The sequence below is a fragment of the Monodon monoceros genome, unplaced genomic scaffold (assembly GCF_005190385.1).
Source record: "Monodon monoceros isolate NGI ecotype Baffin Bay Population unplaced genomic scaffold, NGI_Narwhal_1 Super_Scaffold_16, whole genome shotgun sequence".
Classification (NCBI taxonomy): Eukaryota; Metazoa; Chordata; class Mammalia; order Artiodactyla; family Monodontidae; genus Monodon; species Monodon monoceros.
In genome coordinates, this window is record NW_021703772.1 from 21388839 (window position 1) to 21677196 (window position 288358).

Sequence of the window (288358 nt, forward strand, 5' to 3'; positions counted from 1 at the left end):
CGAGGAAAGATCTTTTGGACTCATCAATCTATGCAGCCCAGCAGAAATGTATCAAATCTCAAATCTGGTAAAGTTTCCTTCTTCCCTTCATTCCTCAGTGAGGAGAGGGAGATGAGGTGGAGGTGGGCTTGAGTTTTTTCTAAAAATCATTTATTATCTTGGTTCTCTGGATAACTACGATTGTATTTCCCCCCTCCCCCTCTCATTCCCATCCCTTCCGGAGGATGAAGCCGGATTTCTCCGCCCTCAGCTAAGGTTGCCCCTTTCCTTCCCAGCCAGCTGCACACAGCAGCTGGAGCCAGAGCATCGCTGGACTTCCAATGCGGGCGGGCGCAGCAAGGAAGGAGGCAATACGGGAGGCTCCCGAGCTGCAGCCTCTCTTTACCCAGATGCACTGGAGATTTAATTTTAATTAACCGTGAGAGCTATAGCACTGAGGATTGAATTTTTCAAAATAGAGCACAATCCCGCTTTTTGTCTTCCTCCCTTTCCCAAAAGCATCGAAATAACACACACACACACACACACACACACACACACAAGGAACAAAGAATCTCACCTACACGTGCCGGGGAGATAGGCAGGCGGACAGTTTGAACGGTAAGGACGCCGCCTTGGGGGAGCTGTTCTGCGCTGGGAGAATAGAGAGCCCCTGAGGCGGCCGCGCGGGGTGGGGCGGGGCTATGGAGAGGGGCGGGGCGACGCGAGGCAGCGCGAGTGGACTGGACGGGGCGGGGCGGGGCGGGGCGGGGCGGGGCCCGGGCGGTCACGTCGGCGTGAGCCCTATGTCCGGCATATTTGTAAGGCGGCGTGGGCCCATTGACTTAACCTGGCCTACGCTTCATCACTCAAATGTCCCGTGGCCGTGAGTTTGCCTGGCAGCAGGCTTGATGCAGCACCAAGTGGCCATCGTCACCGGCGGGGGTACGGGCATCGGAAAGGCCATCGCGACCGAGCTCCTGCATCTAGGTGCGTGAGCAGGCCCCTGGGCTAGGTTACTCAGAGCGAGAGAGCCTTAGAAGCTGGCGGAACCTGGGGTCGGGAGCCAGGGGGCCAGAGGCGGGCTTAGGAGAGCGTGAAGTTGCAAAGCAAAGGAAGTGTAGCTGTGGGTGAAATTTAAACCGCGAGGGAGAGTGGAGAGAGGAGAGTTCTAAGAAAAGTTGTGGAGAAGCGGTGGATGATGAACCACTATTTGTAAACTAAAGGGAAAATTTAGAGCCAAAGATACTGTGTCCGAGGTGGGGATTACGGAGACGTGTGGAATCATGCTATGGAGCTAATTATGGATGTGAATTTTTTTTTTTTTTTTGGATGTGAATTTAAAATTAATTCTTTCTAGGGAATTCCCTGGCGATCTAGTGGTTAGGACTCAGGGCTTTCCTGCCGGTGGGCCTGGGCTGGATCCCTGGGCGGGGAGCTAAGATCCCACAAGCCGTGCTGCTGGGCCAAATAAATAAATAAATTCTATTTATTGCCTAATGAATGATTAGGAAACATGGGAAGACTTCATTTAACTGGAAAAGGTAAAAGTCTCCCATCATATAATCTTCTCGAATCTCTTGTAATATTTACCTTAACTTGGGTGAAGGGAGGACTTTATAAGCAATAAACAAGGAAAGAAACCACAAAAGGGAAAATAGATAAATATGAAGGTGTATATCCTCATTGAATTAAAAAATATATGTGAATAAAGTTTGAAGGAACATGAAGAAAAACATTTACATGTACAACAAATTTATTATATAAAGAGATCTCATAAATAAATAAGGAAAAGATCTAACAACTGATAGAAAGATAGGCTGCTGATACGGGCCAAGCATTTTAAATCAAGAACTAAAAAAAAAGCAGTAAGTATATGAAAAAATAGTCAACTTTTTTGGCAATGAAATGCAAAATATAGCAATAAAAAGGTGCCATTGGTTTTTTAACACAATTTTAAAACATTGGGGAAAATGAAAGTGTTGATGAGGAAGTGAGAAGGCAGGCAAGAATGTAAATTATTAAAAGCTTTCTAGAGGTCAGTTTGGGAAAAAAAATCCGAAAGTATTAACAGTATTTGTGCTGTATGACCTAGTAATTCCTCTCTCAGGAATTTACTCTTCGGAAATAATCAGGGACAAGCACGGATTTGTGTACAAGAATGTAGTGTTGAATAGTGAAACATGATAAGGGAAAAGACTAAATCAGTAACAATGAAATATGCTGCTATTTAAACATCTTGCTATTGAAGATTTTGTTGTCAAATGCATACCATATAATTGAAAAAAATCAGGATTCTAAACAAAGTATAGCATTCCAATTTAATTGTTAATGAAAAATATATATGCAGAAGAAGACTGAAAAGAAGTTTGTAATATTGTTATCAGCAACTACTTTTTCTGGAAATGATTTGAATGATGAGTGGTTAGACTGTACTCATTTTTCAAATTTTTTTAATGAACATGTAAGTTGTCTTTGCTTACCATTGTGTTTCTCATGCCCGGCACAGCATATGAACTTAAAGTATGTAAGGAAAAAATACATCTTAATAAGAAAAAAAAAGAAAATTAGCATTTCTTAATCTGACCCTGGTGTAGCTTCATCACCATTACTACCCACTTTACTTCCAACACCAAAACTCTAACCCTGTTCAGGAAAATCCATTAGAAAAGTAGAGTCGGTTATCATTTTCTGTGAAGGTCAGATACCAGGCTTCACGGCAGATTGGTCAGATCCTGGTTCAACCTTCCAATGTACTTAAAAAAAAAGTAATGTATTGGAAATGCATTTCCTTCTGTGAAAGAGTATACAAATAATTTTTACTATGACTTGCTCAGCTTTATTTTTTTATTCCAGGATTAATGGCTGTTTCCTGAAAATTGTTATAGAAACCTAAATTGGGCAAATAAAATAAAATGTTAGCCAATTCAGTTTCCAGTGAGAAGGCTCCTATTTTTTGGTGTGAATTACAAGTTGGATTTTGAGGCATGCTTTTTAAAAATAAATTTATTTATTTATTTTTGGCTGCGTTGGGTCTTCGTTAATGCGCGCAGGCTTTCTCTGGTGGTGGCGAGCGGGGGCTACTCTTTGCGCGCTGCAGTGCGTGGTCTTCTCACTGCCGTGGCTTCTCTTGTTGCGGAGCATGGGCTCTAGGCATGTGGGCTTAAGTAGTTGTGGCGCGCGGGCTCAGTAGTTGTGGCTTGCGGGCTCTAGAGTGCAGGCTCCGTAGCTGTGATGCACAGGCTTAGTTGCTCTGCGGCATGTGGGATCTTCTCAGACCAGGTCTCGAACCCGTGTCCCCTGCCTTGGCAGGCGGATTCTTAACCACTGCGCCACCAGGGAAGTGCGAGGCATGCTTTTTTTTTTTTTTTTTTTTTGCTGTACGCGGGCCTCTCACTGTTGTGGCCTCTCCCGTTGCGGAGCACAGGCTCCGGACGCGCAGACTCAGTGGCCGTGGCTCATGGGCCCAGCCGCTCCGCGGCATGTTGGATCTTTCCGGACCGGGGCACGAACCTGTGTCCCCTGCATCGGCAGGCGGACTCTCAACCACTGCGCCACCAGGGAAACCCCCGAGGCATGCTTTTTAAAGTGATTATTGTGTTGTCTTTCACATCCAGATGATTTTGACTGTCCCTTTTCTGAGAGGATGCTGAAAGCCCTAGCTCACAAGGGCAGGATGTAGGGAACAGAATTGAAACCCTCTTCCTCTGTTTGACAGATGCTCTTAGACCAGAGGAGTCCTGCTTCCATCAAAGAATATTGAACCTAAGACCATCCACATTGAATTCAAGCTAAATCCTTGTCTCTGTCCTCAAGTTAGTCATTCTCTTTCTGTTGACAGTGGGTGAAATGAAAGTAGGAATTGCAAGTGGAAATTGTGAGGCAAGACAGCACTCTTTCTTGCTCTGGTGACTAGGCTCTTATCAACACCAGGGACCTAGAAGGTGCTTACATGTAGCACTCTGAGTTGAAGATCGAAAGGAATCAGTATCAGCCCAAGCAGAAAAGCGATATATTTGGCTACAAATGCCTCTGATGTGGAAATAACTCATTATTTGCTAGTTACTTCTGTACCTGGTTCTAAGTAAGTTTATCAAGCTTTCTGAATTTCTCTAGCAACTCATATAAACAACAAAAAAAGTCCATCTAAATCATTTAGCGTAAGGGTGAGGAGAAGGATATCGTCTAATAATTTTCTAGTTTATTATAAAATAAGAGCATTGCAATAAATTCAGGTAGTATGGAAGTATATAAAAGAAAAAAATGAGCTTTCCCATTCTGCCCATCTCCTAAATCCCTTTCCTGGTGATTTTCTATGAGTCAGCCACATGCACACATATACACTTGTGTGTATTTTGTTATTTACAAAACTGTGACTGTAGTATTCTTACTGTTCTGTAATTTTTTCTTTCCATGCTAGTGCATATAGTAGTACTTCATTCTTCTCAAAGTTATATAGTATTCTATTGTATGGATATGTAACAATTTATTTAACCATTCCTTTAATGGAAATTTAGGTTTCTAGTTCTACCCAGCACTGCAGCATTCCGCCTTGTAATACTTTTGCCCCCTGGTTCAAGTTTATATGCAGTTACAATAAATAGCCTTTTAAAGTTGTGTCCCAGTATAGTTCTGCTAATATTAGATAACTTTCCTGAAGCCTTCAGGGTTCAGATAGTAATTAGTGATAATTTAGTAAGCTTCTAATTAGATAATTCCTGTGAATAATCCTATTTATATTTTCATTATATCTCTTATTTGAGGCCTTGGACAAAGTCAGGCATTAATCACCTTAGTATTCTTGAGGATTTTTTTTTTTTAATGAGGCTTAACTTCTTAATGTGGATTTAGGAAGAGTTGTAGATGTCAGATTTCCATGCCTTGTCAGCCTGTGCTCTGCTCTAGAGCAGTTAATGCCCATCTTTAAGGCAGAAAGATCAAAGAAAAGAAGGTGATGGGCAGAGGCAGTGGCTAATCCAGGGGAACTTGTTTCTCCTTTCCATTATATTAATCAGATTAGCTATTCCTCCTAATTCAGGGAAACCTGGCTGAGGGTTGGACCTGGGCTAGAAATGTGTATTTCAATTCTTTCCCCTCCTGGGAGTAGAAGCTTCCTCCTGGAAACAGAAGAAGAAAGGAATAACGGTTCTCCTAACAGTATAATATATGCTTTGTTGAAAATTATACATCAATTTTTAAAATTTTATTTATTTATTTATTTATGGCTGCGTTGGGTCTTCGTTGCTACGCGCTTCTCTAGTTGCGGCGAGCAGGGGGTACTCTTTGTTGAGGTGCGTGGGCTCCTCATTGCGGTGGCTTCTCTTGTGCGGAGCACGGGCTCTAGGCACGCGGGCCTCAGCAGTTGTGGCACGCCAGTTCAGTAGTTGTGGCTCACGGGCTCTAGAGCTCAGGCTCAGTAGTTGTGACGCATGGGCTTAGTTGCTCCATGGCATGTGGAATCTTCCCAGACCAGGGCTTGAACCTGTGTCCCCTGCGTTGGCAGGCGGAGTCTTAACCACTGCGCCACCAGGAAAGTCCTATACATCAATTTTGATAAGTTGAATTCTATTTTAAAGTTAGTCTTGTCTTGCAAGGAATTCATGGTGAATCTTTTTAATATTTGCTTTATAAAGCTCTCAGATTGCCTATCAGAATTTCCAAAAGTTGTCTGCATTTGTAACTCACTAAATTATAACCTAATCTTGAAAAATAGTTTTTTAAAGTGCCTTATTTTAATATGCAGAAGCTACCTCATCATGTACAACTAGAAAGGTTGTGGTCAAACAGAGAGCCATTTTACTCTTTACCTTTCTAAGTGTCATTTATTCCATACATGAATATTGAATGTGGACTGTTTTTGAGCGTAATAATTACAATGACAGGGTCCCAGTCTTCCAGGAGATAATAGTGAGTGGGGGGAGACTTAATTATCATACAATACTGGTTTAAATGCTGTATTAGAATGAGGTCAGGGATATGGGAGCATGTAGAAGGAGCTGCCAATCTTGGCTCAGTGAGGGAGAGGAAGGAGGGTCGTCAACATAGTTGTGATTTTCAATATAGTTCGCTTTAAATCTGCCATATACATCTGGGCTTCCCAGAGGTGGTGAGGCTCTTCCCTCTCGCAAGGCTGTCTTGGCACGTATTTCTGCTTTTTATATTTGTACATGAAAAGAAGGAAGCATTCTCTTTAGGATAAACTAACATGTGAGGCAACAATGAGCAATAAGGGTCAGGATTACTTAGTGAGATAAATGAATAGTCCAGTGTCTCATAGCTTAATATTTTTACTTAAGGAAAGCACTGGTGGAGTGTCAGCATTCCCATGGGTAGCTCTTCCTTTTATAACTCCATTTACATACAATTCTAATTTCACTTTCAGTGTTACCAATTTTTATTTCTTTGTTGCACTTTCGTCTTTGTTGGCCAGTCTCTCCTTCAGTCATGGTTTTTGTAAAATGTCACATGGGTTTATCATTGGGAGACAAGGAGGCAACACAACTGCATTCTTTGCCATCTGTACACGAATTGAAGAACAGATGCATAGTGGCCAATCACTTACAGACAGTGAAAGAAGTGAAACAATTAGTCACTGACCGTGATGTGCATCTGTTATTCGCATGTTGATCTGTGGATTTGTACTGGCGGTACAGTTTATATTTTATGCAATTACTCAGTTAATCTGCCATGTTAACTGGAATTTGAACAGTGTTGTTGGGGGTCTGGTGTTATCTAAACTAAGGTAACTGAAATTAGCGTGTATTAGAGCCGAGCAAAACAAGGACTGCGGCTACTTCTACTTCACCCTTCCTGGACATTGTGTAACAATTAAATGCTCATACATTTTATTTCTACATATGTTGTAAAGCCTACAATACACTGATATCATTTTTACTTTAAACAATCACTACCTTTTAGAGAGATTGAATAGAAATAAGAAAAGACTACATATTTACTTTATTTACTCACATAATTACCATTTCCAGTTCTCTTTCTTCTTTTGTAGATTTAGATTTTCATCTGGTAGCATTGTCCTTCTGTTGGAAGGCCTTCCTTTAATCTTTTTGTAGTGCAGGTCTACTTTAATGAATTCTTCTGGATATCATATGTGTGAATAAGTCTTTAATTTGCCATTCCTTTTTTTTTTGCGGTACGCGGGCCTCTCACTGTTGTGGCCTCTCCCGCTGTGGAGCACAGGCTCCGGACGCGCAGGCTCAACGGCCATGGCTCACGGGCCCAGCTGCTCCGCGGCATGTGGGATCTTCCCGGACCGGGGCACGAACCCGTGTCCCCTGCATCGGCAGGCAGACTCCCAACCACTGCTCCACCAGGGAAGCCCTGCCATTACTTTTGAAAGCTATTTTCACTGGGTAAGAGTTCTAGGTTCCAAAACTCCCACTGCCACCCGCATCCCCAGTACTTTCAAGATATTCCACTATCTTCTGGCTTGCATTGTTTCTGAAAAGAAGTGTTCTGTCTTCCTTGTCTTTTTTGTGTTCTTTTTCTCTGGCTGCTTTTAATATTTTTCTCTTTATCATTGGTTTATGTAATTATGTCATCAGTGCCATTCCTGGGCCTGTTTTTATTAATTTGCTTTTCTCCTCATTCTGGGTTGTATTTCCCTGCTCCTTTGTATGCTTTGTGGCTTTTTGTTGGATGCCAGACATTTGAATTTTACCTTGTTGCAGGCTAGTTATTTTTGTATTCTTATAAATATTGCTGAACTTTGTTCTGTGATGCAATTAAGTTACTTGGAAACAGTTTGAAACTTTGTAGAGCTTGGGAACAATCTTTCCCCAGCCTCAGATTGTTTCCTTACTCGTATGTACTGATCAGTGCTCAGCTGAAGATCTGAGGGAACTCTACAGATCTCTGGAGTTCCCCCCCTGTGTACCTCCTTTCTCTCTGTGCCATGTGTAATCTAGCTGTCTTGGCCTCCCTGGACTCCCAACTTCATCTCTTCTACCCAGGAGACTGCTGGGCTCTCAATGGGTTCTTCCTCCCTATGTTGCATCCTGAAGACTGTCTCTAGGCAGCAATCTGGAATAATAATAGGGCTCACATTGTTTGTGTTCACTCTCTGGGATCACTAGCCTGTGCTACTTGATATCCAGTGCCTGGAAATCATTGTTGCGTATATTTTGTTCAGTTTTTTAGTTGTTTTGGGCTGGAGGGTAAGTTCAGTTCCTATTACTCCATCTTGACCATATGCAGAAGTCCTAATTCATCTGTTTTTACAAGAACATATGAAACATTTTCTAAACATTATTACTTTCAGAACTTGGACAACCAGTGAAAACATATTTAGTTGTTCTTTGGCTGTTGTCTCCTCAGGGTGTAATGTGGTCATTGCATCCCGTGAGTCTGATAGATTAAAATCTGCCGCAGATGAACTGAAGGCCAGTCTGCCTCCTACCAGCCAGGCTCAAGTCACTCCCATAAAATGCAACATCTGTAATGACGAGGAGGTAAAGCAAATCTATCTTTGTTTTTTTTAATTTTATTGTAGTATAGTTGATTTACGATGTTGTGTTTAATTTCTGCTGTCAGCAAAGTGACAGTTATACATATATATATTCTTTTTCATATTCTTTTCCATTATGGTTTATTACAGGATATTGAATATAGTTCCCTGTACTATATAGTAGGACCTTGTTGTTTGTCCATTCTATATGTAATAGCTTGCATCTGCTAATCCCAAACTCCCAATCCTTCCCTCCCCCTTGGCAACTACAAATTTGTTCTCTATATCTGTGAGTCTGTTTTTGTTTCATAGATATATTGATTTGTGTTTTATTTTAGATTCCACATATATGTGATATCATATGGTATTTGTCTTTCTCTTTCTGATTTAGTTCACTTAGTATGATAATCTCTAGATCCATCCATGTTGCTGCAAATGGCATTATTTCATTCTTTTTTATTTTTGCGATATGCAGGCCTCTCACTGTTGTGGCCTCTCCCGTTGTGGAGCACAGGCTCCGGACGTGCAGGCTCAGCGGCCATGGCTCACGGGCCCAGCCGCTCTGCGGCATGTGAGATCTTCCTGGACTGGGGCATGAACCCATGTCCCCTGCATTGGCAGGCGGACTCAACCACTGCGCCACCAGGGAAGCCATCATTCTTTTTGATGGCTGAGTATTATTCCATTTTGTGTGTGTGTGTGTGTGTGTGTGTGTGTGTGTGTGTGTATGTGTTTCACATCTTTATCTATTCATCTGTTGATGGACATTCAGGTTGTTTCAGTGTCTTGCTATTGTAATACTGTTGCTATGAACATTGGGGTGCATGTATCTTTTCAAATTATAGTTTTGTCTGGGTATATGGTCAGCAGTGCAGGAGTGGGGTTTCTGGATCATATGGCAACTGTAGTTTTAGTTTTTTGAGGAATGCAAATCTATCTTACTTATTCATTCATTTTAATTTATAGTAGTTGTCCCTAAACCTGACTGTGCTTTAAGTTTTCCCATAGTAGCTATCTTAGATGAGGTTCACTAGAAGCAGAGCCTGTGAAGGAGATTCTTGAGCTAATGATCTATTGAGTGAGTGGCCTCTGGAGAAAGAGAGGAAGGGAAGAAATGTAGGGAAGCTAAGCAAGGACAGTTTCATCTAGTGACTACCTTTTGTGCCTTTTGCCCTTTAACTCATTTCATAATGTCTGTTTCATCACTATCCATTATTCTGTGTTGGTAGTTTACAAATTAAAACAATGGAGGGGTGATCCAGGTCCTTGGATAAATCTTGTCATTAAAATTCCAAATTTAGCTTTATGATCTCTGGGTATCGGATACTGGTAAATTATTCACTGATATAGGATTTTCAGGTTTATTCATTGTGACTACCTCTCCATTTACTGTGGTTCTCAGAGTTACTATTCACTGTGAGACACTGCAAGCTCTGCTACTCTACTAAAGCAGGTAATAAAGTCCAAGTAGCAAGTTAGGTTATTAACCAGTTCACTTTTAACATTTTATTTATTTATTTATTGAAGTGCAGTTGATGTACAATTTATATGTTACAGGTGTATAATATAGTGATTCACAATTTTTAAAGGTTATACTCCATTTATAGTTATCATAAAATATTTGCCATATTCCCCATGTTGTATAATATATTCTTGTAGCTTATTTTATACCTAATAGTTTGTACTTCTTAATCTCCTACCCTTCACTGCCTCTCCCTGCTTCCCTCTCCATATTGGTAACCACTAGTTTGGGCTCTATGTCTGTGAATCTGCTTAGTTTTTGTTATATTCACTAATTCATTGTATTTTTTAGATTCCACATATAAGTGCTATCATACAGTATTTGTATTTCTCTCTCTGTAACCAGTTCACTTTTAATGTTTTTCTTTAGGCGAATAATTTGGTCAAAGCCACCTTAGACTTTTATGGTCAGATCAGTTTCTTGGTAAACAATGGAGGAGGCCAGTTCTTCTCTCCTTCTGAACACATCAGTTCAAAGGGGTGGAATGCTGTGATTGAAACCAAACTGATGGGTGCCTTCTACATGTGCAAAGCAGGCAAGTGTGATCAATCATCCAAGAAGTCCAAGTGTCTTTATGTAAAGATCATAGAGAATCCTGGAAGAGAAATTGTTATGGGCTCAGAAGCTCCATGTCATCAACACTTACTGCCCTGATTTAACTTACATACAACATAGCAATGCAAATTGCTGCATTTCTGGATGGTAATTCGGCAACATTTATAAAATACAAATATTGTTTGATCTGTTACTTTTATTTCTAGGAAGTTATCATGTAAAAATTATTCAGAATTTGTACAAAGATATTGCTACAGAGTGCTTCATAACATAAAGGAAGACTCCACACTTATTTTGTTTTTAAGAAATGAATCTGTTAAATCTATTACAAGGACCTATTAATTAATTCAGTGAAATCTTCAGGGAGAATACCAGAGTCCACATTTTTTATGACTAATAAGTAATTAGCACACATGCATAGTCTTTAGATTAAAGCTTATGTTTCATAGGTGGTAATACTCAACCCTGAAGTTGGGTAACTGAAGAGTTCCCTTACAAACTATCCAAGACATTTTTATGCTGAAAAATGTGGAACGAGTATAATTCTGAACCACAGGGTCTTCACCCCAACATGGGTTAGGCTTTATATTCTTTTATTTATTTTATTTAAAAAATTTTTTTTGTGGTACGAGGGCCTCTCACTGTTGTGGCCTCTCCCGCTGCGGAGCACAGGCTCTGGACGCGCAGGCTCATTGGCCATGGCTCACGGGCCCAGCTGCTCCACGGCATGTGGGATCTTCCCGGACCGGGGCACGAACCTGTGTCCCCTGCATCGGCAGGAGGACTCTGAACCACTGCGCCACCAGGGAAGCCCCATGGCTTTATATTCTTAGTATCTCTAAATCAAAGGTCTTGCAGACACTTCCAGCCTCATCTTTATCTAACTGGTAGTATACAGTTCCGTATTAATTGTGATACAGGATGAGCTGCTGAAGTGTAGAGATCCATAAAAAAGAGGAGCTTGAATAAGATAGTTGACTTCTCCCTCACATAAAAACTCAAGGTATATAGTCCAGGGATAGTATGGTAGTTCCATAATCATTAGGGAATAAGGATCCTACTTCTTGCTTTACTATCTTTGACATGTGGTTTCCATCCCATGGTCCAAAATGGCTGCTCCAGTTCCTGTCATTGTAACTGCATTCCAGACAGTAGGAATGAGGAAGAATGTAATACTCACTCATTCTTTTTAACAGCACCATCTGGAAGTGGCGCCGTTACATTCACTGACGTTCGTCATCAGCTAGAACTCAGTTAAACGATCATACCTACCTATAAGGGATACTGGGAAATAGAATCTTTAGGTGAGTAGCTATGTGCCTAAGTACAAATTCAATTTCTATGTAAGAAAAGGAGAATGAGCATGAGGAGGTAGCTTGTAGTCTCTAACCCACCCTTCATAGCTCAGCACTTCAACACCTTCCAGCACTCAAGTCAACAGTCTCTTACCAACCTGAGGTTCCTTGCCAACAGCCATTAATTAGAAGTCTGCAGAGTCTAGATTCAGTTATGATTTTTATTAGCCAGAATTGAATTAAAGAATACAGGGCGTCTAGTTTTTGTTTTGTTTTGTTTTTACTTTAAACAATGGGACTTAGCTTTTGGTTTTGAAAACAAGGAATATGAAACATACATTTTTTCTGTACCATAATAATAACAGTGAAAAACTGAAAACCATTTAAATATTCTAGAGTAAAATATTAGTTGAGTGAAGTTTTATACATCTACAGGATAGAGTACTATGCAGCCACTAAAAATATAGGTATAAAAATATACTTCTCAATATGAAAAGATATTCCCAGACATCGAGTGAAAAGCAGGTTATAAAACATTCTATCCAGCATGATCACATTTCTGCAAAAAACAGTATATATTTATATATGGCTGTATATGAATAGACATGATTCTGAAGGAGTTTATACCAAAATACTGACATATTATCTCTGGGAGGTATAATTACATATTATTTTCATCTTTTTGCGTATCTGCTTTTTCTAGTTTTTCTAAAATGAACATGTATTTTTAATGTAATTAAAATGATTTAAGTCATGACTACCCTGAAGTTCCAGGTTTTTCAACTTGTACTCTTTGACACAATATGCTATTGTTAAAGACTTGTGGGAACATCCACATATAAATTACTGGTGAATTTAGACTTTCCTATAGCCTTTAATTATTCATTTTACTAATATAGGAATTTCTTTCTCCCAGTTTATTTTTGGAAACCTCTTGAATGTGTGAAAAAGTTAAAGAAATAATACAATGAACTCCTATTAGACATACCTCGTTTTATTATGTTTTGCTTTATTGCACATCGGGCAAGTCTGCCAGCACTGTGTTTCTAACAGCATTTGCTTACTTTGTGTCTCTGGGTCATATTTAGGTAATTATCGCAATATTTCAAATTTTTATTATATTTGTTATGATGATTTGTGGTCAGTGATCTTTGATGTTACTATTGCAAAAAGATTACAACTTGCTGAAGCTCAAATGATGGTTAGCACTTTTTAGCAATAAAATATTTTAAAATTAAGGTTGTACATTATTTTTTTATACATAATGATATCACACATTTCATAGACTATAGTTTAGTGTAAACATAATTTTTATATGCACTGGGAAACAAAAAAATTTTCTTAATTCACTGTATTGCAATATTGTGGTGGTCTGGAACTGAACCTGCCGAAATCTCCAAGCTGTGTCTGTATACCTTTCATTTAGATTCACCAAGTGCTAACATTTTGCTGCATTTGCATTCTCTCTCTGTGTCTTTCCCCCCTCTCTTCCTCCCTCCCATCTCTGGAGCTCGTTTAGGCGGTGCTCTGAATCCCCTCTCCTCACGCACCCCAAAACAATTGTCTTCTTGCCTCTTCGGCAGGTGCAGATTTTTCCAGACTCCCTCCCGGCCAGCTGTGGCGCACTAGCCCCTTCAGGCTGTGTTCACGCCGCCAACCCCAGTCCTCTCCCTGTGCTCCGACCTCCGAAGCCCGAGCCTCAGCTCCCAGCCCCCGCCCGTCCCGGTGGGCGAGCAGACAAGCCTCTCGGGCTGGTGAGTGCTGGTAGGCACAGGTCCTCTGTGCGGGAATCTCTCCGCTTTTCCCTCCGCACCCCTGTGGCTGCGCTCTCCCCCCGCGGCTCCGAAGCTTTCCCCCTCCGCCACCCGCAGTCTCCGCCCGCGAAGAGGCTCCTAGTGTGTGGAAACCTTTCCTCCTTCACAGCTCCCTCCCACTGGTGCGGGTCCCGTCCCTATTCTTTTGTGTCTGTTTTTCTTTTTTCTTTCGCCCTACCCAGGTACGTGGGGAGTCTCTTGCCTTTTGGGAGGTCTGAGGTCTTCTGCCAGCATTCAGTAGGTGTTCTGTAGGAGTTGTTCCACATGTAGATGTATTTCTGATGTATTTGTGGGGAGGAAGGTGATCTCCGCGTCTTACTTCTCCGCCATCTTGAAGGTCCCCCCCTCCCCGAAGGTCCCGCTTCTATGTTTTTTAGCTGATACTCTTCCATAAAAAGACTTTTAGTTACACCACAGCCATCACTTCTCCCTATATATGTTATTATTATTATTAACTTTTTTAGTATACCACTATGGAATCAAGGATTTCTTTTCAAATTCATTGTTTCAAATGTACACATTGTCTCAAATTTAATAGAAATTTGTGTTTCAATGTTTCGCTATTACAAATAATTCTGTGATGAATAACATTGTAAATATTTGTTTCATATTTGTGGAGGTATATATTTAGGGTATATCCGGGAAGTTGGACTGCTGGGTGAAGAGTAAATGCATCCTGTTAGGCATTTGCAAGTTTCTTTGTTTTTTGGCTGCGCTGTGTGGCATGCGGGATCTTAGTTCCCCAACCAGGGATGGAACCCATGCCCCCTGCACTGGGAGTGTGGATTCTTAACCACTGGACTGCTGGGGAGGTCCCTGCAAGTTTCTTTGCATTTTGCACTCCATCATCAATGAATGAGAATGCCTGTTCCTCACAGCCTCACCAAAAATGTGTCTTGTCAATTTCTGGACAACTCTGATGGGCAAGAAATGATATCCCAGTGCAGCATCTCTTCATTTGTTGAAAGGCTACCTGGATATCTCTTCTGTGTGTGTGTTTGAATTGTATTGCTGTCTTTGCACGTGTTTCTCTGGGGTTCTGATCATTTTCTGACATTGTCAGTGTCGTCTAAGAATAGTCCAATTTCCATTACAATCTGTGCAGAGGAGCTTAGACTGACCTGCTGATCTTTTGGGTCATTGTCAATAATTACAAGGGCAAGAGATGGGCCAAAAAGCAACTCATATCTCCCATGGAGAGAGAATTCATGGCCCAAATGCCTGTCAGTGAGTGAATGAATAAACAGATCATGGTATATATGTATAACGTGCTACTCAGAAATGAAAAGGAGTGAACTATTGATTCAGGCAGCAGTGTGGACAAATCTGAAAATAATTATTCTGAGTGAAAGAAGCCAGATAGAAAAGAGCACGTATGTATGATTTCATTTATATGTTTAAGTCCTAGAAGCGTTGAAAAAAAATTTTTGATGCTAGATTCACTGAGAGTTAGATATTATTCTGCCTCCTATTCATAAATTACAGGAAGAAAATGAAGCAGTGCGACAGCCTTTAGGGTGGTTTATCGCTCATAATCTCTTCCTTCACACAGTGTAAGACATTTCAAATCATATCTGATACACAAATAAGGCCTTAGTATTTCAGAAGATTTTCTCAGTGAAAGAATGGCTGTGAGACGTTATTCAGATGGCAAAATTAAATCTCATGGAACTCCTAGTCTAGATAAATGCCCTTGCTTCTCTTCTGGGCTTTTGCTTCAGAAAAGTGGCTGGAACAATGCCTCATGCGACATAGTCACCATCCTGCCGCTGAATCGTCCACCATCTGTTCTGTTTCGATGGGGGTCACTTTTTTCTCCTGGAAGGGGAGTTTTTACAAACCTCGTGGTCCATTCAGGCATCGCATCCACCTGGACCTCCCAGTAATGCTAGCCGGAATCAAATCCTTCAGAACCCAGGACTACTGGATAAGCCGTAAATCTCTCTGGATAAACTCTCTGCTTTTTCTTCACGAATGCCCCCAATTTTTTTGTAATCCTCAGAGACAGAGAGATTAGGATGTGCTGTTTCAAGATCCAGAGTCACTTTCAGTTTCTGTGTAATTTTCTGCAGTGCCAAATACTGCAGAGGAAGGCCGTCTCCCTCCTTCCTTATGGAACGAACAGAGAGCTGGGCGCTTCAGGCTTTCACACCTGTCATGGGTGGTCTCGACATCCAGCAGCACTTTCCCTTCTGACATCACACTCTTCTCTGCCAACTTCTTTAGTAGATCTTTGAGTGTCGAGATGTAGTCTGAAAATGCTATTGTGTCTGCTTTGAGTTTGTATTAAATGTCCTTCTCGGCTAACCTTGAGAACTATGTAGGGGAGGATAAATAATTTTCCCTCTGCCCTTCTGAGCTCTTAGCTGAGACTCCTGTAATAAAAGACAGATGAACAGGAGAAAAACAAATGGAAGTTTATTCACACGTATACCTCATGTATACATGGGAGGTACCCAGGGAAAAATGAGCAACTGCCTGTCGTGGCTTCCAATTCAGGATTAAGTACCATCTTAATAGGAAAAGGGGAGAGGGGATATAGGCCTCTTGGGGTGGGGAGTATATGATTTTTAGGAAAGATGAATGCGTCCTTTGAAGAATGGATGGGAGGTATGAGAGTTGGTGACACAGTTTGTCCGCATGTGGTGTCGACATCTAGTCTCCCGTCATGTGACAACAGTCAGCCTTCCCTGGTTGATGAGACTCCCAGGGAGGGGATTTATGTCACTGCGTTCCTTTTAGCCGATGAGGGGGGTTCAGAGAAAGCCTCTCTCTGCATTTGCTGTGTTTCAAGTGCCCACAGCTGAAAATAATCAATATACCATCGCAGCGGCACATTCGGGTGGCATCCCACTCCCTTCAACGGCCTCTCGCTCACATGCAACAAACTGGTCCAGGTGCTCAAATTCAGAGAGTAATTTCTGTCTCTGATTTTCCAACTCCCTCTCTCTCCCCCTCCCTCCATCCCCCCCCACCCCAATCCTAGTAGTTTTCTTTCTTGGGTGGCTGTTTCTGAACACTTGCCACTTTCTTCTTCAGGGGCTCTAGGTCACTGCTGAGCCTTTTCCTATGATGAGAGGCAGGACCTCATATGGTGGCCCTGGTGGTCAGGGGATGAGTGCAAGGGGACAAACACCTCTAGGTTCTCCTCACAGAAAATTGCACGAACTCGACTATGTTTCCTGCATATGCTCATCTGTTCTGCCCCCGCCTCTTGCTCCTGGTGATGTGAAGCTGTGTGTTCACCGTCGTGTCATCCTGTCCAGCTGGGCATTACTCCAGAAGGGCCCCTCCTAGCATTGGTGGCAAGCAAGGAAACCTGTCCTATAAATCCACCCGGGACCCGGGACTGTTGGATGCAGAGTGGCACAAGTGGTGGCCACGTTTGATGGTGATGAGGTTGCCCAGGTAATTCTGGCAGATGGAGCGGTTGGTTTCTAACTGGAGTCCTGCCAGGGCTTTTGCAGCCAACATGGGGACTGAGGGGGACTTTCTTCAGGAAAATGGGGCTATGGAGGTACTCTCTAGTGAGGAGTGGGTACACCCCCAGATCTCACGTACTTGGTTCTGAGGACCTTTTAATTAGAAATTCTAAGCCATAGTATGTCTATACCTTTTTGCACCATATGGATACAGACCTAAGTATTTGAACCTCTTCTCTGGAAACATATTAAAATTTATTTAAATTTTTTTATGTCTAGAAATTCTGTTGATACTATTGCTAGCCTGAAGTATGAATTTCATATCCCTTATTATCTAAAATTGATGAAAAAAATAACCACACGTGTAACCCTCAAAATTACCGGTTTGTTTGTTTTCTTCCATAATTAGAAGTTCTTCAAAATATTCCTCTTATGCACATGATGATTTGGGGGAGCTTATGTGGGCCTTGACTTACGTGAGATTTGTTTGACTATAAGATAGTTGTGGTTTTGCTTTAATATTGAAGGACCTGGTTCTTTCTTATGGTTCAGGCAGGGACTCATAACAAGAACATTGTTGTGGGACTCTGACAGGTCATTGGTACACCTATCAGTTTAGTTAAGGGAGACATACTCAACAGAAGCTGATTGTAATGTTTGTATTTTGTCTTTTAAAGGCATAGTGGAGCTGCCAGAGAAGGTGTTTACAACCTCACCAAATCCTTAGCGGTGGAATGGGCCAGCAGTGGAATAAGGATCAATTGTGTTGCCCCTGTAGGTAAATGTTCAATATGAAAGCTGTTGACAAATTGTGTTCTTCTGATTCCATTTGTGTTGTTAGTAGAGGTATTTGTTAATATGCATGTATACTAGAAAAGATTGGCTTTTAAAAATAGATAAAACCAGAAAGAAGTATTCTTTGATTTACAACCAGATTGTCAAGAAGGTTAAGTTAAGCCAATGATTCTCACTCCTGGCTGTGTATTAGAATCATCTGTGAAATAAAAAAAAATAGTGGTATATAAGCTTGACTCCAAACTATGGAATCCAGGTGTTGGTATTTTTTTAAGCTGATTGAATTGCACAGAGAAGGAAATTCAAGTTCACCGTGAAGGTTGAGAATCGCTGCCTTAAAGAATGAATTTTTCTAGATTATCTTGTTATTTCTTGGTATATCATTAATCCTTTATTAGGAGAGAGAGAAACTTAAAATCAAAGTTCTAGGAAGGAATTTCCAGTTGAAGATCAACTATAAGTCAAGGGGAAATTTCTCTGAAACATAATGTAAATGATAGGGAAAAAAATAACAATTTGTTCAGCTTTAAACACTGTCATATTATGTGAAGTAAGACATAGCTTAAGCTTCCTTGGGGATTACATATTGGCCATGTACTCCAAGAGAGATAATAAATGAAACATCTCACACATCCTGCAAAACTCAGCTCAAATTCATTTCTCTGTGATGATTCCTGGTCATTGCTAAGATAGTAATCATCCCTCAGCCTGAAACTCTGTAATATCTGGGGGGTATTACCTATGATCTATCTATATAGTATCCATAGATATTGTTATCTATGCTACTCAGTGGGAACTAAGCATGAACTGACTTGTAGATGTTAGAGAAATCTCATCTCTAACAAATGCAGGTTCCTAGCCAGAAACTTCACATACCTTCAATGTTTTGGGGCTGACATTACCTTATCTACCTTACTCTCAAATATTTATAGAGTAAATTAGATATAGTTCCATTCTGAATGTTGATACTTCGGAGTACTGGCCTCCAAACATGTATTTCTTGATAACCTTTAATGATGTGTTTGTGTTATAAGCACAATACTAAAGTCAGGTTTGTCCTCCACAGATGTTTTTAGGTTTAATGTCTAAACCTTAATACTACTGGAAGATTCCATCCTCTTTATTTATTTTTAAAATTTATTTATTTATTTTTGGCTTCGTTGTGTCTTTGTTGCTGCGTGCGGGCTTTCTCTAGTGGTGGCGAGCAGTGGTTACTCTTCATTGCAGTGCGCGGGCTTCTCATTGTGGTGGCTTCTCTTGTTGCAGAACACCAGCTCTAGGTGCGCGGGCTTCATTGGTTGTGGCTCGCAGGCTCAGTAGTTGTGGCTCGCGGGCTCTAGAGCTCAGGCTCAGTAGTTGTGGTGCACGGGCTTAGTTGCTCTGCGGCATGTGGGATCTTCCCAGACCAGGGATCAAACCTGTTTCCCCTGCATTGGCAGGCGGATTCTTAACCATTGCGCCACTAGGGAAGTCCCGATTCCATCCTCTTTAAATAAAAGGTTACAAATTGTTTAATCGGAAACCGGTATATTACCCCAGTATTGTTTGGAGTAATTAATACTGCCAAGTTTCTACATCTTACTCTCATCCCTCCTGTTTCCTCCCCTTCTAATAACCTCTGCTGTATATAATTATAAGCCAGCAATAAATAGCTTTATCCTGTGTTAAACCGTTTTTGAGTAATTTTTTTGGCTTTATAAACCATTGAAAGCTACTGAAAGCTGAATAAAAGAATTCTTAAACAATTAAAATTTAAATTTATTTGTATTGCATTTAAATTTTTTATTTGTGATTTTTCTCTAGGTAAGAAGCCATGAAAATATTGCATTTTCTAAGTCCTACTTAACCATAGGCCAGTTTTCCATTGTAAAACATAGAAGCCTTAGTGGAAGGTAAAATAGACTCCCCTGACCCATTGTTCCCAGTTAAGGGCTTCTCTGATCTACTCGTATGATTATGCTTTCAGAAACCAAGTCTTTTATGAAAAACTCTCGAGCTTGGCTGGTTATAATGCGAGGTGAGGTCACAAAGTGAGCATTCAGATAATCCTTTTGAGTAGTGGTTGACTGTACTTCTTTGACCATTTTGAGAAAAATTAATATTAGAAATGTTAACTTTTCTATTAAACTTAAACAACTTGGTATTGGATGACAGACTGCCTTGTTGTCTTTACAATTAAAATTTAATTTTATGTACTTTATTTTTTCCTGTTTTATTTTAAACATAGGGAATCATTTATTCCCAGACTACTTTTAACAACCATGGTCATTTGGCAATAGACTTATTTGAAGGGTACTTTCAGAAAATCCCAGCTAAAAGACTTGGAGGTCTTGAGGAGGTGATGTATGTATCTAACATTGGTTGGAGTTACTTTGTTTTATACTTTGGAGACTGGTAATATTTTGGTGTCCTTTTTAAATAGTCTGGTTGGCTAATAGAGAAGATTGCTCCCATGCCATGAAGCCATTTCCACTGTTCCTTCTGGCTCCCAGGAATCCTATCCTGATGGTGCTTTGAATACTCACAGTAGCATTTATTCAGGAGTGAATGCAGTGTGGATTAAGAGCAGCATGTTTTTATTGTTTCATTGTACTTTTCAGCTACTTTGTTTTATCACGTGGCATTTATGATACACAGAAACGTAAGCAAGTCAGACAATTATGACAAAATGAAGTTCCATACACGATTTCTGTAAGGTGGCCAGCTTTAAGTATGTAAAAATCAATAGCTTTCTTAAATGCCAGCAAGATCAGTCCTAAATTGTAATTTTTTTTAAAAAAGAAGATCTTTTCCACAATAATAATAAAAACGAAAATACCCGGAGTAAACTTAACTCTAAATGAAAAAACGTTTATTACTGAAGAACAGAAAAAAAAGACCAGAATAAACACAGACATGTCACATTCCTCAATGGAGAGGCTCAATTTGACTAAAAACAAGTTTCCTTAAATCAGTGTATACATTTAATATATTTTTGGAATTAATATACTGATTCTAAAGTTTGTCTTGAAAAATATTTATGCCAAAACTGCCAAAAATGTTTTGAAAAAGAATAATGAGGGGATTTGACCCTCCTGCTACCAAAACGTACTATAAAACTATACTTATTTACCACATCGGGGGCTGGTACTAGAAGAGGTTAAAATTAGTGGAACAGAATGGACTCTCGTATCAGTACCATATATATAAGGGGAGTTTATAGGAAAAGTAGCATTTCAAATCTGCAAGGAAAGCATAGACCATTCAGCAAAAGTCTTGCAGCAATTGGCTGTTCCTTTAGAAATAGAGCTCCCTGTCTCATATCACACGCAAAATGATTTTCAGATATATTTAAGTGCTAAATATAAAAGCAAAGCCATAAAACTCTTAGAGGAAAATGTGTTCTAATTCCTAGAGCTAGCTTTCATGATCAGTTTGATGTATATCTTTCCAAAATTTTACTGTGCATGCTCAAAAATATTTTTATTTACAGACTTTTTTACGAAAGTGGGATTCTACTGTATGTTTTCTGCCACTCGCTATGGATGTGGCATAGTATATTTAATTAGACCCTATTGTTGCACATTGCGATTCTATTTATATTTTTTATACTTCAGTAATTCTGCAGTGAACATCCTTCAATGTAGTCATGCACTCTTGGGTGAGGAGGTAACTTTCTAGAAGCAGAATTCCTGAACTAAAATTGACTTGTATATTAAATTTTAGAAGATACTGTTAAATCCAACATTTGATGAGCGATTTTGAGCAAGGTGCTTGGATTTTTATCCTGAAAACTGAGAGTGATTTTTAAAGACTTTAAATCAAGGGAATGATCTAACTAAATTTTGTTTTGGAGAGAACGCTCTTTCTATTTTATGAACTATATTGCCTATATTTACTGTATTAAAAATTGAGAAACTTAAGAAATATTTATGAATTCATTTAAAATCATCTTAATAAAGGCATTACATGCTATGAATAATATTTTTACTGAAAAATAGCTACATTTTAAAATACAAAAGCAAACTTTTTTGCATTTGTTTTACACTTTTTACAAATGGCTTAATAGAAAACAGCTGGACTCACATCTGCTTCTGCATTCGGTCTGTTGCAATATGTTGTTTTGGTTAAAGCATGTGAAGCGAACCTGGCTTTGTGCCAGTTGGAGAAGGGAGGAGTATTTCAACAGCCTTTTTGGGTAATTGTGGATATTCTTCCTTGATACTCAACCAGTGGCAGTTTCTTTTTCTTTTTTTTTTTTTTTTGCGGTACGCGTGCCTCTCACTGTTGTGGCCTCTCCCATTGCGGAGCACAGGCTCCGGACGCGCAGGCTCAGCAGCCATGGCTCACAGGCCCGGCCGCTCCGCGGCATGTGGGATCCTCCTGGACCGGGGCACGAACCCGTGTCCCCTGCATCGGCAGGCAGACTCTCAACCACTGTGCCACCAGGGAAGCCCCAAGTGGCAGTTTCTTAAAGATTAATTGCAATGTGGAATCTGAAACCATGTCAGTGAACTTTTTTACTCTGTTACATTAAAATTCCTTGGTATTCCTTGCACTTTTACTGGGTCTTTCACCCATAGATGATTTTGTAACATCAGACATTGGTCTTTTGGAAAATATGGGTTCACTGAATTACAGATATCTTCTAAATGTTGACACACAATTCATGATACAGTATCAAAAGTTCACATTTGTTAATATCACCATCAATCTCTTCTGAAAAATCTTTAAGTATTAGAAAACTGTCAAACTCACAGTGACATGTACAACTTCTCCAAAATTCTAGTTTTCACTTGAAAGCTCAAATCTTGTCATTGACAAACACTGTCAGTTGTTTTCAGCTGCTTGAAGTGGCAGTCTCGGTTCATTTTTGAAAAAAATGTCTGCCAAATACCCAAGTGTGAATAACTGTAGCTTGTTAGTCATTCTTTCAAGTAAAGAATGATGTTTTGTGAAAAAAGTGACTAGTTCGGTTCGTAGCTCAAGCACACGTTCTTTTCCCTGAGACAACCTTTATCCTTCCATGTGCCGCACAAGAGCTGAAAGTGTGATTCTCACCTCGTCACACAGGATATTAAAAAGATGTGTACTCAGTAGTTGAGATTAATATGATTAATAATTTTCAGTGCTCATCGAGGGCATCTGCAAGTGAAAGAGACTTCCTCCCGCCGGGAGTGCTTGCTGGTGGCGTATATCATGACTGCTAGTGTAATGATCACCACTTCACATTCGTGCTGAGGCTGTAGCCATTTTTCCCATCACGGCTTTGGCACCATTAGGACAAATGTCAACACAGTGAAAAAGATAGATAAGGACTCAGTATGGTTATGAAAACAGTTTTGACCTCGCAAATCCCCTGAAAAGGTCTTAGGTATGCCCAGGGTTTTGCCAACCGTGCTGTGACTAACGTAGGTAATACCTTCAAAAAGTTTGCTTGTAAGGGGAAGAAGAGGTGATGAATTGCCATGAGTTGCAGAATAAGGAGAGCGTTTCAGCCTCTGCTTGATAGGGTCCTAGCATCCCTAGGTCGTGTTTCCAAGCTACTCTGATTGCCCCAGCTAATCACTAATGCCCTTTCTGGGGGCAGAACTTTCACAACAGGCTATTGGTGAACTGCTTATCAGTGAGTTGTCTTTTTTTAAGTGACAGTTCCTGGGACTGAGTCAGGAGGGTCAGTGTAGCTGTAGTTTTAAAAGGAACTGCCAGGGCTTCTGCGGTGCCCTCAACGTCTCTTAGAAGGGAGTGCAGCACTTGGCAGGCCCTTCAGACGGCTTATACTTACCCTGTACACTCATTTTACAAATTAAGAAATCAAGAGCCAGTGAGGTTCAGTAATTTGCCTAAGGCCATACTCAGGTCATGGTACTAGGATTCAAACCCAAGTCTACTTATTATTGCAGCCCTATTTACAATAGCCAGGACATGGAAACAACTTAAATGTCCAATGACAGATGAATGGATAAAGAAGATGTGGTACATATATACAATAGAATATCACTCAGACATAAAAAGGAACGAAATTGGGTCATTTGTAGAGACATGGATGGACCTAGAGTCTGTCACACTGAGTGAAGTAAGTCAGAAAGAGAAAAACAAATATTGTATGTTAACGCATATATGTGGAATCTAGAAAAACGGTACAGATGAACCCTATTTGCAGGGCAGGAATAGAGACATAGATGTAGAGAACAGACATGTGGACACGGGGATGGGGGGAAGAGGAGGGTGGGACGAATTGGGAGATTAGAATTGATGTATGTACACTACCAAGCATGAAATAGCTAGCTAGCGGGAACATGCCATAAAGCACAGGAAGCTCAGCTTGGTGCTCTGTGACGACCTAGATGGGTGAGATTGGGGTGGGGGGGGTGGGAGGGAGGTCCAAGAGGGAGGGGATATAGGTATACATACAGCTGATTCACTTCATTGTACAGCAAAAATGAACAGCAATTGTAAAGCAATTATACTCCAATAAAAATAAATAAATAATAAAATAAAATCCCTGTGATCTTTAATAAACACAGCTGAAAGTAAACAGATAACTGAGCTAAAAGAGGTGTTACCCACATAGATGACGTGGATACAAGTTGCTAGGCTCCTGTAGTGTTTATTGATTGACAACATGCCCGATTTAGTACTTCAAGTTCATCTGTCAAATGGATTCCATTAAAATGAAAGTTAGGAATCTATCTGAAGGTATTATAATAGTGCTCAATTTGGAAATTATAAAAATTTTTTTAGTTCATTTTACCTGCATGTTGGGTTCCAAAAGTAAATCAGGTGTCATGAATATTTATGTCTTTTATTAATACCTCACAGGTAGTTTCAATCCAATTCAGTATTATTTAGTGGTGCCTAGTCTGTTGGCAAAACACTGTATTGAGAGCTAGGCAATGAAAAATCCCTTTATCTGAGGGGGAGAGGTGCAAAAAGATTCTTTCCCTCTGTCAGCATTTATTAAGTAGTTATTGTATGCTAAACACTGTCAAAGGATGGAGCCACTGCTCAATATTTGAAACAAAACTCAGCACAAAACCACATTCATTGCTGGTCAGCCACAGTCTCTTGGAGTAGACTATTGAGGCTTTTTATTCTCCCCCCCTTGGGGGGAAGTATGGTTTTAGAGATTTGCAGACTTCTAGAAGCCATGGTTACTTGGGTGAGAGGGTTGTTGTTTGGCTGACACTCAGAAAGGAGCTTATTGGACTGAGTCTTCTGGATTGGCTAACTTGCAGAGTCAAAGAGCTCTCACTGATTGGTTGACTAACAAAACGTGTTCTCAGGGCGAGTTGTCATTGGTTGATTACACAGGGTAAAACTAGTTCTGATGGCCACCTGTTACTAGGCCCCATCAGCCCTTCCCCAGGAATATGGGAACTTATAAATTATTAATTCTATACTAACTCTGTCCAATAGAAATGTGATAATAGTCACATATGTAATGTTAAACTTCATAATAGCCACATTAGGAAAAGTTTTAAAAAGAAGTAAAATTAGTTTTAGAAATATATTTTATTTAACCCAATATATCTAAAACATTATCATTTTAACATGTAATCAGTATAAAAATTATTTATGAGATTATTTTACATTCTTCTTTCCATACCAAGTCTTCAAAATCTGATGTGTGGTTTTACACTTACAGCACATCTCAATTCAGACTAGCAGTATGGAAATGCTTTGGTTGTGTCATATGGCTAGTGGCCTCCATTTTCGACAGTGCTGTCCTATAATAGCTGCTGGGGATACAAGGATGGAGAGAAGGCTATGCTTCCCTCCAGGGTCTCAGAGTCTCAAAGAGGCACGACCATGTAAACAAACATGCTATAGTGCTCTGTGCAGGCCCAGGACTGGTGTGAGTCAAGCAAGGTACAAACACAATATTTAAGGACCCACTTGCTCTCAGAGTTGCATAGGTGCAGGGTCTGCCCCTAGGGTGAGCACCTCCTTAACTGCTGTACCCTTGACCCCAAACATCTTGTTAGCCTCACCCCAGTCCCAGGGCAACCTGATCAAATGGCAGATTCTGGGGCCCTAACTCTAGAGCTTCCAATTCAGGCAATCTCAAGTAGGGTCTTGGAATCTGGAGTTTCAGTAAGCACCCCTAGGGATTCTAATGCAGGGGTTTAAGATCACCCTTTGAGAAACTCTGCCTGTGCCAGCAGCCTCATGTGAGACTTCCTTTACATCCAGTGAAATAATTTCTGTCTTTCTCTTTGGTTTTGGAAGTAGATGTTGCTAAACTCATCAATTACCTATCTGCACTTTTCGGGGCTGCAGTGGGATTCTCAGGTCCCTCTGGTAGAAAGCTCTGAGTTGCTGGGCTTTGGGCCTAAAAGGACCATGGACTAAACAAACTAGAAAGCCAGTTTATTGTTATACAGACACAATGACTATTTCAGCGAGAAAACTATAAAAGGCATGTGGTGGTGTTGAAAACAATGAGGATTGTGGGGGCTTCCCTGGTGGCGCAGTGGTTGAGAGTACGCCTGCCGATGCAGGGGACATGGGTTCGTGCCCCGGTCCGGGAAGATCCCACGTGCCGCGGAGCGGCTGGGCCCGTGAGCCATGGCCGCTGAGCCTGCGCGTCCGGAGCCTGTGCTCCGCAATGGGAGAGGCCACAACAGTGAGAGGCCCCCGTACCGCAAAAACAAAAACAAAAACAATGAGGAATGTGGAAAGAACTGAATTATTTGAGATGGGAGAGAGCAGACACTGAGCACTGCGTTCACTTTTGGCTACTTCACATTGTGTAGTTCGTTTGACTCTGTCCGAGGCTCTTTTTATCTTGCCTTCACCCTAGTCACGTACCTAATTTTAATGATGCTCAAATAGAAAAAGGCGTCTGTCTATGCACCTTCAGGTTATAGCACACACAGACTGGCATTCTAGGCTGTAGGATTCAAGATACAGACCTGTAACTTCAGATGCGTTTACTCGGGAATGTGAAACAGCCCAAAATGAGGAGTATCTGATTTTTCGTATGCATGTGTGTGCTTCCGTCTCCACCTTGGTGTGCTTCCTGCTATCTCCTGCAGCTTCCTTTATCACCGGACACTTGGTGGATGTGGATGGGGGCCAATCTCTGTACACACACTCATTTGAGATACCAGGTGAGCAGTCGAGAAATGAGTAGTCACTCACTTTACACCTTCGTCTGTTCAGGTTTTCAAAAGTTCTTTAGGTACTTAAGAGATAAGCGTTTTTTTTTCTTGTAGAACATCAAAAATGTACAAAATATTTATAGTCATCATATGATTTTTTTTTTTTTTTTTTTTGCGGTACGCGGGCCTCTCACTGCTGCGGCCTCTCCCGCTGCGGAGCACAGGCTCCGGACGCGCAGGCTCAGCGGCCATGGCTCACGGGCCCAGCCGCTCCGCGGCATGTGGGATCTTCCGGGACCGGGGCACGAACCCGTGTCCCCTGCATCGGCAGGCGGACCCTCAACCACTGCACCACCAGGGAAGCCCATCATATGATTTTTAAAGGCAGTGTTCCTAGTCCAGAAAATATCTGAATATATTATAGCACACAGCTTTACATATTAAAAAAGTTGTTTGTGTGTGCATAGGCTGGTAAATTTTAACCTTGAAAAATACTCTCAATATGAGTATATATGTACAAGGAAGAGATAGAACAGAGGCAAGAAGGTGCCATACTTTTGAGAGTGAACTTCTCTTTGTTTCTCCAGTAAGTGGCTTGTGTATCTGAGCGGAAGAATCAGACCTGTTAGGTAGGGAGGGATGATATGGTGCTATTTTATACTATCTTTGCGTTATAGATGGAATGAAACCATATGAATTTGCCGTGTTCATTCATTTTTGATGTACAAAACAGCAGTTTTATAAGACTCATCCAAATGTAGATACTACACACAAATATCTGTGTGTGTGTGTTTATCTTATGGCTGGACCATAGAACTTGGGGGTTGGAAGGGTCCTAAAAAATCTGTCCAGGGCTTCCCTGGTGGTGCAGTACTGCAAAAAAAAAAAAAAAAAAAATCTGTCCAGCATCCTGATTTTACAAATGACAAGACACATCCATGGATTCAAGGCATGTCCAAGTTAATCACTCCCAAAATGTAGAAAAGAATATGAAATTCAAATGTGTTTGAACTGTTGCTAAAGATAGTTGATTAAATGGCTGCTAGTGAATTAAAATGTGGTTGAGGTAACATATGTGTACTTGAATTTAACATCAGAGACCTACTCTTTTCAACCTACTCTTTTATGTGCTAATAGTCTTATCAAGCGTTCAGACCTTCTTTGCATTAATCACTGATTAGTTTGGATCTGTAATATTACTTATTATTTTCCCCTCCCGTATATTTCTTTACTAATAGCACCAGTGTGGTGACGTGCATAAGATACTGTGGCTTTAAGGATCTCATTTGGAAACACAGAAATGCCTACGTGGTTATACAGTATTGTTTTCTGATAGTATTTAATGTAGCAAGGGTGGGGGAAAAATCTTTCCACTTCCCTCACCAGTGGAGTTGAGTCAGTATTTGTTAAAGTGAGGTACATCGTTTTTCCTTTTTAAAGAAGAAAAAAAAACTCGAGGTGAGTGCTTCTCCAGGCCTCCAGTGAAATGGTTTTCTTTTGTAATTCTAACACAGTTTTTTCATCAGTACAAAAAACAGGTTTTAAGTTTTCGAAGAAAGCAGCCACATCCATCTTTTAAGAATATACTCCCCCCAAATAATGAGCAGGCATAGTCAGCCTTTCCTTCTAAAGTTTTCTTTAAGATTGCCAGCCCTGCAGTGAGAATGCCTGGGATGGAAGCTTGGCTATACCCTTATTAGCTGATGTTCTTGGGAAAATTCATTTCTGCAAGCCTTCATTTTCTTTTCTATAAAGTGAGGTGCCTTATAGTATTCATTTCATCAGCTGTTGGGAGGATTAGATTAGTTAATGCATGTTTAAAGTCCTGTGTCAGATAGGATGCTTTTAGCTACAACTCAAACTGGCTTAAGCAATGAAGGAATTTGTTGTCTCAAATAACAGGTGAGACTTGACTCTGCAGCTCAGTGATCTCATCAAGGGCATTTTTTTCCTTTTCCCTCTGTTTTTGCTGCTATGATGTTGGCCATATTGTAAGATGGACTCTCCTGGTAGCAGGATGGCTGCCTGCTGCACCTGCAGCTACAGGCTTCTTTGTTCACATCCACCTGGACAGAGACAGAGGGGAGGGAATGACTTTGTCTCAGCATTTCTAACCAAATTCTGAGACTTCCTCTTCTTGGGACCAGCTTATGCAAGTGTCCATCCTCAACCAGTAACCCCAGCCAGGGGAACAGGGTGCACTTATGACTTAGATCAGTCAGTGATCTGAGTAGGGTCACTTCCCCAGAACCTTATGGTTTTCTAAATGGAAGCTGAGGCTGTTGGAGAGAGGAGATGGGAGACTGGCTGCTGGGGGTGTGGGCAACTCTAAGTGTCTGGTACAAAGTAAGCATGTTTTAGAAGGTGTTATTATTAAGCACGTAAGATTGATTGAATATCTACATTATGTCCAGCACTGTACATAGGAATCACATTAACTCTCTCAACTTTAACAGATAGATGTTGTTATCCCCTTTAATAGATGAGGAAACTGAGGCACAGGAAGAGTAACTTCTCCAAGTCTGTAGAAGTAACTTCTACAAAAGATACTAAGTGGCTGAGATGGGATTCAAATTGAGGTTTTTTTCAAAACCTTTGCCATTCGTCCCAGTAATTTCTTTTTTCTTGCTGAGAAAAGGGGTGAACCAGGGAAAATGACAAAATGGTTTGGTGGAAACTAAGAGGACTAATGAGGTTAATAGATTTGCATCTGACCTGAGGTTTTCCACTTACTTAACAGATCATGACAACTGGGCCAAGGGAGTAGGGGACCTTTCTTCTGTCAAAAGGATTAAACAGTCTTCTAAGCAAAGAGGCAAGCCCTAGGGTAAGGAAACATGGAAGTGTCCTTTGTCCCCAAATGCCTTAACATCTCAACCATGCACTTCTGTACTTTACAGGAACATATAATCTGTATGGAAAACTTACATTCTGATTTTTTAATGTTATCAATTACATCTATGCAAAAACTATTCCCGAAATAAATGCATTTTTAAGTCCCAACCAATGCCCTTTAGCTTGTGATCAAAAAAATTTTAGGAATGGAAGTTAACATACTTTATGATTATACTTTTTATTTCTAAGAATGGTATTTGAAAAGTGAAATATTTCAAATTAATGATAGGGGTATCATGACCTCCCAAAAGGATATAATATTTAATTGTAAAGGTAGGCAGTAAATCTACATTGTGGCATCATTATGATTTTTACCACAGAAATATACAAAGAATCATTTTTGGTGGCAGATATAATACTTTTGGATCAGTAAAGCTTTATGTGATTATTGCTGTGTGGTTTGTTCATGAAGCCAAATTTGTGTAAACCCTCTTAATTAAAAAGAAAAATAAAGTCATAAGTAGTATTTTTTGCAGTGCTTGATATGTGTCTTGATTTCTTAGCCAAGGATTCCTCTTTCTCCATGTTTCTCCTTTTGTACGCAAAAAATTTTTTTATTTAACATTTATGCAGTTGTATTAGGGTTCTGTTTTCTTCCTTCAATTTATCCTTTCTGGCAATCAGTCCCGATTTATGAAGTGCCATCTACAAATTATGTATGTTCATTTCTTCTCTTAATCAATTAAACCTCTTTAAAGTGACTTATTCCCTCTTGAAGTGAAGTAGTTTCTTCATCAGTAACAGTCAGTTCAAAGTATATGACTGACCAAGCTCTGGGGTGGGGGGCCCAGAATCTGTAATTTTTGCAGCATCCCAAGCAGGTCTGGGACCAGGATGAGGCCAATGAGCTGCCTTGGGCCCCATGTAAGGAGGTGCTCACTCTCAGAAGTGAACAAGTGCAAGGCCACCCTTGAGAGTGAGCCAATGTTCACTTAAACGTTGTCCTCATTCTGTGAATGTGGAAGGATCAGAAATCTGCCTTTCCTCCTAGACTACATTTTAACAGTAGCCTTCTGGAGATGATGACATCACAGCTTCTAAGAATTACAAGCCACTTTAGAGGGCAGGGTGGCCCCGGCCCAGGTTGGTGCGGAAGACGGAAGAAGCAGGGCTTGCTTTTCAAATTGCTTCGTGTTGGTGACTGCTGACAACCCCTTATATCTCCATAGGTTGACATTTGCTTATTTCTGTTTAAGACATGGAGGCTGCCCTACGTAGCACTAAACTCAGCTCCAACTCCTTATTAGATCTTCTTGTTCGACTGTCACTGTACAGCTGATCATTATCTGTGCTCTAGAAATATAAGTCTGCTCTCCAGGATTTCTGTGTGTGTCATAATTGTGTCTTGTCAATAATGTTCTTCTGCTACTACACTTGGTAAATTTTGCTGTAGATTGGATGTTCCTGAATAGCCTTACTCATTCATTCAGCTAATAATTTGGAGCCCCTACTATGTGCTCAGCATTATGGTAGGAGTTGGGTGTTCAGTAGTGAAAAAAAATACACACAGAAATTTAAAATTCCCAAATAATCTTTTTTTGTTTTATTTATTTATTTTTATTGAAGTATAGTTGATTTACAATGTTGTGTTAGTTTCAGGTATACAGCAAAGCAATTCAGTTTCATATATATATATATATATATACACACACACACATACACACACACACACACATATCCTTTTTCAGATTCTTTTTCCACTATAGGTTATTATAAGATATTGAATATATACTAGTATGTATCTGTTAATTCCAGACTCCTAATTTATCCCCACCTTTCCCCTTTGGTAACCATAAATTTGTTTTCTGTGTCTCTTTCTGTTTTGTAAATAGGTTCATTTGTATCATTTTTTAAGATTCTACATGTAAGTGATATCATATATTTGTCTTTCTCTGTCTGACTTATTTCATTTAGTATGGTAATCTCTAGGTCCATCCATGTTGCTGCAAATGGCATTATTTCATTCTTTTTTATGGCTGAGGAGTATTCTGTTGTATATATGTACCACATCTTCTTTATCCATTCATCTATTGATGGACATTTAGGTTGCTTCCATGTCTTGGCTATTGTAAATAGTGCTGCTATAAACATCGGGGTATATGTATCTTTTCGAATTAGAGTCTTCATCTTTTCCAGATATATGTCCAGGTGTGGGATTGCTGAATCATATGGCAGCTCTCTTTTTAGTTTTTTTAAAGAACCTCCATACTATTTTCCATAGTGGCTACACCAATTTACATTTCCACTAGCAGGATAGGAGGATTCCCTTTCTCCTCTCCAGCATAAAATTCTCCATTATTTTAGGTGCTACAGAGGAAAAGGTCATGGTACTAAAGGCATATAACAGGAAGAAAAAGACATCTTGAGAAAAACAAAAGCAATTCTATAATCATGTTAAAAGAGGTTGTTGATAAGGTGACCTTTGTCACCCCCTTCCACACACACTGGTCTTTTGGTTCGTGGCTTGTGTTAGTTCAGGTCCTCAGAGAAGAAGATGCCAGGGAAGAGTAAGATGTGCTTGAGACTTCTGGGGAATGTGCCCATGGAGGGTAAAGGGCAGGGAGCCTGAGAAGGCATCCACAGCCTTCAGACTGTGATGGAGTCTGACACTTGTAAAAGAAGGAGGAAGAGGGCTTCCCTGGTGGCGCAGTGGTTGAGAGTCCGCCTGCCGATGCAGGGGACACGGGTTCGTGCCCCGGTCTGGGAAGATCCCACATGCCGCGGAGCAGCTGGGCCCGTGAGCCATGGCCGCTGAGCCTGCGCGTCTGGAGCCTGTGCTCCGCAACGGGAGAGGCCACAACAGTGAGAGGCCCGCGTACCGCAAAAAAAAAAAAAAAAGGAGGAAGAGAGGAATGGGCAGGAAACACCTTGGACTGTAGCCACGGTTGCCACACGTGCACGAACACAGTCACAGTGGGGCAAAAGGGTATCAGGAGGCATTCAGTGGGTCACCTGGTTCCCTGTCCCTCCCTGTCCCCACTGTAGAAGAGCAGCTCTGACTCCTTCTGCCGGTGATGGCAACTCCTTTTCTCACCAGCTGGTACCTGGTCACAGGGAGTCCAAAGTGCCCTACAATCAGACACAGTTTAGTTTAATGGAACCTTGCTGTGTCCCTTGACAAGAGTTGCCCCTTTGGGACAAGGACCTCCAACGCCGCAGAGCCCAGAATTGCAGGGATGGGGAGGACAGAGTCCCACGGTGGATCTTAGGGAGCGATGGCAAGTAGAGCCACTCCCTCTTCCACTCCTCGGTTCCCAGCGTGTTCACAAAGCCAATGGGGACACGCGTCCTGAAAAACAGTACTCCATCCTTTCAGATGGTCGATGGCACTTCAGCTGTGCCTTGGCTGTTGTAGTCCTCTGTGAGGCTGGCTGCTTCTGGAAATGTGGGGTGTGACACAATCAATGGTTCCATGATCAGGGACCCACTCTGATCACCTGGTTGGATACTGGGGCACAGGATTCCACACCTGTGGATCCCATCTTGTATAAGCTCCTAGGTAGCAGTGATGTCTGAGTTCCTGTGAACAGGAAAGGCAAACTCTTACCTGGAATGGTATCTATCACTTCTCTCACTGTTAAGGTGTGACACAGATACTATGCAATCATTTGAACAGGGAAAGTTTAATATAAAGAATTATTAACTCTAACAGGGGATTGGCTAGTAGGAAGTAAAGAGAACTTTAAAGGATACAGGAATAGTAGACAGAAGGAGTAGCTATACAGGGCTGATAGAAAGAGAATTGCCCATCCACGCACCCCTCTGCCCAAGGGCTGAGGGAGGGCATGGCTGTGGTTCACTGGATGGCAGAGAAGTCACTCGTCATCTGTGGTGCTCTGCTGGTGGAATTTGCTAGAAATCTGCCCTCTAGGGTGCGGGGGGGCAGCTGCTGCAGCTGCTGGCCAAGGTGCACTGCCGCCTGGGGGTTGCCAGGTGGCGGGCAGTACAGGAGTCAAGAAGCAAAACCCTTTTCCTCCCGCGTCTCTCCATCGCCCTCTACTGACAAAGCTTTGGTGCTAGCTGGCAAAGGAGGAGCTACGTAAAGGGCCTGGATCCATTTTCAAGGAGCAGGGAAGCAATACATCCATAACTGGCTCACGTGTCGACTTGCCGTCCAGCAGCACTTGTTCACCACGAGGAATGTGCCATCTCGGTGCTCAGCGTTGGTCTCTGTGTGGACAGATTGGACATTCAGAGGCAGCACTAACTATATGGGCCTTGGGTAATTGGGGTTACATGCTGGATTTCTGCTTTCCTCCATCCCTGAGCCCATGGTGCCAGTTCTGCGGTGGCCGACGAGGAAGCCCGAGCAACACTGACGGGCTGAGTCTTCTTTTCTGCTTGGTTGTTCTGTGCCTCTTCCATGGTGGATGCCTTCTGGGGAGCATTACTGTGTGAGACATAAATAAACACGTTGTGCCCACTCCTCTGTGTTTATCTATATGTCTCTACCCCAGACCCCCTGGTTTCCAATCTTTCAGTCTTTTTCCTTCCAGGTTCTTGGCCAAAGAACCAGACCTTGGGCCACTGTGCAGGAATCTGTACATTTTCACCTTGGGCTTCCTTTTTTCCAGTGTGGATACCAGCTGCACTGCCTGCAGACCGCCTCTGAGAAAGATTTTTCCCACTCCACTGTCTTACAGGGCCACCCCTGAATGTGGCTATAATGAAGTTCTGACAACAGTGAAGGAGAGAGGGAAGGAAGGAGGCCTGGGTAGGAAGAGTCTCAGACTGCCACACAGTCGGAGGAAGGGTCCACCAGGCTGACCCATCAGCTGCCCAAGTTTTGGGGCCAAAGTCACCCATTGGTCTCTCAGGAATGGGTGTGAATTAACAGCTTAGCTGTGCTCAGTCTAGGTGGGAGCAGCCCAAGGGCAAATGCTGTGGTGGATCCACCGGTGCCGCAGCTAGAGCTGTCAGTCAGCTCTGTTCCCCATGGCAGGAGATGTAAACAGTGCATTTTCATGGCTGCCACGGGGCTAGATGCTGTACCTGTGAAAGTTACCATTGGCCACATTTGTTTTGGGGTTTTTTTGAATTTTTGAATTTTATTTTTATTTTTTTATACAGCAGGTTCTTATTAGTCACCAGTTTTATACACATCAGTGTATACATGTCAATCCCAATCGCCCAGTTCATCACACCACCAACCCCACCCCCCCACGGCTTTCCTCCCTTGGTGTCCATACGTTTGTTCTCTACATCTGTGTCTCTATTTCTGCCCTGCAAACCGGTTCATCTGTACCATTTTTCTAGGTTCCACATATATGCGTTAATATGCGATATTTGTTTTTCTCTTTCTGACTTACTTTACTCTGTATGACAGTCTCTAGATTCATCCATGCCCCAACAAATGACCCAATTTTGTTCCTTTTTATGGCTGAGTAATATTCCATTGTATATATGTACCACATCTTCTTTATCCATTCATCTGTCAATGGGCATTAGGTTGCTTCCATGACCTGGCTACTGTAAATAGTGCTGCAATGAACATTGGGGTGCATGTGTCTTTTTGAATTATGGTTTTCTCTGGGTATATGCCCAGTAGTGGGATTGCTGGATCATATGGTAATTCTATTTTTAGTTTTTTAAGGAACCTCCATACTGTTCTCCACAGTGGCTGTATCAATTTACATTCCCACCAACAGTGCAAGAGGGTTCCCTTTTCTCCACACCCACTCCAGCATTTGTTGTTTGTATTTTCTGATGATGCCCATTGTAACTGGTGTGAGGTGATACCTCACTGTAGTTTTGATTTGCATTTCTCTAATAATTAGTGATGTTGCGCAGCTTTTCATGTGCTTCTTGGCTATCTGTATGTCTTCTTTGGAGAAACGTCTATTTAGGTCTTCTGCCCATTTTTGGATTGGGTTGTTTGTTTCTTTAATATTGAGCTGCATGAGCTGTTTATATATTTTGGAGATGAATCCTTTGTCTGTTGATTCGTTTGCAAATATTTTCTCCCATTCTGAGGATTGTCTTTTCGTCTTGTTTATGCAGAGCTCTTGGTGAGCTCTCTCTTTCCATGAGTTATAGATTTTAGGGTCTGCTGGAGTCCCAACTGCCTGGGTTCAAATCCCAGCTTCTACCACTTACTTGCTCTTGTGACAGCTTTGAGACAATTGAGGAATTTGAATATGGATTGGGTATTAGTAGGTAATGTCAGAGAATTACTGGTCATTTTGTTAGATGTGCTAATGGCATGGCAGTTACATTTTTCTAAAATACCTTTACCCATTAGGGAAGAAATGTTGGTATTGGGATTTGCCTTAAAATACTCCAGTTTAGAAAAAAATGGTGGTGGTGGTGGGGAAGCAGGTGAAACCACATTGGAAGCGTGGTAATAATTGTTTAAGCAAGGTGGCAGATACATTATATGTTATATGGCTAATCCTACTGTGCGCTCTACCTTTGGATAAGTTTAGAAATTCCCAAAATAAAAAATTATAAAATAAAAATGGCCTCATTAATTACTTGGGTAGAGGGTAACATGGACAAGAGTTAGTTAGTTATAAATAAAGGTTATTTGGGAGAAACAGGAGGGAATTTGCACTGGACAGCCAGTGGTTATGGGAGTACACAGGTGTGGCAGAGGGCGTGGAAGCTCAGATTCAATATGGAATATGTATTTAGTGGTACAAAGCCATTGCTTCTTAAACTGAATTCTGCCCTGCAGACCCTGGACATAACCCATATGCTCCTGGCCAGCCTCCCACACTGGCTTAGTCAATATTACCAATTAGTCAGCTCCAGCACAAGTCAGTTGAGTAAACATGGAGGCTTGCCAGAGATGGACTCTAGTCCACTTATTCTGGTAGCATTGATGTACTTGAGTTCATGTATTAAATGGGAAGATGATATCCAATTGGTAAATGTGGAACAACTCAAACAAATCAGCAAAGTAAAAACAATATTCCTGGTTTCATGTGCGTATTTTGGATCATTCACTTTCTTCTTTCATCTGTCCTGACTGAAGCACAAATTTATTTAGAGTTCTAAGTGTGACTCAACAGAGTCGCCTTCTTTCAAATGCTAATAATTATCATGGACTTAAATAGCAAAGATTTTTAAAAAGTCATTTCTATGGGTGATTCAGAGTAGATGTAATTCAGAATTCCTTACCCTGTAATTTTAATGTTCTGAAGTCAGAGCTGTATATCAAAGCTTGTTTTCTTAGATTTCTTCAGCTTCTTGTTTTCAGATGAACCAAGAGGAATAGTCAATTTCTTCCTGGAGGAAGATTCACCTGTAAGGCATTGAGTCTGGATTTGGTGTTAGTGGGATTGACTGTGGAGGGGAGGGAGGAAAGATGGAGCAACGTTCTCCTGTATTGTTGGGATGGAGATTAGGGGACCTGGGAGGGTGGGTGCCTTTATCTGATTCTTTTTAATTAGTTCTTACTATTTTACTTGGAGGAATGAAACTACAGAGATTTCAGTGGAACACAGAAGAGCAGATTTTGATGAGCTAGCAAAGTGTTTGAGTGTGTCTGTGAGTGTGTGTGTGTGTGTGTGTGTGTGTGTGTGTGTGAATGGGCCTTGTAGTTGGCTTATGAGCTCATATTGGAGAGTAGAAATACAATGCCCACAAAGTTAAACTATAGAATCAGTACGTGATAGATAATAATAGGTAGCATTTATTGAGCTAGTACTATATGCCAGACACAGCCAAGCACCTTCCATGCATGATCTTATTTTTAACCTTACGAAAACCACATGAGGTAGATTTCATCAGTACCAGTGTTTTACAATGAGGAAACTGGTACAAACAGATCAAGTAACTTGTTTAAGATCTCAGTTAGCAAATGGCAGAAGTGGGATTTGAACTAAAGGAGTTTAGTTTTAGAGCCTGTGCCCAATGCAGTATACTGAGAAAGACCAGAACCAAGACATCAAGAAATAATTAATAAAAAAAAACTTTAATGGAACTATTCGAACACACGTTAAAGTAAAGAGAATAATATAATAATATCCACTGCCCAGCTTTAACGATGATCTATATTTTTCCAAATCTGTCTTTCTCCCCTACTTGATTTTTAAGTATTTTAGGGTAGATTCCAAATGTCCTGCCATTTCACAGAAAGTTAATTTTAATCTGACTGAAAATATTAATGCGAACAGAAAAACATACACCACTGTCAAAAGTGGGAGAGTGATCCACCGTGGTAGCGTAAGAAAAACCCATGTGGCCACCAACAGTAGTGCCCACCTACCACTAGCCATAAGGCACCTGCCCCATCCAAGGGCTACAAATGTTCACTTTGCTTGGCATATACATCCCTCTTTTGCAGAAGGATGCATCAGACTCTCAGTGCTAAATTCATTAAACCATCTATCTCCCTTTCCTCCAAAACCATGTCCAAAAATAAATTCAAAAATTTGATTTTCTGGGCAGCTTTGCTAAAGGGAGCTAATGGGCTGCTCTGGCCCATAGGAATTTTCAGCCAGCTTGGGAGTTTAATTAATTAATTAATTTAATTTTTGGCTGCGTTGGGTCTTCGTTGCTGTACGTGGGCTTTCTCTAGTTGCGGCAAGCAGGGGCTACTCTTCGTTGCGGTGCGCGGGCTTCTCATTGTGGTGGCTTCTCTTGTTGTGGAGCATGGGCTCTAGGCGTGCAGGCTTCAGTAGTTGCAGCACGCGGGCTCAGTAGTTGTGGCTCGCAGGCCCTAGAGTGCACAGGTTTCAGTAGTTGTGGCGCACGGGCTTAGTTGCTCCACGGAATGTGGGATCTTCCTGGACCATGGATTGAACCCATGTCCCCTGCATTGGCAGGCAGATTCCCAACCACTATACCACCAGGGAAGTCCCGTGCTTGAGAGTTTTATGTAAGTCTAGACAACATCCTTCAATTTCTGGTGAGTTTGTGAACATAATTCGGCATCCTTGAATTCTGAGACCTCTGGACAGCTGGATAACAAGTTTGAGTTTCTACACCTGCAAACAGGTTTGAGTTACTAGACCTGGAGCGCCAGCCTCCTGGCAGTGGGAATTGTTTATTACACTTCCTGCCTGGCTTTAATCATTTGCCTTGGCTGCCCTAACTTAGCAGCCTCAGTCCTTCTTTATATCACCTTCCATGATGCTATACAAATTCAAATTTTCACAATTCAAGTATGTTTGAGAAAATATCCAGAATATATCAAGATCAAGTAGAATTAAATTAATACACTATAACTGGGAAAACATCAAGATATGACACATTTAAATCCTGCCTGGAAAGATCAAGTGGAAACTTTGCTGTTGATTTGTATATATTTTTGGATTGTCTAAGTTTTTTGGAGTCAATTTCTAAAAGACAACTTTGGTTTACAAACATAACACACTTCAAATGTAGTTTATTTCAATTTAAAGCACATGTTTTATATCATATTTACATGAAACTTTAGCTTGTTAGTTTTAGTGCAGAAATACAAATTCTTGTATGGAATTCAAAATGCCATGTCTCAAATTAAAATTTTTAGTCTGGAGTAACTGTACTGAAGAGAAAAAAAGAAAATTGCATTCTTGAAAATTCAGATAAACATTAAAATTTTAAATTTCATTATATAATAGGTTTTAAATATGTTTTGAAATTCAGAAAGTATTTTATACAGAAACTTCAAATTTGGAATGCTTTAGAAAAACAATGAAATTTATAAATGGTTCTTTTATCAGAGAGGATGGGGGAGAGGATAATTGATTTGACTCTCACTTGCCTAGAACATGGACTTTTGCTGTTAGGCGTATTTTTTAAATTTATGTATGTATGTATGTATGTATGTCTGCGTTGGGTCTTCACTGCTGCGCATGGGCTTCTCTAGTTGCGGTGAGCGGGGGCTACTCTTCGTTGTGGTGTGTGGGCTTCTCATTACAGTGGCTTCTCTTGTTGGGAGCATGGGCTCTGGGCGCGCGGGCTTCAGTATTTGTGGCACTCGGGCTTCAGTAGTTGTGGCTCATAGGCTCTAGAGCGCAGGCTTCGTTGCTCCACGGCATGTAGGATCTTCCCAGACCAGGGCTCAAACTCGTGTCCCCTGCATTGGCAGGCGGATTCTTAACCACTGCGCCACCAGGGAAGTCCCTGTTAGGCATATTTTAAATCGACACTTGAAGGTCCTGGTATCTTAACTGTTTCATGGTTTTGGACTGTTCCTTTTACTTCAAAGTTAAATTTCTCTTATGGAATTTCAAGACTATGCTGGGTAATAGTGGTGGAGTGGTCGTAGGGGTAAAGGGAGTTATTTGTTTAAATATAGCTTAATTCACATAACGTTTAGCTTCAAACAAATATATTTACACTGTTACTCTGTCTTTCTTGTCACCAAACACCAGACACATTAAAGCAAAGTATTCAGATGCAGTTCTTCATGTTTTTACCAGTAAAAGATGAATGTTTTTCATCAAGTATTTTAAAAAATTGTTTGTTTGTAGTGTGCCTTTCCAAATCACTTTGGAGATCCTGAAATGTCTGAACATTATTTTTATCTCAAAAAATTTTTAAGGCTGTATTAATCACAGTACTCCATACTCCTTTTGTAGGAAAATATCCTTTAGTTGTAAACAGAAATTACTTGCCCCGTTTAAATCAGTTGCTTATAGTTATACATAATTTTGTATCTATTCAGTATCTACTTGACTAGGATGCTTGACTTTAAATACAGAGTTTTACCTGACTTGCCTTATGTAATCTAAATTTACTCTGAGGACAGAGTTACAATGTTTCAATAATATCCAGTTACTCAAAAGCCGGAGACTCCTACAGTAGAGGGTTAATTTTTTTTCTTTCTTTCTTTTTTTTTTTCAGTCCCGACCAGGGATTGAACCCAGGCCCTGGGCAGTGAAAGCACAGAGTCCTAACCACTGGACTGCCAGGGAATTTCCAGTAGAGGGTTAATTTTAATATAACAGACTGCCTCCAAAGAAGATGATTTTTTTAAAAACTCATTTTAAAAAACTGAGGTGAAATTGACGTAACGTAAAATTAACCACTTTTAAATGAACGATTCAGTGGCATTTAGTATATCAGAGTGCTCTGCAACCACCATCTCTCTCCAGTTCCAAAATATTCCCAAAGGGAAACTCTTTATTTATTAATCAGTTGCTCCCCATTTCTCCTCTCTGCAGCCCTGCAACAACCAGGTGGAATTCTATCCCTGTGGATTTACCCACTCGGGATATGTCATGTAAACGGAATCATACAACATGTGACCTTTTGTGTCTGGCCTTCTTCACCTACCGTAAGTTTTTGAGGTTCATCCAAATTGCAGCATGTATTTTTAATCAATTTAATATAGGTGGGATTGCCTCCACTGTTGGACAGAATTCTCTGAGCCTTGATTTCTAGAATGTTCCCTCCTAAGAGCAGAAGGATTTTGTGATAATGCCTGGAGGACTTAACATATTTTACCACAGTAAAATAAAGGAAGGAAAAACATAAAGATTAGCCTATCTTATTTTGAAGTAATCTGATAAAAGAATTCCTGGCATTTCCAGAGGAAGGAAATTCTGAGCTCCTGGAACAACCACAGGCATGGATTTAGGTCTAGGGGCTGCTGGGCAGTGGATGCTATGACGTGCCACGCAGATCCTCCCTCAGGAGGAAAGGAGTTACTGGGCCGGCTACTACCAGCAGACAGCCCTCATCCGTCAGCCCCCTGCTGGACAGCCTCAGCTGAAGAGAGCTGCCCTCGCCAAGGTCATGTTCCCTTCCCAGGTGGCCCTCATCCAGAGGTTGATTATCATGGGAGTAGAAAGGCTCAGCCCTCTCTTACCAACCCAAACAGCTCAGCCATGAAGTTCCCCTAGGGCTGGCATGAAGCCCAGCCCTGCTCCCTTTTCTTCCCTTCCCTTCCACAGGTGTTGATTCCATGAGTGCTTCCCCCTAGGCCTCCTGTAAGCCACGAGTGCTTCCTAGTAGGCTTCCTGCAAGCCGTAAGTGCTCCCCTGTAGACCTCCTATACCTGTGAGTACTCCCCACTAGGCCTCCTGTAAGCCACAAATAATTCCTGCTAACCTGTAAGCTCACTCCATCTCAGAATCTGCTTCCCTGAAAACCCAATGCATGATTCCAGATATCTTTTTTTTTCTTTTTCTTTTTTTTTTTGCGGTACGCGGGCCTCTCACCGTTGTGGCCTCTCCCGTTGCGGAGCACAGGCTTCGGACGCGCAGGCTCAGCGGCCATGACTCACGGGCCCAGCCGCTCCGCGGCATGTGGGATCTTCCCGGACCGGGGCACGAACCCGCGTACCCTGCATCGGCAGGCGGACTCTCAACCACTGCGCCACCAGGGAAGCCCTGATTCCAGATTTCTTGCATGGTTACATGAGGTGTTGCAATGGAGGAATGAAGGCCTGCACCTCCTCTAAACTGAGAATCTTTGCTTTTCTCCTACTGGAGACTTACTATTGTACCAGAGGTCTTCTATCCAAGTTAAATTTTTTTTTTTCCTCTCAGGGTCTTTAAAGCAACCTCTCTTCTGGGTATCGGGGGTGGGGAGCAATTAAGGATTTTGCCTTTATTTTCAAGTCTTACTTTTGCCCTGGAAATCATTCTCCCATCTGGCCAAGATGTGCATGTTCAAGGGTTCTTTCATCTTGTCAAGGACATCAGTGATGCCAGGAATCATGAAGGGGATATACTCAAATTTTGGGTTAAATTGTTATACCAGTTCTTCATGTTTATAATACATTTTCTAGAGGCAGGAAACCATCAATGTTTAGTATGAACCGGGCAAGGATGGGTCTGCCTTGGACTGAGGAGTCCTGTTGATCAAAGTAGCCTGTGGACAAAATATAGGACACCTCATCTTCTTATGGGGTGTACAGGAAAGATGTAAGAGATAAGGAGGGTGGCTCCATGTAAAATCCCTACCCAAAGTGACAAAGGCCTTTCTAGATTGGAAACAGCTCAGGCAGAGCTAATGCAGGGTTTAGCAAGGGAAGGGAGAGTGGAGTTCACAAACTTAAGTAGCAAACTTTACAGTCAGATGAAAGGACCCTCTTGGCATGTACTTAAAAGAGCCAGAACTTTGGCCAAGTAGGGCATTAAGCATCTATCGCTTTGTTGAGAGTTTGACTCTTTCCCAGTCTAAGCACTGGTATGTGGTGCTATGGCACGATGGAGGGGTGGAGGACCACCTTCCTTCAGGTACAGCTCACTGCCAGTGCTCTTCTGGTACCGGCCTCCCTCCTTCCTGCTGCATCTTCTCTGTTGCCACTTCTCCCCATTCCCTGTTCCTCACACTCATACTTGGCCTCCATCATTATGGAGAACAATGTAGTTCTCTTTTTTCCCCTCTTCTACCCCATTTATCAGAGGGAATCTTTACACAGTCCAGATGGCCTATCAACACCTTTCACCAAACTAAGTTCTTTCCCTGGGAAATTGGACGCCCACCTTCAAATTTATGTCATCCAGCTGTTTCCAAGATAGATTTATTTAAGTCGATAAAAAGCAAAATAAAATAATAAACTGTAAAACCAAAAACGCTTCCTTTTTTTTTTTTTTTTTTTTTTTTTGCGGTACGCGGGCCTCTCACTGTTGTGGCCTCTCCCGTTGCGGAGCACAGGCTCCGGATGCACAGGCTCAGCGGCCATGGTTCATGGGCCCAGCCGCTCCGCAGCATGTGGGATCCTCCTGGACCGGGGTATGAACCCGTGTCCCCTGCATCGGCAGGCGGACTCTCAACCACTGCGCCACCAGGGAAGCCCAAAACGCTTCCATTTTAATCATTATTTAAATTACTCCTTTTAGATAAGTCAGGAAATATATGTAATAGCCTCTGCTCTTTTCCATGGTTTTCAAGCTAATAAGTCAAGTAGCAACGCTTAATAAGATCAAATGAAAGAGTTAGACAGTAATTGTGCAGTTTGGCTCATGGTAGTCAAGAGAAGGGAGGGCTTACTGCTCAATTTAGCAGCGCCCTGACAGGTTTAGAGTTTAGCCTCGAGCCTGTTTAAACCTCCAATTTGAGTATTGCAGTGGCCCTTTAAGATCACAACTTTCCCTGTGTTGAGTGAAAGAAAGCTTTCTAACCTATGTCAAATCCTTAGTCCCATCTCTGAAGAAACTGCAGTTCATTTACAACGGGAGCCCATGAGATGGCAGCATGGAGAATTACAGGAGGGTTTATAGGGGAAGATTTACCTGGTCCTTTTACATTTGTAGAACTCGCATGGAAAATTTCCATGGTTTTGACCTGTTTCTGCATCCCTGTGAGTGTTATGGAGAAAGAAGTAATATAAATGAGTGGGAAACTAAAAACCCATCGGCATAATTCTTGTTGTCTATCAGCATTCATATTGGTAGGATCTGGGTGTAAGTTGAGACAAACCTTTAGGGGCCTTTCATAGCAAATATGAATGGTGGTAATGTTTTCTCCATTATTATAGTTTTTGATGCATGTCTTTTATTTTAAAACTTTGTGTCACCTTGTGTACAGCAGATCCTTAATAAATGTTTATGAAGGTGAGTTTAATTGAATTAGGAATAAATGTGGCATGATTAATGGGTCTGGGTTTATGTTTGATTTAGTTAGGTAGAATGCAGAGAGACTTTGGAGAATGCAGAATTCTTGGGATTGTAGGGGGAGGTGATTTTCCAGAGGTGGGAAAAGGTCCGATTCCATATCACATCTGCAGATGTGAGAATTGAGGCTGTTCTGGGCATCTGAAAAGTGTTTGTTGTAGCAGGATAGTTAGCTATGACAGTAGAGTTAGATAAACGTATAGTTAGATGTGGGAATATTGTCAGAGGGAGCAGTATAATTAGCTATGGGAGTATAGTCAGGCATGGCAGGATAGTTAGCTATGGGGGTATAGTTAGTAAAGGTATGACAGGATAGTTAGTTATGGGAGTATAGCTAACTCCCATAGGAGTTAGGCATGGCAGTATTGTTAAACATGGGAAAGTCAGGAGTGAGTTAAGGAAGGGCACGTTGCAGGAACCAAAATGATGGGTGCATTGCAGCACAGATGGACATTTCAGTTTCATAATTTTCCAGTTTTTACTCTTGGTAGCGCTCTGAAGATGACTACTGCTCATTTTTCATCTTTGATTCCAGAAGAGGTTGAGCACAGTGCTTTGTTTATCAAGTTGACACCCAATAAGTATTTGCTAAGTTGAATAATTTTAGGTGGTCACAATTGGCTGTGTAATGTGATGGGTTAGAAGCTGACTAAAGTACGTATGTTTTATTAACAACAATGATTATAGCTAGCATTTACAGGGTGCTTGCTTCCCATTTTTCATGAAACTGTATGAAGTGCTTTATGTGATTATCTCACCTAATCCTGACTGCAGCCACGGTGGGGGCAGCGTGATAGGAGAGCCCCTGCTCTCAACAGCCTTGCCACCGGTTCTCAAACATGGTATGTGTATTGGTTAGCTGGGGCTGCCATAACAAATACCATACTGGTGGCTTAAACAACAGAAATATATTTTCTCATAGTTCTGGAAGCTAGAAGTCCGAGATCAAGGTGTCAGCAGGGTTGATTTTATTCTGAGGTTGGCTCATAGATGGCTGTCCCTTTGTCTTCATATGGTCTTCAGTCTGTGTCTGTGTCCTAATCTCCTATTCTTATAAGGAGACCAATCATGTTGGATAAATGCCCTCATTTAACCTTAATTACCTCTTTATAGGCCCTATCTTCAAGTACAGCCACATTCTGAGGTACTAGAGGTTAGGACTTCAACAAAGGAATTTTGGAGCAGGCATAATTCAGTCTATAACAGTGTGCTTCAGAATTCCCAAGCCTTGGGAGCAGGGCCAGGACTAGGGTGAGGAAAGTGAGGGGCTAGGGTGGAACTCTTAAGGACCTGCTTGCTCTCAGGGTTGCACAGGTGCAGGGTCTGACCCCAGAGTGAGCACCCCCTTGACTGCTGCACCCCAAGCACCTCATTAGCTGCACCTTGGTCCCAGCCCTGCTTGGCAGCCTGATCAAATGGCAGATCCTGGGGCCCCAACCCCAGAGCTTCCAAGTCAGATGATCTCAACTAGGGTCTAGGAGTCTGGAGTTTCAGTAAGCACCCCTAGGGATTCTAATGCAGGGGTTTAAGATCACCCTTTGAGAAACTCTGCCTGTGCCAGCAGCCTCATGTGAGAGTTCCTCTACAGCCAGTAAAGTAATTTCTGTTTTTCTCTTTGGTTTTGGGAGTAGAACTGCTGAACTCATCCCTTACCCATCTGCATTTTCAGGGACTGCAGTGGGATACTGAAGTCCCTCTGGCAGACAGCTCCTGTGCTCTGAGTTTCTGTGCATTGGACCTGATGGAACCGTGGATTGGCTCTTCCTTGTGCGGCCCTTTCTGTCCATTCTGTGTGGCACACACAGCCGTGCTTGGACCAGCGCGTCAGCAGCTGCCACTGCTGAGTGTAGTTGGCACATGTTGTTTTTCCTTGCCAGCATCCATTCCCTCTTTTCGTTGCTCCATCTGATTTTCCTTAGGAAACTCTCCCACTCTTAGTACAATTGGCTTACTTTTTCTGTCTCCCCCGTTCCTCTTCACTTGAGCACTGCAGGAGTGTACATGAGACTCAGTAGGTGTATTTCTCCCTTTGAAAATTCAGGCCAATTAAAGTTGGGCCCAGGCCTGCTGATCAACTGGGAAGGAGCTGTTCTCTTTCTGCTGAGATTATCTGCAGAAAAGATGGTGAAATCCAGGGCTACCAGGGGCCTGTGAGTGTCACCAACTCAGACCCAGAGAAGAAAAGAGTGTCTTAGTCTGTTTGGGCTACTGTAACGGACATTCTATAGACTGGGTGGCTTTTAAACAACAGAAATTTATTTCCCAGTTCTAGAGGCTGGGAAGGCCAAGGTCAAGGCACCAGTAGATTCAGTGTCTGGTGAGGGCCTGCTTCCTGGTTCATACACAGCTATCTTCTCACTGTGTCCTCACTTGGCAGAAGGGGTGAGGGAGCTCTCTGGGGCCTCTTTTATAAGGGCACTAATCATATTCATGCGGGCTCCATCCTCATGACCTAATCATCTCCCAAAGGCCTCACCTTCAAATTCCATCACATTGGGGATTAGATTTCAACATATGAATCTGGGAGAGACACAAACATTCCATCTCTAGCAGAGACCAACCCTTATTGAGTGCCTGGATCCATTTATGTTTAAAGCTAGCATCACTTCCTGAATTTTCCAGATACTTGAGCCAGTAAATTTCCTTTTATACTTAAACTAGTCTGAGTGATGTTGTCATTCACAATTAGTTGCTGATTAATACCCAGAGGATTATCACAAGAGGTCACAAAGATCTAGACAAAAAAGTATTACACAGAGTTGACACACAGCAGGGTTAGATTCCCTTCATGTTGGGACTATAAGAATCCAGTTTTCAGGAACTTCCCTGGTGGTCCAGTGGTAAAGAATCTGCCTTACAATGTAGGGGATGTGGGTTCCATCCCTGGTCAGGGAACTGGGATCCCACATGCTGCGAGGGGTAACTAAGCCCGCACGCCACAACTACTGAGCTCGCGCGCCTCAACTAGAGAGCCCGCGTGCTGCAAACCACAGAGCCCACGCACCCTGGAACCTGCGTGCCACAACTACAGAGCCATGTGCTCTGAAGCCTGCGTGCCACAACTAGAGAGAAGCCCACGCGCCGCAGCAAAAGATCCTGAAAGATCTTGCATGCTTCAACGAAGATCCCACGTGCCGCAACTAAGACCTGATGCAGACAAAAATAAATAAAGTAAATAAATAAATAAATCTTAAAAAAAAAAGAATCCAGTTTTCTTGAAGAACCTCTCCATATGCTTTATACCTGTTCTAGCTTACTTTATGTGTTTTTATTCTCTCCAAGGGCATCCTTTTAAAAGGTTAGGCATTCCTGAGTATGAAGTTATTTAGTAAATTTTGAGGACGCAAGATGTTTGTTGCTTAAAACTAAAGAAGGAACAGGAACTGATCATTAAGGTTTTCTCAGAGTATACATTTGGGAGGAGGGAAGGAAGTGAAATTGACCAGCAAACTATACCAAATAAAAATGGTTTGAAAATTTAGAAAGTATTTTGCATTATGAGAAACCACAGAGTGATAAAACTGAAGGATTTGCAGATGGCAGACAATATCTGTTTCTCTTAGGAAGAAGCCAAGTAGAGAAATAGAAATAAAAATCTCACCTGATTAAATCAAACTGGATTGTTGTGCTTGGCTTGAGAGAGAACTCTTCTTTCATAATTCTCTCTCCCTCTCTCTCTCTCTGTCTCTCTTTTTCCCTCTCTCTCTTTCTCTCTCCCTCCCTCCCTCTCTCTCTCTTTCTCTTTCCCTCTCTCTCTCCCTCCCTCTCTCTCTCTCTCTCTCCCCCCCTCTCTCTCTCTCTCTCTCCCTCCCTCTCTCTCCCCATCCCCCCCACCCCGTCACAAGTACCCTTTTCTTGCCTTGTAATCTCCCGCAGTGGGACTGTATGGGTTTAGTTCTGAAAGCAACAGAATCTGATTCTCGTTTACTCAAGCAAAAGAAGAAAAAAAAATGTATTGATCAACAAGTTATGGAGTAACCCACAGAATGACGGGAAAACTAAATAGCTAGACAAACTAGATTTTGGAAAATACAGGAACAGGAAAGCTCCAGGTATAAAAACGCCCATTGCTGTTGGACCTCCTCTTCAAGATGCTGTCCCCAGAATAACTCATATCGCAACTCAAGCTATTTTCCATCTTTGGTTCCTTGCCTTTAAGTTGCAAATTTCAGGAAGAGTATCTGGGCTGGCGCATCTTGGTCACCTGCCCATCCCTTGTTGGGGGTCAGGGGCTGAGGGATGGGGGGAGTGCCTTCATTGTCTGCCCAACTCGTGGAATTGGAGGGGGGTGTTCCTCAAAGGAAAACAAAGAGCTGTTACCAAAAGGAGGGCTGAGGCATACTACAGAGGCAGAAATAAGAGACCAACGGGGACTCTTGGCGGGCTTTTACATTGGTGACATCCAGTCCTGTCTCTGGACCTTTCTGGAGTCCCCTAAGAGGCATGTGGGCTGTCCATCTTGGGCCCCTTGGGGAGAGTGATAATGCTGGCCTTGGCTTGGGGTGCTGGCTTGTTTCAGAAGATGTCCTTTTTCTCTCAGGAAGACAATGGTTTTTAACTCTCTACTGGATTTGGGCAGCTCATTAATAGACTTTTCAGAAATTGGCATAATGCAAACTCTGCATTCACTAGCTCTTTCTGTTTTCATACACATATTTATTCAACACATTTATTAAGTGTCTACCATGTGCCTGCACTGTTCTAAAAGTTGTGATACAGTGTACCTTTCTATTTATTAAGTCTCTGTGATAGGTCTGTACTATTTTAGATGCTGGAATATTGCAAAGAACCAAGTCCCCGTCTTCATGAATGGAACCTACATTCTGGTTCACCACTGTATCCTAGTACTGGGCTCTGTAAATACATGTTGAATGAATAATTGAATGACACCAGCTTGTGCTGTGTTGCTGCAAGCATAGCTTTTCTGTGGAATGCACTAATGATGTGGTGTTGGAACTTAAGAATTTTGATTTTCTAGTTTTTCCCGTCTTGCGTATATGCCTTTTCCTCCAATGCTCAGAAGTCATCAGTAAGTTCTCAAAGAAAGAGGACTTCAAACTGTACTACTTGTTTTCAAAGCAAACTCTAGAGTTTTCCCTGCCACGGAGAAATCTGAAACTATAGGCTGGCAGCTCTGCCTTGTAAACAAACAGCTAATGGGTCTATGAGTCACCAGTTGCCTCAGGGGACTGCCCACTCCCCTGACATCGGGTGCCCAAGGGCTCTTGGTAAATGCCAGATGTTGCTGCCAGTGGTGGGTGGTGTTGGCGTCAACTCAGGCTGTAGGAACAATCTAGCATCACTCTAAAAAAAGGAAAGCTTGCTGCTCTCTTGCTAATGAAGTCTGAAACAGGAGATGGGGGTGCCAGAATATGGTCTCAGATATCTGCAAGCTAAAGCTGCGGGGTTTGGTAGCACTGTCGTTCCTTAAGTTTCCCAAAAACAGAAATCATGAAGGTATTTAACTTCTGGGAAGATGAATACTTTGAAAACACACATAATAATCCTTAGAAAACTAATAAATAGAATACTCACATCAGTTTAAAAGAATGAGGTAGTATTATGTGTACTAATAAGGCTAGATCTCCAAGACATATTATTAAGTGGAAAAAGCCTGCAGGTAGATGAATGCGTACCTTGTATATTAAAACCAGCCTCACTACCAAAAATGACAACATAGGGATTCTCCTGGCAGTCCAGTGGTTAAGACTCCGCGCTTCCACTGCAGGGGGCGCTGGTTCAATCCCTGGTCAGGGAAATAAGATCCTGCATGCCGTGCGGCACAGCCAGAAAAAAAATGACAACATACACAATGATGCTATGTGTACATCACGGGGCACATATGTGTGTGTCCAGAAGAAGGTTTGTAGCATACTGAAAAAGGTTTGTAGCATACGTTTGTAGCATACGGTTACCCTGAGGAGGCTAGAAAGGAGACAGGACTGTGGATTGTGATCAGAGGGAACCTTAATTGTAATATTTCAGTTTTTTAGAGGAATGTTTCATTTATAAGTTTTAACACTTAACATTAATTTTAAAAGAAAATATTCATAAGTTGTTAGAGCAGGCAAACACTACATGTGATCCTTAGTAAAGCAGAGCATTAACCTCCTGAGCAAGTTTGTTATATAGACATGGTTCTATGGCTTTCCAGAAATATCCTGTCTGAAACCCACCACATGAAAGATGCCCACACATGGCAGAGGTACAAACGTGAAAAGAAATACTGTCATATGTAAGCGAAGTAGTACTGGAACTGACATTTGCTCAACAGGCCTATACTATTTGGATTTAGTCAACTGTGTTGAATTCTGCTATTTCTATAGTACTTTATGGCTTTCAAATGATCTCATTCGAGTCTCACAACTTTCTAGTCGGTAGGGCTCGACTCATCATCTCCATTTCACAAATTAGAAAACTGAGGTTCAGAAAAATTAAGTGACTTGTCTAAGATCAAGGTTAGTAAAGGGGCAGAGTACCTGTATTTTCCAGGAGCTGAATGCCTTCTCTAATTTCTCCGTTCTCAACAAATCCAACTCCAATAGTTAACAGAAGCCGTCAGACCCTAGCTTTCATCTTCTTGCTGGCAGCCCCCTTGGCCCACTTTCTACTTGAACCTAGGTAGGTGAACTCAAATCCAAAATCCAATTTCAGAGCATATTACATAGTACTCCATCCTGGCACAGTTGCAAGTGATAAATGACGCGGTGCTGGGCTTGATACCACAGCCCTGTGCTGCGTGGTGACAGCTGGTACTCTGTCATGTCCTCTCAACTTTTCATCATGGGTCCATATCCTGTCTCCCCAGCTAAGTCAGGCCCTCGGGGACCTTCTCTTATCCTTCCTTAACTCTCAGTAGCCAGCCTCTCAATGAATATGTACTTGATAAGTTCCTTCAGCCTCATAATGTAGCCAGAACAGGATAAGCTTACGTGTTGTAACACACTTTTTTTTTTTTTGCGGTACACGGGCCTCTCACTGTTGCGGCCTCTCCCGTTGCGGAGCACAGGCTCCGGACGTGCAGGCTCAGCGGCCATGGCTCACGGGCCCAGCCGTTCCGCGGCATGTGGGATCCTCCCGGACTGGGGCACGAACCCGCGTCCCCTGCATCGGCAGGCGGACTCTCAACCACTGCGCCACCAGGGAAGCCCTGTAACACACTTTTAAATGAACACACTGCCCGTGAGAATTGACACTTCTGAAAATAAACTCTTGCTCTTCCTCCTCAGCCCTCCAAGCCTGCCTATCCCACGTCCTTTATCACAATCAATCAGTGACAGTTCGACTTTCACAGCGTGTAAGCCCCAAACCCTGGACTCCCTCCTCTCTTTCTTTTATACTTTACTTCCAATCTGTTATAAGTCTCATTAGCTCTGTCTTCAAATTCCATTCACAGTCCAGCCATTTCTGCCCACCTCTAACTGCTTCCTCCCTGGTCCAAATCATGGTCATCTGGGTCATTAGAATGGCCTCCATTTGCCTCTCCCTAAAACAGCCCTTGGCACCCAGTTTCTTCTCAAGACAACAACCAATGGATCCTGTGGCCATCTAGGTCGACCACTTCTCTCCCTCTACTCGAAAACCTCCAAAGGTTTGCTCAGCTCACATGGAACAAAATCCAGAGTCCTTGCCATGTCCCCAAAGGCCCCACATCTGTCATCTCCTATTACTCTTCCTCCTGGCCTATTCCTCTCTAGGGCCCCTGGAATCCCTGCTCTTTCTCAGGCACCCTACTGTTTATTCTCTCTTCTCTGGGGTTTTGCACACAGCTTTCACTCTCCCTGAAATGCTCTTCCCCTTGAAATCAGGGCTAGCTTGCTCATCATGGTTTTTTTTTTGTTGTTTTTTTTTTTGCGGTACGCGGGCCTCTCACTGTTGTGGCCTCTCCCGTTGCGGAGCACAGGCTCCGGACGCGCAGGCTCAGCGGCCATGGCTCACGGGCCCAGCCGCTCCGCGGCATGTGGGATCTTCCCGGACCAGGGCACGAACCCGTGTCCCCTGCATCGGCAGGCGGACTCTCAACCACTGCGCTACCAGGGAAGCCCTGCTCATCATCTTCAAGTCTTTTCTTAAGTGTCACCATATAGGTCGGTCTTCCCTGATCACCCCATTTAAAACTGCAGCCACCACCCCTCTCCCCAGCACATACGCATACACACACACACACACACACATACAACTTCCTGGCACTTCTTATCCCCTTCCCTGCCTTATTTTTCTCCGTAGTACATACCACTTTCTAACGCACTCAATAATGTATTGTTTCGTTTGTGGAACTTCCCTACTAGGATGTTTGCTCCAAGAAAGTACGGATTTTTGTTTCTTTTGTTCATTGCTGTATTCCCAGAGCCTAGAACATGCCTGGCACATAACAGATGTTCAGTAAATATTTGTTGAATAAATAAGATTGACAAAGATGAAAATTCCATAGTATTGGTGGGGATTTAGGGAAACATCCTTTCATATGTTGCTGGTCAGAGTGGAATTGGAATTACCTCTTTGGAGGGCAATTTGGCAAGATCCATCAAAATTTAAAAAGGCATGTTACCTATGACCCAGAAAGTCAGCTGCCAAATATTTATTCAAGGGATACACATGTCCAAACACATAGTGAAAGGATATTCACTGCAGCATTATTTTAATATCAAAAGGCTGGAATGAACTTAAATGTGCATTCATAAGGATCTGGTTAAAATAACATAAGGGCATCAACTACATAAATGCAACTACATAAATGCGTAAATGCAAAGAACGATAGAGGAAGTTATACATGTAGTGGGTGGAACAGTCTCCATGGTAAACGGAGTGAAACAAGCCAGGGACAGAAATGTGTGGAGTATGCCACTGTTGGGGTAAAAAGGGAGAGGACTATGGGTGCCTATACTTACAAGTGCGCAGAAGGGTAAGTAAATATACACACACACACGCACACATAAATAGCTCTGGAAAGTCGCAAAATACTGATGATAGAGGTTGCCTTTTTTGAGGGAATTATTCAAGGACTGGGAGACTTGAAAACGATTTTAAAAAGTTCGTTGTGAATATAGTACTTAAAAAAACTCACTTCTGTAATGCATCAACCCTATTCTTTTGCTAACTTTTACTCTTTGTGGGACTGACATGTTAAAAATTTGCCGTAACCTCCGCTTTGAAGGCAAGGGTGGGGCTGGGAAGGAGGACCTTTTATTTCCTCGGGGAGTGAAGACAATAAAACGTATAAATAGATCCAGCCCAACCTCGTGCTCAGTGACTCGAGGGCTTGCCCCTCCTTCCCTCAGCCGCGTCCCCCACGGTGCCCTCGGATTTTGCCGTCTGGCGGCTGGAGTCCCTGCTTCCTCCTTAGAGGGCAGCAGCGAAGCGTCTCGGGAACGCATGCGCCCCAATTTGCGCCCGGGGAATTAAAGCGAGAGAAGAAAAGCCCCAACAAAACCCGCGCCCTAAACAAAACCCAAGTGGAGGAAAGCGCGCGGCCCTGCAGCCCCGGGGCCGTGAAGGCGCCTCCCGCCTTGCCCGCGTCCCCGGCCGCAGCGTGATGCGCACGGACCGGCCAGCGACGCCCCGGCCGCCACTGTCCCCGCACCTGGACGCCGGTCCGGTGGCCGCGCCGCCGCCGCGCTCGCTCGCCGCCGCCGCCGCGGCTTCCTCGGAGTCGTCCGGCGCCGGCGGGGCACCTCGCTCTCCATGGGGCTGAGGGCCTGGCTGAGGACCGTGTGCTGCTGCTGCTGCCCGTGCGGGTGCCTGGAGGAGCCCGCCGTGCCCGAGAAGGAGCCCCTGGTCAGGTGGGTGCGCGCCCCGGCCGCGATCTGGAGCTTCCTGGCCGTTGCCGGGCGCCGCGGAGTGCGGATACTCGTGTGCTCGTCAGAGCTGGGGACGTGCGCTTGCTTTAAGGTCACACTGAGGCGCAGACTAAGCCCCTGGGTTCCTTACAGGAGATCCTGCTCCTTGGGTTTGTTCCTCGGGTAAAATATTTGCCTGAAAGCACAGATCCTCGGAGGCACCTGAGACCCAAGTTGGAAGCCTGTGGAAAACGGCAAGAATTCGGGTGCAGTGACCCCACAGAGAAGTAGGGGAGAGAAGTTTGCATAGGCGTCCGATTAAATACAACTGTGACTGCCTATTTCTGTTTCAGTGAAATGGGCAACTGTGAATTTCTGTTTCACCCAGGAAAAAAGTTGGATACGTTGTCATTCAATTTTATTACTGAAAGAAGACGATCGCAGTGACTGAGTGCAAGGAAATACTTTTCACATTAAAAAAAAGTACATATTTTTCTCAAGGGACAGCTTATTCACTGGGACGTTGATTCATTACAGATTAAGCTATGAAGTGTGAGGACATTTAATGCACATTAGCGATGTGCTAAGTGGCTTTGTGAAGGCACCATCCAACACAGCTTTGTTCAGGGCGGTGATTGTAAGCAATTATTTTATATCCTGACTCTGATGAAATTAAGGTTTCACTAGGGCATGACTTGGAGGTAGATATGACAGAAACAAAATATTTAAAATGAAATTAGGAAATAGTAGATGAGGCAGAACTCCAGAGTTGGGTAAGCAAACGTGGAAGCCAGTGTTTGTTATGAAGTATGTAACTAATATGATAAAGCTTTCACAACTTTTTTTTGGCTGTGTTGGGTCTTCAGGGCTTTCTTTAGTTGCCACGAGGCTGCTCTTCCTTGCGTTGCGCAGGCTTCTCATTGCGGTGGCTTCTCTTCTTGCAGAGCACGGGCTCCAAGCACACGGGCTCAGTAGTTGTGGCACACAGGCTTAGTTGCTCCTCGGCATGTGGGATCTTCCTGGACCAGGGCTTGAACCTGTGTCCCCTGCATTGGCAGGTGGATTCTTAATCACTGCGCCACCAGGGAAGTCCCTCACAACTTTTTTAAAAGCATGATTTACCTTTTCTTACTCTATCGAGTCCAAACATTTTACCTTGATTTTTGAGATCTTACATAACCCCTTCCCTCCTGTCCACTATTATTTTCTGGTACATTACACACTGTACACTCCTTGATTTAATCAGACAGGCATCCTTACTGCTCTAGGAACAATCCAACCTTCTTATTCCCTCCAAGCTTGCTTCAAGTAGTGACCTTTATTCTTTCTGCCCCTTCCTAACTCTAGTTCTCAAGGTCTCCTCAAGCAGTCTTCTTTGATTTTTTTTTACCCTTATTCATCTTCCTCTCCAATAACATAGGGTTTAGAACTTGCCATCTGCCCCTCACTGTTTAGTGAGCACACATGTATGTAAACATGTCCTGTTTGTATTCTATGTATAAAGTCATACACACAATACCCAATGGTTTTGTTTGCTCTTGCAGTGGTGTTCCCACTTAGATTATTAGATTGTTGCGGGCAGGGAGAAACCCAGTAATCTACCATGAGTCTTAAAAGTAGTGGGTAACAATCTGGAATTTCATGCTTGGGTTTTACAGTCAACTTATCAATATTCATAGTAACATGAAATACAGCTCTCAGCTTGGTCTCATTCTCAGGGCCTTGGATCTTTCCAATATTCTTTCCAGAATTGCTATTTAAGATGATAGTTTTGGTTGTTTTATTTTTAAAAATATTTTTATTTTTATTTTTTTGCGGTACGCGGGCCTCTCACTGTTGTGGCCTCTCCCGTCGCAGAGCACAGGCTCCGGACGCGCAGGCTCAGCGGCCATGGCTCACGGGCCCAGCCGCTCCGCGGCATGTGGGATCTTCCCGGACCGGGGCACGAACCCCGGTCGTGCATCGGCAGGCGGACTCTCAACCACTGCGCCACCAGGGAAACCCAGTTTTGGTTGTATTAAAACCTCAACCCTCCCCTGCCTTGGTTTACACTGTAAGTCAGTGAATTTTGCAAGTGATTTAAGAAGACAGAGTCAGTTGGGGCAGAATAACATAGTGCTCATGGATCAGATTGCCTGGGGTTAATTTCCAACTGGGTGACCTGGCACAAGTTATGAAACTTTTTTTGTGCCTTAATTTCCTCATCTGTAAAATGGGCATGGTAATACCTCAAAGGGATGAAGTGAGAAACAAAATGAGCTAATCCATGTGAAGTGCTCAGTATAGTGCCTGACACATAGTAAACAGCCAATGAATTTTAGTTATTATTAAGTATCATTGCTATTCTTCTGAGCACGTGCATATGGGTGGACTGGTCTTTTGTGGTTTAGTGTCATTCTGGCATCATTTCAGTGTAATATTTGGGAAGAGCAGCCTATTAATGGGTGTGTGGAGCAGTGACGTGTGTGTGTCTGTGTGTGTGTACCGGCATGGTCTTTCCTGCCCAAGTCATTGGAAGGTCTAGTTTGAAATTTTTTTTAAGTGTGAAGTTCAGTGCTTTTTAATACATTCACAAAGCTGTGCAATCGTAACCACTATCTAACTCAGAACGTTTTCATCAGTTCAAAGAGAAGCACTATATCCATTGGCAGTCACTTGCTGCCCTCCCCCCCCGCCACTCACCCCCACCCCCCAACTCCCCACAGTCAACCACTAACCTACCTTCTGTTTTTAGAGATTTGACTATTCTGGACATTTTGTACAAATGGAATCATTCATTATGTGGCCTTTTGCATCTGACTTCTTTCACTTAGCGTAAGGTTTTCAAGTTTCATCCATGTTGTAGGGTGTATCCACATTTCATTCTTTTTTTGTCATTGGGTAATATTCCATTGTATGGATATATTACATTTTATTTATCAATTGACGGACATTTGGGTGGTTTCCACTTTTTGGCTTTTATAAATAATGCTGCTACAAACAGTGGTGTACAAGTTTTTGTGTGGACGTATGTTTTCTGTTCTCTTGGGTATATACCTAGAAGTGGAATTGCTGGGTCATATAGTAAATTCTACATTTAACTTTTTTTTTTTTAATAAATTTATTTATTTACTTTTGGCTGTGTTGGGTCATTGTTTCTGTGCGAGGGCTTTCTCTAGTTGCGGCGAGCGGGGGCCACTCTTCATCGCAGTGCGTGGGCCTCTCACTATCGCGGCCTCTCTTGTTGCGGAGCACAGGCTCCAGACGCGCAGACTCAGTAGTTGGGGCTCACGGGCCCAGTTGCTCTGCGGCATGTGGGATCTTCCCAGACCAGGGCTCGAACCCGTGTCCCCTGCATTGGCAGGCGGATTCTCAGCCACTGCACCACCAGGGAAGCCCCTACATTTAACTTTTTGAGGAGCTGTCAGGCTATTTTCCATAGTGGCTGGTTTGGAATCTTGATGTGGTGAAATGATATGGTCAGATGGTCTTAACTTTATTTTTTATTAAGAACTTCATTCTTCATGCCATTTTTTTTTATTTATAAAAAAGGTTTTGTACAGATATCTACTCCCCCCAGCTAAATCCTTTATTCTATGGTAAAACAGTGGTTTTCAAGTTTTATTTCATACCCCAAGGTAATAGTGCCTGGAAGGGGTGTGGTCAGAGGGAAAACGTTTGTCATTTGTGTGCCTGATCACCTGTAGTCCTTTTCCAAAATGGACCAGGGACTCTTCGTTAGTTCAAGAAAACCAGTTTTTAATCTCAGCTCATTTGCCAATCTGACATTGCCACTTGTGTTTTTGACCTTTTTCCTTTTGCTTTTTCTGGAACCTTGTATGTGAAAGAGAATGGCGGTCGCTTGTCTGGTTTGCATCTGTGTATTTCGATGTCCCACTAGTTCTTTCTTTGCCCTTTCTCTGGAAGTATGCTGGGGCCTCCCTTGACTAAAAATTCATCCTGATATTGCCATTTTCTTTAGCTGCCGTCCTTTGCAGCAGGTGCAAATGTCTCTAAAGCATAGTCAGCTGTACCCCTACCTCCTTCTTCACCTCCCACTCATCCTGAGATTTCGCTCCTTCCCCTGCATGATTACATGAAAACTGTTCTTTTGAAAGTTTCAAGAGAAAGAAATCTGCTCTTGTTTTCTCGCTGTACACGAGTACCCCTGTGCTGACCATCCTGGCCTTATTTCTCATTTCCTCTTTCCCTGGCCTCTGACTTCACACTCTCTAGTCTCTGTGCCCGTGATCTGTGTAATCATTCTGGTTTCCCTTCTGGTGCCTCTGTTAATGGCATAATTGTTAGACATCTTTTTGTTTTCTCTACTGCTGAAGATTCTACTCGGGTTTTAAGGCACATTTCAGTTGCCCCCTGTATGATGAAGTCTTAGAAGGTCTCTCCAAGCAGTTATGGTGTCTCTTTTCTTTCTTTTTACCCCTCAAGTCACTTACTGCCTTCTGCCTGGTACTATTACACTTATAAGGTGGGTGCTGCAACCCCTGCCAGACTGGAGGTTCTAATCTAGATTGGGGGGGCATGAATCTTTCCTTAGCATTCGCTATTGTGTTGCACAGTCCCCCACATGGAGTAAGAACTGAATAAATACTTTTGGGTTAATAGAAATTATAATAGCCGTTAATTTATTAATTTCTTCCTATGTGTAAATTTTAAGAAATGTATTTAAAACAAAATGTTATGAAGAATAACAGCATAAGCACCCACATACCCAGCACCACACACCTTAAGAAAACATTGGGCTTCCCTGGTGGCACAGTGGTTAAGAATCCGCCTGCCAATGCAGGGGACATGGGTTCGAGCCCCAGTCTGGGAAGATCCCACATGCCGCGGAGCAGCTGGGCCCATGAGCCATGGCCGCTGAGCCTGCGTGTCCGGAGCCTGTGCTCCGCAAGGGGAGAGGCCACAACAGTGAGAGGCCTGCACACCGCGATGAAGAGTGGCCCCTGCTCGCTGCAACTAGAGAAAGCCCTCGCACAGAAACGAAGACCCAACCCAGCCAAAAATAAATAAATAAATAAATATTTTTAGAAAACAGTAGAGTGGAAGCCCCCCATGTATCCCTTCGTGACTGCACGCTCCCCCCACCCCGTCCCCCGCATAGGTGAGCTCTAAATTGAATCTGTGTTTGGCCTTCTTAACTTTATATAAATGGTGCGTACTGTATGTAGTTTTTAAAATTTTTTTACATACAATCTGTCATTTAATTGTCGCTATGACCAAATGAGATAGGTGTTATTTATCCCCATTTTATAGGTAAGGAACTCAGGGCTTGGTATTCAGATAATTAATTCAAAGTCACAACTGATAAGTCAGAGAGCCAGAATTTGAATCCATGTCTCTGTGACTTTAGAGTCCATGCCTTGCATTGCAGAAAATTCAGAAAACTACCAGTGTCCAACATTAACTGATAATATTTATATATTAGACACTGGTGGATATCACTAGCCTTAGCTCCTGCCCATTGTGGCCCCTTTCTCCTGCCCTTCTTCCATGTCCTTCATTAGTATAATTCTTCTACATAGTTGTAGGAGCAACCTGGCCCTGAGAGCCAAGCCCAGGGGGAGTTCGGAGACCTGAGTCCTCGTCCCACCTATTAACGGGCTGTGGGATTTTGGGGAACTCTCTTAACTTCCTTGAACTTTAATTTCTTCTTCTGTCCAATGGAGAGATCCAATTTTAAGATACAGCCTTGAAGGGCCATTCCAGGCTTGATGCAGACTCTCATCTTTCTGTGGACTTATGTCAGCTGAAATTCTATTTGACATGGAATACAGGGGCAGTGAGGCTGTCTGTAGACGTAGGAAGCACCCTGAAGGCCCAGGACGTGTGAATCGTGACTGTTTGTCAAACTGTTTAGCTGCCGAGGTTTGCTTCACCAGCAAATAGGTGAATAGTCATTTCTAATGCCAGGAAGCTTAGAACAAGTCTGGGCCTGGAGAAATGACCCATGGCCTGACATGGGCTTTATACCATGCTTTGGCCACAAAGAAAGCCAAAGGTTTCATTCGATCTCACCTTCACCCCAGTTTTAGGACTGAGTCCTATAACGTTCATCTTGTCCATCATCTATGTAAGGTTTGAGATTCTGAACGCCATTCTTCCCTGCACTGACTATATTCCTAAAGTAGAGTAAATAGTGATCAAAATGACAACAAAATATCATTATGCTCTGAGGACAGGCTAATAATGCATATGGATTGTTTTGGAATGTCTAGATTATTGTTTATTTGCCTGTAAAATAGTGAATGACCTTTTGGCTCAAGGTTTCATGTTACTAATTAAAAGAAACATTGAGGTATGTGTTATTAAGTTCTAGGGCTGCTGCAACAAATCACCACAAATTTGGTAGCTTAAAAACAACAGAAGTGTATTCTTTCAGTTCTGGAAGCAAGAAATCTGAAATCAAGGGATTGGCAGGGCCATGTTCCCTCCGAAGACTCTCGGGAGAATCCTTTCTTACTGATTCTAGCTTTGGGTGGCTCCTGGTGTCCTTGGCTTGTGGCAGCACAACTCCAGTCCTTACTTCCGTCGTCCTCCATGTTTCTGTCCTCCTCTTGGTCTCAAATCTCCTTTTCTTTTCTCTTGTAAGGATACCAGCCGTTGGATTTAGAGTCCACCCTAAACCCAGGATGATCTTGTATCAAGATGCTTAACTAACTATTGATACATCTGTAAAGCCTCTATTTCCAAATAAGGTCACATTCATAGGAACTGGGGATTAGGACTGAAAGATGTCTTTTGGGGGGACACTAGTCAACCACTGCAGGGTACTTTTGGGAAAATGTTTGAGCTCAAAGCATTGGTTTTTATTTCATTTTATAGCAGAGCTTTCTTCCATCAGTGATGAAAGCATTCTCTTGCCTTGTAAAAATCCACACCTAAGAATGAGTTGTGCCCCTTGAATTTATGTGATTCTGGAGGCACAGCTGCAGTCACCTTTAAGCAGAGAGATGCCCAAATCCTCTGTCCACTAGAAAGTCTTTCACCAGATGCCATCCAATATGGACACCAGAGGCCTGGAGAAGTCTAAAATGGAAAGAAGTGCAGTGTCAATGTCACTCGCTAAAGCATCTTCCGCGAGGCTTACTTGGAACTTTTCAGGGAAGTATAATTCTTACTCTCTGACTTATTGGCTATTAATAATTGATAAGCATCACGTGTCCAGTTGTTCAAAAGCAGAAGAAGAAAGGGAAAGAATGAGCAAACCATGGCTGAGTTTTTATTCGTGGCTCTCTCTTCAGCTGCCTAAGTGAACCTAACAATCTTCCAAATCTGTTTTGATCCGTGCTCTTCTCAATGCCCACCTGCAGCTTCCATTCCTAATAACAGAATTTATGCACACATTTGTGGGCAGTGAACGGAGAACAGGTGTCAGTGTTTTATTTTTCTACAGTGCCTGGAATTCCCATTAGGGGAAAAGAAAATAAAACCTCAGTTTGCTTTTGATGGTTGTTTTATGCCCATAAAGAGGGGTTGTTCAGAGGAGGAACTGATCGGGGCCTGTGAGTGTCGGCAACAGAATTGAATTTTCCTGATGATAAAGAAATGGTTCAGTCGAGACCTCCCTGGCAGTCCACTGGTTAAGACTCCGTGCTTCCACTGCAGGGGGAGCGGGTTCCATCCCTAGACCCCTGGTCTGGAAACTAAGATCCCACATGCCGTGCCGTGCAGCCAAAAAAAAAAAAAGAAATGGTTCCGCGTGAGTCATACTGCGCCAGCATGTTGAAGAGGGCGAGAGATTGAAGTTGTGCTGTGCGCCTTCCCATCAAGCTCTGCTGATCCTTTTATTTTTTTAACATCTTTATTGGAGTATAATTGCTTTACATTGTTGTGTTAGTTGCTGCTGTATAACAAAGTGAATCAGCTATTCGTATACATATATCCCCATATCCCCTCCCTCTTGCATCTCCCTCCCACCTTCCCTATCCCACCCCTCTAGGTGGTCACAAAACACCAAGCAGATCTCCTTGTGCTATGCGGCTGCTTCCCATTATCTATTTTACATTTAGTAGTGTATATAAGTCCATGCCACTCTCTCACCTCGTCCCAGCTTACCCTTCCCCCTCCCTGTGCCCTCAAGTCCATTCTCTATGTCTGCATCTTTATTCCTGTCCTGCCCCTAGGTTCTTCAGAACCTTTTTTTTTAGATTCTATATATATGTGTTAGCATACGGTATTTGTTTTTCTCTTTCTGACTTACTTCACTCTGTATGACAGACTCTAGGTCCATCCACCTCACTACAAATAACTCAATTTCGTTTCTTTTTATGGCTGAGTAATATTCCATTGTATATATGTGCCACATCACCTTTATCCATTCATCTGTCAGTGGACACTTAGGTTGCTTCCACGTCCTGGCTATTGTAAATAGTGCTGCAATGAATATTGTGGTACATGACTCTTTTTGAATTATGTTTTTCTCAGGGTATATGCCCAGTAGCGGGATTGCTGGGTCATATGGTAGTTCTATTTTTAGTTTTTTAAGGAACCTCCATACTGTTCTCCACAGTGGCTGTATCAATTTACATTCCCACCAACAGTACAGGAGGGTTCCCTTTTTTCCACACCATGTGTGTGTGTGTTTATCTCTGGGATTTCTATCCTGTTCCATTCATCTATATTTCTGTTTTTGTGCCAGTACCATACTGTCTTGATTACTGTAGTTTTGTATTATAGTCTGAAGTCAGGGAGCCTGATTCCTCAGGCTCTGTTTTTCTTTCTCAAGATTGCTTTGGCTATTTGGGGTCTTTTGTGTTTCCATACAAATTGTGAAATTTTTTGTTCTAGTTCTGTGAAAAATGCCATTAGTACTTTGATAGGGATTGCATTGAATCTGTAGATTGCTTTGTGTAGTGTAGTCATTTTCATAATGTTAATTCTTCCTGTCCAAGAACATGGTATTTCTCTCCATCTGTTTCTGTATCATCTTTAATTTCTTTCATCAGTGTCTCATAGTTGTCTGCATACAGGTCTTTTGTCTCCTTAGGTAGGTTTATTCCTAGGTATTTTATACTTTTTGTTACAAAAATGGTAAATGGGAGTGTTTGCTTAATTTCTCTTTCAGATTTTTCATCATTAGTGTATAGGAATGCAAGAGATTTCTGTGCATTAATTTTGTATCCTACTACTTTACCAGATTCATTGATTAACTCTAGTAGTTTTCTGGTAGCATCTTTAGGATTCTTTATGTATAGTATCATGTCATCTGCAAACAATGACAGTTTTACTTTTCCGATTTGGATTCCTTTTATTTCTTTTTCGTCTCTGATTGCTGTGGCTAAAACTACCAAAGCTATGTTGAATATTAGTGGTGAGAGTGGGCAACCTTTTCTGATCTTAGTGGAAATGGTTTCAGTTTTTCACCACTGAGAACGATGTTGGCTGTGGGTTTGTCATATATGGCCTTTATTATGTTGAGGTAAGCTCCCTCTATGCCTACTCTCTGGAGAGTTTTTTATCATAAATCGGTGTTGAATTTTGTCAAAAGCTTTTTCTGCATCTGTTGAGATGATCATATGGTTTTTCTCCTTCTATTTGTTAATATGGTGTATCACATTGATTGATTTGCATATACTGAAGAATCCTTGCATTCCTGGGATAAACCCCACTTGATCATGGTATATGATCCTTTTAATGTGCTGTTGGATTCTGTTTGCTAGTATTTTGTTGAGGATTTTTGCATCTTCGTTCATCAGTGATATTGGTCTGTAGTTTTCTTTTTTGTGACATCTTTGTCTGGTTTTGGTATCAGGGTGATGGTGGCCTCGTAGAATGAGTTTGGGAGTGTTCCTCCCTCTGCTATATTTTGGAAGAGTTTGAGAAGGATAGGTGTTAGCTCTTCTCTAAATGTTTGATAGAATTCGCCTGTGAAGCCATTGGTCCTGGGCTTTTGTTTGTTGGAAGATTTTTAATCACAGTTTCAATTGCAGTGCTTGTGGTTGGTCTGTTTATATTTTCTATTTCTTCCTGGTTCAGTCTTGGAAGGTTGTGCTTTTCTAAGAATTTGTCTATTTCTTCCAGGTTGTCCATTTTATTGGCATATAGCTGCTTGTAGTAATCTCTCATGATCCCTTGTATTTCTGCAGTGTCAGTTGTTACTTCTCCTTTTTCATTTCTAATTCTATTGATTTGAGTCTTCTCCCTTTTTTTCTTGATGAGTCTGGCTAATGGTTTATCAATTTTGTTTATCTTCTCAAAGAACCAGCTTTTAGTTTTATTGATCTTTGCTATCATTTCCTTCATTTTTTTTCATTTATTTCTGATCTGATCTTTATGATTTCTTTCCTTCTGCTTACTTTGGGTTTTTTTTGTTCTTCTTTCTCTAAGTGCTTTAGGTGTAAGGTTAGGTTGTTTATTTGAGATGTTTCTTGTTTCTTGAGGTAGGATTGTATTGCTGTAAACTTCCCTCTTAGAACTGCTTTTGCTGCATCCCATAGGTTTTGGGTCATTGTGTTTTCATTGTCATTTGTTTCTAGGTATCTCTTGATTTCCTCTTTGATTTCTTCAGTGATCTCTTGGTTATTTAGTAGTGTATTGTTTAGCCTCCATGTGTTTGTATTTTTTACAGTTTGTTTCCTGTAATTAATATCTAGTCTCATAGCATTGTGGTCGGAAAAGATACTTGATCCGATTTCAATTTTCTTAAATATCCTTATTTATTTTCATTTTGGTTGATCTGTCCATTGGTGAAAGTGGGGTGTTAAAGTCCCCTAATATTATTGGGTTACTATTGATTTCCCCTTTTATGGCTATTAGCATTTGCCTTATGTATTGAGGTGCTCCTATGTTGGGTACATAAATATTTACAATTGTTATATCTTCCTCTTGGATTGATCCCTTGATCATTATCTAGTGTCCTTCTTTGTCTCTTGTAATAGTCTTTATTTTAAAGTCTATTTGTCTGATATGAGATTTGCTACTTCAGCTTTCTTTTGATTTCCATTTCCATAGAATATCTTTTTCCATTCCCTCACTTTCAGTCTTTATGTGTCCCTAGGTCTGAAGTGGGTCTCTTGTAGACAGCATATATGCAGGTCTTGTTTTTGTATCCATTCAGCCAGTCTGTGTCTTTTGGTTGGAGCATTTAATCCATTTACATTTAAGGTAATTATCAATATGTATGTTTCTATTACCATTTTCTTAATTGTTTTGGGGGTTTTTTTGTAGGTATTTTCCTTTTCTTGTGTTTCCTGCCTAGAGAAGTTCCTTTAGCATTTGTTTTAAAGCTGGCTTGGTTATGCTGAATTCTCTTAGCTTTTGCTTGTCTGTAAAGGTTTTAATTTCTATGTCAAATCTGAATGAGATCCTTGCTGGGTAGAGTAATATTGGTTGTAGGTTTTTCCCTTTCATCACTTTAAATAGGTCCTGCCACTCCCTTCTGACTTGCAGAGTTTCTGCTGAAAGATCAGCTTTTAACCTTATCGGGATTCCCTTGTATGTTATTTGTCACTTTTCCTTTGCTGCTTTTAATATTTTTTCTTTGTATTTAATTTTTGATAGTTTGATTAACGTGTGTCTTGGCATGTTTCTTCTTGGATTTATCCTGTATGGGACTCTCTGCTCTTCCTGGACTTGATTGACTATTTCCTTTCCTATATTAGGGAAGTTTACAACTATAATCTCTTCAAATACTTTGTCAGAGCCTTTCTATTTCTCTTCTGCTTCTGGGACCCCTATAATTTGAATGTTGGTGCGTTTAATGTTGTCCCAGAGGTCTCTGAGACTGTCCTCAATTCTTTTCATTTCTTTTTCTTTATTCTGCTCTGCAGTAGTTATTTCCACTATTTTATCTTCCAGGTCACTTATCCGTTCTTCTGCCTCAGTTATTCTGCATTGATTCCTTCTAGAGAATTTTTAATTTCATTTATTATGTTGCTCATCATTGTTTGTTTGCTCTTTCGTTTTTCTAGGTCCTTGTTAAATATTTCTTGTATTTTCTCCATTCTATTTCCAAGATTTGGGATATCTTTACTATCATTACTGTGAATTCTTTTTCAAGTAGACTGCCCATTTCCTCTTCATTTGTTTGGTCTGGTGGGTTTTTACCTTGCTCCTTCATCTGATGTGTATTTCTCTGTCTTCTCATTTTGCTTAACTTACTGTGTTTGGGGTCTCCTTTTTACAGGCTACGGGTTCGTAGTTCATGTTGTTTTTGGTGTCTGTCCTCAGTGGGTAAGGTTGGTTTAGTGGGTTGTGTAGGCTTCCTGGTGGAGGGGACTGGTGCCTGTGTTCTGGTGGATGAGGCTGGATCTTCTCTTTGTGGTGGGCAGGACCGTGTCTGGTGGTGTGTTTTGGGGTGTCTGTAAACTTGGTATGATTTTAGGCAGCCTCTCTGCTAATGGGTGAGGTTGTGTTCCTGTCTTGCTAGTTGTTTGGCATGGGGTGTCCAGCACTGGACCGTGCTGGTCGTTGAGTGGAGCTGGGTCTTAGCATTGAGATGGAGATTTCTGGGAGAGCTCTCGCCGATTGATATTATGTTGGGCCAGTAGGTCTCTGGTCCAATGTCCTGAACTCAGCTCTCCCACTCAGAGGCTCAGTCCTTACACCCGGCCAGAGCACCAAGACCCTTATTAGCTGAAATGTCAAACAGAATGTCTTTATGGAAAAGTCTCTGCTGATCCTTTATAGGTTGTCTGTAGCACTTACACCATACCAGTCATTGTCATAAGTGCTTTATATCTATTAATTAAATCCTCGCCATAACCCTATGAGGTATGGTCAGTTCTTGTGAGTCATAATAGTTACATTCTATGGTCACTGCGAATACTGAAATAAAGAATCATGGCTCCAAGGGGAAAATCCAGGGTTAGGTCCCTGAGAGCCAATTCATCAACTGGTCAGTATATAACCTTGTTTTATGTGTGTTTCCACTTAAAGACACCTTATTAAATATATATTGTTGATTCATTAACATTGAACTGACAGCCAGTAGCTCTATAATTCATGCCTCAATGAAGCTTATCTAACACATGTTGTTTTAGCACTTCAGCACTATGCTTGGGAGCTAAATAGCGAAATCACCAACAAAAAGCACAAAAATGCAAAAAACATGGCACTAATAGACCACAAAAAGGACACTTGTTCCCAGTACAAGAGTGGAAGCATGAGAACTTGTGCCTCGGATACTGCAAAAGCACCATGAGTATTGATTTGGGGATCACAGATACATTTTAGTGAGTGGGCCAGTTTGCAAATATGGAATCTGGGAATAGCGAGGCTGGATTGTAATTACATCTGTAATCCCTACTTGACAGCAGAAGAAACTGAGGCCCAAGAACTTCAGTAGCTTGCTCAGGGGCACTCACGGCCGAGCTGGAATTCAAGTCCTATTCTACTTCAGTTCCATAGAAAGAGTAGAGCCCTCCTAGGGTGCAGGGAGGTGTGTATCTAGCTGCTTATGTGGTGTGTTCTAGACATGGTGTTCGAAGTCTGAGGCCTGCCCTGAATTGTTATAGCTTGGGGTCCAGAGACACTGGCTTATTTTTCTGTCTTAAGGCTGTGAAGCCAGGGGCCAGTGGGAAAGAAGGGTGGTGGCTTGAAGACATTTAAGAGGTGATCAGAATCAACTCTAGGACAATAATCTTTCACATGTCTAGAATCTTTCATTTCACCATGTGGACTCACATGACCTCCAAGCTGATCAAATTGTCTTCTGCCTTTGGAAGGCTTTAAAAAATGTTGACTAATGTGCTAGTGTCAGTGGGATCTCTCAGACTGGGGCCCAGATGGCCTGACTCTTTTCCCGTAATCTGCTGTTGGGGTACCTGAGCTGATGCAACTAACTCAACCAGGTCTTTCTGCACTGCCCGCAGTTCCAAGGCCCGTAGCCCTGGGCCAGGCTGTGACTCTTAGGAAGTGACTGCAGAGGCACCAAGGATTCCTGTTGCAGGAAGGTGCTCCTGGCTAGAAGAATCCACTCCAAGAGTTGTACTTTAACTTTCTTGAAAGACAGAGGAGAGAGGGGGGAGGGTCCTGCATGCTGTTCCCAGAAACTGGGCCTCAGGTCAAGAAGTAGGAGGTACACGCTTTACCAAGAAGTCAGCCGCTCAGAATTCATCTGAGGATGACTTTTTTTTTTTCTCTTTTTGGTACGTGAGCCTCTCACTGTTGTGGCCTCTCCCATTGTGGAGCACAGGCTCCAGACGCGCAGGCTCAGTGGCCATGGCTCACGGGCCCATCCGCTCCGCGGCATGTGGGATCTTCCCGGACTGGGACACGAACCCGTGTCCCCTGCATCGGCAGGCGGACTCTCAACCACTGCGCTACCAGGGAAGCCCTGAGGATGACTTTTAAAGATTTGCTTCCCAGGCAACCCCCAGCATCCTTCTTCCCTTTTTGTGAGTTGGGTTGTGTTAGTCAGTCTTGGTGACATTGGAAGTTCCTGAGAAGATATTTCTTTCTCGTACATATCCTTTGATCTAGGTTTCCTGGAACTTTTTATTCTCTAGATATCTTGAAGTGATCTTGCCACTACACCTTTGTTTAAAAAGTGAATTCTGCTTAAATGTTGGGTAAAATAGCTTGTTATGTTGGCAGTGGAAGTCCTTTTCAGTCTGGTTAATACATGTTTGTTTTATACCAATAATATGCTGTGCACTCTATTCTTTGGTGTCTTTTTTAGGAAATAATTTTGGTGAGACAGTATGTATCTAAAGAACCCCTGTACTCCCTGGAAAGGAATAAGAGTTTACTGAATTGTCTCTCACTTATTTTTTTCCTTAACTTTCAAAGTTTTGTGTTTGTATATCAGAGACTGAAAACATACAAACATATGTACAGTGTAAAGAACAACTAGCAAGTGGGTATTCCTGTAACCACCGCCCAAGGCAAGAGATAGCTATCGGCGGCCCCACGTCTCTCACCCCTGATTGTATCTAGACTTTTGTGATAGTCATCTCCTTGCTTTTCTCGATAGCTTTACCACCTATGTATACACCTTAAAAATGTTCTTTAGTTTTGCCTGCTTTTAAACTTTACATACATAGGATCAAACTGTGTATGTTCTCGCCATCCAAGTTGGCGCATGTCGTTGGTGGTTCTCACTGCTTTATAGTATGTTTCCTTTGGTTCACCCATTCTTCTGTTGGTGGACTTTTGGGTGGTTTCCAGTTTGGGGCTATTATGCATGGTTTCGATTTTAAAGTCAGCACATAAGGGGAAATTGTTCATCCTTTAGCCATACTGGCCTTCTCCTGGGTCTTCAAACACACCAAGCACGCGCTGTCTCAGAGTCCTCCCTGCCTAGAATGTTCTTTCTCCACTTACCTGTCTGGGAAACTCCCTCACTTGATTCAGGTCTCTGCTCAAAGTCATTTTATCAGAAAATTCTTCCCTGACCATCCTCTTTAAAACAGTACTCTTCGCCCTCGCTCTGTCCCTTAGTCACCGTGTATTCCTTCAGAGTCCAGATCACCACCAGACGTAAACATATGTGCTTACTGTCTGCTTCCTCTGGAAGATTCTTTTTTTTTTTTTTTTTTTCCTCTGGAAGATTCTTAAGCCCCACCTTCATGAATTTAAGCAGCTCAAACATGTTAAGAACTTGTCTGGAGAGTCGATTCCAGCCTCATTTCTACCATTCAGAGCCCTGTGAAGTTGGGAAATTGCAGTTCATTCATTCAGCAAATTGAGCATCTACTAAGCGCCAGGTCCTATTCTAAGTACTCCAGATACATCACTGAGCAAAAGAGATACAGATCCTGTCTTCAGGGGGCTTTTATTGTAGTGTGTGTGTGTGTGTGTGTGTGTGTGTGCGCGCGCGCGTGCGCGTGGCGGGGGTTGTGGCACAATAAGCAGTAAACATAATAAGTAAATTAGAGGCTAAATAAGTCCAGTTGTCCCTCAGTATCTGCAGGGGATTCATCCCCCCCACCTCCCCCAACCCAGGGATACAGAACTCATGGAAGTGGAGGTAGAGCAGGGGCAGGGGAGCATGCTTGCTATTTTAAATAGGTTGGTCTGAGTAGGCCTCATCGAGGAGGGGATGTTTAAAAAGCGATTTGAAGGAGGGGAGGGAGTGAGGCATATGGACTTCTGGGGGAAAATATTACAGGTAGAAGAAGCAGCCAGTGCAGGGGCCCCGAAACGGCAGTGTGACTGGTGGGTTCAGGGAACAGCGAAGAGGCCAGAGTGGCTGGTGTGTCACGAGGGGATTATAGACCATTGTATGACCTTGGCTTATATTCTAAGTCAAATGGGAGTCACTGGAGGGTTTTGAGGAAGGGGGTGACATGATCTGATTTACATATTAAAAGGATCCCTTTGATTGTGTTAAGAACTGCGAATTGGTGGAGGCAATGGCAGAAAGAGGTAGATCAGTGAAAAAAAAATGCAGGAATTCTTTTGCAAGACACAGGTGCCTTGGCTTGGGAAGGGGTAGTGGTAGAGGTGGGTATTTGTTTCATGTATTGTTAATAGGATTTTCTGTTGGATCAGATGTTGGGGATGAGAGAACCAAGGATGACTTGAAGGATTTTGGCCTGAGCTATCGGAAGGTTGGATTTCCCATCATCTGGGTGGGGAGGCTGCTGGTGGGGAGGTTTGGAGGGAAGGTCAGGGGCTTGGTCCACCATGTTGAGCTGGAGCTGTCTACTAGCCATCTATATGGAGATGGGAAGAAGCCAGGTAAGTGCAGGAGTCTGGGACTTGGGGGCGAGGTCTGAACTGGGGCTACAGGTATGGGTTTGAGAATCTTCCTCGAGAGGATGGTATTTAAAACCATGAGACTGGTGTGACATGACTGGGAGTGAATATAAACAGGGAAGAGACCAAGGGCTGAATCTAATCTTCCTGAGCCCCCAGCATTTCCTCAGCTGGGAGACATAAAAATCATGTTTCCCCTTCCTACTTCACAGACTTCTTGTCAGGACCATCTTCAAGGCTTTAAAGCACTTAAAGCAATGAATGAAAGGCGTGATCACACGGTGCTCTGTTTCAGCCTTGGGATAAGAAGGCATGAAGGGTGGGAACATGTCAGGGAGAGGGGCCAGAAAAGTACCCAGAGTTTTTCTTCCTGTACTTTGAGAAGGTTGATGCCCCTGGTGTTGAAGGAGGTCATGATGAGCCTTGGTAGTTAACAATGAGAAAAGCTCCAGAATCTATGGACCTATGTTTAGACTTGGGGTTAAATAATGTTTAGACATTGAATTAACTTGGTCAGAGTATCTGTCTTGGAAGCAGTGAAGGAAGGAAGGAAAGAACAAGGGAGGGAGGGAGGGAGGAAGGAAGGGAGGAGAAGAAGGAAGGGAGGAAAGGAGGGAGAGAGGAGGCAGAGAATAGAGGAGGGAGTAAAAGAAGGAGAGGGTAGGGCTTCCCTGGTGGCGCAGTGGTTGAGAGTCCGCCTGCTGATGCAGGGGACACGGGTTCGTGCCCCGGTCCAGGAAGATCCCACATGCCGCGGAGCAGCTGGGCCCGTGAGCCATGGCTGCTGGGCCTGCACGTCCGGAGCCTGTGCTCTGCAACGGAAGAGGCCACAGTAGTGAGAGGCCCGCGTACCGCAAAAAAAAAAAAAAAAGAAGGAGAGGGTAAGGACCTTCGCTTCTCCTGCCCCTTCACCAGGAAGTCACCACAGAAGGAGGAAGGGAAAAGTCTGGAAGCCAGGGGCAAAGAGGCAGGCCAGTTCCTAGTAGGGACTCAGACAGGAGGCCTTAGGTAGTCAAGGGGGGTCGCACTAAACAGCCTTTTGGGGTCTGTTGTTTGAGACCTTTGTTTGCTGTTTACTGGAGATGTTCTCTCTTCACTGTCAGAGCTTCAGTCTTGGACCAGTGAGGGCTGACGCCCAGCCTGTCTGTGGGGAGAGCAGTAAAGTCACTGGAACCACTGGCCGCAGCAGCCGGCCTGTGAGTGCGTGTTTTGTGGGGCTTTCCAGAAGCTTTCATACACGGCCCTTTGCTGGTAGTGAGGACTCACGGGAAACCCTTGTGAGCAGCTGTAATGCTGAGTGGCACTTAGCATGCAGTCCCCGGGCACGGAGTCCAGTGTTTGTAAGCCTGGAGTCTCCTTTTAGCCCTAGATGGTATTGAAAGAAAAGATTCCCAAGTGATTTGGTCCAGCGCCCTAGGTGGGATTGGGGGTGGAACCTGAGACTTTGCTTATCCTACCTTTTGGGAGTAAAAGCAGCCTCTGCTTTGCTTGTGTGTAACTTCAGAGCCACTTCTCAAATGCCCGAGGTTAATAAAATATTTCTCATCAGCAGATGGTGGCCGGGGGCAAAACGGCCACTCTCACTTTGCTCAGAACCTTTTAGAGGTCATCATATGGGGGAGGGAGGGAAAGTGAAGCTCCGATTCAGTGCCCTCTTCCCCCGCCTCTGTCCTCCCGGGGCTTCGGGCTCAGACCCCAGGGCCTTTGCATGGAGCTTTCTTTACACAGGTCCCACAGTCCTTCACAGTTTCAGGAGCACAGAGGTTCCCAAGCTGCTTCTTTAGTTGTTTACTTTAGGCCTTTCTTTGATCTGGTCTCTTCTTCATCCTAAAGGTTCAAAATAGAGACACACATGTAGAGAACAAACGTATGGACACCAAGGGGGGAAAGCGGGGTGGGGGGGGCAGTGGTGGTAGTGGGATGAATTGGGAGATTGGGATTGACATATATACACCAATATGTATAAAATAGATAACTAGTAAGAACCTGCTGTATAAAAATAAATAAATAAAATTAAATTTAAAAAAAAATAAAAAAACCCCAACAAAGTGGATGCTGCCTTGACTGGATGGTGGAGCAGGACGAAAGGAATGGGGACCAGGGATCCCAGGAGCCAGGCTGGTCTGACAGGTCCTTCCCTCATTCACTTTCACCCTGACCGGTGTTTTGGTGAAATTATTAATGATTTATTTAGCAGTGAACCCCACCATGTCTGTGCCCCCAAAGAAACCTGACTTGTTACTCTAACGGATGAGAAGAAGGTGGTGGGAGCGAGGTCCAGGTGAGGTAGGCAGCCAAGCGGAGTCGGGGCTGCACTGCAGAGGACAGCAGCCTAGACCCCAAGCTTGAGAGCATCACCCTGGGTGAGAGTCATTGCTCACCCGGGGCAGAAGCCCTTGGTTCTCTTCCCTGTTTTATATCGTCCCCTGGGGGTGGGCGGATTAGTGACTAGGCAGAGTCTGAGGCTCACGGGACTTCAGGGGAGCACTGCCCCTAATTAGGGGGAGCTGGGGAGGCACTACCTGTCTGGAGACATCCACATAGGCCCGATACTGACCTGCCTACAGCAATTGTAAGTTAAGGATGAGAAGCTACTGTTTAACATTGGCTGGAGACACACGTGTATGGGGGTGGTGGGGGGAGTAGAGAGAAAAAGAGAAGACAGAGAGATTGATTGATTGATTGATTGGTTGGTTGTGAGAGGGTAGGAGCAACTGACCAGGGAGGCAGCTGTCTTCTCAAAGCATGCAAAGAAACTGTGGGTTATCAAGCAGATAGGGACCAAGATAGCTTATTCTTGGTCAAATGTTGTCTATGGCTGATTATTCGGGTGGGTACCGGCCAACGTCTAAACCTCCTGGTCTAGGGAAGTTTTACTGAGCTATGTCTGGGGTTTCCTTTAGCACGTTGGGATCACAGCTCAGTTTGTTCCATTTAAGTATTGGATACTTAATACTTTTAAAGCAGCTACTCTGTGCCCACCCCTGCCAGGTGATGTGAGATGTGAAAGAAATACTGGGTACAATCCCTGCCCTAGAGGAACGTATCAACTCGATGAAGAGACAAGACTCATAGAAATGAAACAAACTCAGGGAAAAATAAAATACCGGTTTGGGAACGCACTCGAGGTTTAGGACCCAGGAGGGATGTGCGCTGTAGTGTCAGCAGCCAGTGGCTGCAGCTCCTGGTGAAAGCTGTGTCCCCGGGGTCTGGATGCCTTGAGGAGAAGCCCCAGGGGAATTTGCCGAGCCCATGCGTTTGTGGGTGTATCCCTGTCACAGCACTTGGATTCAGTCTCATGACCGTGGCTGCTTGGAGACGCCCCATCGAGGACCTCGTGCTGGGTGGGGGCTGTCCACTGGCTGCCTCGGGAGAAGTCAAACAACTCGTTAGGCTTGTCCCTGCCTGCAAAGTGGGGTAGCGTTATCCATCCTTCTGACCTCAGATGGTTGTACAACAGGAGGGATGGAGCGTGGAGGCCCTTGGGTAGAGCACCATGTGGTTTATCACTGGCCGCAAAATCTATTTAGGCAAAAAGAAGTTGGAGTTAATACTCTTCACGCTCTGACACTGCAGTGCTGCCTGCTCTTGGGAATTCCTCTTTGTCCCAGTGTTCTCTCTCTCTCTGGGCTCCCCTGGTCTCTCCAGTCTGCTTTCCACCCCTGCTCCTTTCGTCACTCCCTGCTTGTTCCCAGCCGCTTCCTCTGATCCTCTGGCTTCTGCAGTGATGGAGATGCACAAGCATTTCTCCCAAGTCTCCATCTCCCGCCCTGTCCTCACTCCTAAGCCCAGATCCTGATCGCGGTCTGCGCGTCCTGCAGGCGTGCAGGTCGGCCTTGGCTTCCTCCGAGCCGTCCCAGGTAAAGGCATCGCCCTCACACGGTCAGCACTGACTCCTCTCCTTCCACCTCTGTGCCGCACGTCACCAGTCACCAGGGCGGCCACGTCTGAGGGTCTCTGATGCTGCTGGAACCCATCCTCTCACAGCTATTCCCCCCTCTCGTTCTCGAGCCCACACCCTCCTTCACTCTCACCCCAACCAGTATTTCGAAACGTTTAGAATTAAACCTGTACTTATTTATCAATAGAACTCCACCTTTCCTATGCCCCAAAGAAATCTTCCTTGTAACTCCAACAAATGAGGTTTAAACAGAGCGGCTTCCTTCTCTCTCTGCCCGGGCAGCCCTGCCCATCTCCTGTCCCACTCCTCCCCAGCAGTGGTCCTGAGACCCCCTGACACTAGGAACTCAAAGAACATGGCAGGAAAGCCACACCTACCCTCTTGTGACAGTTGATTGTGACAGCCTCCTAAGTTATCTCTCTGTTCCTTCTCTGTCCAGGGTTGTTTCTGTAAAACCCAGACCCGACAAGGCCCAAAACCACCTTGATAACTGGTCACCATTCACAGAACAAAGGCTGAACTCCAGCAGATCCTCAGTCTGACCCCAAATCACCTTTTCTTCCCTCCCTCTGGGCCTGTGTGGTTGGGCCTGCGTGAACACTTGGAATTCCCCAGCCCTGCAGGCACCTTAGGCCTCCATACACTGCTGGTGGTGTTCCCTCTGCCAGGAACACCTTTCCCCATGCTTCTCTTCCTGAGGAAAGACTGTGTACTCCTTAGGTCTGGGTTAGATGTCGTCGCCTCCACGAAACCTTTCTCGAACTTCCTTCTCATCAAACATAATGTGTCACTCCTTCCCTGTTCCTACAATTTCCTGTTTGCACTTAAAAAGAAAAAAATACTTACCTCCTTGCATTATAGTCACACCAGCAGCAGGGACAATGTGCTCTTTATTTTCGAGTCCGCAGAGCACCCAGCCCGGCACCAGTATACACTTGTTGAATAAACAAACAACTGAATGAATGAATGAATGAGTTTGACATGCTCGTTAAAGCCCATGTGGGCACCAAGGCCTCATTCACCTCCTCTTTCACTGGCTTATCATTCTTAAGAGGAGCAGGTCTCTCTGTACTTCAGCCTTTGCGGTGCCAGGCGGCTAAGGGAAAACCCGGCAGTTCTGAGAACACGGTGGCTGAGCTGTGTCTGGTTCCCTGTAAGTCACTCTTTCTCCATAACTCTGATCACTGCCCAGTCTCAGACCCTCCACTTCTGAACCTCAGCTAGAGGGATTTAAAAAGCGCTTTTCAGCATCCATTTAGGTAGCTGGCCTCCTGCCGGCCTTGGTTCCAAGATCCCATCCCCTCTTTTCCCCAGTTTTCACAAGTGGGCCGTGGTTGGCTCTCTCAAGCCTGACCTGTACCCCATCACTCAAGCGCAGGAGCCCTTCCCTTGATGGGAGGGTTCCTGTGCTGAGCCCCAATTTCGTGACCAGGACTTTGCTTTCCATGGCAAGATCTCCTTAGTGCCAACTTCTGAGTATTTCATGTTTGTTTAAACCTTAACATTTACCTTCAGTCCAGCTGTCAGTTACTCTCATCCCTCCTTCCCAGGTGCTGTCTGCTTATCTGGTGTCCACTGTCTGTCCTCATTTGCTCTTCACTCATGTCACACCTGCAGATGTGGTTGCCACCCCTTGGCCGTGGGGCATCCTAGCTCTGCCTCAGACAAGGGCATCACTCACCACACAGGTGAAAAGCCAGAGGGCTTCTACCCTCTCCTGCTCCCAGATAATGCACTTTTCTGCAGCTGCACACCGTCATTCTGATCTTGATACCGATCCTATCTCACCCGAGTTACCTCAGCTGCATCTTAATGAATCCCCCAAGTCCACTCTTCACCCCTCTGTAGCATTCTCCACACTTTAGCCAGAAAGATCTTTCAAGATGTAATACTGTTCATGTCACATCACAGTCCTGCTTAAAACCCTTTCTCATCTTACCTCGTTCTTAGGAATAAAGACCACATTTCTGAAGAATGTTAGAAAACACGGCCTACAAAGCCAGGGCTATCTGACCCCAACGGCCTCCTCAGCTTCTTTTTCACTAACTAGCCAACATCCCCCTTCTTCTCATGCATACATCCTGCTTCCTCCCACCCCAGGGCCTTTGAACATGCCATTTCCTTTGTTTGGAACTCTTTCTTGTCTTTCAGCTTAAAGCTCAAGCACCCCTTTTCCACAATGCCTACCTGTTGCTACCCTCGCTAGCTCTCACAGCTCCCTGAACTCCTCCTTTATAGAACTTATCACAGTTTTTAATTATATAGTCACGTGATCATTCATTACTGTGTTTCCCTCTAGTGAGGTCCAAGGATAGGGACCATGTCCGTGTTGCTCACAATTTTATTGAGCCCTGTGATTAACATGGGGTCAGTGCCTCATGCTTATTATTAGATGATGGGGATAACACCTGCATGATCCTACCTGACCAGTCCCACGGAAGTTTACCAGGTCTGTGTATAAGCATGTCCCAGGGATGATGCTCTGCCACTCAGCTCCTCATAAGCCCAAGCATGGATACTGCCTCATAGAGGGTAAACCATGAGACAAATATACAACATGGGGCTCCTGAAATCCTTACGCAACATCCCATATTGTTTATTGAAAGTATTTGGATGTGCATATTTATTACTTAGTTTTCTTGTTGTAGGAAATTTGACAGATACTCCATACCATTGCACTCTACATTAACTGCATTTCCTTGAATTCAGAGCCAGTAAAAAGTTCATCTCTTCATGTTAATTGTTTTCTTCTTTTAATCATGAGAATTCTATTCCCCATTGGATTTCTTTTTTTCTTTTTTTTTTTCTTAGCTGCTGGGGTACTCGGTGCTAAATTTCATGCTTAACATAGTAAAATTACCTCTGCCCAGGTATCCTGTTGTATCTGTCCTCTGTTGTTTTTATTATTTATTTATTTATTTTTGGCTGCTTTGGGTCTTCATTGCTGTGCGTGGACTTTCTCTAGTTGCGGCGAGCGGGGGCTACTCTTCATTGCGGTACATGGGCTTCTCACTGCGGTGGCTTCTCTTGTTGCAGAGCATGAGCTCTAGGTGCGTAGGCTTCAGGAGTTGTGGCACGCAGGCTCTAGAGCGCAGGCTGAGTAGTTGTGGCGCACGGGCTTAGTTGCTCCACGGCATGTGGGATCTTCCTGGACCAGGGCTCGAACCTGTGTCCCCTGCATTGGCAGGCAGATTCTTAACCACTACGCCACCAGGGAAGTCCCTCTGTTGTTTTTAAAGTGATTTCTTTGTTGTTCTATTGTGTTATACTTAATTATTAAAGACAATTCAGATTCTTTTGTTAGGAATATATATATGTTATATTATATACATTTTTATTATATTAGCTACATATGATGTATATATCATATTTAATATATATTACAAAGCCCTTATACCCCCTCTTTTATCCCATAGCGATAATCCATATTCTTCCTTTGGAGCCACGCTGGCGAGGGATGATGAAAAGAATCTGTGGAGTGTGCCTCACGATGTGTCCCACACAGAGGCAGACGATGACAGGATCCTCTACAATTTGATCGTTGTTCGTAATCAACAGGCCAAAGATTCAGAGGTAAGCACCTTTTGAGATCTTGCTGTGCACAGGTGATAATGTCCAGTGAAAAACAGCGATAACGGAGAAGACCAGCTTAGAATAGAGAAAAGAATGAAGGATGGGATGGGTGACATGTAGGGCAGGTCTTTCAGCAGCGTCTAGTTGCTAATTTTAGCTGGTCTTGGTACACCTGTTTAATACACAGATAAGACTGATTTCTAATTGTTACTTTAATGACACAAATTACAGCAGTAGGGAAACAGCAAGGCAGTGCTGTTCAGATCATGAAAATACTTTACGGTCTTAATGGCTTAACCAGTCCACCTCTAATCTTTCCAACTGTTTAGCAAGCCACCATTAAAGATTCAGACTGAAGGTTGAGAGGTACTTTGCATCATCACTACTTCTGAATTAATGGGGCCTGAATTGTTTTTTTTTTTTTCTGTTTGTATCTTCTTAAATTGTGCTTATGGATCAAACAGCGTATCTGCCATATTTGAGGTGATTTTTGTGATAAGGCTTGAAACCACTCTTAATGGACTTTTAATCAAAGTCATTGATATGAGAACACCAGAATATTGAAAAGGAGACAACTTCATAAATGAAGAGAAAACAGCAAAAGGGACGATATTTTATTTTCTCCTTTATTCCAAACGTACTATTATAGTACTATCATAATACAATATAATATTATGTGTATCATTTTCCAAGTAATACAACCTACATTTTCTAACTTCTGTGTTCATCTGTTAGTTCTGAGTAGATGCCTATATTAGATATGACTTTATGTTTTCCTTTGTATCATATAGTAATTGAGAAGAACAGAGACATTTAAAATCTCAGGCTTAGGCTATGAAGAAAAGCACCAGAGTGTGTATGTATGGGAGCAGGGTTATTGTGGGGGAATTGTTAACTGTTTTTCCCCCGAAAACATGCGTTAGCAGGAGCTGATAACTTTAGAAGAGTCGTGTGTCCCGGTCCTTTTATTCTGGTGTGACTTGGGATGCCTTTGGGGGGTTGGAGGTGGGCTGAGAGGCAGGGAATGACAGTTGCCTCTGATTCTTGAGGCCTGGGGGAAGAGTAGGCTGGAGAGTCCCGCAGTGGCTTTGATTAGCATCCTTTCTTGGGTGTGGAGTGCTAGTAGGGACAACTCCTGCTAGATATCCATCACAGCGCTTAACTCAGAGGCATAGCATATTAGTGGCCATGCACTGCGCTACCCCTGGCTTCCTCCCTGCTATCCCTTCCTCCACTGGTAACATTTAAAGGACATCATAAAGGCTGCTCAGGCCAGGAATAGCCATCCTGGCTGCCCTTCCTGAGCATATGGACAGGGATTCTTGTATGACCTTGTTTTCCCTTTAATGGGAAGCGCTAATCCTTACCCTGCTGTATTGGGCTGACCAGTTAGGGTTTCTGCTGGTGAGAATGGAACTAGTTCTTCTCTTTTCTTCCTTTTCTTTCTCCACTCTGTGCAAAGCTGTGACAGCAATAGGGAAGTGATATACATATATATAGCACACGTTTCTCTGTCTCCGCAGGGCCTCAGGCCAGATGTGAAAGGGGCTTGAAGGGTGTTTGCCCTGAGCCTGGCAGCTGTCTCTGGAGGAGCTCCTGTCTCTCTGCCCTGTTTGTCTTTACTTTTGAAAAGGCAGTAGAGGAGGCAACGTGAGCTGCAAAGCGCTCTGAATAAGCATGGCTTCCAAAGCAGCCACCGTGTCATTTCTGTGCTGCTCTTGGACCTGTGTGAAGGGCCTTCCAGAAGGCTTTTTCTTTTTCTTTTTCTTTTTCTTTTTTCTTATTAGCTGAAATTCAATCCTCTATTATTCTGGTACAGAAGAAATAAATAAGCATAGAAGCAATGTCTTTTCTCCTATGTTTTCCTCAATATGTTGGAAAAAACCTCTTCTTGATTTGAATACAAGTACACCACTACTTTGTCATCTAGGCCATTTAATGTTGTGTAACATGTATATATACAGCACCTCACGTTCATATTTAATGGAGTAGTGTACAGTGAGTGAGTTCCAGATGTAGAAATGTTCTGTACGCAGTTTGACTGGTAAACTTCTCAGCGGCACGGATCATGTCTCTGTCTTACGCTTTACCTCTACTTTAAATGGCTACAGGTCCCATTTGGGGGAGCTTTTTACAACAGTGATTCTCAAACTTGAGCGTATATAAGAATTACTTTGAAAATAAGTTTCCTGGACCCCATCCCCAGAGATTTTTTTTTTTGAATTTTATTTTATTTTTTTGTACAGCAGGTTCTTAGTAGCTATCTATTTTATACATATTAGTGTATATATGTCAATCCCAATCTCCCAATTCATCCCACCCCGAAGGCTTTTTCTTCTCCTTGCCTAAGAAATGAAGTCAAGTTGAACTCTAGGGGAACTCTGCAACCAGGACAGGCCGTCAGGTCAATAACATGAAGATGTGGTGATGATGATTTTACATGACATGACGTGAGATGTCTCTGTTCATGGTGCTTCCTTTTTTTTTCAGGTGTAAAAAAAAAAAAACCATATACATACACAAGGTATATATAAAATATATATTTTAAGGTATGTATGTATACATACATACATAATATATATACATGGTTAAAAATGTTTCTTATATTTTCTTCCAAAAATTTGAAATGCATATAAAAGCATATATTAATATATTAATATATCTATTCATTTTCCCACAGGTTGGATCATACATTACATATCATTCTGTACCCTGCTTTTTTTCCACTTAATAATATACTTTGGACATATTTTCACTTCAACATGTGTAGATTTACCTTAGTGGTTTTGGGGGCTCTCTTGTATTCTCTTGCATGAATTCACTATCATTTATTCAGCCAGTCCCTATTCATATTTAGGTTGATTCAGGTTTTTTGCTATTAGGAGCAGAAGCAATGCTACAGTGGGTATCCATATATACTTGTATGCCCTGCCATTATTTTTTCAGGAGTAGAATTGCTGGATCAAAGAGTATGTGTGGGGCTTCCCTGGTGGCGCAGTGGTTGGGGGTCCTTCTGCCGATGCAGGGGACGCGGGTTCGTGCCCCAGCCCGGGAAGATCCCACATGCCGCGGAGCGGCTGGGCCCGTGAGCCATGGCCGCTGAGCCTGCGCATCCGGAGCCTGTGCTCCGCAACGGGAGAGGCCACAACAGTGAGAGGACCGCGTACCGGAAAAAAAAAAAAAAAAAAAAGAGTATGTGTGTATTTAAAATGTTGGAATTGTCACAGTGCTTCGTTCTTGGGGGAACCTAGGAAAAACACTTCAGGGTGCAAAACTCACTAGCATTGGGAGTTCATCCAGTGTTTAAGAGGAGCAGCTGCTAAGCTCCAGATAGCTGTTTGCCACGCTGAGGATGGAATTGCCAGAACTTTGGATTTTTAAGAGAAGCTAAAAATCCAAACTTACATATAAAATGTCCAGATTTTTAAATGATAGCTCACATTAAAAAAGTGTGTCAGCTAAACAAAATACGTTTATGGGCTACTGATATATAAGGAACATTTACAATAAGGACTACTACTACTTAATATTATTATTATTTTGTTCAGTATGATTGAAAAATGAACTCACCATTGATTTAAAAGGTAGAAGGGGGAAGCTGGGGTTGTTTTAAGTTTGAACATTCATATTGCTTATTTTCTTTTTCATGCAGGGTAAAATTGGTACAAATTTTAATAAAACGGAGGATTTTAGTTTTGAGGGAAAAACAAATTCCACCTACTAAGGAACAAGAAACCCTAGATATTTTTGCATGATACAATTTAGAAGCTCAAGCAAGGCGTTAAGGAAAACTGAACATTATGTTTTTTCTTGAGTAGCAATAGCGTGAAAGACCCAGGAACGTCCATATTTGGAATTCTATGAAAAATGAAGAGTAATTTCAAAACAGTGTGTGCACCGCCTACATTCCCTTTCTGAATCTGGAGCTGGTGGAGGAAGGGCTGCAAATATAGTTAAAGCTACATTCGCTGTGTTGTCCCAAATTGGAAAAAAAATCAGAAAAGAAGACATATAGGAGAGCAAATAATGAAGCAAAGGCATGAACTTAAAATTACTTGCAGTGTCAGAAAATAAAACGATAACATTATTTAATTCTAATATAATCCACTTTTATTTACACAAGCCTTCAAAAGCTTGAAGACTGTCAGCAGAATAACTGATGCATTTACAGATCTCCAAGTAGTGAAAAAATTTTGCTCTCGTCTTTGACTTTGTAAAATACTTTATGTTTAAGAAACAGTAAACATTGGGCTTCCCTGGTGGCGCAGTGGTTGAGAGTCCGCCTGCCGATGCAGCGGATGCGGGTTTGTGCCCCGGTCTGGGAAGATCCCACATGCCGCAGAGCGGCTGGGCCCGTGAGCCATGGCCGCTGAGCCTGCGTGTCCGGAGCCTGTGCTCTGCAACGGGAGAGGCCACAACAGTGAGAGTCCTGCGTACCGAAGAAATAGTAAACAACCTCAAAATCATGTCACTACATCATTATCCTTATGTTCATTTTCATCAACGTAGTTGTACTTCATATAACACTGTTCTAGGGAGCTTAATAATGGTTAATGAAATATCACTGTACCTTATTTACTTATTTTGTATAAATAATTCTAATCACACTGAACGATCTTGTCCTCCAAGATAATAGTGAAAACAGTGACAAGCACTGTTCAACCACTTGACATAGATTAAGTCCTCTACACAACAACTGTGAGGTGGGTGCTGTTATTATTTCTATTTGAAGCAACTTGTCCAAGGCCACACAGTTGAAGGTATGGAGTCAGGATTTGAATCTGGGCTTTATGAATCCAGAGACAAAATATATAATGAGCACCACGATTGAAATTGTTAGAGGGGACTAGATATTGTCTGTGATCCCATGTAGCTTTCAAAATGCATGAACAGAATCTGTCCAAAGCCTATTTCTGTGACTTTTTGAAACCAATGATATGAAAGGGACTCTCACATCAGTGGAATAAGAACTATGTTTGGTTTGGGGATCGTGATTGCAGTTCAGGAAGTGGTCCCAGTCATAATACACTTTTCCCAAATTATGCATTTACACAGTGAGTACAGCTGGTTAAGACTGCAACCCAGGGTTTCAGTTTTTTTTTTTTTTTAGCTGTACGTGGGCCTCTCACTGTTGTGGCCTCTCCCGTTGTGGAGCACAGGCTCCGGACGCGCAGGCTCAGCGGCCATGGCTCACGGGCCCAGCCGCTCCGCGGCATGTGGGATCTTCCCGGACCGGGGCACGAACCCGTGTCCCCTGCATCGGCAGGCGGACTCCCAACCACTGCGCCACCAGGGAAGCCCCGTCCCTTCATCTCTTTGTTCAGTGTTCTCTGACGTGTTATTTGGTGCCCCTTCTGAAGGTTCAGTAATAGTTCTTTTAGGAGTTCGTGCATGGCTTCAAGATTTTTACTCTGTTAAAGAAGGCTTTTACATTTGATTAAGAATGTAAGTACTGGGCTTCCCTGGTGGCACAGTGGTTAAGAATTCACCTGCCAATGCAGGGGACACGGGTTCAAGCCCTGGTCCAGGGAGATCCCACTTGCCGCGGAGCAACTAAGCCTGTGAGCCACAACTACTGAGCCAGTGCTCTAGAGCCCACGAGCCACAACTACTGAAGCCCGCGTGCCTAGAGCCCGTGCTCTGCAACAAGAGAGGCCACAGCGATGAGAAGCCTGCGCACCGCAGCGAAGAGTAGCCCCCCCGCTGGCTGCAACTAGAGAAAGCCCGCCCGCAGAAATGAAGACCCAACTCAGCCAAAAATAAAAAGTAAATAAAATTAAGAATGTAAGTGCTGAAAATCGAATTGTTTTCATAAACACTTTTAAGGACTATGCTGGTTCAAAATAGGTGATGTTTGTTTGACATGATCGGTGATAGAAATTCTAGGCTTATTTTTAAAGCTATTACGTAATCGCATGCTCGGAAATGTTTGTCATTCTGATGATGAGCGCCTGTCACTGAGCAAAGCAGTATTTATACACTGGCAGGAACCATGTGAACACCAGATGCTTGTGTGGCTCAAGCCATCCTGTGAAAACCTGAAAACCTCCCTCTGCTGAACCCCTGGGAACAGCTACATGTTATTATTTTTTAAAACTATAGAGGCAAAAACATAAAATGTCCCTGGTTTACAATTTGTTTGCTCTTCCTGTGTGTCAGGACTCCCTCCTGGCGTAGTGTTGCCAGGCATTGTAAACAGTTCCTATACAATGTTTAAGATAGCAGCCGAAGTTCCCAGGGGTTTGTTTGCAATGTCTGGATTATAGGCTTAGCCTGTCATATCCCTGGTACTAAAAGAAAGGGTAAAACAGAGTTAACTGGAATGTTTGGTTGGAGGATGTGAGGCGGTGGGAGAGAGGGTGAGTACCAGCCACATCGCTCTGCAGCGCTTGGAGGTGGGATGTTCCGGTTGGGCTCTGCACGGCTCCGCCTTAGCAAGTCTCCACTCGCTGGACGAGGCTCACTCTGGTCAGGCCATCTGACTTCTCTATAAGTGGGTGAACACTGGCCATAGTTGGCGATAGAACTGCAAGTTTTACGCCAAGCGTGAAGGAGCAAAATAACAGTGGAAAATTGAAGCAATTCTCTAGATCATTCTGGGCTTCTCAAAAGGCCTTTTTGTTTGGGGTCCAGATGATCCGGATTGTTGAATGCAACCATTCTTTATTTGACTTTGCTAGTGACTGTTTGGGTTAGAGGGGGAGAGAATAAAAACACTCATTAGGATCTGAGAGTCACGCCGTCTTACCCTCTGTGTTCTAGGTAATAATACTTATGGAGGATTATGTTGGGTTCTAAGCAGTAGCATGCTGCTTAATGCGTGTGTTCCAGGCAAGAACTGAAGCCTCACAGTACCCCTGTGAAAGAGGGAGTTTGACACATAAGATCAGAGGCTTTTGGTCATTTGTCCAGGGTGTTGGAGTGGGGGAATTGGGATCATAGTTCAGTCTGTATGACCTGGAAGCCTGTATGATGGGAAATGCTGCCCCCGTGTCTCTATTGAGCTTAGAAAGAGTCTCAGTGGAATCTTTTTGGTCAAAGACAAAGTTACCAAATGGGTGTTAACTTCCTGCCGAGCAGCCGCTCTGGTCTGTGTATTTGTCAACCGTTACTCACCCTGCACCAACTGAATCACCGAGTGGACGACTTTAGTATCTATCTAGTATCAACCTGTATTGGGCAGTGCATGTAACATCCTCCAGGTGATGCTGCTTGGGAATTTTTAACGCCTTGGGCACCATTCTGGGTCCAAAAATCTATTGGACTCCACCGGAAGACATTGTTTGTCTGTCTGTGAGGTTCTTTTCTATTCTTTGCCCACCCCCAACTTTAAAAAAATATCTAAGTATTTTTGGATATTAACATTAAGGTAATCCACATTTCTTACCGAGTAGGTAGCACATCAAAGCTCTGTGTAAGCCAACAGAGTTGAGACAACAAATATTAGAAAATGATGTAGGCAAGGGGAAAATCATTAGATATTCAGTAGCATGTGAGGTGCTGAAAAACATGCCTTTTGGAATTAGACAGTTGGAGGTGAGAGTCATACCTCTGCCGTGTCCTAAGATGACACTGAATAGTCATTTAAACTCGGGGAGATCATACTATTTATTGTCCAGTTTGGGACACAGTCACAAGGTCTTAACTAAGAAGAAAGGGGGGTGCTAATATGGAGTATGCCAGACCAAAGATATAAATTGGGGCTGCCCTAGACAAGCTGGGATATATGATCACCTTTTTTAAAAATCGTGGTAAAATATAAATAACATAAAATTTGGCATTTTAACCATGTTGTGGTGTCAGTTCAGTGGCATTAAGTACATTCACAGTGTCGGGCAGTCATCACCACCATCCATCTCCAGGACTTTTCATCTTCCCAAACTAAAACTCCATACCCATTAAACGGTAACTCCCTATAACCCCTTCCCCCAGTCCCTGGAAACCACCTTTCTACTTTCTGTCTGTGAATTAGACTACTTTAGGTACTGCATATTAATGGAATCACACGATATTTGTCTTTTTTTTTTTTTTTTTTTTGCGATATGCGGGCCTCCCACTGTTGTGACCTCTCCCGTTGCGGAGCACAGGCTCCGGACGCGCAGGCTCAGTGGCCATGGCTCACGGGCCCAGCCACTCCGTGTCATGTGGGATCTTCCCGGACCGGGGCACGAACCCGCGTCCCCTGCATCGGCAGGCGGACTCTCAACCACTGCGCCACCAGGGAAGCCCGATATTTGTCTTTTTGTGACTGGCTCACTTCACTTAGCAAAATGTCCTCAAGGTTCATCCATGTTGTAGCATGTGTTAGAATTTCCTTCCTTTTTAAAGCTGAATAATATTCTATTGTATGTATAAACCACATTTTGTTTATTCATTCTTCTGTCACCAGGCACTTGGGTTGCTTCCAACTTTTGGCCTATGTGAGCAATGCTGCTATGAACGTGGGTGTACAAATATTTGTTTGAGTCCCTGATTTAAATTCTTTTGGGTATATATCCAGAAGTGGCATTGCTGGATCATATGGTAATTCTATGTTTAATTTTTTGAGGAACCACCATACTGTTTCCCACAATGTCTGCACTATTTTACATTCCCAGCATCAAGGCATGAGGGTTCTAATTTATCCACATCCTCACCAGCACTTGTTATTAAGATCACCTTTCTTAACCTCTAAACTGATCAATAAAACAGCTGATGACTTCATATTGATCAGTTTTCACATCTACGTAGAGTAGAGACAGTTGAAATTGTGGGCTAGTCACCACCACTGAATATCAGCGTTAGGGATGTAAACCCGGAAGAGGCTGATATCTCGACAGAGCCTCCCTCTGAGCTGCCTGTCCATGGAAGGGAAATAGGTCAGAAGACTGGGGGAGCTCTTTGTACCTGAATTCTATTCTGTTTTTTCCAAGCATCCATATACTAAAATGTAATGGCCAAGCCCTGGTTCTTTCACTGCTTTTTAGGTTCTGTCCTCATTGGCCCTCTTCCCCTGGAGCCCCAGAAAGATAGTAGATAGTACACCTTGGGAGTACTGACAGGTCAGTGACAGAGAGGGTGTACAACACATTGGGGACCTCCAGGAAGCTGCCGTGCCTGTAGGAGAAGGGCAGGGAGCTGGCCATCTCTTTCCATTACTAGAACTTCACTGTTGCAGTAACAGGTTGCTGAACCTCTGGGTTTTCTGAGTTATTGTGCTTGTGATGGTGGATTTCCTGAAGGCAGACCACATGTTTATTGGCGCGCATATGCAGGATAATTCACTGATAAGGAATTCTATCTCTCCATTAGTTTTGTTTTTGCAACTTGCATAAACCAATTGGGCCTGAGAAGAAACAGAAACCATAAAGCTGCCTCAAGAGTTGTATTTTTTTTAAGTTATGGTTGACTAGTTGTAAATTTGAAACACAGGGATTAATACCAAGTTAAGCCTCCAGTGACCTACCTCAGTGATGGCTCTGGCTTTTTCTAGAACAAGTGAGATCATCAGAAATGCCTGCCTGTCATAGAGTCAGGGTGCCTCCTCCATGCATTGCCTGGATTTCCACAGCAGTCTTTTGATGTCGATGAGTTATTTATTAAAAAGACAGTGAGAGAGAGACCCGAAGAGGTTTCTTCTTCTTGATAGTGTCCAGAAATGGGCTTCTGATTCAGGGTTCAATGCCTTCCCTTTGGGATGGAGAAGGAAAGCTAGAAGGATCTGAGGATTTAGGGCAGATAGCTGAATGATTTTCTTTGTCCTTTATTTTAAATGTGAGCAGGAATAATCATGTGGTAAAAGAACTCTATAGAAAAAAAAAAGGCACTTTCCAACTTATTTCCTTCTTTAGAAAACAACAGTGTGTGATTGATTTTTCAAATGTATCTGTGCTATTTTATATACAGGATTTGTTTCAACAAAAGTTCAAATTCTGCCTGATGTGTCTATTTATTGGTTAATTTTATTAAAAACAATGTGTCTAATGTTCAGTTAGGCAGGCTTGGTTTGAAATGAGTGTTTTCAGTTCTCTGTATCCCTGAGAGTCTAATATTTTTTAGTCTTGATGTTAATTTAGGGTCAACAATGTAGAAAACTCTTTTCTGTTCTTCCTACATCCCCTGCCTCTCAACTCAATAGGAGGACGAACTGATTTCTATTGCCATTAAGTTAGAATTTCTGGTTTCATCAAAGTAAGGACCCACTTTCAGTTTCACAACTATCTTAGGTCAACACAATGGGCATGTGTGTGAGGGAGCCTGGTTGGTTGTTCATGCAAAGCTCACAGGCTTGTGATACTATGGGTGTGTCACTTCTGTCCCAGATCTAGTAATCGGCTTTACAGGTCTCTGAACTTGATTTTCTCAGGGCACATAGAGCTACTTGAACTTAGGGAGTGTATTAGAGAAATAGATCCAACAGGCTGGGCTGTGTGTGTGTATCTATCTCTATAGCTCTTTATCTCTATACTTATACCTATATCTATCTCTCTCTATTTCTCTATCTTATCTATCTCTATCATTCTGCCACCCCTATCTATCTATCTATCTATCTGTCACCTGTCTATTTACATTTTTTTAAAGGAATTGGCTTACACAATTGTGGAGGCTTGGTGAATTCAGAATCTGATGGGGGAGGCCAGCAGGGTGGAGACTTAGGGAATAGTTGCAATTCAAGTCCAAAGGCAGAATTCCTTCCTGCAGAGAGGAGGCCAATCTTTGTTTTATTAGAGCCTTCGAGTGATTAGGTAGGGCCCACCCACATTATAGAGAGTAATCTGCTTTACTTGGGAGTGTAGTAATTTAAATATTAATCTCATCCACAAAACACCTTCACAGAAACATCCAGAATAATGACTGACCAAATATCTGGGCACTGTGGCCCAGCCAAGTTGGAACATAAAATGAACCATCATAGTGGATTTTACTAATGCTAATCAAATTTGCAAGAGACTGCCGTATAAACCCAAATGCACATAACCATTTGATGGGCCATAAACCTGACCGGTCCGTCCAGCCTCTCCCCTATAATGAAATATGTAAAGGAAACTAGTGACCACACTAGAAGGTGACTGGGAAAGAGGGATCAGAGATCAATGGCAACTGCCATCTATGGAACACTTACTGTGTACCCGATGCTGCTCCAAGTATGTTACATATACAGTGTTAACTGCTATTGGCCTCCAGATGTGATAACCTGGTGCTTTCATCTCCAGTATAAAGCTATTCCTGTGATTTGGTTAGGACACCCTTCCCCTTGATGGTGGTAGATAGAGGTTTCTGAACATCACCCCCAGGTGAACTGTAGCTTCAGGAACTGGACACAGGCAGGGATTCGGGAGGGCAGGCAGCAGAATTATGGAATCAAGGGAAATCCAGAACCGTGTAATATTAGACGAATCTGCGACTGAGACCAAGGGAGATATTTCGAATAAAGGCTCAAATTGAAGGGGCTAGGCAGTTACCCACACAGAGCCAGCAGGTTAGCAGTGGAAGATAGGGATCTCTAGACATTTCAGTCCGAGTGAAATAATCTGTGTAGATTACTGCAGTAGAATTTAATGCATTGCCAAGGCCCGGCAAGTCCTACTATCCCATTTTCTCCCTTGGAACCTCTTGACTATTTCCCCAATCCAATAATGACATCATCTCTGTTGCCCATGGACAGCTACACCTCTCCAGTTGAAGGCACATTCATTTTCTTGATTTAGTATTTAATATATAAAGCTGGACTGAAGGCATAGAAGCTGACGAGGCTATTGAGCTTTGAGGAATCTCTGCGCAGACTGTGGCAGCATTCAATACAGTTCTGCATTTTCCTCTTGGCTGAGACCCAAGAGAGCCCAGGGGAAGTGGTGGCCTCAGAGTGGTATCCCTTGTGATCAAAATAGCTCCTTTGCTTTCGCAACAGTTGTTTTGGCCCCATTCACTGGTTTGAAATTCTTTTAAGGTTGAGCAGCCCAAATATATATATTTAAAATATTTATTTATTTGGCTGTGCCGCATGTTAGTTGCGGCATGTGGCCTCTAGTTCCCTGATCAGGGATCAAACCTGGGCTCCCTGCATTGGGAGCGCGGAGTCTTAGCCACTGGACCACCAGGGAAGTCCCTGGAGTAGCTTAAATATTGAATCCAAGTTATATCAACTCATCCGGCAGTTCCAGTGTTTGCAGTCCATCCTATGGATATTCTCACACAGTTAAACAAAGATATGCGTTCTCTGCAGTAGTGTTTTGAAAAGTAAAAATCTGGAAATAAAAATATTTGATGAAGGTACTGGTTAAAAAGTAACAGGGTAGGATTTATAGATACTGGCTTGGAAAGATAGTTATGATCTATTGCTAAGTGGGCATGTATAATATTATCCCATTTGTGTAGAAAGAGATCCCATTTGTATAAAAGCATATGTATGCTAATATACAGCAATAAGATTTCTTCATAGGAAGGTTACCTATGAACTTTTTTTAGCCTTGGTGACCACTGGGGAGTAGAAGTGGATGGAGAAAGGGATACTTTCACTTTCTTTTAACTTTATGGTCTTCTGTACTGTTTGAAAGCAATTTTAGACTATATGTGTGCATTGCTTCTGTATACATATACTTCGTATAAAATAATTATTTCACAGCACACTTTGTGGTGGCTGTTTCCTTAGGTCTTTCTAATCTGTCTTGTTTTAGTGTGGGTATGTTGGAGAAAGGGGAAGGGGTGGGAAGAAGGAGGGAGGGAGGAAGAGAGAGAAAAAGAGAGGTTGAGAGAGAGAAAATGAGAGTTAGTTTAGGAGGACTGGAGCACACTTTGAGGAATCCTGCCAAATGGACTGAATGGCAGAATGTGCATGAAGCAGTCAGTTGGTGTTTATCTTTTGAACATTATAAGATTCATCTAGTAGATCAGGCTCTTTCTCTGAAGCCTTCCCACCAGCTGCCTGTGAATTCACATGGTAATTAACAGAGACGTATTTGTTCCATTCTTCCCCACCCTCCCCACCACTCTGCCCCTGCCTCTTCTTTTGATTGGTCTTTTGCTCATCTTAGAATAACTGAAAATGGCTCTTAATTGCACAGAGCCCGCTAGAGCCCTGGATACTGGCGCGCTGGGTCTCCACGGTGTGAATGTGCTCAGCTGGGGAATCTCTGAAGGCTTACGAGGAGTCCTCCATAAGTACAGCTTTTTGGTTTTGAGTGGATGCTGAGGGGGAATGGCAGCACCTGCCCGGTTCTGATGGGGGCCCAGATCTGTGGCTTTTCAGTCCTTAAATCGCCGAAGTGTTCTGGAAGGAGACCGTATTTTTCTTGATATGAAACCACCCTTCCATTTAGGTACCCAGTTCCTGGGTACCTGCTGTCACATGGTTATTACACCGTGCTGTTTACTGCCCTGGAGGGAGATGCGCCCTTTGATGGTTTTGCAATAGGAGAGACAGGTCAGGTGGCTTATGAATAAAAACTGAGTCTACCCTCTTGACATAATCGTCCTGTTTAATTAGAAAAGAGGTGAGGTAAAGTCACATCCAAGCTTGTTTACCACGTTGCTGTTGTCATTGTTATTATTAAGTAATTTGGAGCCTGGACCCAGCGATTATCATACTAAGTGAAGTAAGTCAGGCAGAGAAAGACAAGTTATCATATGATATCACTTATGTGTGGAATCTAATTTAAAAAAAGATACAAATGAACTTATTTATAAAGCAGAAGCAGACTTGTGGATATCGAAAACAAACTTATGGGTACCAAAGGGGAAATGTGGGGTGCGGGGAATAAATCAGGAGCTTGGGAGGAACACACACACACTGCTATATATAAGATAGATGACTGACGGGGACCTGTGTATAGCACAGGGAACTCTACCCAATATTCTGTGATAACCTATACGCGAAAAGAATCTAAAAACGAATGAATATATGTATATGTATAACTGAATCACTTTGATGTACACCTGAAACTAACACAACATTGTAAATCAATTATACTCCAATAAAATTAAAATATTAAAAAAAGTAAAGTAAGCATAGACAAAGCTTAAAAACATAAACAACTTGGAGCCAGGTTCAGTGGACCTGAGTCACCGTTCACCTCATTCCTTCTACACGGATGCAGTTTGCACTAGGAGGCCACACACAGGTGGGCAGTGTGTGTTTGCACCCCATGTTGTCAGTCCTGGCTGTGGCTCCAAGAACCGGAAGATCCACATGCTCGTGCTGCTTCCCCAGGCCCAGATGCTGGGCAGTCACCAGGGAGGGGCAAGCAGGAGGAAGTCCTCAGAGATACTTTTTGTTTCATTGTGCAGCCGAGTGTACTTGTCTCTTGGCACTGATTTTTATTCTTACTTTTTTTGCCAGCCTTGGTGAATTTACCAGGAAGTTTTGAAACCAGGTACAAGGGGTGGAGATAACCCCCCCCGCCATTGAGTTTGTTGTTAAACACAGGACATGCTCAGGGACGTGAGCTTTTACTCGTTGGTCCCTGTCTCTTTGCCAGCACAGAAGGACTCCGAGGAAAGCTATGAGTGGAAATGGCAACAGCTCGTAAGAAGAGAGACCTTCTGACCAAGGACTGGTCAGGGTGCCTGCTCTTCCAGCCTGGCTTTGACAGTCGGCGAAAATACTTTTAAAAATGCCCTCTGTCGTCTTGTACTGCGTAGACTGTCATCTGTCTATCTGAAGTCAGCGAGGTTTCCGTATTTTTTTTACTGGGAAATGACTGTAGGCCATGCTTTTAAGCCATCATCCATTTGCTTCTCTAGGCAGACGTCTGGAGGGAAGGGGTGATGTGTCAGGATGCGGTGGACTGTCTGGTGTAGGACTGAGCTACCCAAGGATGTACTGTCACCCGCAAGATGGGCAGAAGGCTGCAGAACCCTCTCCCTGCCTTTCTGGGGCCCCCATTGACTTCTGGAGGGCCCCCCTCCCAGGGCTCTTCTCATGTTACCCTATGGCTATGTCCCCTTTGTTGGCGGCTCATCAGCCTGCCCCAGCCCTCTCCAAGTATCCCATCACTAACACTTTCTCTCCCATCTTTCCACCCAATTCAATGTCCATTTACTCTGTGTAGGCTCAGCTTAACTGGAACTTAGAAAGAAGCAGGTGTTAGTTCAAAACCAGAGGAATTCAGTGAAGAGTATGAATGATTTAAGGAGGCACTTGGGACCCCAAACTCATCATCATTGGTGAAATCTGAGGAAGCGGAGAGGTTTTCTGAGCAGAGAGGGCAGCTCAGCTCAGTGGTTTCCTGTGGGGCTTCCAGATGTATTCATGCCTGTCGTCACTGTGATTTTCGGTCTTTCCTGAATTGGGATTGGAGCAGCCTCATCACGTGGCAAACACTGCCAGAAACTTGCCGTGTGAGATTTCCTGGGATAGGGACAGGGTCCTGCGTGAGGGCCCTGAGGGTGGAGGCCAAGGCACTGGATGAGCCAGACTGCTTCTGGTCCCAAAGGATTTTGCAGGGCCCAAGGCCTGAATTGTTGAAAGGGGTGGACCTTGGCATGAGCTGGCAGTCAGCATCAAGCACAAGAAGAACACCCTTGAGTTGCACACGAATGTGGACAACTAGCCGGGGGTGCCTGGATGGCTTAGCAATCTGAGGGCGGGTAAGGGGTGGCATTTGAGAAACAATCCCCCTTCGAGCTGGCAGAGCCTCTGCTGATGTTGAAACACTGGCTGCCGTTCTTACCACTCACTCTGCCTGTTCCTCTGCCCTAGTTTGGAAAGGTCTTTTCTTCCTCTCCTGTTTTGCCTGCTCCTGACTCGTCTTCCAGCCGAGGGCAGGGCTTTGTAAAGCACCCAGGTGGGGAAACAAGCCGAACCTGCTTTTTCATCCATCCTTTTCTCCACTTTGCTTGCTCTTATTTTCACCTCTGTCTGTGCTTGTCTTTATTTTTTATTTTTATTTTTTGACATAAATTGTAGTAATTATTTTTTTAACATCTTTATTGGAGTATAATTGCTTTACAATGGTGTGTTAGTTTCTGCTTTATGACAAAGTGAATCAGTTATACATAGACATATGTTCCCGTATCTCTTCCCTCTTGCGTCTCCCTCCCTCCCACTCTCCCTATCCCACCCCTCTAGGTGGTCACAAAGCACCAAGCTAGCTAGTGCTTGTCTTTAAAGGGAACGTCTCAGCCGATGCTGGGTAAGATTTAGTCATTGAGAGGAACTCACTCAGGTCCAAATGTATCTAGGCTTTTGATTGCTGAATGTTCAAAAACACAGCATTTCATTGATGCTTCAGTCCTCACCTTCATATTTTAATCCATGACATGGTGTGTATCTTTTGCCTGCTTTAAAGTGATGTTTGGGGGATAGAAAGCACCTTTGACTATATAGCAAAAGGCACGTACTGAAACGTTTCAGAGTGATGGTTTTCTATTGTGTGGACTGCAGTTGGCACTATTGCTTTTTTAACCAATCATGGCAGCTGACACTGTGCTTCTGGCAAACATCCTCTTCTTAAAAGTTCACCAGTCATACTGGATTAGGGCTCACCCTAGTGATCATTACTAATGATTTTGGTTACTTCTTTAAAGACGCTGTCTCCCAATAAGGTCCCATCCTGAGGCACCGGACATCAGCATATACACTTTGGGGGGACACAAGTCAACCCGTTAATTGTAGGCACGCCATTGATAGGATTAAAAATACTTACTTGGTTTGGTGGTCAGATGTAGACCCTGTGGGTGTAGTGTGTTGAAAGAGTCTCCCCTCAGGGAGCTTACATTCTATTGAAGGGAGACAGACAACAGCTAACTATAATGTAGGTCGTGTAGGGGCAGAAAAATTTTCCCTTCCTTCTAGGTTCTTTGGCTGGTCTAATAATTAAATTGATATAAGACAGATTAACAGGAGAAAAACAAACTTAATTATGTATATACAGGATTCCCATAAAGATGTGAAGACATAATTGAGGCTTCTGTAACATCCTGAGCTAAGAAAAGGGGTAGGCGTCCAGGGGTACCAAGGGGAGGAAAGCCATTCATGGGAAGGCAGAGGAGATGTTTGAAAAACAGAAGTTTCCCTGTTATGCAGATAACTTTCCCAGATAAAAAATGATTATGGATACAGGCCCCCTTTCCAATATAAATTTAGGCAGTTGAGGGGGAGGTAAAGAGCTTTTCCTGAATCTGCTGGGTTTTGATTGCCTTTAGCTCAAAGTAGTCCTTATGCTGAAGATACGTATTTTGGGGTAACAAAACCTGCTCCCTTTTGGCTGTGATAAGCACTTTGAAGAAAAATAAGATAATATGAAGGGACAGAAAAGGACTTTGGGCTGGGGAGCAGAGACCTGAATGAGGTGGGAAATAAGCCTTATGAAGGGCATCCCAAGCAGAGGAAACAGCAAGTGTGGAGGCTCTGAGGCAGGAATGAGCGTGGTATGTGCCAGGGACAGCAAGGAGGCCAGTGTGGCTGCCGCAGAGAGAGCAATGGAAGGAGCTGTGCTGTGTGACCCTGAGCAAACTGGCAAGGACCAGACCACGAAGGCCCGGTAGGCACAGTGAGGGTTTTGGAGTTTGTTCTAAGAGGGGTGGGGAGTTCTTTTGAACTAATCAAGTAGAAAATGCTTATTTGTCCCTTTGCAAGATCTGTTCTTCTCCTCTGGCCCGGTTACTTCTAATCTGGGCAGCTCACATTCCCTGGGAGTCCTGAGCAGGCCTGGCCTTACACCATGCCTCCCCCTCCCTGTTGGGAGATACATCTCCAGGGGTCTCTTGGTCTCTGCATGCATTGTGAGCAGAGGCACTGTCTGCCCTTTGTCTGGACTGTCTTTTCAAGGGTGTTTTTATAGTGAGCAGCCTTGGGACGTATAGCTAGTTCTCCCTCTGGAGCAAAGGGCAGGCAGGCCTATCCCATTTTAAAAGGTCAGGTCCCCTGAGTTTAGGGATGCACGTGCAGGCATCATTTGGCCCTCTTCCCGTTACTGTGTGGGATCTGGCATGAAGAATGCTGATCTGGGGACTTCCCTGGTGGTATAGTGGTTAAGAATCCGCCAGCCAATGCAGGGGACACGGGTTTGAGCCCTGGTCTAGGAAGATTCCACATGCCGTGGAGCAACTAAGTCCATGCATCACAACTACCAAGCCTGTGCTCTAGAGCCCAGAGCCACAACTACTGAGCCTGTGCGCCACAACTAGTGAAGCCTGCGCGCCTAGAGCCCGTGCTCCGGAACAAGAGAAGCCACTGCAATGAGAAGCCTGCGCACCACAACAAAGAGTAGCCCCTGCTTGCCACAGCTAGAGAAAGCCTGCACGCAGCAACGAAGACCCAACGCAGTCAAAATGTAAATTAAAAAAAAAAAAAAAAAAAAAAAAGAATGCTGATCTGCTATTGCCGAGTCCTTTGTCTCTGACCCTGGAGTCTCATGTCTTTTGCCAGCACCCATGAAACTGTGACAGGAGACCAGACCGTATTAGCTTGTTAGTCAAATCTTGTATGCTTCACAATTCTTGACACCCTTAAAATAGCTTTCATGTTGGCATCATGACTGAGAGCTTGACCTGGGTCCGTGCTTTGGTGTATGTGTGTGCTTTTTAAACTTTTTTCTGTTATTTTTGGAACTCTGACCCCACCCCGAATGAAATCTACCAGAAAACTGATCAAATTAAAGCTGCCTTGGTCTAAGTAAAGGCAAGAGCCTAGATTCCCCATCTCAGGACGTCCCCCAGGCATCTTTGGAAAAGCCACCCAACATAATTTCAAAAACACTGTGTTGACCTACTAACGGCCCCTTTGAAACTCAAATTTGATATCTGGTAGCAGTAATACATTAATTCTTATCAGAGACAGATCAGTTATGTCTTAGCAAAAAATTAATTTCCCAAAAAATTAATTTCCCAGTCATAAATAGGTCAGCACAAATTCGTTTTTTTGAGGAATGAGTTCCAGGTATAATACGTTTCAGTTACAGGCTATGGAGGGGGAGGTTGGGAGAGGGGGGCACTGCAGTGGTGGGCCCTGGGCGTTTGGGCAGGGCTGTAAGGGAGAACGCTATAAACCAGAGGTGCTGAGAAGTTGGTAGATGTTAAATCACATCACATTTGAACTACTTGGTTTCCTTGATCCTTATCCCTTCGAGTTGCCTCAGAAGCTTTGAGTGGGGTCTGGCAGAGAGAGAGGGGCACCGTTCCTTTTCACATATCTTTTATGGTGGGATTCTGTGTGAGGTATCATTTGGAAAAATGACTCTCCCACAGAAACAAGTTTGAAAGCTCATCTTCTTTACTCTGTTCCCTGGAGCTCTGGCAGTGGGTATTCAACACGAAAGCAGATACTTATTTCATAGAGTCCAAGGAGGAATGGGGCACAGCAGAAAGGATTCCTGGGGTTCAGGCCCAGCTCTACTACTGTCTCCTAACTTTCCCGCTAATGTGCTGTGTGACCTTCGGCAGGCCACACAACTTCTCTGGGCCTGTTTTCTCATCTGACAGAGGGAGATGTGGAGGACATGGTCTTAAAAGTCTCTGTACTTAAAGGCTTGTGAACTATGGAGCAGTAATGTGGTTTTTAACCCAAGAAACATTGTGCTGTAGTCCTGGGTGTCTGCATTTTAAGGATCCAGACCTCATTCACGCCCTTTGAGTGAGATGCACTCAATATGGGAATGGGGATGGGGGCATTTCTGAGAGTAAATCAGGTGGCTTTGATTCCTCCACACCACATTTTCCTCCACAGTCTAGACAAGCTGTGGCCCAGGGGCCAAATCCAGGTTTATTGGAACACAGACACGCCCCCTTGTTTATGTGTATTTTCTGGATGCTTTGGTACTACAAGTGACAAAGTTGAGTAGTTGTGACAGAGACCTTATGTCTTGTAAACCCTAAAATATTTAGTATCTGGCTTGAGGCCATGCTTTGCCTTTGGTTTGGCACACAGTAGACTTGGCTCAAATGCTTGTGTGAATTTAATTTTTCATACAACAAGGATACACAACCAACCCCCTTAAGGGGGGCATCCCATAGCCACTGCTTTATGATACTCTGGAAGAAGACATCCTCTTTGGAAACTGAGAGACTCTTCTAGCCTTTTCATTTACGGGTGCAAAGCATCTTCCAATTACTGATGATTTTTTTCTTTTGAAAAATGCCTATACAATTATGTATCATGTGAGATTAGTCAGAATTTTAAAAAATAACTGCAGTTTCTAAGCTTATTAACTGTACCATGGACTGGTGCCACAGCACTGTTTTCCCTTCACGTTCGGGGATTTTAAATGCAGAGGACTTGTTTTAGGGCCTTTGTTTGAATTAATTAAAGCCTGCCATGTTGATAAGGATAAAGGCAGATGACTGACAGGGTAAAGGCCTTGAAAACTGGAAATGGCTGCTGAATTTAGGATTCATGAGGCAGCTTCCTAATTGGCTTGGCAAAGGGTCATCCGTGTGTCTATAATAGCCAGTAAAGACTGGGGTAATTATAACCCATGTGTTAACCAGTGAGTTTCCAGGCAATTACAGGACTGCTTCCACTTAAGCAATTATTTTGCCTTGAGGCCGCGGCATTACATCATGCTTGAGGCTTTGTCAGCGTAACCTCCAAACACTTGAGTGGGGGAGGCGGAATCTGGGGGCTCCACTGAAGATTGTAGGGGATTAAAACGTGGACAGCAAATGAGATGCTGAAATTGTAAGGAAAATGTTTTACAAGGCTTGAATCTAAATAATAACTTCCAACTATTACAGGAACCCTATTGTCATTGACAGGTGACAGAAAGAGTAAGCATTTTGTGCCTTTTAATTTTTGGCTGTGCTGGGTCTTTGTTGCTGCTCACAGGCTTTCTTTAGTTGTGGCGAGCGGGGGCTACCCTTTGTTGTGGAGCACAGGCTCTAGGCGCGCGGGCTTCAGGAGTTGCAGCACGTGTGCTCAGTAGTTGTGGCTCGCGGGCTCTAGAGCGCAGGCTCAGTAGTTGTGGCACACAGGCTTAGTTGCTCCGTGGCATGTGGGATCTTCTCGGACCAGAGCTCAAACCTGTGTCCCCTGCAGTGGCAGGCGGATTCTTAACCACTGCGCCACCAGGGAAGTCCCTTGTGCCTCTTTTGAAAGGGTCAGTGTGACTCTGGGTTGTGTTCGCAGGGGTATAATATGCTGGAGATGTGCTTGGAGTGATTAGGGAAGTGGTTTAGTTTCCAGGTACATGTCTTAAAAAGGATAGAGATAGTCTAGAGAAGGTCTGGAGTAGACAATGAAAATATCGAAAAATTAGAAAGTAGGAATCAAGTGATGGGGGAGAGGTGGAGTGAGCAGAACACAGACTGTCAAATCGGATGCACATGGGTCACAGATTATACCCAGTATCAAGCTTTACTAATACTTTCAAAGACACAGACGACCAAGAGGCTCAGGAGAAGCAGAGAGAGGTCTGGGACCTGAGAATGTCTCCCTAGGGCCCCTGTCCCCACAGGGCCTGCGCCTCTGACTCAGAACACTAGATGAGTCTCAATCAGGTCCGCTGGGTTACCTCACACAGTGCAAAGCATTCAAATTATGAAAGAGCTCTGTTGTATACTTCTCATTATTTTGTCGAATATGTGGCATTCTCCAGGGGCCCTGCCCCAAAGATGCTGGGTGTCTTGAGTCCCAAAGTCTCCTTTGGGCAGAGACATCCTGCTAAGGGCATTCTGTAGTCAAGACTTCTTTCTAACAAATATCGTTAGTCTAGTTACCTGGAGGTTCACTTGGTAAAGAAATTAGATAGGGTCACCTGCCTTCTTTCCTTTTTTTTTTGGTGGGGGGGCTTATCTACCCCTACCAAACACACACACACCCCCGCACAGAGTCAGTAAATGGACCACAGGCCAGCTGTTTAAGTCCTTCCTACTAGGGGGGTGAAGGTGAAAAGGACCGGTCGGGGTCAGGCAGAAATAAACAGCTTGACAGCTTTCGAATAAAGGAAGAACAACTATAATTTGTTTCCCTGGTGATAAAGTAGGGAGGAAGGGTAATCACAAAAAGCGTTATCGCTATAATGAGAAGCATTTTGGTTAAAAAAATAGGAAACTTTCAGATTTGGGGGGTTGTTATTTTTAAAAGCAAATGATAACTTCCTACTTTCTTTCCTTCCTTCCTCTCTCCTGTGTCTCTGCTGAATATCGAGGGCATCACACCCCCTTCCTGGTCATCGTCTTGTCCTTGCTCTGTCTCCCGGGTCCTCCTCCTCTTTGAAGCTGGCAGAGCTCCTGAATACAGAGTAAATGCCTCACAGAAGCAACAGTGTTTGCAGCTAAATATTGCGACATACACAGGAACTTGGCAGATTTATTGACAGCCTTTTCAGTTTAACAGAATTCATTGAAATCAGATGAGCTAAGGTCTGTGCATTGCCATCCAGAACACAGTAAATACTTTTAAAAATAAATTCAATTTACAGTAATAGCCATAACTAGAGTTTTCTGTTATTGAGGTAATTAGATACTCAGTCAGGTTAACAAAGGAAGCCCTTAAAAATAATCCTTCTTGGGGATTTTAAAGTTTCTATTCTGATAAAAGAAGTATATGACCATTGTGGAAAATTTGGAAAGTATAGGAGAAAAAAAACCACTATTATACTGTTTTTTTTTTGTTGTTGTTGTTGTTGTTCTTTTTGCGGTACGCGGGCCTCTCACTGTTGTGGCCTCTCCCATTGCGGAGCACAGGCTCCGGACGCGCAGGCTCAGCGGCCATGGCTCACGGGCCCAGCCGCTCCGCGGCATGTGGGATCTTCCCAGACCGGGGCACGAACCCGCGCCCCCTGCATCGGCAGGCGGACTCTCAACCACTGCGCCACCAGGGAAGCCCCTATTATACTGTTTCACTGAATTTTTCTTCTGCTTTTTTTTGAGATGAAATATATATACATATGTATACTATACATATATTATGTATATACACTATTATATATTATATATATTATGTGTATGTATATGTGTATATTATGTATATATATATCATTGTGAATATACACACTATTTCAAAAAAATATATGCTGTAATAAATATATATAGTGTGCTTTAATACTAATCACTAATATATCATTTAAGTCTTTTTCATCACCTTTTTGTGTTTATAATCAATGCTTTAAAGCACGTTATTTGCATTCACTGTTTTGCACTTGAGATTATTTCCTTAGGATAGATTCTTAGAACTGGAATTCATGGATTAAAGATTTTACCCATTTTTATATATCCTGATACATACCGCCAAATAGTTTTCACTATCTTTGAGGAAAAAAAGTAACATCAATTTTGTAACTCTCAGTCTTAATACAAAAGAGCCCCTTTCACCACACCCTTCCCAGCACTGGACGTTCTCATTTTCTTTTATTTTTAATAGATAATTTGGCTGGACAACAAGAAAATATTCATTGTTTCACTGAGAATTTTTTTTTAACATCTTTATTGGAGTATAATTGCTTTACAATGGTGTGTTAGTTTCTGCTTTATAACAAAGTGAATCAGTTATACATATACATATGTCCCCATATCTCTTCCCTCTTGCATCTCCCTCCCTCCCACCCTCCCTATCCCACCCCTCTAGGTGGTCACAAAGCACCGAGCTGATCTCCCTGTGCTATGCGGCTGCTTCCCATTAGCTATCTACCTTACGTTTGGTAGTGTATATATGTCCATACCACTCTCTCACTTTGTCCCAGCTTACCCTTCCCCCTCCCCATATCCTCAAGTCCATTCTCTAGTAGGTCTGCGTCTTTATTCCCGTCTTGCCCCTAGGTTCTATATGACTTTTTTTTTTTTTTTTTAGATTCCATATATATGTGATAGTGTACGGTATTTGTTTTTCTCTTTCTGACTTCACTCTGTATGACAGTCTCTAGGTCCATCCACCTCACTACAGATAACTCAGTTTTGTTCCTTTTTATGGCTGAGTAATATTCACTGAGAATTCTTGAAGTGTGGGTATTATTTCTTAACTGATCCTTTTGTGAATTATCTCTTGATGGGTTCTGTTCTTTAATATGATTTTTCTTTCTGTATTCACCCCTTGCTGTATTTGTATCAAATATTTTTTCCAGTATTTTGCTTGCCTTTTTATTATTATTTTTTCTTCGTGACTAAAAGTTTCAGGTTTTTATTTTGTCAAATTATATATTTTTCTGTTGTCTTGGAGGTCTTTTAAAAGTAATACATTTATCTTGGTGTAGCTATCAGTTCAGTGAGATTATGGGTACGAAAGCATTTTAGACAGTGAAAGACACACTACCCATAATAAGAGCAGTGACTCCTCCCCGCTCCACTGTCACCTGGAAAGAACCTGTAGTCCTTAAGGACACACGCAAGAGTGTTTTCTGGTAGGTCTGGGTAAAGAGGCATCCGTTTGCAAACTTTGCCACAGTGTGTATTGACATTTGTACAGCACTTTTCGGTTTGGACGAGCCACACTTGAGCTGCTGACTTGCCATGTGTGGCCAGCGGCTGCCGTTTTGCACAGCCCAGGGCTGGATGCTGAGAGGTGGACAGACCTTTGAGATGTCCTCCAGACTCTGCATTCAGACAGTCCATTGTTACGTCCAAACTTGCCCTCCGTACTTTGAAGAAGCAGCCTTCCTTGACAGTACACGCTTAAAATAATTGGCTGTTTCTGTCTTGCCAGAAATTCAAGTCCCCCTTTCCTCTCCATGAACAGGAATTTAATCTTATTATCCTTTGCCTTTGGTGACAGCAACTAATTGTCTCTCTTGCCTGCAGTGACCTGAGCAGCAGAACCGGGAATGGGTTCCAGCGAGTTGATTAGGAATAACGATATCACAGGAAAACATCAAGGCCCAGTTCTTCCCACTGGCGGCGTTAGCCAAATCACATCCTGAGTTTGGCCCTTCTCCCATCGCTAAAGCCGTACGTGGGCTGGAACCCCCCAAATTCAGCAAAACTGACTTGAAATCTCTTTGCTTAACAGCCCCATTCCGTGGCTTCGCTGGCACAGTTCCCCAGCCGGAGCTGCGAGCTATCCCTTGGCTTTAATCTGGTTAAAACCAGATAAGAATTAGGTCAGGGGCCTCTGGCTGCAAAACAGGCTGTTTCCAGAACTCCAGCGGAGCTGTGGAATAAAAATAAGCAGGGAGAGTCGGAAAAGCATTACTTGGTATTTACATTTGAGTTGTTCTAGGTCAAACTTCTAGCTCTGGTTCTAGGTCAAAACACAGGAGCTCACAAAAGGCAGTGGGACTGCAGTAGCAACCAGGGGAGGATGTGCCTTTCCAAGGTGCCTCAAGCAGGAACTGCAGGATGATATTTGGGGTTTGAGGCTCTGCATGGTATGTTGAGTCAAACTGCCCAAACCGCTAGACTTTAGTCAAGTTTCACTTTATTATCTTTTAAGTATTAGAGCATCTGGGGTGGGGTTCTCAGAGCCTAGTGGTCAGTGAAGCAGGCTCACCCCACTAAGGCCCAGCTTTCCCTGGGATTCAGAGAAAAGGCAAGTGAATAGCTCTGGAAGGTCAGTAAGGAGGAGACCCAGATGCAAACATATAAGCCAGAGGCTTGTTCTTCTCTCACTGGATTGGTGGGTCTGAGAAGGCTGGGAGAGAGAACCACAGCAGAGTTTGACCTTCCCAACTGAAAATGCTCCTTTCCGTGGGCCCTAGTTACCAACAGACGGGCCTTTTGTAGTGCGAGTGTTCCAGAGTACTGAGATGTCCAGGCAGAAGCAATAATGAAACTACACACCTCAGATTGGGACTCGAGCCCAGTTACATCTCAGTTGGGACTCAAACCCACAATCTTCTAACCACACTCCTTTGTATGGGACTTGAACCCACAATCTCTGGTTTAGGCGGGGACTCGAACCCACAATCTTCTAACCACACTCCTTTGTATGGGACTTGAACCCACAATCTCTGGTTTAGGCGGGGACTCGAACCCACAATCTCCCAGCTGAAACCACACACCTGGTCACAGGACTTAATGGGGCTCAGGCTCTTTATGTCTCAGCAGAGAAGGAATTCAGCAAGAGGCAGAGTGACAGGCAAGAAGTAGATTTATTGATAGAGGACGCTCGTGATAGAGGACGCTCGTGAAGGATACACGCGGGCAGACAAGAGAGCTCTGCCCCGAGAACTAAGTGGGAAAGCGGGTTTATTTAGGGAGATACACTCTCCATAGACAGAGCATGAGCCGTCTCAGAAGGCTAGAGGCCCCGGGGTGTCGGGGGGTGGTTAGTTTTTATGGGCTGGGTGATTTCACAGGCTAACAAGTGGGTGCTTTAATTCCAACTATTTTGGAGAAGGGGTGGAGATTTCCAGGAATTGGGCCACCACCCGCTCTTTGGCCTTTTATGGTCCACCTCAGAACTGTCATGGCGCCGGTGGGTGTGTCACTTAGCATATGCCGACGTATTACAATGACCATATGATGAGGCTCCAGGTCTACTGGAAGTGGAATCTTCTACCATCTTGGGCCTAGTAGGTGCTAACCAGTTTGTGTTGTCTCCTCAACAGCTATGTCATTCTTTTAAAGGTCGTGCCCTGTCCCCTAACCTCCTGTCTCAATAAGGCCAAGCCATGTTGAGAGCGGTTGGAGGGTCCTCCAAATTCTGGAGCCCCCGAGGACCAAGTTGCAGACCCCCGGGCACTGGCTTCTCCTTGGCCTCCAGTCCCTACCACTTCCTCCTGCAAGGTTCATCTGGTCTGTGATTTATCCTCTAACATGCCAAGTTTCTCTTTCTGTCATCTGATCTGTGCCATTTGGGCCGAGGTGAGAGCAGAAGGCGAATGAGTGGGGCGGCTGGGTAGGAACAGTGAGATACCATCCCACCTTCCCTGCTCATACACCATGTGTGGAGGGCGGAGAGAATGGGCTTTTCTAGTCCAGACAGAGGATGCCTCTCCCGGGTGGGTGGCCTTGACAGACACTGTCCAGACCAGCTCTGAGCTTCCTCTGCACGATCTCCTCTCTCCTCCCTTCCCCGCTGGCCCCTCGCACTGGGATCTGGTTGCTGGGCAGTGACTGGTGTGTGGCCAGGGGCAGCTGGAGAGCAGGGCGGGCCTGTCCGTCCTTTGGACCCAAGTGGCTGTGCCAGAGCTGCTTTTGGGATGAAAGTCCCTGCACGTTGTGTTCCATTTCTTTCTTTGTGTCCCAGTTTCCACGTTGGTGACAGGGAAGGACAATGGAATGGGCTAAATTTGGGCCTAATTGGTGCAGCTTGGGGTGCTGGGAGGAGCACAGGTTATGGAGTCAGACAGACTTGAGTTTAAATTTTAGGTTCCCCACTTAATAGCTGTAGGTTGCAGCTGAGTTGTTTAGCCTCCTGGGGTCTCACTTAACACGTCTCTAGAAAGGGATCCATAAACCCGTCTCGTTCGATTTTCTAATGAAGGGAAGGACACGTGTAGAGGGCCCGGGACGGTGCCTGCCTCACAGCGCAGCTCCGTATCTATTATTATTTAAAGAGACCTGCAACACAGAGCAGGAGAGGTGAATGGATGATTTTGTTTTATTTCATCGTTCTTGAATTTATTCTGTTTCCCAAAAATATGGGGATCAAAATATCTTGATTATATAAACCTGCCTTGTTCAGAATACACATGGATTAGAAGCCACGTGGCTTTTCCTGATAAAATTTAGTGCTGCTTTCTAGATTCAAAGCAGGCACTCAGTCACCAGCAGAAGGTGGCCTTTCTGTGAATTGTCATATTCATTCGCATTTCAGCCAACCCATTGGGACGCCGGCTGTGTACAGAGGACTGTATACAATATGGAGGAATCCAGGTTCTTGTATCCATGGAGCCCACAGTCTAGCAGTAAAAGAGACATTACAAATGCCTATATAACTATCTCGACAGTAAATAACTCCACAGCAGTTCCCGTAAAGGGGCCGAGGAATTTCAAAAGAAGCGACAGTTACTTTCAACTGGTGAGAAAGGCGAAGGCTTCTCAAGGTGGTGGCATTTGAGCTGAGCCTGGAAGAGTGAGTAAGAGACGGCAGTGAAACGCGGGCGGGAGTGAATGTGGTCAGAGGCACACAGGGTCAAGATGGAGGGGCCTGTCCAGGATTGAAATTTTCAGTAAGTGGTGGGGCACCACTGGAGTTCTCTGGGAGGGAAATGACCCAGTTTGACCTTTGGGAAGATAGCTGGTTGGGAGGAGACTGGAGGAGTTAGCTTCTGGAAGCGGAGGGACCTTTATTGGAGCCGTTCAGTCCAATGAAGGCTGCGGCAGTGGGGAGAGAAAAGACGGGAATCTTGTGACAGAGGCCGAAGCAGCAGGATGCGGTGACTGATCTGGATGTGGAAGGTGGGGTGGAAGGGGGGTGAGTAGCAGATGACCACGTCGGGAGTGTCAGAGGGCGGGCACTGGCTTGGTGGAGGCCAGTGGGGAGTCAGATTGGGCTCTGTCGAGTGGCCTGGTCAGCCTCCCATCCACATGTGGAGGTGTCCGGCAGAAGGGGTGCATTGGAGACCTGGAGCTGAGGCTTGGGGTCAGGGCAACAGAAGGAGACTTGGGAGTCACCGGCAGGGAAGTAGTGACAACAGAAGCTAGGGAGTTAGGGGAAATTATCCAGGCAGGTGGAGATGAGAAGGTCCAAGACAGAGCCTTGGGAAGGGACTGCATGAAAAGAAGAGGCAGAGGAAGAAGAGGATCCTGCAAAGGGAAGAAGAAGGGTGAGGGAGATAAGCTGGAAGAGGCGTCTTAGAGGCAACGGTCCGAATCTCAGACCTCCTGCTGGCTGACTCCAGGGAAGCACCAGACCTTTCCTCCCAAGTATGGTGGGATTAACGTCCACCCAACTAAGTGTCCTGAGGGGTACTTAGTAGACGCTCATTCCTTTTCACCTCTCCCGCAGAAACCTGGGGAGGCACAGGAAGAAGGGGAGGCCATCAGCATTCAGTGCTTTAGGAAAGGGCATCCCTGTTCAGTCACTACTGAGCTGAGAAGGTGGGGACAGTACTTTGGCACTTGCCATGGGTTGCAGATCTGAAAGGCCGATTGCCAGGGACTGGTGAGTAAGGAGATGAGGAGGAAGTGAGAACAGCTATGGAAGCTCCCTTTGAAGCCACGTGGCAAAGAAGGGAGGGTGGAGAACGACGTGGCATTTGAGGAAGCCTCGGGGTAAAGGGAAGCGCATCCTGGCTAGTGCGTCAGTGAAACCAGCTGTCCTCTCAGGAAGAGGGAGCTAGTTTCTTGCAGAATTCTTTTTCTTGGCTTCGGCCTCTGAGGTTCAAGCTTTCGGGTGTTTGTTCAAAGGTGCCAGCTCCTTAACTCTGGAAGGTGGAAGCCCGTCACGTGAGCCAGGGAAACTGCAGCTGGTCGCCTGAGCCCATCGGCCGTCGGGACCTTGGCTGGGTTTCTGAATTAGGCGTCTTGTGACCCTGTCATCTTGTAAGCCTGGGAGGAGAGGGCCGCCAGCTCTCCGGGGACTTTTCCAGGGGTCTCCTTCTGAAATGAGCGATGGGGCATCAAGGGAGGGAGCAGAGGAAACACCCAGTAGGTAGGTGAGTCTAAGAAACCCAGGGTTTTCCCCAGTCCTGAAGCCTGAAGCTTAGTTTCAGAAAAGTATGAGCAGTTTCACAGCTCCCTCTGTTGCAGACAAGCACAGCCCGGTTCCAAACATTCACCTTTTCAACTTTGTCTTCATAATCTCAGACCTTGGCAGTGAGCCGCCCACCCTGTCCGCATCTCGAAGGGAGTGGTTTTGCCTTTGTCTCACTCCTCGGAGATGACTTGGAGCCAGGTGGACGGGAAGGCCTGTGGAGGGGGGGTGGGGAAAGTGGGAGGTGGCTGAGGTCCTTCCACCCGTTCCGAGGAGGGGAAGCAGAACCGAAGTCCCCAAAGGAAGGACCGGAGCACAACGTCCCAGGGAGTCAGCCGTGGGGAAGGACATTCCTGGACCTGGCTGCAGTCTTGGCTAGAGCCTGGGAATACTTTGCTTCTAGAAAAGTTTGTTTTGCTTCAAGGATTTCAATGGTGTTTTCTTAGTTCCTCCTTCAGGTCGGTCTCTGTTCTAAGTATCTGCTCTTCGTCCTTCCCTCGCTTCCTACCTTGCGCACACACCCCCTCCCTTCCAGTTTGAAGGGGCAGTGTGGACAGTGTTGGCCCTACAACCAGACTGCCTGGGTCTGAAATCCCAGCTCCTCACTTACTGGAGTGCACACCTGAGCAAGCACTTCACCTCCCTGAGCCTCAGTTCCCTTGTTCTTCAGATGTTATAATCATATTCATCTCATGGAGTAACGTCATATTATGAGAATTAACTAAGTAAATACATATAAAGAGCTTAGAGCAGTATCTGGGAAGTAGTAAGTCCTCTGTAAATATTATCTATCTGTCTGTCTGTCTGCTGTGCTCTCTGTCTCTCTCTCTCTCTTTTGTTGTAAATTCCTTCAGATCCTTTTTGGATTTTTCCAGGTGACACAGAAAGAATATATTATGTTGAAAGAGCCTATAGAAATTATATTTCTAGAAGTTATAAGTTATATAGTATAAAATACAAATTATAAATTTCTAGAAGTTATGATATATAAATTATACATTTCTACCAAAGTATAGAAATTATAGCTTACAGCCCCAGTGATGGAGAGCTCATCATCTTGCAAAACCTTCATTCTGGATAGAGCGTTCCTTCCAACATTGATCGTCTTTCTGTGGCTCTACTAACACTAACAAGGCTTAGCAGACTAAGGAATAAATAAAGTTATTAGTTCTTGTTATTAGGAGCAAATAAAAATACATCCGATTCTTAGGTTGAAAAATGTCAACATAGCCAAAGGACCAGATGTAAGGATGTGTCTTCCACATGAACTGCTGCTAATAAATTTCGACCTACAGTTTTTAATGTCCTAGGCCTTATTTGTTATATGTTTCACACCTTGATTCTCACATTCCGTGTTAGTTATCTCTGCTACTTTTGTGACCTTTGACCTCATGAAGTCACTGATAAAAATGACTAGGCCCTGAAACGGAAACCGAGCCCTTTCCTGCATTATTAAAAACCTTCCTCCAGGCTGACATCAACAGTTTTGAGTACTCTTCAGTAGCTGCAAAACTACCCGAGCCTGCGTTATCCATTTCACATTTCTCTGTGAAAAGCAAACATGAGAGAACCTGTTAGGGGCCTGTTAAAATCCAGATATACCTCCCACCCTCCCATGTAGTACATGTCTTTCTCTTACTTATCTGAAATTTCCCACTACCTACAAAATGAAAGAAAGCTGTAGGCAGAATGGAAAGCAGAAAGCAAAATGGGAGAAGAAGTCAATATGATTTTTCTATCTTTTGGAGACTCTCTCTTCATTTTAAATAGAAAGTAGCATAAGACGATATGAATTAGTGAAAGTTGAAAGGGAAGAGATAACAGTTACAATGTTCAAAGAATTCATTTTACCAAAAAGCTATCACTTTCAAGTAAAAGTATTTGGTTACTCTTCATTTTGCAGTTCCCTGATTTAGATGTTTAATTTTTGCAATACAGTGTTATTATAGCCACAATTGTATGGAGTCTTCTTTTAATGTCAGTGTTGAGTTGAAGTGGGAATTCCCAAAGGGATGTATACAGTGTATGATACATGTGGGTACTTGGTACTTTTTTTTTTTTTTTTGGCTGTGCCACATGGCATGCAGGATCTTAGTTCCCCAACCAGGGATCGAACGCGTGCCCCCTGCAGTGGAAGTACAGAGTCTTAACCACCGGGCTGCCAAGGAAGTCCCTACTTGGTACTTTTTGATAGTGATGTTAGAAAGAATGAATAGGAAGTAAAATGTCTTAAGGCATTTTCTACTTTTGAGGCACATTTAGGAAAATATTGTAATTTTTTTAGGAGACCATTTTCTATAAAACAAGTATATATGTTTATTGTAATTTTGTTTCTGTCTATACCAGACGGTCAAAAAGTCAAGTTAAAGAAGTATCTGGAACCTTATATTCTGGTACAGAATGATTGCTAAAATATATTATTAAGTGAAAAGTGCAGGGTATAGTTTGCTACCATTTATGAGAAAAAATGGAAGGGTACCGGAGAAATTGGTAACATTTATTACTTGTGGAGAGGACACTGGTGGCTGAGGGACAGTCTGTAGTGCATTTTGAATTGTGAATCATATGACTGTATTACCTAACTTAAATAAACAATAAATGCATAAGGAAAAAGAAGCTGGGTCAGGGAAGCAACAATAAGTAGTTACTCTTTTATTTCCTTTTACTAAGGGTGTATGGGTCTTGGAATTAGATGTACTTAGATTTGAATTCTGACTTGGCTGCTACTGGCAGTTGAACGTAGGGAAAGTTACCTCACTTCATGTAAATTTCGGGAAAGACCTTCTTGGCTGGGTTTTTACGCAGATCAAATATAATAAGGACCGTTCCTTAAACTTAAGTTTGTGATGATCTGATCTGAGGGTATGAAATAAAGGAGATGAAGCAGATTTAAGCCTGGATATGAGCATCTTCCTCTGAAGATGGCTTTTCACTATCCAAGAAGGACAAAAGACATGATCATCTTAATGCTTGGGTTCCAGGTGGTGGATAGATTTTGGCTGAAAGTTATTATGAATCAAAAGTTAACTTTGAATAGATCATTATATCCAGCCCAAAAGTGTTCAACATGTCTTTGCAATTAAGGAAATTGAGTGGTTAAGCAAATGATAATTAGACCCTTCTCCAGATTTTTGGAAGAAATTAGCCAATGAGGTATAAGCCATCTCCTTTCCCCTGTTATAGCAACAGTCTTGTGAGAGTTGAGAAGCTCTGCTCTGGTGGACAGAATTCAGGGGAGGCACCATAAAGCAATCCCTGGATGCAGAAAAGGACTGCTGTTATATCTGTGTCATTGCCTAAGTCACTCCTGGGACGGAAAGGTTGAACCCTAGGTAGAGCCATTAATACTGCATTCTCTGTAAGCCATATCCATTCCCAGCTAAACAGCTCGATATGCTGAACATTTTTCCCCAGGGGTTAGAGGTGGGAAAATATGAGATTAATATTTTGTGCTATATTTATAATTACCTTTTTGTGTATGTACTCAATGAGTGGGCTTTATAACGTGAATCTTTCAGATGTAAGGACCAGAAAGAGAACTCCAGTTGTCTAAACCAGAATGGCATTAGCTTAGGTAACAGAGTTCCAGAAACAGGACTGACTTCAGATGAAGTTTGATCCTGAGGCCCAGGATGGCCTTAGGCTCTACCTCTATGTGATACTTTCGTCTTTGTCCACTTCTGAATGTTGATTTTTCTTTAAGCTGGCTCTTCTCAGTGTAGTAAAAGTGATGGGACCATTTCTCGGTTTTGTACCCTCACACCCCATCCTCCAGGGGAAGAGAGAACACCACTCCCAATCATCCCAGAAGCCCCATGGATTTTGTTGCATCTCCTTGGCTTGAATTGGGCACTGTGCCCATACCTGAGCCAATGGGATATGCTGATTGGCTTAAGTTATTGGATTTCAAGCCTGGCACCCCTTCAAAGGATTCTGGTTTCATTGCTCTGGGAGGTGGATCCCATGCATTGGTATTTTAAAATATTTCCTGTTGGTTCTAATATGTTGCACGGTTGAGTTGATTAGCTTAAGCCAATCAGTGTCCAGTCTTAGAGCTGAGAATATAACTGCTCTCTAAAGGAAAATTGGGGTAAACTTGACAGACTGATGAGAGAAGGGGAAAATATATCTTGGAGAAGCACACGTCAAATGTCTGCTCATGGCAGACAGATCAGTTGCCCCAGTGTCTGTATCACATCTTTCCTTTTTGCTACTAGAACCCAGATTTTGTTTGGGGCCACAGTGTGCCAGCCCCAGGGGATAGATCGTGATTTGTCCAAATACTAATGAGAATCTGTGTCCCCACTTGTCCTGTCTCCCTTGCAATGAGAGAGAGAGAGAGAGAGAGAGAGAGAGAGAGAGAGAGAGAGAGAAGAGCTAAATAGCTCTCTTTGTCCATAGCAGAGAGCACAAAGAAATTTTAAAGTCAATGCATATGAGATTGGAAGTGTAAACCTAATATTTGGAGAAGTTATGGAAGTAGCTACCAGAGAAGAAGAAAAAAAGAAAGGAGAAGGAGGAAGAAGAAGAGAGAGGGAGGGGAGGAGGAAGAAAAAAAAGGTTCAGAAGTAGCTACTTCTGAGGAATAAGGCAAAAAAAGAGTGAGAAAGTAACTTTTAGTTTTCATTTTGTACCCTCTGTTCTCTTTGAATTTTTATTTCTATGTGATTATTTTATTTTATTTTATTTATTTTTGCGGTACGCGGGCCTCTCACTGTTGTGGCCTCTCCCGTTGCGGAGCACAGGCTCCGGACGCGCAGGCTCAGCGGCCATGGCTCACGGGCCCAGCCGCTCCGCGGCATGTGGGATCTTCCCGGACCGGGTCACGAACCCGTATCCCCTGCATCGGCAGGCGGACTCTCAACCACTGCGCCACCAGGGAAGCCCTATATTATTTTTATAATTAAAAATAAATTAATCTCTTTTGAAGTTGTTCCTAAGAGTATAAGATGATTTTAAAATATATGTCACCTATTGTTACACATCATTGCTAGGAAAACTAAGTACTGTCTATATGACTCCATGGGAGAGACAACTGGAAGCCTGTGCCTGGGTCTCTCCTGGACTCCACTCTATGTGCCTTTTGGCTTTACTGAATTTAATCTGTATGCTTTCACTGTAATAAACCATAAATATGAATATAACAAAATATATATATATGTCACCTATTGTTAGCGTACATTTCTTTAAATGTATAAATCACCTTTTTAACAAGAAGTAAGAGTACTTTTTGATTGTGCTGTGTTTCCACAACCTCACACTAACAGTGTAGGTATGAATAAAATGTTTTAATTTTATGCGTGAGAAAATGATCCCAACTCAAGGTCAAGGCAAGCTCATGGGATGGAAAGCTGCAGGAGACCGAGCTCCTGATGGTGGCAGGAGGTTGAGCTTTGTTCTCCTTTCATGTTTGGCCTCATCCTTCTTATCTAGCAACCCTGATCTGATTTGGCCAACAACTAGGGAGGAGAAAAACCTCAAAAATTAAGCTAAGCGTCTTCAGTTACTTGTTTTCAATCACATTTTTTCAGTTTGACTTGGTTCTCAGGTACCTTATGAAATTAAATCTGCATGATTTCTTTTATTACACCTCTGCTAATGCAGTCATTGTTAAAAGTTTCGGGCCACAGCATCACAAAGACCACAATGTATTACTTCAGAAATAATGAGCAAACAAAGATTTTTTTAAAATAAGAGTTTAACTCTTGATGTCTAATAGATTTGAGCATCAAGTCACTTGTGAAGAATATTTAACTTGTTATTTTCAAATTGTTTGTCTAAAGAAAATTGGTACAATTTTTAAAATGTAGAAGGACATCATAAGACTTGCTTTTCTCTAATACCAGGGAATAAATGAGTTTCTTTAGTTGTGGGTAAGATTTTGTTCATCACCGTTTCTCATTTGCTACATTTAGATTCTGTCCTTTGGGATCGTATGTTAAAGAGGAGTTCAAATTCTCCTCTTACTTCTTTTTTCAAAAGCCAGTACTTAGTTAAAACTCTGCCCAAGCTTCTTCTGGTTTTAGAGCTTTAAATTTTGCACAGAACTTTCAAATACTTTCATATATGATTATCCATGAGTATTCTGTCAAAAGAAGACAGTTATAATATGGATTTATGAAATGCAGCGTTTCATTCTGTTAATCCTAACAGGTACTTATCACGTGCATCGTGTGTGGATCCATCCTTAGCGGATTTTAAAATGTTACATCGTTGCTTCACCATCTAACAGTTTATCAGAGGAACAGACACTGAAACGGAATGGATTTGTATAACATTCCATGTTAGTGTTTAGGAATAGCAAAATAACTGATAGATGGACAGCAAGAAAAGAAAGATTAAAAAAAAAGTCTGAAGCCTGGATTACCCAGTGATGAATGGGTCTCCGAAAAATAGAGATTTGGCTACACTTCCTTCAGGACAGAAGTTCTGAGGCATCAGCCTAAGGAGCTAAAAGAAAAATTAGCAGAGACCTTTAATCGCAAGTTAATGAAGCCACCTAGTGGTTTGTTACATCATTTAAGGTTGTGTGAATATGTAAAGCATCTCATCTGTGGATTGACTGTGTGGGTCTCTAATCAAGTGTGAGTCGAAGCCTGGTCACTTTTCATTTAGTCCAGCCAGGAGGGTCAATTTCATTGAGAATAAGCACAGTGCTGCTCTGTGTAATCTTTTATTTATAGTCTTTTTTTTTTTTTTTTTCCTGCGGTACGCGGGCCTCTCTCACTGTTGTGGGCTCTCCCGTTGCGGAGCACAGGCTGCGGACGCGCAGGCTCAGCGGCCATGGCTCACGGGCCCAGCCGCTCCGCGGCATGCGGGATCTTCCCGGACCGGGGCACGAACCGGCGTCCCCTGCATCGGCAGGTGGACTTCCAACCACTGCGCCACCAGGGAAGCCCTATAGTCTTTTTTTTTAATCAAAAAGGACTTAAGGTAACGTACATGAAAATACAATGAGGGCACAAACTAGAAGTAGATGAGAAAAGAGAAAAAACATAAAGATATAAAAAGTAGTAAAAATTTTGATAATTCAAAAATGCTTTCAAAATCCTATATGTTTTCCATGAAAGGACTCGACATTTTCAGGTAAGCGTGGAAACTGATCAGTTATAAAATTCACAATGTTCAGAACAGGGAAACATTTTTTAGGAAAAGTGAAATCCTACCTAATGTCAAGAGCAGAGAAAATTTTCTTCTGGAGGTCCTCACAAATGAGGTACTGCCTAATGTCATGTATAGTGTCCTCAATCCTCATAATAGAAATCATCCTGAGTCTTGGAAGACTGTTTCTTAACTGTGCCTACACTGCTTTGGAGGAGAATGTGCACCAAACTCCATTTTCAGGGCTTGCATTAAAGCATTTGGTCCTCACGATAAGCCTGAGAGGTAGGTAGTATTACTATCTCCATATTACAGATGAGGCCACTGACGCACAGTGAGGTTATGAACTTGCCCGAAGTTAGGCTGTTAATAAATAATGGAGCTGGGATTCAAACCTGGGAAGTCTGGCTCTAACACCCATGCTCTTTTCCAAAATGCTGTATATACTGAACGACCCATCCAATGAAAATGGCAATACTGTATTGAATACTTACACAGTCTGTGGGGCATTAGGTAGGAGTGCTCTAACATGGTGCTGAAGATGAGGTCAGGATTGCATATTTCTGAGATGACGCAGTCAGCGTTGCCTTCCAGTGCCACAGGCTTCATCCCTGACTCCAGCCACTGCACGCTTATGCAAACACATGTGTATACACCCCTTTGGTCAAAAACAGAGGACCAGGAGAGAGTACTCAGATTCACCACTTCCTGATTTCTAGAAAATTGCTGAAATCCATGACCTTTTTATAAAAAATTCATTTTATTGAGGTATAGTTGATTTACAATGTTGTGTTAATTTCTGCTGTACAGCAAAGTGATTCATTTATACATATATATACATTCTTTTTCATATTCTTTACCATTTTGGTTTATCACAGGGTATTGAATATAGTTCCCTGTGCTCTACAGTAGGACCTTGTTGTTTATCCATTCCATATGTAATAGTTTGCATTTGCTAATCCCAAACTCCCAATCCTTCCCTCCTCCTTCTCCCCTCCCCCTTGGTAATCACAAGTCTGTTCTCTGTCTGTGAGTCTGTTTCTGTTTCATAGGTAGGTTCATTTGTGTCATATTTTAGATTCCACATATAAGTGATATCATATGGTATTTGTCTTTCTGACTTACTTCACTAGTGTGATAATCTCTAGGTTCATCCATGTTGCTGCAAATGGCATTATTTCATTCTTTTTATGGCTGAGGAGTATTCCATTGTATATATGTACCACATCCTCTTTATCCAGTCATCTGCTGATGGACGTTTATGTTGTTTCCACGTCTTGGCTATTGTGTATAGTGCTGCTATGAACATGGGGTGCATATATCTTTTTGGATTATAGTCTTGTGAAATCCATGACTTTTTGATGCCTTTGTATCTTCAGATCCAAGATCTAAAATGCAATCATAACAAAACGCGCTTTATTTTGCTAGCTTTTCTTTCTCAAAGTGGTATCTATAAATGTTTGGGAATGGCAGCTAAATTGATTTCTCTTAACCAGTCATGACAGTTGATTAGGGATGAGCGAGGCAAGCCTTGAAAGGAACTTGGTAGGGAAATAATGGCATCATTGAAACATTTCCGGTTAGTGGAGTCAGAATATCGTATAACTTGAGTCTTAAATTGAGCATTTAGAATGATGTTCTTTTAAGCTGTGCATTAGGATACTTGTGTGGTTAATGCTCTTGCCAAGAGGAAAAGGTATACTCTATAAAATGACCCTTCTCGATAGAGAAGTCTCCTTGAAAACAAATTTCCATGGCATTTAAAACAAATGCCTAGCTCAGTAAAGATTCTAATGCTCCTGAAAGGTTCAAGTTCTGTTTGGGGACCTACTACTCATAAGATTGAAGTTTTCAGAATGATAATCTTTTAACAGTTCTGCTGAATGCTTGCAAGATTCATCCTATAATGGGAACATAAATGAATGAGAGCAATGCTGAGATACGGTGAAAGAAACTGGCTGGAAGTCAAGAAACTTGGGATCTACTTCAGGTCTGCTTTATTCTGATAATAAAGAAAGACACAAATTCTTTGTGTGTCATTTTTCTTTTTTCTTTTTTTAAAGATTTTTTTTTTTTTGATGTGGACCATTTTTAAACCACCGGACCGCCAGGGAAATCTCTGTGTGTCATTTTTCTCATGAACTTTGGAGTGAGATCTGAATTCAAACACCAATTCTGATACCCGTTAGCTGGATGATACTGGATTAACCAGTTAACCTTTCCTGGCTTCAGTTTCATTATCTATAAAATGGCTTCAGTAATACATAGATTTTATTAGGTGCTCACCGTGTGCAGGTATTTTATATATAAAGGTTTTTTTTATACCTTTTATCTTTATAACTATCTTAAATGGAATGTTCACTCTTGTTATCCCTACTTTACAGGTGTTATCACTGAAGTTGAAAGAATAGGTAACGTGAAGAGTTTAATTAGGATAATTTATGTAATGTGTCATATCACCTGGTATACAACAGATTCTCCAGACATGGAGCTGATGTATTCCTGTTGACGTCATCTTCCCATCTCCTTCTGTTCTTTTGGGATTTGTTTTGAAGATTAGTGAAGAGGAGAACCACAGGCTTAAACAGCTTAACTTTGGGAATTAGGGATTTAGGCCAAAATGTAAAAATAAAACTGAATTTTTATTTTCCTACAGGAGTGGCAAAAACTCAACTACGATATCTACACCCTGCGACAGATTCGAAGGGAAGTGAGAAATAGATGGAAACGCATTTTAGAAGATTTAGGTGAGTCTGAAAGTGATTATGAAATGGTAAAAATATCCAGTTGTGAGCATTCCTCTTCACTTTCTCCAGCATGGTTTTTATGGAAGGAATGTCAGTAACTGACTGATTAAGGCTACTGTGTACTAATTATTTTCCCAATCCCGTCGTCAGATAAACATCTGATGTTTCTGTTATCAACAGACCCTGTCTTGAGGACATATTTTGCCATGTGTTACTCCATCTGTCCTCAGTATCAAGTAGCACAGGGCAGTGGAATCATATGGGCACCACCATTGACTTTTTGGGCATTGTACATTGATTGCATTATGTGGGAGTGATTGGCCAGTTAATCATAGCTTTATAAGGTAAGGCAGATTGGGAGAAATATTATTTGTAAGAGAGACAGCAAAATACCTGTGGTATTAGAGTAGATATTGGGCATTGATTTTTCTTAAATCTGCCAGGGTTGTGATACAATAAACATGGTCCTCACATTACAAAGTAAGCTTGTTTTCATGTTTTAGAATAATGAATTTATCAATTTTGAAGTCCTCAGTCGTTCTGCTTTGAAAGAGAACATGACACCTTGGCATCATAACCTTTCAAAAGTGGGGTACCAAGTTGCTAGCCGCTGTTGCTTTAGTTGGGATATGATGGGGTGGGGTGGAACTCTCCCTCTTTACTCACCCAGTATTGTTCTGACTTCATAGTCTCCTCTTTATGATGTAAGTTATCCCAGGAAGGGTAAATCTATGAGTCTTTTAGACCTTTGCAGTAAGTAATTTAACCAGTCAGCCATATTGCCCCGGGGAAGGGAATCTGGGCTTGGAGAAGTAGGGCCTGAAGGTGACCATTGTGCAGGTATCAGGGGAAGTAGGAATTCAGGAAACAGGGGAGGAGGTGAAGAGTGGGGAGTGGGAGAAGGGTTTCCAAACCAAGAAAAGGGGCAGCAGGCAGTCAGTGGATGAGTATCCGAGGCTTAACTCGGAGGAAAAAGTTAACAAAGAAAATCTGGTAAGAAGAAATTGCAAGGGAATTTTAATTAAGGACCCCACCAACCCCACTGTGGTGGGAAGCAGCACAGGCAGTGGTGCCTTGGGCTTCAGTTTTCTCATATTTCTCATCCACTGTTGGGTCCCTTAATCTCCTGCAGGACCATCATTTCCTTATGACTAATTAACGTGAGGGTTCAATCTCTTTACCTTAGGTTTTCAAAAGGAAGTAGACTCTTTGTTGTCAGTGACAAAACTCAGCACCATCAGTGATTCTAGAAACACAAGGGAAGCTCGGGAGATATTGTTGAGACTGGCTGAAGAGACCAATATTTTCCCAACCAGTTGGGAGCTTTCGGAGAGATATCTCTTTGTTGTGGTAAGTGGATGTCTTTCTCCACCTGCTCTGATTTTGCTCTAAAGTTTTGCTTCTCTATTAGTCCATATTCTCAGCATTCTCACACCACCAGCTCCACCATGGTATGAGGTATGGCAGACGATTCTGGCATCTTGCATTGGTACCCAGTGGCCAGCACATCATAATCACTTGGAGGGCTTTAAAAATTCAGGTTTCTGGATTGCACTTAGACCGGCTGAGACTTGCATTGTGGCTCAAGAATCTATCTGTATTTTTCAGCCAATTTAGCTGGGCAGTCAGCTTTTTGAACCATTTCTAGGTCAAAGAGATGTGAGAAATATTGTGTGTATAACCTAAGATTGAAAAATGATTTGAAAGGACGTTAAGAGCAGTGGAATGTTTCTTGGATAATGTAAGTAAGGGCTAAGGAGTGTCTCTCAATTTGTTGGGAAAAATTTAATAAATGTTTTACTCACTCATCATTATTTCTAGGATGGATATTGTAGTTTTTAGATTGGTTTTCCCACGAACATGGCTTGGTTCCCATCTTGACAACAATTGTATTTTTAATTTTTTTGGCAGGACCGTCTCATTGCACTCGATGCTGCGGAAGAATTCTTTAAAGTTGCCAGTCAGACGTACCCCAAGAAGCCTGGGGTCCCATGCCAGGCAGATGGCCAGAAAGGACTGCACTACCTTCCCTTTCCAAGTCCCTAAGGGAGAGGCTACGAGGCAGAATGGGATTTCTCTTACTGGAACTCAACAGCCTACCAAAGTTGGACAGATGCGTGTAAAAGAAAATGGGCAAGAAGAGGCTAGCTAAGAGAAAAAGGATTCTGAGTCCTACAAAAGTCTAAGCGTTTGGATGTCTGCTCATCACGAGGACTTGACTATATGAAAGTTGAGGCTGTGTTGAAACGCCCTGGTGATCTTGCATCAGAGAGTTGGTCAGTGGGCTATTTCATCATGGGTGATTAGATTCCAAGAACCCATTGCCCCCATTTTGGTTTTGGCTGTACAATAAGCTCTAGCCACTAATCCTGTTGGGAGAATAGGATGTTCTAGTTAATAAAATAAGATTAATAGAGCTATCATTGAGCCCAAATATGGATTACCAATTTTTAAATAATTGTTATATAATATAGGCTAACACCAAAATAATACCAGGCGTGACAAGACCTTTCTTTGATTTGGAAGCACCTACAGAACCTTGGAGGTGTTGGAGGCATCATTTTGAGATTATTCAGAAGTTTAGATGTACCAAATAAGAGGACTATCTAGGAGTGCCGCTCAGAAGTCAATCCTAAATAGAATGCTCCCAAGCAGAACTTGCGGCAGCTACATGTGAAAAGCTGTGTCTTCAGCTGTGGTACAAGCATCTTGAATTCTCAACGTTATTGATATCTGGTTACCTCATTTTTACGTATTGTCCAGCTCTAGTCCACAAGCCCTTGATATTTTATCTGGGATAGCATCTATTTGACCTTTACTGTCTTCTCTTCTCTTTAACCTGTTTCCAGCTTGTTGATTGAGAGTTGCACCTGCCCAGGGACCTCTCATGCAGCGTGGCCTCAGCTCCAGGACCCAGAGTGGGCACGGAGAGCCTGTGGTCACAGTGCACTGGGGTCAGTGCTCACCCTGCCAGCCTGGGGCTTAGCCCCGCGAGGCACCAGCAGCAGCAGTAGCAACTCTTCAGGCAGTGTTGCATTGAAGAAGGTCATTGCTGGACTTTCTTCCATCCTGAAGATGATTTTCAAAGTGGAGCAATTCTGTCAATACAGTTTGCGTCTATCCACAGATTGAGCAGCCCAGTTTCAAAAGTTAATTGCCGGGCTTCCCTGGTGGCGCAGTGGTTGAGAGTCCGCCTGCCGATGCAGGGGACACGGGTTCGTGCCCCAGTCCGGGAAGATCCCACATACCGCGGAGCGGCTGGGCCTGTGAGCCATGGCTGCTGAGCCTGCGCGTCCGGAGCCTGTGCTCCGCAACGGGAGAGGCCACGGCAGTGAGAGGCCCGCGTACCACAAAAAAAAACAAAACAAAACGGTAATTGCCACCTAAGCAAGGAGCTTGCCATGAAATCAGGGTTCATTTTATTGAAAAGACTTTGAGAGCTTGTCGTATTTGTCAGTAGACTGCTGAGAACAATGGCAATATTTTTACTTTTACAGGTTTTACTTTTCTGACTTCAAGTTAAAAAGTAACTTGTATTTAGTCTGTGCGGGGGATTGTGACTTCACAATTTCCCTACCCTGATTAGCTCTTTTGGTAGTGAACACAATGTTTAAAATATTTGTTAGAGGAGATACATGTTCTCCATTTATGAATGCTTTGCAGACCGATTTAACTCACATGTTTCAGGAATATTCTTCCTAGTTTAATAAGTAAACTAAAAGTTTTATTTTTTAAAATAAAAAAGACATTTTCTATTTTGTTTTATTTAGTACTTAGTACCTCTCTCATGTTGTTTAAAATTAGCCTGCAGATATGTTCCCTCACATCTATAGGCTCTTGCAAGATAAACATACAAACAGTGAGACAAACAAACAATAAATTAAACCAAAACAAATAAAAAACTTTGAAAATCATATTGTTTTCATCCTTGTCCTTGGAATTTGTATTTTGTCTTTCTGCCTTTTTTTGGTGTCAAAATAGATGAGATTGTTTGCATCTATGGAGAATACATTATAACCATAGTCTTTATTTTTGGTAATGAATAAGTAAGGATAAAATTGTCTCTATGATTATAAAAACTCATGGAATTATCCAGGAAATTTGCCTTGCAAAGGATTAAAAGGTTTCTGTGTTTACTTTTCAGCTGAATGTGTGTCATATTTCTGAGAATTAAGAAGGAACATATTCTTTCCATAATTCCTTTAAATTAAAGGGTAAAGAGGCTGAGAGATAGATGGGCTGAAGGACCTCCCATCATTCTAAAGCTAGTCAAGGGGCAGATCTGTGCTCAAGTCCATTGAAGAGTACATGAGAGAGGCTTGAGGGTGACTGACATGACCACTTCAGGTCACAAGGTGCTCAGCACAACTGAGATCCAAAGGTTCATGTGTGTCTGCAGGGCAGTTTCAGGTGGTAGATGGATGGAAAATTTTATATTAATAGTTATTTTAGTGTGCACCAGGGGGAAAACCCTGTAATTAGCAGACAGAACACCTGATTTCCTATTCCATGAATGTTATTGCAACAAATAATAAAGTATCTATGTTTTCTTAAAGGAGGCCCCAGTAAGGCACAGTGGACACACTGGCCAAAGTGATAAAGAATGCTTTGGTGAGGAGTCACCAGCATCACTGAAAACTCAGTAGTATCCCTGTAGGCCAGAGGGTGTTCCAGAAGTGGGCTCACTGGTAGCAATGGGGATGGCAGAATAGGGGCCCAGTGGCAATGCTTCACTGTCAGGAGACAAGTGGACACAATTATCATAAGAAATGACCAGATCTGAGGGTTACCTGCAGAGAGATTTGGAGATGGTTGATGGATCGTGGCATCCCTAGGGGCAAAATAGATAGGTAGCCAATAAGAGTATTGCCCAAGCTGTATCATCGAAAGATCTCAAGGATGGAGGATCAGGAGATAGGTAGGACACAGCCACAGCCACATAATAAGTAGTTATGATCTCTTGCCAAGTTTCCAGACCTTGGCTATTTTCTAGACCCAGAAACTACTGACTAAAGGAAAGACTAGATCCCCAAGAAGGAAGACTTTGAAACACCACTGCAAATGTATATGGCACTGCTTCCCCTAGTCCTGCCTCTAAAGGACCTATGGTCATTTGCTGAGATAACTGTACACTGGGGAAAGGAGTATACACAAACACTCTGAGGACATGGGACACAAGATCCAAGTTGACATTGATACCCAAGGACAAGAGTATCATTACAGTGTGCCATTTAGAAGGAGGGTACATGGAATTCAAATAATAAATGGAGTCCTACCCCAGTTCTAACTCACAGTAGGTCCATTGAGTTCATGGATCTACCCAGTGGTCACCTTCCCGGTTCCAGAAAAAATTATTGGGCTGAGCATACTTGGGACTCGGCAGAACCAACATTCATTTTTTGGCCTGTGGGTTAAAAACCATCTTAATGAGAAAACTAAGTGAAAGGCTCTGAAACTGCTTCACCCCCTGGCCAAGACAGTAAACCAAAATCAATATTGCACTCCAGAAAGATGACAGAGATTAGTACCCTTAAAGACCTAAAGGATGCAGGAGTGTTGGTCCTGATTATAATTCCATTTAATTCACCACTCTGGCCCTAAAACTAGATGGACACTGGAGAATGGAAGTGAATTATTGAAAATTCAACCAAGCAGTAGCCCTAATTGCAGCTGCTGAGCTAGAGATGGGATCTTTGTGAGAATAAAGTAACAAGCCTCAGCTACAATGTGACTGTTAATGTGGCAAATGCGTTCTTTCCATACCCATCAGAAAGTCGGTCAGAAAGTGTTTGCATTCACTTGAGATGGACAACAGTATACATTTACGGTATTGCTCCAGAGCTATCTAAACTCTCCTGCCGTCTGTTATAGCCCCAAAGGATCTGGACCATGTGGACTCTGCAGGATATCACATCGCTTACTGCTATATCGGTAACCTTAGATCCGATGAGTACCAAGTGGCAAATGCATTGGAGACCTTAAGGAAAGACATGCACTTCAAAGGATGAGAGAAATTCTACAGAGTGTCAGGGGCCTGTCATTTCGGTGAAGTTTTCAGGGGTCCATTGGTCTGTGGCATGCTGAAACATCCCCTCAAAGGAAAGGTTGAGTTATTTCATCTTACACCTCCCACCTCTGTGGAGCCAGCCGAATGCTTGGTAGGCTTCTTTATGTTGTCACCTAGAAATACTGCTCCATCCTATTTAACTGGGTGACATGGAAAGCTGCCAGCTCTGAATGAGGTCCAGGGCAAGAAAGGGCTCCAAAGCAGGTCCAGGCTATGGCTAAGTGGCTTGACACTTGTATCTTAGGACCCTGCAGACTCCTTAGTATTAAAAGTCAGTGATAAGAAAAGCTGCTATGTGGAATTTATGGAAAACTCAGCAGGAGAATAACAACACAGACTCCTCGGGTTCTGGAGGAAGGCCATGCCATTTGCAAGGGATAATTACACATTACTTGAAAAACTGCTTATCACGAGTTGGGTTTTTGTCAGACTCACGAAGGCATGAGTGCAAAGTCTAGCAACAATCTACTTTTTCCCTGTTATTTTTAATATAAACTCTTAATTTTAGAATAGTCTTAGATTTACAGAAAAGTTCCAAAGGTTGTACAGAGCATTCCCATATGCCTCATATCAAGTTTCTATTATTAACATCAAACCGTAGAATGGTACATTTGTCACATCTAATGAACCACTATTGATGCATTATTATTAACTAAAGTCCATAGTTTATTCCAATACCTTAGTTTTTACCTAATGTCTTTTTCTGTTGCAGGATCCTGTCCAGGTCACTGTATTGGATATAGTCATCATGTTCTCTTAGGCTCCTCTTGGCTGTGACAGTTTCTCAGACTTTCCTTGCTTTTGATGACCTTGACAGTTTCGAGGAGTACTGTTAGGGAATCTAGAAGAGAGATGATAAGTATTACTGTGGCCTTGAGACCAGCTGTAGCAGTGGGGCTGTAAGTTGTTCAATTAGCCTTTCTTCAGGGAAAGAAATGCCCCAGACTCCCAGAGGATCCTCTCCCAGGATGTGCCATAAAAAGCAAGTGGGGGCTTCCCTGGTGGCGCAGTGGTTGGGAGTCCACCTGCCGGTGCAGGGGACACGGGTTCGTGCCCCAGTCCGGGAAGATCCCACATGCCGCGGAGCGGCTGGGCCCGTGAGCCGTGGCCGCTGAGCCTGCGTGTCCGGAGCTTGTGCTCCGCAACGGGAGAGGCCACAGCGGTGAGAGGCCCGCGTACCGCAAAAAAAAAAAAAAAAAAAAAAAAAGCAAGTGGATCCAAGCAACACAGGGAAGCACTGTAGCGGATAATGTGGAGTACTGCTCGGGTCTGCCCGCTTTGGGACTGAACTATTCATTCCTCAGCTTCTGGCAGTGTTGGTGTCTGAGATCTCAGCCGGGTCTCTCTGTAGGAATTGACCTCAACCAGTGAGAGCTGCCTTGTCCAAGGCCACTCCCCTGTTAGGGGCATCCTGCCTCTACTGACTAGTTAGTTGTTGCAGGGCTAGAAAGAGTTATCCTAGCTCTAGAGCTCCCCATTAGATTGACTGAGGCCTTTATTGTGACATCTCAGTACAATTGTCCCAACCCTGCCTTTTCTCTCTCCTCCGTAGGTATTTGCTTATAAACTTCTTGCACGCCAATCTCCATTTCAGAGTCTTTTCTTCAGGAAACCCCATCGTGACAGTATCTTGAGTCAACAATGAAATACACAAGTCTGCAATTGTAGCTAACACATTCATAGTGATTCTCCATTAGTGCTGGAGCATTTATGTATTGAAATATGTATTATTTCATTATGAGTCATTATATTAAATACGTATTTATCTTTGGTATTTGGGCGTTATTTTAAAAAATGTTAATTAGGTAGTTGTTGTTATTTGTAAATTCGTTTAACATAAGTGGTTAAATCATTTTTAAAGATCATCATGAAATTAACTTTCCTTTAGCTGAGAAATTAAAGTCAGTAACTTCTGGAAGAGGACCGCATTGACAACAGCAGAATCTAGTTTATGTGATTACTCGCCGATGATCAAAGAGGGATCGTGGCACAAAGATGGCTTGTTTTCTGTTGGATTAATGCATTTATCCATTCTCTCAGGTCACTTTCTATTACTAACATCACAAGAAATCTGTTTGAATTTGAGTAAGTTGCATTGAAAGGAATATACTCATAATTTCCAAATCACTACTGTTTACAATGTTTCAAAGAGTTATTAGCTTCCAGAGTATTATTCTATATTTTGCTTTGACAGACTACAAATGGACATATGGCATTTCAATTTTCATCTCTCTTAGCTTATGGGTTTAGAAACCTGGGCTGTGGAGAACTGAGTCAGGGAACCAAGTCTTAACTGATTCTCATCCTTTAATCATTTAGTAACTAAATGGGATATATCTGATTTTGCTACTCATCTATATTCTAAGTATTTAGTGAGATTAAATTTAGAAAGAACAGTATTTTGTATACATGTATATATTACATATTATAAAATGAACAAAAGTAAAATTATGAGATTTATAAGAGCTAAGTAAAGCACAGACCAATCAATCAGTACTCTTTCAAAAACCAACAGCTGTAGTGTTTTTTTTTTGCGATACGCAGGCCTCTCACTGTTGTGGCCTCTCCCGTTGCGGAGCACAGGCTCCGGACGCGCAGGCTCAGCGGCCATGGCTCACGGGCCCAGCTGCTCCGCGGCATGTGGGATCTTCCCGGACCGGGGCACAAACCCGTGTCCCCTGCATCGGCAGACGGACTCTCAACCACTGCGCCACCAGGGAAGCCCCAAGAGCTGCAGTTTTTAGGTAGCAATTTACTTTAAAAATTCTTCCGCATTAGTAGTGTGAAATGTGTAAGTAAAGTTGATCAAATATCCTAGAGACGTGTATTTAGCATTTGAAGTATCCTAATCAGGAACCTACTTTCCAAGATGGTTGTTTAATCATTTCAATCATCTTTATCAAAATTTATACCAGAAAATTCATTAAGTTGTGTAAAGTGTGTTAGGAATGATTTTTCATTTATGAAATGAGTAGTAGGGTAAGTGGTTAGCTAGTGGTTAGCTAGAAAGACTGGCCTCCATCATCTTTGCAGGATGAAGGTGTTAAGAATCTCTTTTTTTTTTTTTAACATCTTTATTGGTGTATAATTGCTTTACAGTGGTGTGTTAGTTTCTGCTTTATAACAAAGTGAATCAGTTATACATGTACATATGTTCCCATATCTCTTCCCTCTTGCGCCTCCATCCCTTCCACCTTCCCTATCCCACCCCTCCAGGCGGTCACAAAGCACCGAGCTGATCTCCCTGTGCTATGCGGCTGCTTCCCACTAGCTATCTACCTTACGTTTGGTAGTGTATATATGTCCATGCCTCTCTCTCGCTTTGTCACAGCTCACCCTTCCCCCTCCCCATATCCTCAAGTCCGTTCTCCAGTAAGTCTGTGTCTTTATTCCTGTCTTACCCCTAGGTTCTTCATGACATTTTTTTCCCCTTAAATTCCATATATATGTGTTAGCATCCGGTATTTGTCTTTCTCTTTCTGACTTACTTCACTCTGTATGACAGACTCTAGGTCTATCCACCTCATTACAAATAGCTCAATTTCGTTTCCAGACGTGCTGAAGGGCTAGAGCACCTTTGTCTGCCTACTTCAAAGGCCTGACACCAAGCTGTCTGATTTGGTTATCAGAACACTGTTGTGTCTGCCTAAGAATGAAACTTTGACTCAAGTTTCTTTCAAAAATTTATTTCAATATTGTGGGTCCTGAGAAAAGAAAGAAGGGGAGTTCTTTGGGATTACAGGAAGCAGATGCATAATTCCTGGTTAATGAGTGTTGTACGTTTAGAAGAATTTGGGCTAAGATTTGCTTTCACTTGGTTGCAAGATTATGGGAGATGAGACCTATCGCCTTCACCTTCTTCTTGTAATTGCTGGAGATCACTGATAGTTACTAGAAGCCTGGGCATCTGCTGAAAGGTCACAGTGACTTAGGTCAACTACTATCCTCTTTTAGAAATATAAAAGTAATGCATAAAATTTTAAAATAGTAAAAAACCAACCATAATACTAGAATTCTATTATAATCATTTATAACATTTTGGGAGGGTTCACTTTTTATGTGCATCTTTGCAATTTGTATGTACAATTTTCTATCCTGATTATTAAATTTAGGTGAGGGTTCATGAGCTCAAATGCCTCCAAGGGTAACTGGGTAGGGACTGTGGACCAAAGAGAGTTGTGTTCCTTACTCTAAAGGGAACAGTTACAGCCTCTCACCTTCTGAGATGGCCCACACTCTGTGGAGTGTGTTTCTCTCTAAATAAATCCACTTCTTACCTTAAAAAAAAAAAAAAAAAAAGGGAACAATTATTACTTAGCTCCAAATGATTGTTGTCATGCAAAAGGGCTCAGTTCTGCCAGTTATTCTGATTTTTTGGCAACAGCCAAACAAACATGATTTTTATGTAAATTTTATCCATTTAAAAATACTGGTTACTAAATTTAAAAATATTGTGTTAGCCAAAGATATATATACATATATGAAAGGACAGTTTATCACATTTCACAGATCATAAACATTTTCTGTTACTAAGTACCCTCTGAAAGCATCATTTTTACAAAGCTGCATATTAAATTGAGTAGATGTAACAAATTTTACAATCTTTCATCTATTTTTGGACATTTAGGGGTTGTTTCCAATTTTTCTCTGCAGTGAACATCTTCATGCACATTGCTTTGTCCTGTGTTCTTAGTGGAATTACAGAATCAAAACATGAATATCTAAATCATACTTTATGTACATGATGAAATATTTCCAAAAGGTTTGTACCAATTTATGCTCTTTCTAGCAACGATGTATGAGAATATAGTTTCACCATATGTTTGTCATCATTCAGGGGTATACCGGGAAAAAATTGGCGAAGAAAGAAAAATGGTACCTCCTTGTTGACTTAATTTGCATGTCTGTTTATTAGTTAGGGTGAACATTATTCCGTATGCTTGTTTACCACTTTTATTTCTTTTGTGACTGGTCTATTTGTTTCCTTTGTCCTTTGTCTATGGGGACAACTCCTACTCTGAAATTGTAACAATATCAATCTATAAAGCAACCAGGTATAAATAAACATCAACACCTGCTTCATGTTTAAAACATCTGTTTTATGGGGCTTTTCTTTTCTCTACTTGTCAGCTTTCATTCCGGGGGCTTTCACTGTCTCACATGGCAGCATCCACGATAGTGGCAAAATGAATGGAAGGGCATCTTTAAATAGGCTTTGATACTGGCTGTGTCTCTTTAATTCATTGTGTGGGATATAATTCTCAAGGATTAAGACTGCTGAAGTTTTACACTTATGTTTTGTGATTGGTTTCTGAATTATTAGTTATGAATTATTTTGAGTTTATAAATACAATCTTAATGTTGTGTTATTAGGTGTAAGACTAACTCCTGGCTTTGAGGTTCCATACTCAAAATTCCAGAGCTCAGAGGGGTCTTACAAGTCATCCATTCCAAACTGCTCATTTTGCTAATGTGAAATTGAGTCCAGATTACTTCTCCAAAGCCACACAGCTAGCAAGTAACTGCACCACCATCTACCACCTGGGCCTCTGATCTCTGGTTTAATTTTCTTTCCGTGTCACCATGCTGCCTTCCTCTCCTGCTGCGTGTATTGCTACATTTTGCACTATAATTTGATCCTGATATATCTGAATTCAACTAATGAATGACTGCGCTTCTGTATACTCACATCAGAAATCCATTACAGAAAATATTTTGCTCTTTCAAGCCTGATGAAAAGTTTTCAGAGAGCCATGGAAAACCTTTATAAATATTGGTTTTGTTACTCATTTACTCCAAGAGATTATGGTGGTAACAGTGGGAGCCAAGAAGTAAGAAAAATTATTTCTTTTCCTTTTTTTTTATTGGAATAAAATTGCTTTACAAAAGAAGACATACAGAAGGCCAAAGGCACATGAAAAGATGCTCAACATCACCAATTATTAGAGAAATGCAAATCAAAACTACAATGAAGTATCACCTCACACTGGTCAGAATGGCCATCATCAAAAAATCTACAATCAATAAATGTTGGAGACGGTGTGGAAAAAAGGGAACCCTCTTGCACTGTTGGTGGGAATGTAAATTGATACAGCCACTGTGGAAAACAGTATGGAGGTTCCTTAAAAAACTAAACATAGAACTACCATGTGACCCAGCAATCCCACTACTGGGCATATACCCTGAGAAAACCATAATTCAAAAAGAGTCATGTACCACAATGTTCATTGCAGCTCTATTTACAATAGCCAGGACATGGAAACAACCTAAATGTCCAGTGATAGATGAATGGATAAAGATGTGGTACATATATACAATGGAATATTACTCAGCCATAAAAAGGAACGAAATTGGGTCATTTGTAAAAAAGTAAGACAAATTAAGTCACCAAATGTTTTCCTTTATTAATGATAGAAGCACAAAAATGCAGTCCAGATATTTTATTAGAGGTAACTCTATTAGCATCATTATTGCAGAGGTTCAGATTCAATTTGGGGGCAAAACACTGAACTAGTGATTTCCATCCAAAGGCATTTGGTGTTAATAAAATACACACAACAAAGGAATTACCTGCTTTGTTCTAGAAGCTGAACATTTACTCTTGGATATCCTGAATACCCCTGTCTGTTGAAGAGTCTGCATCTTTCCTTATGGCAGCCAAGAAGGTGGCCTAAAGGGTCTTGCCTTTCAAATGTAGCAGGGATCTTAGATTAGGCCTATACTAGTAGTTTTCACACTTGAGGGTACGAAGGTACCTGAGTTCCACTCATGATAGTATGATTCTGTAGGATTAGCATGGAGGCTGGGAATATTCATTTTAATAGACTTAATTTTAGAATTGTTTCCGATTTATAGAAAAATTGTAAAGATAGTGCAGAACGTTTCCATATACCTCACTTCCAGTTTCCTATTTTATTAAAATTGGACGTGAGTATGGTACATTTGTCACATCTAGTGAATCAATACTGATACATTATTATCAACTAAAGTCCATACTTTATTCACACTTCCTTTATTTTTACCTAATGCTCCAGCTGTGAGTCATAGAGAACCCCACACATAAGGTCTTATTTGTCTTACTCAACAAGAAGTCTGGGGCTTCTCTGGTGGCGCAGTGGTTGAGAGTCCGCCTGCCGATGCAGGGGACACGGGTTCGTGCCCCGGTCCGGGAAGATCCCACATGCCGCGGAGCGGCTGGGCCCGTGAGCTGTGGCCGCTGAGCCTGCGCATCCGGAGCCTGTGCTCCACAACGGGAGAGGCCACAGCAGTGAGAGGCCCGTGTACTGCAAAAAAAAAAAAGTAGAATCCTGTGAGTTAGCAAGAAGGGGAGTACGGCTATTAAGTGGGCGATCAGCAGTATCCGTTTCAGGAAAGCTGCCACCAAAAATGTGTTGATATTCTGCAAATAGTTCATGCCCTTGCTTCATACTTCCTTTCTATTCTTTCATAGCAAAGTGATCTTCTAAAAATGCAAATAGGTTCATGTCCTCTCCTGCTTAAAGCAATATCCTTTGGAAAAAGTTCAAAATCCTAAACATGTTTGCCTCTGCAACTTCACTCTGCAAGCCGGCTCCAGTGGCCTCCTTCTAGTAGTGCAAACCGTAAAGCATTTTGCTCGCTCTTCCCACTTCTCAGCCTGCGCGCGTGGTGTTCTTTATATCGAACATTCTCCAGCTCCCTGCACTCCATCTCCCTCTTAGCTTGTCTGCTCCTACCTTCCATTCATTCTTCAGATCTTCATGTTTCAGTTCAATACAACTTCATCAACGAAGCCTTCCCCAAGCCCACAGATTACCTTAGACCCACTGTAAAATACATCATATTAGAGCAGCATGCACTTTTCTTCCATAGGTTTTGTTGGGGTTTTTTAAAGATTTTTTTGATGTGGACCATTTTTAAAGTCTTTATTGAATTTGTTACAATATTGCTTCTGTTTTATGTTTTTGGTTTTTTGACCATGAGGCATGTGAGATCTTAGCTCCACCACCAGGGATCGAATCAGCACCCCCTGCATTGGAAGGCAAAGTCTTAACCCCTGGACCGCCAGGGAAGTCCCTCTTCCATGGTTCTTAACAGAGCCATCATCTTGAAGTTGGCTATGTGATTATTAGATTAATGGTTGCCTACTCCATAAACTGCTAACTCCATGAAGATGGTAGGCACCACATCTACCTTTGCTCATTGATCTATTCCCTGTGCCTGGTAGAGTGGCTGGTGTATGGAAGATATTAAGTAATATTGGTTGAGAGAATGAATGAAGGAAGGCTGTATCCTGAGGGAGGAGAGTCAAGAGGCAGACTTTGTTTCAAGGACAAAGGACCAATGATGGAGGGGAGGCATTCTGAGCTTCACTCTGTTTGCCACTGACATTTCCCTTCTTCTTTCCCACTCTGGGATCATACTTGAATTTTAAAGTGAGGAGATTCAAAAAGAAGAGGAAAAGACTAAGCAAGCTATCTTCTGTGTCCCCCGTGAGACACTGGGAGATGCTTGCAGTGTTGGCACCAGTGGCATTGACGGCTCATAAGAACGAGCTCTCTATGCAAGGTTGGTGCCTTCTACAGCAATGGCCATAGTCTTAGCCTGTTGGTTGTGGCTTCTGCAGAGGCGGAGGGGGGTGGGGAGAGCTGCAATTTCACCACAAAGATTGGTGACACCATAGGTGGCCAAGGGGACAAGCACATCTTAAGGGTTAAAAGCACAGACTTTAATATTCAGACCTCAGCTCTGTCACTAACAAGGTACATGACCTTGGACAAGTTACTGAACTGCTTTAATCCTCAATTTTCTCTACAGAAAATGGGTAAAATCCTTGTTATGAAGTTTCAGTGAGCTCGTGCAGGGAAAGTGATCAACACAGGCAGCATCTACTAAGATCCCACTTGTGGTGGCTCCAGCTGTGGATGGGGAACCGGAAGATTCTGGAAGGCATTTAAAGGTGATGGAATTCCACAGTGCGTTGAAATGAAGGTAGAGAAATTTTGTTTTGTGACTGCTCTTGTAACTTTATAGTAACCTCTAAGCTGACAAGGCCTGAGGAGTATAGTTTCACACATTACGGCAAACCTGAAAGTGATCAAATTTAAATTTTGTCTTTCTTTTCACTGCACAAGTCTCTAGAAGGGCCAGCAAGTCTTCACAAGATTGCAGCAGCAGCAGGGAAATTGCCAGCTCTCCTAAGATTTTTGTTGATCCTGGGCAGGAAGCAGACTAGGAATTTTGAGGAGGCTGTTGCAGAGTAGATGCGAGCACGCACTCTGGAGTTGGATTCTTGGGCTCTAAACTGAGTCCAGTTGTGTAAAGCTGGGGAAGTGATGCAAATTTTGGTTTCCTCACCTGTTAAATAGGAGAAGTAAAACTATCTAATTCATAGGGATTTTTGCAAGAATTGTACGATTAATTCATACAAGGCAGTGATTCTCAATGGGGAGAGGGGAAATTTTGTCCCCCAGGGAATATCTGGCTATGTCTGGAGACATATTTTGTTGTCCTAATTAGAGAATGTGCATTTGACATCTAATGGATAAGATGCCAGGGATGTTGCTAAACATCCTGCAATGCACAGGACAGCCTGCACAGCAAAGAACTGTCCAAAATGGCAATTGTGCTGAGGTTGAGAAATCCTAAGATAAGGTATCGAGAAGAAATCCTGTCTTGTAGAAATTACTCAGTGTCAATGCTCATTAATAAACTTTGAGTAGAAATGACAATGCATTTGTCACATAGAGCTTACCAAGTGCTCATGCTTGTTTTGACCAAGTGAAAAGGGCCAAGAGGAACTTTTCTAATTTTATTTTCTGATGAACCCATACACATGACATTTCAGTGGTAAGATATGGCTGTAGTTTCTTGTTTAGAAGATGTTTTTAATTTCATTATCAAGAAAAATAAATGACTCCCAACCATAAAAATGCTGATCTTTTGATTTGGGTGGTTTGGAAGATGCTCCAGTGTACCTTCTTAGTGAATGAAGAAGTGAATGAATTGATAATTATAGAGAAACTATGTACTCCAAGGTACAAAGTTTTAGGAATATGTCGCAGACAGGCCTGGAGCATGGGTCTGTTAGGGGGATGTTACTCCTGGGAAATTGACCTTGGGACGCTGACCATTGGCTCTCCTTCCAGTAAACTTTCAGAATTTTTCTTGTGTTGTCACTAATTACTGGCTCCTGTGAGAAAACAGGCAGATAGCCCTGGTGGGGTGTTTGGGGAGGCGGAACAGAAGGGTATGAAAATGTCCCAGAAGGTTGGCAAAGGAGAATTTCTCGATGGATCTGATGGCATCCTCATCCAAAGATGTAGTGCCATCAGCAAAAGCATGAGGATGAGGGCCGGGCACCTTCATGGATACAGAAAGAAAGGGAAGCTTATCTTTCCAACTGATAAAAAAGCTGCCCAGCCTCCTTCATAGTTTTCTGTGTTAAGTAAATTCCATCTTTACCTGTATTAAAGTACATTGTAGCCTTTGTGTAGGTCTGCAGGTAACTTTCTGTCAATTGTCACCTAGGGAAAATAGATCCAAGTTTAAAGGGCTTGTGTTGGGAGGATCTAGGGATCCACAGAAAAGCCCCAGAAGCTGGGGTCGGGGTAGGCATGGAGTAAGGGGATGTGGAGGGAGTGGCAGAGAGAAGGGTGGGGTTCAGGAAGCCTGAAAACTGGGGGATCCTGTTCTTCTACCTAGCCTTGCTTTAAATGGAGCAGCTATATCTTACCTAGTTTTACTTAAATTTATCTATGCTTTGTAAATTGTCATTCCAAACAATATTTCACTTTTTCCCCTAAAGGTTTCCACTGCTAGTAAAAAAAAAAATGTTGAAAATCACTGGCCTCATCACAAGGAAAAGAAATATTTTTTTTCTATTTCTTTAACGTCGTACCTATATGAGATGATAGATGTTTACTAAGCCTATCCTGGTAATCATTTCATGATGTATGTAAATCAAATCATTATGCTGTACACCTTAAACTTATATGGTGCTGGATGTCAATTATATCTCAATAAACCTGGAAAAACAAAGAAAACCACTGGCATGTATAGATTAAAAAATAGCCCCTTATTTATAGAATGAAATAGGTTAAATCGTTCCCCCAGAATTTGCTATTCATTGAGGAGTTCAGGATGTCAAGATAAAGTTAATGCAAAACCAGGATTATTTCCCAAAGTTGACAAGATCTGTTCAATTTACTCCAAGAGAAGGCTGTTAAACAATCACCCTGGGCTCTCACCTCTGGGACTCTCAGACTTACCATCCGGTCTTTGAACGTGGGATAGAGGGGAGGCTGAGGCAGAAGGGGTGGACCAATTCCTGAGCTTGAGGTGTGCTCCAAGGCTTTGAGATGTTGGGTGTCTCTGGAATTAGGACGACCTGCGTCCTTTCCCTGTGAACATTTGTAGAAACAGCACTGTAAATGCTCAGGTCTCAATGATCTCAGTTTGTTAAAAGTAACAGATTTGCCTCTTAAATGAACGCATGGATTCTCCTATCTCTGTCCAGAGGCTTTGCAGAAAGAATATGGTTGAACGCTAGATGCCACTGTTGACTCACTCTGCTGTCTGTCAGCATCAAGATTTCCCCTGGCCTCTGTGAGGAGAGGCAATTAAATAAAAAATAAGAAAAAAAAAATGCCTTTTTCTAGAGAACATTTGACAATTGGCAGAAAATGGAAAGATGAAGAGGTATGAATGTCAACTAACTCACACGGGGTTTGTAAATAAGATCATTTTTGTATCTAACAGTTTCTGCTGGAAAAGAGACTCCATTTTCCCTCAAATCTATTTGTTTCTTATTCTAGTTCTGTGACATCCCAGATTGTTTCCAACTTTGGCATTTATTTGAATATCATAATCAGATATATGCCTAATGGTTGCCTTTATTACTCAGTAGGTCAGGCTGTGGGTGGCATTATGGACTTTTTTCTCTTCCTAGACTTTATTTTTTAGAGCAGTTTTAGGTTCACCAGCAAAATAGAGCAGAGTGTAGAGAGAGTTCCCGTACACTCCCTCCCCCCCACCACACACACCCTGCCCCATTATCAGTAGCTCCCACCAGAGTGGTACCTTTGTTACCACTGATGAACCTACACTGACATGTCATTATCACCCAAAGTCCATAGTTTACATGAGGGTTCACTCTCGGTGTTGTACAGTTTATGCATTTGGACAAATTTACAATGACACAGGTCCACCATTGTAGTACCATACAGAGTACTTTCGCTGCCCTAAAAATCCTCTGTGCTATTCATCCCTCTCTCCTCCCTAAGGACTGGTGACCACTGATCTTTTTTTTTTTTTTTTAATTTTTTCTCTCTTTCTTTCTTTTTGGCTGCATTGGGTCTTTGTGGCTGCACGCGGGCTTTCTCTAGTTGTGGCAAGTGGGAGCCACTCTTCATTGAGGTGTGTTGGCTTCTCATTGTGGTGGTTTATTTTGTTGCAGAGCATGGGCTCTAGGTGTGTGGGCTTCAGTAGTTGTGGCACACGGGCTCAGGAGTTGTGGCTCTTGGGCTCTAGAGCACAGGCTCAGTAATTGTGGCGCCCCGGCTTAGTTTTTCCACGGCATGTGGGATCTTCCCGGACCAGGGCTCGAACCCATGTTCCCTGCAATGGCAGGTGGATTCTTAACCACTGTGCCACCAGGGAAGCCCCTTTTGTTTTTTGTAAGCATGTTCATGTGCTGAATTTACTGAGGCCCATCGGTCAATGGGAGGCTTCATGGATGGTGGGGGCTGAAGGCTGATGGAAGGATTAAGTTTTCTAGGCCTTTTTTATTTCTTTTTTGCCACCCTTCAAGGCATGCAGGATCTTAATTCCCCAACCAGGGATCGAACTTGTGCCGCCTGCAGTGGAAGCGAGGACTCTTAACTACTGAACCACCGGGGAAGTCCCGCCACTGATCTTTTTACTGCCTCCATGGTTTTGTCTCCATTACTTGTTTTTCACTTAAAAAACCCAGAACTCTTCACTTTAAAAAAAGTTTTACTACAAAAGTAGAAAGACTAGTAAACCACACCCCGTGAACTATCTCATCACTTTAAAAACTACCAAACTTTACATAATTATCGCCTTAATCTTCCTCTTAGGCAGGTTTTACTATCTCCATTTTATAGATAGTGAAATTGAGGATCAGAGAGGCTAGGGAACTGCCCAGATTGATGCGGCTAATTGATGGTACAGTCTGGTTCAAACCCAATTCTATTTCCAAAAAGTATTTGTATGACAGTACTCTTCAACTTGATTTCTGCTTGCATGTCTGAATAGCTAATTCTCTTCTGAAGACCAGCCCTGTATATACATTTTCAAAAGCTTTTTACTGTTAAATTTAGTTAAAGATAGATTTATAATAGCTGTGTGTATTGTAAATGTGTATATATTTTTAAGCATTTTATTCTATAAAAAAATTCAAAACAACCAGGATATACTTGCGATCCCTGGGAAGCTATAAACTGGCACACAATTGGAGGCACACAATCCAATGTCAAGGATAGTACAAGGTCCTCTCCAGCTAGCATTTCCGACCTGAAAATACCCCTGTAAGTATTTCCCTAGAGATCTCACTACATTCACAGAACCCAAATATTTTTAAATGAAAGCTGTGCTAATTCTTATTGTCTCCTATCTTCAAAACTACCTATCACTCCTTACTTGTATTAAAGTCCCTGATCCCTCCTGTAGCAACGCAAGGCAACCCCACACGCCAACCATGGCAAGTTGGTTTCCCTTCACATAGTGTATAGTCTGGGATGCCATTTAACAAAACTTGCCAGGTCCTTTTAGCTTCCTTTCATTATTATTATAATTTTAGCAAACTGAGCACTAAAGGTACATGGGCCAGTTAAGACCAGTTTCAAACTCTCTATGATCTGTTGACGGGTAGTAAAGAGGGTTCTCTCTCAAAAGACAGATCACTAAATTTATTTGGAAACATAGAAAATTGCAAACAACAATGGAGAGCTCTTGCTCTACATTAGTCCTCAGAATTCCCTCATTCTTCAGAACAAGTATGACTCAGACTCGGAGACAGCTCTCCCTCTGTACTTTCATAGCAACGTGCTCACAGTGTTTATCATATTGCATTGAAATACTTGTTTACAAAACTATTGCTCCCAGAAGGGAATTCCTCTAGGACAACACCAAATCCTGGTCATCTTTTTACTTCTGTGACTCGATTTTTTTTCACAGTGCCTGGCTTACAAAGGTTTTCTCCAACCTTGACTTCATGTCAGAATGTTTCTGGAGTTACAAATGTACAGATCTCTAAAGCTCCCTGTAGACCTCCTGAGTCAGAATCTTGAGGCAGTATTGTTCCGCATGGTTAGGCACGATGGAGGGATAAAAAACAGGTACTTGGGCAGTTGTAGATCTAAATCTTCCAGGATATCTGCCCGACTACTTCCTTTCCTCCATCGTTCATTCCTTGCCTCTCATTTAATTGAAGTATGGACAACCTTCCTCATTGCTATCCTCAAACAACTGAGGCTACAATACTCTATTCTTTTTGTTTCAACAGTAAGAATTTTGGAAGAATATACATGAATTGTTAGCCTCTGTGGGTCATAACTTGGGAAAAGTGACTCAATGACTCTGAGATAGTCAATATTAGAAAACCATCCAACCTTTGGATGGAGAACCACACCCATAAGAAAAGTGCTTCTTTGATTCATATTACCTTCACACCAGACAGAACAAATTTATAAGCATCTCTTTAGAATTATGTGAGGGAAATCCCCAAATGTTGAATTCAAACTAGAATAACAAGCGGGGAAATTAATTATGTCATACCCAACATTACGAATTTCAGTTCTACAAAATGTTATTGATAATCTCTTTGCTTTGCGTGCTATTGTTATTGTTTTCGTTCAGTAAAATATAAAAAATCATTGTCAGGTTTTTCACAGCTTCACTGGCATCCTATAATCCTATTGTTCCCATTAATTTTTTTTTCTGGAGATGTTTTCAGGAATATAGCTCAGTCTCCTTTGCTAGATCCCTTCCTAACTAGTCTCAAAATGTTGGGATTTCTGTGGGCTTTCATTCACTCTTTCATTACAAACAAATGTTCAATTAATTGTAAGTATATTATAAAGAAAACATTAAACCTAGTCTCTAAGATGGAAGACAAGAGTAGACAAATAAACAAGGTAACTACAAATTACAATAAGGACTGTAAAAATGAACAGGGATAGATAGAGCGGAACTAGACCCCTCTACATAAGGCAGTCAGGGATGTCTTCTCTCAGAGAGGACATTTGAGATCTAAGGATGAGTGATAGCGAGTCATGCAAAGATTTGAAGGACGACTAGTTCCGTCAGAGGGAACAGCAAGTGCAGAGTCTCTTTAAGCTGTTGTTAGGAGTAAATAAGATAATGCTGAGCACCGTCCTGGCACAAAGTAACTACTCATAACTGATTTTATTATTATGATGCAGTCATCTCTCAGTGGGCCACCGGTAATATAATATGAATATTCCCCCTGTTTGGTCTGGCTATTACCAAGTCTGCTTAATATCACTTCGTGCATCAATAATACAGGGAGAGTAATATATATCTCATAGGTTATTACAAAGACGAAATGAGATAAGAATGGTAAAGGACTTGGCATAAAATATATGATCAATAAATGACAGCTATGACCATTTCTTTGTTCTACTTGTGGGAATATAGCAGTGAGTGGAATCAAGTGCCTTTGTGGAATCTACCTCATCACTATCATTACTATTACTGCAAATCTGGTCTGGGTTGCTGTGTACAAAGGTGAAAGGAGAGCTAGGCGTGTCTCAGGTGATGGACTATATTTCTACTTTACCTGGAAAAGTGGGTTCACGGCTCTTGATCTTTTCTCCTCCATAGGAGCAGATAAAAAACAAAAAACCTCTAAAGACTTCAAGCTGTTACGATCAGAGCCTGTGGACTCTCCCCCGGCCTTTCCTGCAGTCCTTGTGAGGGTCCCTCCCAAGTCCCGCCGCTCCAAGCTCCCAGACCACGCAGTTGAATTCCGCTGTTTGTACGGTTTTAAGTCAGACTGCCTGCAAACCTGGAAATTATTATCGATGGTCTCGACTGTTTACTAATGTGGCAGCAACTGTGATTTGTGCTTTAATATCGTTTTCAAAGCCCATTTACTCTGCAAGTGCAGCTCTAAAGTGCTCAGGCAGATTCCCGAGTAACAGATGCTAATGGACGCCTGTGCTGGACGCGTCATCAGTAGGTGGCAGCAGAGACGCATTGTGCAGGTCCCTACGAAGGGAACCGGACCTCTTCGGCAGGGTTCCTCAGACTGGTCCAGTATCAAAAACTGAATTTGTTGTTGCTCTTATGGTTTTTTTTTTTTTTATTAAACGTAAGAATTGCAGATAATCTCACAAACAGGACATTTTAAAGGATCTATTTGGAAAAGTGAACAAGATTATTTGTGGACAGGATCTTCCATCCCCTTCACAGCTGCTCAGTAATTTGCTGCTAATGGACCTAAGGGAGTAGATTAAAGGCGATTAATAAGAAGCAAAGTGATGGTTCTTATCTCACTGAGGTTTTTAATAGGGCATTTTAAGCATATTCAAAGGTTAGAAATGGAGAACATTATATGTTATATGACTCACAAGAAGAGGATAGATGTGAAAGCTGATTTTGATTACAGGTAGTGAGATGCTTGCCCTGGATTGTTTTTGTCCTCTCTCCAAGGGTTATTGGAGCAGAGCCCTACTGCCCTTGCAGGAAAGAACACCCTCTCTAGTCCCTACAGCTTCTTTTCCTTGAGAAAATGTCTATTTATGTCACACAATTCACTGCTTGCCCCTTGGTGCCTTGTATGGATTTCCTGGACAGTTTGATGGGAAAGAGGGGAATCTGCAGGCATTTTGAAATCCATGACGTGGGTATATTTTCAAGCTTCAGCTCTGCCATATGCCAAACAGGGTTTTTAAAAAAAACAGAACAATAACGTGCACTGCTATGTTGAAGTGGAATGTTGGGGGTGAAAAGGGGGTGCTGTGGAGAACATATGGTTCTGCTGCAGTAAAGGACTGACTCTCCTAGGTGACGTGCATCTGCACCAGGACTAGCTGCATAGTTTGTAGATTCAGGGTAAAATGAAAATGCAGGGACTCGTTCAAAATTATTAATAATTTCAAGATGGCAACAGCAGAGGATTCTATCAAGTGCGGGGACTCTTCTGAACATGAGGGTCTGAGAATCTGCACGTGTTGCACATGCGTGACGCCAGGCGTGTGTGTGTGTGCGCGCGCGTGCGTGCACACACACAGAGGGAGAGAGAGGGAGAAGCTTTTTTAAAATTCTGTTTTCACTGCTTAGTCTCTTTAAGGCAGAGTTTCTCAACCTCAGCACTACTGACACACGGATGAGATCATTCCTGCTTGCGGGGGGGCAGCCATGTGCATTAAAGTGTGTTTAGCTGCATCTCTGTTGTCTACCCTCTAGAAGCCAGTAGCACCTCCCACCCCCAGTTTTGACAATCAAAAATATCTTGAGACATTGCCAAATGTTTCCTTGTGGGGCAAAATCACCCCAGTTGAGAATTACTGCTTTAAGATAAGGTTTTACAACTCAACCAAAGAGAGTTATCTCTCTTTGGCTTATCTAGCTTTTTTCTTGTTTTTCCTTTCTTCTTATCCAAGCATGAAGGAAAATATGAACTGTGCTTTTTGGCCTGTTCCTGGTGGCTGCAGAATACCAAACTTTCACGCCAGGCTAATCCAACGTGGAGACCCCTGCAGAGCTGAAGACACGCCCTGGTTCTGCAGACGCGTAATTTGTCCGGGTTGCCTCGGGTGAATATACATTTCACGGAGTCTGTTCTCTGAGCCCTGAAAATGTATCCTTTAATCTTCAACTCAGAAAACCCCTTGACTCTGGGAGGAGACACCAAAGGCCTTCTCAGTGACAGGCAGGGAGAGGGCTGTTTGGGTTGCTAATTTGTTTTCAGTCCTTAGTCTGTTTTCCTTTCATGCGGATGTTCGTCTTTAGACCTTGGGTATGAATAATTCCGCATAGCCTGAGGGGAGAAGCGGGAGGCTGGCTGGTAGAGTTGTTTGTACTGTAATGAAACAGAAAGTTCAAAAGCCTAGTGAAGCCTGAGTGACTGGAAAGGAAGAGAGGTCTAGAATGTACTTTAAAAATGACTCATAAAGCATGACAAACTCTGGAAGTTTCTTGGAGGTCGGAGGAATAAATTGCCCACTCACTTTAGAAAGGCATCCCCAACCAGAACTGCCCCCCCCAAATGTGAAGTCTCAATGCAGTGTCCCAATCATTCACGTGCTCTGCAAGATAGCTTTCTTAATCCTGTATTTCATGAACTGTCATCTTGAAAGGCAAACTAAGCAGTGGCATTTTCTGTTGTTTTTTTTTTAATTAATTAATTAATTAGTGTTGTCTTAGTTGCGGCTTGCGGGATCTTTGTTGAGGCATACGGGATCTTGTGTTGCAGCATGCAGGCTTCCCTCTAGTTGTGGTGTGCAGGTTTTTCTCTCTCTAGTTGTGGTGCGTGGGCTCCAGGGCACATGGGCACTGTAGTTTGTGGCACATGGGCTCTCTCGTTGAGGTGTGTGAGCTCAGTAGTTGTGGCACGTGGACTTAGCTGCACTGCGGCATGTGGGATCTTAGTTCCCTGACCAGGGATCAAACCCATGTCCCCTGCATTTGTAGGTGGATTCTTAACCACTGGACCACCAAGGAAGTCCCAGCAGTGGCATTTTCTGGATTGTGAGTAGTAACGTGATAGTTAGCCATCTGAAGTACCTGATCTCTGTGTTCAGATAGGTTCTGGTCTGAGATGGTTGGGTTTATTCAAATTTATGCCAAAGAAATCAAGGACCTTAGGCTTAAAAGAATCTAAAAAGAATAAATATATGTATATGTATAACTGAATCACTTTGCTGTATACCTGAAACTAACACAACATTGTAAATCAAGTATACTTCAATATAAAATAAAAATTAAAAAAAAAATACAGGGCTTCCCTGGTGGCGCAGTGGTTGAGAGTCCGCCTGCCGATGCAGGGGACATGGGTTTGTGCCCCGGTCCGGGAAGATCCCACCTGCCGCGGAGCGGCTGGGCCCGTGAGCCATGGCCGCTGAGCCTGGGCGTCCGGAGCCTGTGCTCCGCAACGGGAGAGGCCACAACAGTGAGAGGCCCGCGTACCGCAAAAAAAAAAAAGAAAAAAAAACCAAGGACCTTAGGCTTGAGTGCTGCACTCAGCCTTTAGTTGTGTGAATTTGCTACAGGCTGGTCATTTCTTCATGACAGACACCCTGAAAGTGTACAGGTTTATTAAATGCCACACTGCTGTCTTATTTTATGACTCTTCATTCACGTGGAGGTGATTCTCTCAAAACTGTGAGCCCTTTGAAGTTTGTGAATGTCCAGCAAATAGAATGATGCCTGCCGTGGAGCAAATGCGCAATTACTGTTTCACAGAACTGGTTGAGAGCCATGAAAGAAACAGGATGAAAGAGCAGAGTGGATGCACAGAAACCATCTTCATTAGTGGAAAGATAAATTAGCAACATCTCTTTATTTTCCTCATTTTTATTGCGGTATAATTGATTTACAATGTTGTGTTAGTTTCAGGTGTACAGCAAAGTGATTCAGCTAAATATATATATTCTTTTTCAGATTCTTTGCCCTTATAAGTTATTACAGCAACATGCCTTTTTAACAGGAAAAGAAACGTAATACAGAGTGGCAGAACACAGTTTTAGGCCCTTCCTTTCCACCCTCTTTCTTAGAGGTAATTTTTGAAAATTGAAGTTAGTGTAACACACTGAAGTTTGGGTCTCATTAACACTAGTAATAGAAAAGTTAATTGTTTCTGTAGCTGTTATATGCTGAGGAAACTGAAGAATCAGAACATTCTTCTCTCCTCCCTTTAGATGGAACTGGCTGGCTGGGAGCCCATTGTGGGCTGTAAATGACTAAAAATAATGAGGAGACTTTAGGGGTAAGTGTGGCAGAGAACCGGAGGATAGAGACCGGAGAAGGAGAGGCTCGTTGATGCCCACCTGAGAGGACTCTGTGGATTCCTCAGTGAGGAAAGTGACGAGCAGTTTTGTACTGTCTTCTGGATTACTTGTGTTAATGGATAATTTTCAAAATAGAATATCACCATGAATCTCAGACACAAACTGAACATGGGTTAGTGATGCTATTTAAATAATGAATGAGGGCACCAGTAAGATGTTATAACTGGTTCAAAGGAGAATTCAAAAACCGGGCAATAATGCAGCAATGAATTTACAAGTAGATGCAAAACCGGCTCATTCCACAGTAGGAGAGAATAATCAATTGTATTTTCAGGGAATAAAATTCGTTTGCATGTCTATGGACAAGAATCGTTTGCATTACCATCAGTTATCCACAACTTACAGAGTTATAAAAATAGCTCAGTCAGTGAAAGGCACAGAGGCCTAGTGAAGTCAGACAACCTGGAAGTGTACACTTCCACAATGCCAAGTTTTCCATTGAAGGCAACCTGTAGTGGTTTGGGACCATTTCAAAGCCTTTTACAGTTTTTTTCTCCACTCATAAATGTTTGATTATCTAATAATAACATTTTGTTTTGGGAAACAGACTGTACTTTGAGGAAAAGAAGCTGATCAGTAACTTCCTCTTCAAGCTACTGCAAAAAGCCAGGATGAAACGTCTGTGGGTAGCCTTTAGGATAAGCGGGAAAGGGTGTTTAACCACAGGGTGTGAGTGGACATACCTCCTCAGAAAAGAGTTACAGCTAAGCTTTAGACCAGGTATTTTTTTGTTTGTTTGTTTTGTTTTTAATAATTTTATTTATTTATTTATTTATGGCTGTGTTGGGGCTTTGTTGCTGTGCACAGGCTTTTCTCTAGTTGCGGCGAGCAGGGGATTACCCTTTTTGTGATGCACAGGCATCTCATTGCAGTGGCTTCAGAATGTTGTGGAGCAGGGCTCTAGGCGTGCAGGCTTCAGTAGTTGTGGCTCGCGGGCTCCAGAGTGCAGGCTCAGTAGTTGTGGCGCATGGGCTTAGTTGCTCCGCAGCGTGTGGGGTCTTCCAGGGCCAGGGCTCGAACCTGTGTCCCCTGCAATGGCAGGTGGATTCTTAACCACTGCGCCACCAAGGAAGTCCTAGACCAAATGTTATTAACTTAAGTGTCATCTTTTTTAACCTCTGCCTTACCTTGAGCTGCATCCTGTGGATACATGAAAGCCTTGAAAGCTTCTGACTTGCAGCTCCCTCAAGACCAGAAAAGCATGGCATCACCCTTCCACAGTCCTTTGAGTGCTCATGTGGGGCTGGCTCTTTGCTGGGTCTTAGCGCAAGAAGTGTCATTAGAACAGTCCTTAATGTGATTTGGAGGGTGGGAAGGACTTGGACACGTTTAGGGGGGTGAGGAGGACTGTCTTTGTGAAAGGAGCACTCTGAGAGTAGTGCATTGAAAACCCTACACAGTAATGGTTTTCTGAGGCCACATGTTCTTTACTTTCACCAGAGCATTCTCACAAAGATAGAAAAAAAAAATACAACATCTGAAAAGTCAGTTCTGACTAGTTTTTGTTGATCTCATAGCTCAGACCAGACGAGGCCATTGGAGGTTGAGTGGTAAAAATAGGAAAGAAATTCGTGCTTTTTAAAGATGGAGACATAGATATTGGTGGGGGAAGCAATGTGCCCGAAACGGGCTGGTATTTCTGAGTCATGGAATCATGAATCCTATGAGTAGTCATACACAAGATCAACCTCTAGTCTTGGGGTTGAAAAGTGACCCTTGAGAATTTACCTGTTTATGAAGAATTTAGCACAAGCCATTGCTTTGAATCATAAAGGTCTGTCTGCTTACTCATTTTTCTCCTCTTCCTTCAACAGGCAGACATTGGTGGAGAGCTTTTTATTCTCTCTTGCACTTGAATTTTTGAAAATCCATTATGAATAACAGTAGTTCACTTAACTCGAGGTCTTAGCACCATGGAACTTGAACACATCAGTCTGAAGAAAAGGGAGGAAGAAAAAACAAACCTTCTTTTAAAAACCATTAAAACTCTTTTGGCACAAAGTGTGGCTAAATTAAATCTGTGCATTAGAGATTGTTTAAAAGCCAGATGTAATTTGTGGTTATAACTAGTTTTTATAATTTTAGTTGAGTTTTGATGGCACATAACAAGACTGAGGAGGGCAAATGAGTCTGTCCTCTCCCATTGCAGAGCACAGGCTCCAGACGCGCAGGCTCAGCGGCCATGGCTCACGGGTCCAGCTGCTCCGCGGCATGTGGGATCCTCCCGGACCAGGGCATGAACCCGGGTCCCCTGCATCGGCAGGCGGACTCTCAACCACTGCGCCACCAGGGAAGCCCAGTCTCCTTTTCTTGATCGACGTCAAAAGCTCAAGTTGAGAAGGAAGAGTGGGCTGTTAAAAGCGTCTTAACATTTTAAGATTGCTTGGCACCCAGAGAAAGTGTGAGTTATAGCTTCTGAGAACCATGCGTATGGATTTACCACACCTACAAGAAACTTGTAGAGAAAGACTAGTCTTTGCTGTAAAGAAAGACTAGTTGTAAAGAAAGACTGCGACAGAGACACAGAGAAGGTTCTCAATCACTCAGTGGTCACTCACTCACAGGCTACCTGGCAATGGCCAGGTCCTCACCTGCCACTTGTTCTCACGTCCACTTCTGCTTGTAAGAGAAGGGCTGAAGTGTTCCCCGTTGGGGTGGAAACATCAATTTTGGCTTGAACTGATAAAACTTTAAGGCTGGAATATCCCTGGATGGCTGTTCCAGAAGAACCAAAGTATCAATCCACTGCTGTATTCTTATTATTAAAGATTTATTTCCACTCAACAACAGTGGCTACTGTAAAATCACCTTTCCAATAATAGCTGTTAAGAGGACCTCAGAACTGCCTGAGGTCCCAGGATGTCTGCTGATGGCTGTCTTCTGGTGCCTCCTAGATGGCTCAGGGCATTGGTTCCCAACATTTTTGGCACAAGGGACCAGTTTCATGGAAGACAATTTTTCCACAGACCGGGCGGCAGGGGGAGGGATGGTTTAGGCGGTAATGTGAGTGATGGGGAGCCATGGGGAGCGGCAGATGAAGCTTCGCTCGCTTGCCCACCACTCACCTCCAGCTGTGCAGCCCGGTTCCTAACAGGCCATGGACGGGTTGGGGGCTGGGGACCCCTGGCTCAGGCGATCCTGTCTCCAGAATTTCCCCTTCTCTCCTGGGGTGTGAGGTTGACTGCTGAGAAGATGTCAGATTAGGGGGACTCCTGAGGGAAGATAGCCGTTATTCTGAGCCAGAAATGGAAGGTCTGGACTTGTCCTGGTGCCATAAACTAGCAACTGAGTGTTGGGAACAGAGAGCTTGAGGGGATAGCTGAAATGATGGAGTAATATTGACTTAAGCGTTATTGACCTTAAGATGCCTCCTTCTACCTGCTATATAAAGACAGACTGGACTGTGGCTGGTGAGAGAGACCCAGAACCTGGAAGACGGAAACGTATTTCACGGAGCAATGAGATTGTCCCTAGAAACATCTCCTGCGTATAGCTGATGACCATTGTATGACCAAGGAGAACCGAATATGCACTAATGAGACTCTGGCTCTTTGTCTGGATTAAGTAATTTGTGCCTTCTTTATAGCAACACTTCATTTAAAAGTTCTGAAGACAGTGAAACTCAAAACCAGTGGGAGGCAACAGAAAATTCTCTTTCATCCTAGATTGTGGCTGATACACCTCAGCTCAGAGTCGGCCCACACATGCCTTTCAAATCTTACAGCAACTCTTCACACTTAACTGAAAATGTTTAAATTACATTTTTTAAAAATTATTTTTTATTTAGTTTGGCTGCACCAGGTCTTCGTTGTGGCACGTGGCATCTTCGTTGTGGCACGTGAGATCTTTTTTAGTTGCAGCCTTAGGACTCTAAGTTGCGGCATGCACGCAGGACGTAATTCCCTGACCAGGGATGGAACCCAGGCCCCCTGCATTGGGAGCGCGTAGTCTTACCCACTGGACCACCAGGGAAGTCCACTAAATTGCATTTTAAAATGTTTAAATTACAGTCATTCTTAACGCTTAATTGGGAAAAAAGATGTTTAAATTAACCCAAGCTTTAAAAATTTTCTTTTTGTTTAAAAATTTAAAAAAAAAAGCTTAATGCTTGCTTTAATGCTTGCACAAACAAAAATTTTAAGTCAGCACGTAAAAATCTAGAGGGAAAGAAAGTTTTCTTCCCACCCCAGGTCTACAGTCCCCTCCCCAAAACAAGCGCTAAGAGAATATTCTGGTACAAGCAGCCAGAGACAGTCTTTTCAAGTCCAAATGTGTGTCTGTTTATAGGTCTATAGTCTTTTCAAATGCAAGGCTGTGTGTGTGTGTGTGTGTGTGTGTGTCCTACCTTCACAAACATTAGCACTTTATACACGTTGTTCTGCGTATTCCTTTTTTTGCATATCATATCTTGGAGATCATTTCATATGATATTAAGCTGCCTCATTTTTTAAATGCTACAATGTTACAACACACCTTTCTTTGTGCAGAGATATGAGTAAACCCGTGGAATTAGTTCTAAAAGAGTAGAATTGCTGGGTCAAAGAGTATATGCATTTTTAATTTTGATATATATTAATACATTTTCCTCCCAAAATGTGTTACCAATTTACACTCACACCAGCAATGCAGCAGATTGCTTCACCGCCCCCCATTCGTGGTAACACAATTAACTCAAGTTTTTTGTTTGTTTGTTTTTAAATTAATTAATTAATTAATTAATTTTTGGGTGTGTTGGGTCTTCGTTTCTGTGCGAGGGCTTTCTCTAGTTGCGGCAAGCGGGGGCCACTCTTCATCGTGGTGCGCGGGCCTCTCACTATCGCGGCCTCGTTTGTTGCGGAGCACAGGCTCCAGACGCGCAGGCTCAGTAGTTGTGGCTCACGGGCCTAGTTGCTCTGCGGCATGTGGGATCTTCCCAGACCAGGACTCGAACCCGTGTCCCCTGCATTGGTAGGCAGATTCTCAACCACTGCGCCACCAGGGAAGCCCTAACTCAAGTTTTTAACAGAGCTAACAATTTCTTCTTTCCATCCCTCCTCCATCTATGGAAAATGGGACTTCCATGTAATCTTAGCTAGCTTGCAAAAAATTGTTGTTTCCTAAATAACATCACTTTTCTTACTCTTGTTCTCCGAAGTTATGGAAGCTTTGGTATTTGAAGAACAAGTGCAGTTGATTTTGTTTTGTAGAAGTGGTTTGAATTCTATTTGATTCTAATTTGATTGCATTCATGTCCTGAGGCCCACTACTGGAAACAAGAGGACATAGTCCTTTCTTCTAGGTAGCTTGAATTGTTTAACAAAAAAGGAAAAAAATAAAAGACCCAGAAAAATATTTAGTAAGTTGCTTTAAATACTTTGTGGATAAGGATCTGAGTATATCTCCTCTTGGCATACGAATCAGCATATGCTTGTTTGGCTGAGGTCTGGATGGAATCAGAACATAGTAAAAATAAAGGAAAAGACCAACAGTGAAATGAAGCTGTCTTTTTGGTGGGCAATTTCAAGGGAGTGAACAGCAGATGGGAATTGAGCAGTGGGAAGAGTGTGGCTGGCTTTTCAGGAATCTGGCTGTGATAGGAAAGGAGACAGAGGGAGGAGCTCAGGGAGGCTGGACTTCTAAGCGTGGATAGAACGGAGAGAGGACACTTCCTGCAGAGAGGAAAGTAAGTCAACTCATGATGCTGGCTGAGATAGCTCAGAGCAGAGGGGAGAGGAGCTGAAGTTCTCTATTTAACAGAGAGCATGCGAGACTTGGAGAAGACCTGGTTGTAAGCCCTGGGTCGACCGCTACAAGTTCTGTTACCCCCACTGCCTGAGTTTTGCTGCTTGTGAAATGGGGGCATTCTGCTTATCATAAAGCTTTGGGGATCAAATGAAGGAGTGGGTGGGAAGGTGTTTGACACAGTGCCTGAAGCAGCAACTCTAGTAAAGAAAGGTGGATAGGGCTTCCCTGGTGGCGCAGTGGTTGAGAATCTGCCTGCTAATGCAAGGGACACGGGTTCGAGCCCTGGTCTGGGAAGATCCCACATGCCGCAGAGCAACTAGGCCCGTGAGCCACAACTACTGAGCCTGCGTGTCTGGAGCCTGCGCTCCGCAACAAGAGATGCCGCGATAGTGAGAGGCCCGCGTACTGCGATGAAGAGTGGCCCCCGCTTGCCACAGCTAGAGATAGCCCTCGCACAGAAACTAAGACCCAACAAGCAAAAATAAATAAATTAATTAATAAACTCCTACCCCCAACATCTTAAAAAAAAAATTGGTGCTTCTCTTCCAGCTACAATTGAAAAAAAAAGAAAAAAGAAAAAAGAAAGGTGGATAGAATCTAAAGGCTGAAGGTTTGAGGGACAGGATGCTCTCTGGGCCCATAGCCTGGGAACATAAAATACAGTAGTGAAAAGGGTGCTTGGGGGTGGGGTGATAAAGTGAGTGATACTGGGAGATGTGGGAAGGACAGGTCACATTTTTTTGTTTTAGGTATTTTTTACTGAAGTATAGTTGATTTACAATGTTGTGTTCATTTCTGCTGTACAGCAAAGTGACTCAGTTATACACATATATACATTCTTTTCTTGGTATTCTTTTCCATTAAGGTTTATCCCAGGAGATTGGATATAGTTCCCTGTGCTATAGAGTAGGACCTTGTGGTTTATCCATTCTATATGTAATAGTTTGCATCTACTAACCCCAAACTCCCAGTCCATCACTCTCCCACCTCCCCTCCTCCTTGGTAACCACAAATCTGTTCTCTATGTCTGTGAGTCTGTTTCTGTTTCGTAGATAGGTTCATTTGTGTCATATTTTAGATTCCACATATAAGTGATATCATATGGTATTTGTCTTTCTCTTTCTGATTTACTTCACTTAGTATGATAATTTCTAGTTACATCCATGTTGCTGCAAATGGCTGAGTAGTATTTCATTGTATACATGTAAGGACAGGTCACATTTTGAAGCCAATATTAAAAATACATTTTTAATATATTCCTGCAATAAAGGGGCGATTGAAGAGAAAATCCCAAGCAATTAAATGAATACAGTTATTTACAGTCAACCCGGACCATTAAAAAAAAAAAGTGATCTGTTCTAGTGGCAATGGAGGTGGCTGAGGACAATTCCCGGCGGGATCTGACTGTAAGCAGGGAACTGCGTCAGACAGAGGGCGCCCTGTGTGCAAACCCCTTTCAGGAGAGAATGTAAGCTTGTGCTCTTGGTTCATTTTCCATTTGTACCACCATCCTTTGAGGTGTTATCAAACAGTGAAGTTCCCCATGTTATTAAGTACAAAAGCTGTGAAGGGCAGTGCCTGGGATATCAGTGTATTGGTGTAGCTGCAACATGTTTTAAATCATTTCTTTAATAAGCTCTGGCCTTCAAAAGACGATCCAGATTGTTTCAATAAGAGAGTTGCTTTCTTTCCATGTTAGGAGGCTCTGATTTGGCTGACGGAGGCACAGGGACAAGCCAGGCAGGATTTAGGAGACGTTTCCTCTGTGTGTATCTTGCCTCTCCTTTCATGGTGATCAGTTATCAGGTGAAGTTCTCTCATACTGAGATGTGTTCCCCACAGTGAAAATGGACACAGGACTCAAAAGAAGTCCTTTGATACCTAAGGGTTGTTGGAATCAGGTAGGAGATCCCCCCAAAGGGCATCTGTGATATTGGGGTTTTACTGATTCATCACAGGTAACGGTCCCTACCAGGATATCAAAATACTCCATGAGTGTTGCCTTCCTTATTCTCAATTCATATGGATAATGAAGTGGAGCAAAAAGGAACAGTGATCAGACCCTTGTCCACATTCACAGGCTCTGTCTAAAAAACACATTCCTCCCAGGGTGAGGACCCAAGGAATTTTTAAGTTGCGGGAGCTCCCAAAGAAGGAAAAATAAAAGTTCCCTCATTGAGATTTATACTCATATCCGTCTCTCCAGATGGCCACAGCTTCAACCTGGCTGAAAATGTGAGAATGCAACCTTCTTCGGCCCTGCCTGCTACCTTCAAAAAAAATGTCATGGCCGTTGATTGAGGGTAATGACACCCAGCTGCAGTGTTTCCCTCCCCCTCCAGCTCTTGTGGGGGAAATGGGGCTATAAACCAGACCCCTCTTGAGGCAATGAGGGGAGAAAATGTCTGGGCCCTCGCCTGACACCTGGACCTCACCGTGGTGCAAAGTGACACTCACCAGCTCAGGTGGCCACGAAAAGCAGTTGTTTAGCACGGTGAGGTGTGAAGCGTGAGGGAAAATGGCTTTATGGGCCTTTGGCTGAGATGCTCACATTTGAATGTTATACACAGGAAGTTATCAGGTAGTGGAATAATATAAACAGACCTTACTTCATGAAGTAATTTATTTTGGACTGACAGCAGAAGCAACAACCTCTACAACACAAAGGAACATAAGGATCTACTTTTTATTTGAAAGATTTTCCAACCAGCGAGGGCTGCTTGTAGTGAAAAAGTAGGGGCACCATTTCCTTAATTTTAAATATTTCTTCATCATCAGAGGGGATGATGTTGACTTGTGGCCATAATGTTTCCCAAAGCACTTGCAATGGTATGATTTCTTTAGTCTCTACAACCACTGGTGAGAGAGGTAGGGATTCTTGTCTGTAGTCACCATGTGTGGAAACCGGGGCTTACACTGGTCAGAAAATTTGCTCAAGGCCACACAGCAACTAAGTAGTGAAGAAGGAATTGAAGTTAGGTCTTCTCTGAGTCCAGCGTTCTTTTCCACTCGACTGATGCTTCTCCAAGTGTGGTATATAACACTGGGTGGTCCATGAGATGATTTTAGGCAGTGTATGAATCAAAATGAAAACTTTTTAATAGTTTTAAAAATAGATATAGCCAAATAGCATAGAGGTTAACTTAGTTTAACTCAGGTGAAACTCAAGTTCTAGAGCCCTCCTACCGGGTGAACAATCCCAGTTCTACTAATTACTGTGTGATTCCCTCCTCATCAATCTAAGCCTCAATTTCCTCATCTGTAAAATGGGAATAATAGCAACCCTTACCTCATAGGGTTGTTGTGAGGATTCAATGGGCTGATATTTATAAAGCACTTAGAGTGGGAGCTGAGGTACTGTAAGAACTCTCTAAGTGTTTGTTAAGGAAATAATACAAATAGCACATTAGACTTGTGATTGCATGACTCTTTTGAGTTTGGAGAGGGTGAGTAGGAATTCATGTTTGAAATAATGTTGAAATAAAATAGGTAACTAACAGAACAGGTAGCAATCTGTATCCGGGGCTTCTGTACCCACAGATTCAACCAACTTCAGATCAAAAGTATCCGGGAAAAAAATTCCAGAAAGTTCCCAAAAGCAAAACTTGAATTTGCTATGCACTTGCAACTATTTACATAGCATTTAGGCTGTACTTACAACTATTTAAATAACATTTATAATGTATTAGGTATTATAAGTAATTCAGAGATGATTTAAAGTATAGAGGAGGATGTGTGTAGGTTATATGCAAATACTATGCCATTCTATATAAGAGACTTGAGCATCCATGGATTTTGGTACCTGCCTGGGGGTCCCGGAGCCAATCCCCCGGGGATACCGAAGGACAACTGTACAAAGAAAATGATTGGCACTCGTGAAGCACTCATCTATACCAGGAAGGACAGTGGCACAAAGAAATTTGAGCTCAGTGGGTGGGCTGCACTGGTGGGCTTCACCTGGTTGACTTTTTTCTGAAGGGAAAGATGGCAGTGGAGTCTCAGCTTGTATCAAGACACGTGCTAGTTTTCTGTATCCTTTTCTCCTCTCGCCTTTTCTAAATAAGTCATCTTCTCAGGCAATGTTCCTTAGACCCAGAGAGCAGGCATGAAAACTTGCTTTAATAAGAAATACAGTTACTGTCCCCCAACCAGACCCAGGACAGGAAAGCCGCATTGGTTTCTCGCTCTACTTGTTTGAGTTGGAGTGTCAGAAGCAGGAAGATGGAAGCCAGACCTGACACAGGATGTTGGAGGTAAGGGACTTGGGGAAACTGGGACCAGGGGAGGAATTATCAATTCAAAACCCAGACACCATGACCATGAAAAGGAGACAGGAGAAGTGCCTTCAAGTGAGTCATCCTGCGTCTGCACCAGTTACCTCAGTGAAATGGAGGGGCACAGATCTGCTGACGCCTTCATTCCTGTGCACTGAATGGCAGGAGAAAGAAACGAACATGGCATTTGTGGTGCGTCTCCTTTATGGACAGATTTACCGTAACTGACTTCTCCCTGGACTGAGGTCTGTGCTTGGCCGAGGGTCACCCAGGGGAAGCATCTTGGTCTTGTTTACCTGAGTTTTCACTTCCTGCTTCCTAATGAGCTGCTCCAACAACTCACCGTCCCTGAGCAGCTCTCTCCTGAGACCTGTGCTCTCTGACAACATTCTGCCTTCAAGTCACTAGTAGACACAGTGACCTGAAATCTCAGAGGGAGGGAAGCCCAGTAACACACTTCTTCCTTTTTCATCCTTGACGACAAAAGCACCTTAGGCTCTGGTCACCCTGGGCCAGAAGGACATTGGATGTTTCAGGCTCTCATGGGGTCATTTTAGAAATCTGGCACTTAGGAGAGGGTGTGAGAGCCAGGTCGTGTTAGACCACCTGGGTCAGACAGGCTCCTTTTTGTCTGGGGTAACCAGAGTTGATCACTCACAGTAGAAAGGCACTCTGGTTAACTGAAGCAAAAGTTCAACTTACTGAAAGGATTACTGATGGCTAAGAGAAGAAAAATAGAATAAAAAACTGGAATCGTGTTTTGGAAAGGAGGGAAACCCAGGCAGCTCTTGAAATCTACATTACTGTAGCACTTATGGAGGGCTTACGATATGCTCCAGCCCTTGTTCTAAGCCTTGGACAGGTGATAATTCATCTGACCCTCACAACAATGCTATGAGGTGGGTACCATTATTATCCTGTGGGTGAAAGGGTTCACAAAACTCAATTCTCCTGCAGCATATGGAAATCTGACCTTAGGTTAACTGCTTAACTGCTACTCTGGAGACAAGATATAATGATTTTTGTCAACCCTAATGCCAGGCAACATTCATTATGGTAAAAATGACCCCTGATTGGTAACTGGCTCCGACACAGGGAGATCTACACATACCGTTTTGGGTTTCTGTGTCTCTTGCAACTGGCATGTTTTTACTTAGAGACTTGCAAGCTATGCCTAAGGAATTGTTATGGGAACTACTAGCTCCCGGAGGGGAAGTCGTAATTTTTTTAATCCAGAGCTGTCCCTGTTTGGTGTGGATCCTGGCTCCTTGTACTTGAAATGTACTGTGTAGACTATTGCAAGGGCTCTTGGGCTGAAGAGGAACATCTGATATGCTTCTGAAGAAACTGATGCTAAGTGCAGAGCCTATTGCTGTCTTGTGAGTCTGAATCTTTATCTGAACCTAAGAAGACCAGTATGGGCATTGCGTATTGTTTTTATACAGAAAAGGAAACTGAGGCAGTGAGGAGTTAAGTAACTCTAATCCAAAGACACATGGATAATAAATGGTAGATCCCTGTTTGGTCCAGGGCACATGGTGCCACCCTGCCTCTTAAACGATTGGCCGGTCTCTGCAAGACATAGCCTTCTGGAGGAATTTGCTCCAATTATTTCAATTCTTGGGTCATTCAATGCAAGAGGCAAATCCCTGGAGGGGAGAGGCTTGCACAGCCTCATCAGACCATCAGCTCATCTCTTTGTCACGGGTGCCTTGATATCCCATCCCCAAGGAAAATCGGAAGAAAGGGAATGGATGCCGATTGGATAGAAACAATGAATGTCCATAGATCCTGGAGTCAGATAGGGCTTCAAGGGCAGCTACATAAAGGGCATTAACTTCGTAAGATATTTTCCATTGTTGTTACTGTTGAACACTTGTGTCACTCAAGGGAACCTCTATTTGGTGGTTTTCACAACATCCCCTGCCAGATCTTATAAAGCATTCAATGATTCATTCATTTATTCATTCACTCATTTATTCTCATTATTTTTTCTCATTTACTCATAATTCATTTACTTACTCACTCACTGAACACATTTAGAGAGCTCTGGGAGTGAAAGGATTCAGCAGTGGGGTTTTGTGATGCTAGGCAGAGGAAGGATCCCTGGGTAAACTGTTCAGTAACTAAAGTTCATCAGAGTCAGGGGACACGAGGTCTAGCTATGAGGAGCAAATAGAGACACGTGGGAGACGACTAGGTCTGGTGGAGGGGAGAGGCTCTGGAGAGCCAGAGCTTAGTGTGTTCTGGGCACAGTCTGGGCTGGGTCAGGGCAAGGCCCTGGAGCCCACCAGGAGGTGAGAGGTGCAGCAGGTGGGAACAGAGACAGAGCAGGGATAACAGGATGGGGGTGGTGTTTGGAACCAGGTGAGGAAGCTGGCAGGTGGGGTTGTTAGAGAAGAGAGAAGAGTTAGTGAGTTAGCTGAAGCACTTGTTGAGGACGTGTCTTCGCTCCAAAAGTACACCTGGTGCAGCCACTGTGTGAAACAAGATGGGGGTTTCTCAAAAAACTACAAAAAGAACTACCATGTGACCCAGCAATTCCACTCTTGGGTGTATGCCTGAAGGAAACAAAAACATTAATTAAAAAAGATACATGCACCCCAATGTTCATAGCAGCGTGATTTACGTTTACCAAGACATGGAAGCAACCTAAGTGTCCATCAACAGATGAATGGATAAAGAAGATGTGGTATATATACACAATGGAATACTACTCAGCCATAAAAAAGAGTGAAATATTGCCATTTGCAGCAACATGGATGGACTTGGAGGGCATTATGCTAAGTGAAATTAGTCAGACAAAGACAAATACTGTATGATACCACTTATGTATGGAGTCTAAAAAAATACAACAAACTAGTGAATATAACAAAAAAGAAGCAGACTCACAGATAGAGAGAGAACATACTGGTGGTTACCAGTGGCAGGGGAGAGGGGGAGTAGAAGGGCCAAAAAACTGAGTGTAAAATAGGCTCAAGGAGGTATTGGACAACATGAGGAATATAGATAATAGTTTATAATAACTGTAAATAGAAAGTAGCCTTTAAAATCGTATAAAAAATTTAAAAATTAAAACAAAAACTAAAACAAAAATTACGCCGTGTCTGGTGGGTCAGGGCCTGTTACTCTGGGGGCTGGGGCTCAGGCCCGTCTCTGGACCTGTCCTTTCCCACTGCTTCATTTCCTCCTCCACCTTGCTGTGTGTTCTCTCTGGGCCTTGCCTCTTGGTCACCTTGTGCTTTGGAATCTTCTTCTTCGTGCCTCATAGAACGCCTCAAGGTATGGCTGCTTGCCTGACCGGCTAATTTGAGAAATGAGTTCCAAGAATGAGGTTGGTGTCAGTGACTGAAGGGTTTACCTGTTTTAGGGGATATATTTATATGTAACCAGTCTTTGGGAAGTCAGTGTGAGAACTTTAGACTTGAGACATTTCTGCTGGTTGATGGAGAGAAATATTTTCAAGCAGAGGACCTTTGGCCAGACCACAAGCCCCACCAAAAATCTGGCTAAGGAAGATCTTTCATAAATAAAAACTGGCCCCAAATTATGCATATTGCTTTGTGAAGTAATAAACTTGTTGCTGAACGTATAGAGGCAGGATGATTACCAGTTAGAGTTTTCACAGAGGCTCCATTTAGAATGGACTGGATCAGTGGCATCCTTTTAAAAATGAAGTTTTCTGCAGGATCTCGAAACAATAAAGAAAAAAACAACCCACTCTATTAGAATTCATAGTCTGTCTCCATTTTCCCTGCCTTGTAGGAAGAAGGATTCATACTCCCTGCACTAATGTCTGGGCTTTCCGGTATGGGGCAAGGGGGGAAAACCCCCAAACCCCAGCCAGTGGAGCCAGAGCGACTAAGCTGAGATACAGAATGGAGAAGACAAGGGAGGGGGAGGGGGGGTGAACCATGCAGGCTTCATGTCATGGAAAGTTTTCGGTCTGGCTTTGGGAGTAGGAAGGAGAGTAAGATTTCAGGAAGCAGCTGCCCTCTGTGTAGAGGATACTGAGAATAGCAGAGATGGGGAGTGATGGATTTTAAAGGTATCTTGGCGCTCATTAGGAATGCATTTTACCCCTTTGGCTTTTTCTTTAGAGGCTGAGTAGAGATTTGTATTGCTTTGGTTTATATAGTTTTGATGGACAGCTGTTTCTCTGAACATGACTCCATGCTGAGGGTGGACCACAAGGCTGTCTGGCATTCACAGGGCAGAAGTCAGATAGAAAACAGGTAAATACGGAACCACTCGAAGAAGGCAGAACGGGCAGCTCAGATACCCCCTTGGCCTCACCCTTGTCCCCTGAGATGCCGGCCTTGACTCCTGAGACTCTGTGAAGCCCAGTTTTAAATCACCCTTTGAATCTACCCCATAGTCACTTCCAACTCTGGAAGTCATTGTGCAACGCCAGTCTCACCTCCTTCTCAGTCACAGACACCACTGGGAAATGCAGACTCTTTCCGGTTACATGTCTGAGTTGCCACATTTTGGAAAAGGTGCCCTCAGCACGGAGCCTCTGGGCCACAGGGTGTGGCTTTTTGAATGGGGGCCACTGTGGTTCTGTGGAGCCCAGGTAGCACAGCCCATCTCCCTGCCTGGTCTTGGGGCAGACGTCTAGCTCCACACCACAGGCAGCCTCTGGAGGAGGCTGCTTCTATTACCCACATTTTCCTCTTGCCTCCAGACGCTACTTCTCATAAATATCTTTGCTATATCCCGTTGGAACAAGGCTTGAGGGTTTAAACCAGTTTGTTCAGCAGAACTCTGGGTGTCCTGCAAACAAAGGATCATTTGAGATAGACTGGGAGTAGCCCTAGTCCCGGGCAGGCTGACTTGCAGAGGACACAGCAGGCTGCCTTCTGGGGTAGAACTGTTTGAAAATTGAATATGAATGTGGCTCGTAGAGGCTAAAGACACACAGGAGAATACCAGGTGTGGAGCCCCATCTGAGAGGTGAGACTCTGGTTTCCGGGATGACATGGCTCTGGGGTCCCCAAGCAGATGAGGTATATGTTTTCCAGGCTTCCCACCGGAGCAGGCTGGAGCTGTCTCTCCCTGAGAATTTACATACGTCATGGCACGTCTGTCTACTTTCATCCTCCAATATAGAACTCCTAAAACAAGAGACTCATGATAGGCTATTTTTAATTACAGAAGCAATACAAACTTGGCCCATTTATCCTCATCCTCACAACCTCCACCCTAATACATGCTTGTTTTGACACATTTATAAAATTCAGAAGAGCATGAGTTTAAAAGCAGCCCCTCCGCTTCTCCTATGAGCTCTTGTCTCAGAGGTGACTGTTGTTAACGATTGAGTGTATGCCCTTCTGGAATTTTTCCAGGAGAGACTGCCTTCCATCTCAGAAGGCGGGAGGATCCTAAGTGCTGAGGCTACTGTTTTAGATTTTAGGAGACAAGTAGGATTTGAGTGAGTGGGGATGACTAAGGCCTGGTGAGATGCAGGGGCCAAACCCAGTCCCTTGCTCTGAGCCAATGATTTTTCCAGCAACCCTGCTTTTCTCTCATGGGCTCCATTTGCTCATGTATATTGTTTTTAATGCAGTTTTAATGGCCCAGACCATGTTGGATTTATCTACTTTATGGCAGGTGGTGATGGACTCATGAGCTGCGTCCAGGCCTGCTGCAGGGCCCTTGGTGAACAGATGGCAACTCCCTAGGGCTTTCCGATCAAGAGCTACTTGGAGTTTCTGAACACCTTGAAGGTTTTCTTAATGAACCAAGGATGGAAAGGTGGAGGGGGGCACATAGGGTGTAAGTCCAGTGGGGCAGCATTTCTTTATCCCTGTAGGAACTTCCAGGAGTCTTAGGGAGGAGGTATCAATACGTTTTAGCTCTCCTGTTTGCTGCCACCCAGGCCAAGCTTTAGGACTGACTGTCAGGTTGGGTCTTGTCAGTTAAAGGTCTTTGTTCTAGAAATTCTGTGGGGATGAGGATCTCTGTATTAATAAACATGGATGCCTGTGCAGTGTCCAGCACAGGGTGGGTCCCCCCTGCCCCTTCACCTCTCCAGTTAACAGCTGTGCTTTTAAAATATACTGATTAGCCATCAATAACTCACAAACATTATTATTTTTACTATAAGAATTTAAATTATATCATTACAATTGACCCTTGAACAATGTGGTGGTTGGGGCACTGTCCCTCCACGCAGCCAAAAATCCGTGTGTAATTTAGAGTCACCCCTCCATATCCAAGGCTCCACACCCATGGATTCATCCAACCATGGATGGTGTAGTACTATAGCATTCACTATGGAAGAAAATCTGTGTATACATAGACCCACAAAGTACAAACCTGTGTTATTTTAGGGTCAACTGTAATTCAATCTGCTTATTGTAATTATATTATGTCTATTATATTAGTAGTATTAATAGCAACTATTTATTGAGCACCTACTATGTGTCAGGCACACTTGCTTGCCATACATTGATGAACAAAATAAATATTCCTGCCCTCATGAAGCTTACAACCCATGGAAGAAGAAAGACGTAAACAATAGACAATATAAGCACATAGATTTTACTGTATCTTGAATGTTGATAAATGTTATGGCAGAAAGAAAAAAAAAATTGGGAGTGTGGGCAAGGGGTGAGGAACAGGTGTGGTTCTCAATAGGATTGCTCTGGGCAGACCCCATGAGAAGATGAGATTTGAACCAAGTCTTGAAAGAGGTGTGGGAATTAGGGGAATTCCCAGGGGGGTAAGAAAGTGTCACCATTGTCCCTGGGTAACAACTTATGTTCTCAGTGTTTCCCTTTCCCAGTGCCAGGCCCAATGTGTTTATGTCATTCTTAGTGATTTTAGGAAGCCAAAAGTAGTTCTTCATCAGGCGGAGGTGGGAGGACTCCAGGGAAGATGGCAAGTTTTGGCTTTTCCTGAAGGAAGAAATGACCGAGGGTCAACAACGACAGTCATGCCTGGCTACGTAGCACCTCAGGGAGACTAAGTACCATGCATGACCAGGGCGTGAGACTCGAGCAACTTGGCACTGAGTTCCGGAGGTGTGAGCATAGTGACTCACCGTTGTGATTGGGGATCATCTCTCTCCCACTGCCACCCCAGAAATTCCCGCCTGAAATTCCATTGTGAGGAATACAGATGGTCTCTGACTTAGGATGGTTTGACTTTTTCTATTTTATGGCGTTGTGAAAGCACAACTCATTCAGTAGAGACCATACTTCAAATTTTGAATTTTGATCTTTTCCAGGGTTAGCCATATGTGGTACCATCTCGCGACGCTGGGCAGGGCAGCTGTCACAGCCCTCAGTCAGCCATGTGATCAGCAGGGTAAACAAGCAATACACTTAAACCATTCTGTACCTGTGCAACCATACTGTTTTCCACTTTAAGTACTGTACAGTATTCAATAAATTACATGAGATATTCAACACTCTATTATAAAATAGGCTTTGTGTTAGATGATTCTGTCCAACTGTAGGTTTATGTAATTGTTCTGAGCACGTTTAAGCTAGGCTAGGCTATGATGTATGGTAGGCTAGGTGTATTGAAAGCACTTTCAATTTACAATTTTTTCAATTTATGATGGGTTTATCGTAAGTCGCGGCAGATCTGTACATTCCTTTGGCTTCCTCTTTTAAATCACACACAGCACTATGAAAAGTAACACAGTAAACTAAACCAAAATCATGTTAGTGATTTATCAGTTTTCTCCCTCTGCTAGGACAGATTCAGGATACAGGGCTTTGAGAAAAGGGAGAAGGAGGGATGGCAAAGGATATGGAAAGGGGAGGTCTGGGCACTGCGGCGAACTGAGCAGACCTCTCTGAGCCCACCTTGCTCGGTTATATCCACTTTCCAATGGAGAAGAAGAGGAAAGTCACATCACCAACACAGACTGGTTCCTGATAAATAGAAACGCAGTTGACCTTTGAAGAGCAAGGTTTGAATTGTGTGGGTTCACTTATACATGGACTTTTCTCAATGAATATGTACCGTAGTACTACACAGTCCATGGCTTGTTTGAATCCACTGATGCAGAACCAGGGATGCGGAGGAACCAAGTGTAGGGAGGGCTGACTATAAGTTCAGATTTTTGACTCTGAATTTTTGGGGTGCAAAAGAGTAGCACCCCAACCCCTGTGTTATTTAAGGGTCAATTGTACAAGACGGTTTTTGAAAAGTCAAGAAAAACTGCCCATTGAGAACTGATGAGGAAAGAGTGCCTTCTTTTAAATCCCTAGACCAGGGAAGGAAGTATACTCTCTTCTTCTAGTCACTTGCTGATTTAAAAGCTGGATCCCTACAAGTTTCCACAAGTAGAGATCTTGACCCAGAATCTGCCATAGGATTCTGCGTCCTAAGGATAAATGATTTTGGGGGACAGATTATGCCGTATTGACTGTCCTCCCCATGGGATGGACAGAGCAAACATGACATTCAGTGCGCCCCTCTGCCAGCTCAACAATTCTCTCTATTGTCCTTTTCAAAAACCCCTTCTGGATGGAGGACCCCGCCCGTCTGTCATAGTCATGTAAGTACTACGTTTGATTTATTTGAATGGCAAGAGCCCAGTGCCTACCAGCACAGAGTCTGCATGCAGTAGATGCTTGGCATTAATTACATGACTGAATGCTATCGGATGAATGAGTAATTGTAACCATTTATGCTCAATTGGTATTCAGCAGATTTCAAAAGGCTTTTCCATATAGTGCTTCACTTACTCCTCACAACATCCTGGTAGATATTTTCATTGTTCTCAATTTAAACATGGAGAACGTGCTCAGAAAGTTGAGGTGACCCATCTAAAGCCATACAGCTGAGGAGTGGCTCTTGAGTCCTGCTCTAGATTCTTGCTAGCCCTCACTGATCTGGGTGAGGGTTTGAATCTCTCCATAGCAGGCAACGAGAATGCACCCTTGAAGGGCTTCCCTGGTGGCGCAGTGGTTGAGAGTCCGCCTGCCGATGCGGGGGACACGGGTTGGTGCCCCGGTCTGGGAATATCCCACATGCCACGGAGCGTCTAGGCCCGTGAGCCATGGCCCCTGAGCCCGCGCGTCCGGAGCCTGTGCTCCGCAACAGGAGAGACCACAGTAGTGAGAGGCCCGCGTACCACAAAAAAAAAGAAAAAAAAGAATGCACCCTTGAATATTTAAATATTGGTTTGAATATACTCTATACCATATTTAATCAATAAAAATGATGCGTCAGAATGTCCTTCTATGAACACGAACTCTTAACCTGGATGACTCAAGGAGTAGAACGACAAGATATCTATCTAGAAGACAGGGAGTTGGGAGAGTCTCTGACCCTGAATAACTCCCAAACCTAACTCCCATCCTCCCACCAAATTTTATAGATCTGAGATATGTGATTAAAAATGATTTTACACATACTGTACATAAAGGAAAAATGATAAGCCTTTGCTTCTGCTGTTGTGCATTTTGCTACCTGTAACAACAGTTACTGTTCAAGCCTGGTCTAATATAATGGTTCTCAAATTTTAATGGTCATGAAAAGTCACTCAGGGGGCTTATTAAAAGTGCAGGTTCCTTAGTCATGCTTGCCATTCTGATTTAGACGGTCTGTATTTAACATTACCTCAAAGTGGTTCTGATGCAGGTGACCCAGTAGACATATCTGCAGGGACATTGGTTTGAAGTCACTCAGAAAACTGTTCTCCTTGCATGACTTGAGGCTTTCAAAATACCAACTAGGAGCTCCAAAAGTCAACACCTTGTGGATTCTCACCTGAAGTCTGTCTTCAGGACATTTTGAGGGTTTACTTGAGTTACTTTACCTTGGCTGTGGCCAAGGTTTCTCACCACCAACTTACTATGGTGAGTGGATTTTGTATTTGGTTTTAACTCTGGGGCCAGGGCCAGGGTTGGATCTCCTCTTAAAGTGCCTTCTACTTTTTATAATCATCAAAAGCACTACCTGTGTCTGAAGGTCATTGACCTAAATGTCCCACCGCTGACTCAAAAAGGTGCGAGGAGTCCTTACCGATGGCCCAAATTCTGCACCTGCTTCTCTTCTTTCCTTGTTAAATATTTGCTGTCTGTCTGAATTGGGAAAGGATATTTCACAACAAAAGCAAATGGGGATGGTTTTGGCTGGTGCCTCTTTGTACTTCTATGTGATTTCATTTTCTTGAGAAATGCACAGTGGGTAGAAGTGTTGTCTATGCCTCTTCCTAAAGGGCTATTCATAAAAGTGCCCCTCAGGTCAGTCACCTTGTTTTGTCTATTCTGTGGCTTTATGGAGGCTCCGTTTGCTCACCTGTAGCAGATGTTCTTGGATCCCAGATGTTTTTAAGAATCTTTCTGTGTGGGCCTATGTAGTGTTATATAGCAGCAATCACCCTGTTAAAGGCATGTGACTTTGTAAGAAGTTTTGATGGCTGATTGTTTGGAAAGTGTTTGTGGTTCTTAATTAAGCATTTCGTTAATAGCTGCCAAGGCCTTTTGGTCAATAAATCGACTCTATTGAGTTAAATTGTTTTTCTTAACTAATTCAATATGGTTTTACGTCTGTGTTTGGTGATAAGTGAATTTTGTTAAATTGAGACGCACACATGAGGCACTTAGTAAAGAATTTTTAGTAGATGATAACAGTAAAAACATACCCAGAAACTTATCTCAATAAAAGTATGTTTATATTTTTAAAGAAACTTGGGAAAGGCAAAATCTAGGAGACATAGGAGTGTAGGAATCTTAATCTTTAAAAAAGCATTTGAAGAAAAATTCCTAACAAATACAAAAGTAAACAATTAATATGTTAACCGCCTATGTATCTATCACTAAACTTCAACAAGTGTCAGTTTATGATCAATCTTATTTTTCTATAGCTCCTCCTATTATTCCTACCCCTGATTATTTTGAAGCAAATCCTAGGCATATCAATAATATAATTTCATATGTAAATATTTTAGAATGTATTTCTAAAAGAAAAGGACTACACTATTAAAACATAATCACAATACACAAAATAATACACAACAATAACAGAATAGACATTCCTTAATAACATCTGACATTCAGTCAGTATCTGTTTCCTTAATTGTCCTAGGAATGCATTCTCTTCTCTTTCTTTCCTTTTTTTTTTTTTTTGGTATGAATCAAGATCTAAAAGAGTTCATACAGTGAGATTAGTTAAATATCTTTTACGTCTCTTTTAATCAATAGATACCCTCTTCCATTTCTTTTTATTTGTCTTGTGATTTTGTTGTTATTATTTTTGTTGAAGAAATTGTGGTTTGCCCTAGAGTTTCCACAGTTTGGATTTTGCTGATTCCACTCCCATGATTATGTTAGATAAAAATAAAATTATGTGTTCACATAGATATTTCCAATTGAAACTTAGTACTAAGGGTTTTTAACTTAATCTCTTCTTATATTTGTGTCTTCTTTCTCCCACTCTCCAAAATCCCAGCTCTTAACAGTAGCAACATAATTACTCATTTGTTTATCCTGTACTACACAAAAGACAATCTCAGAATAACAATACCGACACTATTACAAACACCATGATTACTGAAACTATTTTGCGGTGATTTTGTTTTGAATTATTTTTGTCTCTAAGTAGGTACCATTAAATTCAGTGGTATGCTGGTAAATATTCACTAGTCATATTCTGAAAACAAAGGAACAACAACAAAACCAGAATAAGCAAAAGCCTGATTAGTAACATTTGCTGATTTCCATGGTGCAAATATATCCACTGTGTCTGCTTTGATGCCACTGAATGCAGATCTGGGGAGAGGTGCACACAGCTTGTGAGAACCAGTGCTGGCTGGCTTCCACTCACCCTCGGGGGATTCCTCTGCTTTGAAGTCACTCAGAAAGGCTCCTCACTGTATGGTTGTGCCACCAAATGGACACAGTTAGGCTCATTTGTCCCATTTCATGTTAAGGTTTTAGGAATTACATTTTAAATTTAAATTTTGTTTTATTATCATGCAAAATTTTATGGTTTTAAAGTCAAATCTACAAACATTCAAATAACTCTAACTTCCATTCCTCTCACCTTCACCCTATGTCTTCCCTCCTCTATAGATAACCAATTATTTTAAAGTATTATTATACATGTTTATATATATAAATATATATTCACCTTCTTAATATATATTTAAATATAATACATATATACATATATGTATATATGCATATTATATATAATGTTATACATATGTGTGTATATTTATATACACACACACACACACATATTCCCCTTCTTAGATACTATTATCTAAGCACACTTTTCTACACCTTGCTGTTTTTCACTTCACAAAATATCCTGGATGTCATTTCATAGCAGTGTATAGAGATAAACCTTGTTCCTTTTCCAACTAAATAGGACATCTTTTCTGAATGGACCATGGTTTATTTAACCAGTTTCCTATTGATGAATAGTTGAGTTCCTTTCAATAATTTTAAAAAATTTAATTTCTTTTGATGTGGACTAGATAGTACATTGAATAATTTAAAATTTGGATGGCACAAAAGAGTATGCAGTGAAAATAATCTTTTCACTTCTTTCCCCCAGTTGACTATTTCCCATTTCTAGAGGCATCCTGGTGTTTCATTATGTGTTTAGCTTATAGATATTCCAAATTGTGCTTGCAAGATGAGGACTGTTATTATCAATTTTATTTAGTAAGGGGGATAAATAAGAAGGAGAGAGCTCAAATATTTCAATCAATTTCAGTCAATGACATGTCATTGGATATGGGACTAAGCATTAGGTTTCCAATTGCAGTTGGCTTTTCTATTATGCTCATTTGCATTCCTCTTTCCAACTTCCACATCGAAATAGCAGAGTTACACATTTATTAAATTACCTTTCTCTGGATTGGAATAAGGAGTAATGAACTGAGAGGAGTAACCACTCCCATCATTATCAAATGTTGAATTGTCTCTAATTATTATGTTCTAATATGGACAGAGATGATGGCATGCTGAGAATTAGCCATTTTCTAAACTAAATGAAATTGATTCAGACACATCCTTGAAAATATACAAAAGACAACACAGTTTGCTTTACCAGAGGCAGTGTAACAAGAGCGTAGCACTAAAAAGAAAAAATCCAGTCATATCACAATTAGCAAGTGCCAATATTACACAGTACACATAGTGGTGAGAGTCCATGGGCATCTTGTAGGGAGAAAAATTAAAGTTCCAGAGTTTCTTCAATGCCCCAAATGGTCCATGCCTCTCAGTACTCTGGCCCCAGTGTGCTCTCCTCTCACACTGAATCAGGGCTGACTGCGTGCGACCAATAGAATATGGTGGGAGTGACAGTGTGTGACTTCCGAGGCTGGATCATAAAAGGCACTGCAACTTCTGTTTTGTTCTCTTAGATTCCTTGCCTTGGGGGAAGCCAGCCATCAGCCTGGGAGTACAGTCAAGTAGTTCTGTGGAAAGATCCAGAAGAGGAGGAAATGACCAATAGCCAACATCCATTTGCCAGCCATGCGAGTGAGCCACCGTGGAAGTGCATCCTCCAGCCCCCGTCGGATGACTGAACATGATGCAGTCCTGGCTGTATTTGACTGCAACCCCATGAGAGACCTGAGCCAGAACTGCCCAGCTGCGCGCCTCCTGAATCCCAGAACCACAAAGAGATCAGCAATACTGCTGCTGTTTTATGTCACTAAGTTTTGGGAGGTAGTTTGTTACTCAGCACTAGATAATTAATATACTATCTGAGTCATAAGTTAGTGGAAAGCAATAGTTTTCACAGTATCTTTGCAAAATAGTCATTTCCTAAAATAATACTTACTGTTCTTCTCTGATTAAAAAAATTGAAACGTACAATAAAATTGTAAGAAAAGATACAAATCACCTTCAACCTACTATGAAACAGAATATATTATCCCAATTATACAGTTTAAAAACCCAAGATGCAGAGAGGGAAGAAACTTCCCCAAGTTATACAGCTATTAAGTGGAACGAGCAGTATTTGAACACAAGACCTGTTTAACTCAACTGTATATTTCTCTATATTCTGTAATCTTAAAAAAAGGGAAGAATCTAAAAAAGAATGAATGCATGTATATGTTTAACTGAATCACTTTGCTGTACACCTGAAACTAACACAACACTGTAAATCAACTATACTCCAATAAAATCAAAATTTTAAAAAGTTAAGAAAGGAAATAAATACTAGGACCTTTTAAATGAAAACTCTCTGAATAGCAAAAATATCATTAAAACTTGGTTTCTGCTCATTTATTCATCTACACATTGAACACCTTGAGCACCTGTTATGTATAAGGGTCAGTGCAGGGGAAACAGAGGTGAACCAGAGTGACATACCTGGTTCCTGCTCTCATGGAGATTACAGTATAATGGGAGACATTGTCATTAAAAAGGTAAACACACAATGAATATGGTAGATTCAAATTGCTGTGAATGCTAAGAATTATGTACGTGCCTTGAGAAAGAATACCATAATTTAAAATAATTTAGGTTGATGGGTCAGGAAAAACTGTACATTTTACTTGAGACCTGTAAGAGGTAGGAATTAGCCTGATGAAGACCAGGTACCAGAGCATTTCAGGCAAAGGGGACAGCATGTGCTAAAACCTTGAGGTGGGAAATTGATTGGTATATTGATGGAATCAAAGATAATGCCTCTGGAGAGTAATTCATGCAGTGGAGAAAAGCTGTGGGGTGAAGCTGGAGAAGGGGCTGGGGCCAGATCACATGTGTGACTTAGCCTAGGATATGTTACAAGGTGTGGGTTTCATTTTAGGAGCAAAGGGAAAGCTCAGAGGGACTTGTAATTTCTGATTTGCATTTAAAGATCATTCTAGCTGCTATGTTGGAGAAAGATAGAGAAGGTAAGAGTAGAGATGGGGGTACTAGCAGGGAGACTCTTGCAGCTCTGCAGTTGGTATGATGACATGGTGTAGTGAACTAGGGTGATTCAAGTGGTTTGCGATTACGAGAGAGATTATTTGAGGATTGGAGACCTGGTAATGGATTGAATGCGAAGATGAAGGAATGTTTGCAGAAATGAGCAGCAGGGTGCTCAAAGTGACATTTATGAAAGTGGGAAAGGCTAGAGGAAGAACAGATTTGGCTGGGGTATTAAGAATTCAGTTTTGTATATTATGATTTTTAATTTCACAGTGCTTGGGCAAGATAAAAGAATGTGGCCATTCCTTGGGAAATAACTTGTCTTATATCCATTGCTAGCTTTGACAGCAACCAGCTGCTTACAGATACCATTTATCAACCATTATCTAGGTACCTTCCCATGCTTTTCTTCTGCTAATGAGTTTATGTTTGAGGATCTCAAACTGCAGATAAGGAAAGCTGTAGCTGGACAACCCTGTAGGATTAAATGAGCCATGCTAACCATATTTGAGCAGTCACCTGAAGGTCTCCTTTGAAGAAAATACCCCTACACTTTTCCTTTTTGGTCACTGCCAAGGGAGCAGGGGATTTTGTTCTTAAAGGTCATGTGTTTGAGATAAAATCTTTACTGTTGACTCCTCTTTGGCACGCTGTCTCTGGATGTTTCCTGAGTAAAACACTCAGTTAACTGGTGAAACAGAGAACGATTTCATTACAGTGCATGCGCGTTTAAGGTAGATGTACCACTTATTTATTTAGCTATTTTAATATTGCTTGTTCTAAAGAGATATAGTTATGGAGTTTTCCCCTTTCAGAATTTGAGAGGGTAATTCAACTTTTATGTATCTACTAGATGTTCTTGGGGCAGTACGATATACATATAATTCCCAAATCACATCTTGGGTAAAAATAGGGCTTAGCTATTGAAATATAGAAAAGAAAAAATATGAGATAATGTAATATTAAAAAAATTGAAAAACCCTCAAAGCAAAAACGTCTCATGTAATTCTTTGGTTATTTAACTGCTCTAAAAATGGCTCTCAGAGCGGCAGTGTTTTCTGAACAACAGAAAGAACTGTTTTTTTTTTTCCTTGAGAATTTCTCTTCCTTAACTTGGTCTCCTTGCCAGTGGGATTTCTCTCAAATCACATGTATTTTCTCGGAGTACAGTCAGCCTCTGTGAAGACATAAGCTCACTGGTTGCAGGCATTAAGGTACGGAGGAGAGAGGCCTGGCCTGATTACGTGGCGTCTCCCTGGGAGGCAACTTCCTACCTGAGTTCACCACCTGGAGCCCATTTCTTTTTAGAGAAGTAAAACTCTATCGGCGATCCTTGCCTGGCTGAGTTTGTGTGAGGATAAATGGGCTGGGCGTGAGTTCAGAAACCATCGAGGACTACACCAAGGTAAGATATTGTTCTAGTTCCTTCTGCTTGGAGGAAGTTTTCAGCAGCCTCTCTTCTCACCCCTGCGGTCTCTGCCTTGGCAAAGACCACTTTCCTCTCTGCCCTGGATGGCTGAACAGACTCCAGCCTCAGCCTCCTCCACAAAGTTCCCATTGCAATCTTTCCCAAACGCACATCTCAAGAGGCTAGACGCTACTTAAACCTCGTGGTGCCTCCCTGAGTTTTACAGAAAAGCCCACCTTTTATGAAATGACTTTCAGGGCTCCCCCAGCCGTTCTGCCATCACTGCTCCAGCTATGCTGACCCACCTTCCATTCTCCAAACTCACCCGTGGTTGCATTCCTCTGGGCCTTTGCAGAAGCTGCTTTCTCTTCCTGAAATCCCCTTGCCCTAGTCGGCCTGATGAGCTACTCTTACTTACCTTTCTTGCCTTAGTTAAGTCTTACCATCTCTTCCCTGAGTCCCCAAACCCCTGTTTTCCTCACCTCATATATTTATTCTATTGCTTGTTTGCTGGGGCCATATCCCAATTATAGCCCCTAAACTGTTTTGTAGTTCCACATTTTGTGGAACCCAGGTGTTCCAGGCTTCAGCACTCTGAGGAAAGCTCAGTGCCCCATCCAAAGGGCTCTTCTCTTTTCTCTGTTCATAGGCTTCTCTTCTCCAAGAATTTCTGGGAGTTCCAGGGTTGCGGGGGGGGGGGGCGGTCATAGCCAGGTCCTTGAATCCTTGCTCCCTTTTGCTATGTGGCCTGTGAGGCAGCCGGTGATTGACTGACTCCCTCTCCCTCTGAAGCTTCAGTTCGAACCACCCTGGATGTTGGCCGCCATCACGTCCGTGGGGAGGAGGGATGTGGGAGGCCTCATGTGAGCTGTGCTGCTCTCCCTGCCCCTGCCAGCTGAGGTACAGATTCCTGCCTGGTTTCCCTCGGCGACTTTTTGAGTCAGAAGAATGTTCATCCAGGGCTAGAAGCCTCCAAGAGTGACAGAGGGGATGACAACTATACTGTCAGTTCCCGCTACACTCTGTTCTCTCCTCAGACACACCAGTGCTGTGGATTTGGGCTGGGGAATTGTCCATTGTCCAGTGGAAAGCTGTATTGATGGTCCCCACAAGCAGGGTGATGGGAAATGGTTAATATGAATACAGGGATCCTGGCTTGTCTTATATTACCGGGAGCAGGGGGTGTGTGTGGAGACTGTTAAGTGTCATTTTTACATTTATACTTGTTTTTAAATCCCAGGGACTGTGAGAGCAGGCATCCTACAATTTCCCGAAGTCACAGTCTAGACTAGAGATAAGATGCTCTGGTCTCTCTGGCCAGTGTTCTTCCCTTTCATCCCCCCCCCACCTCATCAGGCGAGGGACTCTTTTTACAGTTCTGAGGTCTCTGGGGACATTATTCTGCCTGATGGAAAAGAATTCCTTAGATGAAAGAAAAAAAGAAAAAGAGAGAGAGATGAATATTTCAGATGAAGAATTAGGGATGTGTCTGAAAATTCTGACATAGATGGGGAAGAAGTCCCAATATGTTTTTGTGGTTATACAACCCAAAATTATGTTCACTACATGAATGATGTGACTTGACTGGGAAAAGGCAACCTGAGAGTATTTTAAGATTCCTTGGTTATGTAATGATATATCCAGAAGGCACCATATCTAGCAGAGCGATAGATTAAAAATTATAATGGGTGTTCTTAAGCATATAATTAACATAATGAACAGCGACAGTTCAGACCCTAATTAAGTACACAGTCTGCTAACAGAGGGCATTCTGATTTTTATAGTGACATAGGAGCCTTACTCCCCAGTGAAGGAAAATTTTATCTAATCATGTAACGTTTCTCTTCCATACCTCTTGGAGCAAGAAATCAAAACTGCCCTTTTTCCTCTTAGATCTGAGTAAGAGAGTGAGCACAGGGAGTGTAGTAGGGAATTTTGTTGCTCTGTCAGAAAGGTAAATTGAATATTTAACATCACAATTTCCTTCTGTATCTGAAATAATTGCATATGTGACTCTTTGGAGCATTATGGGTAACCTTTAAAATACTTAGTGCTTTTTCTTATACCACTGAAATAAGAAATCAACCTTTCTTCCCTCCCTCCCTCCCTCCCTCCCTCCCTCTCTCTCTCCCTTCCTTCCTTCCTTCCTTTCTTTCTTTCTCTTTCTCTCTCTCTCTTTCTTTCTTTCTCTCTCTCTTTCTCTTTCTTTCGTCTTTCTTTCTTTCCTTCCTTCCTTCCTTCCTTCTCTCTCTCTCTCCTTTCTTTCTTTCTTCCTTCCTTCCTTCCTTTCTTTCTTTCCCAGCTCTATTTAGAAGTACATTTGCCTTATAGCCAAGGGTAATCTCATCACTGAGCAATGCTTCTATTTATATGTCTGTCTCTCAGAGTCTGTCTGTATCTTAAAGAAATCCCCAATGCAGGAGGCAAGCTATAAAATTGAACACCATCATGTAGTATCCCAAGGGGACTTGTTTAGTGTTTTCTTATCCAGTTACCCATGGCTACAGGGAAAGATTTTTCAAAATTCAATACAAATTGTGTTAGCTTGGTTTTCTTCTTGACACCCTTAAGTCTTCTTTGATCACAGTAGATTTTAGAGGAAAGGGAAAAACATTCCTTTAGATCTCTCAATGTCAAGGGGCACCCAGATGGTTACTCCACTGCCCTTGCACAGAACTGTTAATTGTATAGAAGGACAAAGATATCTCAGAGTAAGCCTTTTGAGATCTCAATAAAAGCTGTTTGCTCTGCTCAGTGTCAGAAGGGCCTTGGGCACTAGCCAAAGGGAATTAATTATTGAAGGACTCTATTAGGAGATAGTTATCTCTGAGAGACAATTCCATTTGTCATATCACTGATCAAGCATCAAGTAATCAACAGGTATTTAATTACTGAGAAGCTATTATGTTTTGTGTACTTTAATTAATTAATTAATTTTTGGCTGTGCTGGGTCTTCGTTTCTGTGCGAGGGCTTTCTCTGGTTGCGGCAAGCGGGGGCCACTCTTCATCGCGGTGCGCAGGCCTCTCACTATCGCGGCCTCTCTTGTTGCGGAGCACAGGCTCCAGACGCGCAGGCTCAGGGTGTACTTTAAACTATTATGAAAGAAGTGGATAAAATACTATCAAATAGCATTGCACACTACAGAGAAATTGTTCGTGAAAGGAAGAGTCAATCCACGTAGCAAACTTCACATGGCATCTTATTATAACAAAGTGCCTCAGCCACGCCCACCTTCAGCAGCCACCATCCTGATTGGTGAGCAGCCATCAGCAAGGCAACAGTGTTGGCCAAACGCTTGGCCTTCTTTGGGTTCATAAACTATAGTCACTCCACAGGAGCCAGAGACTCCAGAATTTGAAGGAAAGGGTAGAAAACAGCATCCTCATGGTTCATTATGTGCAAGAATTCCTCAGATCTCACTGAAGACAGTATAATGCAGTTAATATAAAAGACTGGGTGCTCTAATTCATTTTGACTTCCCTGAAGTAATTTTATAATGGAAAGGGTCCGTCTCCATACAGTTTAGAAAGAGAAGGTCTAAAAAGTGAGGCATGTTTGTGTCTGTCCTCCTGAGAGAAGAGCTCATGGTTTTCAGCATACTGAGAAAGGTAGCCATTCAGTGAAGTAGACATAGTCAGCACCACCCCCTCCTAGTCTGAGGGAAATCTGTCATGGAGCCATCCAATTCCCTTTGCTGTGATTCTATGTCCAGCACATGACCTTGGGAATGCACACTTTTTTCCCCCAGGGGTAGGAGGATCACGCTGGGTGAGTCAGGATCTGCCAAAATTAGGGACCCTTCCCCTGCCTGCCCTAGAGCATACAGGCATATCATGAAGATATTCCAGGTTAGATTCCAGACCACCACAATAAATTGAGTATTGCAAATAAAACAATTCATGCAAATTTTTTGGTTTCCCAGTGCATAGGTTTACACTATACTGTAGAATATTTAGTGTGCAATAGCATTATGTCTAAAAAAATATATGTACCTTAATTAAAAAATACTTTATTGCTAAAAGAAATGATAACCATCTGAGCCGTCAGTGAGTCATAATCTTGTTGGTGGAGAGTCTTGCCTTGATGTTGATGGCTGCTCACCAATCAGGATGGTGGTTGCTAAAGGTGGGAGTGGCTGTAGCATTTTGTTAAAATAAGATACCATGTGAAGTTTGCTGTGTGGATTGACTCTTCCTTTCATGAACAATTTCTCTGTAGCGTGCAATGCTGTTTGATAGTATTTTATCCACTTCTTTCAAAGAACATCTTTAAAAATTGGAGTCAGTCCTCTCAAACCCTGCTGCTGTTTTATCAACTAAGTTTATGTAATATTCTAAATCACTTGTTATCATTTCAACAATCGTTACAGCATCTTCACCAGGAGTAGATTCCATCTCAAGAAACCACTTTCTTTGCTCATCCATAAGAAGCAATTCCTCATTCATTAAAGTTTTTTCATGTGTTTGCAGCAATTCAGTCACATCTTCAGGCTCCACTTCTAATTCTAGTTCTCTTGCTATTTCCACTACATCTGCAGTTACTTCCTCCACTGAAGTCTTTTTTTTTTAAAGTGAAGTATAATTGACTTACAATATTATATTAGTGTCAGGTGTACAACATAGTGATTCGATATTTTTATACCTTACAGAACTAGACCACCATAAGTCTAGTTACCACTGTCACCAAAATTATTACAATATTATTGACTATATTCCCTATGCTGTGCATTACATCCCTGTGACTTATTTATTTTATAACTGGAAGTTTGTACCTCTTAATCTCCCTCACCTATTTCACTCATCCCCATGCTCCCATTTCCTCTGGCAACCACAGTTTATTTTCTGTATCTAGGCTCTGTTTCTGTTTTGTTATGTTTGTTCATTTGCTTTTTTAGATTCCACATAAGTGAAATCATATGGTATTTGTCTTTCTCTGTTTGATGTATGTCACTTAGTTTAATGCCTTCTAGGTCCATCCATGTTGTTGCAAACAGCAAGATTTAATTATTTTCATGGCTGAGTAATATTCCATTGTATAAATTGATATATGTATGCCATATCTTTATCCATTCATCTATCAGTGGATACTTAGGTTGCTTCCATATCTTGTCTATTGTAAATAATGCTGCAATAAACATAGGGATGCATATATCTTTTCAAATTAGTGGAGGGTTTTTGTTTGGGAAAAGATGCAGAAGTGGAATTGCTGGATTATATGGTAGTAGTGTTTTTAATTTTTTGAAGAACCTCCATACTGTTTTCTGTAGTGGCTATATCAATCTACATTCTTACCAACAGTGCACAAGTGTTTCCTTTTCTCTACATCCTTGGCAACACTTGTTATTTGTTGTCCTTTTGATAATAGCCATTCTGACAGATGTGAGGTGATATCTTATTGTGGCTTTGATTTACATTTCCTTGATGATTAGTGGTGTTGAGCATATTTTCATGTGTTTATTAGTCATCTGTTATGTCGTCTTTGGAAAAATGTCTATTCAGGTTCTCTGCCCATTTTTAAATCAGGTTGTTGTTCTTTTTGTTTTTTTAATGTCAACTTGTATGGGTTTTTTGTATATTTTGAATATTAACCACTTATCACTCCACTGAAATCTTGAACCCATCAAAGTCATCCCTGAGGGTTGGACTCAACTTCCAAACTCCTATTAATATTGATATTTTGACCACCTCCATGAATCATGAATATTATTAAGGGCATTTAGAATGGTGAATCCTTTCCGGAAGGTTTCAATTTAGTTTGCTCAGATCCATTAGAGGAATCACTATCAATGGTAGCTATAGCCTTATGAAATATATTTCTTAAATAATAAGACTTGAAAGTTGAAATTACTCCTTGATTCATGGGCTGCAAAATGGATGTTGTGTCAGCAGGCAAGGAAACAACATTAATCTCATACATCTCCATAAGAGCTCTTGGGTGACCAGGTGCATTGTCCATGAGCAGTAATATTTTGAAAGGAGTTTTTTTTTTTTTTTTTATGAGCAGTAGATTTTAGCAGTGGACTTAAAATATTCAATAAGCCATGCTCTAAACAGATGTTCTGTCATCCAGGCTTTGTGTTCCATTTACAGAGCACAGGCATAGTAGATTTGGCATAATTCTTAAAGGCCCTAGGATTTTTGGAATGGTAAATGAGCATTGGCTTCAACTTAAAGTCACTAGCTGCATTAGTCCCTAACAAGAGAGTCAGCCTGTCCTTTGCAGCTTTGAAGCCAGGCTTTGACTTCTCCTCTCTAGCTATGAAAATCTTAGATCGCATCTTCTTCCAGTAGAAGGCTATTTCACTACACTGTAAATCTGTTGTTTTGTGTAGCCACCTTCATTAATTATCTTAGCTAGATCTTCTGGATAACTTGCTGCAGCTTCTATGTCAGCACTTGCTGCTTCACCTTATACTTTTATGTTATGGAGACGGCTTCTTTCCTTAAACCTCATGAACCAACCTCTGCTAGCATCAAACCTTTCTTCTGCAGGTTCCTCACCTCTCTCAAGCTTCATAGAATTGAAGAGAGTTAGGACCTTCCTCTGGATTAAGCTTTGGCTTAAGGGAATGTTGTGGCTGGTTTTATCTTCTATCCAAACCACTTAAACTTTCTCCATATCAGCAATAGGGCTGTTTTTCTTTCTTATCATTTGTGTGTTCACTGGAGTAACACTTTTAATATTCTTCAAGAACTTTTTGCTCGCATTCACAACTTGGCTGGATTCTTCTGGTCATTATTAGTTCTACTGAGTCTTATCACAGCTAAAACTAAAATGTAAAAATAGTGTGTTAGGGAGAATTTTGCTAAGTTATTTCACAAGTATACAGTAACGCGTCTATAGAAAATTATAGGTATTACAGACATTTCCAAAATGGGAAATGTATACTTGTATTAGTTATCTATTGCTACATAACAAATTACCCTAACTCTTAATGACATACAACAACATACATTTATTACCTCACAATTTATTTAGGTTAGGAATCTGGGCATAGCTTAGCTGGGTCCTTTGCTTCATGGACTTTCACAAAGATGCAGTCAAAGGGTTTTCCAGTGCCAAAGTCTCACCTGAAGGTTCAAGTGGGGAAGGACCTACTTCCAAGTTCACTTATGTGGTTGTGGGCAGATTCAGTTCTCCAGGGCTGTTGGGCTTGAAATGCCTCAGTTCCTAGCTGGCTGATGGCCAGAGGCCACCCTCAATCCCTTGTAATGTGGGCAAGAACACTCTACTCCTTGCGACATGGCAGTAGCTTCATCAAAGCCAGCAAAAGAGAGTCTATTGATTAGAAGTAAATTGCTCAAGGGTAGGAGATTACTTGGGAAATACTAAGAAGGGGGAACCATTAGAGTCATTAAGAGGCAAAGTATATTCAAAGATATTATGAAAAATTCCATTTCATAGCACAGCTACTTTGGGAACTGCAATTGCATAGGCATGTTTAGTGGAGAAGTCTGTCTTAAATTAAATACAATTTCCTTAATTAATGCACTGCTTTATTCCTCAAACATTCTGTAAACTTCCTAATCTAATCTTTGGAATCTTTGAAGCTATTATCAAATGCTTTCAAACTTTTGCCAAATATTTTCCTCTCTTTTATACTCCCACATGAAATTTCTCTTCTAGGTCATTAAAGAAAAAACCCTACAGAAAGACCACTGTGAGCGTGTGTACTTTGACTTGTGGGCAAGGGATGTTGTTTATGAAGGTAAAGAAAGCAGTTTCTGAAATCTTATGAACAAGATCCAGCCTTCAGTTAAGCTAAACAGATTGTATTTCATCTGCAATTCTCAGCATGGTGTATCTGTTAATGGCTGAAGAAAAGAGTTCTTTATTTTGAAAACATACAGAGATAGAAAAACTCATATGGAAAAGAAAAGAGGTGAAAAAAAAAGATGGCGTGAGTCGAGTTGAGACAGTTTCTTTGTGGAAATTTATAAAAATGTGTCACAAAGCTCACTTTAAATTTCCTAATTGCCAGCTGTGGACCTAAACGTGGGATGGGTCTTAATTTCCATTTCATGAGATTTTTCTCTACAGCTGTCCTGATTGCCTGGTTGCAATATGAGTGCATTTTTTTGAAAAAGTTGAATTCTCTGATTTTTTTTCTCTTTTGCTCTTGAATTCTTAATAAAATCAGAGCTCTCTCCTTTCTATCTATCTGTAGCAAAAGAATAAGCAAATGGAAAGTGAGGGGAAGGAGAGAATTTACAAACAGATTAAGTGGTGATATTTGAAGTTTCACAAATGCCTCTCCTACTACACAATGTCTGATAGTCCCTGTATCACAAGGAAATTGCCTTTGGAGAATTGTTGTATCATTTTTTATTTTCTGATTTAAATCACAGCCATCGAGTAGAAGAAACCTAGTGATAACACAATTGGGAACGCTCTGGGTAGTTAAGAACCAGAAAGAAGACATGTTCCTGGAAGATTGGTTCAGTGCTAGAAGAGAGAGGAGACCCAAAGGGGAAGCAAGCGTGCCAAGATAAACCTTAATTGTCATGTGTCAAGTTTGTCTACAATTGATCCTGGTAGAAGCTGGTTAATTTTTCAAAATGATTATGCTCTTGGAGATATGCTTTGTCTTCTGAACCTCACTGGCTAAAAAATTAATTTAAAGGGCATTCATTAATTTGGTCTAAATATAGAAATAATAAAAAATTTTGAAGTATAGAAAGTTTGAATGCACATGAAGCTGAGTGTCTGATGAAGACGAGACTTTAAATTGTCTTTTATTGAGATATAACTGCCCTTAGGAGAGTCCTCACGTTTCGGTTGCTGCAGATAGTGGGACTCCTAGCTCACACCTGATTCCGCTTTGTCATAGGAATGAGTGTAAAGCGAATACTTACCTAGAGTTCTTAAAAAAGATTTGGAGTCACTGTGTCTCTGAATGCAGATTGTGCAACTGGAGATATTAAGAGTTCAGCTCAGTAGTATGAACTGGATGTATTTTGAGATGGACAGTTATGTGCTTGAAAGAGTTAAAGAAAAAAATTGTTTCCCTATATATGGATTTTGATAAACTTTTAGTAATTATCACTTGATGCTATCCAGCAGATTTTGAGAAACATACTTCTGGTTACTGTGATTTTGTCTACTGAAAGAAAAAAATAATTCCGCTGCCAATTATCCTGGGGCATGAAACGAGTGTACCTCAGATTGGGGTAGAGGAGGATCTCTACCTGTGGGTTGAGGCTAGAGATTTTATGGGGCTGTGAATGGGAGAGGTGGTGAGGGATAAGCTGGCCTTGTCTCATGGCAGACAATTAAGAGTAAGATAGAGAACTTAGGAATAGAGTCAAGTTGCAAGTGACCACTTTTTGTAGCAGTAAATGTCACTCTCCAAACTCTACATTTATTATTCCTCAATCACTCATAAAGTGCTTTGTAAAACCACATTCTGGTCCCAGCTCTTCTTTGGATTGGAAAGGGAAGGAACTGGATCTGGGCTTTGAGTGAAAAGGTGAAAGGCAGAGAAACTAACCCAGAGGAGCCATTAATGTGAGGGATCAAATGACTTGAGAGATTGGGAGTATGATGTCCTCTTCCTCGCCTCTGACAACACTGGGTAGTATCGAGCTTCCTAAGTTTTGCTCATTGGAACAAAATAACACTTCACTATTATTTTGACATGCATTTCTTTAGTTATCAATGAAGTTGAACATCTGAATATCTTTTCAAATAAGTTATTGACTATTTGTATTTATATTTTTGGTAAACTTTTTATATCTATCTCCATTTTTCTATTGCATCGCTCATCTCCTTTTTAAAATTTATCTGCATTTTTTTTCGTTTTTCTATGAGTTCTTTTTAAACAAAAGAAATTAGCCTTTTATTGGGTGTAAGATAGACTCAAGGATGTATTGTACCACCTGGGGAATATAGCCAATATTTTGTAATAACTGTAAATGAAATTAACCTTTAAAAATTGTATAAAAATTTTTTAAAATTAAAAAAAGACACCTTAGGAGAGTTTTCTATTAAAAAAAAAGAAATTAGTCTTTGTGCTTCAAATGTGGTGTACATATGCTTTCCAATATTTGTTGTTGGTCTTTCAACTTTGTTTAATATGTATTTTTCTATTAAAAAGCTTTACATTTTAATATAGTCATTTTTATAACTCTTTTCTTTATATGGCTTTTAGGTTTTCCATCCTGTGCTTTGAGGCCTTCCTCAAACGTGTTTCAACATCATTAAAAAAAATCCTTCTTTTCCTTACTAAATTGAAATGCACTTTTATTAAAATTCCCATATACATTTAGGTCTGTTTCTCAACTCTTTTCTTCCATTGTTCCAGTATCAAAGAGCTTTAATTATTGTAGCTTTATTATATGTTTTAATATCTTGTGAGGCAGATGCCTTCTTTTCCTTTTGGGAATTTTCCTGACTAATCTCACATTTTTATTTTTACAGGTGAACTTTACTAATACATCTGACAGTCTTGTCCCCACAAAATCCTATTGGTAATGAATTTATAAATTAGTTTAGGTGAAATTGACATCTCTACAGCAGGGAATCTTTTAGTTTTTATTTTTGTTTTACTGAATGTTTTATTTTCATTACATGTTTATAACAAGTGCAATTGGCATAAGCAGGTTTGGGAACAAAGCTTAAGAGCCTTTGGTAAACATGTACCACAATTTTGGGAGGCTGAAGAAACAGAGAGCAACCCACTAGCATGCCCTGGTTTACAATGCCAAGTCTGCTTTACAATGGGGGGAGAGGGTATTGGTTAATCTGATGATTTTTTTATGTGGAGGTTGGGTAAAGGAGTCTTTTTTTTTTTTTAATTTAGCTTTTATTTTATATTGGAGTATAGTTGATTTACAATCTTGTGCTAGTTTCAGGTGTACAGCAAAATGATTTAGTTATACATATACATATATCCATTATTTTTCAGATTCTTTTCCCATATAGGTTATTACAAAATATTTAGTAGAGTTCCCTGTGCTATACAGTAAGTCTAAAGGAGTCTTTTTATTTAAGGGCACAATGGGTCTTTCTGAAGTTTTACTCATCACCTTGGCTTTGTTTTTCAGCATCTTCTTCCCGGTGTAGTTCCAGGTTGGAGTTCACCAAAAGAGAAACTTGTGTGAGGTTTTCAAGGCAGATGGGAAGCAGCAGCCCTTAGCTCTAATGTCATTGTGGGCAGAGGTGATGAGAGGCAGGTGCAGAGGGGCAAGTGGGTTCCAGTGGATTCTTACTCTTCTCCACTCCATGTCCTGCTTTTCTTCCTGACTCTGACCCTACTGACCAAGAGCAAACCAGTCCCATGAACTGATATTTCGCTGTGAACTCACGGAGGTGGTACCTATGCAGAGGTGGTAGTCTTCCCAGGCTAATATGCTCATCTCTCTTTGCATATCACCTTTGGCAGCTGCATGTGCCTTGCTTCCTGATTCCCCTGCAAGCTCTGACTTTTCCATCTGGGCTAGTGTTCAGGAGAGCTGGTGACTTTTCTCTGATTTTAAGGTTTCCCATTGGACCTTTTCTTCCCCAGCTCCTTCCACAGGTGAATGAGGTCTGATTCTGTAATCAATTCCATATTTCTTAGCACTCATAGTGATTCTGCTTCCCTTGTGGAGCCCTAATGGATACACTGCCCATTTACATAGCTCTTCTTTTATTTCTTACTACAGTATCAATGTTTTCTTCACATAGATTTTACGTACTTCTTTTAGTAATTATTCTTAGATGTTTTCTCTTTTTGCTTGCTTATTGTGAATGGAATTTTCCTTCCATAATATTTTCTCATTGGATCCTATCTCAAGGCCTTTGTACTTGCTGTCCTTCTGCTTAGTACCCTCATCCACCAGATATATCCATCACTCCCTTAAGCTCTTTACATATTATCATCTTTTCAATAAGACCTTCCCTGGCCACCTTGTATAAAATTGCAGTCTCTCATACACCATATACCCTCCTTCCTTGCTTTATTTTTATCCTTAACACTAAACACCATTTAGCATACCATACATTTTACTTATTGAGGAAATAAAATTCATATTTTAAGACAAAACAAGGAAACCTTTATACATTTTTTTTTCTCCACCTGTTTGGCCTTCTCCCTTGCCCTAGTGTGCATTGTGCGTCTGCATTATGCATTAACCAGACCTCCCCAATGGCAGAAATACCTGCTCAACCTTAAAGATCAAGTTTTCTTCTCCTGGTATCAGCCATGTAACTCCTTAGAAGATAATGTTTCTTTCTTAATCTTGTAGGTGGTCACGATGACCCACCACCCGCCTTGTATGTGTAGACATCTTTGGTGAACTTTACATACAATGCCTATATATCCCTTCCCTTAAAGATAGCAATTAGTGCAGAAAGACTGGGTCAGACAACCTGGGGAGATACTGGGTCACACCTAATGAAAGTTCTAAGTATTTACATATGACCTTATTAATGTTACTAGCTATATTACTTGTATTCTGCCTATTTTACAAGATTATTATTTCTTGTATTACCAAATGTGCAACTGAGCCTCTGATAACAATAATGACTAGGCGACTTGAAATGATTGACCAACTATATCCTTCTGTAAGGTCAATGATTATAATAGTGTAACTCTAGATATGGGAATAAGCAACAAGAGGGAACCATTTCCTGGACCATGGCTGACTAGTAAGACTAGTCTCTGGTCCAGAGATTTTGGCTACTGTTAACAGGGCCTAGTCCAGTAATAGAGCATTGAGTGCACTATCAATGAAACCCTTGCCTGACCTGGGAATGAGTATTCCTAGTGCCGTGGTACAAACTGGTCATGAAGTGCCACACAAAAGCTGGTTGAAATTAAGACTGAAAGGGGAGGAATTGTAAAATAAAGAATGTTGCTTACCATCCAATTCTACAAGAATCAAATCAGCCCTGTAGTTGCTAAGGGTGAAGATCAGGGTGAGCCATCTTGTTCTGTGGGAAAACTAGCAGAACTGTCCTCAGATAGTGATGTATTTTCAGGAGAAAATTTTATGAACTGAGTTTCTTGCATGCTCCCATACTTAGAAAAACACTAAAACCATTCAAGATATCTGTTCCTTGGGAATAGCAGTAACCTTCTACCAAGATGCACTTGACTGCATGTACCCCTTCACCAAAATCACATATGTACTGGCCTCCTCCCATTACCTCTTTGGAACGGTCCTCAGAGCTTTCTGAAAGACTGTTTCCTGGATTATAATCCTCAGGTTGGCTTGAATAAAATGCTCCATTTTGTTCTCAGATTTATAGAGTAATTTTTTCATCAACATTATATAGTGTCTGTCTTTCCTCACAGAATATAAGCTCCATGATGACAAGAATTTTTCATGTGGTTTGTTTACTTCAGTATCTCCAGTGCCTAGAATATTGTACGGCAAATAATAGGTGCTTACAAAATATTTTCAGAATGAATGAATATATAATAATTTTGACTCTTCCTTTTTACTACTTATACCTCATTTATTTTTATTGTCTAATTGCCTTGATTAGTTCATCTATAATGATGTTAAATAATGTTGGTGATAATGAACATCATTCCCCCCCCACAAAAAAAAATGTCATGAAGAACCTAGGGGTAAGACAGGAATAAAGACACAGACCTACTGGAGAATGGACTTGAGGATATGGGGAGGGGGAAGGGTGAACTGTGACAAAGTGAGAGAGAGGCATGGACATATATACACTACCAAACGTAAAATAGATAGCTAGTGGGAAGCAGCCTCATAGCACAGGGAGATCAGCTCGGTGCTTTGTGACCACCTGGAGGGGTGGGATAGGGAGGGTGGGAGGGAGGGAGACGCAAGAGGGAAGAGATATGGGAACATATGTATATGTATAACTGATTCACTTTGTTATAAAGCAGAAACTAACACACCATTGTAAAGCAATTATACACCAATAAAGATGTTAAAAAAAAATCTTTTAGATCAAGGTCACTAATCCTAGATTTTTTTTTTTTTTTTGGCCACTTCAGGGCATGCAGGATCTTATTTCCTGACCAGAGGTCAAACCCGTGCCCCCTGCAGTGGAAGCACTGAGTCCCAACCACTTGACCACCAGGGAAGTCCCAGGTCATTTTCTATTTGCACATACCTTCTTTAAAAGTAATTACTTAGAGTTACTTACAAGGGTTATTAATGACATAAATAAGGGTTAATAACACAAAAGTATTATTGTTAAATCAGCTTTTTGGATCCCAGAATTTATTTTTCCATGTAAGCAATGGTATAAATAACAACCAGGTTTCCTAGCTAGTTCATATGCCATGCTTCAAGTGTGTTATTTTTCTTCAAAGTAAGGTCTCAAGGTCCATTTCCCTCATGACATTTCACATAGACAGAAATGAAAGTTCCATTCACTTAATAGTCATTGTCCTAATCATTTCTTGGCGTCAACACACCACACTGTATAATGGTGATTTGTGTTCAAGACTCTCTTTTTCCTCCCACAGATTTAGCCTGAGTCCACAAACTCAAATGAGGATAAAAGGACAAGCAGATCATGTAAATGTTTGAAAGTTGGCCAGTGGGTCACATAATAGGCAATGGTGGGGACTGGTGGGTAGGTAATGTGAGATCTCAAAAGGGGCACAGATAGCAGCTGCTTGGGAAAATGAACCTCATATTGCCAGATCTTCTGATTTTCAAGATGGATGTGGAAATCCTGACCTCTATGGGAAATCTCCCATTTTTTAAAGGTGAATGCATTGTTCAGTCCTGGCAGGGCATACATGGCACATTCAAATTAGCTCATTGACAAATAAAGGAATTGTTTAAAAGATGTGAACAGGGTTTCCTTCACCCATCAAAGTATGGTGAAGCACTTTGGAGATAGCAAGAGCAGGGAGCATTACTGCTTCTTGATCGAAAGGGCTCAACTGTGGCTGTAGGGGACGGCTGAGAAGGCTGTCTGACAGGAGCATGGTCTCGGATGGAAAGAAGTAGCCAATCCATGGTAGGGAAGGAGCCAAACACATAAACACCACCGTCTCCTTCTCTCGTGCTCTGATCTTCTGCATAGTCCTCTATTGGCTGAAACCAAGAGAAACCCCAAGGGCAGAGGGGTCCACTGATTCAGTCCCCAAAAGCCAGCCCCCTGGGTGCAAAGCAGGGTGGAACAGAGGGGGAGTGGCTCTCAAAGGCCAGATGAAAAATATTCAGCATAGATAGCTCTTAATTCAGATTAAATAAAATGCAAACAAATACTAAGGAGGAAAACGAAACATGCTGCAAGGTGTCAGTGTGGGGCTATTAGTTTAAGCACTTTAAAGACATTGGTATGTCTTTATATTTCATTTTATCATTTTATCATTTTATCCTAGTAGTGTGTGTATACAAGATGCTTGATAACTGGGTGAATGAAAGTCATTTGAAAACCTAATTTCATATGGCTAGAAAATGCATTTTACGTTCTCCCAATAAGATAGAACAGTTTCTCTTCCAGATATTTCTTTTTCCAAAAGAATAAATATAACATTATCATCAGGGAGTTTATGGTCTAAATTTCTCAAATGTTGTATTCTAACTTATTGTATTGTTATCTATTGATACACAACAAATAACACCCAAATTTAGTGGCTTAAAACAACATTTATTATCTCACAGTTTCTGAGGGTCAGGAATCCAGGAATGGCTTAGCTCGGCGGTTCTGGCTCAGGGTCTGGGTTGCATGACCTGAAGCCTGGACTGGTGCTGGGAGATGCATTTTCAAGAAGTCTCACTCACACAGCTGCTGGCTGAAAGTCTCAGCTCTTTGCCATATGGCTTCTCCATGGAGTTTCCTTAATGTCTTCAAGACCTGGAAGCTGGCTTCTCCCAGAGTAAGTATTCCAAGGGAGACAGAGAATGAGATGCAACCAAGAGGGAAGCTGCAATGTCTTTAGACATTGTACTATATTCCACTGGTCACACAGCCCACCTTGGAATAATGCAATGGGGAAGGAGATAGGAGTCACAGGAAGCCATCTTGGAGGCTGGCTACCATACTTATTCTGCCTTGTTTTCACAGAATGTCCTATTTTCATATGTTATTTTGTTCCTGAGTATCTTTTTCTTTACCAACACTAAAGAGTGGATACAGCCGAGGGAGGGCTGCTGTTTAAATAATGTTTACAGGCAATGTCAATCAGTTTTGACAAGGGAGTGTTAATCCTCTACTGTAGGGTGACTCTTGCATCCAAAGTGTTAGCTTCACCTTCTCTGTAGAGCTTGGCATATAGATAACTAAGAAAAGAGAGGAAATGGTACTGGGAAGGATCCAAAAGAGGGAAGTCAGATTTTTCCATTGTTGGCCTGAGTCTGCCAACGCCAAGAGAAATTCCTTCACCTACACTTCTCCTACCCTGTGATGTAGACAGGTCTAGATGATCATGAATGCTCTGGGGCTCTATATTTCCTTTTCCATACATACCCACACATACCCTGAGCACGTGAGTAAGGAGATTGGGCTCCTAGGAATTGGAATTCTCTCCCACCATCTGTAAAAACTTAGGGCTGCAATTTGGCTCCAAGATACCAGGGATTCCCAGTGATAAACAGATGATAAAACTCTGAAGTAACAGATCTTCTTATATATTCCCAATCTCCCACTCCTGATTTGATCCGCTCTAGACATGGGCTCTGTAACAGATGGACACACTATTCTTTATCTCCCCAGATCTTAATTTCATCTTATTCTTCCCCCTCAGCATCACATCAGTTTCATCCAAAATAAAGGCAGCCTTTCGTATTTATTAAATTCCTTTACTGGTTAGAAGATTGGAATGATCCAACTTTCTCACATGTTTCCTCCCGCTTTTGTCCTTGTTTTGAGAATACTGCGTAAACCCCAAGGAATTTAAGGATTTCCAGCATCAAGTGATAGGTGTTCCAAATGAGATCTGAGCACTTACAAAGAATGTTGCTAAGCAGCTGTTTACAAATAAAGGCGTTTTTCCAACTGAAAAGAATTAAAACGCAAATGTTATCATTAAATGGTGAAGAGTCGGGGAGACTACCTTGACTGCATAAAAATTTATTACTTGATCTCATTTTTGATAGCACAGATAATGGTGGCTTGAAGAAGTAGGAAAATGTGTCAAGGGATTTTTATGAGGACAAAAAACAAAAGTAAGTCTGTATGTTGGTTTGAATTGATGACCGAAGAATGATTTCATTTCACTGTAGTCCAGCAATAAATCTCTAACTCTTCTCTCACTAGTGACACTACACCCTGTAGGGAATCCAGGCCAGCTAGTTCCAGGCACTAATCTTTCATGCTGGGAAAAGCATCTGCTAGGTGCATTGGACCCAGAAAGTCTGGCAAGACCAGTTTTTGTATTGAGTTGGCTATTAATCTTGACCACTCTTGCATACAGTTCAACACTTTAGGGGCTACAGTCTGGCTGTGCTGAGTTCTGGGACATCCTTAATGAAGAGTTACCTTAGCGTGTCTGTCTTAGATTTTTCCATTGAGCACGAGGAAGCAGCTACTTGGATGTTCACATTCTTTTTAGACAAAAATGAAAAAGAAAAAAAAAAAAACCGATTGCAGGAAGTAGAGAGAAGTAAAGAGATGCAGCTGGTGTCATTACTTGGACTTACCTCTGGTTTTACCACCCACTAACTGGAACTTTATCTCATAGAACCTTAGAGTCTGCCTGTATAAAATGAGGTGATTGAGTTGAACAATTGTTCCTGGCTTTTTTTTTTATCACTGAAAACCCATTTTATTATTTTTTTCCTCTATAGACCTCATGTTTTGAGAGATTTTATCTAGATGATGACATTTATATTGTAGTAATTCATTTGTTCCACTTTCTATTGTATTTCCATTTCAAAGTTCTCCATATTTTAAGCAACAATGGATTTATGCAATGGTTTATAAATGTGTTATGAAATCATATAATCAAAGCCATGGCTGAGATGCTAATAAGCATCTCGCAGTACTATCTACTGCCGTTGCTTGCTTTATTTTGTGTACTAGGTGTCACTGTGTGCTTTTATTTTGTGTGCTAAATAAAGTGTCACTTTCACCTTCTGTACAGAGCATTGGCATGGAAGTAACTAAAAATTAAGTAGGAAATGGCACTGGGTAAGTAGGATCCAAAAGAGGGATGTCAGATTCAAGGTCCAATGTCATATGTCCAAGGTCATGACTATGGGCTCTTTCTCTACTGTGACTACTTCGTATGTGGATTTAGTAACAACCTCTCATAAACTGATAGAAGCGGAAGAGAACTGATAAGTAGAAGATGGCTGGTATTACCATACTGAGTTGATTTACTTCTAGTAGAAAGCAAAGACATACGCGTATGTGGCTTTAACAGAAGTATTTGTATGTTTCCTTAGGTTATTAGTTTTGGATGGAAATATGGTAAAACCTCTAAGTATATAGAAAAATTTCATAATTCTAGAACTCTTGTGCAACAGTGGCTGTACTGCCTTCTCATTCACTCTGTTGTGTTGTGGATAAATGGAATTTGGGGTTGACTGGTACAGTTGATTGGAACGGAGTGCTAACTAGATCAGAAGTTTCATTCTGTTTATAGCCATTGGCTTCCCTGCTCATCTCTGCCATCCTTCTGACCAATGCCTGCTACTTGTCACTGAAGAGTCACTCAAAGTCCCTTGGTCTACCTTGATTGCCAACTCTGGCATGAATTTCAAAGAGGGGTTTCCTCTTAGTATCTTGGAAAGCATTAGCCCTGTGCCTCTACTGCTTCAAGGAAACACATTCTCTTTGTTTCCGCTCTCTTGTCATACGGTATACCAGGTGACTGAGTATATGTGTCAGAGAATAATTAGATTTTCAATCAAGGCAATGGTTAGAAGATGCATATTAGCTTTGCAGGCAGGCTATCTGTGGTAGGCAGAACAATGAGACCCACAAAGACATCCATGTCCTAATTCCCTGAACCTATAAATATGTTTTGTTATGTGGCAAGGGGAAATTAAGGTTGCAGAGAGAATTAAGGTTGCTAATCAGCTGACCATAAAACGGGGAGATTATCTTGTACTTTCTGGGTGGGCCCAATGTAATCACAAGTTTGCTTATAAGTGCAAGGCAGGAACTGTAGAAGGAGAAGAAATGACAGTGGAAGGAGAGGTCAGAGAGGTGCAATTTCTGGTTTAGAAGGTGGAAGGAGGCTACGAGCCAAGGAATATAGGCAGCCTCTAGAAAAGGCTAGAAAATAGATTCTCCCCTAGAATCTCCAGAAAAAAGAAAACCCAGCCCTGCCAATACCTTGGCTTTAGCCTCATGAGACCCATTTCAGACTTTGACCTTCAGAACTATAATAAATTTGTGTTGTTTTAACCACTAAGTTTGTGGTAATTTATTACAGCGCCAACAGGATACGAATATAACATCCAATAAAACTGACAAGTGAAATGTCCCAGGTATAAGCTTCATAGCTCTGTCCTACTTTTCTGTTGTCCCTCTAAGGGTCTCTTCTTATTTAGAACACCTCAGAGGAGGAGTTTGGGATCCACATTGAAATAAGAAGGCTTCTTTGATCCATCCACTGGTTTAACCGTTGTATTTAAACCAATTGTTTATGTATAGTTATATGAACTGTTTAATGATAATTTGAATACAAGAGATGTAGATTTCTTTAGTTTTCTATATCAAATTTATTCCAGCTTGGTTCTGTACTCCTGGGAGCTTTGTTAGAGGGCAATAATTGCTGTTACGGGTAGCAGGGGATTAGGGTGAAGGGAACTGCCTCTCTACTTCTTAGATTCCGTAAGAAAATTGAGGATTATATGGTCCTGGAAAATGGGGAGCGGCCTTGGTCATTCTTGTGGGATGGCCTTCAAAGGCAGGTGGCTCTGCCAACAACTCCATTCCTTCCATGCCAGGCTCAGCCACAGAAGCCATTCCTGAGGCTCCTGAGAAAAGCCACCTTGTGCTTCTTCTTCAGTCACTGATATACCTGTCCCCATCCAAGAGCGCAGCACCCCAGGTGCAATGCTCTAGCAAGCTCTGCTCTCATTATTTCACTGAATTGCATCCTTCCATTCTCCAGCCGTCTCAGGGGAGCCAAGCAGGCTCAGGTCACTTGGCCACTGACATTGCTACCCTCCCTCTCTTGGATGGGCACTTAATTCCCTCAATGCACCTAGACCAGGCATGGAAGTTGAGCCCCGTGGGCCATGTTTGGCCTCATTTCCCTCTTGTTGTCTTTCCTTCGTGTGCACAGTAGCATCCTGCACAGAGTTTAAAGTCTGAATGAATTGCTTTCATTTACCAATGAGGATTTTATATGAATATGTCCAGGTTTTCTTGAAAATTCAGCAGGTTTGGAAAGGTGGAATCTTTACTCCCCCATGGCAATAGCCAACTTGGCAGTGAGTAATGGCTGGCATTTGCTTTCTTCATCTCTGCACTCCCCACCTTTCTATACTGTATCCTCATCCCTGAGGCCAAGGTCAGCTGTTGTTTTTCATCTCACACCAGGTTCACTTTACTCATTTATATGATCTTTTTGCCCTTTATATATCTGAGAGTCTGTAAGCCCTGGTCTAGACTTTCCAGATATCTGATAACTTGTGTTTTTTTCTAAAGCCCAGAAATACAAGAAAAACTCTATCTTCTCTATGGGGTAAGCAGAGAGTTTAGATCTTATAACACAAAAACTTGGCTACCAGTCTGGTGAGGAAGAGGCCATGGGAGGAAGGGAAGCTGGATTGCTTTCTGTGGAGTGTCTAGCAGCAAAAACAAAGCACAGGATACTTTTCTTTCTTGGTGAGTCACTGTGCTACATGAAGTGATCAATGAGTCAGCTCACCAGAAAATGACTTCCCTGATGGCGGGGATGATGTCTGACCCAATGCATGGCTTATTGACACACTGTCAGCATGATTTTTGGGTTGGATGAATGAATGGAGAGGGTAAATGATGGGAGCTTTTTGCCACTACCTGGTGGAGAAATGAGATGTGGGCTGACCCACCTTGCCTTTTATACAACAGAATTAAGAGTAAACACATTAGGGAACATATCTCCTTTCTACGGTTTTGTGTCAAGGAAAGAAGGTAGAAATACTATGTTCTCTGAAATTGTTCATGGTAATGCTGTAAAAAAGACAGTGTTTGTCTTCATCACCAGTTCCAGTTGATCAGATCTTACGTTGCCCGAAACAGTCCTGTTTGAGACTCCTTCCTAGATTCTTCCCTACCTGGCACCAAAAGCTATAAATCAGGCTGGCAAAGGGATGTGCAAGCTTCCACGATCAGCTGGATAATGAAGGCAAAGGACTTGGTGCAGGGGGTTGTGCCTATCGCTACAGGAGAGGAGCATCTGACTATTGGTGGCGTGAACACAGACATGGAGCAATGGAACTGGCAAGGACCTCCGTGACTGCCAAATCCAACACCTGCAGCTTGAAGATGAACACAATGAAGCCTGCAGAAGGTCAGGGCCTCAACAAAAGTCATGCATCAAATTAGTGGAAGCTCTGGTTTTGGAAACCAGAACACCTGGACCCCCTGATTTCCTGTCAGGTGCGTTTCTCACTATCTCAGTTTTTTGGAGGGGATTAATTTTGTAACCCAAATTTTTTTCTGGATTTCCAAATTAATTTTCTTAGGATTAAACAAATTATTCTTCTCTAATTCTTTTTCCTAAACTAAGGCTGACTTAGTGGTGTATTTCTAACTGTTTTTAAAAGAAATAACTCTTTATTCATAAAATTCTCATATCATAGGTGTTCAGTTGGATGGGTTTTGATAATTGTATACGGATATGTAACCACCACCCTAAACAAGATATAGAACATTTTCATCATTTCCAAAAGTTCTGTGTGCCCCTTTCCAGTCCATTCTCCCCTCACCACTATCAGCATAGGTTGGTTTTGTCTGTTCTTGCAAATCATATAAATGGACCCTCATATAGTATATGTTCTTTCGTGCCTGGATTCTTTCACTTAATGCAGGGATTGACAAACTATTTTTTTTTTTAATAAAGGACCATATAGTAAATACTCTTGTCTTTGCAAGCCACTTGGTCTCTGTTTCAACTACTCAACTCTGCTGTTGTTGCACCAAAGCAGTCATAAACAGCACAGAAATGAATGGGCGGGGCTGTGTTCCAATAACGCTTAGTTACAAAAACAGATGGTGGACTAGATTTGGCCTGTGGACCGTAGTTTGCCAACGCTTGGCCTAACATAATAGTTTTGATGTTTATCAACGTTGTTGCGCGTATTAGTAGCTCACTCTCTATCGCTGAGGATTAACTTTATAGTATGAATATACCACAGTATATTTATCCGTCCTCCTGTCGACGGACATCTGGGTTGTTTCCAGTTTGCAGCTATTATGCGTGAGGCTGCTATAAACACTCTTATATAAGTCTTTGGGAGAACATATGTTTTCATTTCTCTTGGGTAAATACCTAGGAGGGGAATTGCTGAGTCATAGGGTAGATGAATGTCTAACCTCAAAGAAACTGCCAAAGAGCTCTTCACATTCGTTGTGCCATTTGATGGCCCCGTCAGCAATGCCTGAGAATTACATTTGCTTCCCATCACTGCTAACATGTGCTCTAGTTAGTTGATTTTAGCCACTCTGATGGGTGTAACTCAATTGCTGTTTGGATCATGCCCTCTGCCCTTCATGATCATCCTTCTGTCTGTTATTTCTTTTTCGTTTTCTTTTTTTTTTTTGCGGTACGCGGGCCTCTCACTGTTGTGGCCTCTCCCGTTGCGGACCACAGGCTCCGGACGCTCAGCGGCCATGGCTCACGGGCCCAGCCGCTCCGCGGCATGTGGAATCTTCCCGGAACGGGGCACGAACCCGTGTCCCCTGCATCAGCAGGCGGACTCTCAACCACTGCGCCACCAGGGAAACACCTGTCTGTTATTTCTTACACTGTTTTTAACCTCATCTCTTTTGCTCTGTGCTCAGTTTATACCTATATCTGTAGGTTTGGTACTCTTTACCTCAGTATCTCCCAGTCTATTCCTAACCATCTGTCTCATTCGCCACCAACCATGTAACATTATTTTAGCTCCTTTGCCCAAGTGAGTTTCCTCCAAGCCCATCTTCACCTGAATACAGAGTCAGGACAATCTTACCAAACTACCAGCCTGCCATACCATCCTCATTTACCGGTTTCTTTTTTCACTGAGGCCTTTATTCCTAAATACATTGGTGTGAATATATCCAAGCCAAACCTGGTGTGGACATGACCATAACCTTCTCTAGCTCCAGAAAGAGCTTCTGCCATGTGCTCACTGTTCCTGGAAATTCCTTTAACAGAGCATTTTCCTCCTATAATGAGAAGACCTCAGATGTAATTTCTCTGGAACAAATAGACAGGTTCCTTTAAACTCATTAGTATGCAAATAACCAAGAGCTGCTTTCCTGAGAGAGGGATTTGGTGGACAACAGAAAAAAGAGAGACTAGTTCCAGGACAGAAGGCGATGTTTCAGGCAGGGGTGCAGTGAAGGTGGTGGGGATGGGGAAGGAGGCAGCGGGTTGGAAGAGGGAGTAACTATAGTACAGTGAGGGCCAAATTCACCTTCCCCATTATTTGTACCCAAACTGACTCTTTGCATGGACCTGGATTCTAGCAAACTGGATGAGCCCTTGCTCATTCTTCGTCCTTAACTCCTTTCACTTTTTTTTTTCTTGCTGGGGGTTAAACAGCTGCCCTTTGATTTAGCTATGAAGGAAGGTATCACCCCTTCCAGGTTTCTTCTCTTCCTACTCTTTCAATTCTTAACCTTCAGTTGCCGAGTCATTCCATAGCACCTCTGGCTGCTGTTACCCAATGGGGTATTTCTCTGTCTTTCTGTCTCTCCTAAACCATGTCCAGGCAATGACTGTCCCTGGCTACCCTCGTTGTATTTAAGACTTGATTATTCTGTACTTCACCTTGTAGGAAACCATTCATAGATGAATTTAGACACTGCGGAGTTAATGACTACTCCTCCCAGGAATATTATTTGCAATCTAGCCAGGACAATCTACTAAACCAAAACAATAAATCTGATGGGGGAGGAATGAGTGAAATCTTTTCTCGAATAAGATGAGAACCAAAAAGAAAACAACTAATAAATTTGCATGTAATTGAATTTTCAGACACTTGGTAAGCTAGCACAATATTTCCAAATTCTGTATCTTCTATCTTATAGAAGAGGGCATTCCCACACCCCTTTAAATAACAATAAACTATCCAACTCTAGAATCAGCCAAGTCAATGCCTTTAGACAGACCATCAGGAAGACAGACTATGTAATATCACATTTGCTGTTACTTGCCATGATTAAACATGAACAGATAGCATTACAAGACTTGGAGTCCTAAGACCAGGTTTAAATCCTAGCCTTTGCTACTTAATAGCTGTATGGTTTCAGAAGATCTCAAGAAAGTCACCTACGTCTTTGTTTGAGTTACCTTTTGCTGAGTAACAGACTATCCCAGCGCTGAGTGGCTTTGTGGGTCGGCCATTTGGATTAAACTTAGCAGAGTGGCTCTTCTGCTGGGCTTCCTTGGGTTCACTCAGATGACAGCATTCAGCTGGCTGCTTCCTGAGTCTGAGTCGGCCTAGAGCCTCACTTACCTGTCCGGTGGTTGTCACTGGCTGTTGGCTGGGCCTGTCTCCATGTGGACTCTCAAGGTCCAGGAGGCTAGCCCAGGCCTCCTCCTACGTAGTCTAAGGACAGCAAGGGAGTGAAAGTGGAAACTGTAAGGCCTCTTGAAGCCAAGGCTTGGAACTCCTACAATGTCACTTCTGCCATATTTTACTGCTAAAAGTCGGTCACCAGACCACCTAGAACCAAGGCCATGGAGATGGGAGAAGCAGCCACATCACATTGCAAAGGGATATGTTTATAAGAAAGGGGAGTAGGTGTTTCCCTGGTGGCGCAGTGGTTGAGAGTCCGCCTGCCAATGCAGGGGACATGGGTTTGTGCCCCGGTCCAGGAAGGTCCCACATGCTGCGGAGCGGCTGGGCCCGTGAGCCATGGCCGCTGAGCCTGCGCGTCCGGAGCCTGTGCTCCGCAACGGGAGAGGCCACAACAGTGAGAGGACTGCGTACAGCAAAAAAAAAAAAAAAAAAAAGAAAGGGGAGGAATTTGTGGCTATATGTTGCAAGCTACCACACTCTCTGAACCTATGTTTTTAAATCTGTAAAATGGGTCTAAAAATCGTCAAATAGATTAGAATCCTTAGTTTCTTCTGCTGGCTCATTTTTCTCTCTTCTGTCATTTTCTTTTCTATCAGGTTATGTCCTACGTTCTCTGTCCCCTCTCTCCATGATTTCTTCTTAAATCTCTCTCATCTACGAAGGCATTGGCAAACATTTTCTGTAAAGGGCCAGATAGTAAATATTTCAGTCTTTGTGGGGCATATGGTCTTTGTCAGAGCTACTCAACTTTGCATTGTAGCATAAAAGTAGCCCTAGACAATCTACAAATGAATGAGCATGGCTGTGTTCCAATAAAACTTTGTTTATAAAAACAGGCAGTGGACTGTACCAGTGAGGCTAATTACCGTCTATCTGCTGATGACTTTCATTTCTTCAAGTCCACTCTCGGCTGTTCCCTTCATTGCAGCAGGAGTAATTCCCAGAACTGAATGTGATCATTTCTCACTTGCTTAAACCCCTCCAGCGCTTCCCATTGGTCTCAGGATAGAGATGAAATCTTGAGCACAGTCTGCAAGGCCCTGCAAGATCTCACTTGACACACCCCTCCAGGTTCATGTGCCTCAACCTTCCTCCTTACTCTCTGAACAATACTTCCAGGGCCCCCAAGCCTGTTCCTTGAAACAGCCATGCTGCCTGCACACCGTTTCCCTGCTTGGATGATTACCTCTCTCTTTTTTTTTTTTTTGTAGCGATATCTTTTTTTTTTTTTTTAATTTTTATTGGAGTATTGTTGATTTACAATGTTGTGTTAGTTTCGGGTGTGCAGGAAAGTGAATCAGTTATACATATAGCCACTCTTTTTTTTAGATTCTTTTCTCATATAGCCCATTGAACTGAGTAGAGTCCCCTATACTGTACAGTAGGTCCCTATTAGTTATCTATTTTATACACAGTAGTGTGTATATGTCAGTCCCAATCTCCCAATTTATCCTTTCCTCCACCTCCCCCTTTGACAACCATAGGTTTGTTTTCTACGTTTGTGAGTCTGTTTCTGTTTTGCAAATAGGTTCTTTTGTATCATTTTTTTAGATTCCACATATACGTGATATGATGTTTGTCTTTGTCTGATTGGATGATTCTTCACATCTCCTTTTTACCTCATTATTTTTGACCCATCCTTCAGCCCTCAGCTCATCTTATCTCCCCTTGTCTTCAGAGAAGTCTTCCTCATCCCCAGACAGGATCCAGCTCTCCTATGGCCTAGCACACTCAACCTTCGGTCATGGTACTCCAGAGTATTTTATTATTCAATTATTTGTGATTAATTCTTGTGATGATCTGTATTATTGTTCAGCAAATGTTTATTTCCCTTGTCATCCCATTGTGGGCAAGGTATACTTCCCACCCCACTGGTTTTGGGCTTGGCCCTGTAACTGGTTTTGGCAAATAGGATGTCAGTGGATATGACATGAGCCAAGATCTGAAGAGTGCTTTTGGGGTGGGTCTTCTTCTCTTGTAGCTCTGCCATTGCCTTCAGAAGAACATGTACCTGGTCATTTGCTGGTCCCAAAAGAATGAGACACATATGGAGCTGAGCTGCCCAGCTGACCTACGTACCAGTGAGTGCGATAATAAATGCTTTGGGGTAGTTTGTTCTGCAACAGTAGATGACTGATGGAAATATATCAGTCTCCCCCACCCCACTGAAAGAGCCACACAGAAAATACATATGCTTGTTTTGCTCACTGTTGTATTCCTATTGCTTAGTACAGAAGGTGCTTAATAAATATGTGTTGAATAAATAAATAATTAAGTGGGACAGTGTATGTGAAAGCATTTAGCATATTACAGGGACATAGTTGGCCTTCAGCAGATGGTGTTTTAAAATGGGTTAGGTGATGCTCAATAGAATCTGTACCTAGCTCTCTTCTGGACTTGAAAATACTCTCAGCTTTATAACTCAGGTTTATGTGCAAGAAAAATGTCCCTAGGTCTATAATCAGCTGTGTATTGACTCTGCAATCACATTCCTTTACCTACAGGAAATTTAAGATTATTAAGGAAAATAAAAAATAAATGCAAGTTCAGGAAGTTCTTTGCTCGTGTTACTTTTTTTCTAATTTTAAATCTTATTAAAGTGATAATAAAAAAAGCCATTTGGAGACAGGACAATATTATCACATCTGGAGAAACTTAATAAGTTTAGGACAAAGGCTCCATTCTCTTCTTCATGCACATGTGCAGTTCTCATTAACTTTCGTACTATCTCGAGGAAAATATTAGAAAATGTCACGCACCATAAACATTCCACACAAAGGGGGTTAATTAATAGGTACATGTAGTATTAATGCAGATGTTAACTATTAACTATGATAAGTGTTCTCTAATAGCTGGTGTCCATGCATAATTAATGCTCACCAATCCCTGCAGTACTTAGAAGAAAACATAAAAATAAGACACCAGTGCAAATGATTGACAAATTTTGAATAATACCAAATAATTTTGAAAACATTTTTAAGATTTATATATCCAATATTTTGTTGATTAGGCAAATCCTTAAAAATAAATATGCAATTTCTATAAAACGATTCAAGATAAACTGAACGCCAAAAAAAAAAATCACTTCCTAAACTTCCTATATCTATAAAATACTAGGGGTGGACATTTGCATATCTTTCCAATACCAATGTGTCATTTTAATACTTTATATATACATAGAATCAAAACTTCCTTTGCAAATAAAACTGATTCCTGTATAAAGAACTGTATTTTTCTTTCTCCACTCGTTCTGGGTCACTTCATGCCTTGTCTATTGGATTTCTAACACTGTGTATTTTTAAATGTTTATGTGAAGAAAATATGATTACAAATATTAACAAGCAAGGTGTATGTGTGTGTAAGTTTGTGTACAGTGTTAGAAAGCTAAATAATGACAGTGCAGTGGATATATTTATGTATTCTGATGCAGTATTTAACTCTATTGGTCTTAAAATTTCCCATTGCTTTTCAAAATACTGCGTCTGATCATTTGTCATTTGTTTAAAGTAAGATAGAATCCCATCTGCAGCAGATACAGAAATGGGCTACTCAGATCCCCCTTCAAGAAGGGAGTCATTGTCCAGCTGTGGGGAGTGTGGTTGGTGGACACCTCTAGCCATGGCTCCTTGGGCATCCATCACAGCTTTGCACTGGGGTCCTGCTCTTCTTGTGGAAGCCTGCAGCCAGCAAACAAGATGGTGATCCAAGGCCCTAACCATTTCCACCCAAGTGGGACTCCTCTAGTGGGCAATCTTTCCTCCCTGTAGGTCAGAGAGATGCTTTATAAGGTCTCCATCGCTGTCTGACGGCTTCTCTTGCCTAATCCTGCCTCTTTCTCTTTCCTTTCACGGAGGCTACTTTCCAATAAATCCTTTGTTCCCTTAATTTCCCCTCAGTGTCTCTTCCCAGAGAATTCAATGGCACATTGTATTTCCCAGGACCTAAGGGACAAACACAAACTTGGGATCTGATTTGTGATGACAATGGTAGAAAAATTCATTACATGAACAAACAGTAATAACCATACTCTGAGTTAGATAGAATGAAGTAAAGGAAAAATGAGAAAAAGAAGTTAATTTTCTAAACTATGAAGAAATATTGGTGATAAGGAAATCAACAGAGTATAAAAGGAAAATAGACTTTACTACCAACAGAACATGTAGATAAATGCTATTCCAAACACTTTTTAAAAAAGTGCCAAACTCTTTATCGTATTTGAAATACATATTATGTACAGATTCTGTATTAAAAAGATACTTTTTTGTTGTAGTTAAATAAATCTCAAAAAGGGGATGTCCTGTAAGTGAATCTGTATAACACTAAAATATAATTTATAGTATGTACATGAGCAAAGCTGTGTTAGTCTGTGCTAACATAAGGGCCAGGGAAATGGCCTCATTATTCTAAATCAAGTTTTTGAAGGTATCCATTAAAAGGGTGTTCTGCCTGAAAAAATGTTAAGCTTACCAAATACCATTCTACAGATCAGATTTTGAGAAGCACTGCTATGGTCAGTGTGCCCTGTTGAATACAGTTCTATTTTGAGGTAAGAAGGAGATCAAAATGCAATAAAAATTCACCTCTAATGCTCAACTGAAGGGGGAAAACAACAGAGAAAGAACAGACCAACGTGGCCCTCGGTAACAATGGGAGAAAATGCAACCAAACAAGCATGCGTTGGCTTGCAGTTACTTTAAGTAGTTTCATATATTTGCATAAAAAACCCCTTTATTATGATGCGTCTGCAATAGTTGGCACAAAGTGGAGTAAGTTGAAACATGTGTGTAATACCATCAGTTCATGGGGTAGGAGCAGGAAGAATAGTTGACACATAAAGTGTACTGTCCTGAGGGCAGCCCTAGAATGGCAACATCAGCCCCTTGGCTGCCAGAGCTGAGTTCTTATTGTCAGCTTTTCAGGGCCAAGCGACAGGGAAATGGGTGTGTGGGTGTCCGCCTAAAATGCATTCAGAGGTGATAGAAGTACTTCCCTGCACAGCTGAGCTTCAGCCAACCATTGTTATTTGTTCCTATTCTTGTTATTTCAAAATAAAACAATGCCGCCTGATTTATCATAAAACAAAGAGCAAAGCTTTCCAAGTTTTGAACAGAGAAGAGTTTCAGAAAGAAATCTCTCTGGGTGGGAAGGTGTGGTTATTGACAAACACTCTCTCCTTAATCAAACTTTAGGTAGATTCCTGCCCTTGGGCCTTGTCCTCAAGAGCAAGCATCCTGCTACATCTGTTTCATCAGACTCCCCCACCCCTGATATTCCATCACCTTGTTGTCTGACCAGTTTCCTCACTCTCCACCGTTCTCCAGGTGATGTCTGATCCTCCCAGCCGGCCTTCAGCAAGACTCCTGTCAAGTCACTTTAGCCTGAATCCTCGCTACCCCTGAAGTTTCCTCTTGGTAATTTTCCATCACTGTTCCCCACCCTGCTCCTTGGCTACAAATCCCCATTTTTGCTTGTTGTGTTCAAAGTTGAGCTGATCTCTTTCCCTTCCTAAAAAATCCTTACTGTAGGGCTTCCCTGGTGGCGCAGTGGTTGGGAGTCTGCCTACCAATGTAGAGGACGCGCGGGTTCGTGCCCCGGTCCGGGAGGATCCCGCATGCCGCGGAGCGGCTGGGCCCGTGAGCCATGGCCACTGAGCCTGCGCGTCCGGAGCCTGTGCTCCACAACGGGAGAGGCCACAACAGTGAAAGGCCTGCGTACGGCAAAAAAAAAAAAACAATGAAATCCTTATTGTAGTAGCCTCTTCTTGAATAGAGTCTTCTTTAGTGTCTTTAGTGTCTTTAAGAAGTATTGGGATACTTTTTTCTTTAACACTATATAAATACATTCCCTTTATCTTTCTCACTGAGGTTTACTTAAGTGAGCATCTATATCTTTACTTCCCCTTCTCCTGCTGTGATCCTTCTTTTGTAGCCATAATTGCCAATATTGATTTAAAGTTGCCTTTGTTTATAAGGGTGTATGTTCACTTACTCTGGTTCAGTATACTTTAATGTTGTTTATTTGTCCTATTCCGCTGGTTTCCTGAGTCAGTGGGAAAGAAAGGGGCGTTGGTAGAGCTAGCTAGCGGATAACTGCACGAAGCTCCCGGCTGGTATCCTAACTGATTTAAGCAGTGGGGAGTAGACAGCTGTCACTGATGAGGAAGTGACAGATGTGTGGACATTTTCTGCCAGGCATGTCATGGTGGAAAAAAAAAAGGCTAAGAACTACTAGCTGACAAACTTCTGAGACGAGCGTGCTGTTCTTACACTCGAATTCTCCTAATACGTTACAGCCAAGGTAATGACTTGGGAAGAAGCGACTCTGCCCATAGCGGGCATGCTGGTCAGCCTGGTGCAAAAGCATTTGCTGGGCATGCTGGTCAGCTTGAAGAAGACCAGCTGAGGACGTGGTGGAAAGGGGCTGGATGGAGAGAGACCGCAGCAGTGTGGGAGTGTGAGGCAGAGAAAATAATCAGCAAGATCTGCTTACTGGGGACCCATTATGCTTATAGAATGAGTGGTGTGTGATCATTTTTATGAATGATCTCATTATGCTAGTGGCCCCAACCCAGGGGAGCATCCTGGCTCCAGTTGTTGGGAGGGAAGAACTCAGCACACACTGTGCTTTCTCGCTCCGGTGGCCATTGAGGAGATGCGCTCACTGGTTGAGACTTCGTCTTTTGTTAGACATGCCTTTTCTAAATTATTTGCAAATGTGGTGTTTGCATAGTTCCCATTGTAACCAAACCTCTTCCTGCAAATTACGACTGTTTGGAGATCAGTGGGGTTGGAGGTAGGGCAGGGGGATAGAGGCATGTGTATAATTTCTAGCCAATACAAGTGATATTTTTGAGAATACTATAAAGGGATACATGTTCATCAAAACAGCACCCTGGGCTCTTGGAAGCTTTAGAAGGTGAAATCAGAACAGCAAATGGGGATCATCTAATTTCTTTCTGGAATATTCTGACTCTACCTTATGGTCTGAAGAGCATCACTGTGTTGGGTACATATTTCAAGGACAAATGACAAGCTTATTGTTATAGCAGGGGCACTGGTTAGTGAGTCAAATAAAAGGCCATAATTTATTCTGGAAAGGAAGTAGGAAGAGGAAAAATCTACGGACAATTTTTCCCTTCCTCTGCCCTTGGGGTCCTTTACATCCCAATATCTTTTTTTTTTGAGGTACACGGGCTTCTCACTGCTGTGGCCTCTCCCGATGCGGAGCACAGGCTCCGGACGCGCAGGCCCAGCGGCCATGGCTCACGGGCCCAGCCGCTCCGCGGCACATGGGACCCTCCCAGACCGGGGCACGAACCCGCGTCCCCTGCATCGGCAGGCAGACTCTCAACCACTGCGCCAACAGGGAAGCCCCCCCAATATCTTTTTTAAAGGTGCCAGACAACTCATTTGGAGTTACTAAATGCAAGCTTGAGCTTGTTCTTTGCATAAATGTGTGGTGCTATGTTATATAGGCCCAAAGCATAACCTAGGTTACTGCTTCTAGCGTAGACACCAGAATTGGTAGCTTTTCTTTTAAAAATAAAAAGTAATTACAAATTGCTATGTGTTCCCATTAGTGGTTCAGTGATAGCTATAGGGTGAGAGGGATTCAGGGGAAAAGTATGATCCCATGTATTCATATTCGTGAGCTTTGTAGGCACACTCACATTCTTCCCCTAGAAATGAGAAAATTTAACGAACACATTTGCAAGGTTGAGATGGTCTATGGCTGTAATGAGGTAATGCCCAACAATTAGATCGTAAATGAAAAATGCAGCTGATCAACTTGTTGGCTTGTCTCTCCAATGGCTACAACTAACTTTGAATATTGTTTTTCCACCAGAGTGAATTATGAGCTCTTGGTCAATCAATCAGTAACATTTCTTCAGTTTCATGGCAGTGCGGGAGGGGGTAGAGGTGACAAAAGGCAGTTCAGATCTATTCATACAAGGCACTTAAACATACTAGGTGATTGGCTGAGAGCTGAGAGTCATTTGGGGACTCAGACTGGATTTTATTTAGATCACACTTCAACTTAATCCCTAATTTTTAAAGGTGTTCTAAGTATTATAAAAGAAAATTTAAAGAAAGTGAGGGTTTTGTTTTATATTTCAGTATCTGATCTGGTCTAATTAATACCTAGATTTTTTTTTATACATTTATACATTTATCCTCATATCTGATTTTACATTAAGTCTTGCTGATTTTTCCTTGTTAAAATGTTCTCACCTTTCCCTTTCCTCTTTTTTTAAAAATTGAAGTGTAGTTGATTACAATGTTGTGTTAGTTACAGGTGTACAGCAAAGTGATTCAGTTATGCATATATATATATATATATATATATATATATATATATATACATATATTCTTTTTCTGGTTCTTTTCCCTTCTAGGTTATTACATAATATTGAGTATAGTTCCCTGTGCTATATAGTAGGTCCTTGTTGTTTATCTATTTTATATAGTAGTGGGTATATGTTAATCCCAAACTCCTAATTTATCCCTCCCCACCCCCTTTCCCCTGTGGTAACCATAAGTTTGTTCTCTATGTCCGTGGATGTATTTCTGTTTTGTAAATAAGTTCATTTGTATCCCATTTTTTAAAATATTCCACATATAAGTGATAGCATATGGTATTTGTCTTTCTCTGTCTCACTTACTTCACTTAGTATGATAATCTCTAGGTCCACCCATGTTGCTGCAAATGGCATTATTTCATACCTTTTTTATGGCTGAGTAATATTCCATTGTATATATATTGATATAACACATCTTCTTTATCCATTCATCTGTTGATGGACATTTAGGTTCCCTTTCCTCTTATAATGAACACTCACTAGTTTGGCTGACCTGCCTCCTTCCTCTGAGAAATGTCTACTTTTCTTACAGAAGTGGACTCCTAGCCACTAATATTTTATACGTGACTTTACTTACTGGTCCTAAATGATGGATCCCAAGCTGGATTATTCAGGCTGATGCTTATCAGGATCCAAACTTGCCATGAGAGACATAGAAAGCAGGAGAGGCCTGCTTTCTAGTAGGTTACACGTGCAGCAACACCAGGACTGGTGAGGTCCCTGGCTCTCCTCATTCCGCATCTCTGAGGATTGGGTTGCCTACTCCTCCTTAAATTCCAGGAGACATCCCAATATGATTGCAGTGACTTCTTTGTTTTTTGTTGAAATTATTTAGAGAAGGTTTCTTAAGCAGTACAATAGCCACACTGTTCAATAACACAAAGAACTTTAAACTAGTGACACTTTTACTGATTAAAAATATTTTTATCTTGCAGACATGCAGAGGTGCCAATATTTAAAAAAAATTTTTTTAATGGTTTGCCCCAAATGCAAAAGAATAAACAGAGCACCAACTTAGGTAGGTAGGGAAAAAAAATGAAGGGAGGGAAACTAATATTTCTTGAGTATAAGACGCATAGAAGAGTGGAAGATACCTATCTCTATCTATCGATCAGTCAGTCAATCAATCTATCTATCTATTTCTGGTCTTGGAATAAAAGGACTTGAGCTAAAACTCTGACCTTTCACTTACTATCTATGTGACCTTGGGCAAGAGGTGTTGTCAGGGGAAAGAGAGTTGTTGGAAGAACAGGTGATCTTGCTATGAAGTCTGAAAACGTAATGAAGTAAGACGCAATTGTTTAATATGATTCTTTGAAGGAATAATGATTCTCAGATTCAGTATTGATCACAGGACTCAGGGAAGATTTAGGAGACCTGGGTTCCATCTATGGATGCACCACTGTGAGGCTGTGTGACATCACTTAAAAATTCTGAGAGTCAGTTTTCTTCCATTTATTTATTTATTAGTTGAAGTATAGTTGATTTACAAGGTTTCAGGTGTGCAACAAAGTGATTCTTTGATTGTTTGATTCTTTGAATCTTTTCCAGATTATTTTCCATTATAGGTTATTATAAGATATTGAATATGGTTCCCTGTGCTATACAGTAGGTCCTTGTTTATCCATTTTATATATAGTACTGTGTATCTGTTAATCCCACATTCCCAGTTTGTCCCCTCCCACTTCCCCTTTGGTAACCATAAGTTTGTTTTCTGTCTGTCTGAATCTATTTCTGTTTTGTAAATAAGTTCATTTGTATCATTTTTTTTTAGATTCCACATATAAGTGATATCATATGGTATTTGGTACTTCGGTTAGTATAATAATCTCTGGGTCCGTCCATGTTGCTGCAAATGGCATTATTTCATTCTCTTTTATGGTTGAGTAATATTCCGTTGTATGTATGTACCACATCTTCTATCCATTCCTCTGTTGATGGACATTTATGTTGCTTCCATATCTTGGCTATTGTAAATAGTGCTGCTCTTAACGTTGGGGGTAGTTTTCTTCCTTTTAAATGAAAGGATTAGAATACAGTGTTAATTTTCTGCCAACTGTGGAAATATTATTAAGCAGAGATGAGTTGTGTAAAGAACTGAGCAGAGAGCAGCATAGTGTCCTCAATGGGAGGTGGGCATACTGACCTTGGATGGCATTTTGGAAATTTGTCTGTATCAGGGAAGCCCTGTCTTGCTGTCTTTTAAACCAGCTGAATGCCTTGTGCTTCTTCTTGGTATCTCAGTTTAGGCATTGTCTTTATTTATTTAAAATTTTTGTTGGTAGATAGGGTATGCTACCTACAAATTTTACTTCAGGACAATAAAAGGGGCATATTTGTTAAAAGGGGGACATTGGAGTTGATGAGGTTGAAATTTACTGGGCTAGCATCAATCCAAGGAGCTGGCAACCTCAAATGGCCTCACAACAGAAATGAGATAGAATATTAAAAGCGTCTGTTCAGGCGCTTCCCTGGGGCTTCCCTGGTGGCGCAGTGGTTGAGAGTTCACCTGCCGATGCAGGGGACACGGGTTCGTGCCCCGGTCCGGGAAGATCCCACATGCCGTGGAGCGGCTGGGCCCGTGAGCCATGGTCGCTGAGCCTGTGCGTCCGGAGACTGTGCTCCGCAACGGGAGAGGCCACAACAGTGAGAGGCCCGCATACCGCAAAAAAAAAAAAAGCGTCTGTTCAGGATCTGGGATGATAGTACAGTGGTTTTATTTTTGGCTTAATTTATCTGTAAAAAAACAAAAACAGACAAGCAAAAAACACTAGTTACATCTGGTGAGAAAGGGCTCATTTCTTTTCCTTTAAATCTTGCCTAATCATACCTCTATATTCAGAGCCTTTCTGGTTTTATGGTGTTGGATAGATTTATTCTAAACTCTAAATGTTCTCAGTCCCAGGTTTAGGAAAAGTCAGGCAGTTAGCCTTACTCTGTCTGAGCCCGAGCCATCCATCTCACCAGGCTACTTCATGATAAGCAGAGCGTCCTTCCAAAAGAATGTCACAGGTAAGCACAGCATTGCCTTACTCAAAGGCCTTCTACCAGACTCCCCTTCAGCCCTTCTGTCTTCCAATTAATCCCACACTCAGCAAGCAATTGAGAAAATTCAGCCTGCATTCAAATCTATAGCCATTACAAGAAGGGCTTGTAATGAGAAGTGGAAAGCAAATTCTAATGGAAATCTGAGGAGTAGACCAAGGCCTTTATTCTTGGCAGTAATGTTAACAATTCAATGACATCCATGACTGAAGAATCACTTTTGAGCCTTCCTTGATGGTAGGTCCCTACATTAATATTGTTTGTATTAGTGGTAGAGAACTGTGCAGGTCGATTTGTTTGTGGTCTGCTTTATAAAAAATGTGGATAAGAAGAATAAACTGAAATCCTCGTAACCTCTGACATTCCGGTCTATTGTCTTTACATTCTCATTTTAGAAGGCATTTTCCAAAATGTCTTTAGCGTTGTTGATATTTTTCTTTCTTTTTCTCTCTTTCTTTTGTTTAGCAAAGCCAAAAGCTAAACGTTATAACTTTAATGAAGCAAGGGTGAATTTGGCAGCAGATACTAACCTTAAGAGTAACACAGTGGACGTTTCCATTTCCAACATTTCCTTTATGGTTGTTGGTATATATTGGGCAATTTTAAGGTAATAAAATTGTAATGAACTTTCTAAAATAAGCTGCCTTTGCTGACTGCTCTATGAGAAAAAAATGGAAGTAATTTGGGAGAACTGAGACTGGCTAGTCCCTCCCAGGAACCTCTAGAGGAAGATGACGATGATCATGCACCCTTCCGGATGCATGAGGGATGTTCCTGATGCATGTGGGACCCTGCACTCAGGGTAAAGGACCCCACAGAGCCCTGCATGGAAACTTCAGGATAAAGCATGAATTCTGTGCCTTCCAATTTCCTGAAAGGAATCACTTTGAAGTTGTCCCTTCTGAAAATGCCAATTAGAGCCAGCTAACCTGATTATTAGATATAAAACCAGGTCCTTCTTTCCTCTGTGTGAATGCATCATTTTTGCAGTTTTGGAAGCTGTCATTTCCATATAGCAAACGATAGAGCTCTAGATCCTTGCTGTGGGGGGGAGAGCTTTTTGGGAAAAAGCTCTGAAATGGCATTATTCTTCTAGAAGGTGACTTTTCTCTGATTAACACTATACTGCTTCTGGGGCAATGATATCTCAAATGGCTCCCTAGGCACTGTCTGACACCAATGCCAGAGCTGGCAGAATTTGAGGTGGGTGACCTTCTGTCCTTATTACTTTCCATAGTTCACATTGAACTCTTCTTGCTTTGCATTCTCCCCGTACATAACTTCTAGCACTTAATTATACGTCTCCTGGAACCCCAGTCAGTGTTAGGCAGAACTCTTTCAAAAAGATATAGAAACCCCACTCAACCTACCTCAAAAAAAGAATTTGTTGTCTCACATAACAGAAAAGTCTGGGCATCAGCTGACATCAGGCTTCTAGATGCTTGGGCTCAACTGCTGTGTCCAGGGTCTATCTCTCCTAGTTTTTCTCAGCTCTGCACTCCCCTGGTTTTACCTAATTCAGGGAGGCTCTTGCCATGTGCTAGCAGGAGGGCCCAAGCAGAGGGATTCTCTTTCCAAAGAGTTCCCCAAATAGAATTAATTAGCATTTATTGAATGTGTAATATGTACCTGGCATGACTTTGAGTGTTTTACACTTATTTCAGCTGCCTTCCAATCCTATAACTAGAAAGTATTTCCCCACTTTCTACATAAGGAACCAGAGCCATCAGAAAAGAGATAACTTGCCAAATTCTTACACGCATACTTGGTAATTGGTGGCAATGGGCGTGGGGGGGTTTGAACATGTAATTTCAAGATGCCTGTTAGACAGCCAAGTGATCAGTTTCTGGCCTGTGTGCCCTCTAGCTGTGAATTTTGGATAGACGGAAACAGTCAAAACTTCTCTGACTCCAGCACTTAGGAGAATCTGACATACAGCAGCAACTTAACTGTTGTCCAGTGCTTGAATGAATGCAGTATGGGAGATAAGACCTGTAAAGAATGTTGGCACCAGAACATAAAGGGCCCTTAGGGGTTGGGAAATGAGGAGCCTTTGGCAGTTTTCCATCAGGGAAGTAATAAGGTCAGTGCTGGGATTTGGGAAGACTGACCTCGTAGGTGTCCCATCCTAACCTCCAACCCATTCAGGAAGCTGCCAACGCCTACCCACTGAAAAGCCACTCTCCCAGGACCTTTCTCTCATTCCCAAATTTTCTACTATCCCCACAGACAGCCTGACCACTGACTTGTGGCTCTGTAGCTCTTTGTGGTGTTTAGACTGGGATTTCCCTGAATTTGAATGTTGACCTCCTTTACTGGATAAATTTATTCTCCTTGTACTCAAGTTCCAGTGCTGTGGATCCAACCCTTGGTACTGGCCACGTCGCCAGGCCACTGCTTGACCTGAGAGGGTATCCATACAGCAGAGCGTGTAGGTAAACAGGACAGAGAGGAAGGCTGCAGAGACCAGGAGGCCATGGCCCATGTAGGGGGTGGTGGGAGTGACTAGGACAAAATACAGACTTCCCTAAAAAAGGATGGAAAGCAGGTATGCTTAGGTTGATTTTGTACCATTTATTTTGAGTATTACACTTGGTCACAAACTTTTTTTTTGCCTCTCCCGTTGCGGAGCACAGGTTCCGGACGCGCAGGCCCAGCGGCCATGGCTCATGGGCCCAGCCACTCCGCGGCATGTGGGATCTTCCCGGACTGGGGCTCGAACCCGTGTCCCCTGCATCGGCAGGTGGACTCTCAACCACTGCGCCACCAGGGAAGCCCGGTCACAGACTTTTATTACGTCATGATAAATTTTGCACTGAACGTTATTTTACCTGATTCTTCATGAACTCTACACCCTTTACAATTTTCTTTGCACCCATTGTTTTTTCCCCAGTAGGATTCTCACAGATAATTTTTCACAATCAGTTCTTTTTCATTTATTCTGTATGATGTTATCTTGAATAGTAAATGGCCACACGGACTCAAGGAGAGTACATTTTGAATATAATATTTCATCTCTTTTCTAGCTTTGTTAAAAAAAAAACCCAAACCCAAACCTCCAATTTTGTTTAGTATTAAAAGTAGTTTAAAGATAGTAATTAAAAAGACCTATTAATTAGATTGCTGTAGACTTTTCTCAGTATTTATTTATTTGTCATCTATTTCAGTCTTTGTGTTTATAGTTATTTTTACCCTCATCCTTCCCAGTTCCCCTCAACTCTTGGCAGCTGTAGCAATCAGCAAAAAAAGAAAAAAATAATCCGCTGAAGGTGAGATAAGGGGGCACCAGGTCTCAAGAAATCCACACAGGGTTGATGTTGCTTTAGCAGTAGGTTAGATCAGAGTTCCCAAACTGCTAAGCCTAAGTTTTCCATGAGGAGTTTATTAAAGCCGTAAATGAGGGTAGTTGGGCTCTACCCTCGGAGGTCCTGATTCAGACAGTCTGGGGTAGGCCTGGGAATGCATATTTTTAAAAAAATTTATTTTATTGAAGTACAGTTGACTTACAATGTTGTGTTAATTTCTGCTGTGCAGTAAAGTGATTCAGTTATACATATATATGTATATATATGTATGTATATATATATTTATATACATTCATTCTTTTTCATGTTATTTTCCATTATGGTTTATCACAGGATATTGAATATAGTTCCCTGTACTATACAGTAGGACCTTGTTGTTTATCCATTCTATATATAATAGTATGCATCTGCTAATCCCAAACTCCCAATCCATTCCTTGCCCTTGGCAGCCACAAGTCTGTTCTCTATGTCTGTGAGTCTATTTCTGTTTCGTAGATAAGTTCATTTGTGTCATATTTTACATTCCACATGTAAGTGATATCATATGGTATTTGTCTTTCTCTTTCTGACTTACTTCACTTAGTATGCTAATCTCTAGGTCCATCCATGTTGCTGAAAATGGCATTATTTTGTTCTTTTTAATGGCTGAATAGTATTCCATTGTATATACGTACCACATCTTCTTTATCCATTCATCTGTCGATGGACATTTAGGTTGTTTCCATGTCTTGGATATTGTGAACAGTGCTGCTATGAACATAGGGGTGCATGGATCTTTTTGAATTATAGCTTTGTCTGGATATATGTCCAGGAGTGGGATTTTTGGATCTTATGTCAGCTCTATTTTTAGTTTTTTGAGGAACCTCCATACTGTTTTCCACAGTGACTACACCAATTTATGGGAATGTGTGTTTTAACATCATCCCCATGTAATTATTCTGCGTACCTATGTTTGAGAACCAAAACTATGTTTTTCTTTTGAATCAGACCTCAGCTGGGTTTCAACAATTTCATTTCTTTTGTTCCTGCAGCTGATATTATTGCCCTCATCTGGTTCATCACTTTCAACTGTAGGTTTAGCCTTTGTGTGTTTGTGTGTGTGTGTGTGTTTGTGTGTGTGTGTGTGTGTGTGTGTGTGTGTGTCTAGGACCAATCTTGACCTAAATAGAAGAGATTTGAGTATGAGTGATATTAAATATATTTAACAACTGGTATATGGTGGTAGCCAGCAGTGGAGGCTGTGGTTCTAACACATGGCCATGCAGGGACGACTCCAGGGAAAGCCTGAAGGGTGGCCACAAATTGGGAGAAGGGATACAGTATATGCCCACAATTTGTCCACTGGGAGGCCCATGCTGCTCAACAGGACTGCATGTGGAGAGAGCAGAGCACTGGAGAAGGGGCTGGTTGACTATTGGACCAGGGGCTTTGGGGGAGGGGTCTAGATGTTTGGTTGGAAAGGGGAAGAAGGCATTGGCTGAGGAGGAGAGGGACAGCGGGAAGTAGCTCATTACCAACCAGTAGGGTATTATTTCAATGTATTAATCAAAGTATTCCAGCAAGATTTCTGTCCAGTATTTAAAGATCTTCATCCTAGTTTCCTGGGGTTTAGTAATAAATCTCCCTTGTTACTATTCTGGCACCCCCAATCTTATGCCCTCATTCTGAAACCTTGGTTTTTATGCTTACGTCCTTGTTTGATAATCTGCCCATATTTCGGCTCCTGTAGAACTGAGGCTTGCCTTTTTTTTTTCCTAGTTCTAATTGTGGATGCTGGATCCAGCCACCCAGCTCCCGAACCACATGAAGCAGCTGGCACCCAACTGCTAACAGGCTTTCCTGAGCCTGACTCTCAGCCAGGTCCCCACTAGCTCCTCCCCTGTGTCCCAGCCCTGGCAGGCCTGCCCCTCCAAGTCTGGCCTCACGCCCTGCAGATAATGAGGCTTTGCCCAGCAATGTTCCAGGCTTCTGAGACTAGAGCAAAAGAGGAAAGGAGCAGTCCCCCTTTCTTGTTCAAAAACTTGAGTTAAATTTTTTCAAAACCGAATGCAGTCTTGAAGCCCAGAGTCTAAAAAGGTGTGTTATTCTGTCATCAGCCAACATATCGTAGAAAGGTAAACAATCATACAGTGGATTATCCCAACGATCCATTTAGTTTTTTCTTCCTATCACTAAAGGGGAACGCCCCTGGTTTCAATACAGAAAATTAACCAAACGAGGATATAATTACAGAGGATAGTCATAGTGCATTTTAACACTTCAGAAAAAAGAGAACTTGTTTCCAAACAATAATGTAAGTGACTCATCAATGCAGATCACACACAAACACAAAGGTGGGAATGCAAGTGTGAGCACCTGAGCTGGCCTTAAAGGTGCTGGTATGAAATATTAAGATTAATGTTAAGATGGGACCTTCCCACCTCTTTACCTGGATACCATTGGACAAACTGTCTGCCTATTGTTCTATCTGATAGTTGATTTCTTTTACTTATTGATGTGTAGTGACTCTTCTATATTAGGGATGTTAACCCTTTGTGATATGAATGGCAAGTATTTTCCCTAGTTTTTGTCCCTCTAATTTTGCCTGTGCTGATTTCTGCCAACACAAATTTTGATTTTAATATTGTCTCTCTATTTATCAATATATTTTTATGGCATTTGTTTGGTCATACATAAATAATGGCTCTAAAGTTAGTTTTTAAATTCTCTTATTTCTTCAGTGGTTTATTGTTTTATGTTTTGCAGTATATCTTTGAACCGTCTTAAATTTATTTAGGTATAAGGTATGGAGAATAGATCCAACTAATTTTGGGGGGGCAGATGACTACTCAGTTTTTCCAATTCCATTTATTTAATAATCCATCTTTTTTATCCATGGAATTTTTAAAAATTAGCTAATATTTATATAGCCATTATTATATGCCAACACTGTTTAAAGCTTTTTATATGTATTAACTTAGTTAATGCTCATAAAACCATTTGGGACACATACTGTTATCATTCCCATTTTACAGATGAGAAATCGAGGCAGAGAGAAGATAAGGAGCTTGTTCAAGACATGGATCCAGAATCCATGCTATTAAGCAGTGCACAATTCAGCCAGTGGTACGATATTGAGTGATCCCCTTTAAAGGCCATGTCATTTTATTGCTAAAGTCTCCAGTAGCTTCCCATTATTCTTAGTATAAAAGGTAAGTAAGTATTTTTATTGTGGTCTACAAGGCTTGTCAAGATCTGGCCCCTGCCTATATCTGCAACCTTAATTTGAACTACTTGCCTCCTCACATATTACGTTCCAGTCATACAGACTTTCCTGTGCTTCTTTCCTACCCCAGGACCTTTGCACATGCTCCCTCTAATCTCAGAATATTTTTCCCTCCACTTTTTGTAGGCTGGCTTTTCCTCAGAGAGATACTCTTTGACCAATGTGACTAGAGGAGTTTGCTCCCTGCTGTTCTCTGTTTCAACTCCCTGTGTGTATCTTTCAAAGCACTTACCATAATTTATAATTGTTTTGTTTACTTATTTGCATTTTGTCTAAACTCCCCAAAATGTATCCTTCATGAGTGCAGCGACCATATGTATCTTGTCCTTATTGTATCCCCAACATTAAGCACACATTTATTGAGTATTTTAGATACTCAATAAATATTTGTGGAACAAATGAATGAAAATTGCTGCAAATGGGGACACGTAGAAGTCAAAATAAAACAAAAATACATAACAGGATATTAAAGTGAATTATCAACTTATATCAACAAATATTTACAGACAACCTTCCACAGAACTGGCCCTTTTCATTTCTCTGCCTTTACCTGTACATCTCCCTCAGAGATTCTTTGTTGTGTTATTTTACTCTGTTGTTTTGTATTTGTGTGTTTTTCTTCCTCTACCAAAATGTAAGGCCTTGAAGTCAAAGTCTGAATTAAGACGTTTTTGTGTCCCCTTTACTGAGCCCGCTGACTGGCATGTAATAATAAAATTTTTTTTTTAATGAAAAGGTTATATGAGGGGAAGATACAAAAAATTGTAACTCATGGTCCCTGAATTAAAGTAGTTTGTTTATTATAAGAGAGACAAGATGACACAGTAGAATACATACATTAGAAGTAAAATAACGTTCAAGATATAAAAAGAATTCAAGGCCACAATATAGTCATGTTTCTAGACTGTTCATGACTAATTACAAATACCAAGTTGCTTGACTGTTCAGAAATTTGTGAGATCTTTTCAGTCTGGGAAGTCAGAAAGAATTTCCATAGAGAAGCCAGAATTTAAGTTTACTCTTGGGGGATCTAGGATTTGGATAATGTCAATAGAATCTACCTTTAACCGTTTACCACTAATGAGGTCTGTTTCTGTCATGTATTGACTTTTTTCCAAAATGGAAACTACTTAAAAGTCTATAGATTTCTAAACCAAGTAGGTAGCATTTTAATTGGTAATGTTATCAAATTAAGAAGTGAAATGAATATAAGGAAAGCAATTTAATAAGTGAATGCTTGAAGTAACTTTACAAGTTTATTACCCACTTCATATGAAAGGACTGATCCACAGAATTTTACCAGATAAAAATATACAATTACCATCTTTCACTCTCAAGGGGATAAAGAGAGGAACTGCTTTGGGTTTTGATTATTCCACCTCTTCAAACTTACTTCTGAGTTAAATTTTTAAGTCCATTTGGGCTGTGAGAATGGTTATTTCTAAGACTGGAATTCTCTGCATACAATAGGGCTCATTCCTTCCGCTGCTGAGGACAAGCGAACATCTGTGCTTGTATGACTGAAAACATGCATGTGGAGAAATCCTGCCTCTGCAAATGGAGAGTATTGAGCGAAGCAATTTCCCTGCCAGGTCTCTGTCAGATTTTCAAGAACTAAATCAGGTCACTAAAGTTGTTGAACAAGGTGAAAAAGAAAAAAAGGTGTTACAATCTCACCTTTTCAATTTAGAGATTGTATCTGAAATTGGCTAACTACCATCAAAGGAAAATACACTGATAGGCTCAAGGCAAGGATCTACCTTGATTAATATATGTCTGCAGGATGTATGTCAAGGGAATGCTTGGGATCAAGACAGTTCTCTGGAGCTCGGTTGGAGGAGTAATGGGGTGTCAACGTGGGTTCCAGTTACGTTAGGGGTAAGCGGAACCACGTTGAATGGGTTATGCATTGGAAAGTAGACAGTTCTGCTCTTCAGTGCCCTTGTTTTGAGGTATCTGGGGGCTTTTGTGACTGTTCTGGCCTTCTCTGTGCAGAGCCCGTGGTTTTCATCTAACACAGTCCCCCAGGCGTTCGTTCATCAGTTGCCAGGTCACCACAAATTGCAAGGGGAAAGGAAAACACAGCTCAGTAGAAAGAGTTAAGGAGCAGGTAAGAGGCTTGCTTTCTAAGCCTAGATGAATAACTTGCTGAATTAAGACCATATATTCATGAAGAACATGCAAGAAATGTGCCACCTCAAGACCCCAATTTGTACCATGCCGTGTTTTGACTTAGGAAGCAGCCAATTTGACACATTTGCGAAAAGAAGGAGTGTTGATTCTTTCAATCATGAAAACGACGTGAACTTCCAGAGCTCTCAAATCCCCAGGTAAACAAAAGAGTGTCTTGTGTTATTTTCTCAGTTGGAGTCTGTTTAGAATAAAATTGAGCTATTTCCCCAATGGCTAAAAAGCAGTCATTGATCATTATTCAAACAAGGAAGAGCACGTAGTCTCCTCAACTTAAATCTGTTAACATCTATAATTTCTTAGTTAGGTTATGTTTAGACCTATTCATCATTAAAAAAAAACTTTTTAGGTAAATAAGACCAGTGAAGATTTCCCACCCATTAACAATGTCTCTATAGGGTTTTCAAATGATTCATATAAATGAGTAAGCTTCATGCATTAAATTTTAATCACTAAATATATCTGATTTTAAATAAGCACTTCTTGTTATTCTGGGCAAGTATCCTAATTCCTGTTTCCTTTGTTTTTCTAAAATTTTTTTTAATGTTGAAAATTTATTTTTAAAAACATTGTGTATTGTTTTGTCTCAGTGTGTATATGCCTGGTTAGATGGGTTCTCATCAAAGTATGTTGGGAGTTGCTGTCTGAAGTGATGTCAAATTAAGTTCAAAAACATCAGCTTAGCTGGCTCTTTGGTATCTTGTAGGCGAAAAAGTCATTAGGTGTTGTAATTCTTTCTCTTTAATTTTTTCGGAGACTTGTGTATATATAGTCTAGTCTAGTTCAGAAAAGAAGTAACCAGCCTGGTGGGAAATTATGGTTTTGTGCTTTGTCTCATTTTAAAAGATGTTAAATCTTCTCAGTTAAACATCTTGACTATTCTATTCACATTAAATGTATAAAAAGCAATGGCTGATAGTCAATGATGATAACTTTTATTTATTGAATTCTTAGATGCTTTATATTTTTTTCATTAATCTTCCCAAGTGTCTCAGTGAAGAAAGATGTATTATCTCTATTTTGTGTGTGAGGGTTCTTCAGATTTAGAAGAAGATTAAGTAACTTTTCCAAGGTGTGTAGCCAGTGGTGGAGCTCAGTTTAAAATCCCTACCTTTAAGTCACAAGCTCTTGTCACTACTCACTGATTCTTGAACTTTCAGATTTCATGAACCAGAAAAACTTCAAAAAGCAAAAACAAAGATCCTTAACTGAAATAAGGTTGACAACATTTTTTTTTTTTGCAGCACGCGGGCCTCTCACTGTTGTGGCCTCTCCCGTTGCGGAGCACAGGCTCCGGACGCGCAGGCTCAGCGGCCATGGCTCACGGGCCCAGCCGCTCCGCGGCATGTGGGATCCTCCCAGACTGGGGCACGAACCCCTGTCCCCTGCATCGGCAGGCGGACTCTCAACCACTGCGCCACCAGGGAAGCCCTGACAACATTTTTAATGTCCAAATAAATAGAAAATAAAAATAAATGGTTATCACTCTTTTGTGAAAGCAGTGGTGTTTAATTATATTTATTATATTTAAAAATGTTAGCATATAACATTATTTCAGAAAGCTTGTGTTTCTGGAAGGCCAGGAAGTTGTGAATACAGCTGATTACTTATCTGGAGGGAAAGCTTACTTTGAGCATGTGTGTAGTTAATATATCCCAGGACATTTCAACCACAAAAAAGCAAGAAGGTCACATCTTAGAACAAAGAACAGTTCTTTCTGGGAAAGGACAGTTGGTAACCTTACACCAACATGCTTATGTAAACACTAGTCCACCTTATCTTTCTCATTTTTTTCTAAGACTGTTGAAAACTGCCATGGGCCAGTGGAGGTCTGAGGACAAGCATTTGGGAACCATGTAAAACAAAACACTGCTTTCTTCACCTGTGTTTTCAAGATAGGGAGACAGAAGGATGGCCAGGTATAGATTTCAGTATCACCTTCTGGATCTATGATGTAAGAAATGACTATTGCCAATTTGGGGACTGCAGCCATTCTTCAGTATCTTCCACAAGTTTCCCTGTGTTATCAGAAAACACAGCTTTTTCCCCATTCCCTAAGGCAATAGACTGAATTGGGTTTTCCTTTCCTTTTTATTGTTTTCAGATGTTTGCCAACTCTCAACCGACCATTTTCTTTCTCTGATAATTTGAAGGAAATTACAGTCCCTGCACACAGAAGGCCAGAAGTGTCCCCTCAACTCTCTAGATAAAAAGGGACTGTTTCTTTCAACTCTGGGATCAACTAAACAATTGAAAAAAGGGGTAGCTCCATCAATAGGAGCTGGAATGATAACTCCATCGCTAGAAACAGCCACAGTTAACATAATAAGTCAGTTTCCAAAGTGTATATGAACCCAAGGAAAAGTTTTCCTCAGTGTCATTGTTAATTAAATTAATTTAATGACAATATTACATATGTGCAAATATAAAACTAAGTATAAATTATTGATGCTTATAGCTCTTCTAATTATAAAACTGAAATAAATTTACAAACTGAATAAGAATAAAACTCTAAAACCAGGAAAGCTCAAGTTAACAACTTTAATTTGATGTGACAATGAAATTTTGTTGAAATTAAATTGTTACTCCCAGTATGAATATGTTCCTGACTGCCATGATGCAGGTTTTGGAATTTGGCATGCCTGTGCAGTTGATGCAGTACAGTGGTCCCAAAGCTTCCACCATTTCTTCATTTAAACTATGGAGAAACTTTGTACCTTGACCTCAGTTACTTTCATTTGGCATAAATGCATCTTTTATTTTATAAATCTACCTCCTTTTTCTTCTCACCAGTCTATGTTAATTGAAATACTACTTGACGGCAAAGAGACCTTGAACATGAACACAAGACAATGAAATAAAGTTGCATTTTCAAAAAAACTAAGTACAAGGGCCATTTCCTATCTTTATATCTCTACCACTTAGAACAGGACAACAGCATATGGCAGAGCCTCAGTAATATATGTTGAATGAATGAACAAATGAATATCAGTTCTGATAGAAGGAAGTAATGATTTAACGCCCACTGGTTTGGGACAGAACTGGCTATAAACTTATGAGTGTAGGGGAAAAAAATAATTTTCCCTCTACTTCTCTGAGTTCTTGGCTGAGACCTCTACAATAAAAGACAAATTAACAAGAGAAAAACAGACAAAAATTTATTAACATGTATAGCACATGTGTACAGGGGAGAGACCCAAGGAAAAACAAGTAACTCTCTGAGGTGGCTTAGAACTCCAGCTTGAATATGACCTTCAGCTAAAGACAAAAGAAGTGAGGTCTTTATGTGATTCTACTTTGTGTTACAAGTTTCTGTAGCAATATATTTTTCTGTATAGTTTTTGCACTGTGTCAATGTGTGATCATGGTATATGGTAGAGAATCATGGAATATTTAAGCCGGGACATTAGTGCTTGCCTCTCCAGAACCTTCATTTCATGGATGTCTCTCAAGAGAGAATATACTTATCAGATTTCTTTTTGTGCACAAACAAACATGACTCAATGGCACACCAATATAAATAATAAATGCTATTTACAAAGAGTAGAAAATCCATATGTTTCAGGGGGATATAAAAGAGCTTTTCAAACCATAGTGACGTATCAAAATAACACAGAGCAGATAATTTTTGTGAAACATTCCAGAGATATTTGGTAATTTCTTTGTCCTATATTGTAAAACAGTGCAATTAAATTCAGTTAATTCTACTAAAGTCAACTTAAAATTATTAAATATTTTACTGACTCAGTCAGTACTTTTGTCCCTAGGATGTGTCAGCCAAGGATATGCATTATCAGTGGGGCTATAATCATCTCCAAGGGGATGAAAATTTGCTCTTGTGGGAAGGGGAGCAAAAAAGTCTTAGGTATTAAAATGGTTTGTGGCTCTCCAAAAGTCGACCCTACCCAACAAAATCTTATTCTTTAGCATTTAATTTCTCTCACTAGAGAGAATTTAAATTTAACTTCATTTCTTTCCCTTATGGGAGTGCTAATGAAAAAATGGCTAAGAAACAGTGTCCTATGGGTAGAGCAATAAATACAAGTGGAAAGTACCAGAGGAAGTGATGGAACACTTCCTTCTGCCCTGGGTGGATTGCTTTTCTATGTGTCCTCATGGGGCCGCTCTGCTCTGACCTGCCCCCACTCAGACCTTTCCCTCTGGTGTCCTAGTTTGAAATACAACTTTATCCTCTATGCCAGGACTTTTCTAGGTCCTCTCCTTGTCCCCACCCAGGGTGAGCAGACTGGGGCTCCAGGCTTTAGCTCCAGGAGGGGTACCTGTCTTCCTCCTGCTAGAGAGCACTTCCTCCCAAGCTCCGGCTCAAGCCAGAACAGGGACTGGCACAGGTCTCCGCCTGGTGCCACTCTGGTTGTCCCTGTCTTGCCTGGGGTGGCCTCCACTTTCCAGCTGGTGCTCCGTTAGCAGCTGAATAGGTCTTCCTATCACTGACTGAACCTCCTGGATGCTTTGGTTCTGCTGTTCATCCTTTGAACATTTGAAGAAAGCCGCTTTGATTACTCATTCTTTATCAATTAATAACTGAAAATTCACCTTCTCTTTGTTTTTGGCGTATTTGTATACTCCAGTTTCTTTATCACCTTCAGTTTGGCTGGTGTGTCTTTGAAGTTATTATTCAAATCTTTGCTCTCATATGAATGGGTAAGCTCTGGACTTGTTCATTTATAGTTCTGGGCCCTCACACAGTACTGGCGATACAAAAATTTTTTAAATCACTAAAAAATCAAATGAAATGTTCCGCCTTACTTCATCTCCAAAAACAAAGTGGGTGGGAAGAAGTTTTGGATGGATACATTAGGTGACTTCACATGCCCCATATGTAGGAACGAATCACTGCCCATTGCACATGTGGCCCATACTGTACTAACTGCCTTGTGAGGGCCAGCCTATTCAGATGGTCAGTGTGGTTGTGGGCCAAGCAGTGACCTGAAGTTGGGAAATCAAACTGTGACAGTCCAGCTGAGACCCTTCTGCTATTATACAGTTGGGCAACTGGACACCTGCCTATCCAGGGAAGCCTGAAGGTTGTTTCAAGTTCCTGAAGTGGTGTCAGGCTTCTCTCTGTTTCCGAAGTCAACGATTCAATGTGATTGTGAGCTCCCACTTACAGATAGATTGGGTTCCAACAGTTTATTTCAAAGTTAGTTGTTCTGAACTTGAAAATAATTTTTCCATCAAAAATAATAAAAGGGGGGCTTCCCTGGTGGTGCAGTGGTTGGGAGTCCGCCTGCCGATGCAGGGGACACAGGTTCGTGCCGCGGTCCGGGAAGATCCCACATGCCGTGGAGCGGCTGGGCCCGTGAGCCATGGCCACTGAGCCTGCGCGTCCGGAGCCTGTGCTCCGCAACGGGAGAGGCCGCAACAGTGAGAGGCCCACGTACCGCAAAAACAAACAAACAAACAAAATAATAATAATAAAAGGAACAAAAGGCCAGCCTGTAGAAATCTATTCAAATTTAAACCTTGATGAAATAATGTATTTGTAATGAAAAGCAGTAGAAGAATCAAATATTATAGTTTAGAAGGGAAGATCGTGCTTGCAACTCCATGAATTATGACTGAAAATAACCAAATTCATAAGAATAGTTTCTTATTTCTACGACATGGCTTTGACAATGGCATTTTTAATTATGTGAGGATGAGAAAGAAGAAAGTTGGAGACTTGTGGAATTATTGAGAGGAAATTCTAAGGACATTTAGAGGCTTTAGAAGTTAAAGAATAATTTTACTTTAAGACTCAACTTTGACATCCATGTTTTACCAGTACCAATCAGCCACCATAGGGTTCATTTTTAATCATGAAGACGGAATGCAGAGAAAAAGAGGGAGAGTGTCCTAGGTTGGGTTTCCTGGAACTCAGTCTGAGATAAAGATTCATGTATGAGAAGTTTACTGGGTAGCACACTCTGGATGAACCCCGGGGAGGTGGGGAGAGGGCAAAGGACTGGGGAAGGGGGAGGTTGAGCTGAGATGCAGTCACAACCAAAGACTCAGCTGATGCCATGGGGAGCCATGGACCAGGTACAAACCCTTCAGAGTTGTCCCATCTCGAGGCAAGAGGCTAAGATTTTCATCTGGTCCTTGACAACTCGCTGGATATTGGTTACTCCCAGAGAAGCAGGTGTGATCTTGAGCAAGGTGGCTTTCCACCCAAGCGCAGTCCCTGGAAAGGAACAACCATGACAGCCATTGGCCACTAGCACCTCCAGCCATGGGGGATAGGTTCTTAGTCCTGAAATCACAGCGTCCACTACAAAGCCAGGTTTCTTTTCCTGAGGTGATTGGGTAAGAATTAAAGAAAAGAGGAAAAGCATGTTTATGTAAGTGTATGTATATAGGGAAGAGAAATATGATCTGTGGGAGAATTAAGCAAATTGTGAGCTGTGGTAGCTGAGGACAGCCTGGGAGCAGCTCTTGCAAGGTCCTTTGGTGGGGGGGCCGGGCTGGGAAGGAGGTGTGGTGGAGGGTCCTGGTCAGGCTGCAGGCTGTTCTTGCAGTTTAGCTGCTGGTGAGAGTAAGCTGGATTGGGGGTGGCAGCCCGTGCCCCAGTGTTGAATGTAGGGGAACTTGGATCATGTTACATGCTCTCCCTTGGGGGGGTTCTGAACATATAAGCAGGCAGAAGCCACTGTGGTTGTTCCAACATTTTCTGGAATGGGACAGACCAGTTTTCTGGGGAAAATCAGTTTTACTAACCAGTTTTTAGGGTTTTGTGACATTGCGCATCTTTCTATAAAATAGTGCTTTATGGCAGGCAATTATTTTTGATGCCAATATGGGACTCAAAGTATTTATTAATTTTTAATTGTGCTATGTTTTAAGGGTTTTGTGACACCTTCTGAACCACGTGGACATGCTGGGTATTGTGGCAAAACTGGGTGGGAAGTTTTGGACTCTCTTGTACAGAACATTGACTGGAGGGGACAAAAGAAGTAAATAGCATGGCCCTTGCTTTCGAGGAGATGGTTATTTAACTTTGAAAAGACAGAATGCAAAGTAAGCTGCTATTTCTAATGTCAGGGAGTACTATATTCTTCTAGAAAAACCTTCTCTTGGGACTCCCCTGGTGGCGCAGTTAAGAATCCTCCTGCCAATGCAGGGGGACACGGGTTCAAGCCCTGGTCCGGGAAGATCCCACATGCGCGGAGCAATGAAGCCCGTGCGCCACAACTACTGAGCCTGCGCTCTAGAGTCCGTGAGCCACAAGTACTGAAGCCCACGTGCCTAGAACCTGTGCTCCGCAACAAGAGAAGCCACCGCAGTGAAAAGCCCGGGCATCACAACGAAGAGCAGCCCCTGTTCGCCATAATTAGAGAAAGCCCGCGTGCAGAAACGAAGACCCAACGCCGCCAAAAATAAATTAATTAATTAAAAAAAAGAAGAAGAAAACACTTCTCTTAAATATGGAGAACACTGAGTGGGAGATAGCAGAGAGGGGGCAGGCAAAAAGTCATCTTTCTTTCTCTATGTAGAAGGATAAACAGCCTGAGCCTTCTGGAGTGAGTTAGCATATGCTATTTTATACAAAGTCCAGGAAATCGCAGGTTTTTAAGTATTGCCTTCTTGTTTATTCAGTCCTTGTGGTGCTTTGGAATGTGCATTTCTCAGATATTTGAGAGGCATTCTGTAATGTGTATCCCAGGCATTGCCTTTTAGCTCGTCCTTTGGGCTAGTCCATCTGTAATTGACTGGTGTACTTTTCTGGAATCTAAGTTTATCTTTGTGTAGGAAATAATTGCTTGATATAGGTGACCCTATTTTGTGTTTCTTTGTTTCACTTTGTAAAAGAAATTACCACTTGTACAGTTTGATTTTTTTTTTTTTTTTAACTGAGCTCTTATTACTCGACAAATAACATGTTTGCTGCCTGGGAAATGACTTCCTCTGCAAATCAGCACTTGGTGGGAACAGCAAAGAGAAATGACTAGGACCGAGGAGGTATCTGTTTCTCTTTATCTCTTGTTCACTCTTCATGGGCTCCAGAGAACCATTGCAAGGAACCTACACCAGCCACTTTCCAATTCAGTGCACTGATTATGCTTTAAGCCCGTGTTTATGTTTTCATTCCTGCTGATATGGTTGTGGGTGCTCTAGATAAACCTAAGATGTGGGAAAAGTTTATCTCTGAGTCCTCCTTCCTTCTTGCAGAAAACTTTCTCCTCTTGTGGGTCCTTTCAAACTCCAGGCTTGCTGTCACAATTTCTCCTCTGCCCTTCCATCTAGACTACTCCATAGACAGCAGTCCAACCTTCTCACCTGGCTTTCAGTTTACACTTCTGCTGTTTAAACTTGCTCTGTTTGGGTTTCATTACCTCAAGGCCTTGTTAGAAGACTGGCCAGTCCTTCTCATAAATCAGTTCATGCCCAGTTGTTAATAGTTGATAAAAATCAACCCCAAATATGCACCCACTTGCAAAGAGCCCATTCCATTTTATCTGACTGGGATCTTTTTTTTTTTGCGGTACGCGGGCCTCTCACTGTTGTGGCCTCTCCCGTTGTGGAGCACAGGCTCCAGACGCGCAGGCTCAGCGGCCATGGCTCACAGGCCTAGCCGTTCCACGGCATGTGGGATCTTCCCGGACCGGGGCACGAACCCGTGTCCCCTGCATTAGCAGGTGGACTCTCAACCACTGCGCCACCAGGGAAGCCCCCGACTGGTATCTTTAATGCCTTACCTCTGTCCAGGCCTCCCAATATGGCCTGTGCTTAGGGAAAAATTCACAGAGTATGCATAACATACTTTCCTGGAGTTTCAAAGTTACTTGAAGATTTTTTGGGGGGGGGAACCCACATTATTTTTACATTAAAGCAAATAAAGAGATATATTACAGTAGAAATCAAAATTCCCCATATCTTAAACATCAAGCATGAGAAAACAAGACATTTTTAGTTTGGGTAAACTGCTGCGGGCTAGTCTCTAGATCCCCTGGGATTTGTTTTCACCTCTTCTCCTTTCGAGGATTCTTGGATGAAACACTGAGAATCAGTATCGTAAGCCAAAGTAGTTTTCCACTCCCAGAATTCTAGGCATTTCAGGAGGTCAGTAGGGAAGACTTTTTTTTCGTTTTGGAACTTCTCTGATCCCTTGTCCAGATATGGGATGTATTTGGTGGGCCAGTCCTGTGGGCAGGAAGGCATTTTTCAGGGCTGAACACTTTTTGAGTCTCTCTACAAAGTTATACTTGGTTCTGTCTGTGCTCTCGTGCCAGGTGTCTTGGCGGGTGAGTTAGAGATCCGAGGGATGACATTTAGCAAAAAGATGACATAGAGCTGCTTTTTTAGTTTACATTTTGGGGTCAGATAAGATCCTTTAGGTACTTCTTTATAAAGGATATTTTATAATTGTTGAATTATTTACTCACAGTAGAAAAGTGATTGTCAAATGAGAATGAATCTTCAGTGAACTTTGAAGGTAGGTTTAAACTTTTAAATATGTACATTGGTTTTATTGTATAATAAATTATGTTCTTTAAAGAAAGAATGAGAACCTACAATGGGAAACTGCAAAATTAATGGGATTATTTATTTAGTTATTTTTATTGAGAGAACTTTCTAGAAAGGAATTATTATAGATTTGGGCAATAGTTCAAATTATTCATACTTTGTTGCTTTAATGTCTGCTGGATCCAGCTATGACTTCATAGCTCATGTGCTTTCTTTTCAAAAGGGTCAAATTAATAATAAAGTCAAAACAAGAGTCATTTCCTTTTAAGAAAAATTTCCATTTTTATATTGTTTTCAACGAATAATTTACTGTAACTATTGATTGAAATATGCTTACCACCTTTTGCCAGAAGTACTGGGGGAAAATTATATTTTATCTTCCTACAAAACTGGAGAGTAAGCATTTCCTTAGAGATTACAAGGGGTTTTTGGAAAGAGCCTTACCCCAAAGTGGTTTTCCTATCTTCATGTTTCTTCATGAAATCTACTAGGAGAGATTTATTATTCCAATTTAAGCAACATTCTGGGAGGAACAACCCCTAAGATCATTTATCAATCACTTAACTCTTAGTGCTAACTTGTGTATCAGCAGCTTTGCCATTTTCAGTTAAGAGCTATTGTTAAGAATATCTACCGTCAAGTCAAAAAAACCACTATTTTAATCCCAACATCAAAGGAAACAAAAAAAAAATAGTAAATAACTGTAATTGTACAGCTTTAACAGAATAAGTTCACCTTTGTGTTTTCCTTCCTGTCTTTGTCCATTTCCACACACGTTTCTTTGTGTTGACTCACTGTGTACCTAACTAGTTGAGTGGGTTGGGGGCAGTGCCTCTTTGGTGGAACATCTGGATCACAGGGGAAGACAAAGCAACAAGGGGGACTGCCACAGTTTTCTACCACCATGGCTACTCTCCATGGCTCCCTCTTGTTCTGTTCTCTACTTCCTTTCACTTCATCCTCCTCCTGACCTACCTTCTGTTTGTAGGTGAAAGTAAATTCAAGTTATCATTATTTGTGAATTTTTGTAGGTTTACAATTATTGGAGATTTCAAGTTGAAATTGCAAATCAACCACCCAAACTAACTGCTGCCTTTTACTTTCTTTCCCCTACTCCCCCTGAATCCCTCACCCAACCCAACTCACGCAAATGAATTACCTTTCACTTGCCAAGCAACTTGCAGGACTGGGAAATACAGACATGACTAACCCTTGGTCTCTACCTTAAAGTGACAGAGTAAAGAGATCATTACAACGCTAGAGGTATAGTAATGAATGCTATCTTCCAGGAGAGCAAAAAAGGATCTAAATTTGCAAAGATAATAAGTAGGATAAACACTGGGATAAAGCATAATACAGGAGGCCGTGAGTGTACGCTGTAGGAGCCTTAACCTAACTCTGTGGAGAGGCCCAGGGAAGGTAACAGTTAAACTGGCTTTGGAACTTTGGGAAGCTGGGTGGAGAAGGACATTTTAGGCACACATGAAGACCCTGAAGTGTGGAAGAGTGATGGTGGGCTCTAGTTCAGGCCTCGGGGCCAGAGGAGAGTGTGAGGGTGCTGAGTCGCATGTTGTCCAGGGTCTGGTATTCTGTTAGGTAGTTGTGTTGTTATGCTATGGGCAACAGGGTTCCAAATGGAGACTTGGGGGCACAGAAATGACATGGCCAGTTTTTTGTTTGTTTGAAGGGGGAGCCGTTCTGATGTGTAAGAGATCGGCAGGGTGAAGGTGGCACGGGGGTGCCCAGTGGTCCTATAGCCCTTTCCTTTGTAGTGAATTTCTCATTACCTGCCCTGCAGTGTGGTCCTTGTTGAAGAAATGAATGGACTGGTGCTGCACCTGAGCTTAAGGATAACTCCGATCTTGAGAGTTGCCCTTTGTAGTCCATAGGCTTATGGGTTTTTGATGACTTATGTCAAAACATCACACATCAAGGGCACTAGGTCAGTCCATTCAGTCCTCCTCTCTTCCCTGCATCATGGGACAGGTGGCCAGGAAAGGCAAACTGGACATTTAAAATCCACTTGGGGGAATCACCAGAGATGCCTTTTCAATTCTGGGCTAAACCTCCTTGGCTTTAGTGTCCATTCTGAGTCTTGACTCTGTCCTACAGACCTAAAGACTGAGGTTGGTCTTCCTGGCCTGACTTTAGGTCTTCTCTAAAGTCTTTGGACAGTGCCAGTTCTTGAGCTCCTTCTATGACTCAGGTCTCAAATACATCTGCTGTCTCACTCCTGATCTAACTTTTGGGCCCAAATCCTGGCTCCAGGCACTGAAGAGTGCACAGGTCAGACCTGTCCCAACCTCTTCACCAGGGAACATGCAGATAGATCATACCTGTCCTGAATTCATTTCTCCTTGTGAAGATTTATTCACATTGTTCAGAATTGAACTGTCCCAAAGCTCTCTTTCAACCAGTCCCTCTCTTTCAACATACCTCCCGGAGTCACCCTCTCATTAACCCATCTTCTCCTCTAATAATCAACCTAGACCAATCTCTTTGAACCATTTTTTTCTGCTGGAAAATCGTATACTTAAAACATTTGAGATAATTCTGAACCACAGAAAGGAAAAAAAAGTTTGTCTATTAACTGGAATATAGTATCCTGTTTTGGGCACACTATACCTCTGTACATTCTTCTTAAGGATACTTTTTAATGGAAATTTTCAAATATATGCAAATTAGATAAAATAGTATAGGGACTCTGTGTCCTCATCACCCAGCTTCAGTAGTTATCAACAAATGGCCCAGTTTATTTCACCTATACCCCCAAACACTATTTCCTCAGCCCCAATTGTTTTCAGTGAAATCCTAGATCTCCTATGATTTTATATATAAATATCTAAAGTTAAGGACTCCTTTCACAAACCTAACCACAGCCCCAATATCAAAGCAAAAATCAATACTTTCCAATATAATCAAATAATTTGTCTATTTTCAAATTTCCTCGATTGTTTCAGATTTTTTTTAAATATCATTTTTTTGAATTAAGATTTAAGTAAGGCCATACATTGTAGTTGATCGATAGATCTCTAATCTCTTTTGGTCTACAAATTCTTCATCTCCATTTTATTAGTTTTTTGGTAATGTATTTGTTGAAGAAACTGGGTAATTCATCCCATAGGGTTCTTCAGTCTGAATTTTGCTAATTGTATCGCCAAAGGACTGTTTAACGTGTTCCTGTATGTGTAAGATGTTGAGGCTTAATCAGATCCAGGTTCTTTCCTTTCTTTCTTTCTTTCTTTTTCTTTCTTTCTTTCTTTCTTTCTTTCTTTCTTTCTTTCTTTCTTTCTTTCTTTCTTTCTTCCTTCCTTCCTTCCTTCCTTCCTTTCTTTCTTTCTTTCTCCTTTCTTCTTTCTTTCTTCCTTCCTCTCTTTCTTCCCTTCCTTCCTTCCTTCTTTCCTTCCTTAATTTTCTTTCTTTCTTTCTTCTTTCTTTCTTTCTTTCCTTCTTCTTTCTTTCTTTCCTTTCTTTCTTTGTTTCTTTGTTTCTTTCTTTCTTTCAAGACAGTTTAAGTGGTGTTGTGTACTTCTACCAGTCTTCTTTTTGTAAAATTGGCAACCACTGATAATCATCGCCAAGCTCTATTAATTAATAAAGTGTTGCAAAACAATGCTATCTAAACTCTATAATCTCACTTTCATTTAATTGCCTTATCAGCTATTTGGTTACTCTAGTATAGTTTTAATAGGCAACGCCAGATAAAGGCCTAATTCTTCCCCTTAATCGGTTTTCAAAAACATTAGTTTGTTAGCACCCTTCAAATGTGACCCGTTAATTTTAAAAAAAAAAAGATCATTATGAAATAAGCATATTTGATGTGTGTTCAGTCACTGCAGTCATTATCCTTATTGACGCTCCAATGTGTCCCTCTTTGAGCAGTGAGAAAATGTTCAAGTTGTTTTCTGAGTCTTTTGAGCAATCTCAATAACGTTTGGGAGCTTCCTTGTGTTATGGTCTGACAAGATAGTCCATTATCCTTTCTCAGACTTAGAATAGCCATTTTCCCAAGGGAATATGATTCCTTTGAGTTGGAAATGATTTATAGAAACAGCAGTGACCTAAGGCTGTTCATTGCTCTTGGGTTGGTCATTGTTTCCAGAGTTTTCAGAGGACAGGGTTAAGAAATATGTATTTTTAAAAAATTAAATAGATAAGTTCATGCTGATAGTTCTGGTTCAAATTTAGGACAACAGGGAATTAACTCATGGAACTTACATTTGTATCTCCTTTCCCTCCTGTCAAGAATCCTGTTGTTTGATGACACCATCACAAATAATCATTTTTTTAATCTCACAATACTCAAGTAACAGAACAACGATAACTACCACTAGCATTAAGGATTTGATAACTGAAAGCAGTTTAAGAATTGTTTACAGATCTTTTGATCCTCATGGTCTGTCCTAATAGGGATGTATAGTCAGTTTACAGTGCTTCCAATACCTCCTCTGTGTGGTTTTGGCCCCTACTTGATACACAGTTTCATTCATTTGATAAATTTTGCTCTCAATTTTTAAAAAAATTTGTGCAAACCACAAACCTGTTTTATTATGGAAGACTTCTCACTTGCTAAAAATATTCACAAGAGCAAAACCCAAATCAAAAACTTGACATGGAAGCAACCTAAATGTCCATCAACAGAGGAATGCATAAAGAAGATGTGGGGCTTCCCTGGTGGCGCAGTGGTTGAGAGTTTGCCTGCCGATGCAGGGGACACGGGTTCGTGCCCCGGTCCGGGAAGATCCCACATGCCGTGGAGTGGCTGGGCCTGTGAGCCATGGCCGCTGAGCCTATGCGTCAGGAGCCTGTGCTCCGCAAAAAGGCCCGTGTACTGCAAAAAAAAAAAAAAAAAAAAAAGAAGATGTGGTACATATATACAATAGAATATTACTCAGCCATAAAAAGAATGAAATAATGCCATTTGCAGTGACATGGATGGACCTAGAGATTTTCATGCTAAGTGAAGTAAGTCAGACAGAAGGAGAAATATCATATGATGTCCCTTATATGTGGAATCTAAAGAAATGGTTCAAAAGAACCTATTTACAAAACAGAAATAGAGTCACAGATGTAGAAAACAAACTTATGGTTACCAAGGGGGAGAGAGAGGGGAGGGATAAATTGAGAGATTGGGATTGACATATACACACTACTATATATAAAATAGATAACTAATAAGAGCCTACTGTATAGCACAGGGAACTCTACTCAATACTCTGTAATGACCTATATGGGAATAGAATCTATAAAAGAGTGGGTCTATGTGTATGTGTAACTGATCCACTTTGCTGTACAGCAGAAGCTAACACAACATTGTGAATCAACTGTGCTCCAGCAAAAATTATTACACTAAAAAAAAAATCATAAACTCTCATAAGAGGTTCTTAATGCTGAAAAAAAAAAAATCCCACAGAAAACAAACAAAAAGCCTACCAAAGGCTATACTGGTGCACATTTAGCCCTTCTGCAAACATTCTGTGGTCTTTGAATTGCTGCTGTCAATTTTTAAGGATCGCCTTTATGTTTAATTTATTATATAATTATGTAAAATATCTATATTGTGCCAAACTCAAATCTACAAATCGAGGTATATTCAAAGAAGTCTTGTTTTGTCCTCTGTCCTCTTTATATAATTTTTCAGAGGTAACCATTTTTTAAAAAGTCTGTTAATCCTTCCATTGCTTTTTATTAAATGAGCAGGTACTTATAGGCATTCATATCTTTGTCCTCCTTCCTAATGATACACACCTTTTTACAGTGGCCTTTTTCACTCAATGATTTACTTGAAGATCACTCCAGAATAGTGTAGAGATAATCCTCATTCCTTTTGACAGCTGCCTTGTGCTCCATTGTGTGGCTGTATCTTGGTTTCTTCAGTCATTCCTCTTTTATGGACATTTGGGTTTCTTCTAAGTTGTTTAATTTTACAAATTGTGTTGTGATGAATAGCCTTGTGTATCTTTTTGTATTTTTGCCAGTGTATCATTGGGTTAGATGACTAGAAATGCGATTGCTGGGTCAATATCTAGCAAGGGACCTCCAGAAGAGATTAGCAAATTTCCCTCCAAGAGAGATGTCTAATTTTGCATTCCCACCAACAGAGCAAAAGTGCGTACTTCCCAAAGCCTCGTCAAAAGTGTGTGTTGTCAAACTTTTGGTTTTTTTCCAATCTTGTAAGTGAGAATGTGTATCTCATGAAGTTTGAAATTATACTTCTCTCATTAGCAATGTTAAGCTTTCTGTAGGTCACTTACATTTGCCTATGAACTGCTTTTTAGTCCCTTGTGACAATATAAGGTCCTTGAACTTCTTCTCAAATTTTAAAAGCTGTTCATATACTAAAGATATTTACCCTTTGTAATATACGTTGCACATACTTTTCCTAGTTTGTCATATGTCTTCTTTTTATACTATTTATAATGCTTTTCACATGTAAAGGGTTTTTTCTGTAAAGTATTTTTTTAATATTTATTTTTTTAAAAATATTTTTTACTTTGGCTGCGTTGGGTTTTAGTTGTGGCACGCAGGATCTTCATTGAGGCATGCGGGATCTTTCATTGTGGTGCAGGCTTCTCTCTAGTTGTGGTGTGTGGGTTTTCTCTTTCTAGTTGTGGTGCACGGGCTCCAGAGAGTGTGGGCTCTGTTGTTTGTAGCACGCAGGCTCTCAAGTTGAGGCATGCAGGCTCAGTAGTTGTGGTGCGAGGACTTAATTGCCCATGGCATGTGGGATCTTGGTTCCCCCACCAGGGATCGAACCCGAGTCCCCTGCATTGGAAGGCATATTCTTTACCACTGGACCACCAGGGAAGTCCCTCTCTAAAGTTTTACATCAATCTTTTTAGTCCTTCCTCTTTTTGCATCTGGATTTTGGGTCATGGTTATGAAAACATTTCCCACTCTCATGTAATATAGCAATTCATTCACGTTTTCATCTCTTGCATGGTTTCATTTGATTACATTTCTGATACATTTGGAATTTATCCTATTTTATGATGTGAGAAATGGATTCAGTTTTCCTGTTTAAAAGAGTTTTCTAGTTATGCCAATAACACTTACTTAGAGGTCTATCTTTTCCCCACCAATTTGTGATATTAGTCTTATCATATGTTCACTTTTCATATAAGATTGTATTCCTTGCAGGGTTTTGTACTCTATTGAAAATATTACTAAAAGTTTTCGCTGAAGTTTGAGTTTCAGTTAAATGAATCAGCAGGTCCTGTGTTGCCCAGAGTACAGGGAAGGTATAAAATTCTGTTACCCATTGAGTGTGCTCGATAAAAGTTCTGAAGCATTGTGGATGTTTAATAAGCATTTGGTTGCATCAGTGACTCATTAAAAAGAATAGTAAATGGTTAAATAAATTATTTGAGGTATATATTTTGAACAGGACAAGATTTCTATGGAATATCAATTAGTAACAATGCAGTGGGAGACAGTATAATGGGAAGAAACTAATATTGAGGTTTATACTCAATCTACTTAGAAAAATAATACAATTGTTGTATATTTTAAAATGTGAAACTCTGAGAACTTGTGTGTAAATCAAAATAAAATTAGATAATTTTAATTAAATATATTGAAAAACCTTACTGCTGTATTTAAAAGACACCAGTGAAGAATCCTTTCAATGAAGGGATTAATCTTTTTGGATTGTGTATAATTGTGTTTTAAATGAGATGTTTTCTTGGTTCACATTTTGATGTGTAAGATTTTTTTTTATAGTGGGCCACAAAACAGAGTATAACAGAAACAGTGACCATTTCTTGTTCTGAGAATGAAAGTAATGAAATGAAAAAGAATTCATCTAAATCTTTATTATACCAGGAAGACAAGTGCAGAGACACCACTGTCAAGACGTCTTGGACATATAACCTAATTAGTGCTTCCAGTCTAGCTTAGAAGTAAAAGCCAGAACTCTGAAGGTGTCATCCTAACTCTTAAAGGATTTTTCACGTGTAGTTCAACGTACAGCACTGCAAAAGAAGTTAGTTAATAGTTTCGTAAATAAATTTCTTTAGGAGGTGCACAGGGAAATTAAAGAACAGGAAAGGAAGGAAAAGCATTAAGTGAGAAGGAAAAATGACAAAGCTGAGAAAAGGCTTCATCTGGCTCATGACTCAAAATTCTTTTTCTGGCTATGGTTAGAGTGTACAAGAGGAATTGACAAAGCCAGTTCTAAGCATTTGCGGAGAGAGCAGCTCTTCATATAGCGTAGCTCTGCATTAGGTCACTGGTTTTTCTTGCTCTGAGATGTTTAATCAAGAGGTATGAGAGGGCTTCCCCGGTGGTGCAGTGGTTGAGAGTCTGCCTGCCGATGCCGGGGACACGGGTTCGTGCCCCGGTCCGGGAAGATCCCACACGCCACAGAGCGGCTGGGCCCGTGAGCCATGGCAGCTGAGCCTGCGCGTCCGGAGCCTGTGCTCCGCAAAAAAAAAGAGGTATTGGAAGTGTAGTTTCTCTTTTTATAATCCTGAGAATCAACAATAAAAAATGCAGAGAACAATGAGGTGATACATAGCTTGGGAAGAGCAATCTACTTTATTTTCTCCTAAAGCTTAAAAATATTTTCGTTTTAATGATGAGCCAAGGTTTGAATTGGCCCAATAAATATTTATTTGGTTTTGCCACCCTTACTAAGTATTTTTAACTTCTTGGTTGGATATTTTCCATACCTTTCTTTTCTCTCTCTTGAAGCAGCCTTTGGATTCAGAACACTGGTTGCACACCCGAGGGGTCTGAAAGTAATTTGAATTAAGTTTAACTTTAGAACATACGCTAAACCTTTTAGATTTGGTCACGTTTGCCTCTGGGGCACTATTAGTAAGACTAATTTAATGCCAAAAATATTCTGAAGAGCATACTTTCCCTACTTCTTTTCATTGTTCCTTTCTATCTAATGGATCAGTGAATCTGTGCAAGAGTATTGTGCTCCAAACTTGCCCTCCTCATCCTTCCTGAAGTTTGAATTGTAATTCCAGCTCTTAAAAGTGGAAAACTTCTTTGCAAATTATTTTTCACAGCTGTGAGAAAAATCACGGCAAAAAATGTGGAGGTGTTAGATGGCTTATAGATCCAATAAAGATTTATGTGTGCTGCATCTAAGGTGAGATGCCTGGCAGAGAGGTCCAATGAAGGCCAGCAAAGCAGGTGGGGAACATAAACAGTCATTTTAAGTACTTTTTTGCACAACTTAAATTTGCTACAAAAGCTTTGTAAGATTCCATTGCTTTCTTTTTCGATGGGAGGATAATTCTGGTAGGGCTTTTTTCTGCATCTGGGAATTTTACCCTGAGTTTTAGGTTTCGACTTAAACAAAATCTTTACTCAACTTGGTGTCCTGAACTTTTCAGGTGTTGTGTTGGTTTGAGGGCAAGAAAATAGGATATTTCCATTCACTAGTTCCCAGAGGAGCAAACGTTGCTGCTTTGAAGGGGTGTAGGTTATAGGACTACCATGTGCTTGCCTCTTTGATATATTTTAATTCATTGTCAAATCAGCTTAAAATGAAATACTAGAGACTGTTTTAGGGGTAATAATTTTGAAAGAGGAAAACCTTGGGGCTAGGACTAGGTGTGGTGATAATTTTTTTTTTTTTTTCGGTACATGGGCCTCTCACTGTTGTGGCCTCTCCCATTGCGGAGCACAGGCTCCGGACGCGCAGGCTCAGCGGCCATGGCTCACGGGCCCAGCCGCTCCGTGACATGTGGGATCTTCCCGGACCGGGGCACGAACCCGTGTCCCCTGCATCGGCAGGCGGACTCTCAACAACTGCGCCACCAGGGAAGCCCGTGATAATTTTTTAAAATTATTTTATTCACTTATTTATTCATGTATTATGCATATAATTATTAAACACCTATTTTATGCCAGGCACTGTGTTAAGTGCTGGGAATAGAACAGTGGCCAATATGGTCATAATACCTGCCCTTTATAAGGCTTAGTTTTCAACAACAGTCAGACAATTAAAGAAGTAACAACATATAGTGCATAAATATTGTGATATAAGATGCTTATCTACTTGATCATCCATCTGGGACTCCTTTGAGGGTGAAAGGGGGAGTTCTTAATAATTATGCTGGGCCAACAGATTTAAGCTGAGATCACCCTGGGCAAACTGGGATGTGCCTAACCTTAGGGTTAGGGGCTCTAGAGGTTATTATGGGATTGTGAAACAGGAACACTTAATCTGGTCTGTGTGTAGTGATGGTGGGGACAGGTTTCCAGAAGGAACTGATGTTTAAACTGTTACCTGTGTGTCTCCTTCCGGTGGATTCACCCCTGTGATCCTCTAAAGACTGCCAGCACTTCTGGGGACTAAATACTTTCTTGTTTTTTTTGCCAGTTGAAAAGAGGGAGTCTGCTACCCCAGGTCAAGGTCTGAGAATTAAGTCTCATTGGTCCTGACTGGCTTGATTAACTCATGCACCTGCCTCTGAACAAATCACTGTGAACAAGGGGATGGAATACGATGATTGGCCTGTCCATGTGGTGGGGGAAATTCAGGGTCATGTTAGGAAGGGGAAATAGGTTAATAATAAAGCAATACTTATATAGCATTTTTTACGTGTAAGCACTGTTCTAAAAGCTTTATATGTATTATATTTTTAAATCTTCTAAAAACGTTTTGAGCTAGAATTTATTATTATCTTCATTTTACAGCTAAGGAGACTGAGGCACAGAGAGGTTAAGGAACGTTCCCAAGATCCCACACCCGGTAATCGATGAAGTCAAGATTCCATCACAGGCAGTTGCCGCTCAGCCAGTACAGTATCCTGCCTGGACATCTCGTGCAGCAGAAATTTGGTCTGAGTGGAGTGAAGAGTGTGAACGTGAAGGGGGTGAAGTGCTGCTTTTATTAATGGTTGGTTTGCTTTCCAAAGTCAGAAAATGCAATAGTAATCACAACCCCTTCCCCAGCTTTATTGAGAGATAATTCCCATACCTTACACTTCACTCATTTAAAGTATACAATTCATTGGGGTTTTTTTTTAGCGTATTCATAGAATTGTACAACTATGCCACAATCAATTTTACGTTTTTATTTCCCCACAAGGAAGCCCCATATCTATTAGCAATCACGTCCCATTTTCCCTCTTTCCAGCTCTAGGCAACCACTGATCTACTTTCTGTCTCTAAAGATTTACCTATCCTGGACATTTCATTTAAGTGGAATCATGCAGTACGTGGTCTTTTGTGAATGGCTTCTTTTACTTAAAGTTTTCAAGGTTTACCATGTTTTAACATGTATCAGTACTTCATTCCTTTTTATAGCCTAATATGCCATGGTATGGATACAGCTTATCTGATTTATTCACTCATCAATTGATGGATATTTGGGTTATTTCCACTTTGTGTATATTATGAATAATGCTTCTATGAACATTCATGTATATGTCATTTGAGTGAATGTATATTTTCATTTCTCCTGGGTATATACTTAGGAGTGTAATTGCTGAGTCATATTGTTTTCCATAGTGGCTCTACCATTTTACATTCCCAACAGCAATGTGTGAAGGATCCAATTTCTCCACATACTCACCAACACTTATCTGTTTTTTTAAAAAATATTTATATTATAGCCATCCTAGTAGGTGTGAAGTGACATATCATTATGGTTTTGATTTTCATTTCCCTGATGGTTAATAACATTGAGAATCATTTTATGTGCTTGTTGCCCATTCGTATATCTACTTTGGAGAACTCTCTATTTACATCCTTTGCTCATTTTTAATTGGTTATTTGTCTTTTTATCATTGAGTTGAAATAGTTCTTTACCTTATTCTAGATACAAGTACAAGATATATGATTTGCAAATATTTTCTCCCCTTCTATAGGTTGTATTTTTAATTTTCTAAGTGATGTCCTTATCTCTACAAAAATTAATTTTGATGATTTCCAATTTTTCTATTTTTTCTTGTGCTTTCTGTACCATAACTAAGCAACCATTACTAATCCACTGTCACAAAGATTTATGCCTATGTTTCCTTCAAGAGATTTATAGTAGTTTTAGCTCTTATACTGAGATTTTAGATCTATAAAACTATAACACTATAACTATAAAACTATAAAATTTCTTTAAACACCACTTTAGCTGCATCCTATATGTTTTGCTATGTCGTATATTCATTTACACTCACCTTAAAATATTTTCTAAGTTTCCTTGTGGTTTCTTCTTTGATCTATTAGTTATTTAGTATTGTGTTAATTTCCACATATTTGTAAATTTCCCCAATTTTTTTTTGTTATTAATTTCTGGTTTCACTCTATTGTGTTTGGAAAACACTTTATTACTGTAATTCTTTTAAATTTATTGAGGCTGTTTTATGGCTTAGCATTAGTCTATACTGGAGAATGTCCACGTCCACTTATGAAGAAGTGTATTTTGCTGTTGTTGATTGGACTGTTTTATGGATGTCTGTTAAGCCTAGTTGGTTTGTGGTGTTGTTCAAGTCTATTTCTTTACTTATCTTCTGTCTAGTTGTCCTATTCATTATTAAAAGTGGAGTAAGTCAAGTCTCCAACTATTGTAGAACTGTCTATTTCTCCCTTCAATTCTGTCAGCTTTCGCTTTGTGCTGTCTTTGAGTTTCTGTTGTTAGGTGTATATGTGTTTATAATTGCTATATCTTTTTTTTTTTTTTTTTTTGCGGTACGCGGGCCTCTCACTGTTGCGGCCCCTCCCGCTGTGGAGCACAGGCTCCAGACGCGCAGGCTCAGCAGCCATGGCTCATGGGCCCAGCCGCTCCGCGGCATGTGGGATCTTCCCGGAGCGGGGCACGAACCCGTGTGTCCTGCATCGGCAGGCGGACTCTCAACCACTGCGCCACCAGGGAAACCCCTATTTGCATCTTTGAATCTAAAGAGTATCTCCTGTAGACAGCATATAGTTGGATCTTGTTTTTTTTAATCCAGTCTTACAATCTCTGTCTTTTGACTTTGTTACATAGTAAATTCACATGGAATGTTATTATTATTATAATTGGATTTATGTCTGCCATTTTACTCTTGACTTTTTCTTTCACTGAGCTCTCTGTGAAGCTATCTGGCCCATTCAATATTACACTAAGTTGTTAGGCTTCACCAATTGCTGGCTGATTTCTCTGTTGTTTTTGACAATGCCTGTTGTATAACTTGCTCCACGGTCTCATCCAATTAAATTCAGGTAGGAGTAGTTTTTGAGGTCAGTCTTTGAGGTTTGTGCTGACCTGTGGAGTGCTCTTCTTGGCTATTTCCCTGGCTTTCTCTTGTTAACTGTCTTGCCTGTGGTTTAGTTTTTATTCTTACAGAGTCTCCTTTTAATTATTTACCACCAAAATTTTCATTGTTTTTGAGAGCACACTTAGGCTTGAACTTCCCCACACTCTGTTTACAATAAAGTCAGTTCTTTTAGGGAGAGTTTTGGAACCCTTTGTTCTTATGGATCGTCTTTCCCCCTGAGCAAAAATCTCTGAGCCACTGCTTTGTGTGCTGGGCAGGAGGTAGGAGCCTCTAATCTTCTTGGCTTGCTTCCCCTGATGTGGAACCTCTATCCTAAAAGTGAGCTGGAGGGGATGATAATTGGATCTCTAATATTGACCTGCCACATCTGGTATAGAGCCTCTGCCCTATGAGTGGGGACTGAGTGGAAGATGGGAAACCTCAGCCTCTCAGCCGCACTCACCAGAAATTTAGCCTTTCCAACTTGAAATTAGAGGGGATGAAAAATGCTGGTGCCCTGGTCCTCCCAGTGAGATGCCATATTCCTTAACTGGGGAGCAGGGGGAAAAGGAGCCTCACTTTTTGGGAGTCTCATTCAGAATGGAACTTCCCCCATGGTGAGCTGGAGGAGAGTGGTAATTAGCAGGTCATGGCTCAAGTGCCAGAGACTCACTGTTCTCATGATTTAGCAGATTTTCTTGAATAAACTTTTTTTTTTCAAATGTTCTATATGGGCTTAGGACAATTTCTAGAGATGTTAAATGCTTCTAGAAATAATTTTCATCAGTTATGACTGTTTCATGGGGAGTGGATCCTCAGGGCTCCTCACGTGGTCATTCTGGAAGTGGAGCCTATAGCTACTATTTTTTTTTAACGTAGTCTAAAAATGCTCATGAATGTGAAAAACATTTCAGACTGGAACTATGCTTTGGAAAACTGAAAGAGGTATAAAATCCCAATAGTGAATGAAGAGGTGTGGGTAGTGGTCAAGGTTCTAGTAGGAAACAGATGGCCCACACAAAAGATCATCCAAAGAGGATACTTAGGGACTTCTCTGGTGGCACAGTGGTTAAGAATCTGCCTACCAATGCAGGGGACACGGGTTCGAGCCCTGGTCTGGGAAGATCTCACATGCCGCAGAGCAACTAAGCCTGTGTGCCACAGCTACTGAGCTTGCGCTCTAGAGCCCGTGTGCCACAACTACTGAGCCCATGTGCCACAACTACTAGAGCCTAGAGCCTGTGCTCCACAACAAGAAAAGCCACTGCAATGAGAAGTTCACGCACCACAATGAAGCGTAACCCCTACTCGCCGCAACTAGAGAAAGCCCATGGGCAGCAATGCAGCCAAAAATAAAATAAATGAATAAATGAAAGCAATCATTAATAAATAAATAAATTAACTAAAGAGGATACTTAAAAAAATGTGTGGGCTGCTATATTTAAAATGGATAACCAAGGACCTACGGTATAGCACAGGGAACTCTGCTCAATATTATGTAACAACCTAAATGGGAAAAGAATTTGAAAAAGAATAGTTACGTGTATATGTACACATAACTGAATCACATTGCTGTGCACCTGAAACTAACACAACATTGTTAATTAACTATACTCCAATACAAAATAAAAAGTTAAAAAAAAATATGTGGGCAAAGTTAAGTCAGCCGCCAAGGGATGATGACAGGGACTGGTACCAGCAGGAAGCAGTGCCTTTCCCCTCCTGGTTGGAAGGAAGGCAGGAAGAAGATAGCAGAAACTGGTGCAAACTGGAGCTCTCTGGTGACAGGTCCCACCAACCAGGAACAGTGGTCTTGTGTTAAGGATTGCAGTCACTGCACAGCTGATCCTGGGAGGGAGGGAGGAAGGAGGCTGGTGTGGGAGGAAATGAACTTCTGGAAGTGCTCACCCCTCTCTCCCTTTGATTTCCTGCCAGCCCCTCTCGTTGGCCAAACCTAATGGAGGCCAGAGGACAAGTGAGCTAGAGTGATGTTATCCAGAGTGCAGCCTCCCAGGGAACAAAATGGGGCCGAGTGGAGATGGATCTATGGATACTAATGAGGGACACCCAACCCAGTGGGCTTCCCTGCATGGAAATGCCAATGCTGTGACCTTCACTGCTCTGATGACTAGATCCATTCAGAGAACAGTGGAAAGAAGGCACTGACTGAAGACTGATCTGCTTGTATTCTCACATGCCCCAACATGTGTCTTCATCAGAGTCCACAATGCTCACCCTCATTTTATTCATGAATCACACGTTCAGCGCATTAAGAATGTCAGATGCAACTTTAAGCATCATTTTAAGCCAAGGACGCAAAGATGTCAGCAGGGTTTGTAGAGCTCTTGGAAACTGGCATGGAAAAAGCTTCCTGTTTAAGGTATAGAATGAATAGAGGAAAACGGCCTTTGTTTTATGGATCACATCAGCTGTCATATGTGTGGTCTAACAACCACATGCACTTAAAAGACAAAGAGAAGGGAAAATTTGTGAATGATCTCTTTACACTTAGTGACAGTCGAAAAATATTCTGCAACAAATTACCCAATACCCCACCACCGGTGGTACTCAAGTGTCTGAGTGAAAGCCCACAAAATAAGCTGGAACAACTAATGCAGGCTGATTTGCATGTGTATAAGTTGGTGAATAGGCAAATCACTGCCTCCAGGTTCCCTCTTCCATAAGCCTGGAGAGCAACCCCTTGGCTTGAGAAAAAAAGATGGGAATGACAGCGTTGTCAGATTACTGTGGTTTTGCGCAGGCATTTGCTAGAGTTCTGCCAGGAAATTACCCTGAGTCTCAAAGCTCCCACTTCCTCTCCTACTACTTCTAGTGTTTTTTTCCTTAACAATTCTTTTCTTTTTATTGTTCCTCAGTCTTTCTTCTACTCTCTGCTTCTGTCACCTCAACAAGGATGCTGTTAGCCCATTTCTCTTTCCAATGACCCATAAAACCTTGTCCTGATGTCTGGTGAGATACTTCCCTGGCACCACCCATTCACCAGCACTATCTTCCACCTGGTGCAGGAAGGCCCTTTCCTGGCAAACAAAGCCCCCACTTGTCTTTTTATGGTCCGAAGTAGAGCTGCTGCCCTCTCCCCATGCATTCAGCCCTACTCCTCTGGAACGTGTTAATGCTAACAGCAGTTGTAAGTAAGGCACAGCTTTTCTTTTTCCAGAAAGGGGTTGGGGGGAAGGGGGAAAAAAGAGGGAGAAAGGAGAAAGGATTAAGTGCAACTGCAATAAGAGCTTTGGAGCCTTTGGGCCCCAGACAGCAGATCATATTTTAATACCTGTGGCTGAAACTGAACTATAAAACTTGGAGAAGATTGTAAATGCTTTGTTTTACAAAGACAACACAGTCTGACTATGGTTAAGGAAAAAATTAGTCTGGCACTTGTTAAAATGGTAAAGAAGACTTTATTTAGGACTATTGCCATAGATGTCAAGACTATCTCAATAGAAGAGAGAGACTGTGCTCAATTCTGAATACAGCAAAGACAGATGGGGACTTGCAGCCAATGCGCAGCATGGGGTAGGGCAGTGAATGGAAAATTACTAAAGGGAGACATCAAGGGTAGGGAGATTCTTGCTGAAGCAGGCCAGATGATAAGATGTCATGGGTGGAGGATGAGGAATTTGATCAGATAAATTGACTTGGCTGGATTCTTGCTAAAACTGGGCTAGGCAGGCTAAAGATAAGGCTCAAAGACAAGGCTTGGTTGAAAAGAGGGCTCAGAGGAGGCTGTCCAAAGTTTGGACAAGGAGAGAGTCTTATCCAGTATAGTGTTAACTTGCTAAATGTAACTTGGACTTGTAGCCCTGTCTTTGTGTCAGTGACTGCATTGACTTAATACACAGTTACACACAGTCTTCATTAAAAGAAAGCAAATACTGGGGGGGAATCCTACCTCCTATTGATTAAGCAAGCTAACTTGTAGGAACTTCTGGTTTCAACCAGCTCTATCTACTTCCTTGTCCTCCTTGCTTTGCTGCAAGTGAATTATTGCATTATAAGCTGTGAGATTCTGATGTGTGTGCTGTGTCATGTCAAAATAATATACAAAATAGGGTTCTAAGGGATGTAGTAGAACCTTTGGAGATGCATGCTAGGTGACACAGAAAGCAGGTTGGAGGTTTTCTTGTAGACACAAACTTAGTGGTATGGTGTGGCTAAGGCTCCCCATGTATGGTTGGGAGTTAAGCCAAATCACAGTTGACATGAAGAGGGAGAGGTCTCATTCTGAACTCCTTTGGTGCTCAATCAATACCCAAGTCACAATCTCCACTAATCGGAGATGTCTTGGTTTCAGCAGGAAGAGATGAGAATGTACATGTATGTTTATAAGCTGGTCTTCCCTCAGTTGACCTTCTGAAGTCATAATGCACATAAAATTTCACTGGTAAAGACAAATATACAGTAAAGGTAGTAGATCAATTACTTATTAAACTAATAAGAAGTTTAGAAGACAGAAGTGGTAAAACCATCTGTGTCTATAATAAGTGGTTAAGAGATACACAAACCAAAAATATGCAAAATATGATGTCAAAAACATTAAACTTGGGGAGGTGAGTAAAAATTCAGGGTTGTTAAAATGCATTTGAACTTAAGATAGCAGCAACTTAAAATAGTCATGCATATATTATATATACACACATATTATATATAGCTATATATATACTATATATAGCTATATATAAACCTCGTGGTAACCAAAAATCTATAATAGATACACACAAAAAAGAGAGAAAAGAATCCAAACATAACACCAAAGATAGTCATCAAATCACAAGGGAAGTGAGAAAAAGAAGAAAAGAGCAAAAAGAACTACAAAAACACCGTGAAAACAATTAACAAAATGACTGTAAGTACATACCTATCACTAATTACTTTTACTTTAAATGTAAATGGACTAAATGCTTACTGAATGGATATAAAAACAAGACCCATATATATATATATATATATATATTGCCTACAAGAGACTCAGTTCTAAAGACACAGTTCTAAAGCAAAGGAAGGAAAAAGGTATTCCGTGCAAATGGAAACAAAAAAGCCAGGGTAGAAATACTTATATCAGAAAAAATAGACTTTAAAACAAAGATGGTAACAAGAGACAAAGAAGGACATTGCATAATGCTTAATCCAAGAAAATATAGCTATTGTTAATATATATATGTACCCAACATAAGAGGACCTAAATATTAAGCAAATAGTAACAAACATAGAGGGATAAATTGACAGTAACACAATAATAATAAGACCTGAAACTACAAAACGTCTTGAAGAAATCATAGGAAGTATGCTCTGTGACATTGATCTTAGCAATAATCTTTTGGATATGTATCCTCAGGCAAGGGAAACAAAAGCAAAAATAAATAAATGGGACTACATCAGGCTAAAAAGTTTTTGCACAGTGAAGGAAACTATCAACAAAACGAAAAGACAACCTACTGAATGGGAGAAGATATTTGCAAGTGATATATCCAATAATGGGTTAATATCCAAAACATACAAAGAACTCCTACAATTCAACATCAAAAAACCAACAACTGATTAAAAAATGAGCAGAGGACCTAAATATTTTTCCAAAGAAGACATACATATGGCCAATGGACACATGAAAAAATGCTCAGCATCACTAACCATCAGGGAAATGCAAATCAAAACCACAATGAGATACCACCTCACACCTGTCAGAATGGCTATTTTCAAAGAGACAACAGGTAACTTGTTGGTGAGGATGTAGAGAAAAGGTAAACCTCATGCACTGTTGGTGGGAATATATATTGGTGCAACCACTATGGAAAACAGTATGGAGACTCCTCAAAAATTTAAAAACAGTACTACCATATGACCCAGCAATTGTACTCCTGGGTATTTATCTGAAGAAAATGAAAACACTAATTACAAAATATTGCATGGCTGGACCTAGAGGGTATTGTGCTCAGTGAAATAAGTCAGACAAAGATAAATACTCTATGTTATCACTTATATGTGAAATCTAAAAAATAAAACAAACGAATGAATATAACAAAACAGAAACAGAAACAGATATAGAGAACAAACTAGTGGTTACCAAGGGTGGGGTAGTGGGGGCAGAGAACGGAGGAGGGGCAAGATAGGAGTAGGAGATTAAGAGATACAAACTATTATGTGTAAATTAAATAAGCAACAAGGATGTATTGTACAGCACCAGGAAATAGTCATTATTTTGTAATAACTTTAAATGAAGTATAACCTATAAAATATTGAATCACTATATTGTACACCTGAAACTAATATAATATTGCAAATCAACTATACTTCAACAAAAATAGAAACAAGGGCTTCCCTGGTGGCGCAGTGGTTGGGGGTCCGCCTGCCGATTTAGGGAACGTGGGTTTGTGCCCCGGTCCGGGAGGATCCCACATGCCGTGGAGCGGCTGGGCCCGTGAGCCATGGCCGCTGAGCCTGCACGTCCGGAGCCTGTGCTCCGCAACGGGAGAGGCCACAGCAGTGAGAGGCCCGCGTACCACAAAAAAAAAAAAAAAAAAAAGAAACAAAAAGGAAAGATGTATGTACCCCTGTGTTCATTGCAGCTTTATTTACAATAGCCAAGGTATGGAAGGAATTTAAGTGCTCATCAACAGATGAATGGATAAAGAAGATGTAGTACATACACACAATGGAAGACTACTCAGCATAAAGGTGAATGAAATCTTGCCATTTGTCACAACATGGGTGGACCTACAGGGTGTTACACAAATGCAATATCAGAGAAAGACAAATACTGCATGACTTCATTTATATGTGGAATCTAAAAAGCAAAACGAATGAACAAACATAACAAAACAGAGGCAGACTCATAGATACACAGGACAAGCAGGTGGTTGCCAGAGGAGAGGATGAGAGAAATAAGTGAGGGAGATCAACAGGTACAAACTTTCAATTACCAAATAAATGGGTCACGAGTATGAAATATAGGGAATGTAGTTAACAATAATGTAATACCTTTACTGTATGTAATAAGGTATCATATGTATGTAATGCGACATACGTATATGTGACACCGTATAGTGACATACGTAACTGGACTTAACATGGTGATCATTTTGAAATGTACAGAAATATTGAATCACTATGATCTTCACTAGGAACTACCATAGTGCTGTAGGCCAATTATATTTCAAAAACAAACGAACAAACAAACTCATAGAAAAAGAGATCAGATTTGTGGTGATCAGAGGTGGGGGGTGGGGTGGGAGGGGGAATTGGATAAAGATATCTAAAATGTATGAACTTCCAGTTATAAGATAAATAAGTACTAGGGACATAAGGTATGACATGACAAATATAATTCATGAAAGTTGTTAAGAGTAAACACTTAGAGTTCTCACCACAAGGAAAAATATTTTTTTCTTTTTCTCTTGTCTGTATCTAAATTATGGATGTTCTCTAAGCTTATGTGGTTATCATTTTGTGATGTATATGAATCAAATCATTATGCTGTATACCTTTAACTTATACAGTACTCTATGTCAATTATATCTCAGTAAAACTGGAAGGCAAAAAAAGAAGTACCAGCCATATAGGTGTGTTTTTTTTCATGCTCTGTAAATTCTGATGCTAATATTGATATTCAGTGTAGCTTTATGTTTTACAGTGATTCCTACTAATGTAACTGAGAAGAGTTTTAGTCTAGGAGAAATGCCTAATTTGGCACTAACAGACCAGAAATACTACAGCAAAAAATGGATTTCAGGAGATGTGATATTAGGGTTCCTAAAAGGAATTTCATCAAGAACCATTTCATATCTCTTGATTATAATTTTTAATCTCTTGTTTATAATTAAATGTTTGAATTTGATCATAAAAATAGCTCTGATAAACATAAGAAAAGGAGGTGCTAAATCATCGCATTTCACCTCAGATTGGGTCTCAGGGCACATTAACAAGTGAATCATTTATCCTGGAGATGAGTGGAGTATGGGGTATGGTGAAAAGTACAGGGGTTGGTGATTGCTAGTGGGAATGTGACATTTTGGTCATGATTTTTTATTTTAACTAATGGTTTATGATATTCTCTTGGGACTTCTCCCAACTCACAGGGAGAGTCTCCTTAGCACTGATCCCTGTAAACTGGCTGTGGAAGAGCCTTATCTAGGAATTGCTTTAGATAGTGAGAAAAAAGGACGCTGTTGTGGTATCACCACTAATTGTTCAGTTTTGTTTTTCAGTGAATATAAACTTAACCCAGCAGATGCGAGAGGCACCAAAGAAACAGGAAGTCTTGAGAGGCTGGCAGCCAATTAACACATATCTGTCTTTCAGGAGAGTTTGGGGTAAATCAAAAAGCCCTGGGTTTCACATCCATCACCACCTCCTCTGGTCTGCTTGACGCTGCTGGGGGAGAGTGTAAACCAGCACAGCGCTGAGTCTTCATTGCTCAGAAATCATCCCAGATTTGCCAGAACTCAGGACTGCTCTGGGGTTATCACACTTTTCTTTTCTCCTTCTTCTTTTTTTTTTTTTTAATAAGAGAGGGAAACCTGGCCCTAGGATAAACCAAAGAAGGTTTCCTGTAGAATAGGGCTTTATTTATTTATTATTTACTTATTTATTCATTTATTCATTTTTTTCTTTGGCTGCATTGGGTCTTTGTTGCTGCGCTTGGGCTTTTCTCTAGTTGTGGTGAGCGGGGGCTACTCTTCGTTGTGGTGCGTAGGCTTTTCATTGTGGTGGCTTCTCTTGTTGTGGAGCACGGGCTCTAGGTGTGCGGGCTTCAGTAGTTGTGGCACACAGGCTCAGTAGTTGTGGCTCGCAGGCTCTAGAGCGCAGGCTCAGTAGTTGTGGCGCATGGGCTTAGTTGCTCCGCGGCATGTGGGATCTTCCCGGACCAGGGCTCAAACCCGAGTCCCTTGCATTGGCAGGCGGATTCTTAACCACTGTGCCACCAGGGAAGTCCCTATTACACTTTTCTCTGAGAATCTCTTGCTGGGTCTGCAATGCAGTTAATTGATAGTCAAAAAGCAAAATCTCACTCCTGATGGGTTCAGTTACTCACTGCCTTGGGGTGGAAGCAAGTGATGGGCCAAGCAGGAATGACTGCATGGGCTGGCTGCTGCTACTCGCCAGCTGTGAGAACAGGGGCACATTGCTTAAGCCCATTCAGCATCAGCGTCCCAATTTGTAGTAAGAATTCTATTACCTTATAAAGGATTGTGGTGAAGGTTAACTGAGCTTCTGCATGGAAGGCTCTGAGTGCAACAGCTCTGGGGCCTTTGATAGGTATGGATAAAAAATACCTCCCTTATCAGTAAACAAAGGATGTTGCAAGTCATCAAGGCGTCAGCCACTGCAGCCGCCCCCAAATGTGCACCCTGAGAAAAGCAGGATAATGACCCTAGATAGTTAAGGTGCATATCAAATGAATGAATGGTAATCTTTTGATTTTCCGACTACCTGGTCTTTGTTGTAAAAACTCCTACATATCCTGGCTCTTCCCTCACCTCTTCAGAGCAGTCTCTCGGTGCTGTCTGAGAGGCTATGTTCCAGGCTTAAGTCCTCAGCAAGTTTCCTGAATAAAACATAATTCTCAACCTTTAGGTTGTGCATTTTTTTCAGTTGACATAGGTCAGTGTCAATTACCCAGACAGTCCTATGTGCTCAGCTTTAGAGCAGCCAGACCACCTGACTTGCGTTCACTTATTCATTCAACATGCTTGTCTTCCCCCATTCAAAACTCTCTGCTGGTATATAAAATTTTGAGTTTTTTAGAAGAAAATCAGGAGAAAACAAATCATTCTTGGCTCCTGTTGACATGTGGGCTGGTATTACGTGTAGAAATATCTCCATTTAAATGACTCCCTTTCTGACACTGAAGACACACGGTTACCAGGCAAATGTTTTAAATCTGCTGCAAGAATGTTGTTTGGAAGACAACTAAATGTCTCGCTGTGGCTTTAGATCCCTCAGAATCAGAAAAACAGCCAAAAAAAGACTAAAAACAAAACAACAAAACCAGCCTGAGCCATCTTAAGCAGGCAACTCTGCTCTCAGCTCCCAGGGCCTGCAAGACGAATGTTTTAACCCATCTGCTGTAGGAAGTTAGGCAAAGCCATAGCTGGGGAAATTCAAAACAGCAGGTTTTAACTAAGGAATTTCTTCCTGGAAATTTGTGTCTTTATGTTGCCTGGCAGAACTGCCTCTGGCCCCAGGGCAACCCTCGAAGCTCTCTGGAATTCTGGAAATATACTCTGCCTTCCCCTCCCTTCCTGGGGCGACGTGTAAGTGTATGAGGCTCAGCTTGTATTTTCAAACACCAGGCCAGGGCAGTCATTCTAGAGCAGAGGAGAGCTGCCCAGCTTTTTTTTTTTTTTTTTTTTTTTTGCTTTTTTGGGGGATATTGCATACTTAGTGGAAAAAGTAGATCCTTTGAAGTTGCAGAGATATGAGCTCGAATCCTGGCTTTCTGGGTGATCTAAGGGAATTTCTTCATCAGTAAAGGATGGCGATGCCTACCTTAGGAGATGTCTGTGAGCATGAGATGAGACAACACATTCAAAGCATCATATGTAAAACAGGTGCTCTATTGTATTTTTGTGGGAGGTGGGTTGGGAAGCACACAGAAGTCCAGATGTTGCATAACGTAAAGGAAGCCATGTAGTGTGAATACAGCCCACATATTTGTCTTGATATGGGCATCAAGTGCCCAGGCATGATGCAGTCATGACTCCCCGGTTACCTTTAGATAAAATGCACCTTTCCAGTAACACAGACTTTGGAACTATATTTTTGGTACTTTTCAGTCTCCAGAACACAGAGAGTTAAGGGCAACCAGGAGGACTCACTTGAGCATCGCACTCTTGCATTCTAATGATGTCTTTGAGATTTAAGAATGTCAAAGTGTCTTAGATTCAGGCTCCAATACTACTCTTTTGCTACAAAATGACCCAGGGACCCCAGAAGGTGCCTCAAGGAGGGCCAAACTGTTATTCAAACTACTATTCGGCTGAACACCAATCCCTGATGGCTTTTGGACTCAGGGTCCGTGAACTCTGGTAAAGTGTCTGAAGAACCTTTTGGACTCCTGGAAGATTAAGATTAAGGAGTGTCCATTTCTTATTTCCAGATACCACCTCTGGACCTTATCAGAAACCCAAGCTGAGAAGCCAGGGCCTGGTTAGAGCACTGGGTTACGGCCGTTGAGTGGGGCCTTATGTCACTAGATGGATTCATTTCTTTAACAGGCCTTTCTGGAAGTGCCTAATTTCCGATTCTGTAGATGCTCAGTAAGACGAAAGATTCCATTCTCTACCTCACCCCAAATGCTGTCTCCTTAAAGACAGACACACATTCCTCCTAATTGCAAGCCTGGGTGAATCTCTTTTGAAACAAGAGAGAGCTCTGGTTCCAGGACTTGGCTTTCTACTAGATCATATCTCTCTGAACTAAATTTCCTTCCTGGGCAAACTGACTGAGTTGCTAGGGGTTCTCAACTCTACTGCCCTTCAGTATCACCTGGAGGTGCTTTTGAAACACCTAGATTTGGATTCCCAGAACCCGCTCCAGACCTATTTAATCTAAGTCTCTGAGGATAGATCTCACCTTTTCCAAGGGAGTGCCGATGTACATTCAGGTAAGGATGATGTACATTCAGAGCTGTGTGAACTCCAAGCCCAGGATCCTTTAGAGGTTCCAACAAGAGAGTAGGAGAAAGAAAAATCTCCCTCATAGCACAAAAAAGTCTCATTTTCATGTGGGAGAGTAGGCTTGAGGAAATTTGTTTTTCTCCAGAAGCCTTCAAGAAGCTGAGAAAAGAGCAATTTTGTCAGAGAAAAGAGCAGAGTGTCAACGTGAGCTACTGCCAGCAAGACCCCCTAAGAACTGGGGGCGGGGCCTGTCTCTGAGCGAGCAAATTCCAACCTTGCCTTGATCACACTTATCACTCCCATTCTCTTCCATCTCAGTCCTAAAGGAGGAGACAGACACACAGATGAGTGAGCTCAAAGCACTCCAGCACGCTGAAAGGAGATGTACCAGGAGCCTCAAGCCAGTCCCCCTCCCTCTGGCCTGTGGGCATCAGATACGCTGTGGCATTGCAGGAGTCGCCGTCATCTCTGTGGCTAGTTGGTGAGCAGTCCTGACCTTTGTTCTGCTCCCCATGTCTAGCGAAGCTTTCAGCTGCCCTCCAGCCCAAAAGAGCTTTCAGAGGTTGGCTCAGGATCAACAACTGGGACCAGTAGCCAAGATCTTGACTTCATTCATGTATGCAACACATAATTATTAAATGAATGACTTTGCCATGGACAGAGCAGTTACCATGGGGGAAACCTACTAGAGAGATGACTGATAAAAGTCTGAGAGAGGGCATAGGCAACATGACTATATAAAAAGAAAACAAAGTCACCTAGAATTGACAACTTAAAAATAGCAAATTTATTTTAACCCTAAATGAGCACCGAAAGGATCCTGATGATTCGTAATTTATGCAAACCTATGCAAATCCAGGTGCCAATTATTCAGAAAAGGATTGGGTGGCATCTGTAAAGACCAGCCATACTCTAAGCTGTCACCTGCTTGCCTGCTTCTCGCTGGAGTCAAATTCAGACCAGATGGCAGGAATTAGAAAGGAAGAAACCACCTTCCTTGAACTTTCACCTTCAAGTCTAATTTAAGCCTGCCTGAGCTTTGAAGTGGTGAGACTGCTTTGGTTAGCATTCAAGAGCTCTTTTGGGGACTGCAACGGACACTCATTCTGGAAACAATAATACCACCCCATGCGAACTTTGCTAGGCTCTTGCATGGGCTGCTGAAGTAATGTCTGTAAGATGCTTTGACTTTCTTACATAAGACAGGTTTATGTATTGCTAGAAAAGAGGCAAAACAGAATGCCTCACAAAATAAGAGATTCCCTTTCTTTTAAGGGAACAAATTACAAGTGTGTACACACACACACACACACACACACACACACACACATCCCATCACCTTAAAATGAGCCATGTACAATTCCTCCAGTGAACCCCAATTCTACCCCATTCAGGGCTAGCCGCTGATCACATGCACAGCATTGATTGCATCTCCTTCCTCTGTAAGAGTGTTCCCTCTAGCCTACTGAGTCAGCATCATTATCCAAATAAACATCTGTTATATTTTGTTGTTAGTAATGATAATGACTAGCTGGGGTCACTGAGGATGGGCTTAATGCGTACCATCCAAATGGAAAATTTGAGAAAATTGGAAGCTTTAGAAAAACTCTAATTGTGTTTCCCTACGTACTTTCAAAAACAAGACTCTGCCTTATATTAGGGGCATTCTATTTTGTTAGAATGCTCAGGACACCAGCCCTAGGGTTTACAGAGTCCATGGAATTACACAGAATTGTCGGATAGAGGAGGGGGGTTAGGAGCCTGTGCCAAGGACTTTTGAAGGTCTTTTAAGGCCTGCAGTGAGTTCATGGGATGCAGGATCCCAGCTCTAGCCTTTGGGCTGATAAGGAATGCTAGGATGGAGCAGCTTGTTTTGGAGTTTGGGAAGGAGGTCTTCTTCGGCAGATCAGTGCTGTAGGTCTCTCACATGCCAGCTACATGCCGGGAGGGAGGGCTGCTGGGAAAGAGTCCACATGCTCAGGGATGCACCTCACTGTGGATCTGGCATGACCTGAAAGCTGTGCTCTCACTAAGTCAACATGGAAAACTTCCCCCAGGAGGATCGTGTGGTGTGAGGTCTGAGCACATGCCAACATGTCCATGGGGAGACGGAATTGCAGGATGTGATAGGAAGCAGAAGCTTCTCTGAGAACAATTAAGGTATCTTTTATTGTTGTGACCACCAAGCTCAAAGCATTCCATATGTCTCAGAGGCAAATGGCATATACTAGAGCTTCATTAAACTCTAGAGCAACTTCTGAAGTGAGTCCCCCTAGGTTTAGAATCTAGAGCTGGGAGACTGATCCTGGGATAGCTATTCTCTGAAAGGTGAATCACTTTCCTGAACTTCATTTCCACATGAAATGAGCGTGTGTTGTGAGAGGCAAGGTGCTCAGCCCCACAGTTAAGTAGATGCCACAGCAAACTCAGATTGGTGAGCTTAGGAAACAATTCTTAGAGGGAGTGGCTGTGTGGAGGAACTCTCTATTCCTGTTTCCTCATCTAGACAACAGAGCCAAGATGGGTCCCACTGTAGGGGGTAATAAGTACCCATTGCCTTTTTTCAAGTTTCCATTTGGAGGAGTACTTGACTTTTCTTCATTCTTTCAGAATCCTTATTGCCTCTTCCAAGCTTTGTTTTCTATGGGTATAACTTCTGGAAGAGACTAACGTCTTCATTTCCTACTCTGTGGAGGGTTGACCCTGAATGGGAATAAAAGTGTAAATCACCTTTTCCAATTGTAGGGCTGAAGACCATATAATGCTTTGCAGTCATTAAGTGCTCCACCATTTTTAAGGGTAATGCATTTTTTTTAAATGTCAGTTTTATACACAAAATTTGTCAACTAGTTACAAATATGCTTCACTCTGAAATTCTCTGAGGCTTAGCCAGAGCAGATGAAAACTTAAAAATAATAATGAAAGATCAAAACAACTCCATATAGCTTTCTTAACTGTATACCTACTCTTACTCTAAATCCAGAAGTATTAATACCATTGAGTCTGTCTCTGGGAGAGGTAGTATATTGGTTAGAAATGCTTTTGCCTGCAAGTAACGTAAAGAATCTAAAAATGGCTTAAACAAATAGGAGTTAATTTTTCTTATATTATCAAAAGTCTGGAGGTAACAATTTTCTGATTGGATTGTTAGGTCAACATCCCAGGGAGTGTGTCTCTGTGATTTTCTTGGCTTTTCCCTCATGGTTGCAAGATGGCTGCTGCAGTTCCAGGCATGAAGTCATTTATTCCAAAGAGAAAGTTGATGAGTATAATGGTTTTAAAATATATCCTCTAATTCCTTGACATATCTCCCATTGAGATGTGGGGTCTATGCTCCCTCCCCCGACTCTGAGTGGGTTTGTGACTGCTTCAACCATTAGAGTAAGGTAGAAGTGACATTATGTGACTTTTGAGGGTGGATCGTAAAGTGCCATGCAGCTTCTGCCAGTTCTCTTGGAACACTTACCCTCTGGATGCTCCTTTTGGCACTCTTCCTCTTGGCATTCTCCTTTTCCAAATTCAGATTCCATACTGTGAGAAGCCCAATCTACATGGAAAGCTCATTGTAGGTGCTTTGGTCAACAAGCCCAACTGAGCCCAGCCTTTGAGTCATCCCAGTCAGGAGGCAGAGATGGAAGTGAAGAAGCCTCCAGATGATTCCAGCCCCTAGCCCTTTGAAGCATCCTCAGATGAGAATCCAGACTTCATGGAGGAAAGATAAGCTATCCACACCACACCCCGTATAGATTCCTAACCCACAGAATTCATTTGTGAGCAAAATAAAGTGGCTGTTGTTTTCTACCACTAAGTTTGGGGTGGTTTGATAGCCAGCCGTGGATGTCCAGAACCAGGAGAAAAGGTAGTGCCAAGCACGTCTGTCCCTGAGTAAAAAAATAAAAAATTTCTCAGAAGGTTCCCAGTAGCCTTCCCTGCATAACTTACTAGTCACGCCATAGTCACCCCTATCTGCAAGGGAAGTTGGAAAAGTAAGAAACACTTTTGATTAAAGGTGACCTGTTTCTGGGGGAAGGTATGCCAAAAAGAAAACAAAAAACAGAGGTACTATTAGCAAGGAGGAGTGGAGGGAATGGATATTGGATGGCTAAATTACAGAGCCTGCCACAGTAGCATAGGAAAAAGATACACTTTTAAATGCATTCTGTGCATAAGTGAGTATATATAGTATATATCTATACATATATATGTTTACATACTATATAGTATGTATATATCATATATACACAATATATACTAATGTATGCTGATTGATACATTCCTCAATAAGGGCTGCAACAGAAACTTAATATGGAGGAAATAAGGTGAAAGAGAGGAACGGATAGGGAAAGAATTACCCCTTTAAATTAGAATCAGTTTGGGTTTTGGTTTGGTTTTGGTATAGGCTCAGTGTCTTTGGAGACTCAGGCATACTTTGCCTGTGACTCTGAGCACTGTCTCCCCCTAACTTGCCTCATTTCCCTCACTTTACATCCAATACGTTCGTTTTAAAGCCATTGAGCTAGAGCTGGCTGCCTCCAGTTCATACCAGTTAAAGATTCATATAATATAAATCCGTAGCTTCCCCCCACCTTCTATATATTCAGTTTTATTTCAGGAATGTTAAGTTTTATAACAGAATAGTAGTCAAACAAAATATGCCTCCTCAACGCTGAAAATCAAAAAAGAAGGGAAATCTTCAGGGAAACATTGTTATGAACTTGAACAAATGTGTTCTGGGCAGTTCTAGGCTGAGTTACTAAGTTGTTAGGCAATCTATGCCTCACTAATGCCTTTTTATACTCTAAATATTGGCCTGTTTCTCCACTACATTTCTGGGTTACTGGCGAACATTTGTATGTCTTCTTCTGCTAAGTCATACATACTGTGTTTTTAAATACCCAGTAGAGTTTTAAAATGTCAACGCTGGAATGGAATTTAGTGCTATAGACTAGGAGGTTTAATTCAAATGAGTACGGAGACCAGGAAGGTCGCATGAAGGAGGAAAGTGTGAACGGTGGAGACCGCAGGGAGTGGTGGGAACGACGGCCAACTTAAGAATGTGTGTCCTTTGTTGATTAGTACCCAGTGGGAATGTTGGGTCTAGGGTTTTAAAATTTTAAATCTAAGTCAGAAATCTAGAGTTTAGGTTCAATTTCTCAATTTTTAAATCCTTGGATGCCTTCCAAATGTGTCCCAAAGGATCCTAATGTAGTCTAACTTTCTCATGGAGATCTTGTGACCTACCTTAAATCACATGGCTGTTAAGTAAGCAAGAAGGACAAAAATTCAATTCATTTAGCCCTTACTATAGGCGCATACTAGATCTTATTATCAGTTACTTTTCACATGGGTCTTCGATTAATCCAGAAAAAGTTAGTCAACCAAACAGTCAAGGTATCCACGTTTCTTTTCTCTGGGAGGAGTTTTCAGAACCTCTTTCACGGACAGGTGGCTTAATTAAGACTTAAGGATCAAAATCCACACCACACCAGCACTACACCTAGATACCAGAAGAACATTCTGGAATACTCCACATGTTCAGTCTTACATGCCATTCACTGTTGTTCTTTCTACCAACTTAGAATCTCACTATGAGAATTTTGGTACAAACGATTCTCTGATAGTTAGGGCCATCCAGTTGGCATTAATTCCTTTTAAATTAAGTGTTAAGCTAAGAAGATTTGAAGGAACAATTTTGCTTGAAAGTTGGGAGGTCGATTTGGATGAATGGGAGTATACAGTGGGTGCACAGATCAGCCAAAACTCATTTAAAAGAAAGTGGAACGTCATAAAAGCAATTGTTTTTCAGGTCTCTGTCTTCTATAAAGAATCTCTTTGAATATTCTGTCAGGAAAATGCAGATCAGCCTTCCCCAAGAAGGACAGATAGCCTCTAAGAAGAGCCTTACAAAATGGGTGACTTTAGTGGTGTTTTGGAACATGAGTCAGCAGCTCCGGATAATAGCTTTCTATTAGAAGAGCAGCAGTGCTCCCCTGACCACAAAGTATACAGCAAGGCATTCTTGAGCTTTGTATTTATTCTCTGACTGTACGTGTTTTATTAATTGGTCTGCAAGTCTCGGCCCTGCTCCCGAGGCAGGTGTTCTGTCATCCAGAGAACAGCTGGACTTCTTCAGAGAGTCAGCAGGCAAGCCAGGCCCCCTTTCTTTTTGCCCTTAGCCTTATGAGAATGAGTTGGCAGACTTGGGTTTTCTCACTGCTAAGGGACTATTGGATACCTCTATACCTTCTAGAATGTCTTTCCTTGGGCTTTTTTTGTGTGTTGTCAATACCCCTCTTTTCTAATCACCTTTGAAAGACATTTCTTTCTCCCTTGAGTGTATCACCGGCCCTCCCTCTGGCAGTTAAATACATTATTTAGCTTCTTCTTGTATTTTGTTCTTTTTTTCTCTTTTGACTTAGTGAAAAATAGAGGGGAGAGCTTGCTACTGTAACCTCAGCATGTCATGTTTTGCTTGCCCTTAGTTTCCCTAGTGCCTAACATAGTGGCTTGCAGCTCAGAAATTTCATTCAATATGGATGGATGGATAGATGGGTGGATGGATGGATGGATGAATGATTAAATGTTCATATGGAAGGCGTGGACTCCAGCTGAAGTGTAGCTCAGCAATGAAAGGAAAGACTCAAGGTCAGAAATTTAAGTGAAATTCTTCTGCTCTTCCATTTTGATATCTTGTACATTTGCACTTTCATTCATTTGCTCTGCAGCATTTACTGAGTGTCTCCTTTGCTCCAGTCCCCGTGCAGTCTAGTGGGAGACAGGCCCACACAGTGCCCTGTGGTACGTGCTGTGACGGAGGCAGCCAGGTGGGCTACGAGAGCACAGAGATGCATGCAGATTTTAGGTAGATGGGGTTTGGTTCTCATCTTACATCAGTTTAATGTCAGGGTATCTGAGAGGTAGCATAGGCAATGATTATGCTTTTAACATGAATCCTTCTTTCTTTCTTTTCTTGCCTCCTAGCACCCTCACTTTCCTTGGGAATGAAAGTGTTTCTCTTCCCATCCAGGGAGGGGAAAGAGGACCCTCTGTTTCTCAACACTAAGGTCTCCTTCTATTCTAGGTTGGAGATATGCAGGATTGCTAATGCTTTGGCTCTAGGCTAATAGGATCCTAATCTCTTCCCAACAAAACATCCCATCAGGGATTAGAGGGCATACGAGAGGAGACCCCCCCCCATACCAACAGGGAAGGCCCTGGATGAGAGAAGCCTTTTGCCTAAATAAAGCCTGAGGCCTAATTCTAGAGAGTTGTCCAAAAGTGAGTCTGCTTCCAGGTTAGTGCCCTTGGACTGAGGGGCGTGGTTTGAGCGCCTGAGAGATGCTCTAAACCTGAGATCTGCCCAGCTGACCTTCCAGTCTTCAACGCGAGAGAACTTTGCAGGCCTGCACAAGAGCGCTTTCTCATTGACCATCCAGCTAATGGCTGAATGGCTAGAACAAATGGTTCTGCCTCAAACCATATCATCTGGGACCCTCAGAGGATACCTCCCTGTGATGCTCAGAACACTCGTAAAGCTAAAGGGCCCCTGGCCGCTCCTGGGGAGGAGCTTCCATATATATATTTTGGGGTCAAATGGAACAATCCAAGTGACCCTGTCGGGGACAATGGGACGGGTTGGGGCACCCCCTTACAAGTAAAGTGTATTCAGAAATCCCAAAGCTTGTTTAAATCCTGCCTTAACCACTTAGTAGCTGTATAAACTTAATCATGAACATGTTACTTAGCCTCTCTGAATCTTAATTCTCTCATCCGTACAATGAGGTCCATGTTCTAGTACAGTTAGTGGTTGAGAGGATTCAATAGGCATTCACGTGCGAAGCAGTTGTCACAGTGCTTGCACATAGTATATGCTCAATGTATGAGTTGTTATTGTTGTATTTTTGTTGTTGTTGCTTTTCTCGTTATAAGAACTCAGAGAATATTTTAGTGATATCTAGGCCTCTCCTGAGTCTGAAGAAAAGATTTGGGCTCAGAGTTTCCACTCATCTACCCATTGCCAGCCCTTATTTGGAGACCTTACTTATTCTTCTCTAGGTCCCACTTTAGGATTGGTCTGGGATCAAGGAATGATGGAAAATGCAGAATTTCTGTTTACTTCATTTTTTATATATGTATGAGAACTAGGTATCTTTATGCAAATGGACCATGGATTCTCCTAATGGACCTTTGTCTTCTAAGTTTCTCTCCATCCTGTTTTGGCCCATTCTGCCATCACTACCTTATTGCATCTCATTGGCCATTCTGTCTATCTCTGCCTTGCATCAAGCTCCCATTGCTGGCCAGAAGAGATTGCAGACTGGTCTGAGGGTGGGGGGCTCAGCATCATCAATATAGGATTAGGATCCTGTTTCTGCTTAAAGACTTTTGAAGCCAGAATAACAGAAAGAGAGCGTCACTTATGCTCAATTAGGTTCTTACTCAGCAGTGATTATTTCTTAATTTTTCAACTCAGTGTCTCATATTCTTTTCAACCTTCTTGTCATTATGCTAGATTCAATAAACACTACGGATGATTTAGTTGGCCAAATGCTGTGCTTTCATGTACAGTTACACTCCCAGCCCTTCCCCACTTCTCCAGGCTGTAGTTCTTTTATTTTTATTACTTGAGATAATGCCCCAGATCTCTAGTCATTCAATTAATAGTGCAAAGGAAGAGGACATTATACAGAATGTCGCTGACAGGCTGAAGATGGAAATTACTGAGAAGTGATTTTATATGTTTTATGTTGCCCTAAAAAACTTTCTTGTTTAGATTCCAAAGTCACTTATTTTAACCTAACATGCCTCAGGTTTCAATTTTCGTAAACAACAGATATTGCTCTAAAATGATACACAATGACTGAAATGTCAAAAGAAATTTTTCTTTTTAACATATTTATTGGAGTATAATTGCTTTACAATGGTGTGTTTCTGCTTTATAACAAAGTGAATCAGCTATACACATACATATATCCCCATATCTCCTCCCTCTTGCGTCTCCCTCCCACCCTCCCTATCCTACTCCTCTAGGTGGTCACAAAGCACCGAGCTGATCTCCCCGTGCTATGTGGCTGCTTCCCACTAGCTATCTATTTTACATTTGGTAGTGTATATATGACCATGCCACTCTCTCACTTCGTCCCAGCTTACCCTTCCCCCTCCCCGTGTCCTCAAGTTCATTCTCTACATCTGCGTCTTTATTCCTGTCCTGCCCCAGGTTCTTCAGAACCACTTTTATTTTTAGATTCCATATATATGTGTTAGCATATGGTATTTGTTTTTCTCTTTCTGACTTACTTCACTTTGTATGACAGACTCTAGGTCCAGCCACCTCACTACAAATAACTCAATTTCGTTTCTTTTTATGGTTGAGTAATATTCCATTGTTTATATGTGCCACATCTTCTTTATCCATTCATCTGTCGATGGACACTTAGGTTGCTCCCATGTCCTGGCTATTGTAAATAGAGCTGCAATGAACATTGGGGTACATGACTCTTTTTGAATTATGGTTTTCTCAGGGTATATGCCCAGTAGTGGGATCGCTGGGTCATATGGTAGTTCTATTTTTAGTTTTTTAGGGACCCTCCATACTGTTCTCCATAGTGGCTCTGTCATTTACATTCCCACCAACAGCGCAAGAGGGTTCCCTGTTCTCCACACCCTCTCCAGCATTTATTGTTTCTAGATTTTTTGATGATGGCCATTCTGACTGGTGTGAGGTGATACCTCATTGCAGTTTTGATTTGCATTTCTCTAATGATTAGTGATGTTGAGCATCCTCTCATGTGTTTCTTGACAATCTGTATATCTTCTTTGGAGAAATGTCTATTTAGATCTTCTGCCCACTTTTGGATTGGGTTTTTTGTTTAAGAAATTTAAAAATTACTGAATTGGTTGGCAATATGCGTTCAATAAAGTGACAATGGGCATCTTATTTCCACAATTGTGACTGTGCTCTGGGTGCCTTTGGCAAGCCAGGGGCATTTCTACTTAATTTTCAGCTCTAAATTATCATGTGTAAGGAGCTGGATATCTGAAAGGCTGCAATAGCTTTAACATGGAATCATCCTGGTAGATTACCAAAAGGCATTGTTCTTCCAAAAATAGTTGGACAGCTTTCTTTCTAAGGAAACTGTGAACCTGGTACCAAGGCCAGAAAAGTGAAGACGTGGACAGAAGTACACTTTATATTGAGCACAAAACAGCTTCAGAGCCACCAACTACTTCATTTGGATAAAATGAAAACTTCAAAGCAGAGAGAGACAAAAACTAGACGTGTTTGGATAGTATGAAGCTTGATGGAAATAAATTTTGATTTGTGATTTAGAAATGCTTTCAAGTCTGTTGCAGTTTTATCCTGTAAAACCAGCTGGGGGAAAAAGCAGCATGTTCTAATTGAGAAGGGAAAATAATTATATCTTCAGGAAGGAACTTTGACCTTGAGATATGCTTGTATATAAAAAAGCAAGTATGTTAACTACTGGTGAAACAAAGGGCAAAGTATTTGGGAATCCTAAGACCTTGGATTTTGATGGAATAACATCATCAATACATGAAATATGGAAAAGGTGAAGAGAAAGACTAAACAGTGAGGGCCAGCCAAGGCAGGAATTGGGAGATGTCTTAGTTCATTTGGGCTGCTATAACAGAATACCATAGACTGGGTGGCTTGTAGACAATAACAATTTATTTTTCACAGTCCTAGAGGCTGTAAGTCCAAGAATGAGGTGTCAGCAGCTTCAGTGTCTGGTGAAGACCTGCTTCCTGGTTCATAGATGGCCAACTTCTCACTGTGTTCTTACATGGTGGAAGGGATGAAGGATCTCTCTGGGGTCTCTTTTATAAGGACATTTAGTCACTTCCCAAAGGCCCCACCTCCAAATACCATCACATTGGTGACGAAAATAAAAATTTTGCAGGTGGAACACAAACATTCAGTCTATAGCAGGAGACATTGATTAGTAATGCAAATTTCTCTGAAGTCAGTTTACATACTCTGTACAAATTCTTATCCTTCTTGTCTGTTTTCCAAAGTCTACTTTTCCAGCCATGCTAATAAAGGATGTCTTTCTTCTCCCCCTCTTCACTGACGGCATCTTTTTCTTTCTATGTGGAGGGCTGTAGCTGCCCCTTACCCCCACCCCAATCCTTTTTTTTCTTTTTAACATCTTTATTGGAGTATAATTGCTTTACAATAGTGTGTTAGTTTCTGCTGTATAACAAAGTGAATCAGCTATACATATACATATATCCCCATTTCTCCTCCCTCCCTCCCATCCTCCCTATCCCACCCCTCTAGGTGGTCACAAAGCACTGAGCTGATCTCCCTGTGCTATCCCACCCCAATCCTTAATTGCCTTCTTCCTTTTCTTTGGGAGCCATTTGGCACTGTCTTAGTTTCACCCTCCAAATGGGCACGTCCACATCTTTTACTGTGTATAGAAGACAGAAAGCCAGGGTTTCCCTTGTGGCACAGTGGTTGAGAGTCCACCTGCCGATGCAGGGGACACGGGTTCGTGCCCCAGTCCGGGAAGATCCCACGTGCCGCGGAGCGGCTGGGCCCGTGAGCCATGGCCGCTGAGCCTGCGTGTCCGGAACCTGTGCTCCGCAACGGGAGAGGCCACAGCAGTGAGAGGCCAGCGTACCGCAAAAAAAAAAAAAAAAAAAAGAAGACGACAAAAAGCCTAACAGGTAACCTCCCCAAACCTTTTCCTTTTCTATAATCTAATGTGGTGGGACTTCTGGGCCATTTCTTTACCTCCTGTCCTGTGCCAACCATCTCTGCAGTATGTTCTCTAAAGTTAGCTTTTGACCCGGAAGATACCAAGATATACTGCTCTATAATTCCCTGGTTTAGCTGAAAGTTGCTGGGATTGGCAACCCCTGCCCTTGATAAGACAACTTCTTTGCTACAGAAGCAGCTCTCCAGCTCCCAGGCATTTCCTCAGCACCTCCACCCGAGGCACGTGATACAGGGAACACAAATAATCACCTTGATCCTATTGACCAGATCAAATGTGCTTGCTGTGAAATAAAGGAAGGCTGTAGGATTTGGTGGTGGTGGGTGGGTGGTCACATTGGTCTGGAATTATGAGGGGGAAATTTCTTAAAGCAAGTGAGACTTGAGCTGGGCAGGTTATGAAGAAGCAGCAGGGATGAGGAAAGCATTTATCAGAGGCACAGTCTGAACGTGTTGGAACTAAATGTTGCACATTTAAGGGCAGGTAGGGGAATGCCTGGCTGGAGCGGAAGGTGCAGGCTAGAAACTGGGACCATATTTACTGTTATTCCTTTACTTTCCACCTTAGCTGTTTATCTATCTCACACAAGTTGAAGGAAACAATAATGCATGCACATGACAAGAATTCAAATAATGTTCAATGGTAAATGGTGAAAAATATCCCTCACAATTTATTTTCCATTTTCCTTCCCCAGAGGCAATCACTGTATCTCTAGTTTCTTGTGTATTCTCTTGGAGGTATCCTGTCTGGGCATGTATATTTTTATGTCCCTATACATCTCTGTTTCTACTTGCCTATTGGTCTGTCTATATGTCCATTTCTCACTCTCTAGTCCCCCTCTTTTTACACAAACAACAACTTACATTCCACACTGTTCTGTACCTTGTTTTTTTGTTGTTTGTGTTTTTTTCTACCTTAATGATATATTCTATAAATTGTTTCATATTGTGATCACAATTTGTGACACGCAAATTGGGATCCAAGATGTGACAAAGGATTCTTTCTGATTAGTAGATTCACTTTCACAAAAGACTTTAAAAGTACAATGGTTGTGTTGCATTTAATTAAGCATTTAACGGAATGTACGTGAGGTCTTTATTAAGATAGTGTTTACCTGCTTGGCTTGGCATGTGTATGTGTAGGAAAGGGAGGAGGACAGGAAGACTTGGAAGGAAGGAGGTATCTTAAACAGCTACTGTAGTAATCCACGTGTGGAGGTGGACGGGATGGAACACAATAACCACACCCAGTAAAAGCTGGTTTCAGCCCGGTTCTCAGCCATCAGACTTTTAAAAGATTGCCACTCCACGAGATGACATAAAATGGATCTGAATGACATCTGAAGGAATTACAAACTTCTCATTTGTTTTTTGGTTTTTTGTTTTTATTTTTTAAGAGAAGTTTTAAGTTCACAGCACAATTGGAAGAGGGTGCAGAGATATCTTGTGCTACACATGCATAGCCTTTCCCATTATTGACATCCCTCACTAGAGTGGTACTTTTGCTACAATTGATGAACCTACATTGGCAGATCATAATCACCCAAAGTCCATAGTTTACATTAAGGTTCACTCTTGGTGTTATACATTCTATGTGTTCGGCTAAATGTATAAAAACATGTAAAATCCACCATTATAATATTATTGTACAAGGTATTTTCACTGCCCTAAAAATCCTCTGTGCTCCACCTCTTCGACCCTCCACTCTTGGTTTTTTTTTTTTTTTTGCGGTACGCGGACCTCTCACTGCTGTGGCCTCTCCCGTTGCAGAGCACAGGCTCCGGACGTGCAGGCTCAGCGGCCATGGCTCATGCGCCCAGCCGCTCCGCGGCGTGTGGGATCTTCCCGGACCGGGACACGAACCCATGTCCCCTGCATCGGCACACTCTTGGTTTTTAATTACACTCACAGCTTCTTCAGCCAACTGTAGCAGACATTGTTGGAGCCCACACTTGGCGCTCACCTTCTTAGTGCACGTGGATGGCAGTGATCTCTGCAGGTACCGTGACCCTGCTTGAGGGCATTCTCTTGACCTGTGTGAGGGCAAGTAGGAATTGCCAGGGAGTTAATGCATCTGGAGTAGTCCTCCTGAATGATGAAAGGGCAGTGGAGGATAAATACCCCCGTTTCCTTACCCTTCAGTGGGACAACTGTGGGATGCAATCAACCCTATATCCTAATTGTACCCAAAGCGATTAAGCCTCAGATACCCACAGCATCTGTACCCTGTGCTGTTTTCTTCCCCCCTTGCTTACCTTCCCATTTTCCTTCTGGTGTTTTCAAGGATGTCCTTTCACTTAACTACTTGCATTCAAATCATTGTCTTGGGGTCTGCTCTGGGTGAAACCAATTTCAGATTCTGGGATGCTTCCAGCTTCATCCATTCTCCACTGCAAAAGAAAATGCATGCCATCACTTAGTGTTAGCAATGGATTCCATTTTGACAGATGGACCCCAGTTTTCTTGACTGTTTTAGAATAAACTGGCTCTCTTTCACCCCCACCGCCCAGCCCTCACCCTGGCTGTAGTCCCGTTCTCATTTCCAGGGAGAGAACAGTGTGAAGCAGTGCTCACTGTGGGCTGTGCACTGTTTTCCATGTGAGCAGGCCCCTGTGGTAGTTGACTCATGCCGTTGACATAAAACAGCACCTTGCTGGGCTCATGTAAGGAAACAGCAAGAGAGATGTGTCCAGCTCGATAATTCTGGCAATACTCATTCCATGCATATCCTGTGGCTTCCCCAGCCAAGGTCTCTGACCTTTTGTAGTCATGTTATAGCTTTCTTGATCTCAGACATTTTTACTTTTTGTCTGAAGGGCTTGTGAAGGCATAAATTGGTGAAGAAGTTTGGAAATGCTGGCAGGATCTTGGATAGAGAAATTAGCTTCTTATTGGGGCTCTGAAAGAGTTCTGTCTGTAGCCAATCAAAAAGCATGGTCTTGGGCTTCCCTGGTGGCACAGTGGTTGGGAGTCCACCTGCCGATGCAGGGGACGCGGGTTCGTGCCCCGGTCCGGGAAGATCCCACGTGCCGCAGAGAGGCTGGGCCCGTGAGCCATGGCCGCTGAGCCTGCGCGTCCGGAGCCTGTGCTCCGCAACGGGAGAGGCCACAACAGTGAGAGGCCCGCGTACCGAAAAAAAAAAAAAAAAAAAAAGCATGGTCTTATAGTCCTCTCAGGAGGAAAAATGTGAACTCAGTAAAACAAATCGGTGTGACTGACCAGAGCTTTTCAGCTCTTGTTTGACCATTTCGTGGAAAATTTATATCTCTTTAGTGCAATCATTACACATACACAGAATTTTAAGAATAAAAGTGATGGAGACATTATAATTGAGATTTAGGCATTTACTATATGTTGGGTCTCAGTTCACTCACATATCCATCTGAAAGCAAAATGTTTTGACTTCTCTGTAGGGACTGTTCATCTAGTAAGTGTCCAGAGTACCTTGCAAAGCTCCCTTTGTGTTAGAAGGAAGTATAGCTGTTGGTCACAATCTAATTGTCACCTGTCACTCCACGTGTTGTGCCTTAGAGGCCACATGGCATAAAGACCAGATTTGTGTCTCAGGACTATAAAGGTTTTCACATATGCAGAGGTCTGCTGGAAAAGGGAGGAAGAAGGGTCAGAATACAGCCTATCCCAAAGACATTTAACTCTAGCCAAAGATCTGTCATTTGGTGCTGTTTATGAGAATTACAGGATTTACTGCCTCAAATGCACTTCTTAAGTCATCGTTTCCATTTTGGAGATGAGAGCCTGGAGTTTAAAAAGTTGAAGGAACTTGTTCAAGGTCCTTCAGTTTAGAACTAGACCCCTAGATACTCTCTCTTTGACTTTGAAATAAGCGGTTCTCAAACAAGTTTGAGAATAAGGACTCTCCCTTTAAAAGAAAAGTTGGGAACTTCTGCAGGATAGTAGTCCTGGTTTTTTATAGTTGCTGCTGTAGGAAACACACATGTGCACCTGTGTATGTGGCTCCTTTGTCATAACCCAGCTCCACTGTGCATCGTGGAACTCTGTCAAATGCCAGGATTAACCAGCTCTTTCCTTTTCTGTGCAGAGGTCCTTTCAACAGTTCATCGTTTACACCTTCATTTGGGGTGAAGAGAGTCAAGAAAGGGGTGGAAAAGTCATTTGGGACTCCTCCCTCTCCTTTAACACCTACGTTCAATTAGTCACCAAGTGTGGCTCCCCCTCCCCTCTCCCTTTGAATGGGCAGAGGCTCCACTTGCAAACAATTGGTCCCCGCACTTCACTTCCATCAGCTCCAGGTTCCTCCAGCTTCACGTCTCCTCATGTCAAGTCACTGAAAGAGCCTCTAAATGGCATCCCAGATTCTGTTTCCTTCCTCCTGAGCTCGATTGTTGAGCTATCTTCCTAAGACACTAGTTTCACGTCAATGCCCTTCTGAGAAATCTCCAGTACCTGGAAACCTCTACTGCCCCTAATATAAAAATACCCCCCAACCCCATTTTGGCTTTTAAAGTCCTACCCAATTGATTTCAGCTATTTTTGTGATCAGACACACTTGGGTTCAAATCCCAGCTTGGCTATTTACCGGTTATGAGACCTTTAGAAACTTTCTTACTCTCCCCAAGTCTCAGTTTCCTGATCTGTACAATGATCATAGTAATAATGCCTATCTTTCAGGGTTGTTGGGAGAATTAGAAAAACTAACACCAGGTTAGTACTTTCAGCCTTTATATTTTTATGCTGTCATTCCTCAACATGGGCCCTTCTCTCTAGTAATTCTGTTCTGTTTATCGGCTTGTAAATGTGTCATCCTCATTCTGGGCTCTAAACTTTGTTGGATTTATGTCTTGTCTCCTAAGAAATCTCTGCCTTTCCTTTCCTTTCCTTCCCTTCCTTTCCCCTCCCTTTCTTTCCCCTTTCCTTTTCTTTTCTTTATTCAAATTCTATTCTTCTCTCAGAGTCCAGCTCAGGATGCAATCTCCCCTTGAAGTCCTTCTCCCACATTCCAGCTGGTTTCTGTCCTCTAAACTTCCCAAGTGAACAGAACAGACAGTAAGCCATTAATCACTTAACCCAATGTTTCCCCAAAAGTGCCTGATGGAAGGCGATGCACATAAAAATGGTTTCATGATCAAGTTGCACAGGGAGTCCTGCATCTGCTTCCCTGTCTTGGAGATTCATAATTCATATTTGCCTGTCAAGTTTCTGAAAGATTCTACCAAAGACATTGACTTAACTTTGTTCAGCCTTGCAGTTCTCCAGTCCATGTGGCTGTGGTGCTGGTTTTTAATATAAAAACTCTTAAATCAAGGAGTGTGTGCTCCTAGGAGCGCACTGTGGGAGACTGACTTAATGGTTTTGTGATTTCTCTCTCAATGGGACATTAGTTTCCTGGATTCTGATGGTTGCCTCTTTTATTTTTATATTTCCATCAGCATTTAGCCCTGTGATGTGCATCTTCTAGGTTCTCAATGAATATTTGTTAAGTGGAATAAAGTTTGAAGTGTGGAGAGGTAGAGGAGTTTTAACATATGGTTCTTATTGTTAGAGGTTCTGGTCAAAGTATGGCAAAAGTGGATATATGAAAACTGGTGTTTGAAATGAGATTTGGGAGCCTGTGGGTTGCAATGAAGTATGCTATCCTTTTGTTCTATTTATTTAGAGGTGAGAGATTTGGTTAGATTATAACCCTATAGTCCCATTTGCTTTCCTTTTTAAATGGATTTGAAATAAGCTGTTTAAATGATTTCAAAAGTTTGTGAGGACAGAGCCGCCGCTTTGGGAACGAGTTTGTGTGTATATTTTCCAGATATGCACAGATAGTATCTATATAGCACACCTATTATTTAAGCTGAATTTTTTTTAAAGATTTATTTGGATGTAGACTATTTTTAAAGTCTTTATTGAATTTGTTACAATATTGCTTCTTTCTTTTTTTAATGTTTTTGGTTTTCTGCCGAGAGGCATATGGGATCTTAGCTCGAACCCGCACCCCCTGCATTGGAAGGTGAAGTCTTAACCACTGGACCGCCAGGGAAGTCCCTGATTTTCTTTTTAAAGGAACCTGAATATTATTTTGATTTAAAAACTGTATTTTGGGGTAAAAGTGCAAAAATTCAGAGACCTAAATGATACAATGCCATAAAATTACAACCTTATGGTAGGGTTTTTCCCTAGATATACTAAATAAATTTGATTTATTGGAATGACTTTTTAACTATACCCTTAATTCACTGCCTTAAGTGAATACTTGCGATAGAGCTCATGTACTTCATGTGTATGTTTGCATGTATGTGTTATTTTATAGGAGAGACTCATATTTAAAACTCTGGGGGGTATAAAGTTGAAGATGACCTTTGAAGAAACATTGAAAGGTGTAATATTGCCCATCAAATGTCAGAATTTCTAAAGGGAGTTAGATCTGCTGAAAGGAGTTTCTGTGTTCCTTCTTTAGATGGGTTGGCCGGGACAGTGAAGGTTTTTGGTTTCGTATTCTTTGGTCGTGACTTTTAAAGAGGAAATGTAGCTACTGATGAAGCAAAGACCAGACATTGGTAGGGTTGAGGTTCACGACTTGTTCAGCCTGAGTGCCCCTGGATGACCTTGCGTTAGTCATGTCTCTCTGGGCCAGTCTCTCCTCCCAGACCCTGTGGGAGGGTGGTGCCCCTCTGAGGTTCGTGTCTGGATGAGTTATCAACCGCAATGAAGCACCCTCTTGAATCAGCCCTTTGGATGGTGGCGCAAAATAAGAAAAGTGTTCTTCATTCACATGTTTTCCCATCAATCTTGCTTGCCTGGGTGTGGTGCTTTCATTTCCTCCAATGAGGAGCAGGGGATCTGTCCCTCTTGTTCAGTATTTAAAAATAAAAGACATTGAAGGGTAAGCCCTCAACCACATATACTCTTAAACAGCATTTCCATACACGGGGTATTTAGTGTATAATAGCAATGCACCGATCTTTTAAGACCCCTTTTATTTTCATACTCATGGTGCATGGTGGTGTTTGTGACTTTGCTGAGCTGTGAGTGCCTTGCTTCATGCATTGGGCTGAACCATATAAGGTTGTTGTTGCTTGAGCATGTTTGACTTACAAAAACAGCAATTTCCTATGATTCAAGTTTACTGTAAGTGAAGAGTAAAATCTGCCCTGGTGGTCCTTCCCTTCAATGAAACTTTCTTTTCTTGCTGGTACAGATTGTCTGAACCTCCATAACTCAAGAGGGAGGGGGACACAGTCCCAGAGTTGTTGACCGGCTTGTCATAGCTGGCTGGGCTCTGGAGTGAGGATGGCCAATGTTGGGCACAATTAATTCATCTATAGAAGGAAGAAGACATTGAGCAAAATATCCCGCTGAAGTAATGGATTTAGACGTTGTCAGGAACATCTAAACAGCACAGCAATTGCTTCTGTGTCAAGTGTGACATTTGGCATCAAGGGTAAGTTTACAGAGCCAAATATAAACTCAGGTCAGGATCTGACACTGTGTCAGACGTGCAGCATGTGACTTATGTTTTTTGATAAGGCCAGCTGCAGTTGATCTGTTAAACATTAAGAGAATACAAATATAAGGGAAACAGATCCTTATGGAAAAAGGTGTAAGTAGAATTATTTTACTGAGTGGGTAGGATGGAGATGGAGGTTGGAGAACGGAGATAGGAAAGAAAGTAAAAAGATTAAAGTAAGAGAGGAGTGGGGATACTGGCCAAGGAACTTAGCACCATAAAAGGTCAGTGTTTCCTTGGACAATGCTAGTGGCTGTGGCAGGAGATGAGGACAATTAGAGGAGCTTGTATCCTTTCTGCGGCACTCTTCCAAGTTCAGAGAAGACTCTAGTCAGACACCTGGCTCACCAGAAATAAGAAGGTGGGTTATATTGAGCAGAAAAATATTTTATGGGTATGTGACAAATTACCCACCTCTAAATCCAGTTGATAGTTGATATACTATCTCAGACAAAAATTAACCTAATAAAGCATCTGTCTACATATACTTACATTTCCTTTCATCAGGACTCAGTTTTTCTTCATCCTCAATCTTTTATTTTTTTAATTTTTATTTTATATTGGAGTGTAGTTGATTAACAGTGTTGTGCTAGTTTCAGGTGTACATCACAGGTATACATATACATGTATCTATTCTTTTTCAAATTCTTTTCCTCAATCTGCTTTTAGTATTGATTGTAAACAGGACATTTTACTAAATGGCTACAGTGGAAAAAAATAGATACAGCCCCATTTCCAGTCTGTACTTTTCTGCAACTTATTTTATAAACCTGATATTATCTGTTTTGAATGTTTTATTTCTGCCCAGTGCTCTTCAGGGAGGAATATTGTTACTAGAAAGCACCTGACACATACTGGTGGTGGAATGAAGGTGTGAACATTGTGAACAAACAATTAACTTACAATGGTGAGCTCGATTTGCTGTTTTCCATCTGGAAGTCAAGATAAGATACACTTGGAGAGTTTGTGAATGCTGAATGCTGGGGAGCCCTGAATTCCTGCAGGGTCACTGTGAGGTTTGCCTTCACTGGCTTTTATTTCTCCTGCAGGAACAAGTGTATGACAGCTTCCACAGAGCCCTTGTATAGAGCATGGGTAAAAAACAATGAGAATTTTGACCAAAATTCTCAAATACTGTATCTCTGATAATGTGTCAGGTTTAAGACCTACATGATAAATGTAGATGTGCAGAGAGATAAGGTAATAGGATAAGATTTTTATTTTATATGTATATATTTTAAAGTCTTTGTTGAATTTGTTACAGTATTGCTTCTTTTTTTTATGTTTTTGGTTTTTTTGGTGGAGAAGCATGTGGGATCTTAGCTCCCTGACCAGGGATCAAGTCCACACCCCCTGCATTGGAAGGCGAAGTCTTAAACTCCGGGCTGCCAGGGAAGTCCCAGATTTTTAAAAAGATAGAAATATCTGGGAACAAGCCTCAGTCAACATACCCCAAGTGGTCTAGGAAACTTTCTGATCCCCTAAATGTATTGAATATATTGTACAAATGGTTTGTGAATGTAGACTTGTTGAGAGAGATAAGTAAAAAAAGATGAGAAACTGTTACAGGCATAGGTCATTTTATCACTGAAGAAAGGGCTGAAGAACTGAAATCTTTAGCCCAAACCATTTTGAAAATGACTGTACCAGATGCACAGATCTTTCTCCTCCAAAAACTCATAATTGATTTGGGAGACAAGGCATACAGATCAAATAGTTGACTACTGGTAGAAGGCAGTCCAGGGTAAACAAACACTCATGAGAGTGGTAGAGATAGTCATTGCGGGAGGGTCAGTTGGGTGTTAAGGTAGTCAAGATTTTCTAATTAAAAGTTTCCATGAAGAAAAAATGAGACTGTTAGAGTCGTTATGCTAACTATTCTCTTCTCTTTGCAAGGAACAGGGCTAAGTGGTTAGAGTACACACATGGAAATAAGAAAGCTTAGCCATATGGCCTCTTTTATGCATGAGAAATGGAACAACTAGGCTTTATGGGAAGACCAGAAACCATGGGAACAGCCAAGTCTTATGATGATCTAGAAGCTTGAAGAATCACCATCTTACTGCCTAGCCAAGTGCATCGATTCATGAAGGATTATGGTTTTTCATTAACACTCAGCCTTGTGTTTACCCTTCCGGTTCCTCTGCTGAACGCCCATTTCCATCTTCAGTTCACAAAGGCTACAAATCATTTTAGACATTGGCTGATGTTTGTGAAGGGTCTATGGTAACCCAGACAGCTGTGGTCAAGTATGAAGATTCACAGAGTACAGACATGGAAATTTGTACATCAGCAACTGTTAAGGCCACTTCCTTCTTCGGGGGCCTATGGCAGGGACCCCTTTAGCAGACCCTGAAGTCATGGCACCGACTGCCCAGGTCAGGCAGTATACACAGACCTCCTTTGGCAAGTACCCTTATGGGCCCCCTGTCTTTACTTTGAAAATTCAGATGCCATTTAATTTAATTTCAGGTGTGAGATGTGCTATACCCTAAATATCCATGTTGTACACATTAGGATCAGGGAGCATCAACAATTAATTCTGTTTTATTTTTTATATTTGTCTTGTATTTTTTCCACCAGAAATACATAGTATGTGAATACAATGCAAATACATACACATTTACACATATGTACATATGTGTGTATATATGATATATATCAATGCCATCTTTTACAAGATTGTTGTGATTTATTATAAAAAGAGTATTGATTTTATTGAAATGCTAATATGCTAAGTCTATCTTGCATTCTTGAAAGAACTAACACAAAAGAGGAAGCCTACTGTCTCTTCCCAAAATAGATCATTATAAAATTAATATGAAACATTCCCTAAGGTGCCAGAAAGGCCTTGGAGAGAAATAAGCATGCTAATGCTACTAGGAGAGTTGTAGTCCTTAAAAATGGTCCTGGTCTCTCAAAGCCATCTTGCCCACCTGGAGGGAGTCTGGAAAAGTCATCAACTGCCATTTTGAAGCTTGAGGAGGCAGAGACTGCTTGGCATCCTTTGTACAGATATTCAGGAGACAGGGCTTCCCTGGTGGCGCAGTGGTTGAGAATCCGCCTGCCAATGCAGCAGACACGGGTTGGAGCCATGGTCTGGGAAGATCCCACATGCCGTGGAGCAACTAGGCCCGTGAGCCACAACTGCTGAGCCTGCGCGTCTGGAGCCTGTGCTCCGCAACAAGAGAGGCCGCGATAGTGAGAGGCCCGCGCACCGCGATGAAGAGTGGCCCCCGCTTGCCACAACTAGAGAAAGCCCTCGCACAGAAGCGAAGACCCAACACAGCCAAAAATAAATAAATAAATTTATAAAAACAGAAATTCAGGAGACAAATCTGAATGTTTGCTGGGAAGAGACAGAGTGAGAAGAGCTTTCTACTGAAGAGATCGAGTGTCAAGAGCTTTCTAATGAAGAGAACTGCACAGCAGTGAGATGTCCAACTCACTTTTAATATAGGATAGTGACCAGGAGAGTAAGTGCAGATGGTGGACATAACACCATGTTCTTGACTCATGAACATTAGCTGCTCTTTGAATCTCCTCACTTTAAGGCTTTAATTTATTGTCAACATTTTCTTCCCAGCTCCTCTCAAATTGCTCTGTGTGCTTTGGTTACCTTGTGTTTTTAGCTTCTCTCTTGACGTCTTTGCCTTTTGCTAAATTTCTTAATATAGTCTTGTAATTAGATGATTCTAAGACTAAGGCATTTTAGGAACCGAAGTATGTTTTCTGTCTCCTCAACTCTTTTCCCTCCCTCCTCGTGTCCTGTGCAATTTTTTCCCCATTATATTATCTCATTTGAAGTGGGCTAGGTTCATGATACTATGGATTTCCAATAACACAAATAATTAGTAAGTTATTATAGTGAACTAATGATTTTTACTTTCAATCGGTTCTGGTCCTTCTCATCAATTCTCTTTGCTTTGGATTTTTCCTTCAAAGTGTTTTCAATCATGACCTTTTTCTATCATCAGGTAAATTATCTTGTTTTATTTTCACATTTATCACTTAGAGAGGTAGTGAAGTACAGTGGAGAATCCAAATTATGTGTTATAGTCTTTGCATAAGGTTTTTCATTTAGTTTTCACAATTGTAGGAGGTAGCAATTCTTATTCCTGTTTCACAGGTGAGGAAACTGAGTCCAAGAAAGTCTAGGAACTTTCCTAATCTTACACCATTGATAAGTGATGAAGCCTGGATACAAAACTCAAAAGCTATGATTTAATTACTATGCTCTAATATCTCCCTTTATAACTACTACTTACAGGGTCCTTACTACCTGCCAGGAAATTTTAGATGCATTCTCTTGTAAGTATCCAACAACTCTATGAAGAGTTAAACAGCTATGTAACTTACTAGCTGTGTGACCACTAGTTAATATGCCTGAGCTTTAGCTTAACTGTGACATAACAATAATAATACTTGTTCCATCTTTGTTCCACAGTTAATGGGAAGGTTTCATGAGAGTATGGATATGAAAATAATTTTTAAACCAGGAAGCATGTTGTAATGGTATGCGTTGTAAGTGTGGAAACGTTATTTACTGTGTTAATGACACAATTTTCCAGATGAGAAATCTTAGGAACAGAGAGGTAGATGTAAATTTAGCCACAAATGTCCACCATATGTCAGACACTGTCTTTGGCACTCGCTGGTATGATCTGCTCAAGGTCTCTTGGTCCATGCGGGGTAGATCTGGAATTAAGAGTTGGGTGTGTTGCCTCCAGATGAGTAGAAGAGTGCTTTCTAAGACATTCCCATTTCAGAGGTGAAGATTAATCTGAGGACTGGTTATAGTCAGAGTTGCTGCTGAATTTACAAATGGAATTTCACGCTGACTTTCCCTCCTGGAGTTTTGTGCTAGCCTCATTGCCCTAGTCCTGCTTTATAATAGGAATTTCCAGTATAATTGATGATATCCAGATTTCTTTAGCTCTTTTAGAAATTTCTTGCTATAGAGCGCTGGACCTGGAGCTTCTTATTATTCCTTCATTAATTTACTTTTTAAACAAATGGAAATGAAAGCAAGATGTTTGGTTCGAAAGCATCCATGGTTTAACCATGCTGGTTCTGCAGGCGCCCAAGTGTCACATGTTTTCTTGGGGACTCAGCCTCACTGAAAGCAAGCCTCAGGCCACCAGCTGAATTTTTTAATCTGATGGTGTGTACTCTATGGGGAGGTAGGTAGTCTCCTGCCGTTTTTGCCAGATAATGAGACAGGATGCCCAGGGCACTAGTCGGGGACAAAAAGTCACTGAAGTATTTTTCCTCTCTTGCCACTGGCTCTTACTGTGCCCTCAGATGGGGAAGATCATTATACTGTGTCAGACTGGATGATATTTCAAAGAACATGGCTGCAATTCCTAAGTAAGGGCATATTTGAGACAATGAGGCACAAACTTGTACCAGGGAAATAAAGCTTTTCGTAGCTGGCCTCTGAGCCTCCTGCCATACAAACTCAAGGCTGAGCCAATCACAGCCAGTTTTTAAAAGTGATACTCAGGTAACAATTTGAGAGAATAGAAATATTATTTGAGCAAACAACAACAACAACAACAACCAAAAAACAATGTTTAGAATAGAGATGAATAATTTCATGGGTTAAAGCAAAGCTGTTAACCAACAACGCGAATGCAAATTCCTATTATTAAAGAGTTCTATTGCCATATTATAGAAAATCCATCACTTCCCTAGGGGAACAATTAGTACTTATTTTATTTATATTAAAAATAATCATATTTAAGATTCTTTTGCACGTGGCATGTATGTTTGTGTGAAATATGGTTTAATTTATTCATTCATCTCAAATTATAGAGAATTCTATAGCTTACATGGTTTCAATCAGTCCTGATTTGCTTTTCAGATGCCTTATTCATTTGAATGGATAAGAGTAAAAGAGATTACGTTATTAATAATAATAGTAATGATAATAATATGTGTACAGTGCTTTGCAAAGTTCATTCACAAAATGTATCCCTTTTAACCTTTAAAACTCTCAAGAGAAGTTTTTTGACCTGTGAGTCAGGTAGACCAAGCATCGCTATTGTAATTTCTTATGATAAATGAGCTATGTACCACCATAAGATTGTTAAGGAAAATTAAATATTTTTCTTATCATAGTCATATTAAAAAACTTAAAGTCAAATATTTTAAAATTAATAAAGTGAGTTGGATTTTTATTTCCAGAATATAACAGGTTTCTGGAATGACGCTGCTCTAACTGGCAAAGGTACTATGCAAGGAAGTTACATAACACTTAAGTAAGCTATGTAAAAAGCCCTAGCACGTGGTTGTTATTCAGAACAGCCTCCTTCTCTTCCTTACCTGGACACGGCTGTGTCATTAGTGCTCAGCACTGCGCTAGGTCACTTGGAGGATACGAGTATGTTTAGGACATGCTACATGCCCTCGTGTTGTCTGTCATCTAACTGGGGAGACAGAGCATGGCCATCTCTGAACCACTAACTGTGGCCAGGATTGTCTGGGTCATGCACCTACCCTGGAGTCATGGGTGAGGCAAGCCCATCCCAACCACATACATTGAGATGGGGAGGGGTAGTTCCTCAAAGTAAAATCAAACTGGCATTTCAGGATAAAATGTGAATGGATTAAGGGCAACAGAAGTTCACGTCAGGTGCTTTCTCTGATGTCCATAAAGTGATGAAATCTCAGGTTTCCCTACTGTCAAAAGCCCTCCCTCTTCCTCTCAATTCTCCCCTCTCCCAGTACAATCCTGGCATCTCTAGTTGCAAAATGAAATGTGTTTCCCCTATATAAACATGGTTATAAATGCTGGTTAAGCATAGTTAACATGGTACCATTTATAGTATATATTTCGAATACATTAACTTTAAAGAGCCTTTCGTGGGCAGTTTTGAGAATTTAACCATAATTTATAAAACGGTGTCTGTGGGAAAATGTGTGCTAAGAAACCAAACACTCAGCCCAACAGACAAACTCTTGGAACATAAACTGGGGTTGTAGTATGATTGAATATGAAACTGTGCAGTAGAAATTGGAAGGGTTGAGAACATTCAGGGGAAGGAGAGTCCATAGGAGCTCTATGAGTCTGGGGAAGGGATAGTAAATATCATGATGCTATAAATCCATCAGTCTCTTGATGGCATCAGCTCCTGACTTGTGTTCCCCATGTACTAACCTATAGCCATAAGAGTGACCTAGGTCTCATGTCTCAGGGCAACCCATCTGGGGTGACTAGATGGTGCCCTTTCCCTCTCTCATTACCCCCAATTATGTCCCTCTTGAAACTACATCCTTGTTTGAAAACAAGAGGAGGAATGTATTTTGATTGACTACTTTTTCTATTTTTTAAAAACATTTTAAACACAAAAATGCAAGAAAATATGAAACGTGTTTTATACTGAGTATAAAAGTCTTGCCCATTCCCCTCAACAGAGGTATTCAGTACTTGGTATATTCAAGGGTTCCTTTTATAAAATAAATTTCCTAATATGTAAATGAATTACACCTCCCAATTTTATTAAATTTAGACAATTTTGGGGGGAAAGTTGTCTATGGGATTTAAGCCCATTTCTGTTCTAACCCAGTGGTTTCTCATTATTTCAAAGGCGGAGGGTGTGGATGTCGGGGTGAAGCAGGATTTAAAGATGAATGTGATACGTGTGGTTTGAAAAGTTGTACGCATTGTCCAATATAGCTGTCTTCCGCTGCTTTGAAAATCCTTGCTTTGTTTTTCAAAGCGTTAATAACTAACCTCTCTGTGGTTTACAGAAGGTATCTTCAACGTATGGCCTATTTTAAATAATCTTACACCATTTTATGTAAGAACTTTACAACAGTATACTTTCATTTTTGAAGCATTTTTCTATTGTTTTCATGTATTTTTCTTCTACATATATTATGAAACCCACAATACATCTTTCCTTTGTCATTTCATTTGAGGAAACTAAAACAATAAGTATTTTATATTTACCCACGTATTTCCCACTTCCAGGAGTGTTCGTTCTTCATTCTTTTTTTTTCCTGATCTAAGTTTTCATTTCAAATTCATCATCTGAATGTAGCCTTGGCGTGTCTCAAGCATAGTGGCGTTCGCAGAGAAGCAATCACAAGTTTCAGACATCCAAGTGGGAGCTGGTACAGAAGTGCTAAGTGGTGACCTGTAAGAGGCCTGGAGTCTAGACTGGAAAGCCATATGCAGGGACACTAAGATGGGAGGTTATGGCAGTGACCTGGACTTCAGTAGCGGGGGGCTAGTCTGTGGAATGATAGAGAACTTATCTGGGCTTTGTCCCTGGTTCCTGGGTCAGAACCTCTGAACTCTTGGAACTTCCTGAGTGGTGGGAGTGTCTTTGTTATTCACGGTGAATGCTGATAGCTTATGCTAATGAAGTGACCCATGGTGGGCTCCTAGGTAGCTTATGCTAACGGGATGACTCAAGATGAGGATAGGCCATGCCAGAAAGGCCAACCATGTGATTAGAGGGTTGCGGTTTTGAGCCACATGGTATCAGCCCAACTTCTAGACCTCTGGAGAGGGAAAAGGGCTGAATATTGAGTTCAATGATGTGACCAATGACTCAATCGATCGTGCCTACATAATAAAACCCAAATAAAAGCTGTGCACCCCAAAGCTTGGTGGAGCTTCCTGGTTGATGAACACACTGACTTGCCAGGAGGATGACACAATCCTATTCTGTGGAGAGAGGGCACAGAAGCTCTGCATTTGGGACACTTCCAGACCTTGTCTTATGTGTCACTTCATCTAGCTGGTCCTGATTTGTATCCAGTTTTAAGTACAGCACTTTCCTGAGTTCTGTAAGTCATTCTAGCAAATGATCAAACCTGAGTGGAGATCTTGAAAAGCCCCAAGATTTGTAGCTAATTGGTCAGATTTGCAGTGACCTGGGGATCCCTGAACTTGTGACTAGCATCTGAAGTGAGGGTAGTCTTATTGGGGACTGTGTCCCTAAATCTGTAGAATCTAATGCTAACTCTGGTGGTTAGCGTCAGAATAGAACTGCAGTGCAAAACCATCCCATAACCAAAGGATTTGTAAGATTAGCCACAATGTGGAATGCAATGCAATCCAGAGTAGCCAGCACCAGATCAGAGCAGTTTCCTTACATGAGATCATCACCACCATTCCCCGATGATTCAGAGAAAAGCCTTGTGACCGGAGACCCCCTGAGCACCATGATGTCCAGATGCCATATTGAGATGGAGGAGGAGAAAAGAAGACTGCTTGAAAGGGAAGAAACAGCTCCAATAGGGTGTTCAAACTTTGGATGGATTGCAAATGTATTTGCTTTAGATTACAAGAGACAGAGGTTTTAAAAATTTCTTAAAACATTTTTCTTTATTAATAAATTTGTTCCATTGAATCAACAGAACTAGGGGCTTGAGGGAAATAGAGGATCACTATAGACATTAAAGAAAGCTGTCTTTTCTCCACCTGCCCCAACTCTCTCCCCTGCGGAAAATTTGCATTATGGTGAATAAAATTTGACTCTACTATATATAGCTTATTTGATCTCCTTTCATTTTTGGTTCAGAAGTATCTTGCCATATTGACAGACTCACATTTTCCTTTCCGGTTGTAGAATTACATATCAGGTGGGCTGGAACAGAATCAGTTTCCACAAAGCAGACAGACTATATTCCAGTGATTCATCAGTGTCTATGGGTGTTGGTCTGGGTTGTGTTTTGGGCCTCCGGTCCAATGCTTGGTTATTGTGGGATTGTCTGTGGCTTTCAAGATTCATTTAATCACTTACTTCTTATATTAAATGCTGGGAAGGAAATGATGGATCAAACGCTGGTTGAGGTTTTTTTAAGTTTATTTTTTCTGGTTGAGTTTTAAATCTAGTAGGAAAACAGGCAAATAAGTAATTTTGACAGAATTTTTATTTATTTATTTTTTTTTTCTTATCAATTTTTTAAATTGAAATACAGTTGATTTATAATGTGTAAATTTCTGCTGTACAGCGAAGTGATTCAGTTATACATATATATACATTCTTTTTTTAATATTCTTTTCCACTGTGGTTTATCATCGGTTATTAAATATAGTTCTCTGTGCTATACAGTAGGACCTTGCTGTTTATCCATCCTGTATATAAAAGCTTACATCTGCTAACCCCAAACTCCCACTCCATCCCTCCTCCAACCCCCTCCCCCTTGGCAACCACCAGTCTGTTCTCTATGCTCGTGGCTCTGTTTCTGTTTCATAGACAGGTTCATTTGAGTCATATTTTAGATTACAGATATAAGTGATATCATAGGTATTTGTCTTTCTCTTTCTGACTTACTTCACTTAGTATGATAATCTCTAATTGCATTGACAGCATTTTTAAATTGCCATAATTAGATAGTAGGAAAGTAAGATAGTAAGAAAGAAGTCTCAGAGTCAATCATCCCGTGCACTCTAGGGCTCCTTCTGTCTCTGAATACGTGTCCTGAAAATGCCTGATGCTGGTACTAGTGCAGATGAGGGGTCACAGACCAAAATGTCTACAGAGGCAGGCAACAGAAATAAAGAACGTGGGCTGTGTTAACTGGGGCAAATTGGGCAAATGATCCCAGTCCTGCCAGATTTTCTAATTTTTCAACAGAAGTTAGAAATCTGTGATTTTAAAAAATGTGAATGTTGCCAAAAGTTAAATGTTGGCAAAATCCCCCTATAAACATACAAATACAAAATCACTATGCGGGAAAGTTATACCTACCGGCCAGCCGTATTTGGCCAATAGGTAGGTCACCATGTGCAACTCCTGATATAAATGGGGTGGTTCAGTGCAAATCCACAATAGGAACAATGAGAAAACCTCACTGTTTTACATTTGAAGTCTATCTCTGAGGCTTACTGAGCAGAGCTTTTTTAAATTTTATTTTATAGTTTAAAATACTGTCGCCTGGTAACAATTAACTGGTTAATAGTCCCTCAACAAGAACCTTACTTGCCCCTCTTTGTGCTTTTCTCAGGCTTCCCTCTCTGTGGACTCTCTTTCCCTCCTTACTTCTCCTCGATTAAACCATCTTCATTCCCTCAAGGAGCTAAATGCTTCCTGGTCCATGAGCACTGCCTCATGTGTCCCCGTTTTTTTTATCTCCGTTTCTCATATTCCACCTTGTATTACAGCTATATTTCTCTCCCTCATCTTTGCATCACTCAACATGATTTATCCTCTGTAAATATTTTTTAAATTGGATGGGAGTCTGAATTTTGTACAGAGTTCACATCTCCCCATTATTTTCTCTTTATTTTTCCCTTAATTAAACCCGAGGGCCTGCGTCCTAAAGAACTTTGTGGTCCTCTGTCCTCCTTCTCTTTGCGTTTTCTTTCCATACCTATGTATATTTACTTAAAAAAATCCAGTCTCATGTAACTTGCCAGTAATTGCTAGCAAGTTCCTTTCTATTTTTTTGGTTTGTAGTTTTAATTAGCTTTTGGGCCTTTTAAACCATAGGTTTACTTGTCAGAGACAGATTGGATTATTCATTTTATTATCACTAAATTGTTTGGTTAAAACTTATCTTTTTATTATGTGCATAATGAGATAATGTATTATCTAGAACTCTCATAACTGATTTTGCTTCTCATAAATGTTGGACATTCTTTCCTATGTCTAGATTAGTGCTTAGCTTTACCACTTTTATTTCCATTTGAAGAAGAGGATTCAGAACAACTGTTAAAAAATCGAACCTAGCTCACAACTGCTGTGAGCATATCTACTGTGATTTTTTTTTCCTCTTTTTTCAGTAGCTTCTGAAAGTTTTCCGTGGATTTTACAAGGCAGCTCTCAAAATGAAGGTAAAGTGATGACATCTAAAAGCACAGGAGGTGGTCCAGAGATGTGAAAGCCCAATAGACTCATCTGAGCCAACTGACCCGCCCTGTGCCTGCCAAAGACAGATTCGCTCTTCTCCCTCTCTTTTCTCTGGGTTCATCTGAGTGGGGCCTCCAGGGATACTCTGAGTGATTTAATGGCTAAAACAAGGAGGACTTGGCCTGCAGGCCACATGGGTGGGCCAACTTACTGTCTGAAAGGTACTGCTCATTACAAAAAACTCTAAAATATTTCCTTTCACTTAGATTAAACTGGGCCAAATAATTTTAGATGAAATTGACCGTGGCCGTGAAAGTTACATCAAACTGTGGGGTAAAATTAAATCCTCATATCACAATATTGCCCAGGATAAGGATCAGGTGGCACCTAATATTTGTCTTATCCTATTTTGTACCTGTCAGTTTTTGCTGCTTCGGTTGACCTCTCGAGGAGAGATGTTGGTTTCTCAGAATAGACTGTACCTTTTTATTTGTAGGAAAATGTATAGATACATCAGATGACAGAACTGGGTAGTATTAATGCCTATCATTGATTTCTCTTGCTTCTCCTTCCAAAAAAGGGATTGCAATACATGTTTTCCAAAAGAGACTTGGTAGATCACAAATAAATATGGTGTGAAGAATATCTCAGCACCTGCCATACCCTGACACACACGCATCACACATTCACTGGTTTATTTCAGTTATTTCTGAGATGAAGTCCAAAATATAACTTCCTCCAATAGGAATTCTTTGGTTCAAATTTCTCTGCTCTATATTCCTATTGTACCCCTAATTTCTCCTTTTATAACATTCGTGGCACTTTATTTTAATTACTTCTTTTATTGCCCATATCCTCCAGTAAACTAAAATCTCTAAGGGCAGGCACTAAATGTGTCTTGGTCAGTATATTCTTACCACTCAGGACAACTGATGTGAGCCTTCAACAAATATGTTCTTGAAAAAATACTTGTTAAAGGAATAAATAAATAAATATACTGCATTTGCAAATATATCTAATATTGTTAATGTTAAATTGTTAACCCATTTGTGGTACTAATATAAATGGCATTATATCTACATTTTTTTAATACATGCTGGTACTGTAACTCAGCAAATTTAAGATAGCATCACTTGTACAACACACTATTATCTTCTGTAACACTAAGAAAGGAAAAGATCCTGCCAATTACAGTGTGACCCGATGCTTTCTTATTTTTATATTTAAAAAAATCTCAAGTACAGTAATAACTCATTTTAAAATTTATTTTGTTCATTTATTTATTTTAACATCTTTATTGGAGTATAATTGCTTTACAATGGTGTATTAGTTTCTGCTTTATAACAAAGTGAATCAACTATACGTATACATATATCCCCTCCCTTTTACGTCTCCCTCCCACCCTCCCTATCCCACCCCTCTAGGTGGTCACAAAGCACCGAGCTGATCTCCCTGTGCTATGTGGCTGCTTCCCACTAGCTATCTGTTTTACATTTGGTAGTATATGTAAGTCCATGCCACTCTCTCACTTCATCCCAGCTTACCCTTCCCCCTCCCCGTGTCCTCAAGTCCATTCTCTATGTCTGCGTCTTTATTCCGTGCTTTCCAGTTAAATTAGGAAATGCTCCAAGTGGAAGCCCTCCTGCCTGATATTCTATAGCTGAGGGTTTGGTCACGTGTATATAAATGTCCCCTGTGTGCAGTAGGTAGAGAGGGCCCAGGCCTGTTTTGAAGCTGAGCTTGGTGGGTATCTGGGGAAGAGCCAGGCCCAGCCTCGTGTGGCTTGCAAGTGGCACTCTTTATATAGATTGTTATAATCCAGCTGAATTTTAACCTCTAGTGTTTGAGAGTTAGGTTAATTAATAAAGTCTATCCCTTAAAAAAAAACCCAAAAAACAAAAAAGAACCAAACCAAAAAATTGTATCTCACTAAATGGAAGAGATTAAAACCAAATATGGGTACTGGTAAGCAATAACTTAAAAATGGAAGCCCATATAAACTTTGTTGTATATCTGGTACCGGTTAAAGAATACGTGAAAATGATTTTTTATTACCAAAGATTTTTAGAAAAGTTATCGTGAATTTTCTTTTTAACCTTCTCAGTGAATATATGCAAGAACAATGCAGTTGCCCTTTCAAATATATCCATTTTCTTATTTCATGGTGAAAACACGGGCCTCTGGTCTTTCTAAGATCCAAAAAATTGTATACATTAATTGTATATTGTGACATGTTCTCTTCAGCCTCCTGGTCTTCCCCAAAAGAAATGTAAAGTGGTGGTAACTATTTTCCTCTAATTATTTTCACAAAATTCTGATAGGAAGAATTTGATTTGGGAGGAGAAAAAAATTATTTAAAATAGTTATATTTTATCTTTAATTAGGTCACATACCAGAAGTCAGCACGATTTAATTGATTACTAGTGAGAGTGTTTAGAGTGGCCATTGGCAAGCTTATGGAATTAGCAGGAGACACAAAGAATTGAAAGAGGAAAGGAAGAGGGAGAAAAAAGAGGAAGAGAAAAGAGGGAAAAGAAAGAGAAGGAAAAAATGAGAAAATAAAAATTGTTAAGTGTTGGCTTCTTTTATTTTTCCTACACAAAGATATTTCCAACTGCAGCTATCATGTGACATAACGGAAGTCCATACATTGTCTAGAATTTAAGAGTATTGTCCAAGAACGTATCAGTGTGAAATCCATGTTTTGGTATTGCAGCTGAATTCTTCTTGCTTTTATCATTTATTGTAAAGCCTCTCAGTGATCTATCATATCATTTGCTACAGTTACTCATTCTCAATAAAGTCTTTTTTTTTATTTGGACCCTAGGTTTTCCTCCTAATTTGTGGGTAACTTAAAATCTCTATTTGGATGCCTGTTAGGCATCTCAGACTCATCGTGGTCCTGATTTCTACCCTCCCCTTCACTGACCTTCCTGCCATCTTACCCATCTCAGGGAATGGCAATGCCGTACTTAGATGAAAAATCTAAGAACCATCTTCAACTCTTGCTCATCTCATGTGCAACCCAAGAACAGATCTTGATAGATCTATCTTCAAAATATATCCGGAACCTGACCACTTCTCACCACCTCCACTGATGCCACTATGACCTAGCTACCATCATCTCTCACCTGGGTCTCTTCTGTGGCCCCCAACAACTTCCCCTGCTTTCACTCTTGTTCCATACAACCTGTTCCCAAAACTTATGTCAGGACCTCCAGTGGCTCTCATCTCACTGATGTTGGCCTACAAGCCACCCCCTGGCCCTGCTGCCAATCTGTCCCCCCATTACCTCTTAGATCTGTTCTACTACTTCCCGCCTTACTCACATTGCTGTGTTTCACTGGCTTCCTTGCTGCTCCTTGGAGAAGCCAGGTCAACTCTGACCTCAAGTCCACTACTTTTGCCCTCTCTGCTTAGAAGAGCTTGCACCCAGATATCCACAAAAGAGCTCTTTGCTACACCTCCCCAGGTCTCAGTGAGGTCTTCTCTGATGACTCTCTTTAATTTTTGCAATACTACCTAGTGTTCTCTATCTCCCATTCCTGCTATAGTATATAATTGACTTATGTACTTTGTTTATGTCTGTTTCCCCCAACTAGAATATAAATTCATGGAAGAAAGGAATTTGTTTGTTTTGTTCACATAGAACAATGCTGGGCATACAGTAGGCGTTCAATAAATATCTGTGTTGTTATTGTTGCCTCCTCGGTGCTAGATGCTGAGCTGGCCACAGAGAGCTACAGAGAGGCTGACATCTGAGCCATGTAGGAACTTGTTAGGGGGAAAAACAATGAATGCACTCCTGTCAGAGGAAGCCATGTCTCTAAATGCAGAAAAGTCTAAAAAGAATTCCAATTTAGAATGCACTGTTTATTCACTCATTCACTGCACCTACTATGTTTCTGTCACTATTCTAGGCACTAGGGAAAAGGGATAAAGAAGAACAACGAGGTTCCTACCCTCAAGAGACATTTGAGCAGAAGTTAAGTAAGCAAATAAATAATGCCACTTGCGATTAGTTCTATGGAAGAAACAAGCAATATGACAACAGCCACAAGCAGGTGAGGTGTGAGAGCTTCTTTAAATAGGGAGGTCAAGGAGGTAGCTTTGTGGCTGTGATATCTGATCTAAGACCTGAAGGTGAAGGAGCCAGCTATGCAAAGGTCCAGAGAGTGTGCCATATGGGCAGGAGAACAGCAAGTACAAAGTCCCAGAGACCAGTGTGATTAGAGGACAGGAGGTGGTGAGTGGAGTGCCCATGTTACAGACATGGGCAGGGCAAGATCCCGGAGGACCTTATCAACCACTGTAGGAGACTGTGCTCTGCTATCTAGATCCGACTCCCAGCCCACTACTTATAGGACTGGAGCACTCATTCCCCAGCTACTGAGAGCGTGGCAATGCCAGATTGGAGCTGAACTCCCTCTGGGGCTTGCCCTTGTCTGAAGAGAGGCTGGTCCTCCAAGGTTACACTGTCTCCCTAAGAGCAGCCACTGAAATGCAAAGGCTCAGCCCCTTTTGCTTCAATAAGGGCCACTCTGCACCATCATCCTGGCTCTTGGTCAACTGAGGCTTCTGTTGTGACTTCATTGCAGCCCAAGTTCTCTCTGTCCAATCCTCCTTCCTTCATATCCTTCATGGGAGTTGATCCTGAGAGCACCTGCCAAAACACTTCTATACACCAACGTCCATCTCAGGACTTGCTTCCTGGGGAAACTGACTTGTCACACCACGGTTTGTGTTTTAAGTTCAAACCAAATCCATGTAAAGCTTTTATGCAGAAAGATGACAAGGTCCGATTGACGGTTTCGGAAGAGCCCTCTGGCTCCTGACTGGAGAATGGATCGTAAACAGGCAAGAGCGGAGGCCCTCCCATAACTCTCAAACATTGTGGTGTTTTCATGGGGAGAAGTGTCTATTTTTATTTGAACTGTTTTGCAGGAGATTAAAAGTTAAGATGGATACGCTGGCTGGCAGGATATGCAGACCCAGCCCTCACGCTGGAGGAAACACTGTTCAAAGGACAGGATCTAGAGTTTTCACTGATCAGTTGGGACAGGGCTACAGATGTCTGGATGCTGGGAAATGGGCAAATGTTGGACCACTATGTTTTAATGTTACTGCCCTGTTGGGACTAAAGGAGAAAGCATAAATGTGGTTGAAAAGAGTGGATATTCACACTACTAATCGTACATGAAAGCAGGCAGTTCCTTGGGAGGAAATTGAATCCTCAACAGCAGGTCCTGGAGAGAACAAACTAGAATTCCTCTGTCTGAGCCTCAAGGCAGCTAGCAATGGAGAGGGTCACAGCCAGCCTGAAACCAGCCTCACCCCACTTTCCTCTATCCTCTGATCTCCTGCTACGGCTTCTCAATAGCCAGACCTAACCAGCAGCCAGAGCGTGCTGAAGCCATGTCGGTGAGGTCCACGGAATTCTGCATCCTGTGCAGAGAACAGGACAGAGAAGCAAATGGTAGATATCTGGCATGCAGATGAAGTTCCTCTGTGTTGAAATTCGGGCTCCTCTAACTCTGATGTGCATATGAATTGCTGAGGATCTTGTTAAAATGCAGATTGTGTTTTAGGAGGACTGAGGTGGGACCTGAGGTCCGGAATTGTTAGCACATCCCCAGGTGATGCTGTGGCTTCTTGGTGCATGGATTGCTTATGGGCCAGCAAGGTTACAATTCCTTTCCCTAAACTAAGTCTTGTCAAAGGTCACAGCTTGGTCTCACCTGTGTAAAGGAAGCATCCCTTGACCACCTGGCAAGAAGGGAGCTGGGAAGGAGCACATTCCTTTCTTCCTGTCCCTCCCCAACCCAGCCCCGAGGGCCTCGGGGAAACAGCATTCACCAGGAGTGGGGCACTTTTGAGGGTCAAGGGTAACTGGCAGTTGGCCTAAGTGGCCTGTGGATAGAGAGGAGATCGATGACTTGAGCCCGGAGAGGCAGAGACCAACTGATTCAGGAAAGAACATAAAATACCAGCACCTTTGAGGATTCCCCGGAAAGGGAGCCTTGAAATCATTGTAAATAATAGGAAAATGACCTTATTTATGTTTACAGGCTAGGGAAACCCAGACTTACAGGGAATGAATAAAGTTTGATAGTTCAGGCTTGAAATCCACTGCAGAAACCCCTTGTGCTTTGCTTTGTGTTTGCTCCATTAACAGCTGCTTTTCCCAACGGTTTGTGTTTAGTCCATGATTATCGAGAACTGCTCATCCTAAGTGGGACAGGGCCTCTCCTGTCGAGGCCTGTGGTCCTCTGCAGTAACAAGGCACACAAACATTGCAATCCCGGAAATGTCATTGAAAGGAGAATGGCAAGAAATGAATCGTTTTCTTCTTCTCCCACCACGGTGTGGCCACCACTTACCTTCTTTTTCCACTCAGTGTTCCTGAATCGATAAGGCAAAATGTTGACAAGTTAACTTTAAGACCAATGAATCAGCAGGAAGACTGTTGAGTGAGTGCCTCAATAAAGTGAAAAGTGAAATATAGGGGTCTGTCAGCTCCATCGGGCCAGCAAATGGATGAAATGTTGCAGGCGACACGAGTGAGGACTGCCTGCACATTTTTCTTTTTCTTGGCATTAAGAATTGAGAGTAGTTTAATCTTAAATTCCTTCTCCAAGAGCTACATAAAGAGACGAATCTTTCCAGTCCTTCATTGGAAGCAATGATTTATTTTATTTTATTTTATTTTGGCTGCATTGGGTCTTCGTTGCTGCACATGGGCTTTCTCTAGTTGCATCAAGTGGGGGCTACTCTTCATTGCGGTGCGCAGGCTTCTCACTGTGGTGGCTTCCCTTGCTGCGGAGCATGGGCTGTAGGTGCGTGGGCTCAGTAGTTGTGGTACATGGGCTTAGTCGCTCCGTGGCATGTGGGATCTTCCTGGACCAGGGCTGAAACCCACATCCCCTGCACTGGCAGGCGGATTCTTAACCACTGTGCCACCAGGGAAGCCTGGAAACAATGATTTTAATCAAAGCATCCTGAATAAGTGTCTATAGGCCATCAACCCTGGATGGTGATGAGGGCAAGGGTATGAGAGAAGGTGGGAGTAGACTGGTTTGTGGACAGGGAATTCTACATTGAAGATACAAACACTAATGCAAATACTACTACGAGTCTCAAATGCCTATACAGCACTTGCTATGTGTTATGTGCCAGTGAAGCACTGTTCCAAGGGCTTTACATGAAGAAAGCTAGGGCTAAAGCCACAGACACCTCTTGCTATGGACTGAATGTTTGTATCCCCCACCCCAAATTCATATGCTGAAATCCTAATGCCTAACATGATGGTATTAGGAGGTGGGGCCTTTGGGAGGGAATTAGATCACGAGGGTGGAGCCCTCATTAATGGGATTAGTGCCCTTCTAAGAAGAGACACTAGGGAACTTGCTTCCTCTCTCTGCTCTCTTCAAGAAGACAACCATCTGCAGACCAGGAAGAGAGTCCTCACCAGAACCCAACCATGCTGGCACCCTGGTCTTAGACTCCGGAACTGTAAGAAATAAATATTTGTTGTTTAAGCCACCCAATCTATGATATTTTTGTTGTAGCAGTCCAAACTGACTAAGACACCTCCTGATACAGGAGCTTTGAAGATGCAAGTTCTAATAATTTAGTATCTTTGTCCCCATCCTTCCTTCCGCATGAAAATGCAATAGGTAGGGAATGAAGAGATGGGGATGATTTATTTTTACTTTTTTTTCCTGCTTCCTCTAGCAACTCACAGTTTTACCAAATACAGATTTAAAAAAAAATAAATTTATATGATGACCATACTCAGTAAAGGTGGATTAAAAAGGGAAGAAAGGAGACATTTTTATTTATTTTGTGAAGTTTTGTGACAAATTCTTTTGACCCTTACACTGAGTCTGAATTCTCTCTATGCTACACTTGCCTCCCTCCATTCCCTCTACCTGCCTCTCCCACCACAACCAGTTTTTTAAGCACAGCTAAAATCAGGGGATGAGCATAGTGATAAACCTGACCCTGGGGCCCTCCTAGAAATGTTCATTAAGAATTACCTTCCCCTTTGCCAACTGCTAAATAAACCAGTCTCATCAGATGATGTTTACTGGGACCAGATAACAGATCTATTTCAGAATGCATGACTAGTCCTCTCCTTCCTTCCATAGACAGACCAGCCTATCAATGCCCTTCTTTCTGAACCTTGATCTTAGCCCATCAGAAGCATGCACCCCATAGGAACTGTGGCTTTATCCTTGTTCCTGGGGAACCCCAGTCATATCCTGTCACAGGGTAACTGAGGAGAGGGAAAAGAGAGGGTATTAGGGAGAGGATAGGAGGGGGATAGTTAATCAATAATCTATCATAAATTTTGACCAAGCATCTCCAGGTGTGCTTGGTTCCTTTGAGCAGGGGAGATGTGGGAAAGGTGAATACAT

General features: G+C 41.8%; 1 protein-coding gene across 1 annotated transcript; it reads left to right on the top strand.

The window, feature by feature from the left end:
* Nucleotides 1-823: 823 nt before the first annotated feature.
* On the top strand, nt 824-121377 carry MREG (melanoregulin; the record flags this gene model as incomplete). The annotated part of the gene is made up of 5 exons (XM_029225431.1): nt 824-969; nt 78063-78219; nt 117402-117492; nt 118679-118842; nt 119404-121377. Coding segments are annotated over 5 exons (693 nt in total), but the record flags the coding sequence as incomplete, so codon positions are not given.
* Between the last annotated feature and the right edge of the window lie 166981 nt (nt 121378-288358).